General features: G+C 36.7%; 11 protein-coding genes and 1 long non-coding RNA gene across 28 annotated transcripts in view; 6 read left to right on the forward strand and 6 right to left on the reverse strand.

Moving 5' to 3' along the window:
* Positions 1-16,574, reverse strand: part of cdkl5 (cyclin dependent kinase like 5) — a 39,439-nt gene extending 22,865 nt beyond the window's left edge. The window contains exons 1-8 of one of the 4 annotated variants that reach the window (XM_058791142.1): positions 16,393-16,574; positions 15,115-15,213; positions 14,939-14,973; positions 2,766-2,811; positions 2,419-2,555; positions 2,189-2,309; positions 1,805-1,864; positions 381-471 (exon numbers count right to left, since the gene is read on the reverse strand). In XM_058791142.1, the coding sequence (XP_058647125.1) occupies positions 381-471; positions 1,805-1,864; positions 2,189-2,309; positions 2,419-2,555; positions 2,766-2,811; positions 14,939-14,973; positions 15,115-15,178 (554 nt within the window). In that variant the 5' untranslated portion in view covers positions 15,179-15,213; positions 16,393-16,574. Of the gene's footprint in view, positions 1-380; positions 472-1,804; positions 1,865-2,188; positions 2,310-2,418; positions 2,556-2,765; positions 2,812-14,938; positions 14,974-15,114; positions 15,539-16,392 lie in introns of those variants that run through there. The other 3 variants (XM_058791143.1, XM_058791144.1, XM_058791145.1) reach the window with 3 other exon arrangements.
* scml2 (Scm polycomb group protein like 2) lies at positions 15,660-50,466 on the forward strand. 3 transcript variants are annotated; one of them, XM_058791146.1, is made up of 15 exons: positions 15,660-15,687; positions 21,222-21,296; positions 21,423-21,494; positions 21,591-21,661; positions 22,079-22,313; positions 23,090-23,178; positions 24,979-25,222; positions 36,949-37,247; positions 38,261-38,360; positions 38,480-38,683; positions 40,298-40,471; positions 41,041-41,166; positions 42,324-42,566; positions 48,683-48,846; positions 48,954-50,466. In XM_058791146.1, exons 1-15 carry the CDS (start codon positions 15,675-15,677, stop codon positions 49,074-49,076), a joined length of 2,232 nt encoding a protein of 743 aa, XP_058647129.1. In that variant the 5' UTR covers positions 15,660-15,674; the 3' UTR covers positions 49,077-50,466. The 3 variants fall into 3 exon arrangements, with proteins under 3 accessions (XP_058647129.1, XP_058647130.1, XP_058647132.1); XM_058791147.1 differs by having other exon boundaries at positions 42,324-42,557; positions 48,954-50,465; XM_058791149.1 differs by lacking the exon at positions 15,660-15,687 and adding an exon at positions 17,908-18,158 and having other exon boundaries at positions 48,954-50,465.
* Positions 50,467-63,792: 13,326 nt separating this feature from the next.
* On the reverse strand, positions 63,793-148,577 carry nhsb (Nance-Horan syndrome b (congenital cataracts and dental anomalies)). Its single transcript, XM_058790806.1, has 11 exons — positions 148,013-148,577; positions 82,408-82,560; positions 81,286-81,479; positions 81,080-81,124; positions 79,784-79,828; positions 79,286-79,348; positions 73,450-73,645; positions 73,161-73,292; positions 69,983-73,015; positions 67,636-67,759; positions 63,793-67,500 (listed from the first exon to the last, which is right to left on the reverse strand). Exons 1-11 carry the CDS (start codon positions 148,290-148,292, stop codon positions 66,891-66,893), a joined length of 4,875 nt encoding a protein of 1,624 aa, XP_058646789.1. The 5' UTR covers positions 148,293-148,577; the 3' UTR covers positions 63,793-66,890.
* A 2,226-nt stretch (positions 148,578-150,803) lies between these two features.
* On the forward strand, positions 150,804-158,435 carry ace2 (angiotensin I converting enzyme 2). Its single transcript, XM_058790789.1, has 18 exons — positions 150,804-151,134; positions 151,603-151,761; positions 151,872-151,965; positions 152,758-152,901; positions 153,061-153,173; positions 153,476-153,581; positions 153,722-153,819; positions 154,082-154,251; positions 154,636-154,862; positions 154,978-155,122; positions 155,230-155,328; positions 156,548-156,670; positions 156,755-156,933; positions 157,116-157,192; positions 157,281-157,381; positions 157,489-157,605; positions 157,760-157,954; positions 158,297-158,435. Exons 1-18 carry the CDS (start codon positions 150,952-150,954, stop codon positions 158,397-158,399), a joined length of 2,433 nt encoding a protein of 810 aa, XP_058646772.1. The 5' UTR covers positions 150,804-150,951; the 3' UTR covers positions 158,400-158,435.
* Positions 158,100-160,300, reverse strand: si:ch73-226l13.2 (uncharacterized protein LOC100150092 homolog). Its single transcript, XM_058790805.1, has 5 exons — positions 160,190-160,300; positions 159,463-159,796; positions 159,257-159,376; positions 159,012-159,157; positions 158,100-158,849 (listed from the first exon to the last, which is right to left on the reverse strand). The coding sequence occupies exons 1-5, from the start codon at positions 160,199-160,201 to the stop codon at positions 158,646-158,648; spliced, it is 816 nt and encodes a 271-aa protein (XP_058646788.1). The 5' UTR covers positions 160,202-160,300; the 3' UTR covers positions 158,100-158,645.
* Positions 160,301-162,886: 2,586 nt separating this feature from the next.
* On the reverse strand, positions 162,887-177,470 carry il1fma (interleukin-1 family member A). Of its 5 annotated transcripts, none has more exons than XM_058790798.1 (11): positions 176,503-177,470; positions 174,498-174,569; positions 173,614-173,759; positions 173,328-173,450; positions 166,488-166,614; positions 166,295-166,401; positions 166,114-166,210; positions 165,486-165,828; positions 165,270-165,389; positions 164,954-165,090; positions 162,887-164,673 (listed from the first exon to the last, which is right to left on the reverse strand). In XM_058790798.1, the coding sequence occupies exons 5-11, from the start codon at positions 166,497-166,499 to the stop codon at positions 164,428-164,430; spliced, it is 1,062 nt and encodes a 353-aa protein (XP_058646781.1). In that variant the 5' UTR covers positions 166,500-166,614; positions 173,328-173,450; positions 173,614-173,759; positions 174,498-174,569; positions 176,503-177,470; the 3' UTR covers positions 162,887-164,427. The 5 variants fall into 5 exon arrangements, with proteins under 5 accessions (XP_058646781.1, XP_058646780.1, XP_058646784.1 ...); XM_058790797.1 differs by having other exon boundaries at positions 173,555-173,759; XM_058790801.1 differs by lacking the exon at positions 174,498-174,569 and having other exon boundaries at positions 173,614-173,683.
* Positions 174,923-183,414, forward strand: zgc:113276 (uncharacterized protein LOC553748 homolog). Of its 7 annotated transcripts, XR_009273315.1 has the most exons (11): positions 174,965-175,036; positions 175,165-175,341; positions 175,437-175,609; positions 176,181-176,396; positions 178,561-178,855; positions 178,967-179,100; positions 179,445-179,684; positions 179,874-180,035; positions 180,656-180,745; positions 181,220-181,325; positions 182,912-183,043. XR_009273315.1 is itself a non-coding variant. In XM_058790792.1 (10 exons), exons 2-10 carry the CDS (start codon positions 175,167-175,169, stop codon positions 183,077-183,079), a joined length of 1,653 nt encoding a protein of 550 aa, XP_058646775.1. In that variant the 5' UTR covers positions 174,923-175,032; positions 175,165-175,166; the 3' UTR covers positions 183,080-183,413. The 7 variants fall into 7 exon arrangements, 6 of the variants coding, with proteins under 6 accessions (XP_058646775.1, XP_058646774.1, XP_058646777.1 ...); XM_058790792.1 differs by lacking the exon at positions 181,220-181,325 and having other exon boundaries at positions 174,923-175,032; positions 182,912-183,413; XM_058790791.1 differs by lacking the exon at positions 181,220-181,325 and having other exon boundaries at positions 182,912-183,413.
* LOC131549037 (uncharacterized) lies at positions 182,967-183,895 on the reverse strand. Its single transcript, XR_009273318.1, has 3 exons — positions 183,767-183,895; positions 183,429-183,543; positions 182,967-183,096 (listed from the first exon to the last, which is right to left on the reverse strand). It is a non-coding gene; the product is annotated as an uncharacterized LOC131549037 (long non-coding RNA).
* pir (pirin) lies at positions 183,445-201,446 on the forward strand. The gene is made up of 9 exons (XM_058790802.1): positions 183,445-183,679; positions 183,780-183,872; positions 193,737-193,817; positions 195,032-195,238; positions 197,719-197,803; positions 199,815-199,859; positions 200,421-200,503; positions 200,613-200,679; positions 201,041-201,446. The coding sequence occupies exons 1-9, from the start codon at positions 183,590-183,592 to the stop codon at positions 201,157-201,159; spliced, it is 870 nt and encodes a 289-aa protein (XP_058646785.1). The 5' UTR covers positions 183,445-183,589; the 3' UTR covers positions 201,160-201,446.
* Positions 201,447-203,188: 1,742 nt separating this feature from the next.
* On the forward strand, positions 203,189-213,002 carry vegfd (vascular endothelial growth factor D). 2 transcript variants are annotated; one of them, XM_058790803.1, is made up of 7 exons: positions 203,193-204,038; positions 208,222-208,420; positions 208,510-208,700; positions 209,205-209,338; positions 209,757-209,860; positions 210,086-210,207; positions 212,217-212,990. In XM_058790803.1, the coding sequence occupies exons 1-6, from the start codon at positions 203,949-203,951 to the stop codon at positions 210,181-210,183; spliced, it is 816 nt and encodes a 271-aa protein (XP_058646786.1). In that variant the 5' UTR covers positions 203,193-203,948; the 3' UTR covers positions 210,184-210,207; positions 212,217-212,990. The 2 variants fall into 2 exon arrangements, with proteins under 2 accessions (XP_058646787.1, XP_058646786.1); XM_058790804.1 differs by lacking the exon at positions 210,086-210,207 and having other exon boundaries at positions 203,189-204,038; positions 212,217-213,002.
* Positions 213,003-225,270: 12,268 nt separating this feature from the next.
* Positions 225,271-235,726, reverse strand: grpr (gastrin-releasing peptide receptor). The gene is made up of 3 exons (XM_058791595.1): positions 235,228-235,726; positions 228,522-228,873; positions 225,271-227,601 (listed from the first exon to the last, which is right to left on the reverse strand). The coding sequence occupies exons 1-3, from the start codon at positions 235,626-235,628 to the stop codon at positions 227,218-227,220; spliced, it is 1,137 nt and encodes a 378-aa protein (XP_058647578.1). The 5' UTR covers positions 235,629-235,726; the 3' UTR covers positions 225,271-227,217.
* Positions 235,727-248,850: 13,124 nt separating this feature from the next.
* Positions 248,851-250,821, forward strand: LOC131549476 (uncharacterized). Its single transcript, XM_058791691.1, has 2 exons — positions 248,851-249,961; positions 250,566-250,821. The coding sequence occupies exons 1-2, from the start codon at positions 248,896-248,898 to the stop codon at positions 250,583-250,585; spliced, it is 1,086 nt and encodes a 361-aa protein (XP_058647674.1). The 5' UTR covers positions 248,851-248,895; the 3' UTR covers positions 250,586-250,821.
* Positions 250,822-252,358: the final 1,537 nt, after the last annotated feature.

Below are 252,358 nucleotides of genomic sequence, written 5' to 3' on the forward strand. Positions count from 1 at the left end.
ACATAACACTGAGACACAAATCTTTGCACTAACACACAGCAAGAGGGAGGGAGAGAATATTTGTGTGGGTGGAATTTAAATGGTGAGAGTTTCAAAAAATGTTCAACCGCATTCATCTAGTCTAGTGGCACACACTAGAAAATAACGCTTCAATGGCGACAAGGACAAATAATCATGCACCGCTATCCTGATGTCACATCTAATGGCTATATCAAATCAACATTTTTAAAAAGGATGTGCCCTCAATGAATATTACAGTTTGATTTTTCATGCTTTTTGGCTTCACTGAGGAAGAGATTTTTTTGTCACGTCTCTGTAAACAAAGTATACTAGAAATCACTGTGAAAAACAAAACAGTAAGTACAGATATGAGGACTTACCCAAGGAGCAGTTCAGGTGAGCGGTACCACCTGGTCGCCACATATTCTGTGTAGTTAGCATCGCTGCCTTCAGAGAGATTGCGGGCAAAGCCTGTGGGGTTGACCAGCCGGGATAGAAAGATTGTAGGGGGAAGAGCAAAGAGAAAAGGTATCAGGGATGAGCAAACTGCGCATAACTTTCAGAGATCTTAATTAATCTTGCCATATTCTTCCCTCTAAAAATAAAAGTCTCAGAGAGAAGCCTGTGGAGTGAGTCATGCTCAATTTCCGTGGCATTCAGTGTGGAGGCAAAATTTAACCCTGAGTGAATATATACATTTCATCAGGAGCTGAACCCAGAGGCTGGGAAGCACAATATGTGATTTATCAGGTACTGAGACGATTGCCTGTGTTTTGACTGTATCTTCCCGAGTCACAATACTACCAGTCAGTGTTGGGGAAGCTACTTTGAAACTCATTGTCAAGCTACTCAAAATTAAGTTATTCTTTTGAAGTAAGTTACTATATTTATGCTACTGGTCAAGGTTATTTAAGGGGATTATGTTGCAAGCATATAACTTTATTATAACAAATATTTGTGTGTTTATATTGCTCATTTCTATATTATATCATCTTATTTACAATTATATAATCTATATATAAAAAAATTATGTGTGTAGTGTGTGTTAATTTATTTTAAAATATATAAATTAACAATACAATGTATATTAAATAAATTAACACACATTTTTTTTTCATAAATTATAAATTATGATATAATATAAGTTATAAGATGTAACATTTTTTTTTCTGCAACCAGATCAGTATTTACGTAGCATAAAAACCATAACTTGAACAGTCAAAACTGTGATGAACAACAGCATTTAATTCAATATATTATGTTGTATAATTCTATGCAAAAATAATATCATATAGAAATACATAGATAGATTTTTTATAAAGCTACATACATTTTTTTTTTTTTTAAACTAGACAATGTTGTACAAGCATTACAAATATCGATGTTGGGTTGTCACACAACACATTGCTTATTGTAAAAATAGTTACTAAAAACACTAGTACTGTCATGCTATAATGAAAAAGAGAGTAGAGTTGCTACTTTGAGTAAGTCCTTTTCTGTGATATTTCCCCAGTCTTTCATTTCAGTCTATGAAATCATATATATGGAATGACACAAAATCAACTTAAAATTTGCATTCCAGAGAATAAGCGCTGTCAGTCAACCCTTTGCGTACTGTATGATTTGGACAAAAAGAGTTTAATTCCCTTCCACTCAAATCCAATTTCAGATCTTTTTTTTTTTTTTCAGACGTCACTGCGGGACTCATGACGCCTGGAAAGGAGACCAAGCATTCAGCGAGCGAGATCAGTGTGAATATGGGGGTGGAGGGTCCTGAATCAGACGAGTGAAAGCCTTTGCTCACCAAAATCACACAGCTTCAGGATATCATTGGAGCTGATGAGGAGATTTTCAGGCTTGATATCTGCAGATTAGATAAAAAGGACGGATATTTTCTCAGTGAACTCGATTTGTGTTGAAGACTCCATTTTGTACACAAATATTTTACCACCAATAAAAAAGAGATGTTGAAAAATGGCATAAATATAGATAAAATACATCACAGATCTTATCAAATTTGATTCCTAATGACCGTTAAATCACAGCTTCCTTAAGTATCATCATATTCAGTTTTAAAAAGTAACAGAATTCAACTCGTACAAAAAAAAAAGCAATAATAAAACAATAAAAATAAACATTAAACTACATAAATGAAGGCAATCTATAAAGAACACAGAGACTGTCATACCCCTGTGAACGATCTCATTTTTGTGGCACCAGTGAATAGCTTTGATCAGCTGAAAGATGTAACTCCGTACTTTATCAGGTGGTGCACCATTAGGCAATTCCTCCAACAACTCCAGCATATTCTGAAATATGCAGCAAAACACTGTCTGAGACACTATCAACATGTCATCTGAACTATAATTCAGACCACTACAAGTGAATAAGAAAATAAAAGAAGTGTATTGCACTGACCTTCTCCACATATTCAAAGACTAGATAGAGTTTTCCCCGTCGACGGAAAGCCTCTTTCAATTCTACGATGTTGTCTTGCTTCAGCGTACGGAGCATCTTGAGCTCTCGTAACGTGGTCTCTTTAACTTCCTCATTCTCTGCGGGAACACACAGGGGGTTAGCAAGATTGAAAAGGGGCTTGTGTTTTCTTGAGTAAAACAAATGTGCTATGGAGCCCTCAAAGTAAAATGAGATTAATAAAAGGCACTTCTCACAAACAAGGTGTGCCATTACCTTTTTAAAGTATTATGGATGCAGTAAATTGCATGGATGTATAAAGCAAGCATTTGGTTGTAGCAGTCTTTTACCTTCGCTGTCCTTGAACTTCTTAATGGCCACAAGCTCTTTTGTCTCCTGCAAAACAGATATGTAAATCAGTTTGAGCTCTTTCTCAAATACATGCTTTATTAGCAAGCTATTAATGGACTCAAGATGTAAAATAAACAACTGAGAGTTGCACAAAAGAACTGAACCTAGAACAACCACTTTCCGGCTGTATCAATGGGGTATTTTTCATGACAAAGCCCCTGACTATGCTTCTGCTAAATGGAACAATGTGCCTGTTTTCAAAGAATAGATAATTTTATATTCGGATGTCTAATTATTAGGCGGAAGCATTGCATGCACATATTTAGCTGTGGGTTCACAAGCCCTTGCGGTGGAGAAATGTTCACCCACTGTCAGTCACACAGAGTCCCTGTCATCTGTGCTGTTGGACGAAGCCTCTTTTGCCTATCTTTGTCATTCAGAGCTCTCAATTTGCACTACAGCACCCTTCACAGCGAAAGCATTAGCGGTATGACCATGCTAGTTGCTAAAACCCACCATTTATCACAATTCTACACAGTAAACATAGCGCCCAGATAAATGGATATTAAAACATTTTTATTTTGAATTCTGTAGCCTGTGTATTTCAAAGGCAGTATAATAACCGTCAGCAGCAAACAAGTCTGATATAAAGGGAAAATAAATCTAAATTGAGAGAATTGTCTGGCATGGTTGCCGATAGACTCACTTGTGAAAAAGGTTTTACCACATTTTTTGTAGGTAATACAACAGTATTCTCTGAAGTACCTTAGTGAACCATGTAAATACCATGGTATATGAATAAGGTATTCATCCGGTATTAGAGGTATAGCCCTGTTTTTTATTTTTTCACATCTACTGTGTACCCTTGACTAACATAAAATCCAATGTTAATTCTTTCAATACTCTCTCTCTCTCTCACTCTCACTCTCTCTCTCTATATATATATATATAAATATATTGGATAACCTGGAGTACCATATTACTATTCAAAATTTTGGGGGTTGGGGTCAGTAAGATGTTTTTAAAGAAATGAACATTTTTATTCAGCGAGGACATTCATAATGTTCTTTTAAGCTTTCTATTCACCAAGAAACTATATCATGGTTTCCACAAAATATATAACATATATAATATTCAGCAGCACAGCTGTTTTCAACAATGATAATAAGAAGACATGTTTACTGAGCACCAAATCAGCATATTGCAATGATTTCTGAAGGATCTTGTGACACTGAAGACTGGAGTAATCAGAAGGCAGAAGGCAGTCATTTTAAAATGGAATAATATTTTACGATATTAAAGTTTGTGCTGTATTTTTGTATGCAGTCTTGGTGAGCATAAGAGACTTCTTTCAGAACCATAAAAAGCAAAAACAAACCCTTACCAACCCCAAACTTTTGAACGGGAAAGTAATATATTTCAAAGTACCACACAATTTCCAACACTGTACCACCTCAGTACTTATTAGGGTTATCAAGTCAAAAAGCAAAAACAATGCACCTTTTATTAGTTTTATTTTTCTGTTTTCAGAAAATTCTCCAACTAAAAGACATGTTTGTCAACTCTTGGACAAAATCCATAAAATGCCCAAACCCTGAAGATTTCAGCATGCCGCTGAGGCCAGAATTTGAACCAGTTGCAATTAGACAAAGAAAATCCCAACTGAAACTCCCACAACAAGGCTGGATCCAGGCGCTAGCTCTACCTGACGCCTCCGGTGCAGTAGCAAGTGCCTTGAAGGCTTCCTCATACTTCTCCTCCGCAATGGAACTACAAGTCATTTTCACTTTAAGCACAGCTTGTCATGAACAGATATGATTCATGATCAGAAATGATTAAGAGGCACAGCATGCATGTGGGGCTGGATAAGGATGTAGATTTTCCATATTGAGTTTCCCAGCCCCCTGCATGGGCTACTTGCAGAAAGTCCTGGCTGCTTTAATTACACTGCAAGGCCATTCTTTTCTAGGCTTTTAGCATAAGACTAGACTAGTCAGACCATGGTTATATTGTCCTTTGATATTAAAATTATTTTTGTTAGCTTAGTACAGCAGAAATATATTCTCATATAGGGTTCTTTTTCAGGTTGGCCCTGAGCAGGAAGTCTCTTCAGAACAATTCTGTAGGGTTTTGATAATGGCCCTGTGTCCCAATACGCATACATCTCTGCTAGAAAGTACGCAAAAAGCAGTATTGGCTAAATGAGCATCTGCTGATATTCTGAAATATGCAACCCGGGGATGTTAAAGGTAATTCAAATCAAACATAGAGGAGGAAGTAGGTCTAAAAATATATAGTACAAAACACACTTCTTCAACAGTCTGGAATTTCTTCCTCAAATTAAAGGGGCAACCTGCACCCAAAAATGAAAATTCTGTCATTATTTATTCACCCCCGTGTCATTCAAAATATGTATGACTTTCTTCTGTAGAACACATATAGGATATACAATGTCAAGGAGGTCTAAGGCAATGTTATTTATGTACTATAATAGTTTTTAATTTAATTAAAGTTTAAATTTGAGTCATTTTAATCATGTTCCCCCCATCAAAAAATTATTTCAGTTTCTTTTCTTCTTTTTTTTCCCAGTTTTAATACTTATTTCAAGCAATTTTAGCAATTTAAAGTTTTCTCTAATTTTAAAATTTTTGTTTCGTTTTAAGTTTTTCATCTACTATTTCTATTTTATTTCAGCTTTTTCTGAATTACTAAAACTGTTTAAAAGTTTTAGCTAACAATATTAACCCTAGTTCAATGTCAATTGGACTGCTTTCAAAACATCTCCTTTTGTGTTTCACAGGAGAAATAAATGCATACAAGTTTGAAAGAACATGACGGTGAGTAAATGACAATTTTCATTTCTTTGTGAAGTACATGCTGTGAAATACATGAATTTGGATGCAGTCTCTTACGTTCAAGGTAAAGAAAATGCATTATAATCTGTAAAGGTCTGCTTTAGCATTGTGTAACAAACTTGGAAAAAAAAAAAAAAAATTGCACCATCATTTAGGAATCACATATATTTTTAGCTTCTTCACTTACTTGACGAACCTGTCTGTCTCTCGGAGTATATATATAGGGGCTGAATGAGTCATGGACATTGAAGAAAGCGGAAGGGTTGGGGAGATCTGAAAGGTGTTTATGGAGAAGCTGAGACTTTCACAGCTTCGAAACCCATCACACACAGCGTCCGTGTCTCATATTTCTAATAACCATGGAGACCAAGCCATAATTGTATTTACAAAAGTGCATATGCACTAAAAATATGCCTTTACCTTCCAGACATAAATCCTGTGATAATACAGAGCGACATCAAACAAAGACATATCTGATATTTGGTGACAGGTAATCCGATCTTTAGCTTGTTGTTTCCGTTTTGGATTACAGCATGTTAATGTATAGGCCAGGTGTACTTGTGAAAGACAGGCTGTTGACTTTGGTTTGTTGATGGGAACATAAAGGGGCTGATGGGGGTCCAAAGCACTCAGACCACTCAATATATCATTACTGTCACTCACGAGGGGATCCATGAGAGCCTGTGTGTCTATAAATCTAGCATGGGCAGATAGTAGGATTACAAGTGGCAAGCTTGTTGTTTTAATTCGTTAGCTTCGCAGCTTTCTTCACAGCCACCGTGGCGTTCAGAGGGTGGGAGGTCGGATCATTCGAGAGGGTATTTCTCTCAACATGAGTGCAAAAAGTCAATAGTTTAACTTTACAGAGACCTGAGTGCATAGGCCTGTTCCTACTAAATGCGTGGTACTGTTATGGTAACTTGTTTAGGAATAACTAGATGCAATTTTACAGACAAATACATCAGAACATGTAGTTAGCCAACTTTTAGTTTCACTTGCGTTAATAATGATGTTGGCATCCATTCTAACATCTGTACAGTTGGTTTAACTACGCTGTTGAAAAACAGCATGGATCTAATTTCATATTGCCAACAAAGCTGGCACAACCTTAATTGTCCTTGCTGCTAAGACAGGAAACTAAACATCTCCCATGCCTGAGCTGGCAAGGTATCATGAACTCAAACCCCATTGGCCTCCAGGAGAAACAGAGTAGTTTCACAGCTAAATTTGATATCTTCTCCATTCATGGGGTTTCTATTAAAGAGTTATCTGTATTGAATCCTCTTACTTTGTAAGAGTACTCTTACTTTTGTCAGCGCTTCTTTAAGGGAACTATCAGAGAGAGCTTTTTTTTTCTTCTTAATGGAGAGAAAAAAAGTGAAAAGTAAAATGTAAAGAAAGTGAAAATTTTGAATTTAAATTTGATACCATTCAAAAGTTTTTGAAAGAAGCATATTCTGGTCTTAATTTACTTGATCAAAACTACAGTAAAAAGTGTGAAATATTACTGTTATACTCAACTGTTTTCTGGTTTGATATATTTTAAAATGCAATTTATTCTTGTGATAGAAAAGCTGAATTTTCAGCACCCATTACTACAGTCTTCAGAAATCATTCTAATATGCTGATTTGATGCTCAAGAAACATTTCTTATTATCGATGTTGAAAACAGCTGTGCTGCTTCATATTTTTCAATATCAATATCTTTTCTTACATAATATATTTTAATGTCATGTTTAATCAATTTAATGCATCCTTAATAAATAAAAATATTGATTAAAAAAATACTGAACTTACTGACTTTTGAACAGTATAGTCTATTTCAGATACACTAAAAGCTAAAATCAGTCATGTTAGACGCTACAAGTTTGTCAGGAATTATGTTTAACAATTTAATTAAATTAGTTGTGTTTCTAAAGATTAACTTTAGTCAGTGTTGAATGATGGCAAAGATAATCTAAATGTAAATGTAAATGATGAGAAATTGAAAAATTGTAAAAAAAAATGTAAAGACAAAAAGGTTTTCTTTGAATAAGCACGCACTGATGAATTGTGCACAAAAAAGCAGGACCATAAATAAGGTAAATTTTGATTTCACATTAACTTAACATATCTAAAAGCTTTGACAATTTGAACATGAAATTCATAGGAAAAGAGTCTCCATTAAAAAAGTAAATCTCAAAGCGTTAAAAAAATAACATTAATCCTAAAACATTTTATTGACCAAGCTGATTCAGCTTTTTCCATTCCCAAAAACCGTATAGAGTATAGAGCATTGCATGTTGTCTTCCATAAGATCCATACAATGGAACCAGAGTGTCCCAAATATTGATTGTGTTCCATTGACTACGCAGCCATTGTTCTATTAATACCACAGACATGTTTACATTAGACACATGGTGGGGCAGCTTAGCCTTGAAAGCCACACAATGACACAGGCATGTGTAAGTGCTAAATAATATCCTGTAAAAGGTGATTAGATTCCATTTTAAGCCTTCATGATGTTTTCAATTTATTACCATACTGGCTGCTGGATTTAAAGCACCATTCCTGCTCATAAAATAATGCTCGGGTGAAAGAAACAAACAACTATTTCATTTATAACGTGGGCTCACTTGATCGTTGTAGATTAAGCCCAGCCAGCCAGACACTAAAATTAATCACTGCTCACAATTTAATTTGTGTCTGCAAATCTAGTGCTTTAATACCCATGGCCTTTTTTAGACTTTTGATCTTCAGATGACTGCTTTAGAATGATCTTAAAATTATGAACATTTTAATAAAAATGTAGAAGTTGTTTACAGATGCCAAAATAGCACGCCTAAAATTAAAATGATCTACAAAACAAAGCTTTCAGATTTTTTCACGGTTTTGGAAAGAACTCTCTTACACTCACCAAGGCTGCATTTATCTCACCAAAATACAGTAAAAACAGTCAGTAATACATTAATACAGTAATAATATTATTACAATTTCAAACTGTTTTATTATCTATTTTAAAACATAATTGATGGCAAAGCTGAATTTTCAGCACCATTACTCCAGTTTTCAGTGTCACATGATCCTTCAAGAAATAATTCTAATATGCTGATTTGGTGCTCACTGTTATCAATTTTGAAAACAGTTGTGCCTAATATTTTTGTGAAAGCGGTGATCATTTTTTTCCTGGATTCTTTGATGAATGGAAAGTTTCAAAAAACACTATTTATTTGAAAAAATAAATTTGTTGCATTTGTTACATTATACATTTATTTTGTTCACTATGATTTAATGTAATGCATCCTTGATGAATAAAATTCAATTTCTGACCCAAAACTTAAGAACAGTAATGTATGTTAAGTGATTCTGGTTAAAATGACTGCAGACCTTTAATATTTTAGAATTAAAAAAAAAAACAACAACCACCAAAATGTTTGAGGAATATAAAATACAGTTTTGCCTTGCAAGAACTAATACAACTTAAATTACCATATTTGGTCATCCAAGAACAATAGAAAACAAACATCACAAATAAAAGCAGCATATTTGAACATAATACCTCTTTATCCAGCTTCACGTCCAAAATGCTATCTTTCCTAACAAAACAATATCTCTCTATCTTGGCATTTCTGTCACACACAATCTTGTCCACGGTGCCTTGCACAGTCATCTCAACACAGCCCTCCACAACCAGCGTTCCCACTCAAGGTGACCTATTTAATGCTAATGCACACTCACGTCCCCTCTTCCTCCTCTGCCCTCAATTCGACTGATACGCTATAAAAATAAATATTCTTCTCCAAGGGAACAAGCTTTTAAATTCAGATGATCCCCGTCACTCACAGGACCGCACAGGCCTTGCACGTCTACACACGTCTGAAGAGAGCATATAAAGCACCCTTATTGAGCTTCACATCAACCGCAAAATCAAACAGTCATTTAATAGATCTTAAAACATGAGATGCTCAAATGCTAATCAGTGTGGGTGTGATTGCACATTGCTGACAAATAAATAAATTGCTGCCTAGCTGCATGCATTTGATGTTTTTTTCACTCATTTTAATGAAGCAAGCTTTAAAACAAGGTGTGGAGACACTAATAGAATTCAAGTGACCATTGCACTAGACCAAATAACTTTCAGACTATCTGACTGGCAAATACACAAGAATATTAACTGCTTTTTTGTATTTTCAAATGCAAAAACTAAATGAAAAGTACACAAGAATATCTCAACCAAAGACAAGAACAAACAGCAGTTCTTGTTGTGTTTGGTCAGGCACAAAGGGCCTTTCACTGCCCTATTCGCTGGGATAACATCACTTGGGTAGACTTGAGAGAAACAATAGAGAAGCCAATGCCAGTAGTCAGAAACAAGAGTGTTTTCAGTGGGGAGTGAAGCTCTGAGCTTTTAAAAGGTTTGCTTGTAAAGCCTGCATCTCAAAATGCACTTCTAGGAATGTACATACCACAGTGCAATGAATATGTATTGCTTTACACATATTAATGATAATGTATTTGTTCCTTTATTCATGTGTACATGTTTTCCCTTAATGCATATACCCATGTTATGCTAATTTAACAATATTTTGCTTTGTAAAAACCACTATGACAATTACTGGAGTTAATAACCATTTATACTGCTGCTCTATTAAAAGGCAAGCTCGAATGATGCACCTTCTAATCCAAGATTCAGGTTTTACCAGGGCAGACTTAACAGCTTCAAGTTTTCATTTGCCTATTAAAATATTGAACAATACGTACAATCTCCATTAAGGGTCTAAGTGGATGTGTGACAATGGATTGTTTGTATGAGGATGTGGGGATATGAGATGCACACTGTAGCTGAATAAAGGTTTGTCAAATATGTGAACGGAATGTGCTTTTATGGAAATCAGTATTTACATAAATGGTGCTTGTTTTAATATTGTACAATATATGTTGGTATGGAAAAGAACATGAAAAAATCCCTATTCTATTCTATTCTATTCTATTCTTTTCAAGCAATATCATGTATGCAAATGAGCTGAATGGCTTAGTACAACAGCACAAAATTATCAATTTGGCATCGACTGCCTTTATCCAATAGTTCTATAAACAACAAGGTAATATTAACTTAAGTAGCCTAATTTCATTTTAGACACAACATGCCAAGTTATTTTGTGTATACACTACCACTGTTTTTATGTTTATGAGGGAAAAAAATCTGGCCACACTCCAAATTCAAATTCTCACCATTATCAAACCATTAACTACAAATTTTGCCTCAATAAACTCCTAATTTGCTGCTTATTAATAGTTATTAAGGTAGTTTTTAAGTTTAGGTATTAGTTAGGATTAGGGATGTAGAATATGGTCATGCAGAATATGTGCTTTATAAGTACTAATAAACAGCCAATATGTTAATAATAGCCATGCAAATAAGCAACTAGTTAATAGTGAGAATTGGTCCCTATACTAAAGTGTTACCAAAAATCTCATATGCTTACCAAAGCTGAACTTAAATTACTTTAAAATAATTTTCACTTAGAAAATGCCATTAAATTCACAAAACAATTACAAAGTAATGGCAAATAACAGAAGTTATTTGAAGTAGAACGACATAGTGAAAATAGAAAGAAATATAATCCAATGATTCATATTTACAACCTCAAAAATATTTTTTACAGTGTGCATTTATTTGATTAAAAAAAATAGAAAACATATTTCTAAATATTATTAAAGTTTTAAAAGAACAGTTTTCTATTTTAATATATGTTAAAATCTATTTCTGCGATGGCAAAACTGCATTTTTGGCATCATTACTCAGTGTCACATCATCCTTCAGAAATCATCATGCTAAATTGTTGAATAGTTGTGCTGCCTAATATTTTTGTGGAAATAATTTTTTTTTTTTTTAAGATTCTTTGATGAATAAAATGTTGAAGGAATAGTTCTCCCAAAAATGTCATTAATTACTCACCCTCATGTCATTCCAAATGCCCATTTTCCACAAGTTGATATGATTCTTTAGGGTCTTAATGAAAAGTCTATAACATGCTTTGCTTAAAATTTCTCAGTGGTAGTGTAAAAAAACACCCCTTTTACCCTGTCAAAATCAGCTCTGTTTTGAGCAAGCTGTTTTAGTCCATGTTGCTTTAAATGCTAATGAGCTCTGCTGACCCCGCCCCTCTCTTCCATGAGATGATGAGCAGACTGTAAACTTCAGCCGTGAAACTTGCTAACTAGCACATATTAAGAAAGGCGATTTGCAAAGATTCATAAATAAACCCTTATACTCACTTCTTCTGTAGATGAAGCTGGATCACAAATGATTTGCGCGAACATAGACGTATTTAGGCAGATAGGGGATCGGCGCATTCCCTTCAAAAACGAAAGTAACGTTAATCCTTTGCGTCTTCAGCGGCTCAGATGTTGGGAGTAAAGGACGACTGCTATATTCATTATTACATCCAACAACAAAACACCTCAATCGCTTAATCGGAGACATCTTGTCTTCCCCTGCACCGGAGTCGACACAATGGCGGGCAGCTCTCAGCTCACTCACTGCGGGTCTAAGGTAAGACGGCCTTGTCAATCAACTATCATAGGAGCGGCCTGTGCAGAACTACGTCATTCTGACAGGAATCTCAGAACAGCCTGATTTGAGAAAGGGGATTTAAAAAAAAAAACACTGGGTGGATTTTTATCATTATAGGGTGGATGTGTACACACAATTCCAACACACATTTATGTTCAAACAACATGTAAAGTGAATTTTGCATCCGATGACCCCTTTAAGACCTTCGTTCATCTTTGGAACACAAATTAAAAAGATATTCTGATGAAATTCGAGAGCTTTCTGACCCTCCCATAGACAGCAAGGGTCCTACCATGATCAAGGTCCAGAAAGGTACCAAGACCAGCGACAAAATAGTCCATGTGACATCAGTGACATCAGAAACCTAAAATAACAACTTTATTCAACAATTCTACTCCTCCTCGTCACTCTAGTGCCATTTTGGAGAGTATCACGACACATGTGCGTGCTTTGATTTGAACGTAAACAACGCATGCGCAAGGTGCTGCTGTCTTGTTTTTTTGCACAACAAAAAGTTCTCTCGTAGCTTCAAAAAATTACGGTAGAACCACTGATGTCACATGGACTATTTTGTCGATGTTCTTGGTACCTTTCTGGACCTTAACATTGTAGGACCTTTGCTACCTTTAGAGGGTCAGAAAGCTTAATTTCTGTTCCGAAGATGAACAGTCTTATGGTTTGGAAGGACATGAGGGTGAGTAATTAATGAATTTTCATTTTTGGGTGAACTATCCCATTAAACAGAACAGCATTAATTTAAAATAAAAATATTTTGTGACAAATATTTGACTGTAAATGTAACAATTTGTTACTAAAAAACAAACAATACCAAATTTCCTGCGCTGTTATAAACAAGTATGGCACTCGGAATAAAGCTTGTCCAATCAAATTAAATGACCAGAACTCTATTCTATCTATCTTATTCTATTCTATAACAAAAATATCCAAAAGGCAAGCGGCAGCTCTACACAACACCAAAAGCCAACAAATTTTATCTAGTCTCCTAATGAGGTCGAACAGTCTTATTTTCACAGACTCAAATTTACTGTTCTTACACAGGTATGTAGAGCGATCCAAATTTATTTTGAATGTCTGTAAATAGATTGCAGGCAATTTTGCATTGGAGAAAAATGATAGGTGAAAGAAAAACAAGACCGAATGCAACCAAAAAGAAACAGTCACTCTTGATTTCAGCTGCAATTTTGAATGCATTTAATGAAGGAGGGAAAGCGCTGACTGACCAATTACTAAAAGCACAAGCCTAGTTTTCTCTTTTGGCACAGGCTGTGGAGTATACTTGCTGCTGAATTTATCTGCCTCATTATCATAACAATGATGCATGGGAACTTGGAGAGGAACAATGTAATTATGCATAGAAATATGATTGTTTTTTTTCCTTTCCATCATCAGTTCTCTGCCATTCAAATCCATGCTGATTATTTGACATAACTTACGTCAAAATCAATAAATATACTGGAGATATGCAACTAGGTCTCTGATTTAGTGACAAGCTCTGTATGCAAACATTTAAACAAACAAACTTCTGACTTTCATTTTGACCTTTAAACTACTTTCGAAAAGATATATGTAACTACATGAATCTGTACACGTAACAGCATGAATATTGTGCACAGTATCAGTGTTAACTCCAGGGTGTGTGCGTCGAGGTCAGTGAAATCTAAAGTGTAATGAGCCCTAACAATTCTGTTGCACTGTACTGTCATTCATCATCTAGCCAGGCATCCAGCCACACTGCTGCTGTCTGCCCAGGCGTGAAGACACATCCTGGGCATGCAACCATGACTCAAATACCAACAGCATCGAGGACACACAGAAAGGGACTATAAAAAATAACCTTAACAGACAGGTAGTTTTGATAATAAAAAAAATGATATCATACGCTTATTATTTATTCAAAACTGAAACATACTCTGACACTAAATCCGATAAATGTATTTCAAACTCTGTGTCATTGGTTCAGTTCAGATGCAAGCTATTTTGTATACTGTACAGCCACATTAATAGCAGTGTCATAGGCTAAATAGTATGAACTGAAGCTTTAAAATGTGCAGAAATCACTGCATAATGGATGATACATAAATGCCCCGCACCTCCCAACCGCACAGCAGCAATTTAAATAAAAGCAGTTCCTACTGGTTGAAAATATGCTTATATTTACCTTATTGTGAGTTAGTCTAGCAATGTTCGAACGTCTGAAAATGCCTCCCAAACAATGAAGCAAATCTGCCAACTAGGCCACAAGCAATGCATTTGGAGAAGCCCACAATTTTAAAAGAACCAGTTGCTAGGGAACCGTGCCATATTACAATTGAAAATATATTTCTAAAAGAAATCTCTCAACAAATGTGCCATTTAAGGAGTTTAAATGTGTTGTGCAACTCTTCTGGGAAAGTTACAGTCACGAGGCCCATAAAGGTTAACTCTGTTAGGCAGTTTTATCTTAAGGGTAAAATGAGAAACTAGCATCACCTCTACAAATTTCATTAACAAGGCTTGTGTGTGTGTGTGTGTGTGTGTGTGTGTGTGTGTGTGTGTTTTGCATATGCAGTATAGGTCTATAAGTGATTGCACGTATTGTTCAGGTGGTTATAAACTACATTATATTTTAAAACAAAATCAAAAATGACCAAGTTTCCAGAATATATCTAATTTTCATGGATCAAATACACTGTATAATATGGAGTTTCTGCAGTTCTACTTAGCATGCTGACCAACAGGTTCCTGCATAAACATGTCTTACCTTGTGTCTGCATTTCAGGACCACCCCATAGGCTCCTTTGCAAAGAAAGAAAAAGCGTCATAAGCTTGATTTATACCATTTATGGCTTATATGCACAAGCAGCTGTTTTATAAGCACAAAGATTAATGCTTTTTTTTATCTCTTTATCGAACAATATTAAAAAAAGATGAACTTACCCTCTCCTACAATCCCAAGGACCTCAAATTTATTCATCACATTACCGATGTCAGGAATCTTCATGAAGTCAAAAGATGCCGAGGTGGTGCATGTCTGGGCTGTGAGGAGCAGAAGGCCAGAGGACGGGACAGAAATCAGTGCTTGAACGGGTCATTGCAGCAAAAATCTGCTCCCGGCTGGTCACAATGCTCTTCTCATAATCCACACACACTGACACACATTCCTGCAAACTAACACACTACGCATGCACGCACACATACACACACACTTGCTCACCTGAAGAGAAAGAGTACAGAGGTTTTGCATAGAAGGGGTCAAACAGACTTATTCATGCATACTGTATCTTTATATTTCACATGCATCAAATCAGAGGCATATCCATTGTTTACATCCAATCCATATTTCACATGCATGAAATGACATTGATTGCGGCTCATATTCTCTCTCATTTCACTCAGACAGGATGTGTGTAGGATTGCCATGATTCGGTTTGTCTGAGGTGACAGATCATCATGAATTTTCCAGCAGTTTTGGGAATAGCAAAACAAAACAGCTCTGAATGAGAATTACAGGTGGGTGAACAAGGACAGTCTGAGAATCCTCTCTCCCAAACCAGAAGTCAGTGATGTAATGTGCTGAAAACCCAGATGGACATCGTCTCAATCACCTCAGATGTGCGACAGGTATCATCTGCGCTCGATTTGAGGGCAGTACGCGTTGCATTTACACTTAAGTGCGTTTTCAGATGGGTTTCGCAGGTCATGTCGTGACACCGACATTTCCTTGTATGTTTGTGCATTGTGCATAAACGCGGCGCATGTCTGCATCTGATGTGTTGTGCGGTATGCGCGCGCGTGCGTAAGTGTGTGTGCGCGCGCTGGAAATATTCGTAGGTGGATGAAAGTTCTATCATTATTTTAAGCATCTTATCCACCTGACAGTATCAAAAAATGACTGACAGCCCACACCACTTCCACCCACTCTTAAATGAACAGTAAAAAACACGGTGCGGTAAAAAAAAAAAAAAAATCACATCGATTAATAACAAAGTGCCCAGCCAACATAAAGATCATTTACATAAGCAATACTGTCTTAAACGCGTGACATAATTGATAACAGGTGACTTCGGTCTCCTGGAGTGTGTGGGCAGGAGGTGCGCGTGTTCGTGTGAAACACCAACGATGTACCAGCCACAAAACATCTAACATCCAGCGTAAAAAGCAAGCGCACTGTCAATATTGTACATTTATGAAAAAAGCTCCGACCAGAATACTCACTTATGTCCAAGACAACGATGCGCACACTGTCCCCTCGCGTCGCCAACAAACGATGTTTTCATTTTCACCTGCAGTGGTAACCCATCATCACAGCTGCAACAGTATCCACCTTCATTCTGAGCCATTGACAACCTAACAACGCCAAATTACGGATCGCAGTATGGCTAAGGCTCGCTTCATGAATATTAAGCACGTCGCGCTGACGTTGCCTGGAAACCTTGCGAGCGCGTCTGGTCACGTAATCTAATTAATATTCATGAGCCAGGCCTTAGCTGTAGTAGGGTCTATAAATTGGCGTTCAGGCGAAGCGGCACCAAACCGAGTGAGTGGCGGACTGCTCACACCAATAGCGTCCGAACCGAACCCGTCTGTGGCCAATCACAATGAAGGACTGCTCAGAATGGTCCAGAAGCGAAGGCTGGGTTCGGTTGAGCAATGATAATATGCATTCCTGCTCGGATGTGTTACATTTCATACACGCATACATCCAAATTGATGTGCTCGTTTGGCGAGGCAGTGCATGGTGTGTGTGAGTGGGTTGAGCTGGAAGATCAATTTAGCAGACAGCTCACTCTGTTTATTCTGCTGAGAAGAGGAAGAACAAGCCTTTATAAAGAAGAACCCTTTGAAGGCCTAAATTATGACTGAAATATTACGAATTATTATTATATGATGTAAATATATCTATCATCTGTCTATCTATCATTGTCATGTTATGTGTTTATGTTTTAAACTTATATTTTTCCTTTTTGATGCTCTGTTTAATCTGAGCTATGCAATTATTTTTAATATTGCGATCGATCTTCAGTTTTGTAGCTTTTTTAAAAAAGTATTATTTGTATTATTATCGTTATTATTATTATTTATTATCATTATTAGTGAGTATTATAGCATGCCAAATCGTAATAAACCTATTTTACATGCAAAAACGCCTATTTCCCCCCCAGGTAGAAATCATTAAAAAGAATTCAATTTTTCAAAAATTAATTTCCAATAGCCTAATGGAAAACTTAGGACAAGCAGACGTGCATGAAGGGATTCTTCGGGAAAAGCGCATGGTGCCATCTAGCGATTATCCTGATTTAAAACGTATCAGATGCAACACATGAAACTTACAAATAAATTAATAAATAATATTCCAACAGAAATATTATGGTAATATCATGGTTCTAACAGAAATATTATGGTTTTGTTGATACGTGTTATTTACAGAAGCACACTCTTATATTTAATGTGATACTATTTCTATAAGAAAAACACTTTTTCAAGTTGTCAATATATCATTTAAATAATTAAAAAATTATACGTGATGATAAATTATGCGTCTTTGCTATATCAAACAATGGATGCCCATAGCCTAGTTATTATGAATGCTTCATGAATTGCATTTTTATGTTTAATTGCAACTGCAATGCACATTAACAACTTAACATTTCTCATATATATATATATTTTTTTTTTTTTCTTCCCCCAAATCAATAACAATCTGTAAGCAATACACAGCAGACATCACACATCCACTTGAATTTCATTCTACCACTACTTTTTTTTAGATTCAATTCAGTTCAGATGGTTTCCGCTTGTAAGGAATATTGGACGTTTGAAAATCACTTTCACCAATACAAAACGATCTGTAGTCCTTCAATGTTCCATTGATATAAATTTGAAGGCGCATATGCTGCTGGACATGCGCGGATGTGCGAAACATGGCGGCCTATAGACCCAATGGAAAGTAAAGCAGAACAGCAGCTATCCGACCTTACACGGTGAGCAAACATTAGTGGCATATTTTTCATATTTATAATAGTGAATCAATTGTGCTGCAATGTATTGTGCAATCTCATGCGTTTGGTACATTCCACAGTAATTACATTGATGCGGAAGTTGAATGCGCGTTTACATGTGATGATGTTGTGTATTCTTCCCTGAACTAACACAGCTCCAGCTGCTTCTCTCTAATTGGTACATTGGCGCTGAGTGCACGCGGAAAACTATTTTCAGTGCATCGGAAAGTATGTCTGATATATGTGTTAGGTAGCCTATTACATGCATATATTTGCTTAATAAAACAATGAAAATAATTATTGTAGTTTTTAAAACTGCCGTTTCAGATTGAATTACTCATAGAAGGACACTTCACTGTTTAGCCGTGACACTCATAGTTTCAGTTATTTTAACTTAGAAAAACTTATTAATATAATTTACTCGTACATTTTTTTCTTCTTCATTTTAACATGCTTAACATAATAGAACATTTCATTCAATTGAAGGATATTTTCAATGCATCATTCATATATCATTATTTTAGTTTTTATTAATATTTTGAAATGGTTTTTATTTTTTATATTTTATATTTTCCTTTTTCATTTTAAAGTTAATGCAAATAAATATTTTTACACATGAAAATAGCATGAAAATATATATATATTTTTTTAAAAACAACATTTATGCTAATCCTGTAGCAATACAGAACTCTGCATAACAATGTTTTTACGTGATAATCTGAGGGTTTTGCTTTTTTAATTTGAATGCCTTTTTGTTTGTTTGTTTTTAACTAGCACTGTCCGATGAAACCAGAACTTTTTAAAAGAATAAAAAACCCATCGCGTCAATGCATGAGATTAATTACATTTAGGCATCTCTTGACATTCTTTTCATCTGTGTATTCATAATATCCATTTTCACCCCCTCCCTGCTTTAAAGCAGCCATGTCTAAAGAGAAAGCTTCCTGTCTGGGGGGTGTGGTGCAAGGGCCTTGAAAAGACAGACGGACAGAGAGAGAGCACAAAATGTAGACATCATCTGTTAATGGGAGGTGTTGGAATCCTTTTCATGTACTGCTGCAGACTCCCACAAATGCATACTGGCTAATGACCTTTTTATGGTGGTTTGGAATCTTTATGACGACTCTCTGAATGGGATTCACAGCTTAAGACAGAAGAATGAGGAGGAGAAGAGGGGGAGCGAGAGAGAGAGAGAGAGAGAGAGAGTTTGTCTGCTATCTAGACACAAGTGGCTAGTAGTTTCAGAGCAGAAACACTGGTGTGACATTGAAAGGACTGCATCTCTTTTTCCTTGCAAAAAGGACTTGTTTTTTTTGGGAATTTTTGGTTTTAGCATCATCTGGAGTTTTCCCTGAATCCTTTGGCTGGATAAAAAAGTAAGAAAAAAAATAAAAATAAAATATATATATATATATATATATATATATCTCGCACATCTCTTGAAAAGACTTTTAAAAATGTACCTTGTAGTTCCGATATGCCTATAATTGCCTTTATATTTCCAGTGATTTTTATTTTTAAATGTTTTATGGAAATATATTTTTAAATAATATCTGAATTCTCTGAAAAAACTATTTTTATGAAGTTATATATAAATATTATTGGAGTATGCTGTCTGGCTTTCTTTTTCAGAATTTCACATTTAATTCTTTGTAATTATTTGTGAAATTTACTAGCAATTTTTTCAGTCACCATTTTTTTCAGTGTGTAATTGGACCTTAATAACCACCTGATATTTACATAGTCTTAATTAATTAATATTTATTGGTGAAAGACGTAATAACGAGGCTTATAAAACAAAACTTATAAAAGACATACAAACACTTAATTGTACAATTAAAGAGCAGATTAGATATACATCCTATCAGTTTACAAATATTAAGCAAAAACTCTTAATTAATTTACTTGTTGATAGGACTAAAATTGTAGCAAAGACCCTGTTTTTCAGTCTGTATTTGTTTTTAATTTAGCTTTGTTGAATTTCCCATTGAGAAACATTAAGTGGACTAACAGAGGAATAAAAAGGAAGTTCCTCATCCTACTGTCAGCTCACACAGGACGTCAGCTGCAGCCAATTTTCTCCAAACTGAGATGTGACTTATCACTTGCTGAGCGAGCCGGGGCTTTGATCAGCGAGCACAATGTCCCTCAGAAGCTGCAGTAACTTATTATCATGTCAAATAGAAGAAAAGCTTTTCTTAGTCGCGCTTTGATTCTCTAAAGGTATTTGTGATTTAGTGATAATCTTTTTTTCTTTTTCTTTTTTTGGACAGTGCAATGTTGGTGGAATAAATTGCACTCAGATGCCAGTAGGGAGTATAAAGTATAATCCCTGTCTTCCGTAATGCTGTAATATGGTTTCCGCGGCGGGTTCATGAACTCACGGGCCAAAGCATGGGACAAATCTCTCTTGTGATAAAAGAGACAAAGAGACAGGATCTTACTAAAACTGATTTGAATACAAGTTTATATAGATTTTGTTATGTTTTTAAAAGAATTATGAAATGTTTGGACTTTATGAATAGTTTGGTATTTTTGTATGTGTATGAATATTTTGTATTTATATTTACAGTATACTACTGTTTAGTAGTTTGGTGTTTTTAAATGCTTTTGAAAGAGGAATCTTATGCTCACCAAGGATGCATTTGTTTGATACAGTAAAAACAGTAATATTTTAAAATGTTATTAAACTTAAAATAATTGGTTTAAATGTAATTTATTCTTGTAATGGTAAAGCTGAATTTTCTCCAGTCTTCGGTGTTTTCTTCAGAAATCATTCTAATAAGCTGATTTGGTGCTGAAGAAACATTTCTTATTATTATCAATGTTGAAAACACTTTTTATGTAACATTATAAATGTCTTACTGCTATTTAAAAAAAATTAATTATTCCTTTCTTTCCAAAAAATAAATAGATAAATCTTACTAACCTCAAACTTACAGTATGGATGGTAGTGTAATGAAAAATAAATCAAAAAGAATTAAGGAAAAATAAAATGTGTTATTTGTATTGATACAGTATTAATAAAATTCTTTCTTTCTTTAGGTCTGTGCTGGCTGTCCAGTTTCTGTCCACTTCATGTGGTGCTCCAGGTCACCATGGGCAAAACCCACCAGAAAGGTCAGAGTGCTACTTTGACATTTAAAAAAAAAAAAAAAAATCATCTTTTTTTTGTTAATCCTTTTTCATAATTAAGTAACTTACTTGTTATTATTCTCAGAACTGTTTTGACATTTTTAATTGCAGACAAAAAATACAGTAATAAGGAGAAATCAGGGAGGAATAATGAGGATTCACGTCCTTCACAAAAGCTCATCGGTACCACCTTCTCTTTCTTTATTAACCTGTAAAGAAACAAATGAACTTTATCTCATTCTTCCTGATGGACATTTCACTCCCCTGCTCATTCCTCAGAGCCGTTCAGCTGGGAAATGTACTTGAGAGAGACTTCATCCTGTCCTGCTTCCCCCAGCTGTTTCAGACAGGTAGAGTTCTTCAGTCTATTAATGACGCTGCTGCCTTTCTGCCCAAATAAAGCGTCATCTATGGTTGGTTGCAGCTTAATTTGTTTTAACCAATATATTTATTATTCTTTTAATTCTTTCTGAGATTAAAAAGTCTGGAGATTAACAGAAACAGTCAAAATGAACAGTGACAAATTTACATGGTTTCAAACAATGATAATAACCAATTTTTCTTGAGCAAAAATCTGCCTATTGAAATGATCATGTGACACTGACTGACTCCACAGAGCCCAAAATAATGTGTAAATATAATTATTTTGGCTTTCCTAATTTAATCTCATGAATTGAAATTGTAGATTGTAGATTTACGTTTTCCAACCTATGCCATTATTGGTATAATCTTCACACTATTGTATGTTTTTTTCTTTCTCTCTCCAGTCCAGTGTCCCTCCCAGTAATGATTTTAAAGTGGGAATGAAAGTGGAGGCTTGTGACCCGAGGAATTCCACCTCAATGTGTATCGCCACAGTGATGGGATTAATGGGTGTGCGTCTGCGGCTCAGACTGGATGGCAGTGACAGCACCAATGATTTCTGGCGACTGGTTGACTCCTCTGACATTCAGCCTATCGGCATGTGTGAGAAGAGCGGAGACATGTTACAGCCTCCACTGGGTAAAGTAGTTTTTCACAAAATTAAATAAACTAAACTTAAAAGAAGGATTCAAACTAAAGGTCTATATGTTTGTTTTTTTAGATCTTTTTTTTTTTTGTCATGTTAAAGTGATTTGCAAAGATCCCACATAATGTTCACGTGGATAGTTTTATCATTGTTAGAATAGCATCTAGCATTTTTTTCCCTAAATGCGGCATAATAAGGATTTTAAAGTGATTTTTTCCCCCCCTTGGCATACGTATTTATAACAATATACTTTTTTTTTCTTTTTGTTCATTAAACATTTGCTGTTGAATGCAGTTCAACTCAAAAGTTTACATACACCTTCCAGAATCCGCAAAATGTTAATTATTTTATCAAAATAAGAGGACAACCGAAATAATTTGTGGGACCTGAAGGATTTTTCTGAAGAACAGCAGGCAGTTTAACTATTCAGGACAAACAAAAATAAAAAATAATTAATAAAACAACAATAAATAAATAAATAAATAAAAACACAGCTGTGGATCATTCAGCTAACAGCACAGTATTAAGAATTAAGGGGATGTAAACTTTTGGACAGGGTCATTTTTATAAATTCAACTATTATTTTCTCTTGTGGACTATATGTAAACACCTTTTATGTGAATTACGTCTTATTCAGGTCAGTACTAAATAAGCAATAACATGCATTTTGTTTGATCCCTCTTATTTTGGCCAAATAATTAACAACTTGCAAATTCTGCAAGGGGTATGTAAACTTTTGACTTCAACTGTATTTATTTCCCATCATTAGGGTTCAGGATGAATGCCTCTTCATGGCCCATGTTCTTATTAAAAACATTAAGTGGGGCAGAGATGGCTCCAGCTTCAGCCTTTAAAAAGGTAATTGCTTCAATTTGTAAAGCATGTTAACAAGTTTTTAATTGATCCATGAATAAAGCTATGAAATAAATAGAAAGTGGTGGTTTCCTTTCGAAAGGGAACTCCACGCTGGGCCCTCTAGAGGATGCAGTGTGGAGTTCCCTATTGTCAGGGAACCATGGTTACATGCATAACCTGAGACTTTTGTTGCACAACATCAATTCAGACAGTTATAAATATTGCAACAAATATTTTTTTTTCAAATGTTTACATTTTAGAATACATTACCAGTCAAAATTTTGGATTAATTAAATCTGTATATATATATTTGTAATTAATTTTAAATAATTAAATTAATTTCATTAAATTTCTCTGTGATTACATGTCACAGTTTTAAGTCTGGATGTCCTGTACAGAACACATTCAGGGCTTTCCAGAGGTACCAAATGATTGGATGTTTCAACAGGAATCAACATCTCAGGAAAATGTTATGGGGTTTCAAATCAAAATATGACCTTCTGTTATGAAACAGGACATCGATTTCATACATGTCCACTGTAGAGGACACCAGGACTTAAAGCATATTTATTACACATTTTGGGAGACACAATAAATGAATAGAGAAAACATTATAGATCAATATTCCTATTAAATTAGATATTATTATGAAAATCTTAATGTTAATGGGTTTGGTCTTGGCGGAATAGATCTGCTACGCTGCTGCGGCAGAGCAAGTAGCGAGACTCGCTACTGCCAATACATCCACAACATGCTGCTGTGAGCATGTAAGAAATATTGCTGCTACACATATAACATATATGAATAACCCCCATATAGCATAACATGAATCACCGTGTAGCAGATCTATACAGGTGGAGCTAGGGAAGGTGGAGGGTTTCTGAAGCGCGCTGTGAACTGCTACAGCAAGCACTAGTCGTATATTTGAATGTTGAGCAGTGAGCTCATTGGCTACCTATACAGGAGAGAACCAATCAGCTGTGCCATGTGATAATGATGTCATTAGGTCAGACTGAGTTAGACCTATCGGACTGCACCATCTAGAGTTTTAATATTTTAATATTAATGTTTTTAAGACAAGTCTCTTATGCATACCAAGGCTGCATTTATTTGATCGAAAACACAGCAAAACAGTAATATTGTGAAATATTATTACAATTTACAATAACTGTAATAATTGTTTTCTATTATAATATATTTTAAATTAAATGTAATTTATTCCTGTGATGGCAAAGCTGATTTTTCAGAAATAATTGCAATATGCAGATTTTGTGCTCAATTTGTATTAATTATTATTGGTACTCAATTATTTATAATGGTTTAAATAATAATTTTGTGGAAATATCTTTTACGAATATATATATATATATATATATATATATATATACATATAAAATAAAAAGTTTTATATATATATATATATATATCCATAAAAGATATTTCCACAAAATTATTATATATATATATATATATATATATATATAAATATAAAATACAAAAATTAATATATATGTATATGTGTGTATATATATATATATATATATATATATATATATTTTTTTTAATTGAATGGAACATTCAATGAACATAATTTTAAACAGAAATCTTTTAAACATTATAATTTTCTTTACTGTCACTTTAGATCAATTTAATGCTTTCAAAAACATTTAAAATATTCCAAACTTTTGACTGGTAGTCAAATATTTCTGATGTTTTGAGGAATAAAAGTGAATTTGTTATAAATTTGCCATATTTAAAAATTAAATTTGTATATGGATGGTTTGTTCCCTGTGAATGCCTCAGGAGCCGCCCAAACCTACACAGAACTTCTTTAAACCTGGTATGAAACTGGAAGCGGTGGACCGAAAGAATCCCTTCCTCATCTGTCCCGCTACCATCAGAGAGGTGAGAGGGGACAAAATATTCATCATGTTTGATGGCTGGAGAGGAGCGTTCGATTACTGGTGTCAGTATGACTCCAGGGACATCTTCCCCGTGGGCTGGTGTCAACTGACCAGCCACAGTCTGCAGCCTCCCGGCAACTGCTGTGAGTACAGTCTCTGACCACTAGAGATCACTACAGTTTTGTTTTTTCCTCAGTGTGGATAGTGAAAACCTTGTTTGGGAACAGTTAGGAGGTAACCTGATCAATCGAGAGAGAGAGAAACTTTTTATTCTCTTTTTTATTTTCTCAATAATGAGCATAAATCAACTTTAATTAAGTCTGTGCTCAAATATTTAGTGTCTTCAACTCCATGTGAACAGTGACTTTGACTGGTCCAATTGCCACAATTCAGTTTCTTGCTTACTAGCTTTCTCTATTCTTTTTCTATTCTTTTCGACTTTTCTATATATATATATATATATATATATATATATATATATATATATATAAATCCTGCTGAAAAAAACAAAAACAATAGACACCATCACAACATTTGTAATGGTTTAACTGGTTATAATGGGACATGTATTGGTCTTAATGGAAACTGTAATGGACCCTGTGGGTCTCTGGTATTTGGTTGGCTTCCATTGGTGGTTTGTTAAAATCACTAAATACTAATAGAATATGTCCCAAAACACACTACAGAAAACCATTACTTAATGGTTAAAAGCTGATCGTTTGTAATGTTTGTAATGGTATTTGTATAGTGGAAACCATTACATTTCTGTGATAGTTTCTATAGTTTTTTTTCAGTAAACTAGCATTCTCTACAGTAATATGTTCTCTGCTTTTCAAAAGTGTCTGCTAAATGAATAATGTAAATGAAATCAGGTCTGATATTTATAATATCCGTGATTTTAAAATCTGAGAACACGTTTTCCAAGGTAAAATCATTGAATTTTGTGATTTAATGATTTTTTTTATTTTTTTTTACATTTCATTGCAAGTTAATATTTCTTAAAAAGACTGTTAGTGTTACTTACAATTATTTTAACATAAGACCATTGATGTCAAATATATTAGAACATTTGTAAGATATGCAATAGATTTTTTTATGAATTTTAAAGGTCTAGAATATATTTAGAATTTAAAATTTGTCATTTAACACATATAATCATCTGTCATAACTTTTCCCTTCATAAATACTGACATTGTGGCTGTCTCTGCTGTGTAATCTATGGAAAGAAGTTTATTACTCTTCATATTATGGAATGTGGCTTTGATTGACGCTCTCTTTTGCATTTTTATTGTTTCTTTGTTCAATTCAAATGTCCTTATTGTGCATGCAATTCTTTCCCAATTTTTATTACATTGCTTTACCAATTATATATTTTTTTCAGTTTATTCGTTTAATTCAAGTAAAATTTAAGGAGTGTTTTTATTTTATTCATAATGACCTAATTAATAGAGAATGCTTGTACAGTTCATTCCTAAATCTGACATCATCTAAAAAATGAAATCAATACTTTATTGCGCTTTATTTTAAATTAGTATCTCTCTCTTTATTTCTAAGTGTGAGCAACAAGCAGACACACTGCAGACACCTATAATTTCTACTTGGCAGCAACGTTTACTTTGCAGGACTACACATATCATTTCCCAAAGTGCCGTAAATCTAGGATGTGATGGTTTATGCTGTCTGTTGGTACTGTGCAAATGTTTAACCTGTGTTTAAGCAGTTTGCGCGGCTCTGGTAGAATAATTGATGTGAAGTGAATGAAAACTTGAGTTCTTGATGGATGATGGTAGTTATGTGTATCCTATCAGTTCTTCCTCCTCTGAATACTTTCAAGGCATGTTTACTGCTCTCTTCCTGCTTTTACCAGAGCGGACACGACCAGACAGAAAGGATATTGTTGGGAGATGTTTACCATTTATCCTAGTCAGACACCAGGGCCTTCAAGTATGAAGCGTCTATGAGTACATATTAGCAGAGGTGGACAGTAACGAAGTAAATTTACTTGAGTATTGTACTTAAGTACACTTTAGCTGTACTTTACTTGAGTATTATTTTTTCTGGAAACTTGCGACTTTAACTTCACTACATTTGAAAGACAAATATCGTACTTTTTACTCAACTACATTTATATCAAGGTCCCCAAGTAGAAAGTCGTTATATGTAGCAGTTTTTCCTGTGCGCGCATTTACAGATTCACTGAACCCTCTTTTTTTCTGCGAAAATCCGGCCTGCGATCTGCCAGGACCTTCCTGTGTTGCCAAGTGTTACAGTATTTCTAAGCCTGCAGTTTTCCGCCTAGCTTTGAATAGACATTTGGCTGATTTTTCTTACGCAAATCTGGCAACCCGGGATCTTCCCCGCTAAACTAAACGTCCGCGCTGCTGCACAGCTAAAAGCGCTCTTAAAAGGCATGTGTTAACTCATTAAAACCCTTTGGAAAATTAACCATGTTTTTACTATAGTAACCATAACTATGGTATTTGCAGTAAAATCACAGTATCCACAAATTTACTATTATCTCACTATAGTAACCATATGCTATTTGTAGTAAAACTTCAGTAACCACAAATTTATGGCTATACAAATGGTAGGCTAATATATCTGTCAAAAATCGCTGCCCTCACTTTACTAATATATAATATATACACACACACATATACATATATATAGGCTATATATAAACTTAGGCCTACTGGTAAATTGCTGCATAAAACTGGTCAGGGAAGTATGGTTGCCTGTAGAATTTAGAATTGAATTCAAGGTTTTGTTGATGGTTTTTAAAGCGTTGCATGGCATTTCTCCAAAATATATCGCTGACCTTTTAATTCCTTATCAAAATTCAAGAAACTTGAGATCTTCGAATCAGATGATTCTTCATGTTCCTAAAACGAGATTAAAATCTAAGGGCGATAGGGCCTTTTCAGTGGCTGCTCCCCGTTTATGGAACCCTCTCCCAATGCATATTAAATCTTCCCCATCTGTGGATGCTTTTAAGTCTAGATTGAAATCGTACCTTTTTAGTAGAGCTTTTGGAGTCGATTAGAGGGATCAGGTTGTACTTTTTAATGTTGAATTTTGTTGAATTGTTGTTGAATTTTGTTTTTGTGACTGTATGTATTGAGGCTGGTAAGCACTTTGGTCAACGGCAGTTGTTTTAAATGTGCTATAAAAATAAAATTTGTATTGTATTGTATATAAATCTGAACATTATTTTATTGTCAAAACACTGCACACACACACACACACACACACACACATATATATATATATATATATATATATATTTGCAAACAAATGATCAAAAAGTATGCTAAATGAAAACTTTGGAATCTAAACTGGGAATCAATAAGAATTGAAATCAATAAGCAGAATCGGAAACAGAATGGATAAAATTCAAACAATACCCAACACTAGCCACATGTTGTGAAGTTCACTGATTTCTGAGCATTTTATGAACACTGATCAGTTGATGGTACACTTAGAGAGTATGTTCCAGTTTCCTGAAGAGACTAAAGGTTTGTTTTCTTTTCAATGTTTGCTTTGTTTGCCTAAAATTAACCATATCATAGACTTCAATATCTCTTTGAAAAAGAACTTTGTAACTTTTAAACAAGTATTAAAATGAGTTCAATGTAGTTGTAGGAGTGTTAAATAAAAAATAAAGATGATTATCTTCATTCAGTTGTTCCATTTCTATTGGTTTGGTAACATAAAAGCTCTTAATTCCAAAGATAATTTAAGCTAATCAGTTTATTCAGTAGGTTGCATTAGTGGCATAAGTAAAATTTTAAGTATACAACAATGTGACAATAAAACAATGCATTTACTTTTTACTTTTGATACTTAAGTACTTTTAAAAACATGTACTTCCGTACTTTTACTTAAGTAAAAATCTGTCCTTACTACTTTCACTTGTAGTGGAGTAGTATTTGAACAGTGGTCTGTACTTTCTGAACAGTGGTCTGAACAGAGATCTGTACTTTCACTCAAGTATAAGGAAGTTGTGTACTTTGTCCGCCTCTGCATATTAGCAATTAATTGCTCCATTATGACATTCGACTGTTTGCTTGTTTGTTTGAAAAGTATTTTGGAATATTTCTCCATGAAGTTATCAGTGGACATAAAGAAGTGGCCGAAATGAAATAATTATGTCTTTGATATTTAGAATTTAGGACACAAACAGGACTCAATTTTCTCCCGACCATCAGAATTGGCTTCTCATTTGGAATCATTGTAAATTATTTACAGACTGATCACAACTGCCCCAGTTTTAGTGAATACACTTGGATCGATCCATGACTCAGCACTAGTTTATAGACTGTATTGTTTAGAAGAGCTTTATTCAACAAAATACTCTATTGCATCAAATATTCTGAATTGGTTTTTACGCCAAAAAATGTAGATATTATTCCTTTGAATAAATAGAAAAGTCATATATGCTTTTTTCAACACTTAATGCAGTTAATTTAAGTACTAAATTGAGTAAGGCCATATGCACAGTTAATATATAATCATGAAATGCAAATGGTTCAAATAAATTCTGATGGTATTTTAGTGAGCTTTGAATGGAGGCATGAGAGCAGGAACTGTGCGTTTATCCTTTCCTTTGTGTGTGATTTGTCTTCATTTGCCTTGCATAGTAGTTTTAACTGATCATTAGTGAGTACCACCTTTCTAATGAGCGATGAAAAAAATGTCCCTGTGGGTGTTTGAAGGATGTCTTAATTTTTTCAGTTTTTCTAGCTGGCACAGAGCACATTGTGCACATGTGTGCATGTATTAATAATGTAGCAAAGAACAACAGTAATGAGTGCTTAGGACAATGGAAAGGCAAGCTGTGGACACGAGACAAAGGATGAACATGTGGTTCAGATCTTCAGTTAGTGACAGATAAATTACACTTTTTTTCTTTTTAATTAAATTACGGTTTCTCCTAAAAAGAAAAGTGTTTAGATTTCCTGTAATCTGGAGTTGAGTTGGTTTGTGTTAGAATATATTTCTTCTGAGAGTTTGTTTTTATTCAGATAAATTCAGATAAATCATTTAATTTGTGTTTATCATGTGCTAATAAGAAAGAGCTTTAAGATTCAGCCTCTGGTTATTCTGCATACAGTATAAAAGCACATTTGTAACAGCGTTTCAGAGAATTAAAGCAAAATTGTCTGTCACAAATCTTTTTTTCCTTCCCATCTCAGACGAGAATTTGAAACAATATTGTTGTAATTTTTATGTTATTTTTCGATAGGCATTTTATGATTTTCTTTGGATTGAATAATTAATTTCATTTCATTATAATGTTTCTTAATGATAATCATAAAATGCTTTTGTTTAGAGTCTAAAACAGTAATCCATAATGTGGTATATGCTTTGCCTAAATGATCTTCTTCATGCCTCATTTTGTTATTTTTAGAGCTGTTTATTAGCCCTAGGCATACACTTTATTGGTTATTCGTTCCCCTCTGCTCCTGTTCTCACACCTAAAGTGAGAACAACAGTGCAAGTTTTCTTGATAAGTGTTGGCGCTTTCACACATCTCACACACTTAGGTGGCTTAAGGTATTTATAATAAATGTGTGAGACAAAGCAGACAAAACCAATTTGGCTGTAGCCTGTTTGTGTATTTGTAATAATCTTTTCTACACATTTGCATAATTTCACGGCAAATATCAAAGACTTGAGTAGGGTTTGTTTGGTTTTAGCAGGGAATTCTGAATGGGGTTTGGGATTACGACTGGTGCAGACTGAGGTGTGGGTATGAGAATATACCCGCCGGGTGTGTAAAAAAGCACGTAAATACCTCCAGAAGGAGCGTTATTCATGCCTCTCTGTACTCGTTTGCTTCAAACCGGGCGCTCTGAATCTGATCTCCATTAACCTTTTACCCCCTTCAGCCCTAAAAGCCTGGGAGGAGCTTTGAAATGGCAAGAGACTGATGATTATAGGGGTTTGGATTTTGTAAAATGTGAAAGTTTGTCAGTTACTACTCCATTTTGCAAATTTATCTAAATAATATTTTATAAAATTGTGCTGTGTTGTTCAAAGTTTTCAAATGTCTTGTTTTTTATGCATGCATACATGGTTTAAATTGTTTTATTAATAAATTATTTATTATTATGCAAACTAATAATAATAATAATTCATTTTTAATATTTAGATTTTCAAGGTAAAGTCTACATTTTAATGTAACATTCATAAATATTATTATTATTATTAATGAATGTCGTTATTATTCATAAATAATAATTACTTTATTGTTAGTATTATTTATGAATGATGCATTAAAATATAGACTAAATCTAAATAATACTAACAATTTATTTATAAGTTATAAGTTAGTTATATTATAATTATTATTTGTGCATGTTACATCACATGTAGACTAAATAAAAAAAAAAATAAACTTCTAACATCTTAAAGATAAATGTTATTTTTCTTTAGGATACAAATAAATTCTTCTGTAATAAAAGATTTTATTGTATTTTAATATTGATCACATTTTTATATTCAGCACCTTATAGTTAATGATAACATGAATACGACCCCCAATCTCCCTCCTCCTCCTCCTCCTCCTCCTCCTCCCCGCCTCCTCCTCTCCTCGGCTCGTCCCCGCCTCCATATTAATCAGATATTGCCCGATCAGGGCTCCACCGGCACGGGCTTTGTCATGCGCTTCTGCCGCTACCGCTGCTGTTCAAACCGGGCGCGAAAGTGAGCGCGAGCTCCGGTTGTTCTGTTTCTTTAAAAACAGTCATTCTCCACCGAGAGATAGATTTACACCGGATTCGTTAGTGCACAACGCGGATATAGTTGAAAGTTGGCGTTTTGGTGAGTTCCTCTGGTGCATTTCCGAGGCTTTTGTCTCTGCTGTCTGTTGCTTTGTTTTAGTGGCTTGTGCATTGAGGTCACATGAGTTTAATTTGAGTGTTTTTTTGTTTGTTTGTTTGTTTGGTTTTTTTTTGCAAAGGGTTCATTCCTGCTGCTTTTATTTGCTTCGTCTTGTAGTGCACTAACACTCCACTTTTATATCTCTATTTGTGAAAATCATTCATTGAGCTGAAAGACTGTGGCAAGCCGTTTTAATATTTATTCTTTTAAATCAAGTAGTATCTATATATATATATGTAACTAGTTGTTGTTTTTTAAGAAGTAATGCAATAGTGACTAGTGTCTTTTTTAATTTCACTAGTAGTTGTTCATTAGATACTAGCACTTATCCAATAGCAATTAGTATTTATTTAATAGTCATTAATTTTTATTCTTTGCATGCTATAATGCAGCTTGCACTACTTTTTTTTAGTATGCAGTGACTAGTCAGAATGGCTAATACATGATTCAGTTAAATATTATAGAATTGCTACCAGCAACAATTGGAATACACACTATTCAGTTAATATCTGAACCTACTACAAGCTACTGTAAAAAAGAACGTGGGTAAAACTTCCGGTGAGGCGGTGGAAGTAGTATACCAATGGTATTTTGTGTGCTAATTAGCGAAGAGGCTAAGCCTGCGTCCCAATGTGCATGCTATCCATCCTAAATTCTATGTGACATTAGTAATTTTCAATACTATTTAGGGCAGATAGGTTGGATAGTTCAGACCTGTTTTACAATAATAAGTGCTACATTGACTAATTAGTTTGTGTCAGGATTGATAACTAGTCACACAGAAATAAAGTGGTATTTACCGTTATTTCACAAAAGAAAGTCATACACAGCCTATTATTCAGTCGCGTCTGTTTCTGTTTATTTGTAGTCACAGACAGTTTAGGTCTACATCACATTTGGAAAGAATGATAATTTCTTATCATTTTCCATTAAAAATACAACCATGAGTAGCTTTAGCACTCTCTCCAGTCCCAATACATTATGTTTTCAGTAAGAAAAACAGGGAGCTCTCGAACAAAAATTAGGTTAATGATTTATGACATACGCGGAGCGATCCACACTCCGGAGCAGAAGGTGGCGGTAATTCACCAAAATGCTGGATGCCAACCGCCGTAAAAATATAATAATAATAATAAAGAGGAGACTTATTGACGGATAAAATATGTAAATAAATAAATACGTCACTTGTCTGATTGTTCAGGCGGTCGTATTTACTATGTTTACCATGGTAATGCGTGCATAGTCTTTTGCATCACATATTTCTGCTTTGTTGATAATCTAAGTTACATCAGATCTCACACAGAAGTTATTTCAAACACTTACTGCAGTCTGAAAGTGTGTTTAATGTTTATGTTAGCTGGTAACTGAAATGATCCGTGGCGCTGACGCTCTCCACACGCGGAGAAACTCCGACAGTCCCGCTTGTTTACTTCGAACCGGAAGACACTCCCACTTTTGACGCAAGGCCTCATGGGGCGTAGGAAACTTGTGGATAGTAACAAAGGAATAGTTACCTGCAAGGGAATAACTGTTAGTACTAAGCATCTATTCAACTGGTTACAAATACTTATTCACTGCATATTAAGATGCTAGTCGCTCTTACAAGTAATCGAAAATATAATACTAGTAACATAAAAATATATAGTATTAATTGTAAGCATAGCTTGCCACAAAAAGAGTCCTTTAAAAAAGTAAATGAGTGATTTTTTTTTTTTTTTAAATATATGGTCAGTCATAAAGTTATGTATTGTAAATTTTACGAAAAAAGAAAAGTGCTATCTATGCTAAATTCACTTCCAATGTTTGTTTTAGCAAGAAAATAAATATGCATCAGGTAATCAAGTAACTGATTTCAAGCTTTAACTAATTTCCATCTGAATGGAAAAATCCTGCTGATTAGTTAAAGTAAATGCCTATTTTAATCTTTTTGTACAGAAGCCATGAAAATATTAAAAGCTTTTGTTGAAAACAGATTGCATTGTTTCATTAAATTGCCTAGGGCTCAGGCAACCCTATATCCCCTTTTACCACACACACGCAAATGCATGGACACAGACACGCACACTCGTTTTCGGCGTTACTCCCCCACAACATGTGGTTCTAGTTCCTGCTGAGTTGAAGCTGCAGTCAGCCGTAGACAGATTGCCCTTGCGTTCGGGTCTGGTGTGGGGCGAAATGTAAATATTGTGGAAGAGATGAAGTAATTAGACTGGTTTTGCCCGGACACCTTCATTGCACATCGGCCGCAACCTTTCTCGTGAGCAGACGCCCCTCAGGTCCTGCACTGAACTGAAGGGTGTGTGTCTGTGCACCGGGAGTCAATCTAGGGGTCACCGGGTCACTGGATTGAGCCAGTGAGAAACTGCTTAGAAATACGCTTCACCTTACACGAGGAGTGATTAGGGTGGATAAAGTTTGCTTGTACATTGTCCGTGACAAAGCTTCTGAAAATCTTTGCTTCTGTTTTGCATGCCCATTATGCATATGTGTGCTTGATTCCCAATGTGCCTGCTTATGTTCATTATTAGATATTTGAATGAGAATCGGCCACTCTTAAATGAAAGAAAACACTTGTCCATTCCTCGCGCGCTCTTTCTCCTCTCCTCATTAAACGTATGCGTGTCGAGCTTCATTTCTCTTGCCGTTCCCCTCTCGAAGGCCAGGAGAGCAGCTGCACGTAGGACTCTGTGAAAGCTCCCAGATGTACTTAGCAAAGCCGACTTCTGCTGACCGCCCGTCAGCCACCCTGTAATATGAGAAGTTTATCTGATCTTAGAGATGGCCTATACAGAGGAAATAATAGGAGAATTTGGTTCCATTGGTCTGAAGGGGGTTTATATGCATTGGAGATTTCACATCATTGTTGTTTGATACAGAAAGCATTGCTTTGTGCTATTTTACACCTTCATTGATGAATTTGTTGATGCTGAACTGCAGATATTTGATATTGTAGGTTTTCAAGGAGAGGAAAAGGATTTGTGAATATTAAAAATATTTGGTTTGCAAGGCAGGGTGTGCACATTGGAGATACATTTTTTTATTAGCAAACTCGCATGGATGCATTTGATGAATTTACAATGACCTTATAACTCAAAGCACTGTCTAGTGTCTATTTTATTTTATTTTTTTTGTTTGCAGAGCTGCTTGGCAAATCACATTTTTTTTACAGAATTAGTTTTTTTGTTTTTATTCAGTATTACACTTGCGTTTTTTTTAACATGCATGCATTACCTGAAAATGCTTTTAAAGAAAATATAAAGTGCTCTAATGATGTGGGCCGCTTCAAATGAAAACCATAAGGTGCTCTTTCAAATGAGACTATAAAGCAGGCACTGCATTTTGAACCAGCAACAAAATGAATAATACATTAACTTGCCAGCTCAGTAATATTCATAGAAAATTGTTTGTCGTTCTGTGCATGATAAAATGATTTTGAAATAAGCTGTGAAGATGCACTTCTAGCTGCGAACTCTTTTCATAGCTCTTATATACCCATTACATCTTGTTCCACAGCTTGATAACACACTCATCTAAGTGAGGAAGGGGGGTTAGTTTTTCTTCTTAATGAGGATTACCTGTTGACCCCAGAAAAGAAGCCTTTGACCAGAGAGCCATTGGGGGGAGGCCTGCAAAACAATAGGGTGCTGAAAAGCACATGCCTTCTGTGGGGCACAATGCCCAGCTGAAACAGTCTCGCCTCACTCCGTCTTGAAGAGGATCCCTATAACTCAATTTTTGTGCTGCCCATTTTTAAACAGCCGCTTTCAGGGCTGTAATGTGATGCTTCTAATATGCAAAACCTAAAATGGCCTCTGAGGAAGTGAATTCAGCAGTATGAAGAGCCTTTGAGTGGTCAAATTCAAAGGGTAAAATATCAAAGTTTGTGGCTTGACTCGGTTTAGTTCACTCAATCCACTCAGCATAAGAACCAAATTTGAAAAAGAAGTGTCTTTTTATTATTATTATTCTTTTACAGTGTATACAAGTCACACGTTTTTCCTAATGTATAATTATTTTTTGTTATTATTGTTCGTTATTTACTTCTGAATGGCTATTTGTTTGTGTTGAGCGGTGGGGGTTTGTGTGATAGCCAATGAGATGGTGTTTTGTAAGACCCAGATAGGTGAAATTAATTCAGTATGGTTTAATCATTTCATGTTTATTGTCAGTATAAATCATCTCATTTAACTTGTGGATATTGCACATATGGCAATAAGGCTCAATAAAACAATGGTTAAATAAAATCATCTTGTAGGTTCTAATACATTGTAGTAGTAACAACTAGCGATGAATCACCAGTTGATTTAATAGTATGAAACCAGACCCGTGTTCAAATGCTTTCTCCAAAAAAAGAAAAAGAATGGTGGGTCTGTGGTGCAGTAATGGAATCTTAAATCAAAATCATTAGAAAGCTAAAGAATGGTTTTAAGTCAATTATTTCTTTCTTTTGCAGTAGTGTGTCAGTAGGAAATATCAGTTTACATTTCCAAACATTCATTTTGCAGTTAATTGCAATAATCCAGTGAGATTTTTGTTTGCACAAGGAGTCTGACAACAGCGTTTCTTGAAGCGTCTTGGAGACGTTGCCACAGTTCTTCTGGATTTAGTCTGTTTCGGTTTGTTCTTTTTCTTCATGTCATTCCAGATGGACTGGATGATGATCAGATCAGATCTCTGTGTGGAGCACTGGCTGTCGGCAGGCAAAAACCTCACTGGATTATTACAATAAATGGCAAAATGTTGGCCACCTCTGTATATACCATAGTACAGCATATTCAAATACATTGATATTTACGTTATGCTCAAAAGCATTTAAATGGAACTACCATAATACATGTAATACAATAATATGGAACTTTTGTTTGTCAACAAGTGATTTATATAATAATTTTTACGGTTAAATTAGCTTAACATTTTTGTTATTATCATATACTATTATAATACTTTAACTTAATCTTTTTCTTTTTTTCTTCCCTGCCTTCAGTTACGTTTTCAAAGACTGTTACTTCGGCACTGGGCCAGTCCAGTCAGTCTTGCTGCTCCATGCAGTCCCCGTACCGCCTGCCGCACCCCCTGCCCCCTCTGCCAGTGCGCAAGGGGGTACGAGGGAGGAGACCCAAGAGCCAGACCATCGCCATGCTAAAAGCAGCAGCCGAGGCAGCAGCAGCTGCAGCCGGCACGTCACCGAATGGCCAAGCGCAGACCAGTGCAGCCAAGAGTCCCGTGAGCTCACCTCTCGCACCTAAACCATATAAAAAGAGAGGACCCAAACCCGGCAGCAAGGTACATCTGCATTTTTGTGGTTGAATGGATCAGTTAAAAGGTTTTAATTGATTTATTGTGATGTTTACAGTTACAGTCTTCAAAGGATAGTTCACCCAAAAATGTCGTCATTAATCAGTGTTGTTATTGGTTTTTTTTTTTTCGTTTTTTTTAAGATTTATTTTTTGCCATTTTTGCCTTTGTGTGATAGGACAGTAGTTAGACAGGAAGCAAAGTTAGAGAAAAGGGGGACAGGATCGGGAAAGGTTCGCAAGCTGGGACTCGAACACGGGACACCCGAAACGCAACGGCGCTACATTTCGACGCGCTATGAATACTGGATGGTTAAAAAATTTAAGGAAAATGTTGCCTCTGGAACTAACTGAAATAATAAAATTATTAGAGATAGTAAAATTACCTTTACTATTACTAAAAGAAAAATGAATTAAAGAAAAAATTTAATTTAATTTAAAAAGCACATTACAAAATTATTACAATTAAAATAAAAGCTGAAAGTATAAATATAAAAGCTTGAAAAAATATGAACAAATAATATAGTAGTGTGTAAATAGTACTATAATATCTGCCATGAACTCACATGCATGTCGTTTCAAACCTGTATGATTTTCTCTTTTCTGAGGAACACAAAAGAGATTTTGACATTTATTTTTTACATTTTTGACTGAATTTAATGTCATTGATCGCCAACATAATGGGATTTTCTTTATGGTATGAAGAAATAAAGAGGAGGGGGGGGATTGCCTTGGTAACTGATCATTATGCAGCTTTTGTTTGATTTTGGTCCGTATGTAATGAGCAATTATTCATATTAAACATTAACACTTCTATTATAATTCTTCCCCATGAATGGTACATTAAACATGCTGTATTCACCTCATTAGTCTGTCGCAATCAAGATGAGGCATTTGTAGTCTTCTACCATAGTTTTGAGAAGGTGGGCAAACAATAGTGGGGTTGTTTTGTGAGAGTTAGTATTGGTGTTTTATCTCTCGCTCTGTCTTTCACCTTTACAGAGGAAACAAAAGGTTCCTCATTCACTTTCAAGCCCCACGTTGTCAGATGGGAGACTGTCTAGTCTGCAGACAACAAGAGAATCGGGAGTTGTGTCCACAGGTAGGCTTTTATCTTCCTGCCTTTATTTTCTTCTATACATGGGCCATGCACTCCTCCGTATTCTGATGGCTTTGTAGTGTTGTATGCTTCACCTGACCATCCACTCCCTCCTCTTGTAGTTTGTGTGTATGTGAATAAACATGGAGACCCAGGGCCACACCTGGACCGTAAACTGTTATTGCAGCTGCCTGATCATTTCGGGCCGGGTCCCGTGAACACGGTCCTTCAGCACGCGGTCCAAGCCTGCGTGGACTGTGCGTTTCAGCCCAAAGCACTGTTCAGCTTCCTACAGTCTCAGTCTGATGGAGGGGAAATCATCAGAGGTTAGTTTGGACCTGCTTCAGAGTTTGATCTACTTTAGATTGTGATCTGGGTTTGATTTAAGAGTGATTCTTTGATTAGGAGAACATTTCCGCCAGGAATGAAGAATGCTTTAAAAATAAAAATAAAAATAAAATTCTTATATTATATAATATAATATAATATTATATTATATTATCAATGTAAATGTATTATATATTTATGAATTTTGTTACTTGTACTATTTTTGAGTTCTATCATATACATGTATGTGTGTGTATAAATATATTTAAATTGAGTTATAGTAAAAGTAAACAATATATATCATAAAAATAAATCATTTTATAAATATTTATTATTGTATTATAATTTTTATATTTGTACACATTTACACAAACACACAAAAAAAATGTGTAAAATTGACCAAATTTGGGACCAAAAATTATTCAGAAACTTTGACCTGAACATGTTTTTTGAAAGTGTTTTTTCTTTAATTGCTAATGCAATTAAATGCAACTTTACACCACAGACTGAACTAAATTATGCATTGCTTGGTAATTGGTTGAACTAAATTGGTATTATCTAACTGTGTATTTAAATTGAACAGCTGACAGCTATTAAACCTAATTAATTTGTGAGACAGTCTAAAAGAAGGACTGCATTATCAAGATGAATTTGTTCTGACACAATTAAACTCCAAGTTCTTGTCATATTTTATCACCATTTTCTAAACTGTAGCAAATAAACCGTGATAATATGAAAAATGTTGAAGGTGTCTGAATAAATTTTGGTTTGACTGTATATATAGGTAGGATAAAAGAAGGGGGAAAAAAAATTCAAAATATGATTAAGTTGGATTCTCTGAAAACTTGAAAATGCAATTACTATCACTCACAACATTAAAAAAAAAAAAAAAAAATCCTCATCATACATTATATTACCGAAATCTACTTTAAGGTTGATCAAGGCCATGACATAGGATGCATGTTTTGACAAATATGAAGCATTGTTTGAAGAAGTTAATTTTTCAAAACGTCAGGGAGTCAAAAGTGCTTCTAAAGGAAGAATGATCCATAATCTAAAGTGTTTTGAGAGCTGAATGGCATATTGCTGTAAGACTTGAGCTCCATTTGAATTTGTGTAGTTGTATGTTATTTTAAGGCTGCCAGTATGTGTGTGCTTTACAATAAAGGGAGAAATGAGAGCATGGGTGTGTGGTTGACCTGAAAAGAGAAGGGTGTGTGTATGTTTAAAGAGAAGCGTGTGTGTGCACAGCTGATGTCATCAGACTGCGAGTAATAAGGGATGACATCTGTGTGTAACCTGGTTTGGAGCATTTGATTGGGGTGCCCCCAGGGGAAGTGTGCGTATGTGTCTATATTTGTGTGTGTGCAGGGGGTGGGGCCCACGCTAGGACTGTGGGGCCATCTGCCACGACGCCATGGCCCCTTAATCGGCACCCATTTAGTGCCCCCCCACACACACACACAATATAAGTATTTCGACGGTTGGGACCGTTTTTTTTAATGCCATATATTCATGAAAAGGAAATTATGCACGCAACCCAGTTGTATGCATTCCATGTGATGTTTAGGAGTAATGCAATTATTTATGTGTTTAATTTTGCTTTCATGCAGTTCGCTCAGAAGGAGGAATCCACTATGTCAAGCTCCCCACTGCCTCCAGTGCATCGTTCGTTCTGCGCTTTCTAGAAACTCTTTGTCACCACCTGCATTGTGATAACCTGTTCAGCAGCCAGCCGTTCAGTCCACTAACTAACACACACAAGCCGTATGAAAGGAGTAAATCAGGTATGTTTGTGTCAGTGTTGCTATTGTTAACAGGAAATAAAACTATTGCAGTAATTAAAATAAATCTCAAATAAAATTTGATGAAAAATCTAGAAAAGTTTAAATAAATTAGAAACGCAACTAAATTAAATTTTTTAATCAGCTGAAGTTCTGAAATTACAGAAATAAATACTAGCATATTATATAAGTTATTTATGGTTTTTTAGAGCTGCATACTTAAAATAGTAATGTGGCAAAAAAATTTACTATTAAATGTGTAATAATTCAAATGTTGGTATTATAAGAATAAAAAAATTCTATAGTAAATTAATTGAACTGTTTAATTCGTTAAAAATAGTAGTATGAATAAAAAGTGGACCAAAAAGAGATCCCCTTTTAAAGTTTAGATGCTATGTGGATTCAACTGCGTTCTGTAGGTCTTGATGTATGACCAGCGGTTTAAGATTAATATGTTTGCTGTATTTTAGTTTGAATTGAAATTTTGTCAATAATTTAACTCGTGTGATTTCAGAAGTAAATCCTACGGTCTTCCAGAAGTGATCTATATCTGCTTTTTTCTTCTGTTGCAGTGAAAGAGGAGACGTCGGAAGCTTTGTCTGTAGCACGAGGTACGAGACGTTTCAACAGAGATTCAACGGCTTACACCGCTGCCCTGTCACCAAAACTACAAAGAACAGAAGCTCTGCCCTCAGACGGTACGATCTGTTCAGATGCTCTGACTGTTTTTGCTTGATCGTGTCTGAGAGTGAATGATAGCGATGCCACAATAACTGCAGCAGATCCAAGCCTGTTCTGATTGGTCACACTGAAGGTGAATGGAGGACGGGGTTTTCTTTAAGTGGAGTTCATTCTCTCATTAACTGCACATAATAAAACTCTTACTGCAGACAGACCCCTAATTAAATTGTCTACATTGTAACTAATTAAGTGTCTGATTTTTATTAGGTTGTGAATGACCTGCCAATTTGGGTTATTTTTCTACTTGTGTTATAATTTGCCAGATGTAGGTGTTGTGTATTTAGCTCTCATTAAATGTTTCATAGATCAAGCTCACAAATTGAAGAAACCAAAAATTGTTAAAAATGATTTGTAGTGTTTGCACATGTATATTGGAAACCAATTATAAACTGAGACATGTTACCAATTGTTACATCAGGTTTAGATTAATTCAGAGCACAGGAATCCTCTCCTGCATTTATTTTAGTGGGAGTTTGTGTTGAATACGGTAGGTGTATAAAATTTTAGTTTCTAGCATGTAAGTAAAACTTTCTTTAAACCTGTATTTGTTTATACACACAACTAGACATTCTTTTTTATTATTGTTTTACACAATTTAAAGTCAGCAAAACTATAAAATAACACAAATGGGAATTTAGGATTAATTACAGTGACCAAATATGTTCAACTATCTTCTATTTCAGCTTTTTGAAAACGGTGAGAAGTAGCCACAGCTTCATTAGAAGTATCCTGGGATGCTGTTTTATGATGTAAAAGAAAATCATGCAGGCACAATTTATAATTGTCAAAGCTATGTATTAAAATGATCAAAAGCGACAAGACTTTTACATTGTTCCAAAAGATTTCTATTTCAAATAAAAGGTCGAACTATCTATTCATCAAAGAATCCTAATAACTATTTTCAACATTGATAACTATGAGCAAAGTTTGAGAACAAACTTTGAAGTTGGCTTGAGAAAGCCTAGCCTTAAAGTTGGAAGCAGATGTAAAAGCTTGAAGTTTGAAAGTTTAGATAGAGAGATGTTGCTAACATGTTATCTTTTAAATGGTACGTGTATGTGTATATTCCTTAAGTATGAACTAAAACATTTAACTTCACGCTTCTTTGTAACAGAAACCATCGCCCATGCTGAAAATGGTGCCACCACGGACCAGCAGTTCTCAGAGGAGTCAATAGACTCGGCCTCCAATTCTGTTGCCCCCCGACCCCCCGCGCTAAGGAGCACGTCTGAGTATCACACCCCGGCCGGAAGTAGCCCGCACTACCCCTCTCACCCCCCACCCCTCCGCAGACTCTCCTCCAACCCCTCAGAGCTGGGACCTGCACGCACACACAGACGAGTGGAAGGTAGGCTATGTAAGAACGCTTTGTTTAGACACCTTCACACACACTATTAATAACATGTAAAATTACTTGTCCCCCTTTTCTGCCTGGATAAGACGCCCCTGTTTGTAGATGACCAGACTTAAATCAGCACTCAGATTTATAGCTAACACTTTGTAATAGCTGTCATTTCAAAATATTAAAAAATATTGTATGTTAACTAATGAAGTAGAGAAATGAACAATCCTTATTGTACAGTGTTATTGGAATGTCATGAAATTTTGAACTACTGATCTGTATATAAGCTGAAGCATTGTGTTTTTTGTTGATTTATTAATGATAAAGTTGACTAGATTTAATTTTATTTATTTTAAATAGACCTACTGCACTCACATTTATAAGTAACACTTTATTTTATTTTGGAAGCGATTAATCGTGATTAATCCTGATTAATCGATTTTACAGCTCTGTTAAACCCAGGGCTTAAAGTTCTCCGGCACCGTGCCGGATCTCCGGCGTGCAGCGTTCGGCTGTGAAAAAAAGAAAAGAAAAGAAAAAAAAGATTTTTTGATTCGAGTTCAGAGTTCGCCTACCAATGGTATGAGAGGAGCACAGCTTTCACTCTCAACCAAACTAACATTACTAGCCAATCAGAAGTTTTTGCTTTTAGACATCAGATGCACATAATAGTATCCAGAGCTGCAGCCCTGATGAATGGAAAAGAAGCCTGGGTCTCCAGCGCGACACGTTGAAAAAGCTGCGAGGCGCAATGGTCAAAGATGTCACTCTAGTCTAGCGCATATTTACATAGAAAAGCTATTTCAAAACCAGCGGAGCTTTGTAAACAGCTCATAGTAATCACGTCATCTCCATAAAAACGACATGATTGTCAGAACGACATTTAAAAAAGGTCCTGTTCACACATGAACTCTTAATGGTAAAATGTTAATAATGGTCATTTTAGATGACCTTTCGGTTGTATTTAATTATAAAACACTTTATAATCTATAATAACATTTATTAACAACTTATTTAATATTTTCTCTAAACCTTGTATATTTAGACAAGCACCTGCAATTCTGGCCAAATTAAAGATACGTTGTGTGTGAATTTGCACACATTACTTTGCAAAAACGTTTGCAGTTAGTTTTTAATATTACATTCTTGAGGACTCTATGCTTACATTTCTTTTCAGGAGCACTAGTGCTCCTACTTAAATAAATAAATAAAAAAATAAAATAAAATAAAATAAAAAAAATAGGAACAGACCTTCTGATCAATGACAGGAGGGTCATTCCTGGGATTCGGTAACATTTCAACTTGGAATATACATGTTTTTCAACTACATGTGATTCAACTTCTAAATACCCCACATCATTAGGCACATATCAAACCTCCAAAAAAATATTAATCATATTTTAATATATCATATTCAAAATATCATATTTTCCCACCTCAGGCATTAAAGACAATTATTTTCAGGGTTTTTTCCACCTTTTTTCTCAACCCCATAACGGACAAAATGGGATTGTTTTAAAAAGGATTTTACACAGAAATCATTATATAAACAAACATCTACCTACTGCTCTTGTGTCCCTGATAACAATTTAATGATAACAAATGATATTTATCATTTTCACATTTTTGTAGGACTGAAGCTAAAAATACACAAATTGTGTCTACAGTCTCTTTATTTTTGTAAAAAAAAAATTTTTATTTAAAATTTTAACTAAAACCACAATTTTATTGTTTTAGCCCTTAACATGTCAGATGGTAATCAGTGAGAAATACTTTTGTTCTCAATTGTCTTCCCTATATTTTTCTAAAAATATTAATGTGACAAGGTGTGATGGAATTGAAGACTGTAACACATTTTAAGGGATACATTGCCATAAATTAAATAATTTTTGTTTCTCTCTCATATTGTCCCCTTGTTTCTGGGTCTACATATCTGCATGGCCAATATTGTCTTTCTGCTGCAAATGTGGGCGCAATTTCTGATGTATGATGCTTGTCAACGTTTAAGTGGACATATTACGTTAAAAATTCTATTTAAAACTAAAATATTAGTTGTCATGATTTTAGAGTGTATATATATTTACTGAAACCATGACTATTTTATATTGTTTCATTAAAATTATTAATAAATGAAGCAAATAACTCAACCCTGTCACAAGTTTACAACCCTGTAACAATGAGAAATACATATATTTGTGACGGGGTTGAGGTTTTTCACACAAAATGGCCACTGCCCCTAATGTAGTTAGGAGAGTAGACCATATATGGCAGCAATAAAATAAACACATTGTATATACTTATGAATTAAAATAAAATGTTGAAAAAGTAATAATTTTCCATCTTAATTTTATATGACGGGGTTGAGTTGTTAAACTTGACAGTACCCTCCCTGACCATAACATGCCTCAAAAATATGAATAAAAAGTATGATACTACTAACCATTTTCTGCAGCACTATTAAAGAGACCTGAATGAAGTCACATATGAGTGGAGACTAAATTATTATGGGCGAAGAATGGTTAGTGTGACGGGGTTGAGTTCAGACTGAGAGACATAACTTTAAAGTTTGTTTTTTTTTATCAAATATTTTGCATTTTATTTATTATTTTGCAACAAAGGAACACAAGTAAATGCTTACATTGTTGCCAAAAATCACAGACACTATGCACATTTTGTTAATAATTTTCTAAGTACAAACTCAGGGACATTACAAAATGCTTGGATCAAGACATTATTTTATGCTAAAAATATAAAAATGCAATAATTATTTTTATTAATTATAATGGGCATCCCAAAGTTTTGTGAAAAGCTTCTAACAATTCATTTTGGTGAACCACCACTTTGGAAACTCTGGGGGACTGAAATATTACCGAATCCCAGGAATGACCCAGAAATTAACCTTCCTATTGATATTTGACTCCTTAAAGTTTTTTGTTTGTTTGTTTGTTTGTTTTTTTTAATCTAACTTTATTAAATGTATGTCATCTTTTGTGCCAAAAAATTTAGATTTATAAACTTATCAATTTTTTAACTAAACAATGAATTCAGTTAAAATAATAAGATATAACGATAACAATCAGGAAGAATAATTTTCCAGTCAAATGAAATCAGCATCAACAATTCATCTTTGCATGGCACAGAAGAGCACAAATGTGGCATTAAGAAATATTTACAGAATTTAAGAAATTTTTGACAAGACTCAGAGGTGACATTAATGCATCTCATAATAACAATGTTATGAGATTAATGTTTTAAATATAGAAATTTCAATGATTTAAATGACTCAATTTATACTTTAAAAATGAAACCGAAACGGCCAGTAGGTGGCATCAAGTCACTGTCTTTGTCACTGAATCATTCATTCAATCGATTTGTTCAAACGGCTGATTCATTTAGGAACGAAGCAAGTGACTCTTTATGAATGGGTCATTGAATCATTGACTCACTAGATTTGTTCAAAAGCAAAGATTCATTCATAAACGAAACGGCGCTGTGTCAAAGACTCGAGCAGAGGCTCAGCTGTGACTTTTTCAACTATATTTTTGTTGGCGAAATAGAGCAAAATAGACAACAGAGTTCCTAAAATGTAAGTCACTTAATATTAACTTTTGTATAAAATCAAAAATTTGTAAACTGTTGTATAAATTCAATTTCACATTTGCAAACTCTCTATAATCATTAAAAAGCTGTTACCCTCCATTCATTGCTATCTCACAAACTTCCATTTTAATGAATGAAGCTCTCTACACTGCACTCTGAATATATTATTTACATCATCTCTACACTTTGTTTGTTACAATGAATGACAACAACTGCAGTCTGCCTTCATGGTCTGTGCTGTGAGGAGCAGGACGCGCTGCGATAAAGAAGCATTGGCTGCAGTCTGCATGTATTAAATGGCAAAAGACTGCATTGCACAGCGAACCATAAACACTGTGCTACACTTATATGCAGAACTGGGATTGCTTTCGCAGTGTTTTGAATGGATAAAATATAGAAATCACTTAAATGTCCAAATAAACCTAACCAGTTGGAAATGAAACGCCGTCCCCCCTCGAAATTCACTCCCCCATTTCCAGCCCTGGATATAGCTCATCATTTTCCAAGTGTATGATATAGCTTTCATTCTTCAGGTCAATCATAAGGAATAAGGAAAGTGATAACTTTGCCATAGTATCCTTTCAAATGTTAAAGTGGTCACAGTCATTGCATTCTTTGCATCTGCTGCACTTTATTTGTACCATTTGTTGTATTAGTTTATTAATTAGAATTTGAAAGATAATAATGGTTGTTTGATAAGCGAGATCTCTGATTTTAGTCCTTGAAAACCAAAAAGTAGTGCTTGAAAAGTCCTTCAAAGTCCTGGAATTTCATTTTGCAGTATCTGTACGAACCCTGTTCAAGTTTCCAGTTCTTGGAGCATTTTATTGTTTTTGTTGTTATTAATTGAACTGAACTGTAGTTTTCTGTAGTGAATTGTATTTGTATATTTCCCATTTTATAATCATTTCCTAGTATTTAATTTACCATTATTAATTTTGAACAAAACCATTTCAGTAGTCTGAGCCTAGTTACTAGTTAGTTTCAAGGAAAATCATTCAAATAATGTTCTTTCTTTTTTGTTTGCCAAATAACCCTGTGTATGTATCCACCCTCACAACCAAACCCCCACCTGGGAAAAAAGTTCAGGCTCAGGATTTTGTTTTGCTTTAACCCCTGTAAACCTTATATTATTTCATGTGCCATTAGAAATGTCTTTAAACTTTGAATAGGTGGTCACCACATAAGCTGAAGTATTGCATTTTTTTTTAACGATTTAGTAATAATAAAGTTACTCATTCATGGAATCTTATTGAAAGTCAGTGAGCTTTTAGTGTCTGTGCTTGTAGACGTTACACTTGTGCTTGAGCCCCTGAAAGCAGAGCAGTTTTATTGTTCGCCTCCCTCAGAATGCTTTGGGTCTAGCAGCTTGGCTTACACGATCAGCGCTGCTCTTCGGAGACTGAGATCTATTTCTATCGTGGGATAAACACCCATATCAGTTCCGCACAGAGTGCTTGTGTGAGGACCAGATGTATTTTCTCTAATCAAATGTCAAGTGGCACAATAGGCTTTGATATGGATTAAAGCCTGTTAGCGGCTCAGGGGGCCATATTTATTTAAATAGCATCTCGGAGTGGGAGTGATGTTTGGGGTTCAGTTTTATTTTCCATTTTAGAGAGACCGAGTCCAGGAAGGACTGATCCTAGACCAGCACTCCCATTCAGAAAGTTGAGGCGGGCAGAAAAAAGGATGAACACAGATTTAATTACTTTGTGACTATAAAACACGTAGGCTTTATTTGATGCTATCATACTATTCTTTTTGTTTCTGCAGTAAGTGGTACATATATTGTGCACAAAATGAAAATGTTCTGAATTATGTGTGGAACGAATACTGCCACCAACAAATAAAAAAGCATGTTTAAATATTAAAAATATATTGAGAAAATATATAATAAAATAATTTAAATTAATATAGCACACTACCATTATCATATATATATATATATTTTATATATATTATTTATTTATTTTACTTTACATAGAATTTTAGTGAATGAAACTATAGGTATCATCTTAAAACTATTTTTGATTTTAATTTTGTCTGAAAAAGACCAACTTTTTACATTAGTAAGAATGACTACTGCTACCTACCACAATATATTTTATATAATATAATAATATATTATTATATTAAATCCTAATAAAAAGCTTTTTTCCTTTATTTAAATTGTCTGAAAAAAATCATTTGAGTGAAAAAGTGACCTGAACATCTTGTTACTCTATGCATACACACAAAAATGTACATGTACATGCTGTGCACACAGTATACATACTAGATACTGCAGAAATAAGTGTGTTCGAATGCTGCTTTGAACAGAGCCTTTTTGTAATGCATTTTGTAATGCGTATATATTACAGTGCCCCCTAGTGGCATAAAGTATAATAAATTCATCTGAATGTGTAAATAAAAAGCTTTTTGTGGTTTCCAAATTTATTAGCTATAACTACATTGTTTTATTTTTCTGTTAGTGTGGTATTGTTGAAATCTTACGATTAATTGCAATCTTAATTCGGGTCGTTTTCTAGCTGCTAGCTCAACCACTGGGCCTGATCATCAAGCAGCAGAGAAGGATCCGACCAAAACATCTAGTAAAAGTCCATCCTCCTGGAGTATAGAGGAAGTGATGCAATTTGTGCGTGATGCTGATCCACAAGCACTGGGCCCACACGCAGAGCTCTTCAGGAAACACGTGAGATTTTCTGGATTTCTCATGTTATTCAGTTGTTTTTTGCACTTTTTCAGAACAAGATATTAGAGTAGATTTTATAATAGATTGATTGTTTTGCTTTTCCACAGGAGATTGATGGCAAGGCCTTGATGCTTTTACGGAGTGACATGATCATGAAGTACATGGGGCTAAAACTGGGTCCTGCTCTTAAACTTTGTCATCACATTGAGAGACTCAAACAGGCGAAATAGTAGCTGGATCCACTAGAGGGCAACAGAGGAAAATGCAGGTTCTCTACATTTCAGAGTCAAACCGCAGACTTCACTCAAGATACATGGATATTTATTACCCGTGACATTGATGGTCAAAGGTCCAACATGTGGGGTGGGGGAAACTGACCAGCCAAATATTTTCATTTTTGTGGCAAAAACAAATGCAAAAATTAACATCAGCAGATTGACTTTTCAAAACTACCTAACTTTGGATGGACATTGTGTACAACCATTCTGCACAAGAATGTTCAGTCTCGCATCCAGGAAAAAAAAAAAATCAGTGTAAAACTGCAGCCACAGACCTCAGTACCTCAGCGATACAATGCTCTGCGTTTACAGACAATGGTAGAGAAAGCTGAATCCCAAAGGATTTCACTGTGTTGTTTATGTATTGTTTCTGGTGCTGTCTACATGCACGGACAGCTTGACAAATGTTCACTTTCCACTGTATTTCACACTTTGTTTATGTCTGATGAAGATGTCTTTGAAATACACTTTGTACATTGACTGACTGTGAAGGGTTTTGGTGCCGGGTAATCGAATTTCACAATTTGGCCTAGTGGTTATTTAAAGGAGTTATTTTCAGGGGGGTGGTTTTCTTTTTCCTGTGACATGAATGGGAATACACAATCATATTTCAAAATGTTCTGCTGTTTCATAAAGTAACAGAGAAAAAGAAGTGATATTTAATTTAAGTGATCTAAACCAAAAATGGCTTTGTTATGGCCTATAAAAGGCACCAATTTTAAAAGCACAAAGTTTTACTTCTGACTGTTCATCAAACTTCATTACTATTGTTGTTTAACCCAAGATAATTACTCAGGACACTTGTACAATACGTTTTCATTTTTTCATATTTTGTTAAAACAGTCATATTGTCTTTTCCCTCTAAAAACTGACTACATTAATGTCCACACCAGCACTTCAGGTGACACCCATGAAGTGGACGTAATGTCACATGATCCTGAAATTCAGAGGTTTATCTGCATGCTGAATGTTGTACAGAGCATGCAGCAATCCCAGATATGTATGTGGTTCTTTTTATTTGTGTATCATACAAATGTGTACTTAGTTCAGTATTCTGTCCTTCAGTGTATTTTTTTATTTTATTTTATTTAATGGGTAGAAACTATTGCCTTTTTTGAGTGCATTGTGTCTGTTTATATCATTGATAATAGATTTTGTGACTTGGGGGATGGAGCTTTTTGTTATGAGACACATTTATATACATTTTTAGCTCCTTTTAGATACACTGTATTTACTTTGCTCTTATACTCAGGTTGAAATATTTTGTATTTACTTATTTGAACCCTTTTCTACCATTTGAATAAATAATTGCATTTATAATGTTGTCATTTTCACAGTATTTTAAGTGAAAAGGTGCATTACCTCATTAAAAATGCTTTGCTTAAAAAAAAAAAAAAAAAAACGACCACTTCATTTGGGTTTAGATTTATCTCTCTCTCTCTCGTTCTCATTTTGTGCTGCCAATCATGAATGTATTATTCTTCCTGGGTTATTTTTTCTGTTACTTTAATTTTTGAATACTTTAACTGAATTGTTGAATTGAGTTGATGTTTTTCCACTAAATAGAGTAAGGGGTCACTCTCTGGGTGTTTTGGCCGATAAGTGAAAGCACTGTGGTGGTACTCTCGGCATGTCTGAAAGATGGAACCAGAACTTCGCTGCTCTCTTCTGGATTTCACAGAGCAGAGGGAATCTTTTTGCAGAACTCAAGGTGGAACATTTCAACAGGGTTTTTGTCCCATGATTCATAGTTTTGTTTAAATTTGGGGCCCCAGATTTCACAACCATAGAGAAGAATGGGTTTGATGGTGCTATCGAAGATTTTCAGCCACAGTTTAATGGGTGGGTTGAATTTGAACAGGGGTCTTCTTATACTGTAAAAAGCCCTGCGTGCCTTATCCGTCAGATCTTTTATTGCAGTATTGAACAGTCCAGAGGCTGAGATTGTCAGACCCAAAAAATTATAATGGGTGACGATTAAAAATTGTTCCACCAATTGTGAACTCATATTTTTTGTCAGCAAGACGAGGCTTTTTCTGAAAGATCATGATTTTAGACTTTTCCATGTTTATTGGTAAGGCCCAATCGTTACTGTACTTTTCCAGAATGGAGAGACTTTGGTGCAGCCCCTCTTCATGAGGAGACAAGAGCAGAAGATCGTCTGCATACAGGAGGCATTTGATTTCTCTGCCCTCGAGGGTCAGACCAGGAAAAGAGGACTTATCAAGTGTTGATGCCAGTTCATTAATATAGATATTAAATAGAGTCGGGCTGAGGCTGCAGCCTTGACAGACTCCTTTGGTCTGACTGAAATAATCAGTCTGTTTCTCATTGATTTTGGCACAGCATTTGTTCCCGTTGTATATGTCATTTATGTGTCCATTCTACTTTGGATAAGTTTTAGGAAAAGTCCATTGTGCCATACCGAATCAAAGGCTTTTTGGAAATCAATGAAGCAACCAAATATTTTTCCTTTTTTTTTGTCTGCTGAACGTATTTTTGTATGAGTGTGTAGAGTGTGTAAATGTGATCTGATGTTCTTTGTTTAGGCATAAATCCAGTTTGGCAGTTGTTTAGAATTTTGTGTTCTTGAATGAACTGAACTAATCTGTCATTAATAATAGAGCAGAATAGTTTTCCAAGGTTACTGCTGACTGTGATGCCTCTATAATTATTTGGGTCGTACTTCTCACCTTGTTTAAAAATTGGAGTTATTAGATTTTCTTTCCAGATTTCAGGAAAGTGTACTGATTTTAGTAAGAGATTGAATAATTTCAGAATAGCAATTTGGAGCTGCTGTGTTTCAGCGTCTCATTAGATATTCCATCCAAGCCACAGGAGGGCAGATGTTTTTGGGTAAGGGTTGGTTCATTTTGTGAATAGAGTTTTCCGAAATGTTCAGTCCAGATGTTTGGGTCGTGGATGGGAATGTGTTTAGCTTGGATTTATCTAAATTATTCCATAGTTCCCAAAAATAATTTTGATCTACTGCCTCCTCAATTTTGTTGAGCTTTATTTTCATGTGATCAGCTTTTTTTCTGTATTAGCAGTGACTTGTATATTTTAAGGGTTTGTTGGTTGGTTTGCAGGGTCTCTGTATTTTTTATTTGATAATGATCGCAATTCTTTTCTTAGTTTTTGGCATTCTTTATCAAACTAACCAGCTTTAGCAATTTCTTTATTACATCTGTAATATTTTCTGATACATGGATATTCTTCTCTCACCCTCCTCAGCTCCTGGCGCAGCTCTTGATTGTCCTCCTCCAGGTGTCTTACAGCAGAGCAGAGCTGTTCAGTTTGTTGCACACTGTGGTCGCTGGTAGGTTTAGCAGATGGTGGAGATTATTGTTGGTAGTTTCCTCTTTAATGTTATCTCTCAAAGCCTTTATCTTGGGAGACGCAGGAGTGCTGGTGTGCTCATGTGTTCTTGAGCTGGGGTCAGTGATGGTAATTGAGGTTGTGCCAGCCTCATCTTCTGCCTGGCTCTTTACTTCAGGATCTTTCTTAATCTTCTGAACCTGCTGTTTAAGGTTTCTGAAGTTCCTCTGGAATTCATTGAGGCTGGTTTCTGGTCCCTGGACCATGACTGTGCCATTGTGATAAGGTTCACAGTCAGCTTTGTCTCATTGTCTCCTTCTAGAGTGAGTTGTCTACCTTTGCTGATGCCTCCTTTCCTCATACATGTCATGGTGGAGCAGAGGACGGTGTGCCAGGATGATGGGTGTTCAGTAAAGAAGAGCAGGTTACACAGGACTCTGTTGTTTTCTGGTCCACTGTAGTCAGATAACAGTATCTCTGGGTTCTCTCTCAGGATAATTTCTTTCATCCTTTTCTTGTCTTTGGCAGATTTAACTTCTGCTGGATATATTATCTCCAGCTCCTCTTCATTTTGTTCTCAACTGAATTAACTGCCACGGAATGTTAGCTTGGCTAGCAGTCAGCTTGATGTATTGATTATATGCAGTTTTCAGTTGATATCAATAAAAAATTACTTTTTATTGATATTAATAATTATTACTTACCTTAATAATCTTCTGCCTCTATAGTTTACAGTTAATTATCCAATTATTTAATCAAGATTTGAGTCGTTAAAAACATACATTCTCTGGTAAAAATGTTGTTAACCCTTTCAGTGGTGAGTTTAAAATATTCTAACAGTCCCCCCAGAGTGAGTTTTTAAGGCGACCGTTATTTTAGAACGTTTGCCCTTACTGTTTCCATGGCGACGCGTCATGATTGTCACGTGGCACACCGCACTGTATGACAGATGGATCGCTTTTATTTTGGCTTTCCTTTTTTATTTAATATATTCACAAACTTGCTTACCATGTCATGGACAATCTGATATTCCGATTCACTAAATGAGCGTGTTTTGTTGTTTAAACACCTTTATAAATGATCTTGATCGTGATCTGTAACGTGAGATGGGCGGATTTACAGCATGTGAATTCATCAATTTCTTCCGAAATACAGGCAAGTAAGTGGCCGGTGAACTGAGTGAAGAATAGAAGAATATAGTACACTATGTGTATCTGATATGAATAAAACACATTGGCAAATTAAATTGGAATGGATTGTTATTGTTGCTGTCATAGACATTTTACAAGTTCTAAATGTATTGTGTAACTAGTACTTCTGTGTATTTAAATGTCTGAAACCTAAAATATGCATTATGCGGTTAAGAACACTGCATAGTTGTGATAATATGACAATGGCAGTGAAGGTCTCTCTCTCGCTCAGCACCAGTCAACGCGCGAAACCACCGTTTGAATTTGGCAGTTATGCGACGTCACCGAACATTCTAAATACAAAATGTGGGACCGTACAGCTCAAAAGGTTAAATCAGGAGCTGATTATTTTGTTGCCAACTACCATCGTAACCACGGCAACTCTCTCTCTCTCTCTCTCTCTCAATTCAATTCAATTCAATTCAATTCAATTCAATTCATATTGCTTTATTGGCATGACATACTTGGATACATATGGCCAAAGCATTGTACATAGCAGAATAAAAACAAAACAAATATACATCCATAAATAAACAAAACAAAATACATCCATATATATTTATATAAACATTAATGGTACTACTAATGCAGATGTGTTCACTCTTTACTTATTAGTTTATGGCATTTATAAATATTTTGTGCTACCAAAGAGGAAGTAGGTCCTTCACCAAGTAATATTCCTAGTTTGTCATTTTCATGGAGTGACTGGAACTCAGGAATAATCTGCTGTATTTGACTGTACAGTGCGTCTCTTAAGGACTTGTATTTGTCACAGTGGAGGAGGATGTGTTCCTCCGTCTCAACTGATCCTGATCTACATTCGTTACAGATTCACTCTTCTTTAGGTAACCACATCTTTTTATGTCGTCCTCTTTCTATGGCCAGCTGGTGGTCACTCAGTCTGTACTTCGTCAGTAAATGTCTGTGAGTTATATTCCTGATTGAGACCAGATAGTCAGCCAGACTGTACTCTCTGTTGAGTTTCAGATAACATTGGAGACGATTTTGGTCTTTGGTTTGTTCTTTCCAATGCTGTATGTATGTCTCCTTCTCTTTGTTCATAATTTCTTTGATTCTTCCAGGTTTTTCAGGGTTGGTGATATTGAGTGCTTTACACAAACATTACACAAAGATTACTTTTTTGAGCACTCATTTTTGTGTTTTAGTGCTTTAAAATGAAGAGAATCTTCAGAACTAGAGTTTAAGTGGATCCAGAACTTTAAAACTCTTTTTTTTAATGATTAGATTTAGGGGGAGACGGCCTAACTCTGCTCTGCTGGTGTTATTAGGTTTGTTTCTGTGCACATGAAGGATGCTTCTGCAGAACTCTACATGCAGAGCTTCTAAAGGGTGTTTGTGCCAATCTTTATGGCTGTAGTTACTCGTTGGGCCCCAGATCTCACTTCCATACAGGCAGTATGACACTATCGAAAATCTTCGTCCAGATTCTGATGGGGATGTTTATTTTGAATAATTTTGTTCGTATGGCGTGCAGTGCCCTGTGGGCTTTTACAAGTAATGTTTTTATTGCCAAATTGAAATTTCCAGTGGGAGTTAAAACCAGACCAAGATAATTACATTGTAAAGCATGTTGAAGTGTGGTGTTGTTTAAAGTAAATAGATGTTTATGTTCTAATTTCAGTTTTTTTTTCTGAAATACCATAATCTTAGTTTTTAGGATGTTGACTTCTAAGTTCCAATCGTGGCAGTATTTAGTTAAAATGTCAAGGTTGTTCTGGAGACCTTCTGGTGTTTTAGATAGAATTAGTAAGTCGTCTGCATACAGTAAATATTTGACTTCTGTGTCAAATAATTGTAGTCCTGGACTGTCTGATTGGTCCAGTAGGTCTGCCAATTCATTGATACATATGTTAAATAAAGTCGGGCTGAGGCATCTCTCTCTCTCTATATCCCAATATAATTTATATTATATTTCTGTTATTAATGAATGATATCATTATTGCATATTATTTCCTTGTATTGGTAGCTACAGATTTCCGAACTTAATTTAACTTTTGTATATTCTAACAGAATGTAGCTATATTCATTTATAATAATCAATATTATGACTAAAGATTAATACAACTTGGCTGCCTTGCCAAAAAAAATGTAATAAATATAAAAAGACCTGCAATATCACAAAAACTAATACTACATATAGCATATGCTAAATTTGGACTATTTTCATGGCAGAAAATAAGCTAGATGCTGTTTTTTTAATGGAGGAGTGTCTCCATGCATGTTTTGTGACCCATCCCTTTTGAAATATACATTTTTGTTATTTAAGATCTGTTTCTGTGGTTCACTACAAGGAGGGTGAGCTGTGGACAGTCTCCTAGAGCTGTCCTGTGGCACAGTATCCTGGATCCTGTCTGGTCTCATGGGTGAGTTTATCATGTAGTCCCATGAGAAACCTCTTCGTTTGTCACATAAAGGGGCAGGAGCGTTCTCTGTGGGCGACACAATGACTTTGACTGTTTGAGTTGGGCACACAATCTTGCCATTGTAATCATACTTTGAACATGTGATGTTGTTTCTGTTGCCTTCATGTATTTTCCATTTGTTTCGTCCATTCTGAAGTCTACTATTCGAGCGTACCACAGACAGATCCAGTGCTGAGTTTGGTGAAGCAGATAAAATATGTTCTCGCTTAGTTTGGGCTGCCTTAAGTGAGAGGTCAAGCACCTCGTCCTGAGAGACTGACGGTGTATGTGGAAATACAGGGCAGGCCATGCTTCTGGTACAGCAAGAGATGTTAGACGAGGTCATTGTGCTTTTGTCAATCATAGGACCACTTTTGGAGGTTTTAATAAAAGTTTTTGAGTCTAAACTCTGAGGAATTTGGATAGGAATTGGGATTGGTATGGGTAACGGCACTGGTAACGGGACCACAAATGGATAAGGGACCAACAAGGTTGCTGGTGAGATCAGTGAGGTCATTGATGGGCTAGTGGGCTGAACAACTTTGAAGTTTGAAGGTAAAGAGATTGGTTGGTCTGGACCAGTCATTTGATACTCTGCTGAAGCACAATTGCTCAGAGATGGACTTAGATCTTGCAAACATGAGGCAGTTCCATGGCTTTGAAACACTGGTGCATCTGTGTGGTAAACCAAATCTTCTGGTTGACTCAAAAGCAGGTTTTCGAGTAAAGCACTTATCTGAATATTGGCAAATGGACAACGTAAAGAATGTGAAAGTTGGGAGTTTAAATGCTGATCCAGGACCAGTGGCATGGAGACTGTGCTTGAAGCAGGCAAGATCAAGGGAGACAACCCTGTCTCACCAACCCGAGGTGGCAAACTGTCAGCTAACTGAAGATTAACAGGCAGAACAACGGGCCTATTTTCAAGAAAGACTGACTGCAGCAAAGATGCGGCCACTTTGAGAGCAAGATTCACTGAATGTTCATTAGAAGGATTAAATTCAGGTGAAGTTTTTATTGTTTGTTCTTTGGAATTGAGATTAGACGAGCCTGATCCATTGCCATTTGGTATTTCTGTGTTGGTCTGATGTTTTGTTATCTCTTTTGTTTGGTTCGCCATTGTAGACTCTTTAGACCTTAAGGTCCCACTCAAAAAGATGCCAAACTTCAGAACAGTCCTTATGGTGGGGCTCTTCCTGGTTTGAAAAAAAAAGAAAAGAAGAAGAGGTATTTGACATCAAAATAATATTTTTTGTTGCTTGTTAATGAATGACTTCAGTGAGTGATTGTAAATGTGATGTCCTAGCACAACATAAACAACAAAATAATTTATATATTCTGTTTTTGATTTACAAGGAATCTCAAGGACAACGGAGTAATTTACTTCGTTGAGTGCAAAATGTCTCCATAATATATTGTCTCCCTTATTAAGTCACCCTGAGGTCTAGCAAGGTTAATCCATACTAAATAGAATATCCCTTTAGGATGCACAATAAAGCATAAAAATTTCATACAGCCTTTTTACTGAGAAACAAATGGTCATTATACCTACAGACAAAAATGTTATAAACTTGAATCAGGGAACAAATTTATTGGGAAAAGAAGCAATCGATTGTTTCCTGGATATGCTTCCAGAGGATTTTGGGATAGTTCAGTTTTGTCATTTATTCAGATTAAATGGTTATTTACAGATAATCTTCACCTCCAGTGAGCTGCTGAGTCAGCTGAACTCAACTCACTCTTGAACTAAAGCTTCAGATCATCAGATGGGTTTGGAGAAAGGTAAGGGTGAGTAAATCATTTTCATTTCTGTCTGGACTATTCATTTAAAGCCAGCTCTGTGAACCCTGACCACAAATACCCTAACAACGGTGCAATAAATTTTGTGCAACTGCAACCCTGATACATGCTATTTCAACTCCAATTTTCCCTCTTGTGAGCAGTATACAGTTTCCATTCTGGAAACAGACTCATTCCCTCTCATTGAATGGTGTCTCCAGTAGACAAGAAAACACCATACCCAAAACACATCAAAATTATAACATGGTAAGTAACAAGGAGGTTAATCCCAGGGTAATAAGACCATATGTCACTATTTTGAGGAAAAATGCTATATTTTAATAGTTGAGGGGTCTGCAGTGCATTTGTCTCTGGAGAACACATACACATTCACACATATAAAATAGGCAACATCCCCAAATAATTTGGCCAATTTCCACTACAGCTGTATAATGTAATACGTAAATCAAGCTGATGATAGCTCAAATTGCATATCTGCTAAACCAATCATTTTTGTCCTGCTGTAGGCTATGGGATATTTTCACTCTAACTAGCTAGCTGGAAAGTTAAAGTAAACAATATTATGTTAAACATAAGGCTCTTTTAAACATTTAATTTATAACTACTTAATTATTACTAATAGGCCTACTTACTCATGTCAATATCGTGACTGAATCTACAGTGAGACCCCCAGAAGGAGCCACAGAAGGCTCTTTTATAACCATTAAACATTTATTTTGTAATTATTTATACAAATTATTAATACTTAGTAAGTACTGCTGCAACACCATGGCTGGATACAGCGCAACTGGCATCATTCCAAACAATATAGTCCGATTCCCAAATGAACAATTTTAACGACACATTTCCTTTTAGTGAGTCAAAAAACACAGAAATTAGTCTGATTCCGAGCAAATGACTAGTGAGCCATTTCTTTTTAGTGAGTCGCTTTTGAATAAACTTCTTTTTTTAAATGTGGACATGTACAAATTAATAAAATGGTATAAAAAATTGTCATCCATCACTGTTTGTTGGAACAAACGCCTTTAAAATGCTTGCCAAGAACTCTAAATAAACAAATGCGGATCTCGAGCAGGGAAATTACAAGGTCATGCACTACTTAAACATTTAAATGTAGAAATTGCATTGCAATCCAATTCTGTCGGCGAATTTATTGACGTTTTGGGAAACATTTTAGCATCTCTCTTTCTCTTTAATTTATGATGGTCCTGGGCCGTCAGTATGTTTTGCACATAATTTAATCCACATAAGCTCTTGTTTAGCATTAATATAAATTACTAATATTCAGCAGATGTTACAGTTGTTTTGAGATAAACTGCAGAGAACAAATCTGCTTGATGAGAGGAGACAGGCCTTGCAAACTATCACAAAACATCTTGAGTGCTTTGACAATTCTTTAAAGCTCTGAAGTGGGATTTAATTCTATCATGAATCACATATGGTCAAAATAGAAAACATTATAAAATAGGGTATCAGTAGATAGCCTATAGCTCAGAGAGGATACAGAAGCAAAAGTCTTCTCAAACCAGATTAATTTTAATCTATAGATTCGTAACAAGCCAGATGTATACAGTGAGCTCCATAAGTCTAAAACATTTATTTTCAAATGAACAATTTGAGCGAAAAGTTGAACTGGAAAATATATTAAAAATTCATAATGTCTAGTGTTTGGTCTACTTTTAGGTTAAAATTGTTTATGTCCAGGTTGTAAATAAAGGTTTGCATGCAAAAGCAAACAAATAAATAAATACATTTAAAAAAAAAAAAAAAAAGTATTTATCCATTCATTATTCTATTTATTTCTGGAAATGAATAGGATGACTTTGAATCTGGCCTCCACTGGTTTATTAACTCGGCATGTTAACTATTGTGCAACTAAATGTTTACTCCATAGACAAATGGATCACAAACCAGTAAATGCTGTGTGCCAAAGGAGATCTGTGGACATGATGGGAAAGTTCAGATCATATGCACAGTGTTCCTGTTGCCAAAGCATGGATTGAATTGTATATTTGCAACTTAATGTTCTCCATGTGGCAAGTTAAATGATTCATTGTAACTTCAGAAGGATTTAGGGAGACAATATTCCACAAAGGATGATGAAGATGATGATTGTTTACACAAGTGTGGGAATTGGCAAAATTAGCAAAAAAAAAAAAAAAGCAAAAGTGTGCATTGCTCCAGCTTACCATAGTACAATAGTGTTAGCGATAAGAGTGGTGTATGTACTGTATGAGTGTTTACAGGCTGGTGGTGGTATAAAAGCTTTTTTCATCCATATGTTTGTGAATAAACAACTACAGTGAATTCCAATGTTTGTGCCATAATGGCTTCCATACACTTCAGTCTCAGTAAACCACAAACCCAGTACGACTATAAGCCACTTCACCCAAACCGCTGAGATAAATACCCCAAGTGTAGTCCAAACATTCACTCCCGAAAAAAAAAGATTTTATTTTTAATAAATTTTTGAAGAAAGTAAATTCCAAAGGACCATAGTCTTTTTGAGAAATATCGAGGGTATTTTAATATCTTTGATGAACATGTCTGATATGCAAGCAAATAATGAAGTAATGATTTCCAATGCAAGCAAACAGAATGACACTCCACAAAAAGACCATCCTTCGTTTAAAACTCATTTAGTCATTAGACAATACATTGATCATCAGTTAGAAAACACTGACGTTCTGGGTCAAGGTATGTGTGCTTATTTGTGTCTGTTTAAACTTTTTTGACTTCGACTTTAAATTCTTATGAACTGAGACACATTTCAGCAAAACAATCTGTAAGGCAAGTTAAAGATAAAATTAAATACATTTAAGAATGTCTTTAAAATGCTTCAATTTACAATAATCCGAGAATAGTGAAACAACAACAACAACAACAAAAACACTCTTACCTTTTTCTGAGCTTGGAGGTTCAGGTGCCGTCTTAATCCATTTTGTATCTGTGTTGTCAAATTAATTTAGTATAGCGTGGCTCAGTTGCTTTATAAAAGTTCATCTCCGGAAACAGAAGAAACAGCAGAAACAGCACAGTTTTGCAGAACACTCAGTTCAAGCTGTCTGATAACTTCTGATCTGAGAGAGAGTCTGGTGCAGTAAATTAACTTTAGAACGCACCCTTCTGTGCTGCTTTGTCATCTGAATCATCTCTTGTAGATGAAGGTCTATGGAGTTATTTTTGTGTCTTTTTTATTCAATCAGACATACTATTTGAGAGCAAAACTAATATTGCAATTAAAAAATAAAAGATTGCAAATAAAAATTCTTGCTAGGGTTTTTAAATTACAAAAATAAAGTAATTGATAACAAAACTCTTTACATTGCAAATAAATATTCTATGCAGTTCCCACACTTTTCGTTACGCACCCATTTATTTTGCTCTCTGTTCTGTTCATTATGCACCTTTGAACATGGCTGAGAAAGACTGCTCCGAAATTACTTGGCTCATTCAACTATAAGTTGAACTATAACTTGAAGGTCCATTGAAATTGTTACAGTAAAAATTATCGAAATATAGATTACATTAGGACATTAGACTGTGTATTAAGGCCCCGTATTAAAACGCACCATCTTCAGAACCATGCAGTGGGTGTGGCCAAACTATTGCACCAAGCGTGAGAGTGAACAATAGAAACATGTCTTTCATTCTGGTGCATACTTACCACCTACTGAGATGCAGCTCACTCACAAGCAAAATAAATGGGTGCTCTCAAACACAATATGTTTGATTAAATAAAAAAGAGACAAAAGTAACTCCATATTGTGTGAGAAGTGATGGTGGTGTGTTGCCTCATGCCGTCTCTTGCTTCTGAAAGACCCATTGTCCCACATTCAGCCTCAAAGACTGCCATGACCTTCAACAATGCTGTGCACTATACCTCTGGGGCCAAAGGGTCCACCTCTGACTAACACCCTCCAACCATATCTTGTCTGGCGCTTAATCACTTATCAATGGCTCCTGTCTAATCTCTTATGGAAAGTTCAAAAAGCCTCACGGATCATGGGAGCTTTGTTCACTCTGTCACAGTGACGTCTCACTCAGTAAGAGCAAGCTTTTTAAGTAATCAGCGAATTCCAAATAGAAGTGAGCATCCCTATGCCCTACTCTCTTTGAAAGGCAGAGCCTTTGAAGTGTGTTCTTTGAAGGGTGTATAGCATAAAAAAAAAAGATGGACGATGCGTCTCCACTTCCTTCCACTATAGAAAGCTGAAGCCAAAACATCTCAGTATGGCCATAGTTATCTTGCGAAAATGACGTCATTAGGAGCCAGAGTCTACGCAATTAGTGATTCATTTGGAGCCAGAGTCTTTGCAGTAGTGATCGTGAGGTGGAGCCATCCCACCCAAACCCAATCGCAAGCTCACAATTATGATGCCATACCCAGTTTTTACAGCATCAAATAACTAAAATCTAACTTATTAGAAAAATGAACACTTTAACATACTGTACATCAGTGGTGACAAGTAGCCTACTACAAAAAGTGACAGAAAAAATGATTTGAAGTGTAATTTGATTATTTAGTTTGTCTCACTTTCCATTAGATTACGTGGAGAGGGCGGGGGTTTATGACCTATACTAGGTCCAGCCACCTGGGGGTGATTGAAACGTTTTGGGTTCACTTTTCTGGACTTGTGCGGCAATAATGTCTCGTACAAGCGTACACTTGTTTACTATTAAACTTTTTTAAACTAAATTTGCTTAAACTTGCTCACACACTACCTCTTAAATCATATTTCTATCACTCAAAATATTACATTAAAATGAAAACAAATTTACTTGTCGAAAATCCCAAATTTCCTTAAAAATGTATCATAATAACTTCTAATCCAACATCACATGATCACAAACGAAAATCACTTCCTTTCCATCGCATGTTCCCCTCGCTAAAGGACTTCTGGAAGGGCCCTTTGTTAAGGGATTCATTTCATCACTTTGGTTTGGAACGTCCCGACAGATTGCCTTCCCTATAGCCTACCGAAGGGCCTTTTAAGGGTGCAAAAAAGCTGTTTGGAATTCTATCAGTGTTTAGGCCTAACTGAAATATTTCATGCGTGGTAATTAATAATTAAAGGTTGTTAATTGAAGATTCGCAGGCGAAATCCGGACATATTTCGCGCTCTAAATTTTGCTAAACATCAACCTTAAAACTGAAGGCTGACGGTGTGTCAATAGTACCTGACTGAAATCGCTTCACCCTTCTGTCAAAGCCGCTTTACCTTCTATGTAAATCTCATCCTGGTCTACCTGAACTTCACTGTGCAGCTGGAGAAACACAAATAGTTAAAAAGACAGGCACAAGATGCTAAGCCTAAAACGTTCAATGATTCCATGTATGAACAAAAATGCATAGGCCTACTTGAGAAGTTTCTGTGAGAAATATGTTTAATAGAGAGACAGCCTCCTCTTGTGGCATTCTCTGAAATTTAGTCCACAAAGCAAAAAGTTTCAACTCCTTTACACACTTAAAAATAAAGGTGCTTCAAAAGGTTCTTCAAGCAATGCCATAGAAGAACCGGTTTTGGTTCCACAAAGAACCATTCAATCTAAGGTTCTTTAAAGAACCATCTCTTGCTTACCTTTTTATAATTTGAAGAACCTTATTCGCCACAAAGAACCTTTTGTGAAACAGAAAGGTTCTTCAGATGTTAAAGGTTCTGTATTGAACCATTTAGACAAAAAGGTTCTTCTATGGCATCGTGAAGCACCTTTATTTTTAAGAGTGTATAGGTTTTTGTTATGGTTCAGAATGAGTAAACATTTTCATTTTTCTTTGTGTAAGCACGCATCTAGAGAGATTAATTTTGTGTGAGAATTTTGATTCTACTGTGTGAGAGGTTTAGATTTTTACATGTATGAAATTCTCTCGAGTCGAGTGCTTACAGTAAATATGTAAATCATACTTCAGGCATCCGGTTATTTTTCAATGCAGTCACATTTATTGGCTTTCTCTATGCACAGTTATTAAGCAGTCACTTGAGCTGGCAAGAAATGGTTCAAATTTACAATGAAATTCCCACAATGTTTACTAAAAAATAAATACAGGACTGAGAGAGTCGCACAGCTCAAAAATATACAAAGGCTTGGAATTAATGTAAACTTTTAAAACATTTTACAAAATGAAACGGTGTCTTTTCTCTTTTTTCACTTTAAAAAGATCATTTGTACATGTTTATACAAAAATACAAAATGGATTCAAATCTCTTGAAGTGAAGCTTGTATGCAGAATGAGATTTGCTTCCTGCTTATTGTAACTGAATGAGATGCATCTTATCGTTAGACATTTTCACTTTAACCTTCATTTTTTATTTCTTCAATTAATTCATTATAATTTGTATATATATATATTTTTTTTCACACCGATACACATTTGAAACCCTTTGGTAAACAAACAAACAAACAAAAAAGTCTGTGCTTCTCCATTAATGCAGAGAAATTCGGCAAAAGTTGTCTAGAAAAGTGAAAATCAGAGAAATAGTCCAAGATGGATTATGATGATAAAAGAAAACCAATAAAATAAATGTGTAGTGTCTTTTCGTTTCCTGTTACACTTTTGTTCTTTATTGATATGATCATTTTTTTATAGTAACTTGTGCCGGTTTAAAACAGTCCAAAGCTGTATTTGAGGTAAAATAACTATGATACAGATAACTTTGTGATTTCCCTTCATGATTTTTTTCTTTAATGTTTTGCAAATAAGGCCTAAACTGACTGGTTAGCTTCAATACAGTACAGGTAACTAGGTTGATACTTCAAATGTGGCTACTGTTGTGAAAATAGAAACAAAAGACAATCGTTGCTACATATCTGAATTTTTGAGTTGTCACGAGTGTTGTTTTCATGACTGCAATTGCATCACAAGCACAGAGAGAAACGTATGAAAAGAAAGCTGATGATATCGATGACATTTTTTCCCCCAATGGCAACAATGATTGAAAGTATGGCCTGGGTATAGAATTCAAAGCACCAAAACACTTAACTACAGTCGTTTAACATAGAATAGCTTATTTGTTGAGAATGCAAGTTTACAGCTAATTAGAAATGTTTACAAGTTCGGTATCTTCATCATTGGCTGATACACCCCTGATATGAAATATTTTTTTCTTATTTTATTTAAATAAAGCTTTATAATTATTCTTTTCCAAATTTATTAACAAAATAATTCTCTGGATAAAATATCCCATAATTAAAAATACTTTTTTTCTATTAAATGTTGCAATCTAAAAGAAGATTTCATAGATTTAGTTCTAGTACATGGACACAAAGGAGAAAAAAAAGTAGTCTGTACTTCCAAAATTCTGTAGTTATAAAGCAAAGCTAATTGCGACAACCATCGGACAGGGTTGTATTAAAGGAGAAATAAGACGTGGCACACTGCAGCTCCTATTCAATGACAAAATATCTGTTAGTTCTGTTAGTGTCTCAGAATATCCTGGAAGGTTTCTCTGTATAAAACAAAAAGAATTCAATTCTTAAACCTCTTGGACATGACAGTACACAACAAATCAACGACAATTCAGAATAAAGGCTGAAATATTATGTCAATCATCTATAAATATACAGATGAGCAATGAACCGCTTCTGCCTTCTCGCAGTCATTTTATCTATATCTCAGAGATAGAGATATCAATCAGTACCGACATTACATTAATCCCTAAATATAATTATATCATCATTTAAACAAAACGGACCCATATTTATGCCTCAGTCTGTTCTTTCAAAACTCAGCTGTTCACAAATAGTGCTTCATTAGATTAGATTGTCCAGTTCCTCCACTTAAGGGAAAAAGCTCAAACTGTGTATACAGTGATGTAAAACTGCAAATTTCAACAAATCTCACACATTTTGTACATTGACTGAACAGAGCACATACTCAACAAATTCAAGTGAAGGTGGAAATACATTTTATGTGGAGATGTGACATGTTCTTGTGTTTTATTGCATGCTGTACAAAGGATGAAGAAACTGAATTACGACCACAGTGAAAGAGCGTTCATTAGAGACGGATGACCAAAAATCGATCTTTTCACAGCATGTCACCTTCCCTTCAGTGGCACAGTGTAGGCTTGACAAATCTAGCTAATTCCTGTGAGTTTTGAACTCTGAGAAGACCTCCAACTCGGAAGAGTGTCACTTTAAAAGTGAATCCGTTCTCCTTCAAATGAACAGTATGCTTGATTTTAAGGGTATTCACAGAATACATTAAGATTGAGGTCCTCACTTCTTCTGCAGTCACCAAAATCTTCCATGTTGGTTGGTTAAGTAAATATACATGATGACACCTGAAAATTGTGACAAAAATACACAACCCAATTTGGGTCTTTGAAGAAAAGGTAAACTAAACAAGGGTAAAAAGGATTCAATTAGTTTTCATAACAGTGAATGCTGTTTGACAGTTTGAGATTCAGACAGCATGAAGATTCTGACACACATATTGTACGTTCCATTACATTACACTAAACTAAAACTGGATTACTTTGTCCAGGTTGTATATTTCAAGGTATAATTAACCAAATTAAGTGCAAAAGAACTGATGGTTTTGCAAACCAGTCTACTATTAGAACCATGTTCATAACAGTTCTAGCTTTCTTTTTTTCAGAAATCTTTCCCCTTGCACACCTTGCTAAGAAAGGCCATGGTGCGATTGTCCTTAGTAAAGCATCCGCATATGCATGTCATTGTGATGGATGATGGAAATAGAATTTTCTATATTAAAATGTTACCTTTCAATATCTTGTTAAAGAACTAATTTAACCTTCTAATTTTGTGAGCATCAGCGTGGGATTATGATGAAAATCATAGCTCTCAATGAAAAATGGTTATGCGAAAAATTCAAGTTCTTATTCCTATAGAATACAAAATGAGCTTAAAGAAATCAATTTTTTTTTTTTTTTTCAAATCACAAACATCAGGGGAGAAAACTAAGGTAGATCATAATATGTATACAGCACTCTCATACAGTTCAAATAGAATGTTTTCGTATTATAAAAGATTTATCATTTTGCTAAGTGGTTAAAAAAATGATTATACCACTAAGAGGAGCGATCATCGTGTGGACTTCCATCTGAGTTCTCAGTCTCTCCCTCTGATATGGCCTGCATTGGGGCAGTGTACAGCCGACTTCGCGTGCTATAGCGACTGCTGTTTGCTGCAGGTGGAATTCTGGAACGTCCCTGTCTGGAGGCAGCTGACATGGTAAGTATTTTTGGGGAGAATCCTTCACTGTTGGCCCTAGGGAATTGGCTTGGAAGTGGATCTCCACTGCTAGTGGAATCCTGGAGGAGTAAGGGGGGCTCCTCTGTTTGCCTTGCAGCCTCTAGTAGCAGCTCTGCTTGAGTCTTGGGTGTGATGGGGCTCTTGAGGATCTCCGTAGCAGACATGCGGTAACTTGAGTCTGAGCGACTACCCTTCTTTAGCAGCAGGAGTTTGAACTCCTCACTGGATGTACTGGACTTTTTGGCACTCCTGTAGATGGGTCCTGAGGCTCGCTGAGAGCTGTTTGAAGCGACTGAGGCAGCAGGGGTGACCGGGCATACAGTAGGATTGCTGACAGGAGCGGTTGCGGTTGCAGGTGCTACACCAGGCCGACTTTTTCCACTCATCTCCCCCGAGTCTTTACGTCCCAGCACTTTCCTTTTAGATCTGCAGTCATTTGGTTGAGAGTGTATTTCAGTCACATAAAGGTTTTAATGATTGCATAAAGCATCATCCAATGTCACATCGTAAGACATATAGAACATAAGATATGGCACTTGAATGTGAAACAATCATGCTTACCTGTGTATCATGGCAAACAGATCTTCAGTTGTGCGTAGTTTGTTGGGGGATGGGAAAACATTATCATCATCAGGTTTAGAGTCATCAGTCAAAGGAGATGTTGAATTGTCACTGGGAGTTGATTCTGTCAACATGCAAAGCATTCATACATCAAGCTCAATTAGCTCTTGAAATAAAGTTATGCATTGTCTTGTAAAAAAATCATGTTGAGGCTGGCCAATATATGTTTTACTGACTGATCTTCTCTTATAGTTCTTATAGTATAGCTGGAATAGCGGCCGCTAGAGGTGAAATAAAAACAATCACCAACTCTGCATGAAGTTTGTTATGTCATGTGACTATGTTATGCATAGGATTGGGGAGTAATGAATACATGTAATGCCATTACATATTTAAAACAAAATATGAGTAGCTATATTATGTTATAGTTACATTTGAAGTGATTACTTTGAAATTAAATAGCATTTATTTAATGTGATATTAAAATAAAATGTGTGTCTGTATGAATAATTGTTTTTCTATATTTATAACAAATGGTATAGTTAAAGAAATAGTTCATCCAAAAATGAAAATTTTGTCATCATTTACTCACCCTCATGTTGTTCCAAACCTGTATAAGTTTCGTTCTTATGTTGAACACACAAAAAAAGATATTTTGAAGAACCAAACAGTTGTTGATCCCCATTGACTTCCATAGTAGGGAAAGAAATACTATGGAAGTTCATGGGGACCATCAAGTGTTTGATTACCAGCATTCTTCAAAATATCTTTTACAGTATGTTCGAAGGAACTCATACAGGTTTGGAACGACATGAGGGTGAGTAAATGATGACAACATTTTCAGTTTTGGGTGAACTATCCCTTTAAGTAATATCAATTGAAAAAGAAGAGTGCTGCTTTCCTGAATATTAGCACAATTCCAAAATGTCATACTGATTATATGCAATTAGTAAGTTAATATTAAGTGACATACATTAAATAACAGCCTGAATAGCCCACCTGGTTGGCTGAAGCAGAGTAGCTTGACCCACCAATGGACATTACAAAATATGGCTGTTTAAGAACAGTAGCAGTGGTGTAGGGAGTAAGATACGCGATCATCTGAGTTCGGTTTCCGTCTTTTGCCGAACTAGTTCTACTACCATTCTTCTCCCTTTTATCATCATATATCAGATCAGAAAGGCATTTATTTTCAATAAAAATTAAGTAAATATTCGAAAAGTGGAAATAAAGTGCCTCTCGGGTTCTTAATCATGAAGTGTTTATTGGGTACAGTGGTAGGGTTAGGTGTAGGGAGGGCACCCAATAAGGCAGCATCCATTAATAAATTTAATTATAATTTACATTTAAAATGCATACTGTTTTATAATGTACTACAACAATATCTGCCACTATTTGGAGTAAGTATAAATAAAGCATCTAATTACTATTACACTTATTGCAAAGAAAATACTACCTTTTTACATAGTGTAAATAGAATCTATGGCTATTGGCACTTAGTGTAAGTTGCATAGTGACAGATGCTATTTACACTTAGTGTAAGTACCATCTAATACTATTTGCACTTATTGCAAATAACTACTGCCTTTGAGATAAATACACAGAAGACTTGCATGTCTGCGAGCAACCTAGTGCTGTTTGGTTCCTGAATAAATCCACATTTCGAACGAATTGGCTGAGCGAATGATTCAATTACATTCATAAATCACTTGTTCAATTCCTTAATGAATCTGTCCTTTTGAACAAATCAAATGATTCCATGACTCATTCTTTAAGAACAATATTTGCCACCACTTACTGGTGGTTTTAGTTTCATATTTAAAAACATAATTTATTTCCCTCCCCATCATTTTATATTTCAGTGTTCAAAATAATACAAATAATTATTAAAAATATAATTATTAAAATAATATTAGCCTCGCGGTTAGTGCGCTGACGTACAAATCCTGTTTTGTGGTCCTTTGCCGATCCCGGTCCCCTCTCTCTTCACCCAAAAGCTTTCCTGTCTACTCTACACTATCCTGTCCAATTAAAGGCATAAAAAGCCCATAAATAATTAATTGCATAATATTATTTATGCACTTATAATTTATTAAGTTACTAAACTTGATAAATCTAACAAAATATGTTACAAAATACGTTTTAAAGCATGTATTTTGTAATCTGTAGTGAAATACATTTTAAAAGTAACCTTCCCAACCCTGGTTATGCACAGAATCATGCTTGAGAAGCTGATTTAAAACACTGACAGAAAAAAAGAGGTATGTTTACAGTACTTGTTATTGTTACCTAGTCATGGTAAAATAAATCACATTTGTTAAGCAAAAGTTTTTTACAGGACAATTACCCTTGCTGAAGTAGTCCTCTGTGTCCGGGGTCGAGCCTTCTTCCCTTATGTCCTGTGAGGCACTTCTGGTTGTGACACCTGATGTCTCATAATCTTCTTCTCGGCCTTGTACATCGCTGATTGTGTAAGTGTGCGATGCCTCTTGAGTTGAAACAGGCACTTTGTCAGGGCTGTTGCACAGTACAAAATTGCTCCTCTGTATTTCACTGTAAGCGGGGGGTGGCATTGTGCTGGCCGAACACATGGGTTGTGCTGAAGGGTCTGACCGTGATAGCTGATTTAGATCTTGTTTTAGTCTCTCTGGTGACAATGTCAGTTGCACATCTGGGTACTTTCTGCTGTCTTGTTCTTGCTCAGGACCTTGAGATGACCTTGTCGAAGAGTCTTCTTTTTCAGGAGTAGGGTCTACAGGAGTTCTGAAAGCAGTCATTGCCCAGTAAGTACCAGGACCAAGCCTCTCCTGTCTCACTTTCACTTCCTCCCGGGGAAGAACAACGTTTTCCACCGGTGGAACCTGTGATTCACAGAGCTGTGCTGCAGGGGGTTTGTAGGCTGGTGGTTTTCTGTTGTGCCTGTTGCTAGAGGATGGGGCATCAGTTATTACTGTGGGACACTTGGGACGAGTTACTGGATTTGCACTGACCAGATCATACCCTTGGTTCCCTTCAGCTAATCTACAAATAGATCGCAGTTGGACTGATCTAAGAACAGTTGGAGTGATGGCCAAATGGGCTGAGCTGGGTACTGTGCTTGTTGCACTCTCTGAAGTAGAAGCTGCAGTGCGAGCCTCTGCAGCAGCGGCGGCGGCGGCGGCTGCGGCTGCGGCAGCAGTGCGAGCTTCTGCAGCCGCAGCTGCAGCAATGGCAGCTTTCTGCTTATTCTGGTGGAGGATGTGCATCTGATTTCTGTGAGAAAAGTGCTTGCTGTGAAGAGCACTTAGGTCAAGGTGACTGGGGGGTATGGCATGGAAGTCAGTTTCCCTCCTGGAGGAAATGCCTGGGTCTCGTACTGAAAGCTGTGGCTGTTGTAGGGAACAAAGTGAGGACTTCCTTTCAGGGACTTTGGGTTTCCTTTTGCCACTGGTTGGAGACAGGGGCCCTGGGAAGAATGCGGAGGGGAAGGATGATGTAGGTGTTTCCGACTGACTAGAATATCCACTGGAAGGGGATGCCAAGCCCACCAACTTTTCAGGGGAAGCCAGCTTGAAGTCACCTTCAGGTGGAGGAAGAGTTGGAGAAGTAGGTCTGGACCTGGGTTGACAGGCTTGCATTTCTGCACATTCTGGTGGCTTGATGCATTCAATAACAGTTGTACCCGTAGCAGTGCTAGAGTTGGACAGAGACCGGTAAGGGTCATTTGATTTCAAGTCATTGTGGAGCCAGAGATCTGCATAGTCTGCTTGCACAGCACCTTCATCCTTGAATGAATGTGTGTCTGAGGAACTGAATGGAGAGGAGCAGTCAAGCATGTCCCTGACATTCTCCACTCCCCATGCGCCAAGTGACTCAAGACCTGCAGTGTCAAGGTGCCCTGCAGAATCAGCCAAGTCCAGCTGCAGTTTCATCTGCCTGGAAGACAAGGGCAGTGGCAACTCGCAAGTAATCTTTGGTTCGTCCTGCTCTAGAATGTTCACACCACTGCTTGTTTCCTTTAATGAAGAGCTACGTTTTGGTGGGGGTGGCTTGGCCTTTGGTTTTTTTAAGGAGAGACATGGTCTGCCCAGTGTCCTGGTGGCTCTATACTCTGACTGAGTGTATTCACCCATGCCAGGTGCTATATTTCCACTTGGGCCACAGTCAGGGTCAATGGCTGCATAGTTGTAGTAGCTTCTGCTACCCTTAAGACCACAGTCAAAGTGCATGGAGGAATAAAATCCTTCAGTGTCAACGGTGTAGTGCATCTCAGATTTCCTAACGGATGCTTGGTCACTGAAACTCTCGTAAGTTTCCCCACTTGAATAACTGGGGCAGCTGACACCACTCTCATCCTCTCTGGAATGCTTTGGGCTGAAGTCTTGGGGACAGGGCTGATCCTGCTGGTCCTGGGTGCAGTTCCACTCACCATCACTAGCAGTGCTGACCCCTGCATCATCCATCTGATCAGTAGCCGATGAGGTAAAAGAATTGGATCGCTGCCCCTGTCCTTGTGGCTTGTCAATGTGGTAGGGATCAATTATGAAGCCGGTGGTGTCATCAATGACATGGGATCCAGTATTAAGGGAGAGTTCTGAATCACAGTGTGAGGATCCAGTCAGGGGAGGAGAGGCAGCAGGCGGAAGAGTTTCAGATGTCTGCGATGGGCAAGTAGAGCTGCTTCCACTCCAGTTGCCGCTTGAGGACTGGTGATCCTCTTTATGGTCCATCTGGCTGCCTAGCACTCCTGTAGTGGAGGCAGAGTGGATGGGGCTGCTGAAAGTATCAGAGCTGGAGGAAATCTCACAGCTCCCCATGTCAACTTTGCGTGGGAGTCTAGATCTGCCTCTCTCAATCCATGTGTGGTCAGGGCTCTCCGAATGCTGCATGCGCTTGAGGCTTCCAAACTGGAGCTCTGGCATGGCCTGGTCATCAGTGCTCTCCTCCTCATCCTTCAGAATTCTCTGTCCTGCACCTGGTAGGAAGTCCTCAGCTTCATACGGAGAGAGTTCTTCATCTTCCTCTTCGTCATCTTCATCATCATCATCATCATCATCACTGTCATCTTGGTCCTCATCCAGAAGCCGGCCACCCTCACGTGGTAGACTTCTAGAACGGACACGAGTGGCTGATGCTGCAGCATACACAGTATCAGAGCGATCCGGCAGGGAGGTGATGTTTCCAGTGGAGTGTGAGAGAGAGGCTGGAATTCCTTGACCCCTCTGGGCACGGATACGCCTCCGGGATGGAGCAGCAATCAAGAAGTCATCTGTCTGACAGCCAGAGTCCTTGGTGTGCAGTACTCTCCCACTCAAGGAGAGCTCCTCATGCCACAATGACTTGTGTGGGTTGGCATGGATGATCACTGTTCTCTCTCTAGCCACAGGTGATTCGTCAGAATCTACAGGGAAATCAGAAAACCAATACTTAAACTAAATCTATATGAAGATAAAATTGAAGAAAATGTGACCTGTGGATGTTAAATGAAAAGAATAAGTTGCTTTAATGAACTTGGACTTTAGATGTAAAATATCAGTTGGCCATACCCATGTCTTGTTGAACTCGTTTAGGGATGCCAGTGATTGTTTTTCGCCTCCTGAGTTTCCGGCGTCTCTGTAGAACCGACTGTGAGTGAACAAGAGAGCAGCGAGCACTTGCTTCTCTGTCAAATCCAACACCTGTGAAGAAAAATAACAGTCTCAGAAGTAGTTAAGAGTGGGTGATATATTCCACACTATCAAATTCTTTTTGAATTAATTTTACATATATATTGTTATAATATATGATACAGTTGGTGTTTTTAGTTTGTACTGAATCTGAAGTAATGTTGCTTACCAGAAACATTTATTGGAATGATACAGGATGAAATCACTTGAGAGTCATTCTTTATTCTCTCTTCTGGCGTGGGAAGAGGCAGGGCTTTGGACCAGTTGGTTTTTTTGTCCAAGGCGGTAGGTACATTGGGAACAGGACATTTAGGCCTATGGCTCATCACTGGCAATTCACCATCTGTTTCTGTGTTGGTTCCAGCCTAATGTGGGATGATTTTAGAACTGTTAAGTTGTACTCAGAACAAGATCGATAATTTATGATCAAATTCACATACTGTAAACACACAGCTAAATGTAAAGACAACATTTTATCTACAGGATCACAAGTTTTATACAGTGGCCCCAAAATCTTCAGACACTTTTGGAGTCACACTTAATGTATGGATTTCACTGCTTTAGAAATATACAAAAAATATACAAAATAACAAACCAAGTGGCAACTGATGCCTAAAGGAACCAGCAACTTTTTGGTTACCTACATCCTTCAAAATATCTTCTTTTACATTAAACATTAAACGTTAACACGATAACATTACAAGTTAAAGGCAAGTGAGTGATTTCATTTTTGGGTGAACTATACCTTTTTTTTCCTTCTCAAAACAAACTTCGTTTTTCAATGCAGACATTCATACATAAATGAGGCTTAAGTGTCCAAATACTTTTTGGGACCACTGTATTAAGTTGACATCCACATACATACATGTATTGCCAAATTCCCATTTTTCTGAGTTGATAAGAAATGCAGCTTTGATTATGAGGCAGAAGACACACAGAGAGAGAAGAAGAATAGATGAAACATAGGCAAAGAGACAGCATGATTTTTTTTTTCCTATGGATGCATGCAAATGTATAAAATAATGTCTTTCACAAAGGCCAAGTTGCACCCTAGGGAGTAAATGATCCAGAAAGGAAATCCAAGGTTTTACTCACACAAAAAGCAGTGGAATAGTAATATTAACCAGAAGGAATGATCTTACCATATCATAACTCTCTGTGATACTCCAAATGCAATATAGCATCAAATATTTCAATATATCTGAGCTGAGCTGTCCCACTTAACATGGTGCTATTTAACAAATCACATAAACTTGTCATTTATACAATAGCATATTCTTTAACTGAGTTATCAGCAATCCCAAATACATATCTTCGCAGATACTGCTAACTGGCTGAATGGCCATGAACAGACATGAAGCATTTTCATCTCAAGGAAGTCTTGTTCTACCCTAATCATGTTAAAACAAAGAAGAAACAGAAATTATTAGGAGCTAGAGGTAATAAGTAGTCTTTAATGGGGCAAAATACCTTTCTAATCCAGGGAATGAAGTAACAACACTGTACAGGGAGGAGGAACAGGAACGCTGAAACTAAAATTAAAAGATGGAAAACAGAACTTAACAAATTACAAAAGTTGTGCTTGATAAAAAAAAAGTCTGATATGATGTTTCTGAGAAGTCCATGGTGAGCACATGCTGTGAGGGAAAGGGGAGACATATACACACACACACAAAACAACACAGACATGTTCTCTTTTGGAACTGTCTTTCTTTTGTGAACAACCTTGAACACTGAGATGTTTGGGGTTCAAGTCTGCAACATACATGCTGAAATGAAAGGCTGTAATCTGATGAAGAAGCAACTTAATGAATTGAATTGTTATGGAAGGATTTGAATCAATCTGGCACCCATCCAATTATCTTGGCAAAACCTGTACTTTGGTTAAAAAACAAAAACAGATAGAGGTCAGGAGCCCTGTTGTCAGAAACAAAAATAATAATAATTATGTAATTTACCTCTCTGGAATGCTTTGGGCTGAAGTCTTGGGGACAGGGCTGATCCTGCTGGTCCTGGGTGCAGTTCCACTCACCATCACTAGCAGTGCTGACCCCTGCATCATCCATCTGATCAGTAGCCGATGAGGTAAAAGAATTGGATCGCTGCCCCTGTCCTTGTGGCTTGTCAATGTGGTAGGGATCAATTATGAAGCCGGTGGTGTCATCAATGACATGGGATCCAGTATTAAGGGAGAGTTCTGAATCACAGTGTGAGGATCCAGTCAGGGAGGAGAGGCAGCAGGCGGAAGAGTTTCAGATCATCATCATCATCATCATCATCATCATCATCATCATCATCATCATCATCATCATCATCATCATCATCATCATCATCATCATCATCATCATCATCATCATCATCATCATCATCATCATCATCATCATCATCATCATCATCATCATCATCATCATCATCATCATCATCATCATCATCATCATCATCATCATCATCATCATCATCATCATCATCATCATCATCATCATCATCATCATCATCATCATCATCATCATCATCATCATCATCATCATCATCATCATCATCATCATCATCATCATCATCATCATCATCATCATCATCATCATCATCATCATCATCATCATCATCATCATCATCATCATCATCATCATCATCATCATCATCATCATCATCATCATCATCATCATCATCATCATCATCATCATCATCATCATCATCATCATCATCATCATCATCATCATCATCATCATCATCATCATCATCATCATCATCATCATCATCATCATCATCATCATCATCATCATCATCATCATCATCATCATCATCATCATCATCATCATCATCATCATCATCATCATCATCATCATCATCATCATCATCATCATCATCATCATCATCATCATCATCATCATCATCATCATCATCATCATCATCATCATCATCATCATCATCATCATCATCATCATCATCATCATCATCATCATCATCATCATCATCATCATCATCATCATCATCATCATCATCATCATCATCATCATCATCATCATCATCATCATCATCATCATCATCATCATCATCATCATCATCATCATCATCATCATCATCATCATCATCATCATCATCATCATCATCATCATCATCATCATCATCATCATCATCATCATCATCATCATCATCATCATCATCATCATCATCATCATCATCATCATCATCATCATCATCATCATCATCATCATCATCATCATCATCATCATCATCATCATCATCATCATCATCATCATCATCATCATCATCATCATCATCATCATCATCATCATCATCATCATCATCATCATCATCATCATCATCATCATCATCATCATCATCATCATCATCATCATCATCATCATCATCATCATCATCATCATCATCATCATCATCATCATCATCATCATCATCATCATCATCATCATCATCATCATCATCATCATCATCATCATCATCATCATCATCATCATCATCATCATCATCATCATCATCATCATCATCATCATCATCATCATCATCATCATCATCATCATCATCATCATCATCATCATCATCATCATCATCATCATCATCATCATCATCATCATCATCATCATCATCATCATCATCATCATCATCATCATCATCATCATCATCATCATCATCATCATCATCATCATCATCATCATCATCATCATCATCATCATCATCATCATCATCATCATCATCATCATCATCATCATCATCATCATCATCATCATCATCATCATCATCATCATCATCATCATCATCATCATCATCATCATCATCATCATCATCATCATCATCATCATCATCATCATCATCATCATCATCATCATCATCATCATCATCATCATCATCATCATCATCATCATCATCATCATCATCATCTTCATCTTCCTCTTCGTCATCTTCATCATCATCATCATCATCATCACTGTCATCTTGGTCCTCATCCAGAAGCCGGCCACCCTCACGTGGTAGACTTCTAGAACGGACACGAGTGGCTGATGCTGCAGCATACACAGTATCAGAGCGATCCGGCAGGGAGGTGATGTTTCCAGTGGAGTGTGAGAGAGAGGCTGGAATTCCTTGACCCCTCTGGGCACGGATACGCCTCCGGGATGGAGCAGCAATCAAGAAGTCATCTGTCTGACAGCCAGAGTCCTTGGTGTGCAGTACTCTCCCACTCAAGGAGAGCTCCTCATGCCACAATGACTTGTGTGGGTTGGCATGGATGATCACTGTTCTCTCTCTAGCCACAGGTGATTCGTCAGAATCTACAGGGAAATCAGAAAACCAATACTTAAACTAAATCTATATGAAGATAAAATTGAAGAAAATGTGACCTGTGGATGTTAAATGAAAAGAATAAGTTGCTTTAATGAACTTGGACTTTAGATGTAAAATATCAGTTGGCCATACCCATGTCTTGTTGAACTCGTTTAGGGATGCCAGTGATTGTTTTTCGCCTCCTGAGTTTCAGCGTCTCTGTAGAACCGACTGTGAGTGAACAAGAGAGCAGCGAGCACTTGCTTCTCTGTCAAATCCAACACCTGTGAAGAAAAATAACAGTCTCAGAAGTAGTTAAGAGTGGGTGATATATTCCACACTATCAAATTCTTTTTGAATTAATTTTACATATATATTGTTATAATATATGATACAGTTGGTGTTTTTAGTTTGTACTGAATCTGAAGTAATGTTGCTTACCAGAAACATTTATTGGAATGATACAGGATGAAATCACTTGAGAGTCATTCTTTATTCTCTCTTCTGGCGTGGGAAGAGGCAGGGCTTTGGACCAGTTGGTTTTTGTCCAAGGCGGTAGGTACATTGGGAACAGGACATTTAGGCCTATGGCTCATCACTGGCAATTCACCATCTGTTTCTGTGTTGGTTCCAGCCTAATGTGGGATGATTTTAGAACTGTTAAGTTGTACTCAGAACAAGATCGATAATTTATGATCAAATTCACATACTGTAAACACACAGCTAAATGTAAAGACAACATTTTATCTACAGGATCACAAGTTTTATACAGTGGCCCCAAAATCTTCAGACACTTTTGGAGTCACACTTAATGTATGGATTTCACTGCTTTAGAAATATACAAAAATATACAAAATAACAAACCAAGTGGCAACTGATGCCTAAAGGAACCAGCAACTTTTTGGTTACCTACATCCTTCAAAATATCTTCTTTTACATTAAACATTAAACGTTAACACGATAACATTACAAGTTAAAGGCAAGTGAGTGATTTCATTTTGGGTGAACTATACCTTTTTTCCTTCTCAAAACAAACTTCGTTTTCAATGCAGACATTCATACATAAATGAGGCTTAAGTGTCCAAATACTTTTTGGGACCACTGTATTAAGTTGACATCCACATACATACATGTATTGCCAAATTCCCATTTTTCTGAGTTGATAAGAAATGCAGCTTTGATTATGAGGCAGAAGACACACAGAGAGAAGAAGAATAGATGAAACATAGGCAAAGAGACAGCATGATTTTTTTCCTATGGATGCATGCAAATGTATAAAATAATGTCTTTCACAAAGGCCAAGTTGCACCCTAGGGAGTAAATGATCCAGAAAGGAAATCCAAGGTTTTACTCACACAAAAAGCAGTGGAATAGTAATATTAACCAGAAGGAATGATCTTACCATATCATAACTCTCTGTGATACTCCAAATGCAATATAGCATCAAATATTTCAATATATCTGAGCTGAGCTGTCCCACTTAACATGGTGCTATTTAACAAATCACATAAACTTGTCATTTATACAATAGCATATTCTTTAACTGAGTTATCAGCAATCCCAAATACATATCTTCGCAGATACTGCTAACTGGCTGAATGGCCATGAACAGACATGAAGCATTTTCATCTCAAGGAAGTCTTGTTCTACCCTAATCATGTTAAAACAAAGAAGAAACAGAAATTATTAGGAGCTAGAGGTAATAAGTAGTCTTTAATGGGGCAAAATACCTTTCTAATCCAGGGAATGAAGTAACAACACTGTACAGGGGAGGAGGAACGGGAACGCTGAAACTAAAATTAAAAGATGGAAAACAGAACTTAACAAATTACAAAAAGTTGTGCTTGATAAAAAAAAAAAAGTCTGATATGATGTTTCTGAGAAGTCCATGGTGAGCACATGCTGTGAGGGAAAGGGGGAGACATATACACACACACACAAAACAACACAGACATGTTCTCTTTTGGAACTGTCTTTCTTTTTGTGAACAACCTTGAACACTGAGATGTTTGGGGTTCAAGTCTGCAACATACATGCTGAAATGAAAGGCTGTAATCTGATGAAGAAGCAACTTAATGAATTGAATTGTTATGGAAGGATTTGAATCAATCTGGCACCCATCCAATTATCTTGGCAAAACCTGTACTTTGGTTAAAAAAAACAAAAAACAGATAGAGGTCAGGAGCCCTGTTGTCAGAAACAAAAATAATAATAATTATGTAATTTACCTTTCTGAGGACGGGTTTGAATTCAGCCTCTTTGGCTGGTCTCTCCTGCAGCAGTTAAATGCAATAAACAAAATAGATAAAGATCCCAGAGTATCTTTGACCACCTTTAAAATCACACGCAGCTGCCCATTTTACTCTTGTGCATGTTACCTTATGAAAATATGTAAAACATTTAAAGATGTAAAACAGAGTACATTATAAATAACCTCCTCATTCCAAACACCTAGTACACTGGACATATATATATTTTTTAATGTATATATTTTATTGCTCTATGGCAACATTATGTTGTCAGGCCAACTTTTAAGTGTTTCTACACAACTCATAGTTAATACTGATTGGTCATATATAGAAAGAGTTTGAGGCTCAGCTTATGAATAAAATCAGCAAGTCAGAAAGAACTCAACTCAACTTTGATATTTGTCATGTTCATTATTATGGAGTGTTACTATGATGACAAGGAAGATACTTTTTCTGATTCAAGAATTTCCAGTATGCTGAACGTTCTGACTTAAGTTACACTTTGCACTTATGCACTGACACTTTAATGTAAAAATGCATTATAGGGCATGCATTATTAATAATTACACAATTACTGAATCAATCAATATTTTACATGCAGTAAGCACAGTAAATCATGAAAATACTAGACACTGAACACGCACACACACACACACACACACACACACATATATATATATATATTAGTGCTGTCAAACGATTAATCGTGATTAATTGCATCCAAAATAAAAGTTTTTGTTTACATAATATATGTGTGTGTACTGTGTATATTTATTATGTATATATGAAAACACACACACACACAGTATGTATTTTGAAAATATTTCCATGTATTTCCATGTATATATTTAGATTCATATAATTGATATTATACACAAATATTTTAAATGTATAAACAACATATTTTTCTTAAATATATACATGCATGTGTGTGTATTTATATATACATAATAAATATACACAGTACACACACATATATTATGTAAACAACAACTTTTATTTTGGATGCGATTAATCACGATTAATCGTTTGAAAGCACTACACACACACACACACACACACACACACATACACATATATAGAATTAATGTAATTTGCCATTTAATATTGGCTTATTAACAATTCTATAATTACATGTTTTGTAATATTTCCTGTTCCAGGACTGAGGAAGTTAAAACATTATAAATAAAAACCCTGAAACACGGCAAGATACATTTCAATGGGATGGTATCACAGAGAATGTGCACACATTATAAACAAAAAGAAACTCTTTACCTTCCTCTGGATGTTTTGCACATCACTCTCTCTAACGCTCCTCTCCTGGTGTGCATGGCAGGAGAGAGCGTGCTAGTTTAGGCCAAAAATATTTTATTGGTCTTATAACAGTTTTTGTTTTAAGATAATCAAATCTGGTACTGGGTTAGATCATCACTTTCCATTTGACACAAAATCTGGGTTCTGAAGCAAAACCAGCTGAGAACCACTAATTTTTGAACCTCCTCTACATGAGTGGAGATTAAATGTTGTGTTCTTACCAGGCGTGAGTGCCGGCCTCTCTGCTCCCGCCTTCTGAGTTTGTGAGTTGAAGGGAAGGTTGGCATAGGCGGGGCCACAGATATTGATATGGTGACCCGACCACGCTCTCTGCTGGTTGAACGCTGACGCTGCTGCTGGTCTGTAAAGTACACACACACACTCTTCAGCTGGCTGAGCTATTTTAGTCTAAACTAAAGTATGAATTATAACACTTTCTGTTTTATAGATTTTACAGACTGCCAAATGCTAACTAAATTGTTCGTGTGTAGTAGGCCTCTAATGGATTTGTTGCATACTGACAATGTACAATCAATGTTCTGGTCACATTTTATGTGTAACTGATGGAAGTAGAATTGATTCAAGGGGAAAATATAAATTATGCTATGATGGTTCACATTGAACTTGAGGCAATGCCAAATCATTTCATTATTCAAACACAAGGTGGCAGTATGAATCAAATTTTCACCAACAAACTCCCCTAACATCAGCCTCTAAAGGCATTTTAAGGTGATGTGTGATATTTTTTTTATTTTTTAACATGTTTTTTTTCTCATATACCAGCTTATAATACCAGCTTTAATATATCTACAACTTCAAACTCACTCATTTAGAACAGAATTTAATAAGGTATCTTACAGTTTGCCTTCAATATATACTGAAAACTAAATACTGTAGATCTCAAAGCTGACATATAGCAAGATACAATGGGGAGATAAAATATGGAGATGTTAACCCAATAGTCTGAGCTGCTCTCACTAAGGTTTGAGGTTCATTTCCAGGTAGACTCAGAAACCTGATAGCTGTTTCGACAGATTCAGGACTACATAGAAACACTTTATTGATCCCTGAGGGGAACTCCAGGATCATAATTCTCATCTATCCTGATCTGTCACTTCTCTACGCTGATCTATCACCATTGTGGCCCTGGGCAGACCACTGAACCACAGGGGGAATTTGGTTACAACTGTTGTGATATAAGATGTGTTTGGATGAAAAGAATCATAAAAATCAAACGGCACTGTGGTTTGGAACCAAAAGAATGTGGGCCCAGAAGCCTGACTCAGTACCTCTGTGCAGTGCCCGCAGGTTGAGCTTGGCATGTCGGTGTATCTCTTCCAAACATGGTGGCCGTGTACAAGTGTGGAACAGGTTGTGTTGTTGATGCCATGAAGCCTGATAGTGTGATGTCAGTTTACTCTCAATGTCCAGATTTGATACCGCTAGAGAGAAAGACAAAGAAGTTACAAGGTCAGAAATCTGGATTTTTATTAAAACTTTTATCAAATAAGAATCTGCTAAGAATAGGATTAGATCCTACTGGACAGAGTGAAAATCCTCCAAGATTTTTTTTAATGCTTATTTGATTCTATTGAATGTTGCGTAATCTTTACGCACTCTACAGGAGTTAAAAAAATTCATTAAATGATTCTGAAAAAAAGTTTTATAGTAATAATATTTCTGAATATTACTGTATTTTTTTTTAACAAATTATTATTTTTTTATCAAAGGATGCAGCTTGGATGTGTTTAAGAGACTTTCAAAAACATTTAAAAAATCTTATCAAACCCCAAATTTTGAGCAGCAGTGCAAGTTTCCATATTCATTCAAATGTAACAATATTACGCATTACAAGACAACAAATGGCATTCTAGGGAGACGAAGGTGAAAGACAGCTTCATTAGTATTTCTCCCTCTATCTTTTTCTCTTTTCCCCAGCTTCCTGTCTCCTCCTCTCCTCTATAAAGGAGCATCTGCCCATCAGTATTCAATGCGCAGTGGTCCCCTTGAACTACCCAGAGTCATCTGTATCCAAGCAACCCTTCATATCTAATTTACAACGAATTAGCAGATCCTTATCAGGCCGTGATCAGCAGTATAATACCAGAAATGCATTTCCTGTCTTAGAAGACCACCGAGAAAAGGGTGGAGGGTTGATGATGATGGATGCTTGGAAAAACACTGGATTTTATAGCAACAAACTCTTCGCTGTATGTAATTGGAACAAAAGCCATAGGACATATTACTGGAAAGGGTAATACAAAACAGAAGTGGCTCCTCAAGAAAGAGTCTGGGAATATTCTTAGACTTTGGTACATTAAAGGTTTTCTGAGAGGAGAGCGCAAAGGGGTCTTACATTTCTGAAAGATATGGCTAAATATGAAGCAGACAATTCAGACTGACAGTCAGAAAGGAAACATCTTAGTGCTTATTAACCATGAGGTAAACCATGACAATAGCCAAGTCTATTGGTTTGACAGAAATGAATACATACAAGGCCTCTCTCTATCTCTCTCGCCAAACACACACACACACACGGGGACATCTGGTAATCCGATACAAGCCCCTTCTATAACCTTAAGCCTGACCACAACCAGAGAACCATTAAAATGAACAATGTTTTGAGTGGTTTTACTCAAGAATGATAATCTGATACCCGCTTTTTGCACTGTTAAATGTCCTTCTACGTTCAGTGTTAACTTGCACTGATGAATGAGACAGCTGGGGACTAAATGGTATGAGCACAAGTATTCATAAATTTGCACAGTGGACAAGCATACACTTAAAAATACATTAGCTTCATTGCATGAGATGTCAAAGTTAGTATCAAACTACTTTGCATCTGTAAACAAATGATGAAAAACTAACTTTTTTAATATTCTAGACATTTTTACATTGACTTTAAACCAAATTCTAATCAACAGGTAAAAGAATAAAGAACATTTTTCTATATAAAGAGAAATCAAATGTCTTTGGAATATGGGAAAATAAGTTAATCACTGCAGTTCTTTTAAAGACAACTGATTGACACATTACTGATGGATTCAGACCTCAGCCAGTGTGAGGAATTTAAATCTGGATGAAGTGCTTTCATGCTTCAATAAAAATTAAGAGACTCCCATTGCTAGTAAGTCTAGCCTAATACTTTCAGGTCTCTGGGAGTGGGCCAGTTTTTGTTTTTACTTCAGCTAATTAAACACCTTATTAAATTTCCTTAGTGATTTTAAGCAATACGGGAAATCCTCTGACTTTAAACCAGTAAAGTTACAGATAAAAGCCCAAATTAGTACTATGTAAAATAACATGTGCAGACTGATAAACATAATATAGGTGATATTGTTCAAAAGTTTGAAGTTGGTGGAAATATTTAGTTTTTGTCTCTTATGCTCACCAAGGTTGATCAAAAATACAGTAAAAACAGTGAAATATTATTACAATTTAAAATACTTGTTTTCTACTTTGATCAATTTTAAAATGTAATTTATTCCTGTGGTGTTAGAGCTGAATTTTCAGCAGCCATTACTCCAGTCTTCTCTGTCACATAAATCATTCTTATATGTCGATGCTCAGAAGTCACTTTTCACTGATTTAATGCATCCTTGCTGAATAAAAGTAATCATTTCTAAAATAAAAGTAATAATAAACTCACTGGCCCCAAACTTTTGAACGAATATAATATAATATAATAAATATAATATAAAAACAGTATAATGTAAAATAAGTTTTGAGTAAATGTCTAAAAGAATCCTTTTCCAAAAGGTAGGCAACTCAATATCAGTAACAATGTTACTATTAAAATTATGCTACTATCAAAGCATCAGCAGTAGCCTTCAAAAACGAAAGTGATCCCAGAATGCACTGTAACAAAGTTAGTGAAAAAAAAAAAAATCCAAGTTGGAGTACAAGGTGAGAGAAACACTGATGACAAAAACATATATTTCATTAAACATCTGCTTTGGAAATAACTGTCGAGTTAGTGTTTTAATGAAAGCCCTACCCTCATCTGCCCTCCCTCCATTTGGACTTGTGCTGTAAAGATGTGTGAATGCGGTGAACAGACTCTATTACTCAGCACCGCTCTGCTGTTTCTTTCGTTTTTGCCCAGCATTATCAAGTACTGATGATCCTCATGCGGCACGTATAGGTGATCTCTACATACGTGCATCTTAATCACTCCCTCTGCACATGGAAATTTCGGTCATCTACTGCAAATGAATTCAGCCAAAGAAAAAGTATGCTTCGTATGTAGAGTTAACATATAATCTGAGACTCTTATTATGCCATGAGTCACAGTTAAGCTTATGCACATAGAAACATTGTTAACATTTTTTGTATTTCATGCATTTCTTCAATGTGCATTTCAAAATTTGAACCACAGAAACATCAAAAGTCTCAATGTTCTGTTCAGTGGCATTGAAAACCGCAGTTACAGGAGAGTTTGATTCACGTAAAGAGGTCATTGTTTAGTAAGACAGCAGTACACTGCAGTATAATTGCACCAGAATGCAAAGTAAATGAATTAAAACATTCAAATGATGGTCATCTGTATTCTCGTTCATTGACTACTGCATTCACCTCTGCAGGGAACCTAGATCACTATCCTTGTTTGAAATCTAGTCACCTTACCTGTTGTGCCTGCTCTCTGGCCTGCGTTTTTACTAGCCCTCTTTGTTCTCCTCCTCTTTTTCAAGCCACAGCCAGGTATCTTTCTTTGAGAGTTTCCCATCTTTCCCTGGACTGCTCACACAGAATGAAGGAATGAAGGATTCTGCTAGCACTACAGCCAAACTGAGAGAGCTGCTCTCTCTCTCTTTTTCTTTCCTTCTGTCTCCAGCAGGTGCACAGTCAGCAATGTGAGTCAGGACTCTGCCAGCAGCAAGGCAAAGAAAAGTACTGACAAATTTGTAATTAGTAGTACAGAATGGCAATAAAAAATTGGAATTAAAATAATGAAACTACCAAAATATACAGCTGGAAGATAATTTCACCCCAAAATCTGACATCACCATGATGTCACTATTTTAAGAACTATAGAAATTTTAGCTACTACCAATAACTGTTAATAATTTATATCATATATATATATATATATATATATATATATACACACCACAAAACCAGTCTTAAGTCGCTGGGGTATATTTGTAGCAATAGCCAAAAATACATTGTATGGGTCAAAATTATCAATTTTTCTTTTATGCCAAAATGTTCCATGTTATGTTCCATTAAGATATTTTGTACATTTCTCACCGTAAATATATCAAAACTTAATTTTTGATTTGTAATATGCATTGCTAAGAACTAAGGCGATTTTCTCAATATTTTGATTTTTTTGCACCATCAGATTCCAGATTTTCAAATAGTTGTATCTCAGCCAAATATTGTCCTATAGTAACAATCCATACATCAATGGAAAGCTAATTTATCCAGCTTTCAGATTATGTTTAAAATCTCAATTTCGAAAAATTTACACTTAAGACTGGTTTTGTCTGCCAATACATCCACAACATGCTGCTGTGAGCGTGTAAGAAATACTGCTGCTGCAAATATAACATACATGAAATAACCCCCTATAGAATACATGAATCACCTCGTAGCAGATCTATACAGGTGGAGCTGGGGAAGGTGGAGGGTTTCTGAAGCGCGCTGTGAACTGCTACAAGCAGCACTAATCATATATTTGAATGTTGAGCAGCGAGCTCGTTGGCTACAGGAGAGAACCAATCAGCTGTGCCATGTGATAATGATGTCATTAGGTCAGATTGAGTTAGACCTATCGGACTGCGGCACCTAGAGTTTCATGCCAGAACTCTGTATATATACATATATATATATATACTACTGTTTGGTTTTGATTTGGACTGATTTAAAGATATTTTAATATTTTTGAAAGAAGTCTCTAATGCTTACCAACACTGCATTTATTTGATTGAAAATACAGTAAATACAGTAATGTTATGAAACATTATTATGATTTAAAGTAACTTTTTAAAACATATTTTATAAATGTAAATTATTCCTGTGAATTTTCAGCAGCCATTACTCCAGTCTTTTTACATGATCTTTCAGAAATCATAATAAGAAATAAAATTATAATAAGAATTTTTTCTTAAGCAGCAAATCGGCATACTAGAATAATATGCTGATTTGAAACATTTCTTACTGTAATTTAAATGTAAACTTCCAAAGAAAGGCATTTATTTGAAATCCTTACTTTCACTTTTGATCAACTTAATACATCTTCGCTGAATTAAAGTATTAATTTCTTATAAAAAATAAAAAATAAAGCTTTTAAATGGCCAATATTGAATTACAAAATAAAAATGCCCGCCACAAATGTCCAAATCTCTAACATGCTTCACAACACAAACATTTAACAATTATAGGCCTATAATGACCATATAATTTGAATAAATAAATTATACATGACTATTACATTCAAAGGACAACTATGCAAAGTAAAGGAAAATAAGTATTTGAACACCCTGCTATTTTGCAAGTTCTCCCACTTAGAAATCATGGAGGGGTCTGAAATTGTCATCGTAGGTGCATGTCCACTGTGAGAGACATAATCTAAAAAAAAATCCAGAAATCACAATGTATGATTTTTAACTATTTATTTGTATGATACAGCTGCAAATAAGTATTTGAACACCTGAGAAAATCAATGTTAATATTTGGTACAGTAGCCTTTGTTTGCAATTACAGAGGTCAAACGCTTTCCTGTAGTTTTTCACCAGGTTTGCACACACTGCAGGAGGGATTTTGGCCCACCTCCACACAGATCTTCTCTAGATCAGTCAGGTTTCTGGCCTGTCGCTGAGAAACACGGAGTTTGAGCTCCCTCCAAAGATTCTCTATTGGGTTTAGGTCTGAGACTGGCTAGGCCACGCCAGAACCTTGATATGCTTCTTACAGAGCCACTCCTTGGTTATCCTGGCTGTGTGCTTCGGGTCATTGTCATGTTGGAAGACCCAGCCTCGACCCATCTTCAATGCTCTAACTGAGGGAAGGAGGTTGTTCCCCAAAATCTCGCAATACATGGCACCGGTCATCCTCTCCTTAATACAGTGCAGTCGCCCTGTCCCATGTGCAGAAAAACACCCCAAAGATGATGCTACCACCCCATGCTTCACAGTAGGGATGGTGTTCTTGGGATGGTACTCATCATTCTTCTTCCTCCAAACACGTTTAGTGGAATTATGACCAAAAGTTCTATTTTGGTCTCATCTGACCACATGACTTTCTCCCATGACTCCTCTGGATCATCCAAATGGTCATTGGCAAACTTAAGTCGGGCCTGGACATGTGCTGGTTTAAGCAGGGGAACCTTCCGTGCCATGCATGATTTCAAACCATGACGTCTTAGTGTATTACCAACAGTAACCTTGGAAGCGGTGGTCCCAGCTCTTTTCAGGTCATTGACCAGCTCCTCCCGTGTAGTTCTGGGCTGATTTCTCACCTTTCTTAGGATCATTGAGACCCCACGAGGTGAGATCTTGCATGGAGCCCCAGTCCGAGGAGATTGACAGTCATGTTTAGCTTCTTCCATTTTCTAATGATTGCTCCAACAGTGGACCTTTTTCACCAAGCTGCTTGGCAATTTCCCGTAGCCCTTTCCAGCCTTGTGGAGGTGTACAATTTTGTCTCTAGTGTCTTTGGACAGCTCTTTGGTCTTAGCCATGTTAGTAGTTGGATTCTTACTGATTGTATGGGGTGGACAGGTGTCTTTATGCAGCTAACGACCTCAAACAGGTGCATCTAATTTAGGATAATAAATGGAGTGGAGGTGGACATTTTAAAGGCAGACTAACGGGTCTTTGAGGGTCAGAATTCTAGCTGATAGACAGGTGTTCAAATACTTATTTGCAGCTGTATCATACAAATAAATAGTTAAAAATCATACATTGTGATTTCTGGATTTTTTTAGATTATGTCTCTCACGGTGGACATGCACCTCGATGACAATTTCAGACCCCTCCATGATTTCTAAGTGGGAGAACTTGCAAAATAGCAGGGTGTTCAAATACTTATTTTCCTCACTGTATATATAGACGGTTTCATCGGGCGCACGCACCTGGACCGAAGTTAACTTCCGGTCTGTGTTTGTTTATCGGTCTTGTTAGTGCAGGGCGCCGGCTACAAACACAGTTAAAGTTAAGGTGATGAATAATGAAGTTGGGCTCAGGTTGTTGTGCTGTGGGATGTGTTTCACATACATTTATTTATGTGTGGCGACCTGCCACGATATCAAAACGGACCGATTTTCCAAATGGCTTCGTTGAATAAACATGAGCACGTAATGCACGTTTAAAAATCAAAATGAGGCGCGGTGTTTTTATATCACTGTATTTCTGAAGGACAACTGTCTTTAGAAAATGTTCGATGTCATTTTCATTTCATCTAGCAAGTTATATGCCTGATAAAGCAGCGTTTGTAAGCTCAGCGCTGCTTTGTGTAACATACAGCCGTTTCCAGGGGAACCTCTAGTTCTCCGCTTTAAAGCGCCTCCTGCTGGCAGAGAATGAATTAGCATTTTTGATAAGTCCGTCCAAGTAGTTATCGCTGCATCTCAGTCCGTCTGATTTACGCAGCAAACATATTTTGCTTGTTATCAAAACATAATCTACTCTAGAGGACTTAGCTGTTGTTACTGATTGTATTTGGATGTCTACGGAAGTTAAGTTAGGGCCACAAAAGCGCGCATGCGCAGTAATGTTGTTTATGTTGTTGCCGTTGAAACCGTCTATATATATATATATATATATATATATATATATACTACTGTTTGGTTTTGATTTGGACTGATTTAAAGATATTTTAATATTTTTGAAAGAAGTCTCTAATGCTTACCAACACTGCATTTATTTGATTGAAAATACAGTAAATACAGTAATGTTATGAAACATTATTATGATTTAAAGTAACTTTTAAAACATATTTTATAAATGTAAATTATTCCTGTGAATTTTCAGCAGCCATTACTCCAGTCTTTTACATGATCTTTCAGAAATCATAATAAGAAATAAAATTATAATAAGAATTTTTTCTTAAGCAGCAAATCGGCATACTAGAATAATATGCTGATTTGAAACATTTCTTACTGTAATTTAAATGTAAACTTCCAAAGAAAGGCATTTATTTGAAATCCTTACTTTCACTTTTGATCAACTTAATACATCTTCGCTGAATTAAAGTATTAATTTCTTATAAAAAATAAAAAATAAAGCTTTTAAATGGCCAATATTGAATTACAAAATAAAAATGCCCGCCACAAATGTCCAAATCTCTAACATGCTTCACAACACAAACATTTAACAATTATAGGCCTATAATGACCATATAATTTGAATAAATAAATTATACATGACTATTACATTCAAAGGACAACTATGCAAAGTAAAGGAAAATAAATATTCACTTCTATTGAGGATAAACTGAGAAATCAAAATAGCAAAATTAAGGGACAATTACGAACCACACACTCAAACTATAAAGGCAATGCAATCCCGTTTAAGGAGTTTTTCATTCCATTCACAAATATCCGAAGCAAAAGTACACATTTTCACGCCACGCAAATCATCAGTTGCAGTTCTTCTTTTAATAATACAGATGCTCTGGTCATTAACAGTCACAGAGCTGCATAGTTGAATCTAGGTCAAGCTTGCCTAGCAGAGCTCAGAGAAAGACATTGCTGGGGAAAATCAAATAGTGGATTTATCTATTGGTAGACTTGATATTAAAGCACTAAACAGCATTAACCCCAAAACCCCATAAGACGCCCTCATGCACTGACTGATCAATGATAAAATCATTTATTTCCTAAAAGGAGACTGTTAGCTGCAGCTGTACGGATAGAGATTGACTGTCTCTCTGATGGGGCTGGGGACTCTGTGTCTCACAGCTGGTCCCTCTGCAGGAGTGCTTAATACCCACTGATACTACACAGCACTAACAACTGTATGGACTATAGATATCAATATAACTTGTCCGCTTTGAGGAGCACTTTCCTTCCGTTTACAGCAGGGGATCCCAATCTTTACAGCAGTTGAACTTCTTGTGACCTGTATTGCTTTTAAGTACCCACTGAGATTACATGAAACTTTCAGTAAATTCAGAGAATAATAAGCACATTTTTAATCACTAATTTTGTATATATAATTAGAACACAATGTTCTATTATTTAACACATTTAATTTCTATCTCATGACCATTAAGTCAAGACCTCACATGGTAACAAGGTATGTATTTAAAAAAAAAAAAAAAAAAACCCAAAAACACACTTACTAAAAACCACGCTTCACACACCGTAGGCAGTGCAATCCTAACAACCTGCACACTTCGCATATGTCTACTAATACACTGCTTTCTTTTTCTATTGGTCTCTGGAATTGTCAGTCTGCTGTCAACAAAGCTGATTTCATTACTTCCATTATTACTCACAAATCATGATTTGTAAGCAGCCGTTTCTGTGGAGCTTCTGTTACTATAACAAATTCCTCGTATGTGTAAACATACCTGGCAATAAAGCTCATTCTCATTCTCATTTTCATTTATCAGGCAACCAGCTGGACCTTATTTACACACAACACTGCTGCACTGATCATGTGCTGGTTACTCCACTGCACACCTCGGATCACTTCCTACTCACTCTTAACCTCAACATGATTCCTGACACAACACATATGTCACTTTTCGACATAACCTACAGTCACTCCCACCCTCCCGGGTATCTGCTATGGTTTCTTCTTCCATTTTCTAATGATTGCTCCAACAGTGGACCTTTTTTCACCAAGCTGCTTGGCAATTTCCCGTAGCCCTTTCCAGCCTTGTGGAGGTGTACAATTTTGTCTCTAGTGTCTTTGGACAGCTCTTTGGTCTTGGCCATGTTAGTAGTTGGATTCTTACTGATTGTATGGGGTGGACAGGTGTCTTTATGCAGCTAACGACCTCAAACAGGTGCATCTAATTTAGGATAATAAATGGAGTGGAGGTGGACATTTTAAAGGCAGACTAACAGGTCTTTGAGGGTCAGAATTCTAGCTGATAGACAGGTGTTCAAATACTTATTTTCCTCACTGTATATATAGGCGGTTTCATCGGGCGACGCACCTGGACCGGTTAACTTCGGTCTGTGTTTGTTTATCGGTCTTGTTAGTGCAGGGCGCGGCTACAAACACAGTTAAAGTTAAGGTGATGAATAATGAAGTTGGGCTCAGGTTGTTGTGCTGTGGGATGTGTTTCACATACATTTATTTATGTGTGGCGACCTGCCACGATATCAAAACGGACCGATTTTCCAAATGGCTTCGTTGAATAAACATGAGCACGTAATGCACGTTTAAAAATCAAAATGAGGCGGGTGTTTTTATATCACTGTATTTCTGAAGGACAACTGTCTTTAGAAAATGTTCGATGTCATTTTCATTTCATCTAGCAAGTTATATGCCTGATAAAGCAGCGTTTGTAAGCTCAGCGCTGCTTTGTGTAACATACAGCCGTTTCCAGGGGAACCTCTAGTTCTCCCGCTTTAAAGCGCCTCCTGCTGGCAGAGAATGAATTAGCATTTTTGATAAGTCCGTCCAAGTAGTTATCGCTGCATCTCAGTCCGTCTGATTTACGCAGCAAACATATTTTGCTTGTTATCAAAACATAATCTACTCTAGAGGGACTTAGATGTTGTTACTGATTGTATGGGGTGGACAGGTGTCTTTATGCAGCTAACGACCTCAAACAGGTGCATCTAATTTAGGATAATAAATGGAGTGGAGGTGGACATTTTAAAGGCAGACTAACAGGTCTTTGAGGGTCAGAATTCTAGCTGATAGACAGGTGTTCAAATACTTATTTGCAGCTGTATCATACAAATAAATAGTTAAAAATCATACATTGTGATTTCTGGATTTTTTTTTTAGATTATGTCTCTCACGGTGGACATGCACCTACGATGACAATTTCAGACCCTCCATGATTTCTAAGTGGGAGAACTTGCAAAATAGCAGGGTGTTCAAATACTTATTTGCAGCTGTATCATACAAATAAATAGTTAAAAATCATACATTGTGATTTCTGGATTTTTTTTTTAGATTATGTCTCTCACGGTGGACATGCACCTACGATGACAATTTCAGACCCTCCATGATTTCTAAGTGGGAGAACTTGCAAAATAGCAGGGTGTTCAAATACTTATTTGCAGCTGTATCATACAAATAAATAGTTAAAAATCATACATTGTGATTTCTGGATTTTTTTTTTAGATTATGTCTCTCACGGTGGACATGCACCTACGATGACAATTTCAGACCCTCCATGATTTCTAAGTGGGAGAACTTGCAAAATAGCAGGGTGTTCAAATACTTATTTGCAGCTGTATCATACAAATAAATAGTTAAAAATCATACATTGTGATTTCTGGATTTTTTTTTTAGATTATGTCTCTCACGGTGGACATGCACCTACGATGACAATTTCAGACCCTCCATGATTTCTAAGTGGGAGAACTTGCAAAATAGCAGGGTGTTCAAATACTTATTTTCCTCACTGTATATATAGGCGGTTTCATCGGGCGACGCACCTGGACCGGTTAACTTCGGTCTGTGTTTGTTTATCGGTCTTGTTAGTGCAGGGCGCGGCTACAAACACAGTTAAAGTTAAGGTGATGAATAATGAAGTTGGGCTCAGGTTGTTGTGCTGTGGGATGTGTTTCACATACATTTATTTATGTGTGGCGACCTGCCACGATATCAAAACGGACCGATTTTCCAAATGGCTTCGTTGAATAAACATGAGCACGTAATGCACGTTTAAAAATCAAAATGAGGCGCGGGTGTTTTTATATCACTGTATTTCTGAAGGACAACTGTCTTTAGAAAATGTTCGATGTCATTTTCATTTCATCTAGCAAGTTATATGCCTGATAAAGCAGCGTTTGTAAGCTCAGCGCTGCTTTGTGTAACATACAGCCGTTTCCAGGGGAACCTCTAGTTCTCCCGCTTTAAAGCGCCTCCTGCTGGCAGAGAATGAATTAGCATTTTTGATAAGTCCGTCCAAGTAGTTATCGCTGCATCTCAGTCCGTCTGATTTACGCAGCAAACATATTTTGCTTGTTATCAAAACATAATCTACTCTAGAGGGACTTAGATGTTGTTACTGATTGTATTTGGATGTCTACCGGAAGTTAAGTTAGGGCCACAAAAGCGCGCATGCGCAGTAATGTTTGTTTATGTTGTTGCCGTTGAAACCGTCTATATATATATATATATATATATATATATATATACTACTGTTTGGTTTTGATTTGGACTGATTTAAAGATATTTTAATATTTTTGAAATAAGTCTCTAATGCTTACCAACACTGCATTTATTTGATTGAAAATACAGTAAATACAGTAATGTTATGAAACATTATTATGATTTAAAGTAACTTTTAAAACATATTTTATAAATGTAAATTATTCCTGTGAATTTTCAGCAGCCATTACTCCAGTCTTTTACATGATCTTTCAGAAATCATAATAAGAAATAAAATTATAATAAGAATTTTTTCTTAAGCAGCAAATCGGCATACTAGAATAATATGCTGATTTGAAACATTTCTTACTGTAATTTAAATGTAAACTTCCAAAGAAAGGCATTTATTTGAAATCCTTACTTTCACTTTTGATCAACTTAATACATCTTCGCTGAATTAAAGTATTAATTTCTTATAAAAAAATAAATAAATAAAGCTTTTAAATGGCCAATATTGAATTACAAAATAAAAATGCCCGCCACAAATGTCCAAATCTCTAACATGCTTCACAACACAAACATTTAACAATTATAGGCCTATAATGACCATATAATTTGAATAAATAAATTATACATGACTATTACATTCAAAGGACAACTATGCAAAGTAAAGGAAAATAAATATTCACTTCTATTGAGGATAAACTGAGAAATCAAAATAGCAAAATTAAGGGACAATTACGAACCACACACTCAAACTATAAAGGCAATGCAATCCCGTTTAAGGAGTTTTTCATTCCATTCACAAATATCCGAAGCAAAAGTACACATTTTCACGCCACGCAAATCATCAGTTGCAGTTCTTCTTTTAATAATACAGATGCTCTGGTCATTAACAGTCACAGAGCTGCATAGTTGAATCTAGGTCAAGCTTGCCTAGCAGAGCTCAGAGAAAGACATTGCTGGGGAAAATCAAATAGTGGATTTATCTATTGGTAGACTTGATATTAAAGCACTAAACAGCATTAACCCCAAAAACCCCATAAGACGCCCTCATGCACTGACTGATCAATGATAAAATCATTTATTTCCTAAAAGGAGACTGTTAGCTGCAGCTGTACGGATAGAGATTGACTGTCTCTCTGATGGGGGCTGGGGACTCTGTGTCTCACAGCTGGTCCCTCTGCAGGAGTGCTTAATACCCACTGATACTACACAGCACTAACAACTGTATGGACTATAGATATCAATATAACTTGTCCGCTTTGAGGAGCACTTTCCTTCCGTTTACAGCAGGGGATCCCAATCTTTACAGCAGTTGAACTTCTTGTGACCTGTATTGCTTTTAAGTACCCACTGAGATTACATGAAACTTTCAGTAAATTCAGAGAATAATAAGCACATTTTTAATCACTAATTTTGTATATATAATTAGAACACAATGTTCTATTATTTAACACATTTAATTTCTATCTCATGACCATTAAGTCAAGACCTCACATGGTAACAAGGTATGTATTTAAAAAAAAAAAATAAAACCCCCCAAAAACACACTTACTAAAAACCACGCTTCACACACCGTAGGCAGTGCAATCCTAACAACCTGCACACTTTGCATATGTCTACTAATACACTGCTTTCTTTTTCTATTGGTCTCTGGAATTGTCAGTCTGCTGTCAACAAAGCTGATTTCATTACTTCCATTATTACTCACAAATCATGATTTGTAAGCAGCCGTTTCTGTGGAGCTTCTGTTACTATAACAAATTCCTCGTATGTGTAAACATACCTGGCAATAAAGCTCATTCTCATTCTCATTTTCATTTATCAGGCAACCAGCTGGACCTTATTTACACACAACACTGCTGCACTGATCATGTGCTGGTTACTCCACTGCACACCTCGGATCACTTCCTACTCACTCTTAACCTCAACATGATTCCTGACACAACACATATGTCACTTTTCGACATAACCTACAGTCACTCCCACCCTCCCGGGTATCTGCTATGGTTTCATCTTCGCTTCCTCCCCATAAACAGTTATCATCTCTTGATGCTAACAGTGCTACTGCTACTTTCTGCTCCACTCTGACGTCTTGTTTAGACACTTTCTGCCCCATAACTTCCAGGCCAGCCCGTACCAACCCCTTCTGCCCCTTGGCTGCCTGATGTTCTCCGCGAACATCATTCTAAGCTCAGGGCTGCAGAAAGGGTATGGCGCAAATCGCAAAATACTGAACTTAATTTATATCGATCACTCCTCTCTGACTTCTCTGCTAACGTCTCCACTGCCAAAAGGACATACTAACACAACAAAATTAACAATTCGCCCAACTCTCGTATGCTCTTTAAAACATTTTCCTCTCTCCTTTGTCCTCCTCCTCCCCCTCCTTCATCAACTCTAACAGCTGATAATTTTGCCATATTCTTCATTAATAAAATTACAAACCTCACAGCACAATTCTCTATACCACAAACTGTCAAACACGTTACCAACAAACATACACTCGTTCACATCCTTCTCTCCACTCTCTGAAGTCTCTAAACTCATCCTTACCAGTCATCCTACTACTTGTCTGCTTGATCCTATTCCATATCATCTCCTTCAAGCCATTTCTCCTGCAGTTGTACCTACACTCACTCACATTGTTAACACATCCCTTCACACTGGAATTTTTCCCTCAGCATTTAAACAGGCTCGTATAACCCCACTTCTTAAGAAACTCACTCTTAACCCAACTCTTTTAGGGAACTACAGACCGGTTTCCCTTCTACCTTTCATTGCAAAAACACTTGAACGAGTTGTGTTCAACCAAGTCTCTGCCTTTCTCACACAGAACAACCTCCTGGACAGCAACCAGTCTGGCTTCAGAAGTGGACACTTGAACGAAACTGCCTTGCTCTCAGTTGTTGAAGGCCTAAGACTTGCAAGAGCGGCTTCCAAGTCTTCATTAATTATCTTGCTGGATCTGTCCGCTGCTTTTGACACGGTTAACCACCAGATCCCCCTGTCGACCCTATTGGGAAAGGGCATCTCAGGAACCGCACTCCAGTGGTTTAAGTCTTACCTCTCAAATAGGTCTTTCAAGGTATCTTGGAGAGGTGAGATATCCAAGTCGCAACATCTAGCTGCTGGGGTGCCTCCGGGCTTAGTTCTTGGACCACTTCTCTTCTCTGTCTACATGGCATCACTAGGTTCTGTCATTCAGAAATATGGCTTTTCATATCACTGCTATGATGATGACACTCAACTCTACCTCTCATTCCATCCTGATGATCCGACGAAAGCTGCCCATATCTCAACATGTCTAACAGACATTTCTTGCTGGTTGAAGGACCATCAACTTCAACTCAACCGGGCTAAGACAGAACTGCTTGTGGTTTCAACAAATTCATCACGTCATCACAACTTCACCTTCCAGTTAGGCTCATCAACCATCACTCCTTCAAAAACAGCCAGAAACCTTGGAGTTGTGATTGATGATAAGCTGAATTTCTCAAACCACATTGCTAAAACTGCCCGGTCCTGCAGATTTGCTTTACTGTATACAACATTAGGGACATCAGGCCCTTTCTTTCAGAACATGCAACACAACTCCTTGTTCAAGCTCTTGTACTGTCCAGACTGGACTATTGCAATGCTCTCTTGGCAGGTCTTCCAGCCAGTTCCATCAAACCTCTACTATTAATCCAAAATGCCACTATAAGATTAATCTTTAATGAGCCGAAAAGAACGCACATCACACCTCTGTTCATCAATTTGCACTGGCTACCAATAGCTGCTCGCATAAAATTTAAGGCATTAATGTTTGCCTACAAAACCACCACTGGCTCTGCACCCCTTGACCTTAATTCAGTACTTTAGACATATGTGCCCTCTAGAAGCTTGAGTTCTGCAAGTGAATGAAGCATTATTGTACTATCCCAAAGAGGCACAAAATCACTTTCACAGACTTTTTCATTAACTGTTCCCTCCTGGTGGAATTACCTGCCCAACTCAATCCGAGCAACTGAGTCCTTAGCCATCTTCAAGAAACAGCTAAAAACACATCTCTTTCATCTTTATTTGACCCTCTAACTCCAGCACTCTCTATTCTAATTCTATTTTATCTATCTGTCTTCTTTGTATCTATCTGACCCTCTAACACTAGCTTTCTTTTTTTCTATTCTATTTACTTGTTTTCTTAAAAAAATAGCTTTCTTTTTTTTGTATTCTACTTGTTTTCTTTCATTAAAAAGGCTAACAGAGACTTGTCAGCGCTTGAATATTGTTGCTCTTTTGTTGGTTTTGATTGCTTCTATTGTCCTCATTTGTAAGTCGCTTTGGATAAAAGCGTCTGCTAAATGACTAAATGTAAATGTAAATGAATGATGAGATTTTTTTAAGGCAGCGGCTATTTGCACTAAGTGTAAATAGCGATAGAGGCTATTTAAACTAAGTGCAAATAGCAATGGATTCTATTTACACTATGTTAAAATAGCAGGATTTTCTGCTATTTATACTACTTGTTGCAAATAGTGGCAATTATCTGCACCTCAGTATTGTAGTACATTATAAAACAGTATACAATAATAACGTACTAAGTGTAAATTATAATTTTAATTCAAATAATTATTTGGATGCTGCCTTATTGGGACAAAAAGGCCCTCCCTACACCTACCCTAACCCTCCCCGATACTTTATTTAAATTTTTATTGAAAATAAATGCCTTTCTGATGTGATATGAGATTTAAACAGGGAGAAAAAAAAGTTAGTCAAAACTCTTGATTCAAACTCGGGCCGATCACATCAAAAAGACTACGACATGCACTTTACCATCTACGCCACCAAAGCTGTTATTTGACAATTGTCTTTTGTAGTGTTGACAAGCCCAATCACATGTTGGTGGGCGGAGTTAGTTTAAATAGCCTCTGCCAACAAGGTGGGCTGTTTGCACTTAGTGTAAATAGACACTCCGTTTTTTTTGTAATCATCAAAGAATCACAGTTTCCACAAAAATATTACAAAGTACAACTGTTATTATTGATAATAATAAGAAATGTTTCTTGAGCACCAAATCAGCACATTCAGCTTTACCATAAAATTTATTTTAAAATATTTTGCAATACAAAATATCTTTACATTTCTAGAATACTAAAAGATGCATCAGACCCAATAAAATGCAAAAATTATTAACATGGCTTAACATTTTGCTACGTTTTAAGTGACAGGCAACATAAATAAAAGAAAGGTTTCCTACTGTATGTGCTTTCATGGAATTTCCAACCAATATGTTTGCTATAAATCATGGAACTGCTGATGAAAAATCACTAAGTATTATTTTTCTAATATATAAAATGTATATAAACCAAGATCACGGCAGAGGAATGCTAAACACCAACACACAGTTAACAACATGCTTACTCATATCAACAAATTATGTTTTATCTATAAACCAAAGGTGAACACTGAGCTATTTTCCTAGTTTCCTAAAATCCAAAGCAGTTCATCCTGTAAGTATTTCACTACCCTTCATTTAAAGGGGGTCTCTGATAAGATAAGTCTGAGCTGAGGGCACCATGGCTGGCTGGAGGGTGAAGAACAAGGGGCCCTGTTGAGACTTGACTTAAGAGACCTTTACAAATGAGTCATAGCAGAATCACTGAAGCATGAAGACTGACCGCTGCCTGTAGTGCTGACCACTGCACTGCTCCGACACACACACACACACACACACACACACTCACACACATCCATTTCAAACCAAAACTCGCTGTATAAGTCAAAGATTAAAACATTATATTGGGTGAGGATCAAGCCTGCATCTTTTGAAAGCTACTTATTCATTTTGATTCCTGTTTTAGCGCCATCATTCATTCTGAGCCTTTTTCTCTGCAAATAATAGAGGAGAATAATAAACAGATTTCAGACAGAGGAAAGGATAAGCAGATCAGATGGGTTGTCGAGTTTAGATGTAGGGCAGCACTGTCTCTTTTCCCTCTCTCTTATTCACACACACACACAGACATGCACATGCGAGCGCACACATACACACACACACATTGCTTTTAATAAACTCTACTTTGTGCCAGTGTATCGGAGTTTAATAATTCAGATTTTCTTAAAGGGACAGTACACCCAAAAATCAGTTTTGTTATAATGCATCCTCTTCCAAACCCATATGCAGCTATTGTTTTCCATGTTTAATCTGATTTTTGAAAATTCTTCACATTTCTTTTCCATAAAATGACAGTTGATAGTTCATGTATGACATAAGGCACCATAAAAGCACCACAAAAGTAGTCCATATGACTTTATGCACTACATTCTGAATAGCCATATGGACTACTTTAGTGTTTTTTGTCCTTTCTGGAACATAATAACCAGTGTTTTTAAAAACAGTCACCGTTTTGTTACAAGCTGTGTGGATATGTATTTAAAAAAGTGAATGCAACATTATTGCATTTACAAGAAATTACCATTTCCCCCGATTTATACGTTTATTGTTATGTAATGACACACCGCACATACATGTGTAAACTATGGAAATGACAATGGTGCCCAGACCTCCGAATTAATATCTGCAGATGTTTGGATGTTTGGATACAATATATATGGAATAAAGCCATCAGAAGGACGGGAAAGAACATTGTAATTCAGCAAAGCAACAACACGGCACTTCACAGTTTAAACAACTGCATGCTCCAACATGTCAGACCAAACATGGACAGACAGTTTGTGTGACAGAGACATCATCACTATGGCAGGCTTAGCTTTCCTAGTACAAATCAAAGATGATATCAGATAGGGAAATAACCAAGGCGGATGGATTATGTACGCTGTAAAAAAAAAAAAAAAAAAAAATGTAAACAAAAGATTTTACAAGAAAATACTACCTTAGTCTTTCTACTAGAAAAACAGACAAGATGCAAACACCTTTCAGTTGTATTAAATACAGGTTGGAACCTCAAAACTGACCAAAACACAACTGATCTAAATGAGCTGTATCATTTCATAAATATTAAAATGAACAGCAATTTAAATCACAACAAGTGAGAGAACAGCATTATCTGATTGGATGCATTGGAAAGGAATGCACTGAAGGACGTACCTCTCGATCTGACAGGAACACAGCAGGCAAAAGCCATTGTCTGGGAAGGACAGCTACGTCCAACTGCTTTTTAGCCAGATCAACTGTCCTTCAACGCTCATTCTGTTCATCTTCATGCATGCAGATACATGCCAGTGCACAAGCTCACCTGCTGCGGTTTGCAGCCGCGCAGTCACATAAACAGACTAACCCTAACACCAAAGTAAGCACATCTGCAGCATTTGCACACTGCTCCATTTCCACCTAGAGTCCCCCCTGTTTCTAGGGACATATTGCAGGTGGTACAGTCTAGTCTGCACTCTGTTTGCCCTTAATCTTCTAATGGGCCAGAGTAAGAGCTGGTCCAAAGGGGGATATTAAACAGGAATACAAAAAGAATGGTTCTTTGATATGATTATTCATACAACAAGTTTGTATAGACTGGTATAAATACCAAAAAAAAAAAAAAAGTCAGTTTTCTGTCCATAAATTACCTAGAAATCCAACCAGTTAGAAGATCAAGGAGTTACATTTATTTATTTATTTTATTTTATTTTATTTCTGTATTTGCTGGTAAATTTAACAAATAATTACAGCATAGAAACTGCACTGTAAAAAAAAAAAAAGTTGAGGCAACTTAAAATTTTAAGGCAACCAGCTTCAGGAGATTTTTGAGTTTTCTCAACTTGTCGTTTTAAGTTTATACAACAAAAATGTGAGAATCTCCCACAAAAAGCTGGTTGCCTTAAAATTTTAAGTTGGCTCAACTTTTTTTTTTTTACACAGTGTGTACAAAATACCACACCAATTTTTTTTTTATCACAGAGACAAAAAACTATATTATATTCAGTGATATGGCTATATTCGGCTTTGTTAAAGAGTTTGAACCAATAAAATCAAAAAGACCAAAAAGTAACTGATCTTGAAGCATAAACGAGTTGCATTATATTAAAATTAAAAGCATTCAGGAATACATAAAGAAAGGTGCTATGATTTTTCTGCAAAATCGTACATCAATTTTATATAGACTGGCATAAAATGCAGAACAAAGATAGTTTCCTGTCCATACATAATACGTATATATGCATCCAGTTAGGAGAATTCATTAAAATAATTCTCATTCATAATTACAATCTCATTAAAATACATTATCATTCATACATAAAAGTCCATTTAGTGCAATTGATACAAAAACTCGAAATGTTGTATTATTATTATGTCAATAGCTTGCTGCTCTGCGTAGACATCAAAGTGAATGAGAGCCCACATGTACACATATTAGAGAAGTGAACATCCTCATGTGCATGTGTGAGCATGCATTTGAGCGTGTGTGTGAGCGGTACACACAGCAGTCTCCCTGCCTGGAATAATACAGACCTTCCTGCTAATCCATGTTAATCTGGTCATCCTGTGACCTTGGCGTCAAATGGTCTGACGGTAGGTGAGTGTTTAGTACAGACAGAATCATGTTGGCAAACAGAGAAACACAGGTCTGGCCACTTCGGTCGGCAGCTTGTGACTCTGCAAGATGCCCATTAACAGCACATATTCACATGCCTGGACTTGGGGAGAAGCCAATATGGCTAATGCAATGGCAGGCGTCTGAGGCAAAATGTGTGATTCTGTGGCAGATTCAAACAGCAAAATATGTAAAACAGGGAAGATATTGTCATGAAATCATTGATGACAATGAAAGAGATCAGCCTGCATTATTGTCTGTCAGCAGTGTGATGCCCAAAAGCACACACACGTTATCATTTGCTGACTTGCAAAAGTCACAAGCCATGGGTGGCACCATGGCTTCTGAACGGCCCGCATGGAGCACACCTGTTCTATTCTTTCCTCATCCTCTTGGGTCACACCCTTCCTCTGCCTTTTATTGTGGATTTCCTTAATGACCTTTTTATGTGTGCAGATGGACCAGAAACAAGTCTGGCATGCACTGTAGTTTCCATCTTTTTCTTTCTGAAATGCATCACTTTCTAAAAGCTAAAAATCATTACCATTGCATAGAAAGTTGTACTCTAAAACAAGTCTAGTTTTAGAGATTGGCTACCACCACTCAGGGAGGAGTTGACTGGATGCCAGATGAGAAACTCAGATAAACTGACAATCCCCAGATGCCGCACAGAAAAATACAGGAGATCACCTATTCCCTATACTGTATGTGTAGACTTTTAAACAATTATGGATTTTAAATGAACTTTGTGCATTTCTATGATGTATTTTATTATTTTTTTATTTTTTAAATTTTTGTATTTTAATATGAAGTAAACAGGTATTGACATTTTATTGTAACAGCAAAATAATTCAGTGTCCCCTAATGACAAAAGTTTTTGGGTACCTGTAACAATGCTGAAAGGTCAAAATTATTGCTTAAAAAAAAAGAAGTCTTGAATGTCCCTGGTTTGTTCATTGTTTTTTTCTTCTAACAGCTGTTGGCTCTCTCTTTCCAGATCACTCTTCTTTTATCTGCTTCCCATCTGTATTTCTGACCACACACACACAAATGTGGCTATGTGGGTTCGTGTAAGAATCTTTCAGACAGGAACAGGAGAGCCTGTTTCATTGCATTGATTTGTCTGGGGCTGATCCTGATGCCAAGATACCTGAATAACTTATTATACTGTATGTAAAAAAAAATAGGTTAATGTACACTGTACCTGTACACATAAAAAAAAAAAGAATTTAAAAAAAGCAACTCCTGATCAGTAACTTTAAAGCAGGAAAAAGGTTTGCATATTTAATGTTACTCACTGTTGCTTCAATTAGTTGTGAAATGTACTAGCAGTTTATGAATTTTATGCCATTTTTATGTATTATGTGGGGGTTTTAACGCAGATTCCTTTGTCAAAAGCAAACATTTCTGAAGCAAAGACCAGTGAGACCAAAAAAAAGAAAGAAAAAAGACTAGAAAAATTTACATACTGAAGATGCATAGCATACATAATGTATATAGGTATCAATATTACATGAGTAAGTGAGTCCTTTGCCTGTCAATCAGTTTTTATTTCCACAAGAAACCCAATATTTTCTCAACACTGGCCTCTAGTGCTGGAAAGGAGATAAGGCTGCATTTAATAATAGTTGCAGCTGAAAACTCCATATTTTCGCAAGCAATATTTGAGAGAATGCTTGCTGTATTCCTAAACAAAAATATAAAAAGTTAAGATAAACATTTGTAAAAATGTAAGTAAATACAATCTTTCATTATTTAACATACAATAAATATAATCTAATATTTGCTCTTTGAAATTATATAATCAATTAACAGACCACTTTACATTTTTTTCTCTTTATACAGTAGATGTCACAAAAAAAGGGAGAAAGAGTTATCAGTGTTTGTGATCAGCGTCACAGACACCTCTGGGGTAAATGGGCGGTAATTTGTCAATTCTAGCACAGGATCACAGAGCCACAACACCTCAGCTTCTCCTCCTCTGCCATCACAGAGACTCACCTGAGTTCACAGCAGGATGTGGCTATCTATAATTACGCTAATCATGTAACTACATCCAGACATGACCCTTCAGGTGATGATCTCTGCAAGTGTGCACATGCGGTATTTGAAAAAGAGACAGAGTGAGCAAATTGTGTGTGCAAAATATGAGAGTAAAACTAATTGTCTAATGTCTAAATGTCTAAAACTAATGTTAATATAATATGAATTGCCAACAGATTTCCTAAACATTACACTGAAATGAATAGGAGTGCTAATGGATAGCTTTCTCCAGGTTTAGGCCGAGCCAATTCCACAGTAGCCGTGTTTCCACATGCACTGTAGGGCCGAATGCAAGTGTGCATTTCCACTGGCACTTCCAGGGCTTCCTCTGGTTTAAATTTTTTTTTTTTTTAAATCATTCAATTCATCTTTTTTTGACAGCCACACAGCATTCAGTGCTATATGCATCAAAATACCATTAACATCTGATCCAATAATGGTACTTATGTACTCAAAATCTATTCAAACACCCCCAATACAGACTTAATAACTAATGCTGCATATTCAGCCCTATCCATACACACTAAACATAAACTACCACAAACCACCCATAAGCTGCACACATGGTTGACACATATATACAGAAACACGCAAATCAGAGACAAAAGATGGTCCACCACATGTGTGTGACTAGCTGGCTCAACATAAACGTGCACTCAAACAGGAAGTTAGAGACACAGACTGCTCTGACTTTCTAAATTATACATTCTTTGAGGGCACAAATATTGATACGCCATGATAAAATATACAACGTTATGAGCAAGTGTGATGCGCTTCAGAACACTGTCCAGAATACATATACAATATGACGTAATTTATTCTTACATGTGGTCTATGACAACCACAGAATAACAGAGAACAGGAAGGAACAGATGGATGGAGTTCTTTACAAGAGTCTTTGTTGAAACGGCTTCCATTTCAGACGGCCACAATGGAATCCAGTAACGTTACACACACAAACACACCTGCGTAATTCAACATTCATCTTCTGTTTAAAGGTCCAGTAAGGTCATGTATGTATGCGACCGTACAAAAAAGTTTGGGGTTGGTAATATGTTTTAATGTACTTGAAATACGTCTCTTATGCTCATCAAGGCTGCTTTTAATTGATATAAAATACAGTAATATTGTGAAATATTATTACATTTTAAAATAACTGCTTTCTATTTGAATATATTTTAAAAAGTAATTTATTCCTTCAATGAGAAATCTTAATTTTCAGCATCATTACTCCAGTTTTCAGTGTCACATGATCCTTCAGAAATCATGCTAATATGCCGATTTGGTGCTCAAGAAACATTTCTTATTATTATAAATGATGAAAACAGTAAGTGTTCCTAGTTTCTGATCAATTTAATGCATCCTTGCTGAATAACAGTATTTCTTTTGAAAAAAATAAAATAAAAAATCTTACTGACCCCATATTTTTAACTATTTAAAACTATTTCAAATTTTCACTATTAATTAAGGCTTGTTCATAATATAACAACCAATGTTTATTTATAAATCTCCAAAATCTCCATACACCTGACATTTTTTCTACAACTGTCATAAATATATGAATTAATAAAATCTTTCTGTGCCCCTAAAAAGCTGACAAAAATAGACAAAGCAAAATAAAACGAATTAGTCGTCTTCTTAGACCTCTCTGTCTGAAGCATTGACTATTCTTCTAAAGGAACGGATGCTCAAGGGATTAAATTTAGGTTAATGAAGTTGCTATGTCTTCCAGTGAACTGCTCATGGGACGACGTCTCTCTGTCTGACTTCTTCTTTTACATCAAGAGATCGCTGGGACGTGCAAATGAGAGATGTGTGCTATGCTTTAGGTTGTATCGTTTAGAGCAGGGCTGCTGTTTGCAGTTGGAAATGGGTTAATGTGGGTAAAGGGAGCTTATCATGCACACGCGTGTGTGTTTAAGAATGCCACTGCAGCAGGGTGGGGTGCAGCCTCGTCGTGCAGCAGCACTGCAGAGCCCATGGGGCAAGCAGAGCGTGTGTAAGAGAGAGTGTGTGTGTGCACCAAAACGAGAGTGAGATAAAAGTCCAGCATTCACCGTTATCGCCATCAGTAATGTCACTCCCATCTCATCACCGAGAGGGATGGGGTCTCCGTGTGTGTCTATATGCGTGTGTGACATTTTGTGTCAGACGTGTTGGTGAATGGCACAATAAAGCCGTCGCCCATGTTATTTTTAACTCTCTGTCTCCATGGAAACCAGCACATATGCTGGGAGCGATGCACCCTGCTGAGTGAGTGTGTGTGTGTGTGTGTGTGTGGAGATGCAGCAGTTCATCCTGCTTCATCTGGAGGAAGCACACACACGTTGCGCATGCCTGCCGCAGTGTGTGTGCGTGTGTGAGCGTGTGTCTTATGAGGTCAGATCAAATCACAAAATCACATCTGATTAACCACACAGAGTATAAGCAATTTGGTAAGTCATACTCCATAAAATGAGGTGGAGAGATACACAAACCAGTAGCTGGATCACACAGGCACGATTTAGATTTAACATTATTAGTTAATCACATGACAGACAGTGCCAGTTCACACTCAGGCCTGTGTCTGACTAATATATCACCGTTAAAAAGCACTAGTTACCCAAACTAAAGAGTTCATAACAGTTACGTAAGGTTCATGAAGCCATATATCTATTAAGACTCGCCATTAGGTTATGTTATGCAACTATAGCAAATGCAATAAGGAGAGGGAAAAGCAAAACAAAATTAAAGAAAAGCAAAATCTAGACATATTATCTATTCTAGACGAGACCTGCTTCAGATCACATAACTTTATATCACAAATAAAAAATATATAAAAATATAAATAAATAAATATATCCAGAAAATGATAATGATGTTTACAAAATAAAATAAAATAAAATACCTACTTTAAAATATAAATATATAAGCACGTAACCTTAAAAAGCAAAGTTTCAAAGCAGCTTCTACAATATTAGGTATACCATTAAATTACTACGTGCAACAATGACAACATAATTTGTTAACATTCTGTCTAATAAACTAGGACAAAACAGACCAAAGCGAATTTTGAAGTGGAATAAATGAACTTACCTATGTACAGAGGTGGAAAGAGTACGAAAATATTCTACTCAAGTAAAAGTACCATTACATTAATGAAGTTTTACTTAAGTACAAGTAGAAGTACCAGTCTAAAAATCTACTCAAGTAAAAGTAAAAAGTAGCTCATTTAAAATTTACTCAGAGTAAAAATTGCGTAGTTACATTTTAACAGTGGGAAGGACTCAAAAATGGGATAGGCCAAGGGTGTCAAAGGTTCCTGGAGGGCCACAGCCCTGCACAGTTTAGATATAACCCTAATTAAACACATCTGATCCAGCTAATCTAATCATTAAGGCTTATTTGAAAACTACATGGTATGTGTGTTGGAGCAGGGTTGGAACTAAACTCTGCAGGGCTGCGGCCCTCCAGAAACTGAGTTTGACACCCCTGGGACAGGACTATAAATCTCAAACTAGTTGTTTTTAATTAAAGGAATCAGTTATTTAGAATAATAAGACATTTGGGCTGTTACCAGGCAAATTAAATCCGTATCAACAAAATTCATCTTTGCAATGCAGAGGAAACACAGTGGCTGTGTTTGGAATTATTTTTGTTGTCGAAATAGAGCAAAAACAGGCAATATGGTGTCTAAAACGCAAGTCTCTTAATTAACTTCTTGTTTCTTGAACTATTGTAAAAAAAAAAAAAAAAAAATCTATATGTAATCATGCCGATTTTTGGAGAGAAAAAAAATGGCACTCTTTGTGTGATATTGATTTACTATATGGAATTATATAAATATATACATGTTCTGCCCCTATATCTTCAATTTTGTGATCATTCTAAATGCATTTTAACAGACTGAATCACGCAGTGAAAGAACGCACTCTAAATGCAGGCGCGCACTATTCTACTAGACTTCACGGCACTCCAGGAGAGTTTTGTTTGGTTTTTGGCAAAATACTGATAATGTCAAATCGCACATCGTTAAAACAACAATTACGATATTATCGCAGACGATATATATCGCACACCCTGCACCACAGTCTTTTTGGCTAATTTGTGCAAAACCTTTTGCTAAACTGTCAAAGCTTCACTTTAACCAATGCAACGAGGCAAGTATTTACCTTTCCTCTACATGCTTGCGAAGGGGTGATGTCGAGATTTTATAAGCTGCTAGTTTGGTCTCCCTAGGCAAACACAGCTTACACTGCATAATAGAGCAGAAATATGGCCAGGGGTTCGACTTCAACTTCAGCCGAATACAACGAGGTTTGGTTTTTCAGCTGGGTCTGCACCATAACGCCTGTCATGTCCGTCTGAATCTTTAGCCGCTTTTCCACTATCGGGCCGAACGGTTCTAAGCACGCTATTTTGAGCAATGTAAACACAAATTAGTAATAAAATCTAAAGAAATTTCTGATCATCCTCCATAACGCGGTGGTTATTTACACCTCATATCATATGTAAACATTTGTGTTACCATGGCAACGACTGACGCATTTGAATTGCATTCCAAAGAGATCCGTTATTAACCCCGCAGTGGAAAACGAAACCGTATCCGTGCTGACTGGCGCGGATCGGCACGGAACGGTTAAGCAAAGAGAACCGCTCGGCCCGATAGTCTGATTTTTAGCGCCAGTTTGTTTTTCTGTCCATTATTTACTGCAGTAGTTTCCAGGGAGCGATTTTTAATTTTTTTTTTACTCCGTAATTAATGTGTTTTAAAATGTAGCGAAGTACAATACTTCAAACAAAATATACTTAAGTAAAAGTAAAATTACAGATTTAAAAAATTACTTTAAAAAGTAGAAGTACACAAAAAAGCTACTCAATTACAGTAACGTGAGTAAATGTAATTCGTTACTTTCCAACTCTGCCTATGTAACACAGAAGGGGATGTTGAAGGAGTGTGAAGCCGAAAGCAGGGCGAAGACGCCAAAACATGAAACAGCAGTCAAAAGAGAAAGACAAAAAAAAAGAAAAAAGAATAGAATTAGTTTATGGACATGGTTTTATGAACTCCCTCTCTTCTCTCTATGAACTCCGAATCTTTTACAGTTTTTTTCAACTGCTTACACACATTTTCAAATCTTTTTCTTGAGCTCCTATGTACATTTCTGTACAAGAAAGTAATTACTGTAAATGCCATGAAAACAAGCCTCTACTCTTGTATTTTATTTCAAGAAATCCTTAAAAAATCTTTTTTTTACACTTCGATTACTTGATCCGAATCCAGTTCTTACAGTTGCCCAGTAGTGCACAACACAACGAAATCTCCACAACACAACGCATAGGACTAATTTAGTTGTGTTGCTGCTTGTTTCCATTGTGTTTTGCTAATTTTGGTGCGTTGTGGAGATTTCATTGTATTGCGGCTTGTTTCCGTTGTGTTGTGCTAATTTCGTTGGGTTGTGGTTTGTTTTTCGCTGTGTTGTGCTAACTTCGTTGGGTTGTGGCTTGTTTCCATTGTGTTGTGCTAATTTCGTTGGGTTGTGGATTGTTTTTCGCTGTGTTGTGTTAATTTTGTTGTGTTGTGGCTTGTTTCCATTGTGTTGTGCTAATTTCGGTGGGTTGTGGTTTGTTTCCATTGTGTTGTGCTAATTTCATTGTATTGCGGCTTGCTTCCATTGTATTGTGGCTTGTTTCCGTTGTGTTGTGCTAATTTTGTTGTGTTGTGTCAGCTTGTTTCCATTGTTTTGTGGTAATTTCGTTGGATTGTGGTTTGTTTTTCATTGTGTGGTGCTAATTTCGTTGTGTCATGGAGAATTTGTTGTGTTGCGGCTTTCTTCCATTGTGTTGTTCTAATTTCATTGTGTTGTGGCTTGTTTTTCATTGTGTTGTACTAATTTCATTGTGTCATGGAGAATTTGTTGTGTTGCAGCTTGTTTCCATTCCGTTGTGCTAATTTTGTTGTGTTGTGAACTACTGGGCCACCATAAATTCTCACTCCTGAATCTGAAAACTTCTTAAGTTCAGAGGTGATACAAGTAGGTGATGCAGAAGTAGTGCTGTGCTCATCAGTAAGGTTGCCAAGCAGACAACCATTCATTCCCACCTGTATTTCTATGTTACTATGGTAACAGCTTAAAGATTAGTGCATTAGTTACAGCACCATGCACAGTGAACTCTCCTTGATATAAGAGTGCTTTGTACCTTCATCTTTTCATTTTTCTCTCAGTTGTTCTGGATGTTTTCATCTTTGAATCGACTAAAAATGCATACTTAAAAATATAGTGACAAAAACAGAAGCTAACACGTGGTTGGTCCACCAAAACTGGATTCGATATAATGCAAACCGGATCTAACAGAGAACAGCCAATGGAACGGCAGCAACATCAACACACTCTGGGTGACGATGTGACTGAGGCAGTTTTATGCTAACAACCAGAGCCTGGCGAATGTAGGTCATGTGCAAGAAAGACATATATACACGCCCTACTACACATAGTGCACACATAATTCACAACTTTCAGAAGGGCACTTGCGCTTGGAAATTGAGAATGAATCATTTATTGTGACCTGAACCCACCTCCACCTGCCATGCCATACACAGAATCTATCTGTATTTGTACAACATATTAAGACAACTTCACAAATATCATATGACAGGAATAAGATTTAATTGAACAAACAATGACAGTATATGATTGTTAACCTTGGTTACATCAATGCTTTGAATGTTTAATTCACAAAAATGCAAGAGAGACATAAATAACCCTCATTAGACTGTTGCAACTGTCGTCGATGACAGGAAGGTTTGTTTCTACGGTGGCCCTGAGGGATAGGTTTCCCTTTAAATGTGACTGTGCGGGCAAAGGCAACGCATCTCACGTCAGGCTGCTAGCCAATACCAACACTCCATGGAGAATCATTTATGTGCATGTGTGTGTAAATGTGTGAGAGTGTGTGTGTTTTCTGCCTCCCTGAGCAGCGATCGCACAGTGACCTATATATCTTCCTCTCCGCTCCGGCAATGCACTCAACCTCAATTATTCATAACGTACACAAACATTTCAGAACAAAGAAGAATCTCACAGAAGAAATCGGACCATTATGTATAGCATTTGTGATAAAATAAACCAGTTACTATGAAGGTATCACATTAATAACATGAAGTATAAAAATTAAAAAGAATGAATATTTTATTCTTATATATATTATTTTATATATAATTTTTCATTTAAGTGTTATAAATTATAATTAGAAATGTTATAATTTTTAAATCTATAATCTAATCTATAATTTAATCAGTGGTGTTTCCTCCGAGGAGACGAGGGAGGCAGTGTCTCCTCAAAATACTGGATTGAGGAACAAAAAAATTCGTACAAAAATACAAAAACACCCATATTACAAAATATAACTTTAAAAAGTGTATTAATCACTCGGTTTTCTAAAAGAAACATTGTCCAACAGCGACACCATCAGGTAAAGTTACAGCAGGTGTCTTTCGTCTCCCCTGAGCCCATTGAGTTTTAACAGGCCCCCTAAAGTGTGCGTTGCGTTTTTGGGGGTATTTGAGAATGAATGGGGGAAAGTCATGTGAGAGTGAAATGATTGGATATGACTGGTTATATTTGGCTGTGATTGGTTCATGCAATAAATTCTGCCTTGTGTTTGTGCGCGTTCGCGAATCGGTCTGAATGAACAACATAATGGTGTTAATGGGAAGACTCATTTTAAAAAGCAAGTAAACAACTCACACACTTTGATATAACCACTTTGTTACATCAAAATAAGACTTGAAATGGCCTGAAAACATGATCTGTGGGAGTTTTAAGTGAGCTTGGTGAAATTTAAAGTAAATCTCCGCGTCTGAGACCGATATTTACTGAGCTTTGATGACTGATGATTCGAAAACAGTTTAACGATTAAACGATTAAAAATAACAGCTGAACATGAGTTCACAAATAAAATATTTTGTTAAAATTTATTTATTATTTTAATAAATGTAAAATGCTTAAAAACACTAACGTGATGAGATTCATACACGACTTTAATAAATAGAATATTGATGACATTGTTAATGTAAAAATATAAAATAGACATTGACAGACATTGAGTATTCAGATAATTGTTCAATAAATGTGTTATACAATAACTGATTCTCCCCATTGCATTCCTAAAATATGTGGTTACATTCAAGTATTTACAAGCAGTCAAAACAAAACTCCATTCATACATGCTCTGTCTACCATGTGATAAACATTTTCTTCCGACCAATCAAGCTTTTGGAAGGATTTTCCATCTAAACTGCCTGCCAGACCAACCTGCTGTCCAGCCAGGCTTACACAGCAGGCCTGCATATGCTCAATCCAATCCACAAACTCTTTAATTCCTGCCCGTAGTTTGCACATAGCTCTCCATACCACACTGCATAGTGCGAACAGGTAGCAATATAAAGAAGTTGTGGTTTATTCAAATCAGCCACACATTTACACTAAACTCTAATGATATTAATGCTAACTAAGTTACTAAAGAAAGGTCGATATATATAAGGTAATATACAAGATATTTTCATAACATGCATTATTTATATTTTGGAACATTTAATAACACAATTTAATCTAAAAATCATTTTCACCTTTACAATAAAAGTGGTTGACAGGAAGAGGGTGGGGTAATTTATGAGTAGCTAGGGTAGTTTATGAGTGTAGTTTTTGCTTTTCTGCACATTGTTTTGTTTCAGTAGCACACGGCTAAAACCACAACCACAAATGCTGGATATAGAGTATGGCAGGGTCACTGCAAGAGAGAAACCAAGAGAGAGAGAAAAAAAGGAAAGCTGTAAAGAAAGACTGAGAAGGCAGAGACTGCCTTTCCTCTGCAGTGAATGAGTGCCATCAGAATGAGAGTCCAAACATTACAATAACCCATAGGTTGTCCACACGATTCCAGTCCATCAATTAACAAAGTTGTCTCATAGGAGACAGATCAAGCAATGTTCACCAGCAAAAACAGCCCAAAACAGTTGTAAACAAAAATGTCAGTGGATTATGATAAGAGAGAACAGCAGGGGATGGACTTTTTCACTAGAGGAAACATTATTATGAATTATGAACTCATATTTTGGCCAGGAGCAATAATTTAAACTTAAAAGATCTTAATGATGCTTTTTTTTTTTCTTACAAACACAATATTTTTTTTTTCTTACACACAAAACCTTTGACTTCACTGATGCTAATTGATGTGGATTATTGTGATGTTTTCATTCTGACGGCACCCATTCACTACAAAGGATCCATTGGTGAGCATGTGATGTAATGCTGCAGTTCTCCATATTTGTTCAGATGAAGAAACAAACTCATCTACATCTGGGATGGACTGAGGGTGAGTACATTTTCAGCAGATTATCATTTTTGGGTGAACTATTCTTTTGATATATTCTAATTTATAGTTTTATGTAGACTGCATGCATGACAAACTTTATACAATATGTAATCTGCAAAACATCAAATGCTAATTGACATTTTCCAATGTACGCCATTGTCCGAGAATGCAAACAAAAGTTCCAACTGTGTAGACAGTTAAAAGCTGGTGGTATGTGAGGGTACAGAAATAATCTAGCCAGGATTCTGCTCACTGCCTAGAATTTTTTGTGAGGGCTAGAGATACAAACACAGATTTAAAAAAGCAGGGAAGGATTGCATGAAGGCTGTAATCCCTTCAGATAGAGCAGATTTGAGCAGAGAGCGGGAACCAAGTGAGATTATGGGCTGCTTCTTATTTTTCACTATATGTTTTTACACCAGACACGTACAACAGAATAGGCAAAAAATATTCAGTGCTGTCTTTTACATTTGAATGCATCATGATGACTTTATCTCAGTCACAGATGGTAACGGCATCAACAAAGTTTGCCATTGCCACAAACCACATGGCCGTAATGGTGTAGGGCCATAATAGTCAAATGAAGGAGAGAGGCGAGTAAAGGGCAAAAGAAGGTTAAAAAGGGCAGAACCGAACACTGCTTCACTGTCATCTAGTGGGCACACTTATTTGTTTCTATGGAAGCAGAGGAATCTCCTGTCTGTTGGTTTGGGTTTCCCTGCAGATCACAAACACAGTAGAAGTTTACAGTCTCAGACAATAAATGCTTTGTCTAAAATGTTTAAAATAAAACTGTGGATCTGTAAGCTTATTAATTAATTATTAATTAAGCTTATTGAGTAAAATGAATTAAAATACTAATAATTATGAATTAAAATACTCATTACTCATAATGTAAATATATTCATTTTCACTCTTTTAATCACAATGTTATCACAGTTTCAGAGGATTCAGAATATCCACCTTATTTTTAATGTGAAAGGATGGCCATTTGTAATTTGAATGTGTGAGCCTTCTAGTGTCATTTGCTTCCAGTTATTTTAGCTGCACAAAAATGTCTGTTATGCTGATTACTGTTATATTATTTTAATTTCTTACATCATAAACACCCAGAATTGTAGCACAAATAGTTTAACACACTATTCTACATATCGGCTAATAAATTGGAAGCCGTGTATATTCACTGGAATTCAGTGCTGTTTTTGTTCTTTTTGGAGATTGTCGCATGGAAAAGAGCACCGTGAACTATCTTCAGAAATCGTTTTGTGTTCCACTGGACAAACAGTGTATGGTTGGAAATGACATAATGGTGAGTAAATAACTGGTGAATTGTTAGCTCTGTGCTAACATGCTAATGCTAACATGCCAATCGGTTCCACAAAAAAAGCAAAAAGGTCAAAGGTACTTTTGTCACAGGCAGAGATTAGACAGATCTGTAACAGTATTTTTAGCACTTAAGTATTAACCTACAATTAATATTTCAGTGGTCTTGGTTTCCCCAAGTCACCTTGGGAGTCTTTTGCTCTTACTTAAGAATGCTAAGCCAAGGCATTACAGCTTTGACGAACACGCTATTGGACCAACCTTCCAGCTTCTGAAGCTTAAAAGGAGAACTACACAAACAGACGACTATCAGGGCTCTGCTGACTGATTGCAGGTGATTGGTTAATTAGCTCCGGTTGTTACTGCGCTGACCCCGTGACAGACCACAGCGCAGATGCCACCGAGCTCCTTTTACAAGTTGAGACTGTGCATGTGTGCTTGTGTACATGTGTCTGTTTCTCAAAAGCGCAAACTCAAGTTTCTCTCACTCCTGCTGTTTTGACCCCCCCGCAAGCCTCTTTTCTCATCATTCAAAACCTTGACAGCATTTGTAAAGATCCCAGGCCCTTTACCAGCCCTCCCCTGCCCCCTTCAGCCCTCCGTGACGCCCCCAACAACACTAGCCATGTGTAAGGCTGCTGAAAGACAGGGACACAAAACAGTCCCCAGAGGACATGGCAACAAACACACTGAAAACCAGGCTCCCAGTCTCCGTTGCCTCAATTCCAGGTGTCAGAGACACACGTTGTTCAGATAGAGTACAGAATGATGAATTAAAACCCTGGAGAAAAGCACACCACAATTAAAATCACAAGCTTCAGTGGAGCCCAAAACATCTTTGTTACACTGATGGCACAATCTCTGCAGTTTATCATGCACATAGAACTATAATACAAGTCAAATCACTAACATTCCTGTTAGTTGCAGTGTTCATTTTTTATACTGTTTTGATTTTTCGCTCACACATTTCACACTTTTAGGTCAACAAAAATGTGTCTCAAACTCTAACAGACCAAACTTTAGTCAAATATTCATAATTGGATTTTTTAGCATATATTTAACAAAATTAATTGTGTGGAAATTTTAGTTGATGCTAATGTGGAAAATCACAAGTGTGTCAAATATTAGTCAGATTTTTTTATTTTAATTGAAACACATTAAATACATAACATATCTCAACATGTGTAAAAACCTCCTGAAATAAAATATAGTAGACATTTCTGTCAGTTGATTGCTCTTTGAATGTAGTCAATATTTTGTCATATTCATTCATTTTTGTTAATTTTACATGCATATATTTCCAGCATTTTCATTTAGTACATCAAATTGGATTAGACTAAACTTTTAATCAGATGTTTACACATTTTGATTTTTAAAATTAATTTAACCGTACTAAATGCATAAAATATTTCAACTTGTTTTATATAAACAAATACAATGTGAAAGAGCTCCTGAAATTAAATATAGTATTTACACATTCCTATCAGTTGACTGAGTTTAGTTTAAATACATTTTTACAGTTTTATGTTTTTGTTATGTTTCATCTTTTGCCTTTTGATGAAAATGTTCTTCAAATTTAGTCAATATTTAAAAAGTCATATTCATTCATTTTTGTCAATTTTACACACATTTCAGGCATTTTAATTTAAATAATTAATTAAATTTTCACACTTGGATTTATTTATTAATTTAATCGTATCAAACCTAAAGATCTCCTGAGCTGATCTTCATCACGTAAAACATCTTAATTATCACGTTTAATTATCATTGTGATGTGTACTTTAGCCTTTGTTAACTTTGTCCAAAAAAAACTTTAACCAACATTTTCTTCTGTAATTCCGTTGACAAGATTAACACAGGTTCACTGATTTATAGCTGAGCCATTTTAGCAAGCAATGGAGAACAAAATCCAATCCATCCTTTCAACATTACTGAGTTTTACGCTCTAATCCCAAACTTCTTTACACATTATTGAGGTTAGAGAAGCTTTCAGCATGTACTTCATAGCAAATGACAATGCTTCCTTATCAATTGGGTAAATCTAAATGGTACAAAGCGCTCCAAGGATCATTCTATATGCAAAGGCTGCTCACATGAGCTACAGATAATTAGCTTGTGACAAGGCCCAATCCAATGCCATAGACCCCGAAGAATAATCTGATCGGAACGCTCAATCGCCTCCGTCTAATCTGGAGATTTGTGTGGCTTGGATCAAGCCCATGCTGGTAACTGGCTTAGCACCAGCACATCTAATGAGAGGTCAGCACAGAAAGGCAGAGCGAACCCTAAAGCCCTTCAACTCTGTCAGATGGCCCCGTTATTATATTCAAATCACAAGCAAAAGACACCCAAATGCTAATGAAGATCTGCTAAACAAGCACTCAAAAAAGCCCCCCAAAAAACAAAACTTAACTTTCCCCTAAAAACAACTGCAAGTAGCCCAATACATAATGAAGGCATTCATTATAATGGCCACAATGAGGTCAAAGCAAACTGGCAAAATAATTAGCCATTGCAAAAACACTAGAATTGTTTATTTATTTTTTTCTCTTTACAAAAGTAGCTGAATTCCAGATGGACCTATAACTACTGGTCATTTCCTCATTGAATTTTCATATACTGATTTAGTGCTCAAGAAACTTAAATTGATTATTATCAATGTTCAAAACATCGTACTACATAATATTTTCTTGTGGAAACCTTCAAAAAAAATGTTGTACCCCAGGATTCTTTGATGAAGAAAAATGTTAAATGTACAGCATTTATTTGAAATAATAACAATAGTAATATTACAAGAGTCTGTAATGATCAATTTAAGGCATCCTTTATGAATTAAAGTATTAATTTCTTCCAAAAAAAAAAAATTGTAGTGTACATTTTCAAATGACCCAAATGAGATTTAAGAGCTATGTCAGAGGGGAAGATTGTTTTAAAGAGAATAATTATGATTTTTGTCTGTTTCTCACACAATGAATATGGCTTCAGAACATAATTGGTTCTGGCTTTAGAACATAATTCATAATAAATTACTGTTATTGTACATTTATTTTACTTTAATTGCCATTTTTGGTCACCGTTCACTTGCACTGTATGGAAAAGAGCAGTGTGTGAACATTCAGCCAATTTTTACGTCAAACTGTAGTAGCTGTTCTGGAAAGACATGATGGTGAATAAATTAAGACTTTTAACCCTAACAGTTTGACCTTAGGTAAATCAATATGGTACCAGACTGATACTTGAATGTCACTTTAATACAGTGCAACAGTGACATTTTGCTGAAGGACGATAGCTGCACTGTTAAAAATCCAATTAACAAAATGTTGGAAGGGCAAAAATATTTAAGTTGAACTAATTTTATTGCTTGGGCTTAGTTGAGAAGACATATTATATTAAGTCTGCACAAATATATCTTAAAAACATTAAATGAATGGTTATTTTCAAATCCAGTCAACATTCAGAATGCTAAATGTTGACTAAACTAATAAAAACATATCCAGCCAACACTGAGATCATTCTGCACGTGAACGCGCCTGAGTGACTTTGCGCGAGAAACAGCGCCGCCATCCTGTCAAGTTCACGAGTCAGGTGAGTTGTACTAAATATTTTCGACTAAATTTAACGAGAAAATCATGCAACATGTTAGATTTTTTTGAGTGGACATTTAGAAAGTGTTTTATGAGTTGTATATCCGAAGAAAAGTGGATATAAGACAGGGTATGTCAAGTTCACGCATCAGGTAAAGTAAGTAAAGTGGCACTGAATGAATTTGTACTTAACGTTAGGCTGAATTTATCAAAACGTATATTTAAAAGGTGTAAATGTTTTATTTAAAAAGGTATATATTTATACACAAACGTACAACATATGTAAAACATCGAATATGTGTTGTATGATATCTGAGGGAAATTTAAGTGAAGGGAATGTGTCTTTCACCTTCTTTAATCCCTAAAGCATTTAATGTCAAAAGCTGTGTTACTATAATGAATTTTAGCTAATTTTGGCGTGTTTTTTGTGTTTCCGTGACGTGAAAAGATATGAAGAGATCGCGCGGTCATTCTCCGTTATGCTTAATACGACTAACCGTTAACCGAAATCTATGAACCGTGTAACTTAATGTAAACCACAGTAATGCGCTCTTTTGAAGTTAACATGGGTGTGCTGAATGGGTTTTTGCGTGTGTAAACTTTTGCAATTGTCCCGTGAAGTAAAAAGATGACATTAAACGTGACTAACAACAAGCCACGGTGAAATGTCGCTCTTTTCAAACGGGGCGGATTTGGCGTTTCTAGTCTCGTGAACGCGCTTCGGAAGAGAAATTCGTCGTTCCGAACGAGAATTAACAACTGAATCGTTTCATCAGGCCGTTCAAAGCGTCTTAGTCAGTTCCTCAGGTAGTGAATCACTAGATGGTGCACACGAGTTCCTGCACAGGGAAAGACCGTGGCTCAGTAAACACTGGGACAACTGATCAATCAATTTGTAAAACGTCACCACTGGTATTTATCAACAACAGGCAGGACCGTTATATTTTGATATTATTTTTATGCTACTTGAGGTAACTTAGCCCTATAATACGAAATGTACATTCTATTACAAATCCAGTCAGCACAAATGCTCCCTGTTGTGCAATGGATTGTGGAATGGATTTGTGCCAAAAAAGGCACATTATATACATTATATCATTTCATTTGAACTTAAAATTTACTTTTCTTTCTCCATCAGGGTGTGGCCAAAGGTTTCATTGTTGCTTTGTCATCATTGCAAGATTTCAGATGCAACCCAGTCAGTTCTTCCAAACACCAGACCACTCCACTACAACTACATAGTGCAGGGATGGGCCAGTGTCCTGCAGAGTTTAGCTCCAACCCTAATCAAACACACCTGCCTGTAACTTTCTAGTGATCTTGAAGACACTGATTAGCTTCTTCAGGTGTGTTTGATCAGGGTTGGAGCTAAACTCTGCAGGACACCGGCCCTCCAGGACCGAAGTTGCCCATCCCTGACATAGTGTGTGTGTACTTTCAAGACTGAGTTTATTGTTTTCATTCCAGGTAATGTGTGTAAATGTTTAGAGTTTTTACTACAATTATAATGTGCTTTACTGTTCTCAGTGGCATCTACGCTAATATTAGTCTGTTTCATTCTTATTCCGAGGTCACCATAGCCACACAGATCCAGTCTGTATGCAGATCAGATGGTGGATCAGGACCTAGAGACGACCTCTACAGCCCTGAATGTCAGCAGAGACCATGTCAGCTAGATGAGCTCCAGAGACAGATCCCCTCCGAAGACCTTGTTGGCCATCGGGACAAGACCACGAGAACCAGACAAGTCCTCTGCTCAATCTGACCTGTGTTGCAACCTAGAATTAAACCACGCCATGCTGGTTTCGTCTGGCCAGAGGAGAACTGCCCCCCGACTGAGCCTGGTTTCTCCCAAGGTTTTCTACTCAATCTCTGTCACCGGTGGAGTTTTAGATCCTTGCCGCTGTCGCCTTTGGCTTGCTTATTTGGGGACGCTTGGCTGATTGCACAGATGTTATTGGAAGAGAGCTGAACTGGATGATGTCAACACTGAATCACCAATGAACTGTCTTTAACTCGAAAAATGACTTGTTATTGTCCTCTTGCATTATTGACTAACTATTTTCCTGTTTGACTCTGTAAAGCTGCTTTGACAATCAGTATTGTATAAAGCGCAATATAAATAAAGGTGACTTGACTTGATTTTATATAACACCTGGTTCATTTTTTTTATTTTTTATTTACTACTACTCATTTTAAAGATGTAATTGTGAACAGTAATAATATTTGTAAATGTTTGTTTGCTCACGTTTTGTTTAGCTTGTTTAGTTTTTTCTTAGTTAATTAAACAAAGTTTAAACTGAATTTTGCAGTTGTATTACAGATGTAATGTTTGTCAACTGGAGCTTTAAAGGGATAGTTCACCCACAAATGAAAATTTGCTGTTAATTTACTGATTCTTAGGCCATCCAAGATGTAGGTGACTTTTTTTCTTCATTCCTGTATGTTTAGTTTGTATGAAAAATGTTATAAATGGAGATTGTTATTAAATAAAGGCTATTATGTGTTGTAAAGTGTGTATGTGTTTGTGTGTTTAGTGATTGGTGATTAACACCAGTTAATCATTTTTAATAATTTTGTTAAACTATAAAAATATATGTTTATGTAGTTCCCCAGCAATTTCTTATGATGCCCAAATAATAAATCTTAGTTGAGGTAACATATAAAACACAGAGTAAACGGTTAAATTTTAATTGACAAAACTGGCTGTAGTCTTCTAAATGTTTGACCAATTAAAACATTTTAGTTGAATGGACTATAAAACTAGTTCACTAAAGGTTGAGCCAACTAAAAACATAACAATTCAGATAACATTTTGAAGTCAGAAATTGACTGAACGTAAAATTTCTGTGGAACTAGTTACTAAATAATAATTAGTTGAAACCGCTTGAAATATTCTATAGTGTGCCATGTAATAATTCTCCTGTCGGTCAGACTGTGCTTTAAAATCTGTAGATTCAGGATAAACAAATGAGCAAAAGCAACAGCAGATGGTGCCACAGATAGAGAAATATAATGACCTTAGTTAGTTTCAGGATCACCCGGCTTGATCTATTAAAACCATATGGCAGATCTGCACTTCACGCCCAGGGAGAGTAACACAGCCCCCTCCTCACGCAAAATGACGCGACCTAAATACAATACACATTCCCACGAACATGCGCACATGTATTTTTGCGCACACAATGACACACACCACTGAGTGAAGCAGGAGGGGGGTGGGGGAACCCAGTGGAAATTACAAGGCAAGTTAATTGCAGTTTGACATAGCTGTAATTATTCAACTGAGCAAAAATAGTCACTTTCAATTACTTGATCATAGAGTGGATGTAGATCTGGTTCTATCAGACAAATGAGGCTTCTGTACATTCATGCTCTAATTTATAATTGTATGATCTAGGTGGTATATTTCATTCAGTATCTCTTTTTTGGCTCTTCATCCTCATGTATAAGGTGCAGTGTGAGTGTGTTTCCAGCATGCAGTGTTTTAACACTGTCTAGTGGAGCAGCTGCACTAGCCTGCAGCCCTGCAGCACGCCACTACTGCTGTCAGCACACGACATATCAGCCCACTCAGCAGACCACGCAAAAATAAACTCATACAGACTGATCTAGGGCCAGCTGTCTCCGACCAAATCCTTTCCTAAAGAATTATCAGACGAAAAGCTAATCTAATCACTGAACAGTGACAAAAGGTCACTCAAGTCTTTACACGATCATTCCATGATGCCAAATTCAGACAAGCTGAAGACCTTTTGGGCTGGTAACTGAAAGACTAGGTTTAAACCCCTTAAAGAACAATTTGTGAACTTTCACCATTGTGTCCTCAAGTGAGATACTTAAATGGGGGTCTAGGATTATGTATACATAAACAGATCTCTGGAATAGGTTGTTATTGGATAAATATTTTTGAATATTGGCTGAAATTAAAATGTACAAAATAACTGTGCTAGTTTAATGTCTTTCATGTTACTGCATGGTCTCTTTCTTAAAATAAAATACAAAATAATAAAAACTAAAATAATATAGTGTACTTTTCAAAATGAAATAAGAGGGTCCTGAAGATTTTATTTTGTGATAATGACCAATAATCACTCACATACACTACTATTCACAAGTTTGGGCTGTTATTACAATTAAAATTTTCCATTTTCTATTCAAATATATTTGGCAGTTTTGTAGTTATTATTTATTAAATTGTAAAAAATTATTTAAATTTATAAAATGTTGCACTGGGCAATGATTACATTTTTTGAATCGTGATTAATCGCATGATTTTTCTGCAGTTAATCGCGATTAATCTCATTGTTATGCGCAAAATTCAGTAATCAGTTCAAAAGAGTATTGCACATTTTTTTCATTTAAAAGTACTGCTATATGAACAAAAGTGCAATAACATTTGGTTTACAAACACTTTAAACAAATAAGGTGCTTTTTTTTTTTAGCAGTAATTATTTCTTGTAAATCTCAACATAAGCATTAATGTAATCAAGTTAAACATAACCAAAGCTATCTGTCCCAAACGACTCAAAATAATAAATCACAAAGTTAACAAAATGATGCACTCCACTGTGCTGAGATAGAGCGCTTCTCTGCTGTCTTCACGTGCTATCAGAAACTTCCTGTTTCCCACTTATGAAGTCATGATTACGAGCATGTTGCATTCTTTTCTGTTAAAAATAACAGTGAACAGTGGTTTGTGAATGCTGTTGATGCTTAGCCTAAATAATGTTATCGGGAGCGTACATGTGAGCGCTGCTGCAGTCTTAGGCCCACCCCAAATGCTCTCATTGGTTGGGACGCGTGATGACGCCCATCCCAAGCAGTACTGATCAACATCCCACCCCTCCTGTGACCCATGGTTTGTCTGTATGTGAATTCAGAGCCAGTGAGCAACCAAAATAATAATAATAATAAAAACTGCGATAAAATAATTGTCTGCGTTAATTAATTAATGCGTTAACGCGATAATAACACCTTAACTTGACCAGCCGTAAAATAAAATGCAATTATTATTACTTTTTAAAAAAAATATTTAAGTTATTCCTGTGAAGGCATTATTATATTAGCCATTACTCCAGTCTTCAGTGTCACATAATCCTAAAAGTATTGATTTAATTTATATATAATAAATATATATGTATTTCTCACCCAAAACTTTTAGACAGTACCGTAAATGTAATATAAATTGATAATGCATCAACAACCGTACTGTATCCAGCTTGCTCTGACATGGGCAAAAAAACCCCCCCAAAATGTTACCTCTTCTCTGGTGAAGCATTTGACGAAACCTCAAATTGAGGACAAGTCAAAAAAGACAATCCATACTGACTCGTGGGCAGGGGATGTTTGGACAGCACACTTCAACGTCCTGGCTGGAGATTGCTTTAATTTGCGCCCCAGTAATGGAGTAATAGCAGTTAATTCCTGAACTAATGAGCTCGGCTTTGCGCTTTGCTTTCAGTGTCTGTTCTACTTAAGCTGCTCTTGATCTGTTCATGCTGATATCCCTATATCTGTCCAGATATAATGACAGCATCACATGACCTCCAGGATGTCTCTTTCAGGAACAGTATGGGCAGCTGTCCTTCAGACTAGGAAAACAACACTGTAAGATGCTTACTAAAGGCAATCTGTTGACAGAATGGTGTGGTTTAAGACCACACACACACACACACACACACAAACCACACATATATACGTACACCTATAATCTACAGATGGGGGTCTACTGTCTTTGCTACAGAAAGAGAGTCTAATGCTATAATCAACATTTGACAAACAACTTACCTATACAGAATTTTCTCCTGAAACCTGAACAGTGAGGAAAAAAACACAGGATTTGTTATAAATCAAATGAACGGCCAGTCCATTCATGTTTAAATGGTGTGTGGTAAAAAAAACAAAAAACAATTACAATGCCACAGGTCAGCACGAATGTTCCTGAAATCTCTTTAAAAAGATTACGTATTTTGGTACCTTATGTCTTTAGTCACACCCTATAATGCTTTACAGTGCAATGGTCAAAACTTGCAGAGATTTATTGCCTAAGGCTTTTAAAGTCCCACAGAAAACAAAACTCAGTTTAGAACTATTACATAAGACGGAGTTGTTTTTCTGGCTCACTTTCCATTCTCAAAGTGGCATGTGTTTTTTGTTAAGAGATAAATATAGCGAACGAAAGCTTGCCCAAGCCCAAATGTTTTTCCAGTGGGCAGTTATTCACTATACAATATGATTTTTGTATTGTATTATTTTATACACACCTTTTATCATAATATAATATAATATAATATAATATAATATAATATAATATAATATAATATAATATAATATAATATAATATAATATAATATAATATAATATAATATAATATAATATAATATAATATAATATAATAAAGCCAACATTAAAAATCATCACACTAAAATATGAATTTCTTCATTAAATAAGCCATCAGCTGTCCATACAATCTATTGTAAATGAATAGCAATTTAAATATTAATATTTGATTTTAAACACAGCTTACATATTTGATTTTATTTGATTTTGAGCCAGCATTAGTGTTATTAAAAGTTAGTGTCATTTAAAAAAAAAAAAAATAAAAAATAAAACAATTATTTCTAAATTTCTAAATTAATTTCTAAAGGTTTTTAGACACAGCTTGCATCTATTTATAAATATTTTATTATTTTTATTTAATATTTAATTTAATTTAAGAAAGCATTAAATTATCCTTAAAAAGTTAAAAACCACACAAAAATATGAATTTCTGCACAAAGTAAGAGATGAGTTGCCATACAGTCCATATTAGTATTTTATTTCAGACAAGACTGTCATCTGTTTGTTTAGCATATCACCTGGACTCTTTATTAGAAGTTACAATATCAAAACATTAATAATCATAATATTAAAAGTCATAATAATCAAAATATTATACTAATTAAAATATATTAATGTAATGATTTTAAATATTTTATTTAAAACTAATTTAAAAATAAAATTAAGATTAAGATTCAAATTCAGATTCAAATTAAAGTTGTCCATACAGTGCAATAGAGTTAGTGCACACTAACTCCCACTGATTCAATCAGTGTTGATTAAAGACGGCTCAAATACAACAGCCCTGTTTACTGTTGCAGCTTTGATACACTGTCATCATCACAGCCCTCTCTCATTTCTCTCCCTCTGTCTGTCTGTCTTAATTACGGCTATTCCCTCTGTTGTGACTCAATCAGCCAAGTTTTTCCTCTCTGTTTTCCCTCACTCTCTCTCTCTCAGAGACCAACCTATCTTTTGCAGCACAAGCAGCCAAATAAACACTCCTCCTTCTGTTCCTCTGTCACAGAAAAGATTTTCCTTCAGTCACTGAGAAAGTGAGGATTCCCACTGATTTTTGTCATTTCTATGCCACTAGCAGCATCAATGGAATTGCAAAAAGTAATTGTTAACTAACAGGTTTCCCACACACTTTTACTAGGCTTCCCGCTGACCTCTCAGTCCTCCATTGTGCAGACAAACTAGACAATTCCCCAGTAAACAGCTTGTTATAGTTACAAATTTATGCTATTGGAGAAGTATGAAATTGGCCCAATTTCTAAATAAATGAATAATTAAAGTATTTGTATTGATTTTTCACAGGTATTTTACCCATATCTTGAGTTACACATTTCATTCTGTTGTATCTTAGGGTAGAAAATATACATTATCTTAACAAAAAAGCTATCAGATGTTACAGTATTTGACTTCATTTTAACTTTTTTTATTGTTATTATAGACTTCACTTTTAACGTTTGATCACAGTTAGTGTTCAATGACCACAATGAATGTAAAATAGCAGAAATAGTTGAATTTGTGGCCTTGTCATTAGATTAGCTTCAGCTCCTCTTCAGCCACCTATTCTGTAGATCTGGATTTTTATTAGATCCTTATGACTAAAAGTCATAGACAGAATTCAGAAGTCATGATAGACAAATCTCTCACTGTCTGTGGAGCATAGATACTTATTCTGGGCAGATCGCCAACTCGAGTCGAACTGCAGTTTAACCCATCCATACATCCAGTGCATCGAGGGAGGTGGTTAATGATTTCCCAAGGTGCCCTTTTGAGGTATAAAAATTACCCAAATTCTTGAGCATTGCTATATGCCATAAAATACATTTATTGAGAATGGCGTCAGACATTGCAGAGTAATCTGACAGAACATCATCAAAGAGCAAATATAAGGGCATATCAACATAATTCTGTCTCTCTCCAGCTGTGTATCTACAAGGAGAGCGGGAGAAAAAAAATTACTGAAGCATAGCTCATCCAGTTGACATGTATGAATTCCACTTGTTTCATCATCATAGATGTGTGATCAAAGGTATGCCGAGATTACTGGCAGAAGACTTGATTATAGTCTGAATGTAAACACAGGCAAGAAAAACCCAAGTGTGCCAGAATCTTCCCCTCTGTCTGAACTAACAAGATATCTTATCATGGAGTTCATTGTGAAGATCATCCAGAGGTACATATATACTTCAGTGAGATTCATTCACACGCCAATAAAAACTGTACGGAAAAAAAGGCCTAATATGCATTGTCACCATAGACATTAACAACAGAAATGCAAAGTGCATGCTATGAATTCATAAACTGGCTTTATCAATAACAGAAATAAACATAAACAAATTAACTTTGATACCGTGATTTAAATGATTGATATCATGGTATTTACATAGTACACCAAGGAACATGTTGAAAGAAAAAAAAAACAGGTTAATGCCACGGTTTTGTATAAAATGTATTTTTATCTGAGTCCTTCACAAGTGACAAAGGCAGGTGTTGGACATAATCAATTGCTTTTTCATCGATGTCAGACGATAGAATGCATTTGTAGGTTTAGTTTTAACTGACTGTAGGTAAATTTCCACTTCATCTACCGGTCTTTTTGTTGTCTGTTTTCTGTTTACTGAATGGGAAACACTTCAAATGATTCTGAGACTGAAATGAGAATCCATTCAGATTTCTTGAACACGTTTCACAGATTCATTGTAAAGAACTGACTCCAAATAGTGGTTCAATAGAGGGTATGCATTGATGTCACTTTCCCACCGGAACACGCCCCCTCAGCCGGACTGAGTGGCAAAAGAGCCTGGTGCATGAATGGATGTAATAGGGAAACTGCACAAACACGAGTAAAACAAATGATTATCAGTTTAAACTAAAGGTTGTTGAACTCGATATAGTGTTCTTTACAACTTACCAAATATCCAGTGATCCATGGATATTGATATGCAGGCAGGAATCGTGTTTCCTGACATTTATATTTGCCTGATTTTGATGCCGGGGAAATATATAAAGCAAATGTGCCTGTGAACGCTTTATTTAAAGCTGCAGTCCATAACTTTTTTGGTTAAAATTATCCGAAATCAATATTTGAGCAAGTACAAAACCAGCCAGTGTTCAAAACTATCACCTTACTTTAGCCCGATTCACAATGTTTAGCTTATAATAATATTTTCTAATTTGAGTGGTACGGCTAGATTTTCGAGGGAAATTCGAGCATGGCACTGCGTCATTATATCACGTCTGTAAACATAAAGAAGTTATCCCGGCTACTAGGCTATTGCATGTGAGGATCCTGCAGGTGACTGATCGTTTTTAGCCTTTTCTCACAGTAGCTAGAATAATTAAATGTATCATTTTGATGGCGGATTGTGATCCAGAAAGGATTATATGTTTATGAAACACATGTGAATGAAATTAAATTATATTCCAGTTTTAAATGTGCTTCTGATTACAGATAGCCTGGGATTACACAAGATTTGTATTTTAAAGAAAACCAGTTCGAAGGGAGCATAATTTGCTTTTTGAGTTAAAAGAATTTCTTAATATGAAATTCGAATGGCATGACAATTAGTGTCACGAATCCTGTCCATGCACTTCCGCTCACTCACCACCAGAGGTCACCCGCTCATCACATGGACTCTTGCACACACTACACTACTGTTGCATTTCACCGGACTCCAATTCCCATCATCCATTACTGATCACAGCTGTCACCAATCACTCATTGCACTAATCACACGCACACCTGATCCTACGCACACACTGATCACATGCCTTATTTAAACCCTGGACTTTCCTTCCGTCAGCGCCGAGTATTGTATGCATTATCGCTGCCCTACAGAGCCTTGTTAGTTTCCCTAGTCTCGCCTGTTTTCGGATTGTGTTTTCCCCTGCCTGGACTATCGCTCACGTTTTGGATTACCTCTCTTGTCTAGCCCTCTTGATACTGTTCGCTGTCGCCTGACCCACGCCCGTTTCAGATAACTCTTTGCATTGCCTATGTTATACCTGTCTGCCTATGTTCGACCCTGCCTGTTAAACCACGTCTCTGATCAATAAAAGCTCGCACATGGATCTGCCTGTCTCTTGTCTCATTGGCCCCGTAACAGAATACTCGGCCACACAAGGATCCAGCGGCTTTTCATGTGGATATTGGCCAGGTATGGACACTGCAAGACTGTTATTAACCCTCGAGCAGGGTTTGAGATCGCTCAAGGATTATATACAGGAGTACTTAGAGCTTGCATATTTTTCTGATCTGCCGGACTGTGTACTCATGGATTTTATGGATTATGCTCTATTGACTGTGGGTTCATCGTTCACTGTGGGTGTCGCGGAGGAACGCGACACCGCACTCAATTGTGTGATCGCAACCGCGCAGGAGCACGCTCACAAGATGGCGGTGACAGCGGAGCCCGTTCACAAAATGGCGGCCACAACAACACCCCGTCATGTTCTTGCTGCCAGCCATAAGCCAAGTCAAGTCACCATTGATTTTCATGAATCCAGTCAAGCTACCGTTGATCGTCATGAGTTAAGCCAAGTCACAGCTTCTCTTCGTGAGTCAAGCCAAGTTGCAGCTGATCTTCACGAATCAAGCCAAGATACAGCTGATCTTCACGAGTCAATCCAAGTCACAGCTGATCTTCACGAATCAAGCCAATACACAGCTGATCTTCAGAAGTCAAGCCAAGTCAAAGCTGATCTTCATGAGCTAAGTCAAGTCACCGTTGATCGTCACGAATCAAGCCAAGTCAAAGCTGATCTTCACGAGTCAAGACAAGTCACAGCTGATCTTCACGAGCTAAGTCAAGTCACCGTTGATCGTCACGAATCAAGACAAGTCAAAGCTGATCTTCATGAGCTAAGTAAAGTCACAGTTAATGTCAAAGAGTCAAATCAAGTCACAGTCACTGTTAAAGAGCCCAGTCAATTCACAGTTGATGTCAGAGAGTCAAGTCACGTCACAGTTGGTCGTCATCAACCGAGTCACGTCTCAACTGATCTCCCAGAATCTTGCCCCATCTCAGCTGATCATCCAGAGTCACTTCACGTCTCAGCTAATCATCCAGAGTCACTTCATGTCTCAGCTGATCATCCAGAGTCACTTCACGTCTACGCTGATCTCCCAGAGTCACAGCACGTCACGGCTGTCCGTCCAGAGTCACAGCATGTCACAGCTGTCCGTCCAGAGTCTCCTCACGTCTCCGCTGACCTTCCAGAGTCTCCTCACGTCTCCGCTGACCTTCCAGAGTCTCCTCACATCTCCACTGACCTTCCAGAGTCTCCTCATGTCTCCGCTGATCAGCCTGAGTCATGTCACGTCCGGGCTGACACACCCAGATCATCAAGGTCAGTCTTCCACTATCCCAGTTTGATGTCTAGTTTGAGGGATGTACCGCTGGTGTCTGCACGCACGGCTGGTATCCCCAGACCAACTCACTCTAACCCTCCTGTTCTTATACATATTCCCCTGTCCGAGGCACTTCCCCTGATGGGAATAGCTTTGTGTTGCGTTTGGGCTGCGTACACCACCGCAGATCTGCCCGAGGTGGCGGCGCCCGCTGTAGCTTCTCCAGAGGTGGCGGTCCACACTGCAGAACCTCCAGAAGTGGCGGGGCTCGCGTCAGCCCCTTGTATGGTGGTGGCACCCAGCAATGAACTCTCCCTGTGTCCTGAGTTTACCACTGTAGAACCTCCAGAGGTGGCGGCAACCGCTGCAGAACTTCCAGAGGTGTCAGCGGTATACGTCAATGAACTCTTGTCTTACCCTGTCACGGCTATGGAGGCCGTCTGTGATTCCTTGTCCTGCCCTGTCACGGCTAAGGAGGCCGGCACTGAACTTTTGCCCTATCCTTTCACGGCTAGGGAGGCCAACACTGAACTTTTGCCCTGTCCTTTCACGGCTAAGGAGGCCGGCACTGAACTTTTGCTCTGTCTTTTACGGCTAAGGAGGCCGACACTGAACTTTTGCCCTGTCCTTTCATGGCTATGGAGGCCGTCTGTGAATCCTCGTCTTGCCCTGTCATGGCCATGGAGGCCGCCTGTGAATTCTCTGCCTGTCCTGTCGCAGCCAGAAGGGCTGTCTCTGAACTCTCGTCCTGCCATATCACAGCTATGGAGGCCGTCAAGGAGCTCTCGCCCTGCCCTGTTACGGCTATGGAGGCCGCTTGTGAATTCTCTGCATGTCCTGTCACAGCCAGAAGGGCTGCCCCTGAACTCTCGTCCTGGCCTGTCACAGCCACGGAGGCCGCTTTTGAACATTTGCCCCGTTGTGAACCAGCCATGGTGGCTGGTTGTGAACTACCTGCCTGCTCAGTTGCCACCAGGGAAAACGTTAATAGATTTCCCATGCTCCCTACCTCAGTCCTTGTGTCTGTGCATGTTCTGTCTCCTCCTTGTGTCTCAGTTTCCCCTAGGTCCCAGTTTCTGCTGTGGGTTCCTGATCCGTCATGGTATGCTCCTGCTCTATCTGCTCCGCCATGGAGGTCTTCAGGTCTGTCTGCTCCGCTCTGGTGGTCTTCTGCTCCGCCTGTTCGGTCTGCTCTGCCGTGGTGGTCTTCTGCTTCGCCCTGGTGGGCTCCAGCTCCGTCTGCTCCGCCCTACTGGGCTCCTGCTCCGTCAACTCCATCCTGGTGGTCTTCTGCTATGCCTGTTCTGTCTGCGCCGCTGTGGTGGTCTGCTGTCTGGCCTGGTGGGCTCCTGCTCCGCCCTGGTGGACTCCAGTTCCGTTGACTCTGCCCCGGCTTCCTGCTCGGTCGGCTCTGCCTCAGTCCTCATTCTCTCCATTTCCACATGGACCTGGCCCTCCGTCCCTCCCCCTGTTCCGCCTCCGCTCCACCACCCTCCTGGATGTTGTAGGAGCGTCTGGAAGCCGCTCCTTGGGGGCGCTATGTCACGAATCCTGTCCATGCACTTCCGCTCACTCACCGCCAGAGGTCACCCGCTCATCACATGGACTCTTGCACTGCACTACACTACTGTTGCATTTCACCGGACTCCAATTCCCATCATCCATTACTGATCACAGCTGTCACCAGTCACTCATTGCACTAATCACACGCACACCTGATCCTACGCACACACTGATCACATGCCTTATTTAAACCCTGGACTTTCCTTCCGTCAGCGCCGAGTATTGTATGCATTATCGCTGCCCTACAGAGCCTTGTTAGTTTCCCTAGTCTCGCCTTGTCTAGCCTGTTTTCGGATTGTGTTTTCCCCTGCCTGGACTATTGCTCACGTTTTGGATTACCTCTCTTGTCTAGCCCTCTTGATACTGTTCGCTGTCGCCTGACCCACGCCCATTTCAGATAACTCTTTGCATTGCCTATGTTATACCTGTCTGCCTATGTTCGACCTGCCTGTTAAACCACGTCTCTGATCAATAAAAGCTCGCACATGGATCTGCCTGTCTCTTGTCTCATTGGCCCCGTAACAATTAGATTAGACTGTACAGAAATTGAAATCTACACGCTAATACGTTACACACTATACTCATAGTCACGCAATGCTGATGTTAACATTAATAATTTGAGAATAAAGTATAACAATAATAATAATTTGCACGGCTTGATGTGATATGAGCTAACCGATCGTTAGATTAAATCACCATTGGTAGCGCGATTTATGGTAGTGTTTTTTCCTCAGTTGGTCAGAACAAATGTGGCAGACTTGTTACTTACTTGTTCAGTTGACAATATACGATGAAAATTCTTATTTGGGTCATATATTCCAAAGCGTAAGCTAGAATCTGTGATTTGTGAAGTACCGTAAATATCCACACCGGTGCGGTGACTGACAGCCACACATTCACCTCAAAACATTAGATTCATCCGCGCTGGAGCCATGCCAACTCACAGCCCATGCAAGCTAGATAATTCCGCAAAAAGCTGCAATTCCAGGTTTTCAAACAGAGATGGCGACAAAGAGGCAAAACATATGGACTGCAGCTTTAAATACAAAATAGGCTGGTCTAAATTCAGAGTAGAATATATACATATATATATATATATATATATATATATATATATATATAAGCCCTCTGCTGTACTCGATGTACACATATGATTGTGTTGTCACCTCAGACTCCATTACCAATGTCAAGTTTGCTGACGATAATGATGATGAGAAAGCTTATCTGCAGGAGATTAAAAGACTGGAGAACTGGTGGAGCAAAACAAAGGAGCAGTTAGTGGATTTCAGCACAAAACAGGTGAGGAGCCACCAACCCACAATGATCAATGGGGCTTTAGTGGAGAGAGTAGATAGCTTTTGCTACCTTGGAGTCCACATCTCACACAACCTGTCATGGTCAAATCATATTACTACCTTCGTGAAGAAAGCCCGTCAAGGTCTTTACCACCTTAGGCGCTTAAAAGACTTTAAACTGCCCACCAAAGGGCTAAAAAACTTCTACACCTGCACCATTGAGAATATCCTGACAGGAAAGATCATAGCCTGGTTCGGAAACAGCACAAAGCAGGACAGATGGGCCCTACAGAGGGTGGTGCGATCAGCTGAGTGCATCATTCTCACTGAACTCCCTGACCTGGAATCCATCTACAGCAAACGATGCTGTACCAAAACCAGGAAGATCATGAAGGACCTTAGCCATCCTAATAATGGTCTTTTTTTCTCTGTTGAGGTCAGGGAAACTCTTTTGCTCCTTGATGACTAAAACTGAGAGAATGAGGAAAAGCTTCTTAGCACAGGCTATCCGTGTCCTGAACCAGGACAATGTCAACAAGATTTAGGGCACTATACAACACCATATTAACACTATACTTTTTTACATTATTGTAGACTGCACAAGCACAATTACACTTTACTGCACATACACATACTGTCAAGACTGTTGCTGCTACCATTTTCTATCTCTTTACTTGTTTAAATTATTACTTAATTATTGTACATTTTAGTAACTTGTATGTTCTTTTTGATTTATAATTTTGTATTGTTGTAATTTCTTAGTTTAATTTCTTCTTTATAGTAATTAGCAATTTTTATTCATTATTTAAAAAAATATATATATTTCTATTTTAATTAGAGGTGCTCCGATTGATCGGTTACTGATCACTATCGGCTGATAATCGTGTTGGGATGTTTGATCGGCGGTCTCTAAAAAGGCCAATCTCAAAAAACTGATCTCAAGCTGAGGACACGCCTGCTGTGAGAGGATTGACAGGACATGCAGCGGCACCATCTGACTCTGTCCGGCGTGGGTGAAATAATTATAATTTTGTACAATTCATATTTCTTCATTAAATAACTTATAAAGTTATAAGTTATTTCTCTGTCATAATGCGCAAATGGCTTCAAATCGCATCTCGTCTGCACTATAGCGAGCTGCACGCTGCACAGTTGACAGGAATTGTCACTTGCAAAATCGAAGCAGTGTCGCATCGTCACTAAAGTTTATAAATTGCATTTCTTTTTAGTTCTTGCCAGTGTTTAAACCATTCAGCGCTCGTGCGCTCTCCCGGAGACTGCACTCATGCACAATCGCAGCGCACACACATAATGCCATGTTTGTTTTTGTGAAAAGTGGGAACATCCTATAGGCATAATGGTTTTTATAATGTACAAACTGTATGTGATATTGCCCTACACCAACCCTACACCTAAACCTACCCCTTACAGGAAACTTTCTGCTATTTCAGATTTTCAATACACTCCATTCTGTGTGATTTATAAGCGTTTTGAAAAGTGGGGACATGGGGTAATGTCCTGAAAAGTCACCTTCTCCTTGTAATACCTATTTCATACCACAAAAACATGCACACACACACAAACACACACCGTTTGCATTGTATATGCGGTGTTTATTTTTTCCACGCTCATGTTAAGGATTAGAGCAGTGGTTTTCAATCCTGTTCCTCAGGACCCACTGCTCTGCACATTTTGCATGTCTCCCTTATTTGACACACTCATTTGAGTTCATGGCGCTCTTTCCTAATGAGCTGATGATCTGAATCAGGTGTGTAAATTAGGGAGACATGCAAAATGTGCAGAGCTGTGGGTCCCCAGGAACAAGTTTGAAAACCACTGGATTAGAGTGTTCATACTGCACACGGTTCCGGTCCGGCAGTGTGTGCGTCAGCAGTGCAACACTCGTTTCCGCTGCACGCGCTGAATTAAAGTGCATTGTTCTTTATGAACCGCAGGATTGCTTTTAAAAGATTTAAACGCCAAAGAAAAGGCATTAGAGCTGACTTTCTGTCAAGGGTAAGTTTTAATTTAGAATGTTTGTGATACTGTAAGAAAAGTAGTTTAAATGTTTTGTCACTTGCTTGAGCAACTTAATATCTAAAATCTAGAAGTAAATGCAAAAGTAAAAAGCATTGAATAATGTGTTCTTATATTTATTGCATTTAAACACATCTATGAAAATTTTTATTGCTGTACTGTGTAAAAAAGAATCACAATGCTGAAAAAGCATTTTAAGTAACAATGTTTGGATTTCAAATAATGGATAAATGTTGTTTGTAGTAAACAGCCATGGATCAGGAGCAGACTCCCATGTGAAAGCACACACTGTTAAAAAAAAAAAAAAAAAAGTTGACCTAACTCAAAAAGAATAAGGCAACCTATCACAATCACCTTACTCAACTAACTCAACTAACAACCGACAACTTAAAAACTTTAGTTCATCTAATGAATAAAAGTTAGTCTACTGAGTGTTAAAAGATCTGTCACAGCAACCAAAGATTTTTTAGTATTTAACAATGCTAATCTTTTTCTTTTAGATTTGTTTATTTTCAAAGCCTTCTACATAATATGGGTAGTATTTGCCTCTAAAATCTAAAAGCAAACATTTATGCTGATAGACAAATGTATTAAACAAGTTGCAATGAGATGCACATATACAACACCTCAGCACACAATTCTCAACCATGGTGAGGATCAACAAATTTTAAATCAGTATAAATATGAAAACTGATCCACATGACCGCTAACTGACAGTGACAACAGCAGCAGCAGCAGCAGCAGCAGCATAAATTAAGCCAGTAAAATTTAAAACAATGATAATATTTTATTAATAAATAACATAAAATGTTTTCAAGATGTAATGCGTGCTGGGAACTTGTGCAGTATTGTTCAATGTAAAATTGTTTGTTCAGATGAATCAGTTTGAAAAGTTGGGAGAACATTTGGATATTGTGTGAACAAATACATGAGTATCTACAGTAAGTAAGGTAAACAAAACAACTTCTGCTAACGACATGTTTAAAGTATTTTTGTTCAGTTCACACAAAAAAATTAAACTGACTTCAACTAAAAATTCTTTGTTCAGGCAGAATTTTTATTTTTTTGCCAAAGACCATCATGCAGGGACTACGAGCAGCCAGTGGCCCATTGGTTTGTCTCGTGTATTGACAGCGTAAACCACCCAATCACAATGAGCTATAGATGGAACCATGAAGTGTTTTTCTCCGCCTAAAGAACGCTTCACCGCAACTTCTTCCTCGTCGGCTTTTCCCACGTTTTCACAACAGCTTCATCAAGAACAGGCTTGCTCTGCGGTGAGTGATGCGGCGTAAAGAGCCAGGCAGGAGGAGGAGAGGAGAGCAGCTGAATCGGTAAAGTGCTTGATAGGGACTCGCACCAGAGGCAGGCATCTATCCTGTGCGCGCGCGCCATTAGTGCACAATACGCAAACACTTCTTAATAAAACGTAAATTCGTCCACCGCGATTTTTTTGGCCAAGTCAAGTGTGTTCATAGAGGTTTCCATAGGCCAATGCGAATAAATCTAAATTTAAATTCGAAAAGACACAATATTGTCAGACTTGGCGTTTTTTTATTATCCAAAACAACTAGACGCAATGATACATACCTACACTACCAGTCAAAAGTTATTGAACATTTTTTTATGTTTTTTTTTTTTAAAGAATTCTCTTCTGCTCACCAAGCCTGTATTTATTTTATCCAAAATACAGCAAAAACAGTAATATTGTGAAATATTTTTACTATTTAAAATAACTGTTTTCTATTTGAATATATTTTAAAATGTAATTTATTCCTGTAATCAACGATGAATTTTCAGCATCATTACTCCAGTCACATGATCGTTCAGAAATCAATCTAAAATGCTGATTTGCTGCTCAAGAAATATTTATTTTTATTTATTATTATTATCAATATTTAAAACAGTCGAGTACCCCCCCCCCCCATGGATTCTTTGATGAATAGAATTTGATGAATCCAAAGATCAGCATTTATCTGAAATAAAAAAGCTTTTGTAATATTATAAAATACACCATTCAAAAGATTGGAGTCAGTATAATTTTTTTGTTTTTTGGGAAAGAAATTATGGTAATGAATAATTTTATTTAGCAAGGATGCTTTAAATTGATCAAAAATGATGATAAAGACATTTATAATGTTACAAAAGATGGGACTGGAGTAATGATGCTTAAAATTCAGCTTTGGTCACAGGAATAAACTACATTTTAAAATATATTCAAATAGAAAACAGTTATTTTAAATAGTAAAAATATTTCACAATATTACTGTTTTTGCTGTATTTTGGAACAAATAAATACAGGCTTGGTTAGCAGAAGAGACTTCTTTCAAAAAAAAAAAAGAAGAAAAATCTTACTGTTCAAAAACTTTTGAATGGTAGTGTATATGGTGGTGGGCCGCCAAGACCAAAAAATGCCAGGGCCGATTTTTTTGTCCCAGTCCAGCCCTGCATTTCACAACATGTATGTGACCAATAAAGTTGAACTTGAACTATCTATCTATCTATCTATCTATCTATATCGTCCAGCCCAAATCATATCGTCAGTGTTTACTTAAAAACATCCAGTTATGCAGAATATAAGTTGGTAAATATTTAAATGATGAGTTGTCAATACAATATAAAACAATACAATATATAAGCTATTACTTTATCACAAAATTCAACATATTGAATTTTATGTGGACAGACAATTTAGCCTAAAATCCAAAGAAATGTTGTCAAGAAGAATGTTTCTCATGAAGGTATAAGGTAAAGTTCCGTGGCAGAAAATGTTTTTAGGTTTGTGATAGGATCCACGAGATTCGGTTATGTAAATCGGTGTTCTCGTCGTGGTTAAAGAAATTTCATTCACTGTCAGTTCAGTGATGACAGTTATGTGGTATTTTAACAGTGACTTTTAATTTTTTTAGGTGGTGATTGGTTAAAGGTTGTGGGATGATTAAAACCAGTTAATGCATCACTTCTAGCTAAATCTCAGAGGTATTTATATCCTTGTTGTGACTTCACATTGTCTGCTGTTCTTAATATGAGCTATTTATAATTACTAAAGACTAACCTGATATACTAAATAATTATTCCAAAAATACAACTTTTTAATATGACTTATGAATCTTTTTTTTTTCCTATGTGGGGGTGTCCACATAATGTGGTTTGTTTTTAGCAAGGCCCACTTGTTCAGAAACCAAAAAAAACGAATTTACTGCTGTAATTTCTTCAGAAAGCAACTCGAAACTGACACAAACAGTCTTAAAGTTGAGCTATGGTGACAATTCCCAACTGAGAAATGGTTCTGGCCATTTATATTTTATCACAGGACACATTTCTTTCACCAAGACTAAAAGCATTTAGGTCGAGGAATGAACCTCACATGGAATTATTTGGGGAAACTGTATGATAATTGCTCACTGTACCAAACATCCCTAGATATTTACTAGGAATCTTCAGACATGGTGACTGGTGCAACTTGGTGTACTGAACCCCAAAATAAAAACATTGTTGCAGATATGACAGATTTAGATTATGCCTGATAATAATTTTACTGCATCATTTATCATCTAATATTTTACCTTTTTTTTATTATTATTATTTTTTTTCATTTTAACTAACAGTACATAACTATAAACAAACAATCATTTGTTTTCTCAAGAAAATCTGCCTCTTTCTTTCAGTCTAAACAAAATGGTAACTGTTTTGGTCCATATAGCTCACAATATACTTCCAGTTTGACTGTTTCTCAGCTCAACCTTTATTTCTGAGGCTTTGTCTTAAGAGGATGCGGATTTCGTCTCCATCGCGATGAACAGTTCTCAGACAAGCCTCATAGAGAGCCTTGATGTGTCTCCAGTGAAAATCAAAGTGCATTAAACATTAAAAGTACTGTCAAACGCAGAAGTAGACCAACTCTAAGGGAAAAAGTAGAGCACTGAGAAGGCTAGAAGGCAGAAAGCAAAAAATGTTGACTTTATGATCCTTGTTGAGCTCTTCTATTCACTTGCATATGTACTGTAAATTAAGTCACATTTTAATTGATTTTTTTTTTCATACAGAGAAATAAAAGGAAACCTATAAGTCTACTGTACTATTTGAAAACCCAGAGAATGAAATACCAGATTGCATTGTGACAAGCTCAGTGAAAAATAAATCTATCATGGCAGAGAAATGCTGGTTATAAATCATTACTGAAAAAAATATAGGCCTATTTGACTCTACTATCTGTCCTTCACTATGTTCATTTGATTTGAATGAAATGCAAACAAAACATTAATCAAGCTTGAAATATTAAAGAACAGTGATACTTTTCTGCAAGTCAGCCAGTCATGTTCCTTGGCAGAGAGACGCAGCACCTCTAACCCACATACACAGGTGCTCTCTGACTTCATTATGTGTCTGTGCTCGGTGTGCTCTTTCTTTTAGGATGGGGGTACTGTAGAATGTGGGAAAGGGGCTTCCACTCAGAACAAGTCGGGACAGGGAGTGGATGCCATTTTTTAAGATGAAAACACTGTGGTCCTGATGGTTGAATAATCTATTGGTTTAATTTAGTCTTGACAAAGTATCAGTGAAAGCTGGAAGATCGAATCTGCTATACATCCCTCAAACTCTGTAGCCTCTGTAGCCTGTACTACTTCCCTCCAAGTATACACTTAGTTTATGAATTTTTAATGGAATTGAAAGAAACAATAATTCACGCCGGACCTGCTGGTCTTACTAATTATTCATGAGGTCAGGATTTAAACTCTACCATTAACCAGCTGTCTGAACGAGTGACAGCACAGGGTGCCACCTATACAATAAATATCTAATTATGTCTTATGCTGAACAAGGGTGTGTTTATTTGATCAAAAACATCAGTAAAAACATCGATATTCTGAAATATTATCACAATTTCAAATTGTTTTCTTGTTTAAAATATTTTACAATTTTCATCAGCCATTACTCACTCTTAAGTGTAAAATGGTCCTTCAGAAATAATTGTAATATGCACATTTGGTGCTTAAGAAGCATTTTCAAAACATAATTTTGATTCAACTATTCTAAAATGAGTTTTGATTCAACTATTCTAAATACCACTGGGGCAGCTAGAACTCCTAAAAACTCCTGACACTAACCCAAAGCACCCAATAGACCATAAAAATATTTTCCTCTCTTTCTTTGAACCTATACCTAATACCTAAAAGCTCAATACTTGAACTTATATTTGAAGTAAATTATAACCTGAGAGTGTCACTTGCCCTTTGTCTGGACTCTATTATAAATTACCTGAAAGGAAGTGGTATAACACTCCTTACCATTCCATTGTTCCAAACTTCTATGTTATGGACAGCCCAGCCCCAAGGCTAAGAGAACTAGAGAACAACTCAAATTACACCATGCATTGGTAAAAAACTGTTATATTACATGAGAAAATCAGGAATTCCGATTTTGGGTTGTAACATGCAGTAGATAAATCAATGAATACATAAATATGATTTTTCACATACATAAAACACAAAGCACTTTTACTGTACTTAAAGTTACTAGCATGTGCTTGACATGAAGTTTGCCACTCTTTGCACTAAGGAATGGCTCCTTCAGTCAAGCAAATGACTGACATATATTTTTGTGTGACTGCCTCTACTAGTTGAAGTAAGCAAATAAAGTATTATTTCTGTTTAGAAATTCTCTCTATCGAAAACAAAGACTCAAAACTATGGAAGTCTGTTTCCACCACTGAACAAAAACAAAAAAGGTAATTGCGACTTTTTATCTCACAATTTTGTTTTCAGAAAACTAAATTGTGAGATGTAAACATAGAATGGCAAAATATGAACGTGTAGAATTCTGACTTTGGTAACACTTTACTTAAAACCTTTATGTATTATGCAAGGGTTATTAAAGGGTATAATGCATTATAATTATTCATAATGTGCGTTGTAATACATTATGTCTTGTTGTAAATAATTCTAACCAAATTTTAAAATGCACAGTGTAACAATGAATTGATAAGTGTTACAATGTATTAACTGTGGTTACAATTATTCATGAGATTGTACAGTGAATTATAAAGTGCATTACAAGGCATAATTAATGCATTAAAACTACTTTTATAATGCATTTTACATAAAAGCTTTAAGTAAAGTGTTACCCTGACTTTATTTCTTACAATTGAATTTAATTCATAATTCTGACTTGTTTATGAATTCTACGTTTACATCTCACTATTTGGACTTTTCTTCTGGTAATTGCAAGTTTATATCAGAATTGTGGGATATAAACTCATATTTCAGAGACAAACTGTGGGAATTGAGAGATTAAAAAAAAAAAAATGCAATTACACTTTTTATTTATTTTATTTTTTTATTCCATTGTGGAAACAGGCTTCCATACAAAAGAGCTTCATTTCACATCCTAAACACTAAAAGTAAAAGAAAATAGATTTTTTTCTTGACACATTATGTGTAAAATGGGTTATTTATTTTAATGAAAGTGTAAGCTATGTTTTCCATGTCTTTCTCAGTGAACCTTAGTTCAAAATAATAATGTATAATAAATAACGCAAGTTGCCTCTTTACCAACATATTGCTTTTAGATAAAACATCAGCTTAATACCATCAAAACATCAAAAGTCATAGCATGCATATACTTCTATTGACCGGAGGCAATGTACAAGTGCTCACGGTAGACTTGTTCTCTAAGACTGAGTGTGTTCTAATGGTGGGCAAACTCTGAGTATTTAAACCATGGGCTGCAGCGCTCTCTGAATCTGACCAATCAGATCTGAGCACACAGTGGCCTGGAGCTGAGATGATGTGCCATTCATTGCTACTTTAATTCCAGGCCACTGAGACTCATTTATGTATGATACTTGTAAAAATGAAACAAGCAAGAGAGCCTTCGACCTATTATAAGACAAAGAGAGAATGGAAGATGGAGTGCACGTTTTCTGGGGTGCTCTGTGTCTTTTAGATGCATACTTACATTTGCATGTATGTTTATCAGTACAAACAATCAACGATCGTTTTCTGTTGATGGTGTAAATGTGCACTAGTGCATGTGGGTAGGGGGGCCTATGGGTATGTCTGTGTGTGGTGATGGGCTATTAAAGCTTTAGGACAATGAATTTGGCTCCAGGGGCTCTTAGAGTAAAAAGAGTGGATGCTGCAGTGGGCTTTGTTAAAAGGTTAGAAACCCTCTCCTTCAGGCCAGGTTACTATTCTGCCTTTGTGTGCTGGTATGGCAAAATAAATAAATAAATAAAAAGTATATGTGCTATTACATTTCACAAATTTAATACAAATTAGGCATAAAATATTTTATTAATATTTTTATCTAAATACTTTAAATTAGAGCACCTAATATATGTATGTATTTTTAGTGCTGTCAAACGATTAATTGCTATTAATCGCATCCAAAATAAAAGTTTTTATGTAATATGTGTGTACTGTGTATATTTATGTATATATAAATACACACACATAGTGTATATATTTTGAAAATATTTACATGTGTGTGTATATATATATAATTTATATAATACATGTATATATTTAAGAAAAATGTTATATTTGAATTGTAAATATATTATATTTTTCTTAAATATATACATGCATGTGTGTGTATTTATATATACATAATAAATATACACAGTACACATACATATATTACGTAAACAAAACGTTTATTTTGAATGTGATTAATCGCGATTAATTGTTTGACAGCACTAGTATTTTTATAACGCTACACGTAGCCTATGTTTTCACCGAGTTCTTTTTTGCAAGAATTGCATAAAATTATTGCAAGAATTACGAATAAAAACAACTCAACATCAGAGGTTTCCTCATGTCTTACAGACGCAGTTTTCAACAGTATAAAGTTGAGACTGTTCCAATCTCAAACACGTTGGCATGGGTGTTAAACGTAACAAGTCAAAAGTGTTTCTCATCGACTTTCCTCAGTCTGGTGTTTTCCCTTCATTAGTAAAACCTGCAAATGGCTGTATGCTCTGGGAGAGGTCTTGTCTAATTAAACAGGTCCGGGGGCAGGCAAGGTAATCTCTACCCAACCTCGCTGGGGAGACCAGATCACAGGCCTTCTTACTTCTAGGATAGAAAGAGAAAGCGGTCCCAGAATGGATTAGATCCAAGACTAGACACAATGTTGTGTGAGGTACTGTAGCTGTTCCTGTTCTGTGCTGTTATGCAATGTATACTTATTAGCACTTTTAATGAACTGCTTAAAGATTTCAGGAATGAATATCCCTTATTAAAAGAACAGGGCAGGACCAAGTCTAAGGAGCATTTATGCAAATACCTCAAAACTTTCGGACAGTTTCAGGTGGTAAGACCCGTCAGCACCACTTTCTGACAGCTTACACACACATGACACAGCAACAGGACTCCTATGGACCCCTTTTCCATGTATTGCACATACATTGCATCATATGTAGCTCTAGATACCTTAACAATCCACCTCACTCCTGCTGTTTTAAAACTGTCACAATTACAATAATAACATTTCTCAAAAATGTCATTGTTACAGGATGTTGCACTAGCCGTTTTATGCTGACTTTGTCTATTGTTTGTGTGTATATATATAGACTGTTTATTGTTCCTTATGTCTATTTATTGTAACACTGAGTTACTGTGCTATACATAGTGTGTTTCTAAAGGCTGATGTTTGCAACAAGGTTTCCTTGGGAAAACCTTTTCTAAGAAGTTACTTTTTTATAGTTTTTCATTTTTTTAAATTTAGTAAACTAACCCTGATCTGGAGTGAATCTAAAGAGGCAAGCAAATGTCACAAATAAAGTTGCATGAGGGCCCTGCCTACAGGCCAACAGTCCTTTCAAATTCAGGAGGGCGTCGTTCCTGGCACCACATGCCATCACTGGAATAACAAGACAATACACTGCAATTATGGGATTAGGATCGTTGACACTAATTGAGCCATAAAGGGCTATGACACACGCCTCAACCACACAATGAGACAGTTGGAGACTCCCAGCAAAACTGTTTACAACCAGTGTTTTCCAATCAAACACAAGGTCACATTTCTTAATTTTCCACCTTTTCTCACTGATTTGTCATAATTCATTCTCAAACATAAAATATAGCTTCCTAAATTTTAGTGAAAGTGTCAAACTTGAAACTCGAAATTTTTCTGTCTGTTAAAGAATGCAAAAATTACAGAGTAGCATAAGTTTGTGCTCCGCAAAGCTTAAGACTGAAAACCCCTTGCTTTTAATCTTTTTATTTTGACTGCAAAGTCAGACACAGCAACCGGCTTTAGCATAACACTGTTCTCCTTTCATCACAAGACATACAAACACACACATAGTCCATACTCCATCATTTTTGGCAATTAGTTGCTTTTATCTACATTAACCAGACTACAGGGTAACACCAGGGATGAACCGTACCTTTTTGATGTGGATCAGGCTTTTGGAGATCTCAGGATTTTGGGCTCAACTCAGAAATCCACACTACAGTATACATAAAGCTCTGACCATCTTTAGGTGGTGTTTGATGTTTGGGGAACTCAAGCCTTTTGGAGGGTAAGTGAATATAATCATCACCATAATGTTGATTTAATATAGAAATGTAGGGAATCATGAACTCATGAAACAAGTACCAGAACAAAAACGAATGCTTGAAAAGTTAAAGCTATTGTATGACCTTTTTTAAACCTTGAAATATCAGTTTCAAGATCATTCTGAAGGTACACTGTCTTCTAATAAGGCGAAAGGCTTCTGTTTCTTTCTCACGCTCACTAACATACGGTTATGTTATTTCTGGGAGTATATAAGATTGGTAAACGGATACGAAATCTCACCAAAAGGGCGGATTGCTTAAAACCTGATAAGTTAAGAATACTCAAAACATTTGAGTAAACAAACTCAATTTTTTTTTAGGTTAGTAGAGCTTAAAAAAATTTTGACAAGTGGGGCGGGGCTAAGAGCAATGGGAAAGTCAAACAACATGCAACATATATAAACCTTTAAGTTTTGCTGTCCATCCTCAACCTAACCACAGGCTCTACTCTTCACCACAACGGTAACACTACAAAACCAACATAACAGAAATCTATGTAAATCCTAACATAACACAACATTTAAGTATTATCTTATGTCTCTCTATGAAAATCTTGTGCAAAAACTCACAAAATAACACTTAATTCCTACATTTATTTTCCTTGTTGTCTGATGCAAAGCATGCTGGGAACTAGAAAACGCAATCATTTTAAGTTTGCTTTACAACAACAACATTTTGAGTTTACAGAACTTCTTTTAATTAAGTCCAATGAACTTTCATTATTATTTGAGTGAAATTAACTCATTTCATTCATTTCACTGTTCGGCGAAAATTTTTGAATTTATTTATAATTGTTAAAAATTACTTTTATATTTTTTAATTATTTAAATTATAAAGGCTTTTACTAAAAGCGAGTCTGAATTTGAGCTTGTGGTCAATACAATGACTATTATTTTCATCAATGATCAAATTAAGTTTGGCGCTCTTATAAACTGTGGACTTTGATGGCATATTAAACAGGAACATCTTTGTCATCTAACGTTAAGTGCATCAATCAATCAAAGCAAAACCCATATGTCAAATGCCCTTTAATTTCTGCCAAGAAGAAAACACTGACTTATTCTGAAAGGGATGATGTCAGACTAGCAAGGTACGCCAATAAATCCTGACACACTGCCAGTTTCACCTTATTCTGCCAAGCTACAAGGCCATGGCATGCTATGAACCCCTTAACATGACAAATAGCGACGAGTCGTCAAAAATGACACACTGCTGCACACTGATTCTGTAAAGAGCAGAGCAACGACTGTGAGAGCTGTAGGGGTGAAGTAGTTTTGGTCCGATGGTAATAATCACTCTGGGAGAAAGAGATTATTTCAGCAGGTCCTAGCTTGACCTACATGGCTTAATCTTTTTTTGGGTCAAATCAGTTTATTCCTGGACGTGGCCGGGTTCAAAACACGTCACATGGCATCAAAATGAAATGATTTGATCCTATTTGAACTAATTGCATGTGTCTGTAAATGTGCTTGTTTTTCTTTTGCCTCAGTGGAGGGGGAAATCTCCATCTTGTCAGTGCTGTATCTATGCACTGGACTTATCCCCATGCAATGCAGCTTAACATCCTCTTATAATTAAAGCTATACAGTAGCACCCAGCGCTGAGGCTATGATCCACATGAGGCTATGATCTCCTCAGAGGCTTGACAAGGGCGCTGAGGCTGTAGCATTTTATCTCAAAGCAGGGGCCTGCATGGTTTCATCGGCCCGTGCAGTTGAAATGAAGCAGAAGGAGGGTTTTTAAATCACATATGTTATGGATACCATTTTTCACTGGGTATTAGACTTTTCATCATGGATATGAGATGGATGTTGCTTTGCATTTAGTGCTGAATCCAAGCAACTGGCATATTTATTTTCTCTCCACACCCAACCTGGAAATTTCATGTAAAATGCCTAGTTTTCTCATAAAATCGTCATTTTTATTTGAGGGCGAAAAAGATATCATGTCTCATCGTGTTTAAATGTCACATCCCCGATAACCTTTAGGTTAGATTTATCCTTTATCTTGCATTTAATTCTGTTGGAGCAGCTGGGTGGGCGCTAGTTTAATATGACATAAGGACAAAATATTTTATTTTATGTTTCACCGTCTTTATAATGGGATGTGCAAAAATAAGCATAATAATAATAATAATAATAAATAAATAACTAAAAATTCCTAGCGCAGCCGAATGTGATTATGCAATTAAGCGTTTTAAAGACACTACAGATTCCTTATTACTATGCTCGTAAAAATAAAATGAAAATCATGTTATACCTGCAGAGATAGCTGTTTTATTCATTTTAATAAGTAGTGTTATTGAAATAGCCATGGCACATACACGCCCCTCTCTCCAAACAGCTGCTAAAAACGATCCAGACTGTCTCCTAACGTCTTAAAATCTTAACGATCACACATTTAGACTAAAAAACAACATGCAGCGGCTGGTTACTGTGTGGCAAGGCGTTTTTCGGTTCGGAGCGAAAAGCGCAACCGGTCACGGTGCAGGTGTTGGTTACGCATACAGGCGTGTGACACATTATAATTTGCCCGGCAAAGCTTCTAAGCAGTGTGTACATGTGACCTGATACATATAACCACCATATTCATTCATTCTTTTCCAATAATTTGCAAAACATCACACTTTCGTGTATAAAATCTCCAAGCCATAATTTACGCGTAATGGTCTACTTACGCACAGCCTCCAGTTTTGGATCCAGCGCACTGGCGGTTTGCTGGATTTTGCCTATTTTGTTCTGCAAAGCCCAAACCCGTTGGTTTGTGGAGATTATTTCGTTCTCAAGCTCCTGGAATAAGGAGCAGGCGTGTTTGGACAGGTCGGAGAGCTGCCGCAGGGTCCGGGATAGAGCCACATTGGTGATGGAGCACAGATCCTCGAACAGCAACCCTTCATCATTAGGGATGGGATGTCTGCACAGCAGCTGGGGCTCAACGATCCGTTTGGCAAAAGGCATTTTTCAGTAGGTAAATGCAAATCCCCCATAAATAAACCAATCAACTAATCCAACTGAAGATTCTGTTGCTTGTCAAGCAAAAATCCACGAATCCTCCGCGCAACCCGCCATCACTTCAGTTCTCCCGTCAGAGGAGATCACACAGGGATGGAGGTTTCTCAGTGAAAATCTCTGCTCCTCCTCTGCTCCTGAATGCCTTTTGGTAGGCTAGTGGGTTTTTTGAGGGTTTTGAGGCTGAGGTTGGATAGAGAGAGGCTTTGCAAAAACACGGACTGGTCTACTTGCGCCAGGAGCGGAGAGAAACTACGCATTCTACTACGGCGAAGGCATATGTCTTACATATTAATTACAGCACAATGACGTCGCCTTACAAGCGTCCAGTCAGGAGCCTCGTTAATATGCATGAGCAAAACCTTAACAGTATTAGGTTTCGAAAGGGTGGAAAAAAAGCTTAGATGGACGAAGATCTACACACGTTTATATAGCTTTAATTAATGAATCTAGAAAAAGAATGTGTTAACAGCTTTAACTATTTTTATTGATGGGTACATTTATTGAGGTAATCAAACGCACTGTTAAAAAAAAAAAATTATAAAAAATAAAAATTATACATAAGCAATATTATGTTCTATAATAATACAACGTCTGCTGTTACCTCAGGTAGTTGGTGGTGATGTATGATAGTGAGCTCGTTTTTTAATCGCCCTGCGTTACAATAAAACACAGTCTCCTCTATATACAGCTATAGGCAGTTTAAGTCTTTTCAGTCTGCTGAAATGAATAAGTTCATTCACAAGCCCTGACTACGTCATTAATGCTCCATTGTGATTGCTACAAAGGTGACGGCGTAAAGTATCTGTGCCCCGTTTTGGAACAGCAAAGGTTGCAGTTACATCATTGCAGCGGTTTTCCGGTTAGGGGTACCGTTTGTATAAACTTTATCCACTCTTTTGTCGAGGACTTAGGGATGCTTGGGCTTAACAACACAAAAGCTGAGCTGAATGCTTGGCATAGTGGCATAGATAGATCTGAGAAGTGAAAGCTGTTGTGATAACCGAGGAGTAACTCTGAGTTTTTCAGCATTTACCCCCTGCTCTTAAATGAAAAAGATAAATATTTTACCATTATGAGATCCGCACCATATATATTGGAGAGCAGCCTCTCGTGGTGGAATCTGTTAAAGCTGCTAAAATTCAAAGCGTATAAAGAAATATCACCACCTGGTGCTCATTTTGCAACTACCACTGAATTGTCACTGACTGTGCAATATAGTGAGAAAATGCATTACTTTATGGTTATGAACATAAAATAAATATATAACCTGGTTAACAGAGCTTGTGCTGCTATACTCTCAGTCAAATCCTGATTGTAATGTATTTGTGTATTTAATAATGCATTAATATTCATTCAAAATATTTCAAGTTAAAAATACATTTCAGGCTGATTTGATGAAAATATGAAAGCAAGTTAGATCTGCACTTCTTTTAAATACTTTCAGAACTCTACAGGTAGCCTACATTTTAAGTATATATACAGTATTTATATATAAATATATATTATAAATTGGGAGTAACTAAAAAAAATTATTAAGAGAGAAAGAAAGATAACGTAGTGATTAATCATGATTTTTACTGGTTAAAATTTAATCATGTTTTATAAGGGCTTACAAAGATAACCTTACCTTAACTCAACCTCGCTTTAAAACCTCACATAAAAACCATAAAAAAAAACGAGAGATAAAAGCACATATCTGATTCATGGATGAACTAAAATAAACAGATTAAACAGCTATTAAACAGTTTGATATTTGATACTGAAAACTGAACGTTTATGGACATTGTGTTTAGTAATTGTAAATGTGAAGGTGGGATTAAAGACTGTGTACTGCCTCTAAATTATAGTGAGACTGTTTCAAAATGTTCCCAACTATTCCATTTTAATGATTCGTGGAATTATTCCAGATGCAATTTCAAATTATCTTATGTTTCTCATGTTCCAACTGTATTATCATTCTGTTCAATCAAATTTATGATTTAATATTTTAAGGTATAATTTAACTATGAAACTCTCTGAGTCATCAGCTTAACTTGATAAAGATCTACTTTAGCCATCAAAGGCACTGTTATTTATGATTTTATAGGCCTAGTTTATGTTTGCACAATGAACTTACTGCTCAAGGTAAAGATCACAGGTCTGCTCTTTTCAAAAATCAGTATTTTAGGTGTATTTTGCTTCAGCTTTCATTAATGAACAAACCAGATACAGTCGATATATGAAGCACGCATTCATTTAAAAATAGTAAAACATTAATAGTAATGAAAAACTAAAATTGTAAATTGTAGTTTATAATTTATAATAGTGGATCATTTTCATCAATTGCTGAGTAATACTGAAACAATATTATGATTTGTGTAATTTGCTTCATACCATTTGTGAAGAGGTGTGATGTTACTTTAATAATAATAACATGGACATTTAATAATAAATATAGTCATAACAGAAGATGTGTTATGCAACATCCAGTGAGACTCCTTCCTGGAACCATCCCACCTGCATTCAAGTACAATGTTGGTCAAAGGGCAAAGCAATTGAGCGTCTTCGATAAAACCGCGCATTGGAAAACAACAGTGTCAGTGTCCGTGGGACAAGTGCTGTCGCGATGTTTGCTCGCTGGCTCCTGCTTTTGGCCATGGCCTCTGTGGCCTGCTCTCAGAGCGTGGAGGAAAGTGCAAGGGAATTCTTAAAGAAATTCGACGAGGAGGCAACCAATCTCATATATCAGTATTCCCTTGCATCCTGGGCCTACAACACAGATATATCCCAGGAAAATGCAGATAAAGAGGTAAGTGTAATAGTGTGACCCTAGTTGTAACCCTTTAAACTACTGAAATAACAAAATATCTAAATTGGGGGCAAAATATTAATCAAAAAACATCAGTAGTAACTGGATATAGTTGTTTTGCTCTGCACATATGGGTGTTCATGATGAGCATCAATTTGAGCACTTTTCTTTCTTCTGTGGCAATTTTTAAACTGCTGACATAAAATATCTAATGTTGGGGGGAAATATTAATTGAACAACATCATAGGAACCGGATTTAGGTGTTTAAGACAAGTTGAGCATCTTTTTTTTTTCTATTGTCTGCAGACAGTTTTAACTTAACACTTAAAATCTATCACATTTTTGGGGAAAATATGTATTGAACAACACCAGTAGTAACTGGATATGGGTGTTCATGATGAGTTGAGCATCTTCTGCAGACAGTTTTTAATGACTGGATATGAATGTTCTTTTCAACTCTCTCTTTAGGCTGAAGCATATGCAATCTGGAGTGAGTACTACAGTAAGATGTCTGAGGAGTCCAGTGCCTACCCCATTGATCAAATCTCTGATCCGCTGATTAAAATTCAGCTCCAAAAGCTCCAAGATAAAGGATCAGGGGCACTTTCACCAGACAAGGCTAGTGAAGTAAGTATGACGTTGCTGTTTTACAACAATGTACAATAATTTCACTTCTCCTGTGGTAATATGGCAAATGTGACGAAACTAACATGGCGTGAATGCCTTGTGTATCACAGCTGAGGAGTATCATGTCAGACATGAGCACTATTTACAACACGGCAACTGTGTGCAAAATTGACGATCCCACTGACTGTCAGACTTTGGAGCCAGGTAATGTTAGCCGTACATACACCGCCGTCCTAATGATGAAGTAAAATCTCAGGATCATAAACCAGGCGCCTTGTTTCCACATTTACAATAATAAAAAAGTATGTGTGTAAGGTTTATATTATCTGTTTCATTCATAAACGTATAAAAAAAAAGAAAGAAAAAGGGAACTGTGAGATTCTATTCTCAGGTTCACTGTAAAAAGACGTGAGAAAATGGATGTTTATTTGAAAAAGAGGATATGAAATCTGAAATATAAGGTGAAGTAAAGGTAAAATTGGCGTTATATTCCTTTATGATTCAATAAAAACATAAATTCATTCATTAAAAAATTTGGGGTCAGTAACATTTTTTTTTGGAAAGAAATGGTTTCATGGTTTCCATAAAAATATTAAGCAGCACAAATGTTTTCGATATTGATAATAATAAGAAATGTTCCTTGAGCAGTAAATCAGCATATCAGAATTATTTCTGAAGAGTAATGGCTGCTGATCTTTACAATATTATTATTTTTACTGTATTTTTAAAATGAAATTATTGTAGCGTTTCTGAGCATAAGAGACTTTCAAATTATTTTTATAAAATTACCAACCCCAAACTTTTGAACAGTAGTGTATGAATGACTAACGTCATTGGACTTGACCAAACTGTGTATCATATGTAGTGTTTTTAGATCTCACTGCTAGCAATGTGAAGTTCCCAGGGAACACATACAGTAAAGGCATTTGCCACATGTAAATGTCCATCTACATTTAAATCGGTTTACCTGACTTCAATACATTTTTCATTCACTAGGCCTAGAGAGTATCATGGCAAACAGCAGGGACTATGACGGGCGTCTACATGTGTGGGAGGGATGGAGAGTGGCCGCAGGGATGAAGATGAGACCCCTTTATGAGAAATATGTGGACCTGAAGAATGAAGCCGCCAAACTCAACAGTATGACCTCTGTTCTTAACTTTATGACACAGGCTTTTAATAACCTGATATTACCTGATAATAAATGATATTATGCCTTTGCTTTTACTGCTTTGATTTTATGGACGACTGATGTGGTGGTTGACAAGGTTCAAAATTTTTCTTGTCATTTTATTTAAGATTATGAAGACCATGGAGATTTCTGGAGGGGGGATTATGAAACCATCGATGAACCCGAATACAGTTACTCCCGAGACCAAGTTATGAAAGACACCAGGCGCATTTACCAGGAGGTTGGTGAAAAAAAGTCAAAACAAGTCACACACTCTTAAAAATAAAGGTTTATGCAATGATGCTATAGACTTTTGGTTCCCCAATGAACCTTTCAGTAAACAGTTTTTAAAAGAACCATTTTTATTAGATTTATTAATCTAAAGAACCTACCATTTTCCATTATCAAGAACCTTTTGTGCAGAGGTTCCATGGATGTTAAATGTTCTTCATGGAACCATCAACGGCAATAAAGAACTTTCATTATTTAACAGTTTTTCTTGGGTTTTTATTAAGAAAACTCACTCTTATTATGATGTTCCAGATCTTGCCTTTGTACAAAGAGCTTCATGCTTATGTGAGAGCAAAACTGCAAGATGTCTATCCTGGTCACATCGCCTCTGACGCTTGCCTTCCAGCACACCTGCTTGGTAATATATGGAACATCACTTTTTGGACATGTGCATTGTCCAAATAGTGATATTAAATTACATATACAAGAATAAATATATGCTATTAGGATAAAATGTTGTTTAAGATCAAATGGTGACATTTTATGTGACACATTTAGGTGATATGTGGGGAAGGTTTTGGACCAACTTGTATCCTCTCATGATCCCATATCCAGAAAAGCCTGATATCGATGTGAGCTCTGAAATGGTGGCCCAGGTAAGACATGTGACCATTTTCATTTTTTATTCTTAACCTTTTTGGTCAAAGCAAAGCGTCTTTTTATCTCCAAGGTTTTATCTTTTATCTTCATATATGTTTAAAGTTCAGGTTAAAGGTCTGTTCGCATTTTATTTGATCAAAGATTACATGTAATCTATGCTATTAATCATTTTGTTCTTTAGCAGGAGCAATAAAAATTCTGGAGTTGTAAATAGTCATGCTCTTTTTTTAATTTCCTGATTATTTGATACCATTTCAGGGCTGGGATGAAATCCGCCTGTTTAAAGAGGCAGAAAAATTCTTTATGTCTGTAAACATGTCTGCAATGTTTGACAACTTCTGGACAAACTCAATGTTTATTAAACCTGAAGGAAGAGACGTGGTGTGCCATCCTACCGCATGGGACATGGGAAACCGGGAGGACTTCAGGTGGGGTGATAATGTTGCTACATTCTGTCAAAATGCTTTGGTAATGATTAACAAGTAGATAAGATACAATTTTAAACAACTGAATTCTGTTTAATTCTTTAAAATAACATTTCCTTTTGATGCTTTTCTGAAAAGATCTCATTGTTTCTAATGTGTTAGAAGTTACATTCTTCACTTTATCTCACTAAGGCTGCAATTATTTGATCAAAAATACAGAAAAAAGCTGTAATATTGTGAAATATTATTGACATTGAAAAGAGCTGTTTTTCAGGATTCTGAAACAAAGCAGTTAGAATAGAGTAGCAATTATTAATTTTAGCTGCTCTTCTCATTCTGTGCAAGAATTGGCAAACTTAATTAGAGCACAACTGTTATTTTTTACAGAATCAAAATGTGCACTAAAGTGAACATGGATGATTTCTTAACTGTTCATCATGAGATGGGCCATAACCAGTACCAAATGGCTTACCGTGACCACTCATATCTGCTGAGAGATGGTGCTAACGAAGGTTTCCATGAGGCTGTGGGAGAGATCATGTCCCTGTCTGCTGCCACTCCTTCTCACCTGCAGTCACTGGGGCTTCTACCTCCTGACTTCAAACAGGACTATGGTAAAGTGCAATTGCATACCTGCCTGACTTCATCTGAATAACCCGAAACTGAATTCAGCATACAAACATTTTTTACCAAAACCTAAAAAATTAATATTATTATTTGTATTTACAGAGACGGATATTAACTTCCTTCTGAAGCAGGCCCTCACCATCGTGGCCACTCTGCCTTTCACCTACATGCTGGAGGAATGGAGGTGGCAAGTCTTCAAAGAGACCATCCCCAAAGACGAGTGGATGCACCGCTGGTGGCAAATGAAGTGAGTGACAGAAAACATACATTAAAAATCATCAGAATCCAAACATTATGAACTCTTATTCAGTTGTACTTTGACTCTATGGCTCATCACAACATTTGTTACCGCAGGAGAGAACTAGTTGGAGTGGCTGAGGCTGTGCCCAGAGATGAGTCTTATTGTGACCCACCTGCACTTTTCCATGTGTCTGGGGATTATTCTTTTATCAGGTAATGTCACCTGTAGATTTAATAAAGCATTGCGTTTAACAAAGTGATGACGGCCATTGCCACTTCAGAATTTGCTATTCTTAAAACCTCAATATTGGTTTTTTTTAACGAACTCATTTGTACAGCACGACTCGTTCTGCAGACTTACTGTAACTGCATCTTGCACTCAGCAACGTTCCCACACTGTAGGATTTTCAAAATGTGAAGCAATACAAAGTAAACCGCTAAATAATGACAATAATCATCTTCATATTGAGCTGTTCTCACGGTCTGCATGGATGAACAAACATTTAACGTGACCGATGTGGTCCAATTCATAAACAAATATGAGCTGGTTCTTTTTACTGATTTAAAACATACTAGGGTAGCCAGATTCCTGATACTAATGACTCTTTTGAGTTGGTTCTTTCTAGTGAATCAAAACATACAGCACGTGTAATGTAGCCCGCTTCCCGAAACAAATGACGCAAGCTGTTTCTTTGAGTCAAAACATACGTGTTGAGCAGGCTTGCCCAATTGCAGAAATAAACGACTTTTTCCATATACTTTGAACATAGTGGTTATCATCTAAGATAAACTGCTTAAAAAGAATTAATTACATTTGGTTATCTATATTGGAAATTGCAAAGATCTATAGCTATACTGTATCTATAGAACATAGTATATTTATAGAAATGTAGGCTATAGATTTACCAAATGATTCACCTCTGGTGTGACTTTAAATGTAGACCTTGAGCCAAAAACACAGCCATTTTAGACACTTCCAAAACTGTTGCAACAGAGATGGAAATACAATTTTTAAGTACATGAATTATGTTTCCATCTTTGTTGCCACAGTTTTGGAAGTGCCTTTTTCTGTTCTAAAGAAGGGGGTGTCTCAATACTTTTGTCCATATAGTGTAGTACAGTTTATTGGTGTTTGGTGATGAGATTTTGGCTCAATGTCTGCATTTAAAGTCACACCAGAGGTGTTCAGCAGGGTTTCTAATACACACACACACACACACTAATACACAATGGAGAGGTTGCCAAATGTTTTCGCCAATAGCTTATTATTACAGTTTAACCTGAGGGTGTTCTTGAGGTTTTGAGGGTGCTTTGCACTGTATGTCAAAGTTGGCGGCCCTGCTAAGATATAGTGTGAATCAAATTGAAAGCTTGTTATTTTGAAATGAACTGGGAATTCCATATGAATAGCCATGTCTTGTTTCTTTAATAGGTACTTTACTAGAACCATATATCAGTTCCAGTTTCAAGAGGCATTATGTGAGGCAGCTGGCCACACCGGTCCTCTATACAAATGCGACATTACAAACTCTACCAAAGCTGGTAACAAACTCAGGTATGCACAATGATGTATGTCCTATATTCTTTCATTTTAGGATAAACATAACTGCTATAAACAAACAAATATTTTGGTCCGCAGGCATATGCTTGAGTTAGGCAGATCCATGTCTTGGACTCGTGCTCTGGAAGAAGTTGCAGGAACCACCAAAATGGACTCTCAGCCACTGCTACATTACTTCAGCACTCTCATGGACTGGCTAAAGAAGGAGAACCAGAAGAACAACAGAGTGTCTGGCTGGGATGTCAATATTAACCCAAGTTAGTATTTCATTTGAACATAAACATTAAGTTTCTTTAGATTCTTATAATAAATTCAGCTATTGGTTAAATGATATTATCTTCATCCATCAGCGCATGTATTGATATGACCACACACTATATGTTGAAAACATTAAACAAATAAAAAAATATATTAATTAGGTGTATTTACTTATTCACAGTATCCTCTCTCAATAAAGATGATTCAAATGCATTCAAAGTCAGAATAAGCCTAAAATCTGCCATGGGAGATGATGCAGTAAGCCTCTTTTCATTTTTAACAAACAACGATTTACAGATAGAAATGTAATTTGCCTTTGCTAATTACTGTCATTTTTAATTTTCAGTACACTTGGAATACAAATGAAATGTATCTCTATAAGTCCACTATGGCCTTTGCCATGCGCCAGTACTACTTGGAAGAAAAGGGAATAGAAATGAATTTCAAGTGAGTATGATCTCTTCTTATCCTTCACTAATTGCACATTTCAGAGTGTGATTGAATCATTGTCATTGTGAAATTGTGACATTGCACAACATATTTGTTGCACACAGGCCAGAGGATATCAACACATACAATGAAACGGCCAGAATCTCCTTTTATTTTGTTGTGATGGATCCAACCAAACCAGGCACAGTCATTCCAAAGGCAGATGTAGAGGCAGCTATCTGGTATTTCTTGAAACTATACCATATACTATATATTTTAAATGTATTTTAAAACTATGTAAAATTTTTCAACTAATTATAGAGTGTTTGGGTGCCATGACATAATTAAGGAGAACTTGAGCAGTGCCACTGAATTTCCCTTTTGAACTCTTCACAGGCTGTCCAGAGAACGCATCAACGGTGCATTTTTACTCAATGATGAAACTCTGGAATTTGTTGGGCTGCAGGCAACATTAGCTACACCCAAAGAGGAAAAAATCACAGTTTGGCTGGTGGTATTTGGAGTCGTAATGGGTGTAACTATGTTTGGGGGGATCTACCTCATTACCACAGGGATATTAAACAGGAAGAAGTAAGTACCGCAGGTGAAACACCTCAAGAACGATGAGGTGAAGATTATGCCATTCTTGTTCATATTAAACATTGACATGTTTGGTAGAACTGCATCATCATAACAGCTATATGTATTGTGGACAATAATTACACAAACAATGGTATAATGCAATAAGCACTTTATTTTTAGCATCAAAGTTAGAAATGTTACACATTATAATAATTCAATTTCTATAGAAATAGTAAAAAAAAACAAAATAATAATAATTCATGTGAATTAAATCCATACAAGCTTTTACCACAACTGGTGTGGTATTTAATTGCTTACTTTAGTGCAAAACATTTTTTTTTTTTTCTTCAGGAAAGCTAAGAAGGCTGACGAGACTGTGAACCCATATGAGAATTCAGATGATGGACAAATGAACAAAGCCTTTGAGGAAGACACTGAACAAACAGGACTATGAAAAAAATAAGAGCAATGAAAAAAGCATACATGGACACATTATAATGTGATAAATTATAAATTTACTGTAACCAACGGAATAGCTCAAATTTCTAGTAGCTTATACAGGCAAATGTATATAAAGGTTAATATTATAAATATATTGATAAAGTACTCATAATGTATTTTAAAAATACAATGAACATTCTGAATAAAATCCTCAATTTAAAAGAGGTTTTAATATTCAGTGGGTTTTGTGGTCTCACTCTCACTCTAAGACAAAGCAACTGCTGGACGTATTATTGCCTCTTTTCATTTTCACAACATCATCATTTACAGTGTGAATGAACCATCCTCTGTGGAGCACTGACTCAAAATACCGGAGACCATCACACTTTTGAGACATGTAGAAAATAAGGGATAATTTTTCCGGATCATTTGCAGAAATGCGTATCTTTTTTCTGTCATACGTCTGAAATAAACATGAAAAAAGTTGGTTTTCAGTTGAAGTTGAACAGGAAGACCATGTAATACTATATTTGGGCACAATAAACATATTTTTTGTAACTTGCAGAGCAATGCACTGCTGTGCAACCCGTGCAAAATCAAGAAACACAGATTATTGAAATCTTACTTTAACTGTTAATATCGTTTCCTCTCCTTGGCTGGTGCAGCAGAGGAAGTTGTCTGTGTCCGTGAAGTTCAGCACAACAGGAACACCTGGTTCTTTGTCGCCGGTGACCATGCCAAGGAAGGTGCCATGAAAGATGGTGATTTTTGCTGAAATAATTTGAGGAAAATGTCATTTTAAAATAACAGAAAAAATAGCACTGTTACAAGGTAATAATAAAAATATCATTTTCATTATTTGATGCAAACCTGACATGGTGTTCTCCAAACATATCTCGTTCTGTTTTGATGCAACGTACTTGCATCCATTGAGTGTCTTCAGGAACAAATTGTTTTGTTCTTTCATCGCTTTCCAAATTTGTGCAGAAACTGAAAAAGGCAGCAGAACGTTACAACCAGAACTTCATTTTCTTATGAACAAGAAACATTGGATACTTCAAAATGAATAAAATTACTATAGGCAATTTTAGCATTCTCGGGCATGATCTTGCTTTCATCATGCTGCCAATCACAGCTGCAGAAAGGGTTGTCAGCATCAGAGTCTTGATCAACCATCAGATTCAAGCTCATGTTTGCCAGGGAATGAAGCACATCGTCATCAATGAAACAGTCGTCCTCAATGTCCTCCTCTTTCCACTCTGGATGTGGATTTGATGGTTCCTGAAGTGCACCCAACTCAGTATCTTCCATCGACAAGCTGAATCTCATGAATTTCAACATCTTTTTTTTGCATCGGGTGGTCTCCGATTGACACTCTTCTGTTTTTTCAGTGCTCGGATGACGTACAGTCTATGAGAAGAGATTATTTGCTTTAGTGGAGTCAAAGAGAACGTATTTGTTTCAAATGCCAAACCCAACGTGGTCACACGTGCTATTGAGTTTCCTGACTATAGGCGGAAAGGTTGCAGTAAACGTCAATTTCATTTCTCTTTCTCGTAACATTTATACAGGTTAAACGAACAGAGAAGTGAAAGAGTGTATTAAGTAAAAGTGAACTAGGAAATCAGAAAATGCCTATGTTTTTGCACTACTTATCATCTGGAGTTTATCTCCCTCATTGAAAATTTTGAGACTAATTCACTAATGTAGACAATGAGCAATTGCTATTTATTTTTAAATGATTTAGCTAAATATGTATTATTTATATTTACATCAGCTACAAAATAACAAATTCCTACGTACCTCTGCTGCCATGTTGATCTCAGCGCTGATGAAAAGGATGTGTGAGACCTGCTTCTGAAGCGCTGCTTTATGCGGTAAAAGCCCTCATGCGGTAGGAAGAGGAAGTTAAGAGACATACTACACCAAAGCGTGAGGTTTAGCTGGAAAAACTGATAGTGTGTTGGTGGGGAAAACACAAACGTATAATTCGAAGGGGTTGGACAAAACTGGCTCTTTGCATCATTACCAAAACATACTCAGCAGTAATTTCAAACGTTCACTTATAAGGCTATGCCTATCAAAGGCATGAGGTAATAAATAACACTTGAACTTATAAAAAAAAGTTGTTGTTTTTTCTTCCCTTCTATGCCAACCTGAGACAAAGTGGTTAATGGAGGCAGAAAAGGTCACAGTTTGGCTGTTGGTAATGTTAAACGTAGGGATATTCCTACTGCTGGGGTGTTCAACATGAAGAAGTAATTATTGAAGGGGAAGCACATCTGAAATGAATCATTGTTTTGTGGTAAAAATAAAGAGTACTGGCATATAACCAACCAGTTTAGTGACAAAGATGATGCAATTCTTGCCAATAGCACGTTTTATATTTGAAGTGCATCATAGGGCACTTTAGGACACTGACAGTTATGACCTACAAAACAATTTGATTCATATTCTTAATCAAAATCTTTAATAAAAACAACTAAATCAAGCTATTTCCTTCATATAATTAGTTTCCTTCATTAAATTATTGAAAGTATTTTTATTTTTTTTCATAAATGTAATTAATTACGCAGGATTCTTGAGATTAAATGTGATTAATCACACCTAAAATTTGTAATCATAAATATGTTTACACACTGAATTGAATAAAAATCAGTATAAAGCTATTTTAATTAACATATGTTGAATGACATTCTTTTAGGAAGTGTAAAAAACAGATTTATATTATTTTAAAATACAGTGGAGATCAAAATTAGAGATCAAACTATAATTTCCTAAATTTCAAGGTCACTGCTTAGTCCTATTTTAAGTTATCCTAACAGGAGTTAAAGAGCAGTTTTTAAGCATATTTCATAAGTTGAATATATTCTGAAGCACAGTATAAAAACTTAAATGAGATATTTGTAAAAAAGGAACACTGATCAAAATTAGAGAACACTTTGAGATCCCTCGTAGTTATTGGTGTTAATCTGGAACCTCGTGCTAATTTCCTTAATTATCTGACAAATCTGACACGTTTTCACTGACTTTGCAAAATGGTGAGCCATTCTAAAGTGACTGAAACCCTCCGACAGCAGGTTGTTCAGATGAAGGTCAATAGCAGCCATAGCATAGCATAGAGAAATTGGTTGTTTCAAATCTGTGATTTCTAGAATATTGCATCTTTACAATGTCACTATCTCATTCAAGTCCCCCAAAAAGGCTGGTTGTCCATGAAAGACAGATGCATGAGAAAACAGGATAATGCAGAGAATCTCAATGGGGAATCGGTTCAACACTGCAGCTGGAATTGCTCGCCAGTTCAGCACTGAACATGGTAAGGATCTGTCTCGGCATACAGTGTCTTGACATTTAAGACAATTTGGACTGAAAGTGCACTCTGCAGTGAACAAACCTCTCATCAGCAGAAACAATCAAAAGGCTAGACAAGAGGAGCATGTTGTGTGGACAGAGGAAAACTGTTCCAAAGTTCACTTCAGTGATGAAAGCAAGTTTAATTTATTTGGGTCCAATGGGAAACATTATGCTCATCATCAAACTGGGGAAAGACTGAACCCAAAGTGTGTAAAGAAGTCAGTGAAAGGTGGAGGAGGAATTGTCTTGGTTTGGGAAGTTTTCTGCAGCAGGATTTGGGGGGATTTCTCTCCAGAGGAACCTTTTTCATAGTTCCTAGAACCATTGGTGGAAGAACCCTCTTTTTTTCTGTGTTTGCACCGCAGGAACTATGAATAGTTTTAGTTCTAGGAACTCCATTTGGGGGAAACGGCATTTACCACAAAAGAAATGGCCAGCCCAGTGTCTTTTTTCTAAATCCCATTGAAAATCTCTTGAAAATCCTTCACTCTTAAAAATAAAGGTGCTTCAAAAGGTTCTTCAAGCGATGCCATAGAAGAACCATTTTTGGTTCCACAAAGAGCCTTTTTATAATCTGAAGAACCTTCTTTCACCACAAAGAACCTTTTGTGAAACAGAAAGATTCTTCAGATGTTAAATGTTCTTTATGGAACCATTTAGACAAAAAGGTTCTTCTATGGCATCGTGAAGCACCTTTATTTTTAAGAGTGTTGGCAACAAATTTATGTCTAAGAAAACCAGAGGAGCGTGAGAAGCTATTGATGTTCTGTGGCTGCAGATGTGCTGAAGTCAATATAAGCAAGGGCCTGTACACTTCCTACTAATTATTGACTGCTGTAACCTTTAGAAATTTTAGTTGTAATCTTTCTTCGTGCTACAGTCATTGCTGTTCTCTAATTTTGATCACTGTTTTCCACAAAATAAAATAAGTGTCTTGGTTATTTTGTAAAACACTGTTCCATGGTATAGCCACAACTAAAATTCCTTCAAACAATGATTCCTTTGAACAATGAAGAATACATTATTTCTGAAAAAATCAAGTGCTCTAATTTTGATCTCCACTGTATATGAAATCAAACTGTAGGTCTGTGTTGCAGTTTACCAATGAATTTCATATCACAAAATAATAAATATACAATATAATAAGATATGATATAACTTTATTGTCAGACAAAGTCTGAAGTTTGTCTTGCGTTAATGCAGGTTCACTCACAATTACAAAACATTATTACAAGTCAGACAAGAATCCAACAGTCACAAAAAGAAAGAAAGAAAAAAAAAACACACTTTTCAAAGCTCCGGTACAGATTTAATTTTTTGAGTAACTTATTCAGCTCTAATACAGCTTGGTCTAATTCAATTATATCTTGGAACCTTACACCACCAATTTGATGCCAAAAGTACATATAAGCACAATTACAAGCTCTTCAAAACATTATCACTATAATTTCATAACTTTGAATAAAGGCATCAGTTAATAAGTGACATAAGAAACATCACACTATGATGTATAACCATAACTATAGTACCACTGGAACTGTGTTGTAGGATGAATCTAAAACAATTACTGAAGCACTGAACTTGATTCATAAGTTTTTTTGTTGCGATTTTATAGAAAAAACATAATACATAGACACACGTTAATATGGTAAATGATACAATTATGCAGCAAAAGCAAGTTGTTAGTAGCTTTTATCTTATACTAATGATGATATAAATACAGGAATTACACACATTGTGTTTAAAAAAAAAGATTTCAAAATTTTTGCAAAATTATAATATTTCAGTACAAAAAGTAACTACGAGCAGTTAGCAATAAAAATAAATATGAATTACATGTGTTGGTTTACAAACATCGGTTACACTTTACTTGAAGGGGTGTGCATAAGACTGACATGACACCTTCATAATCATGACATGACACATGTCATGAATATGAAGGGTTTTTATGCATGTTTATGACAACTGTCATTAAGTGTCATTCGCTCAGTTAATGCAAAGATGACATTGTTTGAGATGTCTTTGTTATGGGCTAGGGTTAGGGGTAGGGTTAGGTCAAATAATGTCATCTTTGCATTAAAAATGACATAACTGAGAGAATGACATGCATAAAACCTCCTTCATATTCATGACATGACCTACGCACACCCCTTCAAGTGTTACCCAAACATCAGTTTAAAAGACAACAACAAAAAAAACAACAACGTCAACTCATAGTATGATACATATCTACTCACTACTGCGATGGCAGTAAAACACACCATTCTTTGGAAGAGTCTGCTTCCTCTAGGACAACCTTAACAATTAAACTCGTCCAAAACATGTGGCAACTTTAACCAATGCTTCTAAACAGTCTCCAGCACATTCTCTTAACAAACTAATTTGACCAATTTGCTTCTTTCTAAGATGCCAATCCAAAGAATTTATTGACATTTTTAATGAAGCAGTAGGCTTGAATCAAAAAGATCAGTTCATAATGTTGGGGTTGGGTTTGAATCATCAGTATTTGGAATTGTAAGTTAATTTGAGAAAAATTCCCAGTTATAAAATGTCATATACAAGTGTGATATATAAAACTGATACTTAAAATAGCTTGTAATAACTTCTAAGATAATAAATGATAATCTACCACTACTATACAAAGTCTTCTCAATGCTGTGATGTCCATATCAAGACCTTGAATTCTAACATGACCCATTCTCACTCAGAATTATGAATGAGAAGGCACTGTCTTGTTTACTGTCAAACTGATCTTCTTTATGCATGTCCACTTCTCTATTATCTATGCTTTGTGTGTAGATAAACCAGCCTCTGTAAAGAGCTGACTCAAAACGCCGGAGATTGTCTCGCCCACAAGACATGTAAAATACAAGGGACCATTTTTCTTGGTCATCAGGACAGATCTTTTTCAGGTCCTTTTTATTATGGCTCTGCAGACAAACAACACAAGTCTAGTTTCAGCTTAAAGGAACAGTTCACCCATAAGAATACAGTGCATAAATCATACTTACAAAAAAAAAAAAAAAAAAAAGAACATTGGACCTCACTGATTTTCACTTGACTTGAAAATAATAATAATAAAAAAAAAAAAAAAAAGACATTAGAAAATGTGTTTCAAAAAAGTATAAAAAGTACATTCCTTTAAATTTAGGTGATGCATAAAAAATTCTTAAACATGTAATACATCCTAATAATAACAAAAAAACTTACCATGACTGTCAACATCTTCTTATCTTCACCTTGCTTGTTGGTACAGCAGAAGAAATTTTCTGTGCCACTGAAGTTCAGTACAACAGGAACACCTTCACAGCCCGTGGTGATAGTATAATAGTAGAGGGTGATTTTTGCTGAAACAAAAAGTATTGCAAAATATATTTCACAATATACTTGAATCAAATCAAAACAAAGAATGATAGTTCAGTTATTTATTTTACTTCTAAATAAACTTTTAATTTGATTGCAAAAAGTAGTTACAAAATGAGATGTATATATATATAATTAATATACACTTATTTTTATTACCAACCTGACATGGTGTCTTTCAAAAACATATGCTGCTTCTCTGGGGTGAGATACTTTTCCATCAAGAAACTCTTAATGAACACATTATTTTGCTCTTTAATCCGCATCAAAATCCTTGAAGAACCTGACAAAACAGAGGAAAAATAAGTTTTATGGACATCAGTTATAACATTTAAGAACTTGAATTGTATTGTCAACAAATGCAACATTTGTTTCTTACTAAAGGTAATCTCAGCTGTCGCAGGCAGGACAACAACATCATTAAACTGGCAATTCATCCCTCCACAGCTGTTGCAAGGGCTGTCAGGATCACAGCCCCGAGCAACGACCACACTGAAGCTTGTCTCAGCCATGGAGACAAGCAGAAGATTGTCGCTACTGAAACAGTCATCCTCAATGTCCTTGTCTTCAAAGTCTGGCGATGGCTGAACTTCAGTGGCTTCCAGTTCTTCTTCTCTTACCATCATCATGTTGAATCTCATGACTGTCGGCTCCTTTTTACACACATTGATTTCCTCAGATTCACAACCTTCGGTTTTCTTTTTGGGAGAATGATGTATACTCTAAGAGAGGAGATTTAAGACCACAGCACAGATGATGTAAATCTAGCTCAGACAGGTGTTTTACTGCTCAAGCAGTTCATTAAAAATAAACCATGATGATGTAATCTCTGGAATTTAATGTTTTAAACACCCACCCACATGTCCATGTGATCAATCAAAGTTTCCTGACTAGGCAAAAAAAAGCCCCATGTGAAAACTTCAGTTTCACTTCTCTCTTACATATCAATGATCTGAGAAAGTTCATATAGGAGTGCATTAGCATGTGTCAATAAATACAAAACTCACAAGTAAGGGGGACCCTTCAACCAGCAGCTCAGCAAATGCCTGTGGAGTCAAATTCTCCACATCTGTGTTGTTTATCATTAGAACTTTATCTCCCTTGCTGAAAAAAAAAGATATAGATGAATGAACAGACAGCCAGATAAGTTACGCAGTTGATGATAGATAGATAGATAGATACTCTCACCTTGCGAATTTTCCTTTGTTATAGTTAAAAAAGCCATTCACTTCATACGAGTGTTTCCCTTCACGTTCAGCGTGGAGCAACATGACACCACCACAAACAGGATTTCCCTAGAAGACATCACACATAAAATGTTTTCAACTGGATACATCTATCAATTAACATAGATGTTGATCTACTATAGATTGAAACCTACCTCAGCTGCCATGATGATCTCAGTACCGATTATGAGGATGTGTGTGTCCAGACTCTAAAACACTGCCTTTTGAAAGTCGGTAGACCTGATGATGCCGTAGGAAGAGGAAGCTATACTTCTGATGTCACTACACCAGTGTCAGCGTTGGTTGGAAAAGGAGAAGCATAGAGTTGTAGGGGAAGGACATAAAAGTGTAATCACTAAGCAAATAATAATTCAGCAAATAATTCTAAACTGATGGCTCTCTGTGAAATTGTCTGTGCCACACAATATGACCACACTGCACATGCTGCTCATCTCTCTTGAGTCTGAAAGGCAAACCATTGTCTGCAAACTGGGGCACAAAGCTGACCTTTTGACAGGAAACGTTCTCTTTATTTAGGTTGGTTAACTGATCTTAATGTATACCTATTTAAGGGTGTTTTCACATATAGTTTGATTTAAAAGAACCAAACCCAGTTCACTTAAAGTGAACCAGAAAGCAAACCAGCTGAAAGTGACCTCAGTTCTTTTTGGTGTTCACAAAACATTGTACTCAAAAGACCTGGATCTTTTTGGTCCTCTTCAGCATGGAAGTGATCTCAGACTCAGACCCTTTCTTGTTCACACCACACATTCATAAGAACTTTGCAGAAAATTTGAAAGATGAAGTGGACAGGGAAGGGGGTGAGGAAGATCTGGCAACCCCTGTCATGACATTTGCAGAGCTTTATCAATGCATTTCATACTCCTGGCAGGTATGCATTAAAACCATTTATTGCACAGGTAGTTCCAAGTCAGTTTAATCATTGTTCCATATTAATGCGCTGCTTTCATTGACACACATGCTCTTATGTGCATCACTCGCACACAGGGATCGGAGATCGCACAGTGCACATATAAAAACATTCAGGAGCACAGAAACATGTTGTCAACACTGCTCCGTGACTTTTTATTAATATAATAGTTAAGTTAAGTTAAGTTAAGTTAGTGACGTATTGTCAAGTATGGTGACCCATACTCGAAATTAGTGCTCTGCATTTAACCCATCCAAGTGCACACACACAGCAGTGAGTACTGAACAAATGCACACACATACACACAGTGAACACACACCCGGAGCAGTGGGCAGCTATTGCTCCAGCCCCCAGGGAGCAATTAGGGGTTCGGTGCCTTGCTCAAGAGCACCTTAGTCATGGTATCGAAGAGTGCTGTTCATTCACAATTACCACCTTCAATTCCTGCCGGCGCAAGAATTGAACCGGCAACCATTAGGCCACGACTAACCCCTAATAGCTTTGATACTTAATCACTACATTACATTTCTCAGCAAGTCTGGGGTGAAATTGCTATTTTTAAAGTAACTAAACTCACAGCTTCAATGTTTGCAGAGTGACACACAGATGCAATTTACACATGCAACTTTCATCCCTCTCTCTCTCTCTCTCTCTCTCGATAATTAATTCAAATCAATCACATAATTCATGCATTCAAATAAAATTGATCTTATCACAGCATTTCACAGTCAAGCAATCCACGCTGCAAGCCTGGTTTTACGGAGGTGCTAGTAGGTGGTAAGCACCCTAAATTGAAGCTTTAATAATAACATTTATATATTGATTTCATGAATGCAATGACCAATCAGAGGCATTAAAAGTTAAAAATCCACTTACTGTTTTTGTCCAGTGCTGAGTATTGTGCACTCATGAATCCTCTCATTAAAACAAAGTCTAAATACAATGTAAATAAGAGATTCATTGTGTAGTGTACAGAGGTAATTATAAAGGGAGCGCTCTTTGCACCATAGCAATGGATGTATTTTGACAAAATAAACAAGCTTTCCATTGATGTATGGTTTGTTAGGATAGGACAATATTTGGCCGAGATACAACTATTTGAAAATCTGGAGTATGAGGCTGCAAAAAAATCTAAATATTGAGAAAATCGCCTTTAAAGTTATCCAAATGAGTTCTTAGCAATGCATATTACTAATCAAAAACGACATTTTGATATATTTACAGTAGTAAATTTACAAAATATCTTCATGGAATATGATCTTTACTTAATATACTAATGATTTTTGGCATAAAAGAAAAATTTTGACCCATACAGTGTATTTTTTGCTATTGCTTCAAATATACCCCAGCGACTTAAGGCTGGTTTTGTGGTCCAGGGTCACATATGTCAAAATATATTAGCATTAAGGTTAGAGCTCTCACTATTTTCAGAAGCTCCCTTAGTGATTTGATTCTGGAACCAGACCTGCCTAACTGTCTAATATAGCCTACAGTAGATTTTTAACTTATAATAATTTAACCTCTGGATAATTACATTATGCAATTTGTGTGCTTAATTTATGAGAGTGGCATATTTGATCTAAATGTGTAAATATAAAGCATTCTGTTATCTTCATCTCACACAGTAGAGTGCATGCGGTCCAGAGTGTGCGATGCTGCACACATAATTACGCCATTTACTGTTTATGAATTCTGATATGTTCATGACAAGGTTTATAGATCAGGCCTGTCTGATGGGCGCAAATGTGTTTTGTGTTACATGAATGAATGAAATTATAAAGATTGGTTGGAGTTGCTTTTACTTTGCATTATAAGCCTTCTGCATGTTATATTTTTTCATCAGCTTTCAAAAAGTGGTGGGAACAAAATCAACTCTGGCAAAAAGTGGTGGAGACAGGTCCCACCCGTCCCACCCAAAAATTACGCCTATGTCTAAACTGAGAGTGTTTGACAGGCCTAAAATGAACTAGGTGTGAAAACACCAGCCTTCCTGTCAGAAGAATCACCACAGAGTTTATTGTTTCTTTCCACCATGCAGGGCACACAACCTATTTCACAGCAAACTGAAAGTAACCTAAATAGACATAATTCATACTTTGAGGAAATAAGAAAATGAGGTTACACATGCAGAACGGTACACGTTTATACTCCCGAAACATGATCACTTCCTCATGTAAGGTAATATTAACAAAAGAAGAGGAAACTGGCTGCAGGGGAAGAAGCACTTTGTGTGGACGAGTGCACAACTGTTAACCTCAAATTTATTTATTTTTTTGACTTTGTCAATAGCAAGGCATTCATAAACACATCCATCCAAACACAAACAGTATATAGACATAGTACATTTCCAAGGAAAAAGTACTTTTATTTAATATTGTATTTAACATCCTCGCACAAAGCTAAGGTGTATGGTTTAGTTTTATAGTAGTCTATGGTGCTTTTTTCCCACTGTCCATGTATGAAAAAGAGCTGTATGAAGATTCCTCAACATTCTCCTTTTGTGTCCCATAGAAAAAAGAAATTCTTTGGGTTTGGGACAACATGAGGGTAAACGACTAAACAGAATTTCTCAGCTACTCCTGTAAATTACATATTTTATTTTATATGATGTTTTAGTAGCAACGTTTGTACATAGGTTATTTTGATACTGTGGTTTCCTGCCAACAAGTCACCTCAGTTTTATGCCATTCTACACAGCCACATTATACCAGAAGGCCTGCATGGCCCTTTACACTCAAACCAGAGTGTAAAACTTTCATATACTTCCTCAACACCTGTAGACATGTTTTCACAAACACGACACATCTGAGGAGCCTACAGCCACATTTGAGGTTAACACTCGTACAGAAACTTACTCACTTTGACATATCAAAACAGAGGGTGCTCTCTGACCACATCTATACCAAACAAACAAATATATCTATATCTTCAGGTGCAGACTCTTTCAGCAATTCTGAGAGTCATCATGACATTTAAAGGGCATATTGCAGGTTAGAGACTTCTGTGAGTCGATGTATAGAAAAATAACGTAGGAACTAGATTTTCTTTAAAATAAACTTTAAAATACGCTATTAAGGCTTCTGGAGCCGTTTTTGTGAGAGAAAGTTACTTCCGCATCTAAAACCAGAAGTGACGCATCAAAAGGGAGAGCGGACCAATTCAACCATAGGAAAGCAATGGATAGCAATGACAGTTCGGACGCTGTGGAAATTTTAAATGTTTACTTACACTCGTATGACGGACCACAGATAAAATTAGGTCAGGATTAGACAGAAGAACGGTCAGAGGAGACAGATTGAGTTAATGTGTGAGGAGAACAGGGCAGGTGTCTTGGTGAGAGACCAGTCAGCTTACAGATATACACACACCTTAACTAACGATATGTATTAATCAGGCAATAGCAAAACTAGTATTGGTCATCTATGAGTATTTATACTTACTAGTAACAGAAACTAATAAGCGTTGATCAGGCGTCACACTAACGTTGCGTTATATAGTGGTTTCTCATCACCGCAGGAGAGAGAGAGAGAAAAGTCAGTGCTGCAGGGAGTTAGATGCGTTACACACCGGGTCTTAGTGGAGAATGTGACCCCCACACTTGATGTGCAGTGTCTGACTCTGCTCCCAGGCTTTGAGGCTTGCTGTCTGAACCCATAATATGTGCTACAGATAACCTATATATTCACTTCAGACAGGAGCATAGACCTCTCCAGGCCAGAAGACACATGTATGTTTAGGGCAGAGATAAATTATTAATCTGAGCTGAATATTTATATGTATAAATACATAGTAAATTAAAGATTTTAATATTTAAACTATCTGAATAATTTTGTTTCTCAGTTACAAGTTGCCTATATTTAGGTCACGACTACCAGTAAATAACACTTTTTGATCCTATTGGTATAACGCAATAAATATAGACAGCATACAGGCAAGTTGTCCGCTGGGCCTGTGGTGTTCTGTGCAGGCACATCAAGCAATGGCTGTTGTGTCATCCACAATCACAAATTGTTTTACTGTATAAAACTTGTTTATGAAGTTTACATCATATATATATCAAGCAGATCTGCATTTATGGTTAATTCAATTCAGTTTTATTTATGCAGCACTAAATTATAACAAATATTTCATAGCACAGATCAAACCTAACTCAAAACACAACATTTCAACTTAAAAAATAAATAAATAAATTATATATATATATATATATGTAGATGTACCAAACATATACTACCAAAAGAAAAATATACCATCTGACACATTTAACAATCTTTCAGTCTGGGTATCGCACTAATGCGTTGTTAAAGTGTGTTAAATCGTGAATGCTGTGCTAGACACACGCCAACAGCCTCATCTTGTTTATCCTCTGGAGGGATCTGGAAAGAGGAGCAGGTGTAGCGGAAGACAAGACAGTGCTGCATTCTCGTGGAGCCTGTGGTGATGAGGTCTGACACATATGCTGGGAGAAGCTTACGTTTAGATCACATTCACTGCTGACCATGCTTTTCCATTTGGCCTCCATCACATCTGCATCTCCGTTAGGAGTGGAAGCTGCAGTCCAGTAGAGGTGTTAATAACAGCTGGCCTCCGCTGCTTCAGATCTTCACACTCTCATCATCCAAAGCCTTATAAACACACCACATGACAAAAAAGTTACCAATTAGTTGTACAAACAATGACACTAAGCTGTAACTAGACTTGATGGTTATAATATTAGCATTATTTAAATAATTATGTTCACTGATTTGGTAATTAGCAAATGTTAAAAAACAAGACTTAAGGTGCACAGTTGACATTTTCGTGGAGCAGCATCTCTGACGGATCCGTGAGCATCATGTCTCCCGCCGGCGGCCGAACACAGGCGGACCGGGACCCGATGAAGCTGCTGTGTGCACCGAATCTCACTAGGCTCTTGCTTCGGTATCCCATGTGGAACTCATATCGCCGGGATGATAATCTTCCGGTGTAAAGTGATCGTTAAGCTACACACCACCGCGTTGTTTGAAGCAGATGCATCAGTGAAGTCCCGTCTCTTCAGCTGCACAAACGCACCGAGGCCCGGAAGATACCGTCCTATTTCTTGTTAGGAAACCTGTGGACTCGATGTCCTGACAGGCTGGAGTTAGTGTTACCTCCACAAACACAATTTACCATGACCATGATAAATTGAAATAAAAATAACTCTCGAAAACACACTGACTCGCGCGCGCTCCACTGAATACCAGCAGCGCGCGGCACACCGCTCCCTTATGTGAAGTAATATGACGCGATGTTGGAAAAAAAGCGGTTTTTGAGATCTGTCAAGGAAAGCGTCACTTTTTCTTCTAAATTTGTGCACTCACGTCTTGTAAAACATTTTCAAATCCTGCATTAACGGTTCATATGGTATTTTCATACAAGTTTATATATTCATTTGGAATTTTTTTTTAACCTGCAATATGCACTTTAATAATAAAACAACATGTGTTGACTTTATGTACTGAGTAATTTTATAAGCAATGTTTCTATATGATATAGGCTATTTTTATTGACTGCATGCTTACCTAATGACAACTCCAGTCCCATATTTGAAACTGAAGCTATTTTTTTTTTTTTTAGTTGCACTGAATGAGAAAACAATTAACGAAGCTTCTACCACCCTGATTCGTACAAACATTTCCTGCTTGTCCCTCTACAAAGCTACGAGCATCCTGCCAAACTGCCCACTACTGAACTATTTATGGAGAGGCAACAGAGACAAAAAAGACATCAGATACACAATTTAAATGTACATATAATACAATAAAAAACGTTTTAGTTTATAAGCACTTATACAATTGGCACATCCTCATGAGAGCAAACCTTGTAATAAAGAGGTCAAAGTCACCCACAGAATGATATCAGCTCTTCGTATTTCCCTTAAGTTACTCACTGTTCCTGTGATGGTTGAATGCAATGAATTACTCGTTTCCGTTACTAAAACCATCGGTATGTGTGTTTGAAACAGTGTGCAGATGTGTCTGAGTGTGAGTAAAAACAATAGAGAATATGACTATGAAACAAATGAAGGAGTAAACAAACTTACCACAAAGTGCCTTTCTCTCAGGGTTCACAGTTCTGAGGTGACACTACTCTCTCTCTTTCAGTCTCAGTGTTAATCATCATCATGCTTTTGGGGCGAGCTGGAAGGTGATGTAATGTGACATGTCTGCTCAAACCAAAACAAGAAAAAAAATAAAAATAAAAATAAAATCCCATCAGTGGGAGGAAAAGTTCACTCCAAAAATGATAATTTGCTGAAAATGTATTTACTCTCAGGTTTTCCAAAATGTAGACTGCTTCTTCATCAGAACAGATTTAGAGAAATGTACAATTAAATCACTTGCTCATCAATGGATCCTCTGCAGTGAACGGGCGCCACCAGAATGAGAGTCCAAACAGCTCATAAAAACAAAGTAATTCACATGACTGCAGTCCAGCAATTAACGTCTTGTGAAATCCATCAAGCTAATCTCATCTGAATCAGGAAAGAAATATGCACAAATCACCCACTGTTTACATACAAAAACAAGGACATCAATTTTACATCTTCACGTTCCTAAAGACTACATTTTATGTAACATGGAGCTCAGCCTCAGGCTAAAAAGTAACAGAATAAAAAAACAAAACAAATGGCATATCCTTTTTATATTAATGATGGTGGGAGAAAGATTGAACAGAAAGAGGTAAGAAGTGGTTAGCAGGTAAAGATTTAATGAGAATGGAGAAATTAAATAAAACAAAAACAAAATTAAAAATAGAACAAATATAAAATAAAAACAACCGACTGGCCTAACAACCCCCAAAACACAGTGACAAATAAATTGGACACGACGGGTCCATGTCTCCCTCTAGTGGACATTTTTTGAAGAATTTTTATTTAGCTCTTTTCCCATACAAGGACAGTTCAAAGTGGCAGCGCACTGGAGAAGAATACTATTTTTGAAATAAATATTTAATTTTACATTGACAGCTTTGCTAACATGGTTCATACATATCATATTTTGATACCGTGGTTTCCTGCCAACAAGTCACCAGACAGTTTTACTCCATTCCACCAGCACACACACCAACCAATGCATGCATGATTGCCAAAATTATTACCAGAGGAACTACATGGTGCTCTGTGTCAAACCACAATGTAAAATGATCATAAACATCCTCAAAACCTCAAGAGCCACATTTCTGAGGCTGACACTCGTACAAACATACTCACTCAAGCGGTTTGGCACATCAAAAAACAGGTTCCTCCCTGAATCAGTCATGTAGCTCCTACAACAGACCACATCTATACAAAACAAACAAATATGTCCATATCTGGCATTGTTCTGGATCATTTATTTAATGTTTTCTAGTAATTAATAATAACAACTCTGATTTCTAGTCATATAGCAAACAACAAACTTGTAGCATCAAATATCCTTCAGAGTTATCCAGAATATCCAATCCAACAATATTTTATGTTAAATGGTATTTTTATATTTTGGAGATACCAAAATATCCAGTATTTAAAGTTCTTTCTTGTTTAGATAACAGTGATAAGTGTGAGCTAAAATTAAGCCTCTCTGCTCTAGGACAGAGCTATTCTGAGACCGACACTCAGTCAGACAGCCAATCATGAGCCAAAGTATCTATAGACTCAGAGTGGGCAGCGTAACACGTGCCACACTATTCCCAAACCAAAAACTGTTTGTCCAACAGGTCACTTTGTCAACCAACTGCTCTTCATCTTGAGGAAACAGACCTCATTAGCAAGTACAAGATTATTATTTTTGTTACTTTAGTAACAGTAAGATCATTCAACTAAAGGTGACATGCAAAAATGCTTTTTTCTCTTGCTTGCTTTCATTAGCTCTTCTCTGCATCTCTCTCTCTCTCTTTAGGGATGTTGGATGTTTTAATAATTGGAGGAGGTCCTCATGCTTTAACCCTCGCTACTCTGCTCTCAAACCCTGAAAAACCTCTCTGCCAATCAAGCGCTGACATCCTTCAGGGAATTCAGCTGAGCAAAACGAAAGCTAAAAGTATACGCTACAAAAACAAAAAGAGACAAGCCATCAGTGAGTCAAGCAGTTTGTGAAAAGGACAACAGATTGTTTATAGTTTATTTTTCCATGCTTTAATCACAGACTGATTTAGATCTTCTTTCCAACAGGGCCAGTGTTTGACACAGAGAATGAAGCCAAACGTCTGCCAAGTCCTCCACTGCATTTCAAAGTGGTGGATTCTTATGGAAAATGGACATCATTGTGGGAAAGTCAGTTTACCGCCCTGAACATCCCTCACCTTCGATCACACACGCTGGTTCACACCGATCCATTTAACAAGGTAATTTAGCACTGGGGAGTGTGTGTTGACATTTTGATAACGTGTGCTTTTGAAATACTCTACTCTTCCAAAAAGTTCAAGCATGATTTCCAAACTGAAGGTTCGTAAGTTTATGAGAAACTAAATAATTTGATAAGAATGGAAAAATAAACTAAATAAATAATTGAAATGAAAAACAATTCAAATAAAACATTTACTAAAATGCTCAAATATTTAGTTTGTTTACCTAAACATAATTTGACAATTAACTAACACCAGAGAACTGTGAACAGCATGTTATTCAACTATTGAAATGCTAACTTAAAATCTTCAAGGAAAAAGGAAAACTTCAAAAGAAAACTTAAAGTAAATATTTTAGGTCAAAGGGCTTCGGCTGACAAAAAAGTTTGGGAATCCCTGATTTCAATAATAAAAACGTTAGTAGCCTACTTTGTTGTAATAAAATACAACAGATGAACAGATGGTCAGACGCGAACAATGTACAAACAATAATGCAAACCAAGAAAAAAACATTACAATGATGTTGTCTATCAAAAGGACTAATAGTTTGTGAATCTGTGTACAATCTCAGAAGGCCTTGCAGGACTTTGTGTTGGAGCAAACTCGGGAGGATGAGCTGCACTGTTTACCTGAGAAAATATATATTCAGGACGAGAATGCTTTTTTTAACGACAATCGCCTGGGAAAGAAGGACAAAAAGCGTCTTAGCTCAACAAACGGCCTACAGAAAAACCTGTATTTCAGTCTTCCAGGAACACAGCTCGGTATAGACTTCTTCCAGGAGCAGGTCCGAGCATCACGCAAGAGAATGCCTGACTAACAATAATTAATAAACCGACTGTGAAATGCTTGGTTTTAAAGCAACTGAATGCAAGTTTTGTTTTTTGTTTTACCTTGAAGTATAATCAATCAAACTGGAAGTCATTCTGATGGTACATTGACTTCTAATAAGGCGAATGGCTTCGTTTGGCTTGTTTCTCACGCTCCCTCACAAACAGCTGCTCTTGTATAGCCAAGATTGGTGAGTGAGCGGGTACGAAATTCAGCGAAAAGTGCGGATTGCTTTACGGCAGCAAGGAATGCATCCCTGCGTCCCAATGTACATATACAAACTCGATTCCAAAAAAGTTGGGACACTGTACAAATTGTGAATAAAAACAGAATGCAATGATGTGGAAGTTTCAAATTTCAATATTTTATTCAGAATACAACATAGATGACATATCAAATGTTATTTTCTTCTTTTTATAACAGTCTGCAAACGTCTGGGGACTGAGGAGACAAGTTGCTCAAGTTTAGGAATAGGAATGCTGTCCCATTCTTGTCTAATACAGGCTTCTAGTTGCGTCTTCTTTGTCGCATCTTCCTCTTTATGATGCGCCAAATGTTTTCTATGGGTGAAAGATCTGGACTGCAGGCTGGCCATTTCAGCACCCGGATCCTTCTTCTACGCAGCCCTGATGTTGTAATTGATGCAGTATCTGGCATTGGCATGTTGGAAAATGCAAGGTCTTCCCTGAAAGAGACGACGTCTGGATGGGAGCATATGTTGTTCTTGAACTTGGATATACCTTTCAGCATTGATGGTGCCTTTCCAGATGTGTAAGCTGCCCATGCCACACGCACTCATGCAACCCCATACCATCAGAGATGCAGGCTTCTGAACTGAGCGCTGATAACAACTTGGGTTGTCCTTGTCCTCTTTAGTCTGGATGACATGGCGTCCCAGTTTTCCAAAAAGAACTTCAAATTTTGATTCGTCTGACCACAGAACAGTTTTCCACTTTGCCACAGTCCATTTTAAATGAGCCTTGGCCCAGAGAAAACGCCTGCGCTTCTGGATCATGTTTAGATATGGCTTCTTTTTGACCTATAGAGTTTTAGCCGCAACGCGAATGGCACAGTGGATTGTGTTCACCGACAATGTTTTCTGGAAGTATTCCTGAGCCCATGTTGTGATTTCCATTACAGTAGCATTCCTGTATGTGATGCAGTGCCATCTAAGGGCCCGAAGATCACGGGCATCCAGTATGGTTTTCCGGCCTTGACCCTTACGCACAGAGATTGTTCCAGATTCTCTGAATCTTTGGATGATATTATGCACTGTAGATGATGATAACTTCAAACTCTTTGCAATTTTTCTCTGAGAAACTCCTTTCTGATATTGCTCCACTATTTTTCGCTGCAGCATTGGGGGAATTGGTGATCCTCTTCCCATCTTGACTTCTGAGAGAGACTGCCACTCTGAGAGGTTCTTTTTATACCCAATCATGTTGCCAATTGACCTAATAAGTTGCAAATTGGTCCTCCAGCTGTTCCTTATATGTACATTTAACTTTTCCGGCCTCTTATTGCTACCTGTCCCAACTTTTTTGGAATGTGTAGTTCTCATGAAATCCAAAATGAGCCAATATTTGGCATGACATTTCAAAATGTCTCACTTTCAACATTTGATGTTATCTATATTCTATTGTGAATAAAATATAAATTTGTAAATTATTGCATTCCTTTTTTATTCACAATTTGTACAGTGTCCCAACTTTTTTGGAATTGGGTTTGCACTATCCACCCTATCTGCCTGCCCTAAATAGTATTGAAAATGACTAATATCACATAGAATTTAGCATGGATAGACTGCATATTGGGAGGCAGACCATATCTGCGTCTGCATGCAGCTATCCACAGTAATTGCATATTTACGACAGTGAATTCCATACAATTAACTGTAGGGGGCTCCAAAGTCTCAAAAATACACAAAACTACAGTTGCTATAACAACACTACTGAGAGCATTATGGGAAATTGAGTTTCAGCTATAACATGATCAAACATCTCATTTAGAATGTTAAGTGCAATGTGTTTTGATACTAAACTAACTCTAAATGTTGAATTATAAATGCACTATAAAATAATAATAAATTATGGATTACATTGCAAAGGACTTCCACCTAGGTACGCAAGTATGACCTGGACAGTGTCTTGATCAGAGCCACAGTGGACAGAATCATCCCAGTCTTAACTGAGAATGACAGCAAGGTTAAGTTTTTCAAGGTGACACTACACACTGGGGAAAATATAGAGGCAAAAACAGTTATCATGGCGACTGGACCTTCCAGGGCGCAGATGGCAAACATCCCATGTTGGGTGCGGGCAATCCAGGAGAGTTACCCTGAGGAAAGTTTACAACACACAGTGCAGCTCATGCATTACTTCTGTACACATGAAAAGATGGGTGAATCCTCCTCAGGTGAGTTTTTAAATGTTATCAATTCCTGATCAGCCAGATATAAAGCAAAAAATAACTAAATACATACTAAATTTGAATAATGTGAGATGACGAATATGCACTTTTTCTCAGGTTCTCCTCCTGTGTGTCAGATGGGTCAGAGAGTGATGGTGGTAGGTGGAGGTCTGACCAGCGCCCATATCATCTCAATTGCACTGAAGCAGGGTGCATGTCATGTGACTTGGGTCTTACGTAAACACTTACAGGTAAATTGAGTGTAAACATAGCTACATAAAGGGAAATGTAAAATCAACTGATCATAACTGCCAAATAATCCCTAACAATACCAAGTTTAGGGGTCGTGTATCACCCTGAAGAGGTTTATTTTGAGATTAACAACCTGCTACCTGCCAAATAAATGAATGGACATGGAATGTTTATTAAAAGGTGCTCTAGGTGATGTTGCCCATTGTAGAAATTATGTCATATATATGAACCACCAAATTAATCCTGCCACCCCTCTTTCTTCAAGCTGGAAGAAGCGAAAAATCAGCACCTTTACTTAATTCATTAATTTTTTTAAAATAACAAACTTTACTCTCTCTCTCAGCTTAAGCAGTTTGACGTTGGGGATATAGAGAGTCTGATTGGACGCTATTCCCACGTTGAGCATGGGATCAAGATGGATGGCCTGGCCTACTTAAGGCAGTTCTATAATGAAAGAAGTCTTCACAAGAGGCTAGTGATGATCAAACAAGCCAGGAAAGGAGGAGCAGTGACCCCTGAGGCCTACGCACAACTTCAACCTTTCATTCAGAGTGGCCAGCTCCTGATCAGAGCTCATTGCCAGGTGTGTCAGAAAAGTTTGGCTATATTGTGAGGCAGCTATGCTCAAGTGGGGTGCTGAGTCATTGACAGCTGAGCACAAAGTCCAAAGAATATCTAAGTTCAAAGAGTCTACAGCAGTGCAAACCAAGTTACTGGATTTCTTATTTAAATGTAATTAATATTTTATTATTTAAAATGTCTTTACCCCAAGGTGGCTGAAGCTAAATGGTGTTATCAATCACAGCGTTGGAGGGTCTCCTTGTGCAGTGGCGAACAATGGGGTGGAGAAAAGATTTGGCTGGCAACAGGCTGCAAACTGGATGCTACCCAGGATCCTTTACTCTCTGATGTCATGACAAAATTCCCCATTCAAGTGAGCAAGTAGACATTTCTACAAGTTTGTACTTAACCAAAAACTTTAAAACAGGGGTTCAACATAACACAAATATACAGACTAGACTTTTAACCCTTTTTGTTGAGTATCATATTTGATACATCAGGCATTTCTGGCTCATAAATCCTTAGTTTCATAATCAAAGCTTTGTAGAATTCATTTAATGAAATGCATTACGTGATATTCAAACAAATGATCTTTAAAAGCCCGATGTTTCATATTTGATAGTCACATTGTAACACTTTCAAAAAAATCATGTATAGGTAATTAAGTAATCCTAAGTTGATTCAGTCCAGTAAGTGCTCATCTTTAAATATTATTAACAATATAAAGAATTCATAGTAAAAACATATACCACAATCTAAAGGCCTTTAACTTGCTAAAAAAGTATGAACTCAATTAGATGACAGAAGGCATGTAGTAGATTGTGTACAACAGGTTTTTCAATACATTTTTGATCATGTTGATAATTTAGAATCTTAAGAAATGTGTATCAAATACAATACAAGTGCTGAAAAGTTTTTTTTGCTTTTTAAAAAAAAAATTATTCATGTGCACAACTGTAGGCCTACAAAAGTTAAGCATTTCCTGCTTGACAGGTTCTGGAGGGCTGGCCATGCATAACAGAATCACTGCAGTGGACAGCAGGATGCCCCCTTTACCTGATGGGACAATATGCAGCACTTCAGGTGCTGTTATGTTCTTTTTATGTATTATGATGTGTGGTAGGAGATGAAAACATGTGAGTGAGTCATCGTACTATGAGTCATCACGGAGTCATTTCTAGATAACACCTGCACGCAATGATTTAGGCTGCAGATAACATTACCACCAGTACAGGCAGGGATGGGCAGTATTTCAAATACGTAAAAAATATCCAAAGGTATTTTGTATTTAAATTAGTGCTGGGCAACGATTAATCTAGATTAATCTCATCCAAAATAAGAGTTTTTGTTTATATAATATATGTGTGTACTGTGAATATTTATTATGTGTATATAAAGACTCACACATACAGTATATATTTTGAAAATATTTACATGTATTTACATGTATATATTTATATTAATATAATTTATATAGACATTTTCTGGATTCCTGTAAGGAAATAAGGAATAATACTGCCTTCGTGTGCTATCAAAATTTCCTATTTCCAATTTCAGAAGTCCTGATTACAAGCTTGTCGCATTACTGTGCTTTGCTGTTGGACTGAATAGGAATCGTGGAGGATGCCAGGTTTCCTGGGAAAATCTTATTAAAGCCAAAATAGTAGATATTTAAAATATTTAATTTTGAATAAAATGTAGCATCCCATTTGTTGACAACTATATCATCATTCACAGTGTTATCTTTATAGTTAGCTTGTTGATGCTGTTTTGCTGTGTATAAACCATACAAAATGCTTGAAATGGTTATTGCACTACTATGTGCATGACTTTAACATTAAAACAAAGTGATCTTGCTTTTGTGGGGAAAAAAGCATTCCTCCCCCAGCAGGTAAAAAAGAGCACTAGCAAGGGGAACATAGCATTAGCACTAGTAAGATTTTTTTGTTTTGTTTTTTTTGGTCAGATTTTGGTTTTATCAACTAGCTAGTCAAATGTGTTCATTAAACTTTAATCATTACTTCTTGCTATGGCGATATGACAATATATATATATATATATATATATATATATATATGTTGGCGATGATATAAAGTGTAAATCGATTGAACTTTTTCTATATCATTTATATATCGTTGTGGTATGCAAATATAACTGTGGAGCTTCTAGTGGGCAGGACTCAGGAGCTATTGACACGTCAGAGTGATAACGAAACAAAGATAAATGAGTAATAAGCAGCTTTCTGTGTGTGTGTGTGTGTGTGTGTGTGTGTGTGTGTGTGTGTGTGTGTGTGTTTGTGTGTGTGCCCCAAGACAAAGATAACTATGATGTTAATAATAAAAATATAATAAAAAAATAATTGTTCTAAGGGTATACTCACACTAGGCACAGTTTCCTTGTACTAAAGCCCAAGTGCGAATTTCCTTTCGCTAACAGACAGATATCACTGTATTATTACAGAGGCAACTACATCATTACCTGTTCATCAATAAGATGAGAACCAGACCCATTATAAACTAAATGTACTCAATTAAATTAATTGAAAAGTGTGATATCCAAGTAGCAAGACAGATTTGCTGTCATAATGATAACAATAGCGCATACAAAAATAGTAAATTAACTGTTCCATGGGCCAGCGTGGTTAGCGATCACACTACATGTGTACCACACCCAAGCCACCTCTTCAAGCGGGCCAGGGCATGGTTAAACAAACCGCACTGGACATGGTACAGAGCAGTCACACTTGTGAAATGAACTGGACTTTGAGGGTCAATCGGGCTCAAGCACGGATCAGATCCCCTAGTGTGAGTACATCCTAAATCTAAGTGAATAGCAGATTCACACCAGTGAACAGCACACCACAACTATAACCATAACAGCACAAAAAATAATGAATGTTAAAAACATTGACAGCCAATCGGAATCATTTCTGCTTTAAATAGCTTGAGCGTTTAAAGTGACAGATGACACAACTGCATTGTATACACTAATATAGTTATCTTTATAATTATCATTCTTGGTGTAAACAGGCCTTAATAGTGTTACTTTACTGGATGGCCAATTTCAAATGTATTTTGTGTATTTTCAAAATACAAAATACTGTATTTGTATTTAAATGCATTTTTCCACACAGTATTTTGTATTTGTATTTAAATACATATTTCCACACAGTATATTTATTTTAAATACATTTTGATGTCTTTGTGCCTATCGCTGAGTACAGGTAATAAATATATGAAATATCCACAGGTTGGGCCTCATGCAGTGAACCTTGCAGGGGGTCAAGCTGCGAGTAAACGCATTTTCAAAGACATCATAGCTCAACACAGTGGATTGGATGAGAGTACATCAGAAAGGATGGAGAAGATCCGCACTGAAGAGTACTTATCACATATGCACGGCCTCATGTGGTTGTAACATCTACATACAAACACCTGCAAAGAGAGAGGGAACCAGATCAGCGGTCTCAGGTGTCGAACTGACAGCACAAGAGAATAATTTACAGGGGGAAATGCTGAGAACAGCTGTGAAATGACATTTTAAGATGCTGCACTGTATATGAAGCTGACTAATAAATAAATCGCCTAACTTTTGTTTTGGGGCTCATTTAAACAGTCATGTGTAAATGCAGTCAGTCTTTGTGGCTCAAAATATTGCATTGTCATTGTGATTTGCACTGCGCCTTTAAATAATCCGAATCTAGTGAGACTGTGATCTGTGTAGGAAGCCATGGCAAACCCAAAACATCAACATATTAAACACACACCTGTCATAGGTGAAGATTTCCTGTAAGAGCGGATAACACTGCAGTGCCGAGTTGTCTAAATAAATGTGCATCTTGTTTATTTTCTGACTTCCGGTGCACTTGGGAGCTCTGAAAACTGAAGCAAAATATTGGGATTATAAGGAGATATCAAGGTGTTTATCATGATTAGAAGAGTTTCTAAGGTCGTTTTGAGTGTGGAACAGTCTGAAGGCGTCGGGGCTCGAGTTCGCCGGAGTATCGGACGGAAAGAAGTAAGTTTTCATTGCTGTTTTTAGCATTTTTGTATTACGCATTTTTGTTTATTTGAAATGCACGATGACACATTGCATGAAACGCACTGTTTTCTTTCAGTTGAAGAATCTCGACCCTTTCTTGATGCTGGATGAATTCTGTATTGCCAAACCAGCGGGTTTTCCTGATCATCCTCATCGTGGATTTGAGACGGTAAACGTTATCTTCCAGCAGTCAAGAGGCAAAGTCGTGTACTTTCAAACCATGAATTATTACAGTAATGGAAAGGACGACACTTGTTAAATCTATGAATCCTTGCAGTCAGGTGAAATGAATTTAAGTGAATGGCGGTGTAATGTTACTAGTGTTGCCAGATTGGATGGACGATTTCCAGACCAAAAACTCACATAAACCCGCCCAAAACTTTAACTGTCAAAATAATGTGATAGAATGTAAGTCAAGGTTGATAAGAGCCATTTTTAACACCTTATAACGAAATAGGCTAATGACGAAAAAAATAATATAAATAATGCTAGATAAATTTCCCATGGATCAAATCGGCTACATTAAAGAGAACTACCAAATATGATTAAAATATGCAAGCAGACACTGTCAAAACGGCAATCAAGAAATTAACCGATATCCTCGAAAAACACATGCATAATTTTTCAATATCAACAGTCCAGCAGCTTTAGGATATACAAATCTGGACCGTTTAAAAGATAAAAGACAGGATCGTATCTAAATAGATTTTGATTAAATAATTTAACTGTGCTCTGATTTCGGAGTTGCAGTGATATAGCCTTCATGTCATCTCTCCCTTAACAGTTGTAATGAATTTCACGTTTTGAGAGTTAAAACACTCTCCACTCTTTACCATCAAACTTATATTTCAAGGCATTAAGATCACTTACAGTTATACATTCAAAATCAGATCCGTTATCGCACTAAAAACCCGTCACTCATGAATCATCACATGTGCTGATCCCTAGTGAATGATTGGCTAAGAGTGCGGCCGCGACATCAACATCAGCACCAGTCGTCTTTGCAGTGTGCGTGTGTGTTTAGTAACGCTGTACTGACTGACTGGATGCAGAATATGCACACTCGGGCTTGTTTGTTAACCAATTAGCCTATACAATTTATATGTTTTGAAAACCGCCAAACTGACCAAAAACCAGCCAATATTTAGGCTACCCGCACAATCAAATTCAAAACCGCCCAATTGAGCGGAAATCCACCCAATCTGGCAACACTGAATGTTACAAGCCTTCTACTTCCTGTTGGTTCTGATCAGGGAAAAATGAACGGTGTCTTCCGCCAGGAGGCGCGTGGCGGTTCAAAAAGACATATGGGATGTCTTCCAATTTCAGCACTTTTATTGTTGTTTTACGAAATAATTTGGTACACTTAAATGCGTAGTTGTTTAATTCTATTAAATACCTAAACGTTTTCTGACAAACAAACGGAAATCTAATTTTCTGTGAAACAACTAGATATAACTCTTCTCCTGCAACAACAAGCGGCTGCGTCCACATCGCTGAGAAAAGTAACAAGTTCAGCGTGACAACATGTTTCTGACTGATGCTTCTATAGTCGTCTGAATAATAAAGTACGGAAGGCTATGACATTTTTTTTTTCAACTAAATAACAACACTGAGAATCGTTAACATTCACTGAATTAAAAATACACTATGAAAAGAGTTAAAATAAGAGAAGGTGGACCCAGTGCAATGATAGATTAGAGTAGAGGTGTCAAACTCAGTTCCTGGAGGGCAGAGTCCTGCAGAGATTAGACACACCCGATCCAGCTAATCAAGTCCTTCAGGTTTATTTGAAAGCTACATGGTATGTGTGTTGGAGCAGGGTTGAAACTAAACTCTGCAGGACTGCGGCCCTCCAGGAACTGATTTGACACCCCTGGATTAGAGTCTTTGACCACTAGAGGGCTCACAGGTTCTTAACGGTTTAGCACTAGTCACCCAAACTGGCTTTAGTTCATTTTCGCTTCTGTACTGTACTGTACTGTATGTCAATATACAAAACATTGACAAAATACCCCATACAGAAGTCACATAGATTGAAATATATTAATAATAAATATATTTTCATAAATTGAAATATCTTAAATTCAAATAGAAGCAAATATATGTTATACAATATATGTAAATATATTTCGAAATATATTTAAATATTTGATTTTGTCCGCTTTTTTATAGGAACTATTTACATATATTTATTTCCTTTATATGTAAATACATTCAGATATCAGTCTATGTAAATATATTCATTTGCAATATATGCCCATATATTAATTTCTATAAATGTAAATATATTTTAAAACATTCAAATATTCAATTAAATAAACTTAAACATGTTTCATAGAATATATTCCCGTTTACTCAAACTTTATGTAAATAAATTAAATCTCCACACATGTAAATGTTTTCATTTTATATAGATTATAATTTGCCCCTTCATAATAAATAGAATAAAAACAACATTTGGACACTGAAAAACTGTAAAATTCTCCAGACAATGGAACTTAAAAACAGTGACAATATAAATTGACTTATTAATATAAAGAGTACATTTATCAACACCAGTTCAGCATGAACCAACAAAAATTATGAATGCTCATGATGTTTCTAGCACATAATTAAAGATTATCCTTCTGTAAGCATCCAGGGTCAAAACATTATGCACAAATATAATATTAAAAGTTTTAGTAGGCATTCAACACACTGTATTTAAATATTTAAGAGCTATCATTAACTATGCACAATTTCTCAACTAATCACATGCTCCCCTATTCAACCCGAATCAAGCATTGTAATACATCAGCTAATCAGGCCCTTAACCAACCCACTTCCAATAATTAATTGGAAATCATATGCAAAATCTTTTTTCTTTTTTTTTTTTTCTTTAAGAAAAAACTAAACAAAACAACAACAACAACAACAACAACAACATCATGCCTGGGCTTCTTTCATTGAAGGTTACATTGTTATGCCAGTAGGTGGGAGCAAGGGACTGTCTTAATGTGTGGAAACTGAAAGAATACTTTGACAAAGATATCACTTTATGGATATACAGGAAATGTGGGGGGAATTATGATTCACACTGGTGCACTTATGAATAGATGTATTATAGCAAACCAAGTTTAATGAATCTCACACCTAACATACAGCATTATGGTTATTTCACACTGCCACAAAAACAATTAAAAAAAATGTTTTTTAAAAATGCTTGTTTTGTTTGGTCAGTGTGTTCACCCTGTTGGAGTATGGCAAGTGTGAAATAGCTTTTAGGTGTTTTATTTAATATTTAAGCAATTAACATTATATTTTTAAATAAGATACATTCCCTATTTTTGCAATATTCAAGTATACATTATATCAAGTAATATCTGCATGCTACTAACTCTGAAGAGAACACAATATGTTAGTAGACAGCAATCCTTGTGAGTGAGAAGTCTGGTGTGGAGGGTGGATCTGGAGCTGAATTCTGTCCGAGGGTGCGTTTCCCGAACAACGTTGTAACTCGCTGATTAACCACCATAGTACGATGCATTGTTTTGGAAACAAACTAGCTAGTCACGACTGTTTCCCGAACACGGTTGCATCTCCGTCGTTTGATCCACATTGGTTCAGCAACATAGGTCCATTGTTAATGACGTCACACGCATGTGTTGGAGGAATAACTTATGCTATTTAACTGATTAGAAATCTCTAAGATGCTGGTGTATTGAACATGGTACCTACTGACTAATTTGCTATTTTTTGTTCCCTGTCATTGTGCTTTATTTGATGTTTGATGCATCGCGGTTCCCTCTTACGTTGCGCAAAAATACATAATTAAAATGCATTTTATATTTAGATAGAATGGAAGATAGAGATAGTACTGTATGTTAGCTTGCTTGTTGTGCCCAAGAGCATATTTATTTAAGCCCAATATCTTATTAACAAGAAACTATGCTTCTAACCACAGGTTGAGAGCTGCAGTTCCAATCACGCTGATTGCGAACGTTCGTTTGAACTATGGTTTCGGGAAACACCGAATCACTGAACCATGCTGGTAACGACGGAACTTGCGACCATGGTTGGCTAACAATGCTATATGTAATATTTTATGTTTTAAGCACCTTTCAGGCTTGTGTGAGGTTTCCACAAGCAATAAAGTCTACTTGAACAAACACTTTACTACATTTAAAGTTTAGAAAATCTAACTTATAATTCCCACCTTCACCATCCATCTGGTATGGCAGATGATGACCATTACAGACTGTTACACTTTGAAGTGAGGCACAGTCACAGTACTCGGTTCTGTCTTACCATTATTAAATTTCATTTCAAAGCACTTTTTTTATCATCATCTGTGTCTCATTTTGAATTATGTTGTACCCCTCTGTAGGTTGTAGTGTCCTCAATGCAGTATTAAACAAGATGGACTTTTAAGACACACAGGACTCAAAAAATATTTGATATTTATTTGATATATTTTTTTTATATCTGATAAACTTTTGAATGTTTGAGGTTTTACTTACTACTCAGATGGTTCATAGTGTCTTGGAGATGTTCTTCGACAAGAGGTTCCCTCCACCTCTGCTGCACGGCCATCAGCATGGAAGAATATAGGAACATAAACAATCTGTCACAGAGCCAACAATATGTAGTATACAATGTCAGGTTTATAAGAAATAAACTACAGCAGAGGTGAAATGCAGAATAGAGAAAGAATAATGTACAGAACATACAAAAAAAATCTTAAGAAATTATAATTTAAGTTTTTAGGTTTTAAAGATGCATGATGATATAGGTGAAATATATTGTGAAAAAATGCATATTAAGTTATTTAGTATGCTTTCTTAGGTCACCTGTGTTTCCTATATCTCTGTCAGCAGCTCCCATTAGAGGTTTTTTTTTCTGATGCTCCTGAGATCACAGTATAATTTTTATCAATATTTGTCTACAATGAAAGATAAAAACGTGTTTGGAATAGTTTCAGCCTATTTTAGTTCATGTAAGTGGATTAACAGTACAGTGCAATTTTTAGGTTAAATTAATTATCTTATTTCAATTCATCCATTAACAAATTGGCAGCGAAACATTTACAAAGCTATCAAAACCACTCATCTATACATAATAGGTGATTAAAATCCCAAACTTTCATAATCAAATCTATTATAGCTAGCTTACCTCTTATAGTTAGCCTCTATAGTTAGCTGTGATGCTAACAGACTGAACCTTTTCTGTAAAGTAAATATTCAACAGAAGCGTGTCAATTACATGTAAGAAAGTGTCAGGAACAGTTGTATATATTATTTGTGTAATTTTTATGGACTAAACTTACCTGAAAGCAGTAAAAACTACTTGTCAGCTGAGTTACCGCCCCGTTTCCATGGTAACTCCCTCCACTCCAGTTTAAATGCGCCTCGAATGTTCAACGCGTGCGCCCATCAAACACGTGAAAGTTACGCAACGTTTACATAAATAGTACATAAAATTAGAAACTTGTCCTGAAACTTGATAACATATTGTTTAAGTGGATAGTAGGCCTAAATTGAATGAGAATATAGGATATACTGTTATATTCTATTCTATAATATCATATAATAATAGCTTTAAGAATGGTAAACAGTGTAGAAACAAAATGCATTGCAAAAACACATTGATTAAAAATACATCAAATGAGGCATGAATATATTTTCGCAAATAGCCTGTAAATACACACATGCAACATGACCATTATGTTCTACGAATTTTCAAAATATATTTCAATACAGTGGGGCAAAAAAGTATTTAGTCAGCCACCAATTGTGCAAGTTCTCCCACTTAAAAAGATGAGAGAGGCCTGTAATTTTCATCATAGGTATACCTCAACTATGAGAGACAAAATGAGAAAAAAAAAAATCCAGAAAAATCACATTGTAGGATTTTTAAAGAATTTATTTGCAAATTATGGTGGAAAATAAGTATTTGGTCAATAACAAAATTTAATCTCAATACTTTGTTATATACCCTTCATATACAAACGTTTTCTGTAAGTCTTCACACACTGTTGCTGGTATTTTGGCCCATTCCTCCATGCAGATCTCCTCTAGAGCAGTAATGTTTTGGGGCTGTCGCTGGGCAACACGGACCTTGAAATGCTTCTTACGAAGCCACTCCTTCGTTGCCCCGGCGGTGTGTTTGGGATCATTGTCATGCTGAAAGACCCAGCCACGTTTCATCTTCAATGCCCTTGCTGATGGAAGAAGGTTTTCACTCAAAATCTCACGATACATGGCCCCATTCATTCTTTCGTTTACACGGATCAGTCGTCCTGGTCCCTTTGCAGAAAAACAGCCCCAAAGCATGATGTTTCCACCCCCATGCTTCACAGTAGGTATGGTGTTCTTTGGATGCAACTCAGCATTCTTTCTCCTCCAAACACTACAAGTTAAGTTTTTACCAAAAAGTTCTATTTTGGTTTCATCTTACCATATGATCATCCAAATGCTCTCTAGCAAACTTCAGACGGGCCCGGACATGTACTGGCTTAAGCAGGGGGACACGTCTGGCACTGCAGGATTTGAGTCCCTGGCGGCGCAGTGTGTTACTGATGGTAGACTTTGTTACTTTGGTCCCAGCTCTCTGCAGGTCATTCACTAGGTCCCCGTGTGGTTCTGGGATTTTGCTCACAGTTCTTGTGATCATTTTGACCCCACAGGGTGAGATCTTCGTGGAGCCCCAGATCGAGGAGATTATCAGTGGTCTTGTATGTCTTCCATTTTCTAATAATTGCTCCCACAGTTGATTTCTTCACACCAAGCTGCTTACCTATTGCAGATTCAGTCTTCCCAGCCTGGTGCAGGTCTACAATTTTGTTTCTGGTGTCCTTTGACAGCTCTTTGGTCTTGGCCATGGTGGAGTTTGGAGTTGGACTGTTTGAGGTTGGGGACAGGTGTCTTTTATACTGATAACAAGTTCAAACAGATGCCATTAATACAGGTGGAGGACAGAGGAGCCTCTTAAAGAAGAAGTTACAGGTCTGTGAGAGCCAGAAATCTTGCTTGTTTGTAAGTGACCAAATACTTACTTTACAGAGGAATTTACCAATTAATTCTTTAAAAATCCTACAATGTGATTTTCTGGATTTTTTTCCTCATTTTGTCTTTCATAGTTGAGGTATACCTATGATGAAAATTACAGGCCTCTCTCATCTTTTTAAGTGGGAGAACTTGCACAATTGGTGGCTGACTAAATACTTTTTTGCCCCACTGTATATTGTAACCGACTATAGTACAGTTACTTTGTTGGTTTTGTGTGTAGTTCCTCTACTGTGCTGCAGGGGGCCCTACCGGATTTTCTATGTTAAGGGATAAAATGGAGGTAGGCAGTAGAGTAAGAGATACCTGTTTGGTTAAGAGGAAGCATGGCTTCCACTTGCATAACCTTACCACAAATGGAGTTCAGTTTGAGAAACTAATGTTTTCAGCTCAATCATGTAAGTGTATTGGTTAATTTTTTGTACTGTGTAACTTTGCATTAATATTGTAAATGGTTTAAGGGTGAAACTATGTGGTGTTGTTGTTAAAGGCTAATACTAGTTTTTGTTTGTTTTGTAGAAGAACTCTTTTTGTTTCTGTCCTTACATTGTCGTCTTTACTCTGAATGCCTCATCAATGGCCTAAGAAAATCTCTTCTTTAAAGCTCTGTACTTATTGTGGGACAAAACAACATCAAAGAATCGCAACATACTCTATGTTTTAAGGAGATTCGGATCGCTGATTATTTATGCTACCCTTGCTATCAGACACTTGGATTTTTTTTTCACCTCCTATCATCATCGAGGACTTCAGTATTCGGATTCACCATATACTTTGGCTGAAAGACCAATATTCATTCAATTAGATAAGTTTTTTTCTTTGTTCTCTGTTGTGATAAATGATAAATGATAAATGTGACGGGTGGTTTTTGCAGTCAAAAAGACTTTGACTGTTTTTCATGTACATGCTGTAATGATCTGTGGATTACCTTTATTTAATATAAACACTTTGTAATGCACTACGGTGTTTTGTGGCATTTTCAGTTGAGGTACCCTCCCCTAAATTATTTGTGATTTTTGCCCAAAATTTCACTTGGACGGTTACAATATTTAACAGTGCTTCACATATATGTGAATATATTACCTTTCCGTATGGGACACTTTTAGCACATACACATTTAAAATGTGCAGTCTTTTTCTGGAAATTTTTTTTAAATATTTGTCTGATAAGAAATATTGATGACTCATCCTGTACTACAAACATTTTTATCCAATCAGATGCACTCTAGAATGATAACGCTCCTTCCCCGCAACCAAGAAAGTAGCAAATTCTGGTTTGTTGCTGTGATATAACTGAAGCCTATTGGGTTTTCTTTCTCAATTTCTTCTTCTTTTTAAGGAGTCCTTCAATATGTCATGTCCAAACAGAAAAAAAGGCAATTTTAACAAAGCTGCCGAGCATATAAAGATTGTCCAGTAAACCACTCCCACCAGTTTTGGCAGTTAAAGTACTCAAAAACTGTTCACTCAAATGTGAGAGAATGTATGGTCATTAAAAACGCTTCCTTTAAAATGTCAGTATTTTGGCCAGAACTGGTCCTAAGAGTATTTTCTGAAACTTGACTAAAGAAAAGCTGACCAACTCACTCAGCCTTCTTGTCTCCTTATTTATTTACAACATCTGATGTACTCATTTGTTTACTCACAGTTTGGCAATGTGTCTGGCATAAACTGTTCCTATGGAAAGTGGGTCTGTGCGGCTGTGGGAATCATTTAGACTTGTTTCCTTAAACAGTTTGGTGTCATCTATTGCCATCTGCACAGATATACTCTCATCTCATTCACTGTAGAGAATGAGTCTGACTATGTGTCACCTTCCTTCATGAATGGATTTTTCTTGTAATATTTGTATTCAGAGATTTGCTGGAAAGTGACTCATTATGAGAGCACTTTAAAGCCAAATTCTGGCTAAATATTTATTCCCTCTAGAGTGGTAATTTGTTCTGCAGGCATACAGTATATAACACAGACAAACAATATACAATGGACTTTAGTCAAGGTAGATGCCAATTAAAACAAGGCTGTGAAGGATAAATGTCCAGTCTGCTCGTCGAGTTGAGGCTATCTTTGTAAGTTCTAGAGGTTTAATTTTCCTACTATGATCATTATTAGTTGAATTGGACCTATGTTGCCTGAAACATGCAGGTGTGTTTGCTCGTGAACAGTCACGTTGACTGTCAGATCACAGCTGTGCTTGCAGATCACAGGCTGCCTGCGGCCACGGGTCAAGCAAGCCTCCGAGGGGTCAGATGTTGACCTCTTACCCTGCCTCCCGTATCCTGTTGAGAGCAGCGTAGTCCGTGTGAGAGATGGCATGCAATCCGTCCACGCTGTATGTCGGACCACCTCAGCTGACCATGTACATTCATTTTTGCTTTTTCAGTGGACAAATGGGAAACAGCTACGGGCAGATTTTGTTCATTGGAAAGATGTTTATTTAATATATGCATATTTTGATTATGACACATTAGCATCTAGCCTCTAACTCTGTCTTGGCCTGGAAGGACTATGTTTTTTATGGTGCATAAAAGACCTTTACTAGACATTCGAAAAATATGTGTATTCATTTGTGTCAGAATTATTTACTGATCAAATGTTCATTAGATCATCACCCGCTAACACTTTTTATTTTCCATCTCACAGACTAGGATGTATCTGCTTATGGCATTTAACTTTATAGTCCATCAGGGCTTTACCAAAATCCCTCAAACATAAACTTTTTGCATCTACTCTGCAAACGCAGCCCTTGAAATATGTTTCACCTTTCACCTGTATGATTTTTGACATGTTTATTTTCCTCTAAATGAACATCATGTTGATTACTTTTCCATACTGTCTTTTGTGTGAATATTTCCCCAAGAAATGGCTTCGTTTTCAATAAGAAAACTACAATCTTACATCTCATCCCTGTGTTTCAAATGGCTTCACATGTGGGACTTTTCTCTCATTATGCTGTATGGGGTTAAATATGTTTCACTTTTTGCACAGGTAACATACTTGTTGAGTGGAGTAACAGCCCATGAAGACTCCTGTGGTCACAGCGGGAGGTTAGAACCTGGGGATCTTCAGGTAGAACACCTTGTAGTAATTTAATCAACACTGAACTTTTTTTCATGTGAAATTTTGCCACTGGAGAAGAACTGTTACGTTAAAGACTACATGTCTAATATAATTTTAAAACGACTTTTGGTCCCACTTTATATTAGGTGGCCTTAACTACTATGTACTTAGATAAAAAAAAATAAGTACAATGTACTTATGTACATATTGTATTGCAAAACACATTTGCTGCTGTTGAGTTTAAGGGTGGGCTAAGGTGTAAGGGATTGGTCAACATTGTAATTATAAATGTAATTACATGCAGGTATTTTTTTAAATATAAGTACAACGTAAAAACATGTACACAATAAGTGCATTGTATCAAATGATTAATTTAAATGCAAGTACATAGTAGTTAAGGCCACCTAATATAAAGTGGGACTGCACCTTTTACTTAAAGTGAGCCAAAAGTAACACATCAGAAATATGTACAATTACGTAAGTCTGTTATAGATAGAATGAAAGCCCCCATTTTATTGTTTTCTATACTGTAAAAATGGTTGCTAATTAAAAATTAAGCTATAATAAAATGTATTTACATTTAATAGGATGTTATATCCATGTATGCACACACTAAATGGACTAAGAGCTTTTACACCCGTAGGGCACTTCCTGTGTTTTTCGGTGTCATAAAGCTGTCTCAATTTCTCCCGGGTCAGTGAGGGAATGTTTTAATGGGCCTTTAATATGTCTGTAGGCCTCACTACTTTAACTACAGCTCGCACCTAACCTCCAGCTACCGGGGCTACAGCCTCACCATCAAACACTCAGGGACTCCCTGATAGTAGCACATAGAAACAAAAAGCTGCTGAGTGTTTCACTCCATAACTCAAACCACCTAGTGCCCAGTGGCTCCCTGAGAGGGGCTGCTAAACCTCAGAACGAATGGAAATTTCCACTAAGAGAGAGCGAAAAAGGAAGAGGTGAAAGAAAAGTGCTCCATTAAGCACATTAAGCTGTTGTTGTAAAACTGGAGTGGTTCATTTTTACGTTGAAATAAAAGCTCATAAAGATCTCTCATGCTCCACATGAAGATGACATTAACCAGTGCGCAAAGCTCCTGAACCAAGCGGTTTGTCTGTTTATTGGCAATTACTACCAGATAGGTCTACCATTAGGAATAGAATGGAATAAAACTTAAGTATTTGTTCTCACTTCTTGTTCTTTGTTTTCTGTTATGTTAGTGGATGACGGCAGGTCGTGGGGTAATTCATGCGGAGATGCCTGTGTCTGACGGTCGCATTCATGGCCTTCAGCTTTGGGTGAACTTGAAAAGTGCAGATAAGATGGTAGAGCCTCAGTACCAGGAGCTGAAGAGCAAAGAGATTCCCAAACCCAGCAAAGATGGAGTCACTGTGAACGTCATCTCAGGGGAAGCTCTTGGAGTAAAGGTAGGTGTTATAGCACAAGCTACTAAGTTTTGGATTTTGTTTTAATTTTCATGGAAAACTGGGAGATATATATATATTGGGATTGTTGAGGGAAGTCTATTATGCTCACCAGTAAAAGGTAATACTGTGAGGTATTATTACAATTTGCTATCATATAACTTTAAATAAATTTAAATGTATTCTTTTATATTCTTCGATTTTAATGTATTGTAATTTATTCCATCAGTCTTCAATCCACATGATTCTTCAGAAATTATTCAATTATTATCAATTATTGATGGTATTTAATTATTAATAATACAACTTTAATTTTAATTAAAAAGGAATAACAAAGGCTTGTTTTGAAAACATTTAAAAATCCAAACTTTTGACCATTAGTGTAATATAAATGGTTCAATAGAAATGAATCAGGAAATCAAGGTTGTGTGAATGTAGAAAAACTGATTTGTGAATGAACAGTTCATTTGAATAGTTGTTTTCGACGAGTCACAAAGAAGGTTAACAAATTGGAATTATTCATAAGAAGATATATTTGAATTTGAATGGAAATACTTTAAAAATACTTATCCAGTAATAATAAACAATTGTATAAGTAATAGACATTCTTTGTTTAAAACATGTGGAAGCCTTGGATTAACCTCTTAACTGTCACCCCCCATTTTTGAACATATACATGAAAGTGCACTATCCGAACTTAAACTCTTATAATTCATGAATGCTTTGGAATACAGACATAAGGTTGGACTCTTTTTTAAGAAGACAATCAGCAGATTACTGCAAAAGTGGAATTATTTTAAAATATGAAAGTATCAAAAGTTATAGAAGTTTAAATTTACTGTAAAGAAAATACAAAATATTATTTTTTATATATTTTATATAAAATAAATATTTTACATAACAGGTTTTACTCTAAAATTGGCATAAAATTAAAGCCTTATGTCTCAATAAGTTATGTTCCAAATTTGAAGTTGATATGAGAAAAATTGAGGTTCCTGTGAGATTTTATTTAGGGCGTCATACCACAAACAGCCACCGGTGCCATTCAACTTCATTGAATTTTTTAATGCATTTTTCTGTCACAAATGTCTAAATTTCTCTGTCAATATTACTCCGATCACAAAAAGACCACCAAATATGGAATCCTGAGAGTCAGACCTTTCCGGCAATATGTATTTTGTCAAGATTATAAAAAGTTTTGATTCTAAAAGACCGTAATACATTGTGTAATATGACACTTGACACCACCCACTAAGGGGGAGGAGACCGCCAAACGATTTTAAAGTACAATTTCCATGGTAAAGCAATGTCCGATTTCAAAATGGTTTTCACAGTATGAATTTTGAGGTTTTAAGCTTTCAAATGATATATAATTTATGATGATTACTCAAATATTTGATAGGGAAAAAAGACAACGAAAAAAAGAGCGCCAAGCGTCCCACAGGTGGGACGGTGACAGTTAATTAAGGTCATTTCTAGCCTAATGTAGTTAGCACAAGTGCTTCACAGAGCAAAGGGGCTTGTTTGGGAGCCCAGTTTCTTCTTCTTTTCCTCATAGTTTCCATTCATATCCCTTTATTCATCAATAAGCATGCCAAAACCTTCAAAAAATGATTTAAAAAGTTTATTGGATTTAAAATGTTTCTTAGTAGTTTTCAGATATACTAAAGCATTAATATGAAGTATGGATGATTACCAGCCAGAAGGCCTGCATGTTTATCAGGTGATAGAAAACATGCTCCTCGTAATTATTCTAAACTCTTTGAACCAAACCACTGAGTAAAAAAAAAAAAAAAAAAGCAGTCAGTACGCCTCCGTTTGCCTGACACTTGCATCTGTTTATTGTCTGTAATTTCGCAAACATGTTCATTTGTGCAGCCATTTATCAACACATTACGACTATTACCCACGCTTCTGTCTGTCTCTTTCCCATCTATGATTTACGGGAAATACAAAATACAAGATCCTAGAGTCATGTTTGATCCAAACGGCCGACTTCTTTGTACATATTCCATCCAATCAGAACGTCCGATTTACAATCCGATACTGAAGTCCGTCAGGCTAATTGCTGCTGCAAGGGCATCCTCTGCCCCCTCTCTCAGACAACAGCAGGAAATTCGGAGCAGGCTTCATTGGAAGTGGTTTTTGTAAAATGTTTTAAATCTAAAAGTGGTTTCTCTAGGGCAGAGGGGTGGATGCAGCGTTAAAGTTAAATGTGGGTCAGCCAAATACTTGGGCTTACTGGAACCAGATATGCACTGGAACTCACACACAATGTTTTTACATCTGTTTGAGCTCATAATTTAAACAATATTGAACAATTTCTCTTGCTTTTTTTCTTGTAGCAATAACAAAATCTAGTAAAAATGGATATGTTAGGAATAAAGAGCATAACATCTTGTTGTCACAGTAGTCTTCCGCTGTTAACCATAATTTTTTCAAGATATTATGTTGTGGTACTTACATGCCTTTTCTGTTTTCAGTCAAAGATTTACACGAGAACGCCAACCATGTACCTCGACTTTGTGCTGAAGGAAGGTGCAAAGCATGTGCAGCCTATTCCTAAAGGTAAAAAATGATTATCAGATGTCTTACTGATATTTAATTATTATTATTTTCCACTAATCCTAAAGTTAATTACAAACATTATAAACTTGGCATTTTCCCTAGTTAAGGCAAACTAATTTAGTCTTTATTTTCCTCATAAAATGCATGATTGTGAAACATCATACCTTACACAAGATTCTGGGAAAAGACAGTATGTGTTATTTTAACTCCAATAGGAATTAAGTCATAGTTCATACTTTGAGTCACTACAACAGTGTCTATATCTTGAGAGGTTTCAAATGTAAGATATTTAAATAAATAAAAACTAGTTGAGTGCCCATGAAGTGTGCTTGCATAAATGGTATAGAGTTTTAAAGTGCTCTTAAAGGTATAGTGAAGCCTTTTCAACAAGATAAGAAAATGTTTGATTGGTTATCATTTAAATCAGGGGTTCCCAAACTTTTCCATTCCACCACCCACCTAGACAAGTATAATCTATTTCGAGACCCGCCAAAATATTTGAGATAAGAAAAAAATTAGAAAAAACCAAATGGCATTACTGTACACAAGTTTAATATGGCGGAAATTAAGAAAAATAAAAATTTTATTTTATAGTAGCTACAATTTTATAGTAGCTACTATAATTACGTTTTAATTTCTTCATTTACAGACGTTAATGAGTCTATATGTCCATAAAAACTGAAACACGCTCACTTCTGCCGCGCTGCAAGTGTTGTCAAACTCGTCGCGGGGTTCAGCGCAGAAAATGAGTCGGGGGCGCAGAACCCATCGCTTTTTTATTTTTTATTTTTAGCAAAGCAAAAGAAGCGTAGCAGAACTATCTAAAACAGTTTGGTGATTAAAATAATTGTGAAACAATGGTAAAAAAAATAATAAGCAGATGTCTTATTTTAAATAAACACTAAAAACCAAGATGACAAATTTACTTCAGCCAGAAATTGACTTTTGCAATGGTTAAATAAATGTTCAGCGGTATCTTCAAAAGATTTTTGAACTTTGGCACATTTTTTTCTCTACATTGATATGTAGGCTACATTTTGTTGTAAAAATAATAGTGTAATAAATTATTATTAAAATCATAGTGTTAGAATTAAATCCGCGTTTGTGCCCCGCTCACCCCGTACATGTTAAATGTTTTTACAGACCGTTTCCTTATGTAGCCAAATGCATATGAAGGAACGAAAACAACAAACGGTTTATAGGCTATCTCTCAGAAAGATAGACAGTGCCGAGTTCAAACAGACGATAGGACTGAACATACCTGAATCGGTTTTCGTAACATTTGAATTTTCCGGTGCATGCAATCTCATGCAGAACACAGCGCAGTGAAGTGAGCGAGTTTCTTCTCATTAATTATGCGGACCGAGCATTTTAATAATGAACCATCGCTCTGAGACCCTCACTGTTATTGCAACTTAGTGCGCGCCCGCGCTTCAAAACACGCAACTCATGTTTTAAATCGCGGCCTTTGCGATTCGAAAATCTCACAAAGCAATATCGCAGTTCTTAATTAATGTTTTTATATTGTGCAGCCCTAGACTGAACTCTGTGTGTGTGTCGTGAAACGTAAATTTAGCTGCAGCCAAGTGACTTTGTGCGACCCACCTTGTCCCACTCTGCGACCCACAAGTGATTTAACCCCTGATTTAAATCACAGCGAGGTTCAGTTTGACTCCTTGAAATCTCTTGCTTATTTCATTATTTTAAAATAATGCAGCATATTAATAGGATATAATATGGTATAATGTTCTGTAATTTAATGAATAAGTATTATTTATCATTAATATATATATATATATATTACATCTTTCAGTTTTACTACAGGTGTAAATGGGAGTTTAAATGTCATGTTTTAAGGGTGGTCTCAGACTTTTGGTTCCATCTATATAAAGGGTCAATTCATGTAAAATGAGTCACTCAAATGAGGCCCAATTTAGCTGCATTAACCCTACAATTATTATTATTTTATAATTATGGTTCCAATGTTTTAATGGTAGTATTCCTTCCTCAGGTTGGACAGCTTTCATCTACACCCTCGCAGGTTCTTTATGCACTGGTGAGTTCAAATGAAGACTGAAAAGAAACTTTGTCTTCCTGCAGGCAAATCCACCAGCAGCTTTCTGTCCTTGAAATATGAGCAGGTGCTTTATGGTTATTTTTCACTTCCTCTCTCTCTCTCTTGGACATCTGACAGACATTTAGACTATTCCTATGATCTTGTGCCAATGGCAACTCTAAACTCTCACGTTGAGAAATGAGATTGCCAAAGCAGTGTTTGATATGTTGATTTATCAGGTTGATTTTGATGATTTCCAGGTTGTAGGAAATTAAACACATTCATTAACAGTAAATATTCCACTTGTGACTTTTTTGGGGAAATTATTCCAAAAGTGGGTGGAATAATATGTGGGACCATCTTTGCCTCTCAAAACATATCTCTTGCTGACATTTTCCCTTATTTAATCTGGTTTGTGGGGTATCTGGTCTTCAACAACCTCGAATCAGCCTTAGGTTGTTAGCCAGGTCTAGTTATGTAAAATGATAAATGGTGTACGTCTACATTTATAACATAATTTGTATAGGATTGTGAAATTCTGGCTATTTGAATTTCCCTCAGGCCCAGACGATGATCTGCGAACAATTGAGCCACACCACACAGTGGTTTTGGAAGATGGTGAATGCGTCAGAGTGGAAAACAAGGTTTTTTTCCCCCCTCCTACTATTCCTATGGAGCTACTCTGGTAGTTTTTGTAAGAATTCATGTTTACTGTAAATTCAGTCTCTTTATTCCCTTCATTATTATTTCTAGGCAGCTGAAGAGTCTGTCTTTGTGTTAATTGCTGGAGAACCCATTAATGAACCTGTGGTTCAGCATGGTAAGTTATAACGGTATAGGTAACATTTAAAAAAACTTTTGAACAAGTATTTATGAATTAGGGGTATGATTACATGATTTGACTATTCATTAGTCAAAATAAATGTATTGCGCATATAAATATTTGCTGAGAAAATACATCACGTTGTGTCAAACGTAATTTACATATAGATAAGGAGGCAAGATTTTGATATTTTGTAGTCTTTATAGTTATTTGCACTGAATTAACGTTAAATTGACAGTGAATATTTAAATATTACATATGAATATATTTATATTTGTTGTATTATAAACATTCTGTATTTCTACATTATCCAAAATATATATTTTCTAAAGCCAGAGGATTTATTTATTTGTTTCAGGGCCTTTTGTCATGAACACACAAGAAGAGATTGATCAAGCCATCTCAGACTACAGATCAGCCACTAATGGATTTGAGGGGGCAAAAGTTTGGCGATCAAAGATCGGCCAAAAGTTCTAAATTTTTTCTGAAGATCCCTCTCTCTGGGAATATATGGGCTTTGTTTATTTTTTGTGCCTTTAACTTAATATTCTGTGGCCCCGAGAAGTATTTGGATATTTAAATCACACTTAAAATGCACAAAATATATAAAATGTGTAAATAAAACCTTGTTTCATTTATTTAAAATCAAGATCCAGCAAAAAGAGGTTTTAAATGAAGTATGGACACGTTCTGGATGACTTTGTGTTCATGGTTAAAGGGATAGCTCACCCAAAACTAAAATGCACCCCATGATTTACTCACCCTCAAGCCATCCTAGTTGTATATAACTTTTGTCTTCTTTCAGACTCATACAATTGGAATTGTATTTTAAAATGTCCTGGCTCTTCCAAGCTTTACAATGGCAGTGAATGGCTGTTGAGATTTCTAGCAGATGATGTAGGCGTAGCATAAACTCTGGTGAGAAATGACGAATGCGGTAGCACAAAGGAGAGAGCAGATCAAAACACTGGTCACAAATTTGTACAAAATTGTTGGAGACCGGTTTTCCTTTGCTGTAAACAAAACTTGGTTCTCATGAGATTCGCATGCGTTACACTTACATCCTGTCATCCACTGGATGCCACTTTCTTGTGAACGCATGTATGACAGTTAGCAATAGTTGGAGATTACAGTTTATCAAGTTTTAAATATGGATATTTTTCTCACACAAATGCATTGATTTGCTTCAGAAGGCCTTTATTCACCGCTGGAGCCATGTGGAGCACTTTTTATGATGGATGGATGTACTTTATTGGACTTCAAAATCTCAACAGCCATTCTCTGCTATTATAAAGCTTGGAAGAGCCAGGACATTTTTTAATAGAACTCTGATTATATTTCTTTTGTCTGAAATAAAAAAAAAGTTGTAATACATATGCTAGTTCAACTGTGTGAACTTGAGGGAAACTGACTTTATACATCCACTAAAAATCACCTTGGGATCAGTTGTTAAAAGTAATTACAAAAACAGCTCAGAAAAGTTAACATTTGTTTGCAGATACCGGGAGTGATAATGTCATGTAATACACTGACATTCATATTTTTAAGTGTAACTTAAGGGTACAAATATTTTTGGGGCCACATATGCAAAATGTTACTCCAATTATTTATCATTGTTACAAAATCATATATTACTTTTAATCTACTTTTATCATATATTACTTTTAAATGTATTTCTTGTAATGTTTTTAAATAATGACCTTTTTTAATCTATTTATTTCTGTTTTTATTGGTTACACTTTATTTTGATAGTCCACTTTAGACATTTTACTAACTATAAGTAACTTTGCAACTACATGTCAACTAACTCTCAGAATACACTGTTAAGGTAGGTTTAGGGTAAGTAGACACTTCCAAAGTTTCTCATAGGCAGTATGTTGTATGTTGTGGACCCATCAAAATAAAGTGTTGGAAGATATTAAGCAGACAGTCTACTAATGACTGCTAGTCGACATGTTGTTGCAAAGTTACTTACTGTTAGTAGAATGTCTAAAGTGGACTATTGCGTTAGCAGCGCAAAAGGTTGTAGATTCAATTCCCAGGGAACACGCATACTAATATAAATGTATAGCCTGAATGCACTGTAAGTCACTTTCTGCTAAATGCATAAATTTAAATGTAAATGGACTATCAAAATAAAGTCTTACTTTTTATTTTTGTATTTGGCTCTGGCTGTTCACATTGTATCCGATCGCAACATGATTTCCTTTATTCAATATCTGTGTCTTTTTAGATCTACCTTTGACCACACAATTTATCCACATTTGATTAAAGTGATGTTGAGAATCTACACAAACAATCTGGTAATAGTTTCCTTGGACTGCTGAAAATAGATTATTTTGAAGCTTTTAAAGTAAAAGCATTCAGATGATCCAATAGAGCTCGTAGAGTGTGGGTGCAGAGAACGGTACTCACAGCCCATTACGCTGCATTAAAGCTCCCTCTAATTCCCGACTCGTATTACAAGCTCATTGTTGGGTCTGCCTGAGAGTGACGCACACACACAGATAACAAGAGAAAGGGCATGTCGGCTTAGCTCCACTCCTTTTTCATCCTGCCACTTTGCTGCATTTAAGTGGGATATTGGCTGGATTCGGTCTCTCTTCTCCGCGCGCTCTCTCTCTCTCCTCCCTTCATCCCTCCGTTCCCCCCTTCCCTCCTCCTCCTACCCCTCCTCCTCCCCCTCTTTCACTCCTTGTAGAGGTCTGGATCACATTTAAAACCACATGTTCCTGTGTGCAAGCAACTGAGCCTGGAAGTCGGCAAGCAGGAAACGTGGTGACAGCAGAGTGGGACTGGAGCGCACAACGACGGGACAGACATGCACGCCTCCCAGATGGCCTTGCACACACTGGTGGCTGGAGAAGACTGGATGTGAGCCCGTGGCGTATTTTGCAAACACATTGTTTGACACATCTGGATCCGTGAAGACCCTGGGCCAAATCTGGCCGGTCCAAGACAGATGACAGCATCAAGGGGTTGTTCTGCTCAGAGAAAATCGCAGAAAAAAGGAAAAACTGCTAAGTCTTAGACTAGCACTGATTGATGTTTCATTCTCCTCCTCTTTTTTTTTTTTTTTCTTTTTTTAAAAGAGGAGAGCCCATTTGGCTCCGAAAAGCCGTTTGTGACAGGTCTCTATTGGTGCGCCTGTGTGGTCCAGTGTGAGAAACCTGCTTCGTGATTTGTGAGCGTGCGTGAGTGTATACGCAGACTGGCCTCCCTCGCTGCTCAGTCGCTGGACGGTATCCTGGAGAGTCAGTAGCAGGATGAAGACACAGAAATGTGCTGGACTTCACATGTTGTTACTCCTGTATGTCAGACTGATGCTGGCCGTGGACGCCTACAGACCCCAGAGAGTAAGTATGGCATCCCTCAGCAGACATGTAGAACACCAAGTGCAGCCAAAACCTCAGGACATTTTGTTTGTTCACAGTCAAATTTCAATGATACTGAGGTTTAGTTGAAAATAGTTTTCATTATTATAGGTTTTCAATTGTTATACATATTAAGTTGTGAGGTCTTTAAAATGCAGTGTCTGTCCTGTTACACTCTTAAAAATAAGGGTCGCAAAATAAGGTTTTGAAATTATGCAAAAGAAGAACCAAAGTTCTTATACTTGGGGCATTTTAAAAATGTAAAGAACATTTATCCACTGTAAAGAACCTTTTGTGGAATGGGAATGTTATAGGTTCTTCATGGAACCATAGATGCAATAAAGGACCTTTATTTTTAAGTGTGCACTCACCCTTATGCCATTCTAAACCTGTATGACCTTCATTCTTGTAAGGAAGACAAATAAATAATTCTAAAGAATGTCCATAAAACAGCATTTTTCAAAATATATTTTTTTTTGAGTGGGTGGGGGGCTATTACTTTAAAATGGCTGTTCCAAGCTCAGCAGGGCCGGATGGGGCCTCCTGCTGTGACCTTAAGGTCACTTAATAGCAAATATGATCATTTTCCTGTATGTTACTGTGTGAAGTAAGGCTTGAATCAGTAAATGACAATGTTCAGAATTGCAGTCATCGAAGTAAGATAGATGGTTCCTCTGGAAGTACACTTGGGAACTCAGTGGCTACTAGTGAGCATTTCCAAAGACAAGCTGCTAAGACCATTCATCTGTTTTTCTGTGTGCGTATATCAATGGTAGGTTATGTAAGAAAGGTTATGGGTTCCAAGCAGTGGCGCAATAGCATAATATCCTATTAGTTTTTACAGATACACTTCATAAAGAGGCTGTGTTAGCATATGTGTGTGTGTGGCATGTAGCCTGGTATCCAAGTGCAGCCTGAGGCATTGTAGGGTCTTTTACATGTTCAAGCTCTCAATGTTCTCATCCGTCTCATTTCTTCTTCCTTGTAGGGGCCTCCACATCATTAATTTTGCACAGTTGTAACTCATATTCTTACTTCCTTTTAAACCCCTCCTTTACTCTTGCTCTTTCTTGCTGTTTGTTGTTGCATTGTTTGCATGGGTAAGTGAATGCAGATGGCTCCACCCTAACATATTGAAGAGATCATAGAAGATCATGTCACTACACGACAGCAGGATGCGAGACTTCTCTAGTGATGACTTCCATATCGCGTGCCAGCCCTCTCCATCCCAGCCTTGACTGTTTTACTTTCCACCCGCTTTGTGGCTTTCCCGTCTCATAAAAGCATTATTGGAAGTCCTATTACCATTTCTTTTATTCACTCTTTTTGTGGGACACACCCAGTGTGTAGTAAACAAAACCAATCCAGTGCTGGTTTTTGCCTGCTTAACTCAATATTCTCAATATTGAATGAGAAGTGGCAGACATCAGGGTTTGTATGTATAAACTCTTGCTCTTCATGAATGAAGGGTAAACTAGTGACCAATGCTTTGACCAGGGGTGCGTTTCCCAAAAGTAACTATGGTCTTAAGTTCAGCGGAACTCACAACCATAGTTGGCTAACAAAGCTTTTGGGAAATGCACCCTAGGCAGACCAAAAAGTACCCATTTAGCCAAATAATATCAGCTGGTTGATGAAATAAGTACTGATACAGTTTGGGTTAAGTTTAAAGCAAATATTGTGTAAAGTAAATGCTCATTTAATACTTTGTTTACAAGATTTATGCACATATGCTACAATTCAATTATTTTTCTGCTTCTGTTAAAGGGATAGTTCACCCAAAAATGAAAATTCTGTCATTAATTACTCACCCTCATGTCGTTCCAAAGCTTCCTCTTCGGAACACAAATGTAAGATATTTTTGATGAATTCTGAAAGATCTCTGACCCTCCCATAGACAGCAAGTATCCTAACACGATCAAGGCTCAGAAACGTAGCAAGGACATCGTTAAAATACATACACACATACTGAAAAAACAAAACAAACAAAAAAATGTATAGCCTGAATGCAATGTAAGTCACTTCGGATAAAAGCGTAGACCTGCTAAATGCATAAATGTAAATGTAAAATAATCCATGTGACATCAGTGGTTCAACCATAAAGCTACAAGAATACTTTTTGTACACAAAGAAAACAAAAATAACGACTTTATTCAGCAATTCGTCTCCTCCGCGTCACCCAATAGCGCCATTTTGGAGAGTATCACGTATACGTAAACGACAGAAGCTGTTCTGTGTCAGCAGCATCGTACGCGGATACGCTGTTTGTTGTTTACACTTTGATCTGAACGTAAACAATGTATCCGCGCCCACAAACGTTGCATACATTGTTTACGTATGTGATACTCTCCAAAATGGCACTATAGGGTGACGCAGAGGAGACAAGTTGTTGAATAAAGTCATTATTTTTGTTTTCTTTGCGCACAAAAAGTATTCTCATAGCTTCGTAAAATTACAGAACCACTGATGTCACATGGATTCTTTTAACAATCTCCTTGCTACGTTTCTGTGCCTTGATCGTGTAAGGATACTTGCTGTCTATGGGAGGGTCAGAGAACTCTCGGAATGCATCAAAAATATCTTAATTTGTGTTCCGAAGATGAATGAAGGTCTTACGGATTTGAAACGACATGAGGGTGAGTAATTAATGACAGAATTTTCATATTTGGGTGAACTATCCCTTTAAGAAAAAAAAAATTGCATTGCACAGCATAATATCTGCCAAGCAGCAAGAAAAAAACATTATATTACTAACAATATTGACATTCTCCTTTCACTACAATCAATAGATGAGTCACAAGACAGTGCCATTGTTTTTGTATGAAACAATAGCGTGAATTCACATTGTTACACAAGAGATACTAAAAAGTAGCTAGATGAGCACACTGACATACAGCGAGAATATTAGGAAATATCAGACCGCGACATGCCACGATTGACCAATAAGAAACCATGTAATGTACATCATATTGGCATTATACTGCTCGTTATTTACCCTACTCTCTAGTTATCAATATCGCCACTGGCCAGTGGCCACTGAAAGTGTGACCACTTGTGACTTTGTCAAGGTTATTCTGCAGCTGTCACTAGGCACTTAGTAGTTATTCAATCCATGTTTTGCGAAACAGCCATGATGTTCTGTTCATATTGGTGGCACACGTCCCAAACTCCAATCCCTGGGATCTGTGTCTTCACTGAGCTTCTAAACAGGTGGTCCATACTGAGCTAATAGAGCGTATGTTCCAGTTGTTTAGAGTGGGCCTCTGCCAGAGGGTGTTCCGTGTGTTTGGCTACACAGGCTGGTTTGAGAGAAAAAATGTAACTTTATGGCCTGACAACAAGCCTAGACTGAGCACGAAGCTCTAGATAAATTCTAGAGATTGAGAAATCTAGAGAAATCCAGCATTTAGGTCTCAAAAAATCAGTGTGCAATTGACCAGTCAGCAGAACGACTTATGATGATTCAAGGCTCCATTTACCCATGCTGAAGGTTGCACAGTCATGTCAATGTTTAGTGTATATCTTCAACAAGTTGTAAGGGAACACTCTGTGGATTATATCGATGTTGTAAAACTAAGGATCTGTTCGGTCTGATGCAAACTGCATATTAATTGGTGGCAGAACTACATGAGGAACAGCTGCATCCTTTCCCTAGTGTAACACTGATTCTTTACACAGCCAAAAAATGCTGAGAATATCCAATTTTGATTATCACTACTGCCGTCTAGTGGATAGAAAGAAAACGATCCTTTTAATGTGCATTTACTGCATTCGGATTTTTTTTTTTTTAAGAAGCTTTAGCCTACCACTAAATAATTTAGTAGATGTGTGCTGTCTATCTAGTAATGTGTTGTTGGTTATATCCCACTGGTTAGCCTTTTATCATGGCAAGACTTCACATACCTCACAGACAGCAGGAAGTTTGTATGATGCAAGTCTTTGTAGAAAGTTGTAAAGTTGGGAAAGAAGGTGTTTCTAATTTGTGGGCATTCTTTTTTGATCCTTCTATTTATCTAACTCCTGCTGTGCTGTTCCATACTTTTGGCTGAATTTTGCTCAGCATGCCTCATATTCTTCTAAAACATATTCTTCTAAAAATGTTTCACCTCCATATAACAATCAGCAGCCCTCATTATTTCACATTCAAGATTGAATTTCTCCATAGGACATAAACCAGGAGAGGTGGGAACAGGAATTAAGGGAAGCTGGGAGTCTGGATGAGCTTCTGATGTTGACCGAGTACCCGGACTGGAAGCTGTGGAGATGCAGGCTCAAGCTGAAGCACTTTGAATACGCCACTCCACCTGAGAGCCGCAGGTCAACTCGCTATGCGGCCGCATCGTTCAGCCCAGAGATGCTAAAAGGTTGAGACCCTCTTGCAAACATAATTGCAAACATGTGATGTCTAAGTACTGTACATAGATTTGTGTACCTAAAAAGTACCTTTTTTCAGATATTGATGACGAATGGCAGAAAACACAGTGTATGCCCAGAGAGACGTGTGTAGATGTGGCAAAAGAGCTGGGCACCAATACGGCTGTGTTCTTTAAGCCCCCGTGCGTCTCTGTCTTCAGGTGTGGCGGCTGCTGCAACAAAGAGGGAGTTACCTGCCGTAATACAAGTGTGACTTATGTCAATAAAACTGTGAGCACTACTCATTGCATTGCGTGGGTATTACATACAAGTTAATGTCCAATACAATTTGTTTGTACTTGCTCATTTATATGGAAATGATGTGCAGTTCATTCAATATACAATCAAAACACAGTCTTAAAGGGACAGTTCAACCATATATGTGTATATATATATATATATATATATATATATATATATATACACACACACACACATACAGTATATATATATCTGTCATAATTTACTTACTTTATTTACCCTCATACTGGCCACTTTTATGGTGCTTATGTGTCCTTTTTGAAGTTTTAAAGCCTTGGCACCCGCTGATTATAAATGAATGGAAAAAAGTGTCAAGAATCATTCTTCAAAATTTCTCCTTTTGTGTTCTAAAAAGAGTTTGGAACAACATGAGAGAGAACATCCATTTTTGGCTGAACTATCTCATTAAACATGTGTTTATGTGTATATTCTGTTCCACGTAACTGTATGTAAAAGACATCCTCTTCCTCACAGATTTTGAGTGTGAGTCTGGCTCCGTATAAAACTGGACCAGAGCCTGTGCTGGTGAAAATAGCCAATCACACTGAGTGTATGTGCCAGGAACATTCGCTGATCCGCAGACATGTTCGTGAGAAGCATAAGAAGAGGTTAGTAAATGAATAGGTTTGTGCGAAACTGGGTGTAACCTTGACATGAAATATTAGGTATACAGTGTAATATTCAATAATAGCTAATGTTTCTTCAGTTAATAGTTTTAGAAAATGCAAGACTGATTACAAACAGGTAGAGCTGGATGAAGTTACCAATGAGGCAATCAGCATTCCCCTGCACTTACAGAGTGCAATGCATTTTTACTGAAATTGGCTGGGTCTTTCTTGTGTAACATCAAACTCCTTGAAATGTTAGACCCAACCCTTATTTTTCCAGTGCCATGCTGTGTTATTCACTGTTGATACAACAATGTTGCTCTTGGAGAAATTACAGATCGGGCCTGCTGAGTGGCAGCCATATGTAGGAGTTCAAGTGCTTGTTGGCATGATACTATGTGTGTGTGTGTGTATGCAGTTGCTCTCCTACACGTAAGCCAGAGGACAAGAGGCTGTGCAACAAAGGTTTAATATGGGACTGGATGGCAGAGCGATGTGTGACGTACCCCTCCAGTAAAGAAGGTCAGTGAGTAATTGATTTCAACTCACGTATTGCCACTTCCTGTTCTGGCCAAACGAATGAATGCCTCGGTTACTTTTTATTATACGTTAGTCGCTATATTGCAGGAACTTTTATTCAATATAAACACATCAAGGCACACCCAACCACATGATTTTAATTTTTTTGCACATTTATTACATCTGCGATAACACTTTTATTTTATTTATACTTTTTTTTTATACCAGAGCCTCCGTCTACTGTCAGTGAGGAGGACTGTGAGATTGATGTAGAGCGATGTGAATGTATTCCAAAAGTATGGACACACAGATTACATCATACGTGACATGATTCACCAAATCTTCTGAAGGTAGAACGATTTTCAAAAACATTGGATTTTAAAACTCATATAAGACCTTATGTTTGAATGAAAAGTACAGTATTTGAATTACAGTTTCTTTGAGTATTTTTTTTTTGTCCCTGAACATATTCTTTATTAATATTTATTAGTGCTGTCAATCGATTAAAAAAAATAACTAATTAATCGCACATTTTTTTCTGAAATTAATTGCGATTAATCCCATCTAACATTAAAGTGTTTAAATATAATTTTATATAGCAATAATTTCACATTCAATCTTCAAATTAATGTACAAACAACATATTTTTAATATTTGTTTAATGGCATATTTTTTATGACTGAAGGCCAGTATCACTGATACCAAGTAATACTGATTTCCCTATAAAGAAAATCCCCTAATATTTAACCATTGACTATAGCCATTAAACATTACATTATAATTAAGAGCTATCAATTTGAACATTTATTAGACTCTAAAAATAACTTATAATTTAAGTGAACTTAAAACAATCTTGACATAAACCCATTTTAATAAATGTTATATTTAGCTAGGCTACCTTTTCACCTTTTCTGGCCCATTTCAGTCTCTACTAATGAGCTGACGAGTTGAATCGGGTGTGTAGATGAGGGAGACAGTGCAAGGCTGCTCCAGGACAGTTTTGAAAACCATTTCAGAGACATGTTCTCAATGTAACTCAGATATAACATATTCTACCTGGTCTCATGGCATTTACGTACCTGGGTGCACTTTTTAGTGTGACATGAAATACGTACCAATAAGTACATATCGCTGCAGTTTCCAAAATAAATGAACACTTTCACACAAATTTACAGAGAAAGCGTAATTTTCGCACAATTACTTGAAGAATATCATGCTATGACTTCAAAACAATATTAATATGCTGGGAGATTTGAAAACTGATGCTTTTGAACGTTAACATCGCACACATCCAACTTCATATCTATGGGTTTTCATAGCTGATAAGTTTGTTTGGTAGCTCACGGAGTACAGAGACGGATTTAGGAGACGAGAAGCACAGGTTCGAATCCCGTGTAACTACGGTTCGACAAAGCAGTTAAAATCTGCATAAAAGGAAGTTCAAATGGCACAGTTGCATCAGCTAATACCTTCTATATCAGTTTTGCAGTTGTTAACACTATCGGGTAGGGTTAGGGCTGGATTTGGTGTAGGGCATATTTCCAACACGATAGAGCATTAACTTTTAGCGACAGTCCCCGGATATTTGAATTCTGAACCGCGGCAATATGTATCTGAAGCAACGTAATAAAAAAAACAGCTATGCCTACCAATATTTACATAATAAAAACGTGCCAGGGTTCAAATATTGAACCTGTGTTTTAGCGCCACTCAGTGGACATTTCTATTTGAAACCGCGGCGAAACGTGCAGCAAAGTACGTAAAACGGCCTGCGTTAACGTGCTAATTTTGACAGCACTAATATTAATATTATTTAATGTTATTTATTTATTTTTATTTTTAAAAAATTTTGTCACTAAGGATGGTAATTCTGATTGGTCAGTCACACCAAATGTAAACTGCTGCCATCTTGCGTCTCATTTATCAATTGTAGGCTATTTAAAATAACCTCAGAGGACTTCGGGAATAATTTTACTGTAGCCTACTAGCCTATTGTTTGGGTCTTTTTTCCCCCTTCTTTTTTTTGATAATATACAGACAAAATTATAAAACAATTTCAGAGCAGATATTTCATGTCCATGTATTTATTTGGTAAACAACCATGTAATACGCCACTCCACGTCGGGATCTGATCACGAGATTTATTTTGTGATAATGCCCGACTGTAAATTATCCCTCGCGATCAAAGTAAAGTGCTTGTCATTCAGTCATAAGCATAGAATGTTTTTAAGATTCATGGTAAATATTAAACTATGAGGGATGTTTGGGCTATTTCTTACCATTCCATTAATGACACTCAGTTTCATTCAAATTTTTATATATTTTTTACATTTATTTATTTATTTATTTATTTCTACAGCTGCAAGAGAGAAAACAACGATGAACACAACGCCCTGACAATCTGCAAGTGCTGAGTGCAGAGACTGCAAAACACCATTTAATTTATTTATCTCTCTATTTATATCAAATAAAAATTCTTTTATTAACATTTTATTCACACATCTCATCAGTAGCTAACATGGCAGCGATAGCTTTCTAAATATAAAAACAACGCTGCTTTTCTGTTTGAACACATGAAAAATGATATCTGAGGTAAATGTCTCCTTTGCACTGAAGACAACGTTTCATCCTAAAGAATGTCTGTGGAATTTCATAGATATAATTTATATCTAAAACAATTATATTTAAGTGTAAATTATAATTTTTCAAAATGTTCCCTGGCGGGCTAATAGGGTCTATGTGGGTTCAAGTCATGTTTCCATGGCACAAGAGGACTACATGCGAGATGGTGTACATACAGAAGTACTTCATTACTCACTTGCATTGAGGAAATGGCCAGGCCTCTGTTTAAGTTGATGTGTTCAAAACTGAGCATGCTGCCAACAATAAAACAAATTATGTACTGGAGATGAAAGCTGTTCAAATAAAAAACGGCAAATTTAATAAATAGGCCTATGATTGTGATGTTTTCAAGGACCACTGAAACCATTTAATGTAGTGTATTAAAGCATGAAGCATTTTCAAAGAGGAAAAAATGAGTCCTTGCAATAAAACAGTAGCATTCCTGTGTTTCAATAACTTTGAATGGTTCATTTCAGTATTAACTGTTTAAATAAAGACAGGGGCAAATTGTCACAAACACCATGGGCCTCATTTATAAAGTGTGCATATGCACAGATTTGATCTTAGAGTGTGTGTGAGCCAATGCTATTTGTAAAAACTGCCTTTGACGTGGAAAAGTGCTTAGCGCCAAATCAGAGTCTGAGAAGTTGTACACACTTTTTCTTGTCAGAGTGCTGCAGGTTTTTAAAAATGTAAGCTGTTCTTGCAGCTCGCTGTTCTAAATGAAAGGATTTGGACGATGCCTGGTGATCTTTTACATGTTAATTACATTAATCAGGAGTTGTTTACAAGGCAGAGAAACCCAGGGGTGTGGACTCGAGTCACATGACTCGAGACTTGACTCGGACTCGAGTCCCAAATTTGATGACTTGCGACTCGACTCGACATAATTAAAGAAGACTTGAGACTCGACTTAGACTTTGACAGCAATGACTCGAGACTTGACTTGGACTTGAGCCCTGTGACTCGGAAAGACTTGATCAGATCAGCGTCGTTATCACTCTAGACGGGTGCAGCGTGCTTGCGCTTGACTGGCAGTAAGCCAGAGACTGCGTTCAGGGAGCGCTTTATATACAGTATATGCTAGTATAAATTAATGGAATAATAGCATAACTTACAACAAAAGAACCGAGATACGAAAAAAAGTAGTTGCTATCTCTGCTCGTGAAAAGCGCTGCCCTGCCCGTTTGATCGCCGCCCAGCAGACACACGTACGGAGCGGGCAGGAGAAAGGAGATCACTGGTGCTCGCCTCATCATCACCGTGACCGCTGCTGTGAAATGCTAAACATATTCCTCACTTCTTTTGTTTGTCCGACACCGAGGTGGACCATGAGTGACGGATCCGCATCCCGCCACGACCCCTCGCAGCTCTACCAACTCGATGTGCTTTAATTTTCATTTTTATTGGTAAACACCTCTCCGAGACCTTTTTTTTTTTTTTTTTGTCAGATCTCCACTGTTCAATCAGTTGCATATTTTAATTGCATGTGCATTTTATTTTATTTAAACCTCAGTTAAGTTTAAAGTTAATCCATAATCAAGATTTAAATCTGAGTTTAAAGTTATGGTGCAAATATTACTTAAATCCAGGATCAAAATGATGGGTTAGAATGTAAACCTGCTTATTTTTAAAGGTTTAAAGTTTGGTGCAAAATAATTATTAGATAAACCTTGATTTAAGCTAGATTTAAAATTAATTATTGCAAAAAAAATAGCTATAATTTGAAGGAAAAAAATAAAGGAGCAATTGGCCTAATGATCATTTTAAAATATAATTTGAAGAAGTGTTCTTTCACAAAATGATTTGTGAATTGTAGTCTATATATAACTATAAAATATACTAAATTTTTCTCCCCCTTCACCAGGCACTCATTTCACTTTTATTTCTTTCAGGATAATTAATTGAATTCACGTGTTGTAAATCAGTCTGTAGCCTATAGCACATATAGCCCCTAAATTTAGCGATCAACTATGCATATTATATACTTAACATTTAACATACAACATTTTGTCTTTGTTACTCTTAGTTATAAAGAATGGTAGCACAGCATTTTTGAATGACTGTCTTCATGAGTTTGTCTGCATCCATATTGCAGGTTTCCTCTCACATAAAGTATGGTAGCAGTTATTTCTTCTAGTTCTTTCAAAGTGGTTCTTTCTGAGTTTCTGCTCATATGTTTTTAAATCTGTTTCATTGAGGTTCCAAATAATGGCTCATTGGCTTAGATATAACAAACACCTAGCATATATTCTTCTTATGCACACATGCAAAGTATTTCTAAAAAAAGTATTTCTTTTAATTTTAATTACTTTTGAAGTATTTCATGTAATTTCTATTAAATTATGTTGTCTTTGATATTCTGTTACTAATAAAATAGTTTTGTTTTTTTCCACTGCTTGTCCTATTTTGGCACAATCCCTAAATTGAACTTGAGTAGTTTTACTAAGGGCACCCATCTCACATTAAATTAAACTTATGTAAAAACATATTCTACCCGACTTCCTGATATAAATTACTATAAATTTGATATGGGAATTAATACTGAGACACTAATTTGGGCAAAGAGCACTAATGACTTGTTTAAGACTTGAAGTTAAAAGTTGAGGACTTACAACTCGACTTGGACTTGCCTATTTTGACTCGAGACTTGACTTGGGACTTGTCTGTCTTGACTCGGGAGTTGACTCGAGACTTGAATGCAAAGACTCGAGACTTACTTGTGACTTGCAAAACAATGACTTGGTCCCACCTCTGGAGAAACCATTCAGCATGCGTGCAAGTTCAAGATCGTTTGCAATTCATAGATTTCACATCTGAAAGATAGGTGTATGTGTGTTTTCTGTGCATACGTTCATTCTATGAATCACATGCATATTTGAGAAATGATCGTAAGATCGAATTTAGGATGGTTTCTGCGCAGAATTTATAAATGAGGCCACATATCTCTAGGTAAGAAAATGAAGAAAGCAGTCAGTGCAACCTGACAAAACTCTGTGTGCACCTACAGTATTGATTGCATAGGTGACTGTTCAGAAGCCTACCTGTATTCTCTGTAGGTGGTTTGGGCTTGGAAAGTCAGATGAAATTTCCTGTAGATTTCTGTTCCAGTTCTGCTTCTTCTTTTCCTGTTTATAGGCTACACACAAAGTATTACTAATTTCCTGGTGAGTTTTCGGTCCCACTTTATATTAGGTGGCTTTAACTACTATGTACTTACATTTAAATTAATCATTTGATACAATGCACGTATTGTGTACATACATGTTTTTACATTGTACTAATATTTTTAAAAATACCTATATGTAATTACATCTGTAATTAATTTCTGCAATTAAATTTATAATTACACTGTTGACCCATCCCTTACACCTTAACACACCCTTAAACCTACCCATACCACCAAACCTGTCCCTAACCTTACCCGTATCCCACCTCAATAGCAGCAAAAGTGTTTTGCAATACAATATGACCACAATAAGTACATTGTACTTATTTTTTGATGTAAGTACATAGTAGTTAAGGCCATCTAATAAAGTGGGACCGAGTTTTATTTATGTAGCCAGTAATGCCCGACTAATTTTCTCAAACAAGGAGCTAGTGTCCATTGTGGTTGTGATGTATTCTTCCTCTGGTGAAATTTCCATGGAAACACTAGTAGGCTACCATATAGCCATGACATTAATGAGAGGTCTAAGCAGCTTGGGGGCAAACTTGAATAAATAATTAATTAACACTTAACTTTTTTTTTAAAGCATCATGATGTGTTGCCCTGTCTGATGATAAGTAGCTACTGGAATAACAGATGTCAAAGCTGACTCCGATCAAAATAAAATGACACGTAGTCGTGACCTATTCAGCCTATTCAGTTGTTCTCAAAACCTAGCTGATCCAGTTTTTTACGATGAGTAGAGATGTAACATGACAAACCTCTAAAACACTATTCTCTGCAACACTGTATTGCAACAGCAGCCTCATAACTAACACGACTCTATACTCACTATGGGGCAGATGAAGCATTGAAAGATCCGATTTAGACAGTGCATAGATTTTTTTTGTAGCAATATTCAAAATAATATGATAACATTAAACAATTATTAAATTAATATATGCATAACAGTGAAATTTAATTACATGTTTTTTGACTTTTGCTTGCAAGTCTGAGTTGAAATGCTGTGAAATTCTTTCAAAATACAGGGCTGTGACAGCTGTGGTTGTAATACATGGGTGAACAAGTAAGTATTTTTGTACTGAATGGTGCTTATTTCTTGAAATGAACTACTTTCCACATATATTCCACGGAAAAGACAACCTGCCACTCCTGACATTTTCGCTCAGGCACCTATTCATCTCCTTAAGCTCATCCTTGACAGTTCGGACATCCTCTTCCTCCAGGTTGTGACTTCCCCACACACTCTCTGTCCATTACTGTTGAAGGTCACACAGTTGTTGGCCCCTGGAGTGTTAAATGCCTGGGAGTCGTCCAAGATATCTTGACCTTTACGGATCACTTTGTGCCAAATGCACACTCCAGCCTCTTCACGTCCCTAAACTTCCAGCGCTCACTGCAACCTCACTGCACTCAGCCTCTTGTTCTGTTCATCTCTTCACTTAGGGACTGTAAATCATTCTTTTCTGTGTGACCGCTTGAAAACATCCATCAATAGGCCCCCTTATGCAATCATGGGAAATTCTCACGCTGTGTCTCTACTCTTGTGTCTCTGGTGACTCCCCAATGCTGCCAAAATGAATATTCAAGTCATTTTTCAGGCCACAGTGCAGGCAACAGATGGTCTATCAAGCATGATCTAAGCATGTGCATCTAATCTCTCTTCCCATGAAAGGCACTTCAAAGGTGTTACATCACACTTTTGCCTGAGGTCCGCTCATATATTTAGGCAAGTATTTGTGTGCATAATTTAGTTTATTACAATTTTCTCTGGAAATTTCTTGTTGTTGTGCTTTTAAGACCTCATGCACCCTAATCAACTTTTCTACTGAGTACGACATTGTTTCTAACTGTGCCATCATTCATAAACAGATTCATAATAATACATGCTGAAATGTGCCGCACAAACTCTGACTGAAATTAACAGAGAAATATTTCAATATGGAGTTCACCTGAAAGGTTTGAAAGTCATATATCATTTTAAAATAGGTGTCTCTTTTTAGCTTGATCCTTATTTTGAAAAGGGAAAATAAGACAATGGGAATATTAAGCAAATTTATCTGATAAACTTTTTGCTGTTTTCGCAACACAATTTAAATTCATATAATCAGGTTTATTTGTTACAACTGGAATTATTCAAAATTGCTGCAATAAACTCTTTTGCTTGTCTTCTGTTTTTAATCAAGAGTTTGACTAAACCTCAGAAATAAAAGCCCAAGAGCAATCAAAATCAATTCCATTTATGCTTAAACTGTCAAAAGGAACTGATTAATTTTGGCTATTAGCTACTTCAAGATTGCAAAGTGTATTGGATTTGAGAACAATTTTAGGAGACAAGAACCAAGAAACCTCAAACTGTTTAGTATAAAACAGTTTTGACAGTAGACTGACCTCCTTTTTTTTTTTTTTTTTTCTGGTGGTCTTTGAGATCATGCTTCCCGTAGAGATTCAGTTTCATCTTACAGTTCTGAAGGTCCAGTGCCGTGCCAGCATGTCCACGCAACATTATCCAGCACATTCACAGTCACACAGATACTTATTCAGGTCAGCCTGCCACAATGAGACAATGCTCGTTGGCGTGCGAACGGGCAGCATTTGACCTCATAGCTACATGAAAGGGTTCCAGGGCACAGAAGAAGTGCAAGACCAAACAAAACATGAAAAATGAGAAAATTAGAATGTCTTGTGGCTGTTTATGTCTGCGTTCCTACATCACACTGAAATATCAGTGCCCTGAACCTGCCTGAACTCTGTGTGCTTTTCAAGTTATAAGATTATGACTTTTATAATAAGCTCTGATCTTGTTTAGATATTTCTGTCTGGCTCTTATCTAATTTTAATAGTAGCCCTAGAGGGGAGTTCAAAATGGTACAGTCTAGTACAGCTCATAAGGACAAGGAGAGTTTTAATTTTGGTGACTAAAAGTCTTAAATTGCCTTAAACCGTTCTTTTTGAATATTGCTGACATTATCTTTAATGTATATGTGTATTCAATCTACTTTGACTTTTTAGTGTACCAGTTTTTTAATAAATGAAATCCTTTTTTTTTTTTCTTCCCTGGCCTCCATTTATTTCTTTAATATATACATTCTTGAAAAAGAGAAGGTATGGTGAGTTTATTGTCTTTTAACCCATATTAAAAACTACAAAAGCAGACAGACGGCAAATGCTGGAGCTAATTTTGTTGTATCTTTTTGCATGAGTGGAAAGAAATTTCATTACATCTGAATTTTCCAGTGTTTATGAAATGTGATACAGCAGCACAGATAAGGTGGATCATATCTGCTGTTTTAACTTTTATTTTAGTGTGTGTTTTCAATATTTCCAGATTAAGAAGGTTTATGTTAGCTATGCTGATAATACCACTGAACCAATAAACAGTGTTTGATCTTTGTATTTTCTGTTCTTTATGAAAAAAAAAAAAAGCCTCAGAAGATCATGCTGATCACATGTTATTTTTATTAGTATCATTTCATGCCAACACCCTATCATTATACTTTCAATGACTAGCAGTGTATGTTTCAGAAAAATGCATGATAAAAATAAACATCTATCCACTCACCCCACTCCATCACTGAAGTTTCCATATAAACAATATACAAGCCTGTTTCACATGCCATATGAACAGTTTCAAATGATCTTTGGCTTTCTTTGCAAAAAGATTAACATTTATTGTTCTGAAAAATAACATGTTAGTTTCTGTGATTATGCTATTAGTTTGACACAGGTTAATTAAGGTAGCATCCATGTTCCCCCTACTTCCTGAGCCTACAATTATGAGCCTGAGCCATGCATAAAATAAGTTAAATAAAATGATCATGTTCTGTAATTGTTGTTAATGACCAACAAAAACAGTATCTGATCATTTTGAAATGTTTAGTGAATCATATTCACAAAAAAATGTGATTATTATTATTTCTAGACATTTTATAGATATTAGTTATTTTTAATCAATTCACAGTGTTGACTACAATTAAAGAAACAAGAAAATTATGTATTGCATCATGTAATGGTTTTAGTGTGTCACTAATTATCACATCCTGGTTACTGATGCATGTAGGTGGACAGCAGAGGATGCTATTTCTGTAATCCATATTGTGTTGTTGAGCACAAAGGCAATGAATGGAATAAAATGATCCCATTTTCATAATTTCCTTCAATTGCATAGAAAGCCACTGTAGATTTCTTGTATGGCTGTTTTTAATAGGAACAAAGGATTTAGAAATGTACTTACAATTTTCTTTGGGGGAGGGTGTAATTAATATACGGGTCTTTCTCATAATCTAAAAATGCATGCTGAGAAACATATTTTGTATAATTCACAATGAAAAGTCATTTTCAAGAAATACACGTAGTACATTCACATAGATTTCTTGGCCTTCTATGTTTGTTCACAACAATCTGAAATATAGTGGTTAGTACACTTTAAAGGGTCTCTAATTACTTGGTTCTTTAATTATTTTATGGATTGTCGCATGGTCTGCTGGTTTGAATGTATAATCACTGCATTTGTATGATTCTGTGCTGGTGTCTTAAAAGAATAGCTCACTCTAAAATGAAAGCTGAAAATTAAAAATTTTTAAACTTACCTACCTGAAAGTAAACTGAAATACTTTCTCTGTTCCACAGAACACAAAAGTTGAATACCTTGGTTGGTCTATTTTATCCAAAGAAAGTGTAATGTGAACCAGGGCTGTCAAGCTCCACACCTGCCAAACAACTCCATACATTGTTCATAAATGTGGTCTATATGTGACTCATGTACTGCATTATTATACAGTATTTGCTCTGTATACCCCTTCAATCAACAGCCTACACACCAAGCAGTGAACAGTTTTCCAAACTTTGGTTTATTTTTTTTTGACCAGTTTCCTGTCATTTTTTTGAAGGCTTTCTGATTGAAAACATGGGCAGCCCAGTCAAGCCTTTCATTTGAGATGACGTGGTGTCAAGAGACACGACACAACAACTACATACTTCAGAGTTGCCGGTCATTCATAAAGAAAAGAACCAAAATAAAATTGGGCAATTCAAAATTTCTAGCTGCCTCATCCTGACACGTCTACATTTAATCTGTCACTTCACAGACCTTCTCAAACCACTGTCACTGTCCCACATATAAATGATTTTTTTTAAGTCAAGCATGGTCAAATCTAAAAGAAGAGAATGTCAAAACGAATATCACCTTCCCATATTATTCATAAGATTCATTCATGATTTAGTGCACATTACTGCATATGCTTTGAAAACAGTTTTGTTGGGGGGAAAATAAACTTTCTATTGCAATTTGGATGTAAATGATTGCATTCAGCTATTGAGTTATTTGATTTCTCTCAGAATGACAATATCACTTTGGCATAATTTTACTGCGACACCCAGTCCCATGACAGTTGTAATGAAACTGAAATGCAATAAACTCCTTCTCGTCATGTGTTTCACATTGAAATTGGGGGCAAACCAAGCCAGTCGATTTGATCAGTCATACTTTAAAATACATTTTAGCTTTTCTATCCACTTTTTTTCCTGAGTAACTGTTGAATGCCAGCATGATGGATTCTAACTTCCTTTTAGATGTTATCGTTTTCCAGTCTCCACAAAAATCTATATTTATTTATAAATTAGTTGTGTAATAATCCAGACAATGTACAGTCCACTGTCATTATCTGACAGAACAAAAAAAAAAAAAATTAAATAAAAAAAAATGAAACTTTTTGAGAATCATTAAGTGAAGTGGACAGTGACATGCTTTTTAGAAGAGCTTTGTGCATCTGTCTAATATTTCCTCAGGCTAAATTAAGATTTCATTAGAAATCATGCATAGCCTGTCAGAGAAACAGTTACATCTTTACAACTCCTTACAAAAGGAGTACAGGGCACCCAACTCATTTCCCACTGTTTACCAGTTCAGGAGCTTTGAATGGGGAAGAAGTCTCCAAATGCTGGAGAGTTGTCACAAATGCTGCAGAGCTTTTCATCTGAAGAAGCCAGAAATAGGCATGGAAGAAGTGAATAACATCTCTGCAGTAAGAAATATGTGTCTAATTACAAGAACATGAGAATGATGTTCTTTCAATGGACTCTGTACTCGATAAAATACCAGGAATTCAGTCTATTTTAATGCACGTCATTTTATTAAGCACAGAATGCTTGGTAGTTACTTTACACACTTGCTTTTACCTTTTTGCTGGATAAACTGCATAGGATGTATGTTTTAGCCTACACTCTAAAAATGTTGGGTTAAATACAACCCAGTGCTGGGTAAATATTGGACAGAACACATGCTGGGTTGTTTTCAACCAATATTTGGGTTAAATGTTTAACCCAACCTTCTGGGAAGTAATTCAACCGCTGGGGAAAAACAACCCAATCGCTGGGTTCGTCCATATTTTTTGCAGCGCTGGGTTGTATTTAATCCAGCAATTTTTAGAGTGTAATAACTCACTTTTTACACCATTTATCTAAATCATGAATGAGGACGTGACGATTTACAGTAGACTGACTGCTTCTGTTATTAAATTTTATATGCGGTATGTATGTATGTGTGTGTGTGTGTGTGTGTATATATATATATATATATATATATATATATAATACAATTACATTTTAAAGAGAATATCGATACATTTTATTTGTGTTTGTAAACTTCTGTAGTTTATTAAGATTTTTTTCTTTCTGTATGATGTGGCTTTTTACGTAATAAGTACATTTTGTTTCTCAAGCAAAACAGTCAACAGTTATGTACAGTCAAGTAGCTCAGGAAGTGTTTTCAGTGTTTTTACCTAATTAAAGCGATAGCATCAGAGGACAGAAGCTTGTAAAAAATATCTGATGAAAGATCAAAGGCTATAGCTTGTTTTTGCAAGGTCTTAGCCAAGAAATTGACAGATTACCCAAACAACAGAATAATTAAATGAATAATCTGGAGCCTCGTACAACATGATGCACACAGTTATATACACAGAAAACTCTCATCTGTACACAATTTATTTTCAGAAATACTAAAAATGTGTATGTATATACATATATATATATATAAATACTGATATGTTGTTATATAGAGTCATGCCCACATGCTTGTGTACCTCAAATGCTGTGGTGTCCAGTCACGTATTTGATGCAGTGCCTGCCAAACTGCTTTGATCAATTTCCCACGATACCCTGATATTGATGATGAGGTATTTACAGGAAGTGCACAGCCCATTGCACATGCCCAGAGGAGAGATACTGTCCATTACAGAACAAAAATAGACCTGCATTTAGCATTCCAGTTGAAGTCAGTTTGATTGTGAAAACATTGTTTAAAAGTTTTTTTGTTTTTTTTTAATTGTGCGAAGTGCCCATCTTTATGTTGTATCCTAATGTTATAAAACTAGATCAAATGTTTCATTAGACATTATACGTCAAAACGTTAGACATGCTGCTAGATTGATGTGACTGGGTATCTGCAGCAGTGTGGGACACATGAAGACTCATTTTTGTACCAGAACAATACGATTCCAAGTCTGCAATTTACAGTACCACGACAATAAATCCAGCCTCGTCATTTTTGACATTTAGTGCAAACGTGTGATTAATGACTTAAAGGTGCAAATTCACACTAAAAGCATGCACTCACGCGCGCGCACAAACACTCACACAGATGTGCATAAGGAAATCTCCTTGTTCTAAAGTGACAAGAATCACTGTTCTAAAGTGACGTCAAAACCCATATCAGGGGAAATGTTAAATGCCATGTTATTTGAAAACACACAACACTTTTAGTTATGACTGCAGCTTTCATTTTTTACTAACCAGCAGCACTAACACAGCATCATTCTGAATAAATACAACCACTCATTATTTGTGCTAATTACTATTTGTACTTATCACAATATATCACTATAAACACTTACAGTATAAACAAGATACATTCTTGGTGAAAGCAACCAGCAGAATAAGTTCGGGGGTTTGACCATCTGTCCGCCCAACCAATGGCAGATAGGGGGAGTGTTCAGGAAACCTGTTTGAAAACATTCATTATTATTTTGCAGTTTTGTTTGATGCTGCAGAAATGACACATTCTACCATTAAAATGAGTAAACAATCATCACTGTCGGATGAACAGAATACACTGCAGGAAAGATGCCTACTATCCATTCCTTCATAACGGATGTATTTTCTCTCCCTATTAAAAGTAATTTGCACTGTGGCAGTGACTGATTTTCTTATCTATATCTCTGTGTGTATATTGCCTTCACTGTCAATAATGAGGGCAATTATATGCTTAGAGTAGTATCATTCAAATTATTATTTTAGTATCATTCAAATATTATTATATATTTTGTATTAATAATTTTAATTAGTTTTAATTACATTTTTTTAATTATATTTTCCATTTTAATTTTAATTAGTTTTAGTAATTTTTCTGTACACTGTAAAAAGTGATAAGTTGACTTAACTTAATTAGAAAAAAAATTGAGGAAACCCGTTGCCTTAAAATTTTTAAGTAAATGATAATTAAAAAAAATAAGTTAATTGAATTGTCAACTTTTTTATTATTATTATTATTATGTACTTAATCATTTTAAGGCAATGGGTTTCCTCAATTTTTTTTTAAGTTAAGTCATCACTTTTTACAGTGTAGTTACAAGTCTATAGCTTTTATTCATTTTTATTTCAGTTATAGTCTTAGTACATCAAGTTCATCTAATTTAAAATAATAAATGTTGCCTTGACAACTAGCACAAATAAAATAAGTTAATTTTTTTAAATATATATTTTATTTCATTAAACATTTATTATAATTCAAATAACAAACATTTTGTTATGGTTTTAGTTTTTGCTAACTACAACAACCCTAATTTACAGGAGAAAAGGTCATAAAACAAAGCAAAAACAGTAATGGGGTGAGTGTAGGCAAACAAATAAAGTCTTTATCTGCTCCCAAATGGAAAAACATTAATAAGAGATTGATTATTTGACAACAGAGAAAATAAAACAGTGGGAAAACAGTGGTACAAGCATTCTTAAAAGGTCCGACTGACCTCAACACCACTTTCTGCTCCCATACATCTATTTTTACTCAGTCTAATCTCCTCAAGTTTCCCTAAGGGACAGACATGGCTCTGTTATATATCTCTAAGAAGGGGTTGGTGAGAAAATACTTGGTGAGAAAATACTGATTTACAAATGGAAGAAAAAATAATAATCCACCTAAATTCTGTCTGAACATCAATATCTGATCTGGACAAACATTGGGGACCTCCAAATGAGTTTTGATCCCACATGGTTTATTAAAAGGTACTGTATGTTCATCCAACATGATGCATTTAAATGTCATTGCTTTTATCTTTCTTAGAATCAATCAGACTAATAATTATGCACTGGTTGCTCAGCTCATCCAAGAGGTCAAGGTTAAGCATGGTCCAGTTCGCCCCTTCTGGTAAATTTTGTAACTACACCACTCTCATGGGACAAAAGGCATCTTTATCCTTCATCTTCCCCTATTTGTCACAGTATTATCTCTCCATTACTAATAGTTGACTGCCTTTTTCTTTTGTTTTGTTGTCTTTTCAGAATTGCTTGTAGATTATTGTACTATTTGTACACACCAACTTTCAAAAATGGACAATCCCATGTAATGTGCAGCTATTTTAGCGAGTAAATGCACCACTTTATTCACAAAGTCAAATACACTTGAGTTTCTTCATGTGAAACAAGATCACAAGCCCACAACAACAACAACATGATTGCACATTAACTTCATTACAGGTCAAAAAGTTTTCTTTTCATCTTATACCATCCTTTTTAGATAAAAGAGCAGCAGTCTACGACATGTACAAAATGAAAAGCTCCATCAGTTTGCTACTATGCTCTTGGGCAAATACAATAAAAAAGCAACATGAAGGACTGAACCACAAAACAGCAATGCAGAAAAGAATTTCTATTTCTTGGAAATACAAAGAGTTATCCCCCTAAAGGCATCACAAAAGCATGTGTCCTTCAGCAAATCCAGCCCATTTCTTACCAGGTTTCACCTTGTACACAATACTGATGAAATAATACAGAAGAACATTAGCCAATGATCTTTTTCTTTACTTTTTACTTTTATCATGTAAAGCAGACAAGGATGCTATTTTTGTTCACATTTAAAAGCAATGAAAGAAGTGCTTTTTCTGAATCAACCTCTGTAAACTTAACAGCAAAAATCTCCATGAAAAACATCCAAATATTCAGAATAATCACAGTCCTGGTTACCTCTATAAATTTATTAGAACTGCTCCCTGGTCTGTCTTTAATACACTTTGCACTTTTGTCACTTTTTCACTTTTGCATATGAAAAATAAAAACGATATTTTTGGTAGACCTTTCTTTGGTCTGATTGAATTTTTCAGTGTGTGGACAAATTCAGCTACTTATTGGACTTAGAACTGCAAGACACCATGAAAAATATCTATCCAAATACTGCAAAAAAAAAAAAATAATCTTTGTTCATTCCTTTACATTGAAATGTTACACGGTGGTCTGTACTTTCTTTTCAGTGAAATGGCCAAACGGGTTTGCAAATAATTCATAGCGGATTCACAGTAAGTAAAACATAGTATCAAGATACCTAAGAACATAGGGAACAAACAGCATGAACTCAATATCAATAGATCATGAGAAAATCCGATTAAGATCATGCAAATTCAAACAAATTAGCCAGCAATTCACTAAAATGTAAAATACTTGTGATAATCACCTTGTTCACATGTTTTTCAGTTGTTTTCTTATTTAAACATACATTAGATGGATATCTTTGACCATTTCATTACTTTTTTTTGCTATTTTCATGTTTTAAAATGTATAAAACATGTCTAGAGACACCTTTGTTCTGATCAGGTCTACTGTTGCGCTGAAGAGTCTCGTAAGTCTTGTATAAGTCCGTGAGAGTTTTTGAATTTTTAAAATTAGAATGTAATATATATTTTTTGTATTTTACTTTATTTTACCAGAAAGGTCCTGTTGAGATGCAGTGTCTCTTTTACCATGGAGTCCTTGTTCCAGGTTTGAACGTTTAGTTTAGGTTTTGCAACCGAAAAAAAAAAAAAAATCCTCTCTGTGCGTACCCTCAGATGAATTCCTGCAGGCCCCATGTGCCACTCAGTTTAAGCAAATTTATTCCAGGCAAGCATAGACATTTATCTTTAAAAATTTGCATTAACTAACAGTTAATTAACAGCATTAATTACCAACATTGATTGCAACCAGTGGCAGCGTTTCAAAAAACCATAGGGGAACGCCACCACTGATTGCAGCTGAGTTAGAATTCAGATACAGATAACTGAAAGTCTCCCGGTTTTTCATTTGTGCTTTCAGATAAGCAATAACCAATAATAACCAGCAGGCACAAAACCTTCCTAATTTTATGTGGTTTCTACAACCACTTTTTTTTCAATTATTTTCAAAGGAACAGTTCCCCCCAAAAATGGAAATTCGGTCAACAAACCTGTATGCTGCTGCAAATGTAAAATTTTAAACACTGCATACATTTTCATTTATGGGTGAACTATTTCTATAAAGTAACTGTAGAAGTAGTTGATGTTTAGCTCTAATGGCAGACAACGTTGCCATTGACAAGGCTGAAGCTGGCCACAGAATGGTTCTGGGTGCTTTTAATTGAACTCAGTCGTGTATTGTTACGCCTAGTGCTTTGTGAATGCATCAAGATGGACGGGCAGCAGCAGCAAAGCTGTTTGTTGAATTGCTTTCTAAAGGATTTGCTGAGCAGGTACAGAGCAAAGGGATTCACACAAGAGTTGGTGAAGGCAAGGATACGTGCGCACACGCTGGAGATGAAATGGGCCATTGAGGTGTCCACTTCTGTATAATGGTAGGACCGGTAGAGGTAAATCACATGGTTTGGGAGCCAGCAGATGGCAAAGAGACCCACAAACACCAGCACTGTCTTGGCAAGCCGCATCCGTGACTCAATCTATGGTTTACAAATATCACATGTGCAGAAAAGTCAAAAATCACAGATCATCTAATGATATTATTTTGAAGTTTCAGTGTGCAATTTTTCAATTAAAAATGCTTTTAAAAAATGCTATTCTATGCTATTCTATTCTACTTTCTGACCAGCCTGACAAAGCAACACAAGCTCAACCAAGGGTGTGATTTTATCTCTGTTATCCACATATTTTTAAATGCTTTAAAAAGCATAAGAAATGTATGATACAGGTACCTGTGAAACCAAATGGTCCTATATGTTTAGTACATATGTTTCCTTACATACATGTATGGTACCTTTCAAATACAGACTGTATTATTCATATAACAATTGAACAACAGGGCAGATGTTTCCGGTCTCATCTTGCATTGTAAACACCTTTCAAAAATGGCTCCCAAATCACCATTCAAGAACAATTGGGATAAACAGAGAGGTTCGCTTTAGCATTGCAGATGCAAGTTCTATATATAAAAAACATGTGTTTGGAAAAACTCATTCTTTGACTTAGAAAAAAATTCCATTTGTGACCCTGGACGACAAAACCAGTCTTAACTGTCAATTTTTTTTGAAGAAAATTTACAAAATATCTTCATGGAACCTGATCTTTACTTAATATCCTCATTATTTTTGGCATAAAAAAATAATAATTTTGACCCATACAATGTATTTTTGGCTATTGCTACAAATATACCCCAGCAACTTAAGACTAGTTTAGTGGTCCAGGAACACATTTAATTAAATTATTGAATTTCTAGATTAACACAGAAAAGCCTAAATTCAAAATTCAAACAAATCAATATTTTTTAAATTACATTGCGCTTGTCATAAACGCATCTCTTGAAGTTGGAATGTTAAAAATCATTCTAACTTCAACAAAAGCACTACTTCATCTTTAAACTCACCTGCCTCCGAATGTGTGCATTTCCCTCCACAGGCATGTTAATCGCACTCTGCATCAGACTCCTGGCAATAAAGATGTAGTACACAGAAATAATGAAGAGAGGAATGATGTATAGAATAAGGAAGGAGGCCATGGAATGGATTTTGGGGTGCAGGTCTCCAGCGTGAGGGTATGGGGCACATGCTTTAAAAGTCTCATTGGTTTCTGGGATGTTGAAGGTGTGTAGATCGGAGAACACCACCTCAGGAATGGCCAGGATCATGGACAGCAGCCAGATTGATGCAGCCCTAAGGCAGACCTTTAGCGAGGCTTTAGACGCCTGGATATCCATTGGCTTGACAATGGCCTTGTATCTAAGAGACAGAAAAAGACAGGGAACAGAAGGAGCCATTTTAATTAAGAATCTAACCTTAAGAACGAACACACATAAAAAGAAAATGATGACTATTTGGTTGAACAGACATGACTAATTAAATCATGGAATATGGCAGGATAAATAAAGGGGACTCTCATGCAACTGAGGTCTGTTAACCGCATTTTTATCTCTATGGACTGCTGTTCAGTCCTAATGTTCCCAACCGCCTAGTAGCATCACCATCACATGGTTCATTTTTCTCAAAATGAATCATGATATTATATTATATTGCTGTGAAAAAAAGTTAATTATAATTCACAAAAAAATGGGCCTAGAAACAAGATGACGACTGTAACATTACAGTACTACTCAAAGGTCATTTGCGCTGCAATTGCTAACTAAATTGCAAAATGGTACTAGCTGCATTTGTATGAAATAATACAGTGTGATTCATAATAGTTTCTAAGCAGTCAAAGATACAGCATTCCTATGGGTGATAAAGAATATTAGGAACTAAAACGCAAAAGTCGTATTCAGTAAGTAAACATCCCATTTATATTCTCCATGGGGAATTTTTATTTTAATTTTTTCACAGTAGCTTAAATTGTTAAATGACAGACCTACTCTGATTTATGAGGTTGCTAATAGATTATATCACATTTCACATGATTTAATCTTGGTGAAAAACTACACTACCCATAATTCTTCAAATGAATCAGAGAACTGAAACAAGCAAATCACCCCAAAAAGAGCTTTTTAGTGACCACCCACTCCTATGAAAAGTTTACATATTTGCAAATATATGCATATTTTGCAATTGATGTAAAATATATTGTTTCTACACATTTAATCATAATCTTTAGTAGTTGCTCATTTCTCTGTCACTTTTATTTCATTATCATTTGCAGTGCTTCATGAGATTCAAGGTCTTGTACCTTGGACTTTTTGTTCAATTTTCAAATACTTCTTGCTTCAAATTAAAGTTTGCAGTGTTGTGACACCTTATAGCTTGTAGTCAGGGGCGGATCTAGAAAATAATATTTAGGGTGGCAAAGGGGTGGCATGGGGTCTATGAGGGGTGGCAACACCAAAGCATGCAAAGATTTTGGGGATTTATTGTCTGACGTGCACAGTTATGTTCACAAATATTGCATTACCATTAAGTAATCATCTATACTGTTTAAAATGAAAAATAAATAACAACATTTCAATATCCATCATGGCACCAAGTCAATACACAATATGAAAAACTTCAACAGGTTATAAATGTTTCTGAGCTTGTATAATTAAAGAAGACATTCTGTTATTACCAGAGGTGGGAATGTCTGTAATCACCCAGAACACTATCAATAGTCTAGCAACACCCCAGCAGCTGCATAGCAAAAGCCTAGCAACCATACAGAATATCCTAGCAACCAACTAGCAACACTTTAGCAAACATCTAGAACATCTAACTGACCAAACTATTTATGTTTCTTAAACAAGACTTTAAGACAAGCCAGCATAAAATTGTCTTTCAAACTTTTCAATCTAGTTATTACAGGTAACCTATTCTTAAATGCTTACAAACAATTCAAATACACAGATGACTTTCCTGCCCAGTGAACACTCATGAGATCAATAACACTTAACAAAAAGCTCTTATTAGGATTCAATTATTTTTGCAGCTCAATCATGTCTATTACAGTATACAACATAAATTAAATTACAGATAATAATAATAATAATAATAATTCAGCAATTAACTTTTGGGAACGGATAATTTTCATTTTACTACTGGAAAGTAATCTTGCAGTAGATGAAAAACACTAGAAAAGTTAAAATACCAAAGAATTGTATATGAACTTGGTATGCACCACAATACAGTACAGTACAAAATAAAATAAAATAAAATAAAGTAAATTCAGCATCCTCTGCACATTTGGTCAAATTTCATTACAGTGTACAGTACTATAGCAGTTTCCTGGTCTCCTGACACAAGACTATATCTCTAGGCAGTCATTTCTCAGTTCTGCAAACATGCAGTACACATAAAAGATGGTTACAGATAAAAGTTGACAGTCACACGTTTGAAGGTGTACAACAGTTGAGTTTACTGTACATATAGAAGAGTGAAATTTCCATCATGTACTGGTAGGCTACTGTACTGTAATTATATTGAATGTGTAAGTATAAAACCCATGTATATTATTCGGTCAGGTCTCTCCGTTGTTAGGATGCAGAGATTCTGATTGGTGTCATCAGTTTTGCTGCCTAATCTCATTGTTAAACTTTTTGAGAAATGTGTCTTTGTTTTGAGAACTGAATTAATGGTTTGGGAAAATGGGCCAACTAAAATCAGTTATATTAAATTAACAATAGAGAAAACTGCAATACAAGATTCTTACCTAACTCTGCTATTAGTTTTCGTGATCGGCTCATGTTATTGTTTCGTCCGATATGGCAGAAAGGCCTCTATATCCATGATGAAAGTGGAGCGAGCGGTCGGAGAATCGGATCACCAAACAATTACGGGATGAATCTCAGAACACATCCGGACGGGATTAGATTTCTCAGAGGACTTCTGAATAAACCGAGAAGCCGTATCTGATTCACGAACAAATGGGCTGCGCTTTGTATTTTTGACTCAAAAAGAACCGGTTCTTAAGAGTCATTTGTTAATGAAGCCGACTACACTGGGCGCGCTGCGTGCAACCATCGCGCGCGGTCATCGCCGAGGCTGAAAAGTAGCACATGAAACACTGCTTACATTTATATTTTATTCTGTGATAATTCTGGGGTGGCAGGTGGGGTGGCACAGCTTTTTCTTAGGGTGGCACTTGCCACCCCGTGCCACCCCGGTAGATTCGCCCCTGCTTGTAGTTGGTTTGGTTCATGGCGTATAATGCTTTAAGGAACACTTAAAAAATCAAAAATCCCTATGGGAAAAATGAATAGAAAAATATTTCCAGAACCAAGACCGCTGAAAAAGTTTATCAGAAAATATCAGACCACTAGAAGGACTGACTAGTCATATATATATATATATATATATATATATATATATATATATATATATATTTTTTTTTTTTTTTTTTTTTAAGTTACCAAAAGTGTCACCAGCCTATCTATTCTAAAGCCCTGAATGCAGACCACAGGAAAAGATCCTCCCACATATGAGTGCCATCTACCATCTGTTCATGGCTGTTCACCTCCATATGAAATCAAGCCTCCAGTGCTAATTAGACTCCCACATAGGTCATGGAATAGTCTCTCTATTTGAACTATTTAGGCTTTTTTTTTTCTTTCATTTTCTTTACATCAGATAAAGACAAAAGTGCAGGCTAAGTGGAATTTCATTTCATTAAAATGCATTTGTATAGTGCATTTCCCAATAAAGCAGCTTTAAAAAGAACAGTGCCTAACAAACCCCTCAGTCAGTGACTCCTCATGAAATTCTGAGAAACCGTATTTCCTTTTTCGAATCATTTTATAAAGTCTAAATGAACAATAATTAATCTGAATTTTGATTGACTTTTGATTTCATAACAACACTAATCATGATATCACCACAGAACATCACCACTGTTTCTCGTTTAATCGGACAGCTAAGTGACCCTCAGTTGATCCATTGCTCTCGAGGTCCACGTGTTACTCTTGAGTGCTCTAGCATCAACACTAACAGGCAGAGAAAGCAGTTCCTTTTCCACCATCATTAGGCATGTTATTTTTCATTTCCACTCATCTGCTACGATCACACACACACCAAGTCACACACTTCCCCAGGAGAAAAGACAGACCATGAAGGCACACAATTGGAGTCTTGTGTGAATGGGATATAAATATAGAGTAGAACAGAACTGAATAGAATGTGTTCTGATCTGAACCACTAAAGTCAGGTTGCCTTCTCTTTTATATTGTGAATCAGATTTTGGTAGGTTCTCAGATTTTGAGAGTTTGTGTGTGTGTGTGTGTGTGTGTGTGTGTGTGTGTGTGTGTGTGTGTGTGTTGCTAAAACCTCTTAAATATAAAATTACATTAAAAAAATTAAAAAAATATATACATATATATATATATATATATATATATGTATATGGGTACGGAAAGTATTCAGACCCCCTTAAATTTTTCACTTTGTTATATTGCAGCCATTTGCTAAAATCATTTAAGTTAATTTTTTTTCCTCATTAATGTACACACAGCACCCCATATTGACAGAAAAACACAGGATTGTTGACATTTTGCAGATTTATTAAAAAGAGAAACTGAAATATCACATGGTCCTAAGTATTCAGACCCTTTGCTCAGTATTTAGTAGAAGCACCCTTTTGATCTAATACAGCCATGAGTCTTTTGGGAAAGATGCAACAAGTTTTTCACACCTGGATTTGGGGATCCTCTGCCATTCCTCCTTGCAGATCCTCTCCAGTTCTGTCAGGTTGGATGGTAAACGTTGGTGGACAGCCATTTTTAGGTCTCTCCAGAGATGCTCAATTGGGTTTAAGTCAGGGCTCTGGCTGGGCCATTCAAGAACAGTCACGGAGTTGTTGTGAAGCCACTCCTTCGTTATTTTAGCTGTGTGCTTAGGGTCATTGTCTTGTTGGAAGTTAAACCTTCGGCCCAGTCTGAGGTCCTGAGCACTCTGGAGAAGGTTTTCGTCCAGGATATCCCTGTACTTGGCCGCATTCATCTTTCCCTCGATTGCAACCAGTCGTCCTGTCCCTGCAGCTGAAAAACACCCCCACAGCAGGATGCTGCCACCACCATGCTTCACTGTTGGGGCTGTATTGGACAGGTGATGAGCAGTGCCTGGTTTTCTCAACACATACGTCTTCCATTTAAGGATTATGGAGGCCACTGTGCTCTTAGGAACCTTAAGTGCAGCAGAAATTTTTTTGTAACCTTGGCCAGATCTGTGCCTTGCCACAATTCTGTCTCTGAGCTCTTCAGGCAGTTCCTTTGACCTCATGATTCTCATTTGCTCTGTCATGCACTGTGAGCTAGACAGGTGTGTGGCTTTCCTAATCAAGTCCAATCAGTATAATCGAACACAGCTGGACTTAAATGAAGGTGTAGAACCATCTCAAGGATGATCAGAAGAAATGGACAGCACCTGAGTTAAATATATGAGTGTCACAGCAAAGGGTCTGAATACTTAGGACCATGTGATATTTCAGTTTTTCTTTTTTAATAAATCTGCAAAAATGTCAACAATTCTGTGTTTTTCTGTCAATATGGGGTGCTGTTTGTACATTAATGAGGAAAAAAAATGAACTTAAATGATTTTAGCAAATGGCTGCAATATAACAAAGAGTGAAAAATTTAAGGGGGTCTGAATAATTTCCGTACCCACTGTATGTATATATACACATATATATGTGATAATGACAGATGTATATGAACACAGGCACTGCTTTTCTCCTGAATTGTTTTGACAAGTGGGACAGATCATCAGCAGAAGTGGGACAGTGACTTTATAGTTTACATGTTGCATTGAATTTATTTCTTAGTTGATGCTTCAGTTAACTTTAACTACAATGAGCAATACATTTGTCACAGTATTTATCAATCACATTATAATAAAAATACTATTCATTGTTAGTTCATGGTAGGGTAATCCATTAAATAATATTAACAGATATAACTTTTGATGTTAATAATGAGTTGGTAAGTGTTGAAATTAACATTAACTACGATTCATAAATGCGTTAGAAGTATTTTTTATCATTGTTAGTTCATATAAATGTTAATAAACGGAACCTTATTTGTGTTGTTATTGGTATACCTTAAGTGTTACCATTCCTACTGAAAAATCATGTCATATCATCATATGTGGTAATGAAGGAATATCACATAATTTGTTACTGGTCTATCAGCCCTGTAACCTACTTAATCAAGGTCTACCAGTTCAGTCCCACCCCTGCCTGTTAGTCACACTATACTAGCTAATAATGACTAAACAAACCCAGGCTATTTAAAACAGACCCTTGCAAATAATTCAATATGATTCTCCATTTTAATCAATCCTTTTTTGTAGCTTATTTGTACTTTTGTAGAAGAGCATTCCCATTCTCAAGCTCGATAACATATGACTCTGATGAGGTAATTAATGACTTTCATATTTCAGTTGCTTCCTGATATTTAAAAGGCAATCAATCATGAAACGTAATGTCCCGTTTTACACGATTTCCTACTTTTGCTGAACTAATCATGATATGAAGAATGTGGGGAGAAAAAAGCTGTTTATGTTACTGTGAATAATGGGTTTAAACAGAAACAGCAGCCTTGTAAAATGTTGCCAAACAATTGAAGTTTTTGCTCTCTAAACCACGCTGAGGTAAATCAAGAATAGGCTATAGCTATATGTTGCTACCTGTCTGCTGCCAGCGCTGTGAGCGTGAACACCGAGACTCCGACCGACGTCAGCTGGATGAACGGGATGAGTTTACAGCCCGTCCGCCCGAAAATCCACTCATCCGCTAGAAACTTGCTGGCATCCACGGGCGCGCAGGTGACCAGCAGCAGCACGTCTCCCAGAGCGAGACTCGACATGAACAGATTGGGGACATTGCGCATGGATTTCACGATGCAAAACGTCCTAATGAGCGTCACATTACCAAGCAGTCCAGCAGTAATGAGGAGCGCGTAAACGGTGGCGATAATGATGCCTGATTGCAAGTGCGGATGCTCCGGAGCGGCGCTGATGTTGTTGCGCTCCGGAGTGTCGCCCAGAAACTTTACTTCGTCAGTCGGTGTTAATATTACGTCAGACATGTTATCGGATCAGCTCGTGTTCATTTTTAATGTCAAGTGTCCAGTATACACGAATATTGCAATGAATAGCCTACGGTTTGTTCCGGTGATATTCCTCTCCAGCGCATCCTGTGCGCAAATGGAGAGTCCATGTGAGGTTTGGCTCCTATATGCCAAATTGATGCGCCTGCGCTCTCAAGTGCAGAGGGTCAAAAAAAAAAAAAAAATGTTAATTGAAAGATGCATTGAACGATTAACAACTGTTAAATGTGTCAGTTAGCTAAAATGCATTAATGAAATAACCTATTGTGCAGTTACTTTATAGGCTACTCTCTAGAAAACTACATTAGGCCTATAGTTAGCCATAAAGGCTCTTTGTAAACTTACTAAGCTGCCTATCTAGACAGCATCACTATGATGGTACAGACATTAATGTTTGATGTATAGCTCTTTAAAGATGAAAATGCATAATCCAATTTGCATTCTGTATTTTTAAAACATTTTTCGAATGTTGAATGAAATGTTCAAATGGGATTATTATGAAATGTAATGTGAACTTTACATTTATATTTTTAAATCAATTTTGGTATACTATTTTTGTAAGTAGTGAATTTTCAAAACATTACTAAGAGTTTATTTACTTTTTATTATTCAATTTATTATTGAATAATAAATTCTATTTTCACATATCTATTATTATTATTATTATTATGTAAAATTAGCCTACTTTAGTAAGTTTGCAATATATAGATAGAGAGAGAGAGAGAGATTCAACAAAACAATTCAATACAATATGTGCTTTATTGGCATGACAATTGTTACAATGTATTACCAAAGCATAGTGTTTACATTGAATCTAGAACAGATAAATAAATAAATACATTTAAAATTCAGAGAGGTGTGTGTGTGTGTGTGTGTGGGCATCAGTGATTTGTTGACTCCTCCCTCTTTTTGTGACAGACATCAATGTATCTTGCTGCTAATAAGATACAATCTCTTTTTTCCCCTAATAAATGTTGAAGTTGTGTTTTATTATTTAACATTGTGAAGTCAGGTCAAAGTATTTCAAATTATGGATACAATTTCTTTCTAATGTCTTGATAGCTAGGGCAGCTAGTGAGGAAGTGTTGACTTTTCCAGCTATGCAACTGGGCATGAAATGTCAGCTAGGTCCCCTGGCAACTGTAAATTATTATTACAGGCATATTTTAAAATTCTGCCTGCACAAACATCAACATAACTTTTTTCTAATCAAACAAACCTGATTCAACTCATCAGCCTGTTAGTGGAGACTCAGATTAGGTGCTATTGGTGTGGAACAAGGAAACACACTGCTAAATACGATGAGAACACATTAATGCATAGTCTTGAAAACACTTTCAGAATCATTTTATTATATGTAGGTCTAATCCTCAATGACAAACCTGCACTCTGGCGTAAACATAAATAGTGCTCGGCTTTGAAGCATGTTGGTATCTACTTAATAGTCTGAAAGTCCGTACTACGGCAGAAGATATACAGTCTCCACAGAAACAGACTTTTAATGTGCTACCCAAGATAGGTTTATGACAAAATAGAGAAGCTGACACTTAACACAGTGCCAAGGTTTCAGTTCATTAGCTATAAATCAAAAACACAGAGAAGATCAAATTTCACTTTCAAATTTGCAGTGCGTTAATGAGCTGAACCAAAACTGATTGGTATCAGGGATGCAACGTATCTGTTTGTCTTTAGCCATTACAGTTACACAGTGAATCAATACCTTGAATGCCGGTGTGCATCTATTAAACAACCACTTCATAATACACAAGAGACACCAGCTTATCAACACAAGGCATAGCTGTTCACGGAAACAGGCTTCAAGTACTGTACAGCTGCATGATGAAAGATCTGGCTGTAGTGGAGAAAACCTCTTACAATGCCTTCCAATGAACTAATGCCATAGTCAAAGTCATACACAACATCAACATTATGAGGTACCAGATTATAGTCAATGTGTGGGTCCTGCAGCTGCATGGGAGAATGGATGAAGTGTGTCTAGCGATAACAGAAATGTCCTAGCTTATCTTCACCAGCTGTGAATGAATAGGGCAAAGACTGAGCTCCAATTGTGTAGAAGAGATAATCCTGTATTACACGAAGAAAGGGGATGATACACAAAAGACATTTTTTAGAATCCATTCACCAGGCTTGCCACTTCCCAGACCGCCCACACCTTCCCTTTGATTTGCCGGTGAAATGGTCCGCCTCAGTTTCACTCTGAAACGTGCTTTAAATTGGAAAGCAACATGCTTTTCTGCTCTTCTCCTCTGATAATACAATAACCTCACAAAACCTACTCCACAAGCACCTCAATCAAAAAAACAAAACAAAAAAACATTCTTGTCTGTGTTGTAAGACACTTTCTGCTTTGTTTTAGTTTTTTTTTACTTGCAGGTTCTGAAGAAGTTGGCTGATTCTATTGCTATTGTCTGCAACATCAACAAGTATTAAACTGAACTGAATCAACAGTTGAACTGACTTGAGTTATATATAAATAATGACACTATTATCTTGCTACAGCTGCTTTACAGCAGAATTTGGGGTTGCACTTTATTTTACAGTACTTACAGTGTACCTACAGTGTACTTACCTAAGAAAGTACTGGTAATATAAGGTAACTACACTCTTAAAAAGAAAGGTGCTTCAAAAGGTTCTTCACAGCGATGCCATAGAAGAACCATTTTTGGTTCCACAAAGAACCATTCAGTCAAAGGTTGTTTAAAGAACCATCTCTTCCTTACCTTTTTTTATAATCTGAAGAACCTTCTTTCACCACAAAGAACCTTTTGTGAAACAGAAAGGTTCTTCAGATGTTAAAGGTTCTTTATGGAATCATTTAGACAAAAAGGTTCTTCTATGGCATCGTGAAGCACCTTTATTTTTAAGAGTGTGCATGGGTTAAGGTTAGGATTAGGGGTAGGTTCAAGGTTATTACCTAGTTATTAGTTATTGTAATTACTATAGTACATAGTATGTACATGAGAAACAGGACTGTAAAATAAAGTGCTACCGAATTTGGATTTGAAGTTTGCATCATTGATTCTGGTACTTTCCTGTTTTATACTGCAAAGCTGCTTTGAAACAATCTCTATTGTATAAAGCGCTATAAATTTTAAAGTGAATCAGCTTGGTTAAAACTATTATGACAAGTGTGATATCAATGTGAAGCTGTAAGCATAATCAAAATCAAATCTGAACAATGACAGCAACAGATAAATTGATATTAGTCTGTTTTTACAAGCATGACCAGTATATGTTAATGTTAAAAAATAGTTAATGTATTTTGGGACTTGCAAGACATGTTTCCTAAAAGTACTGCCAAAAAAATAAGAGACAGATCTGTTCTGATAGCAGACAGCAGAAAAAAGACAATGCTACATGCAAATAATACAGTGCAACTAACCATATCTATGTGTAGTTAGGAAAAATAAACAGGCATATATCTTTTGTTCTTTACTTCAAAAAGCAGTGCACCAAATAAAGCTTCATATGATACAGGCTTTCCTGTAGCTCAAACAGTAGAGCATGGTGCTAGCAACGCCAAGATCATGGGTTCGATTCCCAGGGAAAGCAAGAGCTGATCAAATGTAAAAACTGTAATTTGAATGCAATGTAAGTCGCTTTGGATAAATTAATTTGTCTCACAACATGGACAGGTTGTGTGACATGGCCTCATCCTCAAATCATAATCAAAATTATAAAATAAATTATAATAATAATAAAAACAACATGTATATTATATCGTGCACAAACGGACATCTGTCCCCTACTCCGTGTTTAGGGAGCAGTGAATACTTTATAGAGACCATGTGGACTGGAACGCATGCAGCCTTATTGATTAAATGTCCACTGCCAAATTAATCTGCTCTCTACATGATCTGCTAATGAATGAGAGGATGAGGATCTGAAACCAGTATTTTATTTTTAATAAAATATGCTATTATCTTTAAGCCATGTGAGATATGGGGTTTGAATTAAAATTCCATGATTAAAATAATGGAGGAAAATAAATGGACATATGGAATTGCGGAGTAGGACATGACATAAAAATGAATTACAATATTAAATTTGGCCCATTGAGTGCAGGGACACGTATTACAAGCTGAAAAGTCATGAATGAGAGTTATTTATACAGATTCCTTGTGGGACTTTTGGGACATGAAGAATGGATTTTTAATCATAAAAGTACAAAGGTCTTAAATAACTTCCAGTGGATTCAAAATGAAAGTTTGTTAAGATGAAAGAAATAAGACTTATAAAGTTATAAAGAGCTGGTATTGTGTGTAAAATACAACTCTTTTTACCATGATGAAAAGAAAAGGTAAGATAGGATTTTTTTAATATATTATATTGATTCTTTCTATACAGCCTGTTCTAAATGGCTTCTCAATTGCTTGCTATGTCTTTGTTTTTCTTCAGTAAAAATACAATTACACTTCAGTGTGGCGATTTTATTGATTTGCCTAAATGTCACATCAACTAAATGTTTCATCTATAGGACATTATCTTGGCCACACCACTCCTTCCAGATAAGCAGTCCGACAAAAAAATAAAAACTCCCCACTGCAATTTTTCTGCAATTATTAAGTCGGAGCCAAAGCCTGAATATGCTGATTAAATGTCATTCTTTATTATGTTCCATAAGAAAACATTCAAAGAGCCTGACTTTCTGTTAATCCACCTATGAATCCATAATAGCATTTCTGATAGTCCTTGAAAATATCTGTCTCAAAGAATAACAAGAAAATTGTTTTCTTTTCTTCGCAATGAATGAATGTTGTTGGATAAATAAGAGGACTCAGATATTTTACAGTATATTCATATAAAGACCTATTCAACAGCTTAAATTCTGGAGGGAATAAAAGACTAATCATGAACAATGAGCAAAGAAAACTCATGTCAAAGGTCATCAGACTTGCAGCGAACTGCTGTAACCTTTTCAGCATGACTGGCGATGAAAAGGTTCCGTTGAGACCTTTGCTTCTAATCAACTATAGTGATAACTATACAGAATCACAGTGCAGAGTTATCAAAGCTATTATAAACAGAGCACATGCCTGACGATGGCAACGTGATTGAAAAAAACTGCTGCTTCAATACATTTCTTCCAAATTATGGCAGTGTGCAGATTATTAGCCTCTCCCTTAATAATATATTTCATATTTCCTGGTCTTTCCACTTGCAATCATTCAGGTGTGCAAGGGGTTTTATCATTCTGTATACTGTTATCAAATCTTGTTCCCAATATTATATTTTTAATTACAGCAGGTAAAATAAGTATTGAACACATCACAATTTTTCTCAGTAGGCTAAATATATTTCTAAAGGTGCTGTTGACTTGGAATTTTTCACCAGATGTCAGTAACAACCCAAGTAACCCATAACGTAGCTTTCTGAACTTAATTGTTTTGCTTTCTTCGTATGTATGGATTACTTGGGTTGTTACCGACATCTGGTGAAAAATTCCAAGTCAACAGCACCTTTAGAAAAATATTTACTGAGAAAACTGGTGACGTTTTCAATATTTATTTTACCTGCTGTACACACACACACACACATGTATATGTAATGGATAATCAACGGATAGCCATACATTAAATGATTTAAAATGCACCGTCGCGTCGGGTGGTTGCCTCTGCGAAGTGCATTTAAGTAAGGAATAATTGACGACGGGCCGTTGGATTATTAGAAAAATAATGCACACCCGAGGTGGTGATGCGGTCACGTCGCCAAGCGGAGTGGTTACACCTCGGGTGTGCATTATTTTTCTAATAATTCAACGGACCGAAGTCAATTATTCCGCTTATACTACGGTTGCCACACCTCAAGACATCGATCAGATGATATTCATGGCATTTGTCCGGTATTTCTACTTAAATCGCTATTGTGAGTAGGATTATTTCTTCCGCATTTCATCCAGCGCCTCCGTTGCTAATTCCTAAACGTCATTTTAAACCTAGTAACGGAGGTTTGAGCCGTTGATAACAGACTAATGCTGTTAATAAGTAAGTTATGAGAGAGAGAGAGAGAGAGAGAGAGAGAGAGAGAAAGCATACTGCAACTTACTGCATTCTGCAACAAGCAACTTTATATTTTAGGAGAAAAGGAAAAGTGCACCTTTTCTTGAGGGGAAGGCTGATCCCTCCTTTCCATTTATAACTGCTCTCTGTATTCATTTATTTATTTATTTATTATTTGTTTTAATAATATGGACATGTATATGTGTTTCCCCTAGATTTTATTTATGTCTGTATAATATATGTATTGCTTTGGCAACATTGTGATTTACACAGTCATGCCAATAAAGCTCATTTGAATTGAATTGATTACCTCTGTATGTCTCTCAATAGTGTTCGGCAGCAATGTCTCTAGTGAAACTTTAAGTTAATTTTCTTCACGAACAGCGCCGTTGTTGTTACCTCGCTTGTGAGAAGTCATGTAGTTTTTAAGTTGTTTACTGATAAAATCATCAGAGTAGCGCTAACAACATTAGCGCGATGTATGTTAGTGTGTGTGCAAATGTTGTGTGTGCGGCTGTGAGGGAGAGAGCGGGAGAGATAGAGTATGTGCTTTCCGTACACAATAAAGCCTAATTTTGTGGCAAAAACATGAACATGATCTGTCATTTTTATCATATTGTTTACTATATTTATTTATTTGGCCAGTGTCGTTGTGGGTCTTGGTTATTTTGCTGTTGTAAGACCTTTGAAATAACAGAAATCATTTGGCGAAGTGATATGGTCATGTAATGCGGTCAAGAGCTGCCTGGAACTACGTTCGCCGTGTGTTTCCTTGAAAATAATTGCACACCTCAGAACGTTCGGCAGCCAATCAGATTCAAGCATTCAACGGCCCAGTAGTATAAAATCCTTTAATGCACGGCTAGCCGTTGATTATTCCGCTTATTCCATGGTAATTTGCTAAATTATAGTATTGCTCTTTGCAGCGCAATATTTGACCATATGGGTAAAAATGACAGTTATTTTCGTCAGTTACGCAAGTTAGCTCTAGCATTCTGCCCGCTTCAAATCATACACACAGAGATGAAATAGTAAGATCACATTTATTTGAATTAAAGCATGTATTTCAATTAATTATATTAGAGATCGTTGAGGGGATGTAGAGATCTAGTATCTAGGCTATTTTATTAATAAAAATCGCGGGGAAGCATTGACAACAAGTGTATGTGTGTGTGCAGCGCAATCTGCAATCTTCGAACTCTCTCTCTCTCTCTCTCTCTCAGTTCAATTCAGTTCGATTCAAATTAGCTTTATTGGCATGACTGTGGAATAGCACAATGTTGCCAATGCAATAAACAGTGAACAAGTTATACAGGCATATAGATAGTTAAAAATAAAAAATAAAATAAATACTTATTCATGGCCATATTGTACCTATATTATCACATATAACACACACACACAAAAACAATAGCAAATACAAGGTAAATATTTACAGTGAGTATTGATAAAGAAAAGGGGGTTTAGCCTTTGTCCCCCATAATATGGCAGGAGGATACATACTGCGCTGCCAGGTGGATACACTTTTCTTTCTCTCCCAGTATATAACAGAGTTTGTCTATGTGGCTCGTTTGCTGCAATTCAGGCACAATTTGAGCTATTTGGGTAAAATAAGTGTCTCTGATGTTTTTATATTTGCTCTGTGCTGTGAGAACACAGTCGGAGCTCTCTGGCTCTCCAGCTCTGCTTGTGTCGGCCCGTCTCCACACTCAGACTGTGCTCACTCAGACAATACTTCGTCAGGAGCTTTCTCTGACCATAGTCTTTCATTTTGATCAAGTAAGGTGCCAATTGATAACCAGTCTTTAATCTGTAGAAGTACTTTAATTTGTTAATTTGTGCTACTTTGATCTGCCAATCATGGATGTACTCTTCCTGTGTTATTTTTCCAATTTCTTAACTGAATTGTTGAATTGAATTGGTGATTTTCCACTAAATAGTGCATGGGGTCACTCTCTGGGTGTCCTGCCCTGTAAGTAAGAGTGCAGTGATAGTAATCATGTGTCTGATAGATGGAACCAGAACTTCGCTGTTCTCTTCTGGATTTCTGCTAGAAGGGGGAATCTGTCCAATTCTGCCCTGCAACCGAGACTAGGGGCATTTCTGTGGAGTCACAGGATGTTCTTGCAGAACTCCAGGTAGAAAATTTCAGTGGGGATTTTTATCCCAAGATTTATAATTTAATTTAAATTTGGGGCCCCAGATTTCACAACCATATAGAAAAATGGGTTTGATGATGCTGTCAAAGATTTTCAGCCACCATTTAATAGGAGAGATGAATTTGAACAAAGATTTTCTCATAGTGTAATAAGCCCTATGTGCATTATCTGTCAGATGTCTCTGTGTGTGTATGAATGATGCGTGTTGGTTAGTGTGCATCAATTAGCCTAATGCAGCGCATTAATATGCAACGGTGATTAAACTGACTTGGAACTACCTGTGCATTAAACGGTTTTACTGCATACCTGCCAGCCAATCAGAATCCAGTATTCAGACAGACCATGGAATAAATAAATATATGGCTATATATATATATATATATATATATGTTTTTAAACAACAAGGGGAAGAATTTTATTTAATTAATCAAACATTCAGGATCAGTAATTAACTGCAGGTAAATCTTTAACATCGTAGTCGTAGTCATATCTTGAATGGCAGAACATATATGTCTGCCTGGAATAGACTGAGGTGCTGATGTGTCATGAATATTAGTGGCTCTGATGGGCTGCAGCTATACACAGTTATGCTGCTTATGAAACTCTATGAAATTTTCATTATGTGCGTTAATAAATGCCATCTTTGCAATGACTTTTGAGCACAAATGAGATATGTCCTCAAAAGTGAATTTCTTTTTCTTATACAAACGCATGCGCACATATACACACGTGAACACTTACATGGGAAGGAAACCATGGCAACATCACAATAATTTGCCAAAGCCAGCTGCTTGAGCTTTTTGCATGAAAACAGAATTTTTTTATTACTGAGAGTACCTCATTTTGGCCTGACTCACGTTCAGAGATTAAGGAGAAACTGTGATTGTGAATTATGCAAGTTCAAGAATGGCAGTTCAAATCTAGGAAAAAGTTATATTCTTACCTTTGATTGGTGGCTCAGGGTGATGGTTGATGGCAGGGCAGCGGACAACTTGAATTAAGCTAATAAGAGGGGAAAACTGAGAAAATTTCAAAGTAAGCCATTGGGCTGTAATACATTTGAATAGCTGTATCTTTACTGTTCAAATGAAAATGATTACATTTCTAAAATATTCTATTCATACATTAATCGTGATATGTCAGCTCATTATTGCTTTCTAAATGAACCACTTTAAATACATAAAAGAAAAATACATAGACAGACAGACAGAGAGTGATTCATGACTAGATTTTGCCTGGAAACCAGTTTTTAAAAGCTTCGATTGAAAATTAACATTATATTTTGACAAAATATGATTCCTTACAAACAACAAATGCTTTGCAAACATTTCATTACTGTACACTAGATATTTTTACCTGATTTTTAAAAAATTTTGATGGAAAGCTCATTCTCTTGGTTTTATAAACATCCTTGACACACACCCAAAGAGCATAGCCGTGGGAACATATTTTATCTGGTTGGTGCTGAGGGGCGGGGCTTGATGAGGCAGGGCGGGGCCTTTGACAAAATCCTATAAACAGCCCAAACTCTTATAGATTAACATACAAATTAAGATGTAGCCTATATGCGAACCAATGTATTTGTGCTTTTGTGATTTTTATTGCAATAATTAATTAACATCTTTGATATGCAAAAGTTTTGGTCAGTGCACTTTATCGAATTCTCTCATCAGAAACGCAGATGTAGCCTACGTGCGATGTAAGAGATTTATTCATCATACACTGCAGATGTCACAGGCCTCACAGGACTGGATGACAGCGGGAGGTGAACTCAATTCAGCAGCTCTGATGTACCTCAGCACAGACGGAGGGCAGACGAAGATGTCAGCATTCACTCTGTATTTCGTACTCACAGGATGGCATAACAACAAGAGATGAACTCAATTCAGCAGCTCTGATACGCTTCAGCACAGACGGGGGACAGACGAGGATGTCAGCATTCGCTCTGTATTTCGTACTCACAGGATGGCACAACAACAAGAGATGAACTCAATTCAGCAGCTCTGATACGCTTCAGCACAGACGGAGGGCAAACAAGGGTATCAACATTAACTCTGTACTGTACTCACAGGACTGGATGACAGCGGAGGTGAACTCAATTCAGCAGCTCTGATGTACCTCAGCACAGACGGAGGGCAGACGAAGATGTCAGCATTCACTCTGTATTTCGTACTCACAGGATGGCACAACAACAAGAGATGAACTCAATTCAGCAGCTCTGATACGCTTCAGCACAGACGGAGGGCAAACAAGGGTATCAACATTAACTCTGTACTTCGTACTCACAGGACTGGATGCCAGCGGGAGGTGAACTCAATTCAGCAGCTCTGATGTACCTCAGCACAGACGGAGGACAGACGAAGATGTCAGCATTCACTCTGTATTTCGTACTCACAGGATGGCATAACAACAAGAGATGAACTCAATTCAGCAGCTCTGATACGCTTCAGCACAGACGGGGGACAGACGAGGATGTCAGCATTCGCTCTGTATTTCGTACTCACAGGATGGCACAACAACAAGAGATGAACTCAATTCAGCAGCTCTGATACGCTTCAGCACAGACGGAGGGCAAACAAGGGTATCAACATTAACTCTGTACTTCGTACTCACAGAACTGGATAACAGCGGGAGGTGAACTCAATTCAGCAGCTCTAATGTGCTTCAGCACAGACGGGGGACAGACGAGGATGTCAGCATTCACTCTGTATTTCGTACTCACAGGATGGCACAACAACAAGAGATGAACTCAATTCAGCAGCTCTGATGCGCTTCAGCACAGACGGGGGACAGACGAGGATGTCAGCATTCACTCTGTATTTCGTACTCACGGGATGGCACAACAACAAGAGATGAACTCAATTCAGCAGCTCTGATGCGCTTCAGCACAGACGGAGGGCAAATAAGGGTATCAACATTAACTCTGTACTTCGTACTCACAGAACTGGATGACAGCGGGAGGTGAACTCAATTCAGCAGCTCTAATGTGCTTCAGCACAGACGGGGGACAAGATTGAGTTTCATGAGCCAGCTCAACTACATGAAGGATGTTTATCCACTCGGTCGCCTGAACGATCTGCGGGAGCCCACACTCGTACATACACTGCAAAACACTCAACTCCACACGTGAAAATATCAATTCAACACTGCAAAACACTCCAAACCTTGCAACGAATAAGGCAGTGTTCAGGCTCAGATGGACACCTTGATAAAGGGACTCTTCATGCGCTGGGAGTATGGAGATATAATCGTTCTTCAAATAATGTTCATGCCAAAGAAAGTTAGCTACGTAGCTGAAAGAACCTTGTTCCCTCCGTCCTTCTCTTGCGTCTTTACTGCATCACCCGCTGTTTCTTTCTCCTCTTTTTTCTCCTCTCTCCAACGACAGCCTCTTTTATGCTCCTCGAGCCCTATTCGCAGTTTGAGATTTTCCCCTCACAGGTGCCGGTGATTTCGCTCGATCAATCTCGCTGTACTTCCGAATATTCACCAGAAGAGACGGACAGCAGCTCGTAAGTGTTGCGATACTTAGTCATAGATCTGTTGTTTAAATTATTTACCTGCTGTTGGGAAGGAATACTTTCGTTTCCTTCTATTTCTATTCTGCATTTTCGTTGAGGTTTCGTTGTTTGATTGCACTTTCTGTTAATTATAATAATTTGCACCTCGGCTAAGAAGGAACCTGGATCATTTTCAGTGCTCCTTGCTAGCGAAGTGTTAGTTTCGTCTTGAGTTATTTGCACAAGGCTATTGGCTGGGCCAATCAGAAGCCGCCACAGCGACTGTAAAAGTATTTAAACTGCCTGTTCGCTATTACAAGTCGGGAGAAGCCGAATATTCGCCAGAAGAGACGGACAGCAGCTCGTAAGTGTTGCGATACTTAGTCATAGATCTGTTGTTTAAATTATTTACCTGCTGTTGGGAAGGAATACTTTCGTTTCCTTCTATTTCTATTCTGCATTTTCGTTGAGGTTTCGTTGTTTGATTGCACTTTCTGTTAATTATAATAATTTGCACCTCGGCTAAGAAGGAACCTGGATCATTTTCAGTGCTCCTTGCTAGCGAAGTGTTAGTTTCGTCTTGAGTTATTTGCACAAGGCTATTGGCTGGGCCAATCAGAAGCCGCCACAGCGACTGTAAAAGTATTTAAACTGCCTGTTCGCTATTACAAGTCGGGAGAAGCGAATATTCACCAGAAGAGACGGACAGCAGCTCGTAAGTGTTGCGATACTTAGTCATAGATCTGTTGTTTAAATTATTTACCTGCTGTTGGGAAGGAATACTTTCGTTTCCTTCTATTTCTATTCTGCATTTTCGTTGAGGTTTCGTTGTTTGATTGCACTTTCTGTTAATTATAATAATTTGCACCTCGGCTAAGAAGGAACCTGGATCATTTTCAGTGCTCCTTGCTAGCGAAGTGTTAGTTTCGTCTTGAGTTATTTGCACAAGGCTATTGGCTGGGCCAATCAGAAACCGCCACAGCGACTGTAAAAGTATTTAAACTGCCTGTTCGCTATTACAAGTCGGGAGAAGCGAATATTCACCAGAAGAGACGGACAGCAGCTCGTAAGTGTTGCGATACTTAGTCATAGATCTGTTGTTTAAATTATTTACTTGCTGTTGGGAAGGAATACTTTCGTTTCCTTCTATTTCTATTCTGCATTTTCGTTGAGGTTTCGTTGTTTGATTGCACTTTCTGTTAATTATAATAATTTGCACCTCGGCTAAGAAGGAACCTGGATCATTTTCAGTGCTCCTTGCTAGCGAAGTGTTAGTTTCGTCTTGAGTTATTTGCACAAGGCTATTGGCTGGGCCAATCAGATGCCGGCCACAGCTGTTTTCACGGTAGTGTGTTAGGCTGTATTTATCAGAGGTCCGGCGCTGACGCGGAAGCATCAGCGGAAGCATTCAGCCTCCTCGTGTGAAGACAGACGAGGGTAAAGACCATCGACTTTTCCTGCGCGACTTTAACCGAGCAACGACTCCGAGCGACACACTTAAGTATCCTTTTTTTCCCCCTTTCCTTAAACACTCTCCGTTTCTATCCTCTTTCCTGCCACCTCTATCATGTGTTTCCAAACTATTCCGGTTCTCTCTCAACCACGCTCTAACGTCCCACGCAGACGGCAACGTAATCCTGCTAACCTGCGCCTTATCTCTACCTCCTTCACTACACCTCTTTCCTTCTCTGTGGGTCTCTGGAATTGTCAGTCAGCTGTCAACAAAGCTGACTTCATTTCTGCTTTTTCTTTAAAATCCACGCTCAGCATCTTGGGCTTGACTGAGACCTGGATTCGTCCAGAAGACTCAGCAACCCCAGCTGCTCTCTCTACTAATCTCTCTTTCTCTCACACCCCCCGGCAAGTTGGCCGGGGTGGAGGCACTGGTCTGCTCATTTCTAACAATTGGAAATACTCAACCCGCTCTTCCCTATGCAATTACAACTCATTTGAATCTCATGCCATTACTGTATCAGCTCCGATAAAACTCCAGATCGTGGTCATTTACCGTCCCCCTAGCCAAATTCTAGCCACCTTCCTAGAGGAGCTGGACGGGCTGCTGTCCTCTTTCGTGGAGGATGGCACTCCACTCCTAGTCTTTGGTGATTTCAACATTCACCTAGACAAGCCTTATGCTACAGACTTCCATGCACTCCTAGCTTCGTTTGATCTCAAACGCCTTACCACTACTAGCACGCACAAATCAGGCAACCAACTTGACTTAATTTACACACGCAATTGTACTGCAGATAACATTCTGGTACAACCGCTACATACTTCGGACCATTTCTTCATTACATTTACATTACACTTTGCTTCTCCTGTGCCACCAACCCCCCTACCAGTTACTTTTAGACGAAACCTGCGCTCCCTTTCTCCTTCCCATCTTTCCTCTGTGGTATCCTCCTCTCTTCCTTCACCCACCCATTTCTCATCTCTGGATGTAAACGCAGCTACTGAGACTTTATGCTCTACCTTAACCTCTTGTCTAGACGACATTTGTCCTCTCTCCTCTAGGCCCGCACGGGCTGCTCCTTCCAACCCCTGGTTATCCGAGGTTCTTCGTGAACATCGGACTACACTCAGAGCGGCAGAGAGAAAATGGCGCAAATCAAACGATCTGTCGGACCTCAGTAGGTACCAGTCTATGCTCACATCCTTCTCTGCTAAAGTCCACACTGCCAAATCCTCACATTTCCGCAACAAGATCGACAGCGCTCCAGACATGCGTAATCTCTTCAGAACATTTAATTCCTCCTCTGTCCCCTCCACCTCCTCCCTCCACCTCTATTACAGCTGATGACTTTGCCACTTTCTTTACAGACAAAACTAGATCAATCAGTGGTCAGTTTTCACCTCCACGCACACAGGACCCTCACCCTACCACATCCACTGCTAAAACTCCCATCTTTTCTTTCTGTCCACTCACTGAAGCTGAAGTATCCAAGCTTCTCCTCTCCAACCATCCTACAACATGTCCTCTTGACCCAATCCCCTCACACCTTCTCCAAGCAATCTCACCCACACTCTTACCTGCACTCACACACATCATCAACACATCCCTACTCACAGGTAACTTCCCATTGCGTTCAAGCAGGCTCGGGTAACCCCACTGCTCAAAAACCTACATTAAACACTTCTCTTATAGAAAACTACAGACCTGTCTCTCTCCTTCCGCTCATAGCGAAAACACTTGAACGAGTTGTCTTCAACCAAGTCTCACTGTTTCTTTCACAGAACGACAAACTGGATGCTAAACAGTCAGGTTTCAGGAGGGGCCATTCAACTGAGACTGCGCTTCTCTCGGTCACTGAAGCCCTGCGAATTGCAAAAGCCCATTCCAAATCATCAGTCCTCATTCTGCTGGACCTATCTGCCGCTTTTGACACTGTCAATCATCAGATACTCCTGTCCACCCTCTCATCACTGGGCATCTCTGGCATTCCACTTCGCTGGTTTGAATCCTATCTCACTGGTAGGTCTTTCAGGGTGGCCTGGGAGGTGAGGTATCCAAAGCACATACACTGGTCACTGGGGTTCCTCAGGGATCAGTTCTTGGACCCCTCCTCTTCTCCACATACACTACATCACTGGGTCCCATCATACAGGCACATGGATTCTCATACCATTGCTACGCTGATGACACACAGCTCTACCTCTCTTTTCAACCAGATGATCCAACGGTAACTGCAAGGATCTCAGGTTGCCTGGCGGACATCTCGGCATGGATGAAAGAACATCACCTGCAGCTCAACCTGGCAAAGACTGAGCTTCTTGTCCTCCCTGCCACTCCGACTCTACAGCATGACTTCACGATCCAGTTAGGTTCATCAACAATAACCCCATCAACTTCGGTCAGAAATCTTGGTGTAATCTTTGATGATCAGCTGACCTTCAAAGACCACATTACAAAACTGCTCGATCTTGCAGGTTTGCACTATATAACATCAGAAAGATCAGGCCCTTTCTGACAGAGCATGCTGCACAACTTCTTGTCCAGGCCCTTGTCATTTCTAGGCTGGACTATTGCAATGCTCTTCTGGCTGGACTTCCGTCTAATACAGTCAAACCTCTACAAATGATTCAGAATGCAGCGGCACGACTGGTCTTCAACGAGCCCAAAAGAGCCCATGTTACACCTCTCTTTATCTCCTGCACTGGCTACCAATCACGGCTCGCATCAAGTTCAAGACACTGATGCTTGCATATAGAACAACCACTGGCTCAGCACCCGTTTACTTGCACTCTCTATTAACAAACTACATCCCCTCCAGAAATCTGAGATCTGCTAGTGAGCGACGCCTCGTGATACCATCACAGAGGCGCAAAATCACTCTCTAGATCATTCTCATTCACCATTCCTGGCTGGTGGAACGATCTTCCCACCTCTATCCGGAATGCTGGATCCCTGTCAATCTTCAAGCAACAACTGAAAACTCATCTCTTTCGACAGCACTTGACTTCATCCTAAACTTAAAAAAAAAAAAAAAAAAAAAAAAATTATCTTTACTTATTCCTTCCTTTTGGTAGTTTGTATTTATTTGAACAATGTCTGAGACTTGGTGTTGCAAGCACTTCGTATGTCTGATTGCCTCTTCAAGATTAATCGCCGATGTATTCCCCAATTGTAAGTCGCTTTGGATAAAAGCGTCTGCTAAATGACTAAATGTAAATGTAAATTGGCTCGTTCCGCACTGGGAGCAGCTTGGACCTCCCTCTTGGCCTCCCCCTCGAGGGACCCCAGCACGAATTGCAACTTCCGCTGTGCATTCAGCCCTTGTAAGCCGGCCAAGTATTCAGTCTGGGTCTTCCACTCATGTAGACTCAGCTCTGATCCGGGTCCTCCGAACCTTTGTGCCCAAGGTGCTCCCATAAAAACCGGCATAACTTGGGGTCTAGTCGCTGGTACCTCTTCGTCCACCATCTCCCAGAATACGGGTACTCAACCCAAAGTGGAAAGTCCTGCCGACTACGCCAACTGTCACAGGCCGGGGGGTGTTTGCGCAATGCCAAACACCCAACACCCGAAC

This window comes from Onychostoma macrolepis, chromosome 11 (assembly GCF_012432095.1).
Source record: "Onychostoma macrolepis isolate SWU-2019 chromosome 11, ASM1243209v1, whole genome shotgun sequence".
Taxonomy (NCBI): domain Eukaryota; kingdom Metazoa; phylum Chordata; class Actinopteri; order Cypriniformes; family Cyprinidae; genus Onychostoma; species Onychostoma macrolepis.

Bases quoted from the DNA above. Each gene is read 5' to 3' on its own strand.
- scml2 (XM_058791146.1), top strand. The intron at 38,684-40,297 runs GTTAGTTTGGAC...GCTTTCATGCAG, and splicing joins TGGAGGGGAAATCATCAGAG to TTCGCTCAGAAGGAGGAATC. The intron at 40,472-41,040 runs GTATGTTTGTGT...CTTCTGTTGCAG, and splicing joins GTATGAAAGGAGTAAATCAG to TGAAAGAGGAGACGTCGGAA.
- nhsb (XM_058790806.1), bottom strand. From the start codon at position 148,292: ATGCCTTTTGCCAAACGGATCGTTGAGCCCCAGCTGCTGTGCAGACAT. The intron at 82,561-148,012 runs GTAAGTAGACCA...CTTTCTCTCTAG, and splicing joins TCCAAAACTGGAGGCTGTGC to CGGTATCAAATCTGGACATT. The intron at 81,480-82,407 runs GTACTGAGTCAG...TGTACTTTACAG, and splicing joins CCTGCGGGCACTGCACAGAG to ACCAGCAGCAGCGTCAGCGT.
- ace2 (XM_058790789.1), top strand. From the start codon at position 150,952: ATGTTTGCTCGCTGGCTCCTGCTTTTGGCCATGGCCTCTGTGGCCTGC. The intron at 152,902-153,060 runs GTATGACCTCTG...ATTTTATTTAAG, and splicing joins TGAAGCCGCCAAACTCAACA to ATTATGAAGACCATGGAGAT. The intron at 154,252-154,635 runs GTGGGGTGATAA...TATTTTTTACAG, and splicing joins GGAAACCGGGAGGACTTCAG to AATCAAAATGTGCACTAAAG.
- si:ch73-226l13.2 (XM_058790805.1), bottom strand. The intron at 159,377-159,462 runs GTAATTTTATTC...TGCCTTTTTCAG, and splicing joins GAATGCTAAAATTGCCTATA to TTTCTGCACAAATTTGGAAA. The intron at 158,850-159,011 runs GTAAGATTTCAA...TGTTTATTTCAG, and splicing joins AAACGATATTAACAGTTAAA to ACGTATGACAGAAAAAAGAT.
- il1fma (XM_058790801.1), bottom strand. The intron at 165,829-166,113 runs GTGAGTTTTGTA...CTCCTCTCTTAG, and splicing joins TTGAAGGGTCCCCCTTACTT to AGTATACATCATTCTCCCAA. The intron at 165,091-165,269 runs GTTGGTAATAAA...TTTTTGTTTCAG, and splicing joins TTTGAAAGACACCATGTCAG to CAAAAATCACCCTCTACTAT.
- zgc:113276 (XM_058790792.1), top strand. From the start codon at position 175,167: ATGTTGGATGTTTTAATAATTGGAGGAGGTCCTCATGCTTTAACCCTC. The intron at 175,342-175,436 runs GTGAGTCAAGCA...TCTTTCCAACAG, and splicing joins CAAAAAGAGACAAGCCATCA to GGCCAGTGTTTGACACAGAG. The intron at 179,101-179,444 runs GTAAATTGAGTG...TCTCTCTCTCAG, and splicing joins TCTTACGTAAACACTTACAG to CTTAAGCAGTTTGACGTTGG.
- pir (XM_058790802.1), top strand. From the start codon at position 183,590: ATGATTAGAAGAGTTTCTAAGGTCGTTTTGAGTGTGGAACAGTCTGAA. The intron at 195,239-197,718 runs GTAGGTGTTATA...TTCTGTTTTCAG, and splicing joins GGGAAGCTCTTGGAGTAAAG to TCAAAGATTTACACGAGAAC. The intron at 199,860-200,420 runs GTGAGTTCAAAT...AATTTCCCTCAG, and splicing joins CGCAGGTTCTTTATGCACTG to GCCCAGACGATGATCTGCGA.
- vegfd (XM_058790803.1), top strand. From the start codon at position 203,949: ATGAAGACACAGAAATGTGCTGGACTTCACATGTTGTTACTCCTGTAT. The intron at 204,039-208,221 runs GTAAGTATGGCA...ATTTCTCCATAG, and splicing joins ACGCCTACAGACCCCAGAGA to GACATAAACCAGGAGAGGTG. The intron at 208,421-208,509 runs GTTGAGACCCTC...ACCTTTTTTCAG, and splicing joins CAGCCCAGAGATGCTAAAAG to ATATTGATGACGAATGGCAG.
- grpr (XM_058791595.1), bottom strand. From the start codon at position 235,628: ATGTCTGACGTAATATTAACACCGACTGACGAAGTAAAGTTTCTGGGC. The intron at 228,874-235,227 runs GTAGCAACATAT...TCTGTCTCTTAG, and splicing joins ACAGCGCTGGCAGCAGACAG to ATACAAGGCCATTGTCAAGC. The intron at 227,602-228,521 runs GTGAGTTTAAAG...TGTAAACCATAG, and splicing joins ATGCACACATTCGGAGGCAG to ATTGAGTCACGGATGCGGCT.
- LOC131549476 (XM_058791691.1), top strand. From the start codon at position 248,896: ATGTGTTTCCAAACTATTCCGGTTCTCTCTCAACCACGCTCTAACGTC. The intron at 249,962-250,565 runs GTAGGTACCAGT...TTTCTTTCACAG, and splicing joins AAACGATCTGTCGGACCTCA to AACGACAAACTGGATGCTAA.